At 49.8% G+C, this 284120-nt stretch overlaps 6 protein-coding genes across 10 annotated transcripts; 3 read left to right on the forward strand and 3 right to left on the reverse strand.

Annotated features, from left to right (window-relative positions):
* Positions 1-7182: 7182 nt before the first annotated feature.
* On the forward strand, positions 7183-25333 carry LOC140253749 (prosaposin). Its single transcript, XM_072339533.1, has 14 exons — positions 7183-7316; positions 13703-13836; positions 14661-14735; positions 15396-15521; positions 15775-15969; positions 16855-16998; positions 17537-17593; positions 19799-19912; positions 20591-20686; positions 20889-21075; positions 21228-21379; positions 22798-22878; positions 23457-23564; positions 24558-25333. Exons 1-14 carry the CDS (start codon positions 7274-7276, stop codon positions 24591-24593), a joined length of 1548 nt encoding a protein of 515 aa, XP_072195634.1. The 5' UTR covers positions 7183-7273; the 3' UTR covers positions 24594-25333.
* Positions 25334-27496: 2163 nt separating this feature from the next.
* Positions 27497-34141, forward strand: LOC140254314 (prosaposin-like). Its single transcript, XM_072340706.1, has 14 exons — positions 27497-27602; positions 30530-30654; positions 30772-30849; positions 30931-31056; positions 31260-31448; positions 31583-31726; positions 32196-32252; positions 32385-32393; positions 32470-32586; positions 32660-32737; positions 32812-33162; positions 33240-33320; positions 33403-33498; positions 33579-34141. Exons 1-14 carry the CDS (start codon positions 27542-27544, stop codon positions 33612-33614), a joined length of 1548 nt encoding a protein of 515 aa, XP_072196807.1. The 5' UTR covers positions 27497-27541; the 3' UTR covers positions 33615-34141.
* Positions 34142-34890: 749 nt separating this feature from the next.
* On the reverse strand, positions 34891-159217 carry CDH23 (cadherin related 23). Of its 3 annotated transcripts, XM_072339472.1 has the most exons (68): positions 159079-159217; positions 153115-153186; positions 151197-151274; positions 127312-127454; positions 125716-125763; positions 125421-125513; positions 103863-104057; positions 101367-101495; positions 96585-96663; positions 90096-90208; positions 88531-88719; positions 82668-82817; positions 82157-82315; positions 74485-74549; positions 74131-74368; positions 73930-74035; positions 73689-73816; positions 72611-72683; positions 72314-72430; positions 71196-71308; positions 70194-70301; positions 69141-69330; positions 68307-68452; positions 67875-68094; positions 67573-67725; positions 66970-67083; positions 66359-66507; positions 65138-65198; positions 64915-65063; positions 64000-64135; positions 63514-63902; positions 63324-63425; positions 61933-62082; positions 61544-61672; positions 61339-61467; positions 60506-60733; positions 51375-51596; positions 51173-51292; positions 49127-49307; positions 47926-48059; positions 47584-47793; positions 47154-47261; positions 46672-46774; positions 45751-45876; positions 45461-45664; positions 44795-45253; positions 43876-43992; positions 43358-43582; positions 42804-42973; positions 42518-42655; positions 42233-42352; positions 41708-41885; positions 41085-41296; positions 40431-40625; positions 40112-40222; positions 39767-39896; positions 39294-39557; positions 39023-39184; positions 38511-38767; positions 38093-38190; positions 37888-38008; positions 37672-37751; positions 37533-37573; positions 37206-37266; positions 36873-37002; positions 36645-36767; positions 36358-36471; positions 34891-35920 (listed from the first exon to the last, which is right to left on the reverse strand). In XM_072339472.1, the coding sequence occupies exons 2-68, from the start codon at positions 153179-153181 to the stop codon at positions 35600-35602; spliced, it is 10071 nt and encodes a 3356-aa protein (XP_072195573.1). In that variant the 5' UTR covers positions 153182-153186; positions 159079-159217; the 3' UTR covers positions 34891-35599. The 3 variants fall into 3 exon arrangements, with proteins under 3 accessions (XP_072195573.1, XP_072195571.1, XP_072195572.1); XM_072339470.1 differs by lacking the exons at positions 34891-35920; positions 36358-36471; positions 36645-36767; ... (50 more) ...; positions 74131-74368; positions 74485-74549 and adding an exon at positions 81562-81652; XM_072339471.1 differs by lacking the exons at positions 34891-35920; positions 36358-36471; positions 36645-36767; ... (52 more) ...; positions 82157-82315; positions 82668-82817 and adding an exon at positions 88023-88153.
* VSIR (V-set immunoregulatory receptor) lies at positions 52844-60512 on the forward strand. The gene is made up of 7 exons (XM_072339473.1): positions 52844-52976; positions 55852-56307; positions 56964-57011; positions 57250-57357; positions 57730-57757; positions 58385-58572; positions 58681-60512. The coding sequence occupies exons 1-7, from the start codon at positions 52910-52912 to the stop codon at positions 58716-58718; spliced, it is 933 nt and encodes a 310-aa protein (XP_072195574.1). The 5' UTR covers positions 52844-52909; the 3' UTR covers positions 58719-60512.
* A 3930-nt stretch (positions 159218-163147) lies between the features above and the next one.
* SLC29A3 (solute carrier family 29 member 3) lies at positions 163148-170507 on the reverse strand. Of its 2 annotated transcripts, none has more exons than XM_072340254.1 (6): positions 170413-170507; positions 169508-169759; positions 167195-167277; positions 166683-166909; positions 165752-165914; positions 163148-164909 (listed from the first exon to the last, which is right to left on the reverse strand). In XM_072340254.1, the coding sequence occupies exons 2-6, from the start codon at positions 169745-169747 to the stop codon at positions 164246-164248; spliced, it is 1377 nt and encodes a 458-aa protein (XP_072196355.1). In that variant the 5' UTR covers positions 169748-169759; positions 170413-170507; the 3' UTR covers positions 163148-164245. The 2 variants fall into 2 exon arrangements, with proteins under 2 accessions (XP_072196355.1, XP_072196356.1); XM_072340255.1 differs by lacking the exon at positions 170413-170507 and adding an exon at positions 169987-170141.
* Positions 170508-173630: 3123 nt separating this feature from the next.
* UNC5B (unc-5 netrin receptor B) lies at positions 173631-202117 on the reverse strand. Of its 2 annotated transcripts, XM_072340699.1 has the most exons (17): positions 201967-202117; positions 185769-185990; positions 182540-182683; positions 180781-180884; positions 180060-180240; positions 179584-179751; positions 179240-179404; positions 178640-178672; positions 177754-177948; positions 176894-177283; positions 176718-176805; positions 176471-176639; positions 176126-176359; positions 175391-175540; positions 175009-175173; positions 174739-174917; positions 173631-174274 (listed from the first exon to the last, which is right to left on the reverse strand). In XM_072340699.1, exons 1-17 carry the CDS (start codon positions 202055-202057, stop codon positions 174109-174111), a joined length of 2844 nt encoding a protein of 947 aa, XP_072196800.1. In that variant the 5' UTR covers positions 202058-202117; the 3' UTR covers positions 173631-174108. The 2 variants fall into 2 exon arrangements, with proteins under 2 accessions (XP_072196800.1, XP_072196801.1); XM_072340700.1 differs by lacking the exon at positions 178640-178672.
* Between the last annotated feature and the right edge of the window lie 82003 nt (positions 202118-284120).

Consider the following 284120-nt stretch of genomic DNA (forward strand, 5'->3'; position numbering starts at 1 on the left):
CTTTTATTTGTATTTGTAATCATTGCAAACGCTTTCCTCTCCTGCCATGCCAAGGTTCTTACTGGTGCCACGAGAACAGCAGAATGGAAGGATGTCAGGTAAAAAGAGTGAATCTGAAAAGTGACCCCAGTGGGTAGTGCCCCTAGTGCCTGATAAGTCCTTGCTGCCTTTCCCCATGCCCAGTGCATGGGCACTGCTGGAGGCTGTGGCCCTGCACCTGCCCCCTTCCCATGGCCTTTCCTCAGTGGATGCTCATCACCAAGATGAGCATGTGCTTTTACCACCAAATAATGCATTTTCCATCCCTTTAGTGTGAGGAAGCGGGCAGCTGTCAGCTCAAAATCAGAACCCCAAAAGCACAGCATCTGCCAGCATTCTCAGCTGGGCAAAATGCAGGTTCTCTGCTGCCTACAAGGATAGATGTGGGGAAACCCCATCGGAGCACCCTGCTTTACCAGGTGCTGGGAGCCTGACCCAAACCAACAGCAGGCTTCTCTTTCCAACAAGGCTGCACAGAAAGAGAAACCCCCAAAGAGCTGATTACATTGAGCCTGTCACCTACCTCAAGCCTTTGGGGGGGTAGGAGAGGAAATCATGCCAAAGCATGGCTTGTCCACCTCTCTCCCTTCTGAAAGAAGGAAGTGAGAACCACAGAACACTGAGCAAGTAGAAGCACTCAGCACCAGGAAAACCCCAAGGGTAGCCACAGTTCAGGTGTGTGGGCCGCACACACCATGGCAGCTCTCCCCTTTTTCATTTCACAGCATGACTCCCAGACAGACTGGTCCCCAGCACGTCCCCTTTCCCCTCCTCTGTGTCACTTGCAGCCACGTGAGCCTGAAACCTCATTTTGCATTGCTTTTCCTGCACTGGGTGATGTACCAGCAGCTTTGGGGCCTGATTGGGTCCATTTGGGGCCAGAGTGTCCCCAAACCTGATGCACATGGCTGCAGTGATAGAGGCTGCAGGGCAGCCCCTCCAGCATCCCTTCAGGTGTTTTAATTCTGAGCATCACTGCTGGTCCACAGCAACCTGATCTAACTGATGTGCATCGCTCCTCTTCTGAAAAACCCTCCAGGTCGGAGATTCCTTAGAAGGCTCTGAGCTCATGGGCGCGTGATTGCCAGGAGTTTGCTTTCCTGCCAGGTTTGGGAGCTGAGCCCTTTCTGAGCTTAACCACTGTTTGCAGAAGGCAGAAAGCAGTTTCTGACCATCCCCTGTCATGCTGCAGCCCTGTCGGCCCGTGCACTCAGGGAGATAACGTCTCCACCTGGATACCTTGTCTGGCTTGAGATAGCCAAATCCTCCCTGTTTAGCACACAGTAAAGGCACCGGGGCAGATAGAAAAGTAAGCAGCAGCGTTGTCCAAAGGTTTGGGACCCAGAGGTCAGCTCAGCCCAGTTTTGTGGCAGAAAAAAGAAAGAAGATGCACCCCAACAAGTGCTGCTGAAATCATAGAATCATTCATGCTGGAAGGGACACTTAAAGGTCATCTGGTCCAACTCCCCTGCTATGAACAGGGACATGCAAGGAGGACGTGGCTCTCCCTCTGCACGTGGCTTACCGTGAAAAGCTATGGGGAAATGGAGATATCTGTGTTAGAAGTCACTCAAATGCCACCTGTCTGCTGATCGCCCCAGGCGGCATCAGGCAAACCAAAGAGGAGCAAAAGCGGTGTGCTCTTGGAGCTCCCCTGTGAAATAGGAGCAGCTCAAACATGTTGATTTTATTTCTTTTTATAGAAAAAACTTTCCAAATCTCTCAGGGCTAATTAACTCTCATTTGCAGATCTGTTGGGGAGGGCTGGAGGTGGCTCTGGATCTCATCCAACCCCCCCTTCCCTCCCCCACCAGAGCACGCAGAGATCTGTCACAGCTGAGCACTGCAATCGCAACCGGAGGGCAAGCAGCTGTGGGGCAGGTTTTAAAGGGTGGCTGCAAAGAACTGAGGAACTCTCTTTCAATGCTTTGGTGCCACGTGCCCTGGGTCTCTTGTCTTGTCTGAGCGGTGGCTGTATGCACTAAGTTAGGAATGGCATTTGCTGCTCTTTCCAAAGCAATTTTTTGCATGTTTCTCTTTTCTCGGTGCTCAGCCATCCTTTTGTTCTGTGGTTGTGTCACGATCCCTGGGGTTGTGAGCTCCTACGCCTCTGCCTTCCCTGGGGAAAGGGAAGAGGGCTTTGTTCCTTCTTTCACATCTCTATTACTCTGTGTGTTCTGCTATGTAGCAATGCTCAGACTCTGCCCTGGTTGCTGTGGGGTGAGCAGTGGGAAGGGAGGCTGCGGGTGGGAAGGCTGCTGCAGAGCTCTCCTGTGACATCCAAAGAGGTTGGATTACAGACCTGTGTCCTGCTTGTGCTGCAGGTAGAGCATGATGGACTCACTCTGCAGCCCTTGGCTCTCAGTGTGGTCTGCTGCAGCCATAGGGCTCCCAGTTCCCCCTTGTGCCTCTGAGAGACCCACCCCAGTGCCAGCAGTCAGCTGCTGGGGACTGTGACCCCAGGCATGCAGATATCCCTGTGTGAACTGCTGGGCTTCTTGTTGAGGTCCCAACCCCCAAGAGCTCCTCATCCTTCCCTGATCCTTGTCCAGCTTGCCAGCTCACCCCATTTGCTCATCTGATGCGGGTGGTTATTTCTGTTCTAAACTCTTGTGGTTTATATGCCCTCTTCTCCAAATAATACTGTACTCCCTTCTGTGCCTTCCACTTTGCTGTGGGTGCAGAAGGAAGGGGAAAACAAGTGTTCCAACAGAGGAGGAAGCTGCATGAATAATGCTGTGGGTAGGGGGGATGTTTGCTCAGTCCTTGCACAAGGCCCTGAGGCTTTTTGTCCCCTGCCAGCTCTTCTCCCCCAAAGCTGACAGCACTTTGTGCCGTGGCTCCCAGAGTCCCGTGACTGTGTAATCACAGCTGTGTGAGCTGAGTCAAGGCAAAGCAGATTTTCTGTGTGCTGCAAATCAGCCTGCACTGCAGGAAAAAAAAATAGCCCCTGGAGCTTCTGAGAGTAATCCTTGAAAACCTGCAAAGCAGAAAGTAAATAATAATAATAAAAAACCTCAGGCCTCTGCTTTATAAAAAGCCTTTTCTTTTTATTTTTGGCAGGTGTGTTTTGCCTGTTTCTGACTGGTAGCAATACAGCATAGATGCAAGGAAATGGCACTGAGCTCTGCACCCAGCTGGGACCGGCCCAGAGGCAGCAGGAAGGTGGAGGATGAGCAACGTGCTGCCTGTTACAGTGGAGCTATGCTCTGTAGCACCCAGCAACACTCAGGTTTGATCACTCAGGACAAAAGCATGTGAAAGCAATGCTCACTCTGCAAGAGCTCTTTGGTAGGAAGATATTGCCCTCTCCCTCCGCTTCACGCTGATAAACGTGGTGGAAGAGAAACCCTACCCATGCTGGGTCCCCTCTCATCACAGCTTGGCCCCACAGTGCCCACTTTGGGAAGCTGTGCTGGGGCTGCAGCCAGGTGTTGCCTCCCAACGGCTGCTGTGAGCAGACAGAAGCCATGAGCAAGGCTTTTTTATTTCACCCCCTCCTTAGACTTTGAAGACTCAGATTAAAGCTTATTTTTTTAGCAATGCCAGCCTTTAGGAGAGGCTCTTAGAAACAGGGAGCAATGGTTTATAAAGGGTTTGATTATTATTATTTTAATAGAACTGATGCATTAAAAGCACCTTCAAAAAGCAGCTCTTTTATGGGAGAGATGCGCTTGCCAAGAGCTGGCTGCTTTCAGAAACGGTGGTGAACTTCAATGCAACAGCACAGCGTGACTGAGGGAGGGGGAGCAGTGACGGTGGGATTAGGTAAGCACACTCCTTTGTTCATCCCTCACTTTTATTGCAGAAAACCTAAAAAAGCATCAAACCCGCTCCTTTTATCAGGGAGGGTTTGAATTCCCAGTAAGCAGCTGGAGTCATCTGCTTGAAATCCTTACAGATAAGGTGGGGAGGAGAAGGGACAGTGTTTCCTGGGGGTCCTGAGGGGGTTCTTCTGTTGTAGCCCGAATGGGAACAAAAGTGTCCTGAGATCTCTCTCCTCATTTCCTTGGCCTTTATTGTTTTTTTAATCCCTTGGTATTTCTGATCTATATCCTAAACTTCATTATTCATTTTTTCCTTTATTTTCTTCCTGGGTGACCTAGGTGTATATATATTCCTCTTGATTGCTTGGGGGATGGGGAGAAAGTTAGACTTAGAACAAACCCAGGGCTCAATTCTCCTTTCGGTTTACAAAAGGAAAGCTGTTTCCCCTTCAAAGGCTGTTGCATGCTGGTAGCAGAGGTTTGCCTGGCTGCTTTCCTACTGCTTACAGCCTTGGGAAGATGACACAATGAGAGCAGAAATGGGAATCTGTGCTGCATGCATTTCCTTTGAAGCATGGGCTTGGAGAAGCGATGTTAAATTATCGATTCTTCTGCTTTTAGAAGGAACATTCTGCTTTTCTATCAGCTCTGTTGTGCTCTCAGGCCCTGGGGGCACCAGTCAGAAATCCTGGCTCATGAGGGTGAAGCATTTATGGCTGCTGTCCTCTGACTCTTTGTAGCTAATCTGTTTGGTTTGAAAGAGCAATGCAGTGCGTTGGGATATGTCCTTCCCTGGAGGGGTGGAGTAATCCCAGCAAGTAGTACATAAAATGCCAAAGAAACAATTAAAGAAAAAATCAGCCTCTAACTATAATGAGAAACTTGTGGCAGGACAAAAGAAATACAGCAAAATGAGAACTCTCTGCAGAGAGATTTGAGGTTTTGTTTTGCTTTGCTTGGAAAATCCGGTGCACTTGATCTGACCCCTTTAGATAATTGAGTTGTAGAACGTGGGAAGGAGCAGGGCTGCCATGCCAGCAGCGCTGAGCACTGCCAAAAGGGGCTGGTCCTTATTGCTTTCATCCCATGCTGTGAATGGTGCTCAGACAGCACCCTGGGTCCAGGCTGGGCTGTTAGTGCTGGTGCAAGGGATGCTGGGAGGCCTCCTTCCCACTGCCATGCTGGCCTTTTGCATGCTGCCTTGAGCTGATGCAGGTCACTAATCCAGCACAGCACTGTCTGCTTCTGTGTTGGGCTGGATGGTTTTGCTGTGCTGGGGAGGTGAAGGACCTGGAGTGGGGCTGGGGAGCATCAGAACAAGCTGTGCTGGTGCTGGAGTTGTTCTTCTGCACTGTGCTGGTGGCAAGGACAGGGGCAGAGCATCTGGTGTGCTGCAGAGTGGGTCCTGAGCCTGGACCCAGTGAGATGTCAATGAGTCTTGCAGAGGTTGCTGCTGCTTGTGCTGGAACAAGCTTCAGATGCACTCAAGGCTCTTCCCAAGCCTGCAAAGCTGTAATTTGTGGCTCGCTTTTGCTTCCTCTTTGACAGCTTGGTGCAGTCAGAGTGGAAATGCAGAGTGGTCTCAAAGCTGGGCTGCTGCAGAAAGTGCCTCTTTTTATTTCTTTCTTCATTATTATTATTTTCAGTTTTGGCAATGAGAGCACTTCTCCTGCAGAGCCGTCTGTGCAACTGCAAAAGCAGAGCCTGCAGGGCCTCTGGCTGGCCTCCCAGCATTGCCAAACAGAGACAGCTCGTGTTCGTGCCACTTGCGCAAAGCGGGGAATGCGGTGAAGAGGGCGAGGAGGCCCTGGGAGGAATTTGTGTGCCGTAGGCTTGACATAACCGAGCATCAGGCTTCCCGGAGCCAGCCGGGCCCTGGTGCCAGCCCAGTTGGACTGGTTGCTGGTGGAGCAGCACTGCTGGCTGCCAGCCCCTGAGCATGAGTCATGGGTTTACTGCAGGAGAGTCCCTGCTCTGGCAGTTTCCCAGCTCCAGGCTCTTCCTACTCACTTTCTCCGTGCTTCTCAAAGCGGGGCTGAAAACAAGCTCTTGAGTAACCAGCCCATAACTTTATTCAAACAACAGCTGTAGTTCTGGATCAGTGAACTGCATAGGCTTCTGAGACTGTAGAGCCGTGAGAAGGAATGCTTGCATCTTGTAGGCAATGTCCCAACAAGCTGCCTGTCCAAGAGAGCTCAAGGAACCAACAGAAGGTCTTCCACCCCTGGCCTTCAGTTCCCAGTGGAAAACCACCACGCTGCTGAAACGGTGCTCATTCTCCAAATAGTCCTACTGACCCCCCACCCCACTTCTAAATATTCCTCACCAAGCTGTTTTTGTGTGTGTTCCTAAGCTAGTAGCTGACTTGGCTTAGAAAGACAAGGTGCCTTGTCAACACTTTGTGTGCACACGAGAGATAAGAGAGTCATGCCGAGCTCTGTCTAAGCGAGGTGGCTTTGGAACCAGAGTAAAGGTTGTTTGCTTAGTCTGGCCAATGCTGCTGGCTGGCTAGGCCTGTCCATCTGACTTCAGTCTGGGAATGATCTGGGTCCTGCTGCGTGTAGTGGTGGGCAAGCACAGTCCCTGTGGCCTCTGGGTGGGATTGTGGAATGCTCTGTCTTCTTGCAACTTTGCTGCCCCAACTTGCCTTTTGACTTGATCAAGGTCTTTGTAAGAGCAGTGTGCCTTACTCTGTTTAGATATGGGCTTTCAAAGAGGATTGGTACAAAAGATCCACCTAACCTTAAAATGCAAATAAGCCTGAAGTGCTGTCAACGAGTACCATGCACAGCAGCACCCTGTGTGCTTAGATGGGGGGCTGTATCTCAAAGATCCACATTGGTAAGAACCGATTAAAGGATGCAGTGTGTCTGCTTGCACAAAGCCCAATGACGGAGTGAGCTCTCTGTTCCCCAAAGCATGGGAGAGAACTGTGCCGTGGGGTGAAAGGCAAGCGTTCAGCTCTGGTGGGGTCAGGTAATGCTGTGCAATGGTCTCATCTCCAGGAAGGGAGGAAGAAGGGACCCGCACAGCCCTGCCTGCTGGGTCAGGCTTTGTGCAAGACAGTTCCATAGCGGTGCCTGCTCCTGCAGTTGTCTGGTGAGTGCAAGGGATGAGGTTCCGAAGCATCGAGTCAATGCAGATTGTGGTGGTTGTCCTAATGCTACCTGGGCCGTGTGTTGAGTGGAAGGGGAGGAGGGGGCTGACAGGCCCTGCGAGGACAGCGGTTCCCCTCCCAGCCCTGGGCACGGACCCTCTCCCAGCCGCCAGCCGCCATTTCGCGCCCCTGGCAGCCGGCTCTGCGCACGGAGCATGCGCGGCGGCGGCGGACGGGGCAGGGGGGCGAGGCACGGGAGCGACGCTCGGGGGGGGGGAAGGGGCGGTGCCGCGCATGCGCGATGTGTCCCGGCGCAGCCTTGATATAGGGGCGGGGGCGCGAGCGCCGCATTGCAGGCGGGCGCGGGACCATGGCGCGGTGGCTGCTGACCTTCCTCGGCCTCTTGGCGGCCGGTAAGCGGCCCTGCCTCTCCGTCAGCACCGAACCGGATCCCTTCCTCGGCGCGTGTGCGGGCTGTCACCGCCCGGGGCTCTCCTTGCGTTGAGTCGGGCGGGAGTAGGCCGCGCCGTGCCGTGCCGGGGGGGCAGGGGGACGCGGGCCCGGGTAGCGGTGCCGTGCGGGCACGGAAGGGGAGTCCTGGGGGGGGGTGTAGGCTTCGGCAAGAGCTTCTCCTCGTCCCTTCGGGGATAGGTCAGCGTTAATCTTCTTTGGGATAGCCCGCTCTCCTGCGCGAAAGGGAAGGGCCCGCTGCCGTGGCTGTTGCGGGGTGGAAATGATAGCGGCCTGTCCAGCACTAGGTGCGGGTTAGCGCTCGTGTTGGGTGGCTGAAGGCAGGCAGTGAGTCACTGTCTGGGCAGAGGGGCGTGTTGCAGGGGAGCCCCCGAAGGGAAGGGCTCCTACAGCAGCGCCCCGCTTCGCTCGTTTATTTGGCAGGTTTTCCTTTAAGGTAGGTTTAAACCCGCTGCCTGTTTGCTGCTGAGTTTAACTTGTCGCTTTTGGCCGGCGCATTAAAAGCTATAGGAGCTGCACGCTGGCAGGCTGCAGTAAACCGTGCCGAAGTGAGATTGCACGACTGTGTGCTGCTGTTATACCTAACAGTGTGTGCGGATTGCCCTTCCTGGTGTGGGTGATGTGGTGGAAAACCTCAGGTTTCTCAGGCAAGAAAAGCCAATATTGCTGTCTCACTCTGCTCTTGTGGATGCTATAACCCGGTTGGCTCTGTGCTGGGCCATCCAGACCCATTCTAGCGGGGCTGTTCTTGGATCACCACAATGGTTGTTTTTTTCCCCCATGCTTTAAAAGTGAAAAGCCTTGAAAGTGTCCTGCCAAAGCTGCTGTTAGTGTATTTTGGGAATTGTAATGAGAAACCAGTTTAGCAACGAGAGTTAACCTGGTCTGCTTGTTAAAGGCATGCGAGTGCAGCTAGGCATAGTAGAGGACTGGTTAGGCCTGTTCTTCTTTAGGAAGTCCCTGTTTTAACAGAAATAAACACCCATCTCTTTTCATGGAGGTGCTGCTGTGACTGCTAATTGATTCACCTAAAAGATTTTTTTTCTGACATCTTGATTGTGACAACCTAGAAAGCCAAATTTATGCAACAAGTTAGGTAATTAGCTGTATAGAAACCTCTCTCCCCTTGCTGTATCCTAATGGAGTTACTTGGCAGGCTTACAGCATGGCTGGTAGGCCATCGGGGTTTTTGGTTGACCTACTTACAACTGCATCTTCCCTGGGGAGACTCATAGGAATTAAAGCTAGGTGTAAGGGCTGGTGTTCTGTGCTCTTTGGTTATTGCTTTCAGAGAGAGGTTGGTTTCTCTTGAGCTGAAAAGGATTTATATGATAGATATGGATAAAAATTGGGAGTAGGAAGTTAGAAAGTTTGAGCAATTGAAGCAGCACTTTGCTCTGGCCAGGTTTGTGCTGTAGGTGAAATCATCCAAACCACGAAGATGCCTTAAATCATTCTCCATGTTTTGTGGGAGGAGTGGTGGGGGATGCTGTGGGTGCAAGGTATCAGACAGCTGTCATGTAACCAGGCTGTGCTGCTGTCGCTGTATGACTTGTGTGTGAACCCGGCCTTGGATAGTCAGTCTCCCTGTTGTTGGCAGAAGAGGCAGAACTAGGCACTGTTGGTTGCCTCTGGAGGAGCTGAACAAGTTGTTGTGCATATTCACAGCTACTCCACATGAAATAAATGCCTGCTTCTGCAGAAACGTGTCTTTTGGTGACCTCAGTTCGTGCTGTAAGTCCTGCTGAAACGCAGCGGTTCTGGGAGTCTGTAAAAGCTGAGATGTCGTAGGGAGTGGAAAATAAGGCAGAATGGAAGCTTGTCAGCAAAACTGGAAGCATTGCTGTCAGGTGACGGTGATGTCACCTGGGGCTGTGGGAGGCTGGGCTCTGTTTATGTAGCAGTTTTTGTCTGCAGCGAATCTGCTGCCGAGGCTGCGAGCTGCAAGGGATACTTCTCTGGTCCTTGAAGCGTGTGCATGTGTTTTTGAGGGAGTGTTTGTGTATGGGATCACAGAGCAATGTTTAGTTTCAGATAGCAGTACTGGTACTGAGGAAGCTTACATTTGAGTTGTTGTCTCTTTTCCCAAACTTTGTATCTCTGTAAAAGATTGTACATAGAGGGATCTTCTTACAGATGCCCTTCTTTTTTCCTGAAGTCTTGGGGCTGTCTCTGGGCTTCACCTGCCCTATGCTAGGGACTGTAGGGTAACCTGTGGCCAAGAACTTTGGCTTCCCTGCTAGGTGTGGTTCTAGCTGTAGTTAGGAGGTGGTGTGACTGTGCTTACCTAGTGAAAGGGAATTCCTCAATGCAGTATTTCTGCAGAAACTTGCATGAAATCCCCCTTTTCCCAACCCAGAGGCAAAATGGAAGGGAGATAAAGTGTGTATGTATTTATATGGTAAAATGAAAATATCTGCTGCAGGGGAAAATGCTTCCCATAATCTCATGGGAATATCCTGGTGTCCTGCCTGGGGCAGCTTTCCTCTGATGGCTGCCAGATGCTCTTGAACATCCAAATGTCTTTCTTAGCTTCTGTCCTAGGCAGATTTCGGGCAGAAGTTGCATGTTTACACTGCAACCTGTTATCTCCTACAGCCTTAAGGGAACGGTGACAATGTATTGGAATGGTAGAGCTAATTGTACTGTCTTGGTTGATGGCATTTCTCTGCCGTTTTTAACGTTATTATGATTGCCTGTATGGACATCAACTGCTCCTCCTACCGTGTTTGCTTTTTTGATGCTAGGAGCAAGGGTGTGCCTGAGCTACGACTGATGCTTTACAACTACCAAAGTGGGAGGGCACTCCCTACCCTGAGGAAAAGCCTTGAACTCGAGACTTGTTTCTGGTGAACTGCTGAGTTCCTGGTGTTTCAGTTGATGTTGGCTCAGTAGATGCTGGTCAGGAAGTCTGATATGAAGGGACACCTGGAGGACTGGTAACACCTAACCGTGTTTCATGTTCAGCCTGCAGATTTGTCCACAATCTCTCCAGTGCTGTGGTCACTTCACTGCGTTGTTAATCCAGAAGCATAGCACGCCTTTGGCATGAGTGTGGGATGTGGTTACAACTTGTGAAACGTTCCTTAAACTCGCTAACTGACCAGAGAGGCTGTGGAGCACCAAACCCTCCCAGTAACTCCCTGTTGGGGTCACTTCTTGACTTGTTGACACCTTGTAAGATTTGTCTTGAGAGGTTGATCCCACTTGACTTCAACTTGAACACACTTTGTTCTTGCAGTTCCCAAAAGAAGTGGGGTAAACATAGTTACCAACCACACTCACAGTGGAGGGATTGATGCGTTCTCCTGGTCTTTGGGTGTTTGTGGGTGAGAGCAGTCTCTTTTATTTAAACATTACTGTAAGCTTTTCAAATGGAAAAGGTACTGATGGCCGAGAGGGTTGTTGCCTGTACTTGACTCACCTCTGTTAGCTTTTCCTTCACAGATACTAGCATTGAGGAAAGCTGTGATAGTTGGCACATGCTGATTTGAAATAGTGTCTCACTGAACTAAGTAGGGCAGTACCTCTGTGGGAGCAGGGCACAAGGTTCCCTGTAGCTTCCCAGTCCTTCAACTGGCTTTTGTGTGAACCTCTTGGCAGGACCCATGTGAGGTACAGTAACTGTTGCTTTTCGGACTGTGTTAGTGATATTCTAGCAGAGTTAGGTTACTGACCTGAGCCTTCAAGAAGGAGTTTCAGCTTCTGCTTTTCAGCTTTTGGAGAGTTTTGTGACGTTGTTGGGCTTCAGGCTGTGTTTCTGAGGCAACGCTGCTTCTGGGAGACAGCTTCTGTTGTTTGTCAGGCATGAGCATCAGGGAGGGCAGCTTGGAGATGAAGTTCTCCCCTTTGGGCTGGAGAAGCTGCAACTATCCTAGGGTGCCTTTGGACCGTCAGCTTGGCCGGAGGCCTGAAAGCTCAAGTCTTTTATGCGTGAAAGCCCTTTTCATTTGGTATGTGGGCTGCATCTTCACCTCCCCTTTGTCCTTCCCCTTCAGTTTTCCCTTGTTGCTTAATTTAGGAAAAGCGCAGTGGCCGTTTGCCTTCTAAAATGGAAGAAGCCAGTTGAAAAAGGGAGGAACCAGTGAAGGAGATGAGTGTGAAGCACCCTGGCCTTTACAGATAAGCTTGTGTGGTGCTCTAAAAACAGCGGCATGCAACGACTTCATGGAAGTGGGGGGGGGGATGGACAGACACAGGATTGGATGGGCACAGCAGCTAATCTATACAGAGAAAGGAGGCATCTATTTAAAAATGGATGACCTCAGATAGATGAAGAACAATGTGTAAAATAAAGGGATGCCGGAGATAACTAAGAAGGTAATCCCATTGAGTTTATCCAGCAAGCATTAGGAGTTGTGTGAGGTAAACCGACTGTGCTTTGTTTTCTGCTGGGCTGCTGCAGGCATCACGTGTCTTAAGGTAGAGGCTGCTGGGGGCAACAGGTAAGGGAACTGTTCTGTTGGGAGCTGCCTCACAGTCCTAACACACAGACTGGGAAACTTGCTTTGGTTGTAAAATAAGCGAATATATGAGGGGCTCAGAGATAGGAGAATGAGCTAAAAGCAAAAGCCGTGAGAAGAGTAAAAGACTTCCAGCTGTTTTCTGAATCTGGAAAAGCCGTGTAGGTCTGCTGGCATACCGTCTTGCTGCAGGAGGGAGGGCTTTAAGTAGTACTGGTGGTGTGGTATTTCTTCTGTCCTGGAACTGGGATGGAGCTGGTATGGATGCTGGAGTGTGACTGGTGTGTTAAAATAGAAAACCAAACAAAAACTGAAAGTTGATTAAGAGCTGGATTGAACTAGTGCAAGTTGCTGTGGGATTGCCAGGGTTTGGGCTTTAAATGGCCTGTTAGATCGAGAGTTTCAGAAACTGCTTGTTATAACTCTTGTAGTTTGATATTTCAGTTTAGCTTTGTAGTGTGTTTCAAACAAGAGGAAGGGGATAATTTTCTTTTGATGTACAGAACAAAAGGCATAGGTTAATTCTTTACAAGTAAATAGTTTGAAGTCCTTGGTTCCGCTGTTTAAAGTCAAGGTCTTCCTTGGTTTTAGCCAGGCTTGACTCTTCCTTGCAGAGCTTCTTAGCACTGTTCGCTAACCTGTATGTGAAAGGGATGAATTGCTTTCCTCAGCCTTCCTCATATTCCTCCAGCCAAGAGCTGACAGCCGTTTGATTTCCCAGTCTGACCTTGAAACTTAACTCTCTCTGGTGCTACCAGATGGATCTTGTGCTGTGTCTTACAACGAGCCCTCTGTGAGCGTTTTGCTGACCATCCACTTGTACAAGTTTAGAAGTCTTGTAAGCAATCCTAGGGTGCAGCTTTGCTGAAAAATGGTGTGAGCTCTTTGCCAATTCCTGGGGGGGGGGGGGTTACATGGCAAATTTCTTCTTGTGTAGAAGCTTTAAGTATGCTAAGCACATTTTAAAATAAATGGGTCACTCCTCTGTGAAATCCAGTGTAAACAGGCTTTAGAGAGAAACAGCTGAAAAGGCTGTGGACTGTCACCCATAGAGCACTGTGTATTTGGCTCTACTTGCTGTGTGCTGGCTGTGTACCTAGCGGATGCGTTGGTAACTGAGCTGTGAAGCTGATCCTCTGATTGCTCAGCATCGAGACGTGAGAAGCAGAAACGTGATTATTTGCTTGTCATAACCTCACTAGAAGCTTTGTAGCTTAATTTGTGCTTCTTGGCGGTCAGTGTCATTTTACAGCATTTTGTGATGTGTAAATAGCACTGATGTGGTAATAATGGCTCCTGGATAACACCTATCCAGCTAATAGGTTTGAACAGGCTTCTGACAGCCCATCAAAAAATGACAGTGGTGCCCTTTAGGTTTGGACCGTGGCTGGTTTCATAGGAGTCTGTCTGCTGTGGGATTTCAGTAGCTGCTTCTTCATTGGTTAGTGCAACCTTGAAGACTGAGCTGACCTACAGGCAAGATGGATTGGGAAAAGTCTGTGAAGCTGAGTGTCTGTTCCAGTGACGTTTGCAAACCAGCACAGTAAATGAATAAAATACTTAAGTTAACTAGGAAGTGAGCTTGTTGATCTTGCCTTATTACTAATAGTGCAGGTCACTTAACATGCCTTCAGGGGTTGGCTGCCTGAAGATCAGCTGCCTTTCTGGAGTTGGCTGTGCTGTTGGTATTTGGTACTCACATCTTGGAATAGAAACTACTGGATTGAAATCTGTTTAGAAGTGTTAGTAAACTGAAGTGGCGTAATGGAAAGGTCATAATTACACAGTACAACATTGCACTGTTTACACTGAAGTGGAAATCATTCAAGCATGCAACCGTGAAAGCACAATTCTCTCTTTGGCAGCTGTGGCCAGCCCTGTTTTGTGGCAGAAGGACTGCGTGAAGGGTCCAGAAGTCTGGTGTCAGAGTCTTCGGACAGCATCGCAGTGTGGAGCGGTGAAACACTGCCAGCAGAACGTCTGGAGCAAGCCTACTGTAGTAAGTATCAACTGCTGAGGTGTCTTCCCAGGGTAGTTTGGGTAGCTGTTTTCATATGCTGAAGATCTTTAGCTCTGATTGCGGTTAAGTGCTACATCGGACTACACCTTGGCTGTTGTGAGTTAATTTGGGTGCCAGATAAGGGTTGCTTTCCATTTTGTGGCCTTGTGCAACTTGTCTGCTGACTTCTCATGTGACCTGTTGCGCAGTCCTTGAGGAGCATGAGGAACAGAGCCGGTTGCTTTCAGACTTGATTCTCTTCGTTAAGGCAATTCATAATTCATAGAGCCCTTTTTATACCGAGCCACACCAAGCTGGTAGCTTTATTTAAAAAATAACAGCTGTGTGATTGCTCAGGTCTTTCTCACAGTATGATATTCTACAAAAGATACAGCTTGTGCTAAATTAGGAATGCCTTGACAGTAAATAACTGTACAATTGTTATATTTAGTATGGCTCTTCAGGTTGTGCTAAATGTGAGTGCTGCTTTAATGGATATAGCTGTAGCTTGTGGTGGTGTTTCACAGCCTTCTAGGAGAAAGGCTATTTGCATACAAGGTACAGCCAACTCGCTTTTCCTGCATTTGTGCCTAAATGTGTTTCAGTTTGTGGAACAGTAGGGAGAGGAGGAATGTTAGAATGATTAAGTGTACTTAAAATGAGTGAATCTGCCTGAGAAGTTCCTATGCTTTTAGTATGTGTGAACTTCAGTAATTTCTGGTGCTTTTGGGAAAACTTGTGTTTTGTTGCATTCATATTTGCAAATTGCGTTTACGGGCACTTAATTCTGTCTCCAAGTAACTCTCTTCTTCTTCTTCCCCTAGAACAGCATCCCCTGTGATTTGTGCAAGGAACTTGTAACAGTGGTTGGCAAGGTTTTGAAGGACAATGGCACAGAGGTAAGCTGAGCTCTTCTTGCTCTGAGGCACTTGCTGATTTCTTTGTCATAACATGGCTTCAAGGTGAAGGGGTAGAAGAATATTCTGCAAGAATTTTCCCAATATGAATGGCAAGTGTTGAAAGGGGATGGGTTACATAGAATATGGCTTTTAAACACAGCTCTTCTGAGATTACCAAGTCCTAGAGCCTTCCCTAACACGTCCCTGATTGTCTGCGGATAGAATTGTTCTTATGTTAGTGGGACGTTAATCTTGAAGGGTGTGATAGTGCAGAAGTGGATGATGAAAGCAAGTAAAGTGGGATTTATTTTGGCTATGTGACTGCTTCCCTTTAGCTTTCATGAACTCAGAGTACTTAGTACTGTCATGCTAGCTCATAATTTCACTTCCCATTTAGTGTAAATGGTTTGTGGTAGTAAGGGTGCATTGTGTGGGCCTTGTAGGATTTATTTTGTGTTTTCTCTTTGGTGGGGTTTCATTGAAGGTACAAGACAGAGCAAAAAGCTGTAATGTAAAATCTTTCTAATTTGGCTTGCTGGCTACCTAGACCTACCTGAGTCCAAAGGCCTTCTTTAGGCTTCGTATCATGCATTTTGGGAATGGAAAGAGCTTTTGATATATAGGTTTAGATAATCTATGGCTTGCCTTATCTTTTATTAGGATGAGATCCGCTCTTACTTGGAAAAGACATGCGAGTTTCTTCCTGACCAAGGCCTGGCCTCTGAATGCAAAGAAATCGTGGACTCCTACCTGCCAGTTATCATGGACATGATCAAAGAAGAATTTGTAAGTAATCAACAATCTGTAACCGTTTCAATTGAAAACTGTGCTGTTGTTCATGTTCGAGTTTTCCATGCAAGATGGTGCGTGTAGTCCTTTGGTTCTGTATGGACTACGTGTGTTGCAGTTCTTTACATTTGAAGACAGCTTCCTTACTGGGAACTGTTTTTCCGTTTCAGCAGAACAGCTGTCTACTCTGAACATCATGTAACAGTGCAGACAGTCCAGAGCTTTATGTACTTACCTTATCTCCCCCCAGGATAAACCTGAAGTTGTATGCAGTGCCCTCTCGTTGTGCCAGTCCCTTCAGAAGCATCTTGCAGCAATGAAACTTCAGAAGCAGCTCCAGTCCAATAAGATACCAGAGCTGGACTTCTCTGAATTGACGTCTCCATTCATGGCTAATGTGCCTCTTCTCCTTTACCCTCAAGACAAACCCAAGCAGAAGTCTAAGGTAAGGCTTCAGTGCTACTACACTGTGAAGGGAAAGTGAGGGTATTCTGGAGTGTCAGTTCGTGTACGAATTCATTGGTGATTCTTGGTAAGGGATTCTCATCCTGGACAAAGATTAAATAGATGTTCTTCACCTGAGTGAAGCCTCATCTATACAGCTATCTTCCTTGTGGATTTAAAGGTAAGTAAGCTAATAGCTGCAGCCTCTGTGGACCATCTGTGTTAACCTTGGATTAACAACTGCAGTCTATGCAATTAAGTCTTGTGCCGGGCTTTTCCCATCCAGGACCATAGTAGTCAGACAGGTCTTACTTGAAATGGTTTCTTCCAAGAAAGTGTTCCAAGGAAACAGGGAAATTCTCTCATGTTCTGCTTAATCTCTTGACTGTGCCCTTCATAGAAAGCATTTGTCTCTGAATCTGGAGGTGACAGACTGGATCAGAAGAGAATGAATAGCTGACAAAGGGTTGTAGATGAGACTATGAACTTGGGAGTAGAGGCTGAGTCTGATAATGAACTTAGAAAGGGGAACTAAACAGCTGGGTGGATGTAGAACAAGCTCTTGTGGGTGGAGCAGGGAGACCTGAGCCAAATCTATAAACCTTTCCCCTGTGGTCTAGTAACAAAACCAAGAGATTTTGGTGACTGGGTATCTCAACTGATATATTGGGTTTCAGGGCTGCGTGTACCTAATCTCCATCTAGTGGCTGGTGCACATACCAACAGGAACTTGTTTTTTCATGTTAGGTTGGGCTTTTAAGTGTTGTATATAATATTAATTAAGGTTTACATATAGCTTAAATTAACCATTAAAGCTTAGTTCCGCACTTGAGAAGATTTAATTACTATGTGAAGATGTGTCAACTTCTTTTCACTCTTGGTCTAGGGAACTGAGGATGTATGCCAAGACTGCATTCGGCTGGTTACTGACGTTCAGGAAGCTGTGAGGACAAATGCAACCTTTGTAAAGTCCTTAGTTGCTCATGCCAAGGAGGAATGTGACCGCCTTGGACCTGGAATGTCTGATATGGTATGTTGTCCTTCTGTTCAAAGATTTGTTTCTGTATGTAAACATTAAACACTTGATCAGTGCCTTAGTCCCCTCTAATACAACCAAGGAGCATGTGTGATATTCAGTGTATGTTATGCCATGTAACAATAACTCGACATTGAAATCATCAGCTTTTTGGTCAAGTAAGTAGCGGTGGGGGCTGGAGAAGGAGCGAATGGGAGTGAAAGGAACAGAAAAAGGCTCAAAATGGCTGGGAGCCTTTGAAGATGTTTCATAAAAATAATCTTGGGAGAGTAATGGGGTCAGAGAAGTGAGAAGGGGTGCTTTTTCCCTGGGAGGAATGGAAGGACTCATTAGATAAGCAGCTCTGTGAGCAATGATTGTGTAACCTGAAATGTCATCTTATGCGTGGGACATACTGTGAAAGATAACAGTGTACGTATTAAGTAGAGCAGGTAAATTAATACTTTAGGAAATATTAGAAAATTCTAGGTTAGCCCTACAGCTTAAGTGTCTGGATAATTACAGCAAGGCTCTCTTTTCTCACTTCCTGCAGTGCAAGAACTATATCTCTGAATATTCTGACTTGGCCATCCAGATGATGATGCACATGGTAAGATCAGTAAAACGTGATATTTGATCTCAGTTCATTTTCTGCTTTGTGTATTTAGCTTATTTGGAAACAGGAAATGCTTTTTGCAGTAGAAGTGGGTAGAGTCTTTGCTCTGTAAGTGTTGCTATTAACACTTTTGAATTTGGCATTTAGTTGGATAATAACCTCACTCTGTTTGCTTCAGCCCTTTCCTCTCTTCCGCATCTGTCTCAGTAGTGCAAAAAGCATGCCAGTGCTTTGAGACACAGAGGAAGATGCTTTATGTACATTATGCATGACTATCTCAGTCCTGTACTTACACCACTTTTCTCCTCAAAAGCTGTTTACAAATATTAGTTGGTCTCTGTCGCATTTAGTATTGCAAAATTGATTCAAGTAAGTGCTGGAGTTAAGTGTATCTTGGGGGTGTGCGCTGTCATCCTCCTTTTTCATTGTGGAAAGAGTGTTTGCAGTTTAAATGCTTGACAATTTTTTTCTTAACTGTTATCTTTAATTTCTCCTTTCTTCTTCTGTCTCCCATTTCCTTTGTCAACAGAAAGATCAGGTAGGTGAACAACTTGCCTGTGATGATAGCCTGCTTGTAGTTTACTTGCTGCTCTTAAAGGGCTGGTAGTTCACTTCTTGCTCTATTAGCTGTGTACATGGTGTGAGTGCACTCAGTTTTGACAGATACAAGGGATATTTATGTGACGACAGCAGGGAAAGACTTTAGCTTTCCTCCAGTGGATCAGTCTGTCTTCCTGCTCTGGAAACTCATCTGTTGTACCAAGATTTCAACTTGGTTATGCTTTGGCTGGTGGAGCAGATGATGTGCTCTTTCATACGAGATAGAAGTGGGAAGAGCAATCCAGTGGCTCCTGTTGGCTTCTGGTGTAATGTTTGGGCTCAAAAAGGCTGGGGTTAGGCTATCCCTGGGTCACCTTTGTTAGTATTTAAATCTAGATCTATCATATTAGATGCTCCAAATACCCAAATCAAAAGGGCCTTTAGGCTCCTGCTTCCTAGAGCTGTTGGGGCTTTCAATTTAACCACTCCTGGGAGACCTTGTCTCTGTCATCTCTTTGAGAGGGAACACAGTGTGTGTGTGGATGTTGTTTTAACATGAATGTTAAGAAAATGCTTATAACGAACGGTGCATGAACCAAAGGGCTTGACTTAAAGGTACTGCCTGGAGTAGCCTAAAGCATCACTGTAAGTCTGAGATACTGCTTTTCCCTGTGCATGAGGTTATGGCGTGATGTATAAACTGTTGCATAAGCCTCTGCTGCAATAAGCTCGATGGCTTGGCTAATTGGGTGGGGTATGGTCTTCTGCTTATCTGTAGGGCTAAAGGTAACTTGTAAAAAATCTTAAATAGACTTAAGGGGAGGTGAAACGTTTTGCATGAGACTGAAGAGCCTTTCTCACCTGATGTAGGTGCAGTATGACCTCTTTAGAGCAGTATGTTTGCCTCATGTTCAGAATCTCTTTCTGCATTTAGTAATGTGACCTCTGAGAGACTAGAAAGCCTTTCAAATGACTTTGTTTGATGCTCTTATGGCTATGAGAAGAACACTTGAAATGCAACAATTGCATATGCTTGTTTAAAAAATAAAAGGGGGGGATGTGTTGGCTGGGGAGTGTGTTAGGCTTAGTTTTTAACGTGGTTAACTTTTGTTCCTTATAGGCTGTGTTCAGTAATGCAGGAATGTGTTTCTTTTTGCAAAATATGATGTTACTGGATGCTTTAAAGAAGGTAGTTTGTGAAAGAGAAGGAATCCTTTCTTCTCAGCGTTTCTTCCAGTTCTTGGGTGAACTTGTCAGGAAAATGAACCTCTTCTGTAATAACTTAGGGCTTTCAGGGGAGCAGCTTATGGATGCAGGTCTAAAGGGGTGGTGGTGGTGCTGGCCTGTTTTGGTGTTGGTAACTCTTAAGTCAACTCCTTTGAAGGGCTTGCGTATAGCATCTTAGCTCTTGGTAAATGGGTTTTGAAGTGAATGTGGCCTAACCTCTTCCTCTTCTAAGGGAGCTGCTAAATTTGATTTGGTAGCTGTCCTGCCTATAACCATGTCAAATGCTTTGACAATACTTAAGTAGCCCTGAGACCTCTAGTTGTGTTGGAGCCTTTTAAAGGTGTGTCTTGTGTTCTCCTGGCGCTCCCACAGGCTCCGTAAGAAGGGGGGCATCTTCTACACTTTGAAAAGTTATTATACCTCTCTTTTCAGCAACCAAAGGACATTTGTGCCATGGTTGGATTCTGTCCTTCTGTGAAATCTGTTCCCCTTCAGACTCTGGTGCCAGCTCAAGTGGTTCATGAAGTGAAAATGGAAACTGTGGAGGTAAGATAAATGACTTTGTACTCAGTAGCTTTGCTGTCCTTTTTACTTTATTGTAATGAACTAGTAAATAGTCATATGCACTGTATAATCCAAGTCTCCCTGCACATAAAATCCTGGGCTGTTGTTTTTGAGGCTGAGCTGTAAAGTAGCGAGCCAATGTATTTGTTGTCTTCCCACAGCCTTCAGGTTAAGTGGTGGGATGAGTCTGTTACTCCAGAAGTCTCTTTTGCATACAGTTAACTTCTCATAAACAGTCTCCAAACAGTTTCTCTCAAGTCCCTCTGATTCTTTTTCTAAGCCCAAGCAGGAGGATGCTCTCAATTCAAATAAATTTTGTTCTGTTGATGTGTTTTAAGAAATACTTTGTGTTTCCCTTGACTCCAGTCTCCATGGCAGTGCTTATTTTTGTCTGCTAGGTTTAACTCCCTACCTTATGCAACCTGAGAACTGTGGTCTTAAATAATCATACAAAATGACTTTTCATGCAGAAAAACATTTTATGAAGAGCTTTGAGGTTTTGGGGCTTTGCAAGACTTTTTGAATCCAGCTCAAACTGGCTAGCTAGGTAAAGGGCTTAGTATGCCAGACCTGAATGTGAGTGCTGTTGGACCGATCTTTTATGAATTGTTCTCTGTCAAATGTTGATTTATTGTTTTGGATGAATGTTTATATTCTCAGAAAGCCGCAGTTCAAGAGAAGACTTTTTCTGTGTGTGAAATCTGTGAGACCATGGTGAAAGAAGTGACTGGCCTGTTGGAGAGCAACAAAACAGAGGTGTGTATGTGATGAAAATGGTGCCTCTGAAGAGGCTTTGGTCAGTTGGGCCTATATTTTTTTTGGTTTAGAGGGGCAAGAAAGCTTAGTTTCATGAGAGCAAGAGTTTCCTCCTCCTTTGCTAAGACAGAGGAAGCAAATGCGTTTGAACAGATTCAGATTTCTGTCTGTTGTTTGCTACTCATGCTTCCTTGTCTTCCAGGAGGAGATTGTGCATGAAATGGAGGTTGTGTGCTACCTGCTCCCAGCAAGCGTCAAAGATCAGTGTAAGGACTTCATAGAGGTCTATGGCCAGGCTTTGATTGACATGCTCCTGGAAGCAACAAATCCTGAGGCAGTGTGTGTTATGCTGAAATGCTGTGCAGCCAACAAGCTTCCGCAGCAGCCAGGTTGGTAATAAGGGCTTGGTATTGTTGCAGTATGAGCTAGTTAACCTGTGATTATATCCTCTGTGGATTCATGCTGTCATCCTTTGCCTGGTGCTGCCTCCTTTCTTCTGTTTGGGGGAACTACCTAAGTTTTCTTTTTTTTCCTTTCTCAGTTGTGGTGAAACCAGCGGGTGGCTTCTGTGATATCTGCAAGATGATAGTAGCTTATGCAGACAAAGAACTCGAGAAGAATGCCACAACAACTGAGATTGAGGCTTTACTGGAAAAAGTCTGTCACTTCCTGCCAGAGTCTGTCAGCGATGAGGTAAAGCATCTGTATAGAGGCAGGCTAAAAAGCAGTTCTGTGCACAGTCCAAAGGCAAAGATGAACTGTCCACACATGCAGCTGGAACTGATTTGGTTCAGCCACCCAATTCTTGCTAGGGTTTTTCCTTCTCTACTCAGCACAAAGGCAGAGCAATCTCTCATGTGCAGTCGACAAAGACAGAGGGAAAGAAAACTCCGTGGGAGGGGTGTGTGTAGAGGGGTGGAGGGCAGCAGGCCTCATCTGGGCAGTTGTGGCTGTGTGACAGCTTGCCTTCCAGTCAGTGCAAGGCAAAGATGGACAGAATAATGAAGCAGAGAGCATGGAAAGGCTGGAGAGTAGTATCTTGGGGTATTTCTTATAAGATTGATCAGTGTGACATGTCAGAGGAATCTCCTTCTGCAGAGACTGGAAGGAGTTAGGGGTGTTGGGGAGACTAGATTTTCACATTCCACATCCTTAGGAGGGTTGGCAGTCTGCTGAATGGATTGAGACTTTCAAGGACTTGACTGGCTGTCTGGATGTACTAATTTGCAGTCAAAAAAGGTCTGCCTGGAAATCTGCTGAGAACAGTGGGTGGAGGAAACTGAAGGGTTTTTTCTCCTTCCTATCTCAAGAAGGATCCTGTTAGGGGGATTAACAAAGTAACTGGATGTAAGCTGGCATAATTCCAGTGAGATACTAGAAGGCAATGCCTGTTAAGCTGTAGCTTTCAAGGTTTACCTGGAAGTCTTATTAGGTGGCTGCTGAGTGTCAACTGCTTATAAGTTTAGCAGGCATATTATATGCAGGGTTAAAGTAGCCATGAAACAGCTGTTCCTGCTAACTGCTGTGAGGCTGTTTAATAGCTGTGGTTGGCTTATTAATCGGTGCCGTTAGTCTCTGCTGAGAGTGCCTGTGTGTCTGTGCTTCAGAGTTGGCCTCTCCACTAGAGGGCTGACTGCTAGTGATGGGAAGCGTTTGTGCCGCTGCCAAAGTGGATGGTAACCGCTTGGGCTAAAGATGTTTAAGAGCCATCATTAGCGCATTGCTGTGATCCTGTACAGGATGTTTGTCTTCAGCTTGAGATGCTTTCCCCCTGAGACATGGGTAAACTCCACCATCAGAAACTGAGCATTGCAAATCAAAGCGTGTCTTGCTTTGGTTCTCTTCCTTTTGACCATTTTCTCATCACATCCTTCTATATACTCAGTTGTGTCTATAGGCAGGTACAAGCTAACCAAAAAATAATTTGTTATGGGGTGAGTGCCATGCTAAATATTCTGATCCACAGAGCTAGAGTCTGGTTTATTGGTTTAGAGTGTATTATTGGAGTGCTTGGAGAAATAGACTATGGGTCGGCTTGCTGAAGACCTTATATTGCTGTGATCTTTTTAAGGCCTTAATGGAAAAATCTCTCAACCTGTGCTTTGTTACAGTGCGTTCAGTTTGTGGAACAGTATGAACCCATGGTTGTGCAACTCTTGGCAGAGATGATGGATCCCACTTTTGTTTGCACTGTGAGTATCGTGTTTAGTTCTATTCAGGATGGGCTCTGATACAGTCCTGCCTCCTCTCCTCTACGCTTTTCAATGTCTAGCAAGCAGAAACTCTGTTGGAATAAAAATTAGCGTGCTGAATGCTTGGAGCAAATTCACTTGTGCAAGGCCTTGGGCTTAATGAATGGACAGCTGTTTGACTGCCAGCCTTGTGCAAGGAAGGACAGAAGAACAGAGCTGCCAGTGGTTATCCACTGTTAAGGTTCAGTAACAAGCATGGTGTGTCCTGAATGTGATGAGAGGAAGTTAAATGACGTTTGTTGAGAGCAATCCCTTTCTAGAAGCTGTTTCACAATAGTTAATATGAAAACGTTGTTGTAACTTATTTTTCCTGATGTTGCATTGCTGCTATGAGTCTACTGATTCAGCTGCAACCGTGACTGCAGTTGTCAGCTGAGGACAGTGCTATGTTTGCTTCTGAAGCTGTCTCAGCTTTGCCCTTGAGCTCCTGCACTTTGTTAGGTAGAAGCTCAGACATAAGGCTGGAGTCAGAATGTTTTGGTGCTTATGCATACTGACTGCTGCTGTTCTTTCCACAGAAACTAGGAGTCTGTGGAGCAGCTAAAAAGCCTCTCCTAGGGGACGATGCTTGTGTTTGGGGTCCAGGTTACTGGTGTAAGAACATGGAGACTGCTGCTCAGTGCAACGTACGTAAAACAGAATTCTACCTTGAATTTCCAATCGGTCTTTGATAACCTCCTTAAAAACTAATTTGCCAGCTTCTATAGCACACTAAGTAGGTGAATTCCCAAGTGGGTACTTTGTAGAGGTGGCTGGGTTTGATTAGAGGTTCTTCCATAGCCCTTAGCTTTCTCAAAGCATGCTGTTCCTTCCCCATTCCCTCTTACTTATTACTCTGCAAGCATTTTGGAATCATAGGGTCACAGAATGGCCTGGGTTGAAAAGGACCACAAAGATCATCCAGCTTCAACCCCCCACACCATGTGTAGGGTCGCCAGCCACCAGACCAGGCTGCCCAGAGCCACATCCAGCCTGGCCTTGAATGCCTTCAGGGATGGGGCATCCACAACCTCCTTGGGCAACCTGTTCCAGTGTGTCAGCACCCTCTGTGTGGAAAAGCTTCCTCCTAATATCGAACCTAAACCTCCCATCTTAGTTTAAAACCATTCCCCCTTGTCCCATCGCTATCTACCCTTGCAAAGACATACCTGCTCCTGGCTATATGTTCTCTTCACATATTGGGAGGCCACAGTGAGGTCTCCCTGGAGCCTTTTCTTCTCTAAGCTAAGCGAGCCCAGTTCCCTCAACCTTTCTTTTTAGGAGAATGAATAGGAATCCATAGTAAGTTGCAGCGTGAACTTCATATTTAATCTGTGTTCCAAGAGCCATAAAGCCATGTCACAACCTGTGATCAGGCTCTAAAGGTTGGCTTTCAGTATAGTTGTAGGTTGATGCTTTCTCTGCCAGGCCTTAAAGACTGAGGATCATCATTTCCTGAAGCTTCTGAGTGGGGAGCAAAAATACTGTTTATTATAGTCCTCTGTGTAACCTCCTCTTTTAAGAAACAGATTTTGTTGTGAAATCTTAGTTCAGAGAAAGGTGTTAATTGTATACGTAGGTACCCACTAGTTCGCTAACAAGCTTTTTTCCACTGACATGTACCATTTCTTTCCCTGCAGGCTGTCGATCACTGCAGACGTCATGTGTGGAACTAGAAGAAGTATTTTCCAGTACTGAAAGTTTGCCATGGCTCGTAAAAACGTGGGCTGAGGCTGGAGAGCTGTATCTCGAATGTCCCTCCTCTCTGCCTCATTAACAATTTGACCTTCAAGTTCCTTTATTGTAACTCTTCTGTAGCAGTGCTGCTGTTGAAGGATCAGATCTTCATTGTTGACTTAACAAAGATATTTCTGACTGTACAGTTTAACTCATTATGCTCCTAAAAATAGTCAGTGTGTTGTAGATTTTAATTGGTAGGCTGAAGTGTTTTTAGGCGCTGGGAAGAATGACGAAAGGTGAAATGAGCCTCTTATCTTTTAATTTAAAAAAGAACAAGATAGTGACTAAACTTTTAACTATCTTTCTGTAGCCAGCTTTGGGAAGATGACGTACGTTGTGTTTAACATCTGACTGGAATACTGGTTTTCTCCCCAAGGGATAATGTTGAATCGTGGCATTTCTTCAGCTGGAAGTTTCAAAGCTTTACGGATGCAGGGAAAGGGGACTTGGTGTGCCCGGCGAACTTTCAAAGCAACTGGTCTATAAAAAGGATACATTTGCACTTGAGTGGTCACGCTTAAGACTTGCGGTATTGTCATAGCTAAGGAAACCCCTCAATAGTAGATCATGTCCTTTTTATTTCCTTGGACATCTCAGCTTCAACATAGGTGTTCTCTTGTCAAGCCCTGAACAGTTCAGTCTTCAAGCATGCTGACACACCTAGGGAATGTCTCACCCCACCCCCCCTTTTTCTTTTCCCCCTACTTGCTCAGCAGTTCTTCATCTTAGAGCTTGCTATGTGCAGCCAGCCTGGTCCTAAGGAGGTAGAGCAAACTGACTCGATAGGAAATGGAGGTGGAAAAAGTCAGCAGGGACTCTTATGTATGTGAAAGCTTGTACAGTGTAGCAGGCAGAATGTGTGGGAGATGGTTTTATTGTAAAATGCTGTTTCATTCCTTGCTTTTGGTTTTCTCACGTGGCATGTTCCAGTAATTCAAAGCTTCAGAGGTAGTTAGACAGGTAGTTCCCACTGTTGCCACCCATTCTCAGTGACTTTCATCCTTCTGAATAGTTTGAAGTATAACTTTTTCTTTCCCCGGAGTTCTCATTTCTATTGGGAAATGCGCCTAAGTTGCAAGTGGAGATAGCAGAGAGTGAGAATGCTATTGCAGGCATTTTACAGCTTTGCTGGCATGCCTGGCAGCCTTTCACAGTGGTGCAGAAGAAAAGCATCACACAGAAATTATCTGAGCTTTTGAACAGACAACCTTTAAGGCATACTACCTGCTACCCCGGAAACAAGCCAGGCCCTTGAGGTAGGGGCTTTCAGGATGAGAATCGTGCTTATGTTGCTCAAAACAGACCTTTTACTGGCTTTATGTGCTACATTCTGAACAAGGTAACTCCTCAGCATGCACCAAGGTAGATCTGGAGAGAGGAGAAGCTGGGCTGTGTGGAGCTCTGAAAACTCCAGTCCTGTTCAGGAAGTGCTGGCAACTGCTCCTCTTTGTGCAGCGCTTCAGGTGAGAAAGGGAGCTAACAGGGCTTCAGGAACAAGCAAACTCATTTTCACGGGGTTTCACTGAAAACCACTCAACTGCATCTTTTTCTTGCTACTTGTACATACTGAGAGTCTGGGTGGTGCTGACAGATACCGAGACAGGTTTATCTTTCCTGTTTGTATGCAGAACTCTGAAGCACTCACTGCTTCAAGTCCCTTAAAGGTGTACAGTATCTACAGCTTTCTGTCTTGGCAGGCTTGTGCTTCCAGTGGTGTATCCCAGCGGGGGTAGGCGATGGGTTGTCCTTAGCATGGCTGCCCCAGGAGAGGTACAGGTTGTCCCACTGCAGCACACGGTGTAGGATTGGGTCCTTTAAACTGGACGATGCTCTTTAACATGACTTCATTTTTAGGGGGGTGGATTGACACTTGCTCTTATCAGCTGGCAAGGTTGTAATTCCTGTGGGTTTTTTAGTAGCGAAGGACTCATGCCGCCAGCCTGTAGGGCAAGGTGGGCTGGGCGAAGTCCTGTGCTCCTGCTGGGAATCTCTTCAGTTTTCTCACTTCCTGTGGAATGTGGCACCTGACCCGCTTGAGTTAATGCGTGTGGGGGGGGATGTGCAGTTGCTTTCTGAAGAACATTGTCTTGATTTGTTGTTTTTTTTTTGCACAAAAGCTTCTTTAATGAACAATAAAAACCTCTGTAAACTGATAAGTCCGTTGTTTCCTTGGTGTGTGCTGGTTCCTCAAGGATCTTCTCAGAGTCCCTTTGCCTCAAAGGCAGAAGAGGGCACGTCCCACAGTGTCACCTGAAGCTTTTGCAGCAGAGGCAGGGCGATGCCAGGAATTCTGAGGCTGAGTGACAGCACTCATGTTTTGCATTGCACCGTGCGTGTCCCATCAAGCCTTTTTATATGGAGGACAGCTGTGGGCTTGCCAGGGATTGCTGCTGCTGGTCTCTTCCCTGGGTGAGCGCAATGCCTGCTGTGAGGCAACTCGGAGGTGTTGCAATTTCCATGCACGGGCTGGAGAGAGTTCTTGCTGGAGCTGTTTGCGAGTCAGCACTGAAGCCTGCTATCATTTAATGTGGCTTTCCTGCATCTTCCTTTCTTGTTTTTATTTTGATTGCAATATATTTCTTATAAATGTTTAATGACTCCATCGATTCTCTTGGCTAAACCTACTGGTCTTTAATACCTGTGCTGGCTTTGGGCCGTGAAATGAAACCTGGTTGCTTCTGACCTCCTGGGAATACCTGCCCGGCTCCGGTCCCTCCCTCCGCTTGCATACTGCTGCTGATTTTATAATCAGGGCATAACGAGGGGTGTGGTAATTGCTGTGCGTAGGTGTCGGTTCTCACTACTTCTCCCAGCTATTCCAAGATTCCTCAGTCTGGGAGAAGCACGGGGAGTAACCGGCACTGAGGACTGTCTTGGGAACAGCATGGCGAGCAAGTGGAGAGGCTGGGTGCTGATCCTCTCCGTGTGCCTGGGGTCCTACCAAGGTAAGGTCAGGCCTCGTGCGTAGGGCTCTTTCCTCAAGAGAGCCCAGAAAATGCCTCTGAACCCCAGAACTATTTCAAGCTATCTTGAGACTGTGTTCCTCCTCATAAAGGATCAGAAAGGTTCAAACTCAATAGCGTGCTTCCTCGTCCTTTGTGGTTTTGGGCACTCTCCAATGGGTTGTGCTTTGACTCCTGTTCACTTGGAATCGAGCATTCTGATTTTTGCCCTGGATGGTAGTTTTAAGGGTAGAAAATGGTTTCTGTGGGAGTCAGCAGAGCTGGTGCTCAAGGGGAGTGGAGGAGATGAGGCTGAAGTGGATGAGTCAATGTGGAATCTCGGCAGCTTGGCTACTGCCCTCTGTGCTGAGGCCTGGATGTGGATGTGTGCTGTGGGAGTCATTGCCTGTGCTATGGGGAACCAGAATAGCACATACCACTGTCTCTTGGGTTGGGGGGGGTAGGGAAGCAGGAAGCCTTTTCTGCTGAGCTTCCAAGCTGAGTCTTGGTGAGCTCTGGGTTACCGGGTGCAATATTGGAGAGCTCCTGGAGCCCTCACCAGCAAGGCTTTAGGGAGCAGATTCCCCAGGGAAAGCTTCCAGCCCCTACAATTGATTCTGTGATTCTCAGAAAGCAGAGGGGTCTGTATCCTGTAATCCTTGCTGCTGGGTTGGGGGGGTGGGTGGGACGGGAAAGTACGTAGAACATTCCTTGGGGAAGCCTCAGAGCTCTGTTGATGAAGGAAAGTGAACTCAAGACCTTTTGTGCACTTGTTATGGCCTCCCTCCCATTGGGCTGCGCAACCCGTGCAGTGCTGGCACTGCAGTGGATTTGTGCCCCCCACATGGGACGTGCTGGGGAGCATGGGCTGCTGGGAGCTCCCCACCAGCAACAGGACCAGCAGGAAAATTCACCTGTGTGCTCAGCATGTTGGGGCCAGCCTGCGGTGGGAGGGAGTGTGGTTCTCCCTTCCATGTTCTCCCCAGCACCTTATTTCCTCCTTCCTGGAGGCTTTTCCCACCAGCAATGTTAACATCACCTCTTCTTGGCCAGATCCTTGGATGGTTTAGGGGAAAAGCTGCATTTGGGGAGTGTACTGCTGGCTGGTAACTGGGGCGCAGGGCCCACGTGCCACCCCCAGGCTTGCACCACAACCGGTTCTCCGGGCTCAGCCGGCTCAGCTGTGGAACGCTCCTCCGCACCCTGCAACATGCTCAGGGCACAGCAGTGAATCCATCCCTACGTGTCCTCCACAGGGCTGTGCCCACCTGGGGCCATTTGTGTTCTTGGCCTCCAGCGTGGTGCTGGTAGAGGTGTCCATGTCCGTGGGTCAGACAGTTCGTGTCTGTTGGATTATGCAGAGCTGGGTCTGTGGGTCAAGCTGGGCCATCCCAATGTGCACACTCAGCATTTTTGGGTTGCGTGGTGCGTGCAATCCCTTCTGTGCTTACTCAGCATCTCGCAGGGTGAGCAGGTGACCCAACATCCATGAAAACAGTGATTAAAATGGACAGCTTTCCGATCTGGGAGGATGTGGCAGGTGGGAATGGAGTCGCAGGCTGCTTTGTGCTGGGGCTGCGTACCCCTATTTCCTATCTCTAGCATCATACTTCTGTGTGCAAGCTTGTTTTCCTTCACCAAAGCATAGAGAGGGATAACTGGCTTAAAAAAATAAAGGGTGGATTTTGCATCAACTCTCCCTTTTCTGCCGTAAATAAGTAAGTATCAGCAATAGATATTTTTATATGTAGTAAGCTCAGAAACAGGCTGCAGGTCACAATGCTTTGTCTCTTATCTTTTGAATGGCGCTGCCCCTTAGCTCCTGTCTGCCTTGCCGTTCCTGTTCAACACACCGTTGCTGCTCCTGTATCAGATGATGCAGTGAGCGCCTGCCTGTGTGGGACTGTTCCCATTGGACCCACCCTGCCCTGGGGCAGCCCAGCAGCAGCGCAGAGAGCTGTGCTAGCACTTTTGGGGCAGATGCATCTCATGGAGGGATGCTGCTTGCTCTGTCGTGCTTGCACAGAATGCATCCTGACATGCGGAGGTGGCAATTAAACAGCGATGCTGGGAGGTTCTTATCAGATGGCATTACACCATGCCTGGCCTGAGAGAGTGACGCTGTCACCCCCGGATTATTCATTTTGCAAGATTTAAGAGTGCTTTTTTTTATGGTGACACCTTACCGGGTGTATTCAGCCTTCCAGGCTGTGGGTGCCTCACATTCACTGTGATTATAAGATGGGAGGGAGGCTGCTGTGATGTGCGCCTGTCCTCATCGAGGATAACAAGTGATGTTGCAAAAGGAGAAGGAGGGAGAACTGGGGCTGCGTGAGCTTTGTGTGTCAGCAGCACATGGTATAGATAAAATAAAAGTAAGCAATGCTATTGTGAAATCTGAGGCTAGTCAGGGCAGGAGGAAGGAGCAGCATAGCATCACTCCTTGATGCCTTTGCAGCTGGGGATAGGATGGGATAGGATGGGGTGAGACAGAATGTGATGGTATGAGGGGGAGTGTGATGGAACAGGAAGTGATGTTAGGATGCAATGGGATGAGGTGGAACGGGATGGTATGAAATGGGAAGCAACGAGATGTGATAGGATAGAATGGGATGAGAAAAGGTGAGATGAAATGTGATGGGATTGTTGAAATGCAGATAGGATGAGTGGAATGGGATCGGATGAGGTGGGATGCAGTGAGATGGAATGGGGTGAGATGGAGGGGAAACTGTGATGGGATGTGATGGAATGGGATAGGATGAGCTGGGATGGGAAGAGATGGGATGGGATGCCATCTGATGAGAGGCAAGGACATGGGATAGGAGGTTTGCATGAAGCAGAGTGACAGTCCATGGGTTTGGGGGTCATGGCTGCCACCCTAGGGATCCACGTGTGTGCCTGGGTGCTGATGTTCTCTTCTCCTCCCCCAGCTGGGTCCAGCCCCCTCCCTGAGTGTGGCGAGCAGCCGGAGGAGTGGTGCCGTGATGTGGGGACGGCGGCCAAGTGCGGGGTGCTGGAGCTGTGCCGGCTCACTGTTTGGGACCAAGCACTAGGGGTAACTGCAACTGGGGGAATGCGTGGTATTGGCCTGTTTCTAACCCGGGGGGTGGAAGTTGGGAGGATGTGGAGGGTCTGGTGCCATGGCAGCATCCTGATGTGTTCTCTATCTCAGCAGAAAGGGGTCCCGTGCCACCTGTGCCAGGTGGTGGTGTCCATGGTGGGAAAAATCCTGCAGGACAACTCCACTGAGGTGGGTCCTCACTGGGGGCACAGGCTGCTGTCTCTCCATGTGTCTGCAGGACCAGCCATGAGTGCTCCCCTTTTCCTCTAGGAAAAGCTACGGGTCTTCTTGGATAAGAGATGCCAGTATCTGCCCTTCCAGGACTGGTCAGTCAAGTGCAAGAAGATGGTGGACACCGGTGTCCTCATCCTGGCCCAACTGGGCAAGCAAGTGCTGGTAACAGCCTGGGGACCTCTGCAGCAGGGAAACCCCTTGAGATACATGATGTGGGGAGATGGTGGGGGTATGCAGACCTGTAATGATGTGGGAGGCTGTGGACAATACCTCTGTAGGGAGGGGGTGTAAATAGGAGTGATGCTTTGGTGTGGGGATAAATGTTGATATGGTGATGCCCCCAGCCTGCTACCTCACTCCCACAGTCAGACCCAAAGGTGGTGTGCGGCACTATCAAGTTGTGTCAACCCCGGGGGGGCCATGAAGGGGCCCTGAAGTTTCAGGAACAGCCACCAGCCCCTGCTGACCCTGCACAGGACTTGGCCCAACTGGCTGTGCCCTTCATCAACGGCGTCCCACTCCTGCTCCAGCCCCAGGACCTGCCACATACCCAGGTACTGATAACTGCACCCCTCTTAATAATCCATTTATCAGTGCTTGTTCTACCATTTGGTGCTTTGGGTTAATGAGGACCCTGGAGCAAAACTGTTGGGGTTTGTTGTTGAGTTGTGTTGCTGTCATCCTGCAGGACACTGGGGACCTGTGTGAGGACTGCGCCCGACTGGTGGCAGCTGTGCAGTTGGAGCTGAGCAATGGGGCTACCACTGCCCGCTCACTGGTGGCACGTGCCAAGGAGGAGTGTGAAGGCCTGGGGCCCGTCCTGGCACAGAGGGTAATGCTGCTGCACCAGGGACATCCTAGTGGCTGCTGGGGCTGGGAGGTGGCAGAGGGCAGTGGTGGTCACCATGTCCCATCCTGGGGACTGTCCTGTTTGATATCTTTATTGATGACCCAAATGAGGGCACTGAGTGCACCCGCGGTAAGTTTGCAGATGATGCCAAGTTGGCAGGAAGAGTTGGTCTGCCTGGGGGTAGGAAGGCCATACAGAGGGATCTGGACAGGCTGGATCACTGGGTTGAGGCCAATGGGGTTCAACAGGACCAAGTGCCAGATCCTGCACTTTGGTTGCAATGCCCCTCTTGGGGCAGAGCAGCTGGAATGCTATGTGGAAGAAAAGGAAGTGTTCCAGAACTGTGGGGATGTGGCACTGAGGGACAGGGGTGGGCTGGGGTTGGGCTAAGTGACCTGAGAGGGCTTTTTCAACCTGAATGAATCTATAATCCTGTGCTCTCCCTGCACAGTGCAATTACTACCTGGACAAATACATGGACACAGCTGCCTGGATGCTCCAGCACTTGGTAAGTGGGAGAGCTGCTCCCCAGTGCTTCCTTTTACTTCTACAACTTTCTGGGTAGATCACATTGTTGCAATTCAGTTTTTAGTGATTGTTGTTTTATTCTTCTCTCTGCCCTCCATCTTCCCACCTCTAGCTGGCTGAGGTAAGCAAGATGCCCACTGACAGTCCAGTATGGCCAACACAGGTCCATGGGCTGAATGTGAGCCATGTCTCTGCAGGACCCACAGGAGCTCTGTGGCATGCTGGAGCTCTGCCCCACAGCAGAGCCAGGACCCCTGCACACTCTGCTCTCCAAAAAGATGGCCCAGCTCCTGGGCATGCTGCTCTCCAATACGGTATGGCCCCGTTCCCTTGGACAGTAAGGGTGGATGGGGTGAATGCAACTTAGCCCTTTTCTCTCCCTCCCAGGAGGCCACGCCGCTGTGCGAGATGTGCGAGTTTGCTGTGCGGACGGCTGAGAGCCTCCTGGAGAACAACATGACGGAGGTTAGTGGGGGCCATGGGGGGCTGCGGGCAGCAAGGGGAGTTCCCTGTGGCATCACCCCTTCCACACCCAACAGGAGCAGCTGGTGAATGACATCGAGAAGGTGTGCTACATGCTGCCGCACAGCGTCATTGGGCAGTGCAAGGACTTTGTGGATTCATATGGCAAGGCGGTGGTCATCATGCTGCTGGAGGCCACCGACCCGCAGGCTGTGTGCACCATGCTGCATGTCTGCCCGCACCAGGGGAAAGGCTGGGGGGCAGAGCTGGGGGCAGCACTGGAGCCAGCTGCTGGAGCCTTCTGCAACGTCTGCCAGATCCTCATCACCTACCTGGATAACGAGCTGCTGAAGAACGAGACGCTGATGGAACTGGGCGACATGCTGGAAAAGGGCTGTGAGCTGCTGCCCAGCCCACTCACCAGCACGGTCAGTGGGGCTGTGCCTGGGGTGGTCCCTGACTCCCCCCCCAGCACCAGGCTCACCCCAATCCCTCTCTCCTGCAGTGCGAGGCGCTGGTGGTGCAGTATGAGCCAGCGGCCGTGCGGCTTCTCGTGCAGATGATGGACCCTGACTTTGTCTGCACTGTGAGTGCAAACCTACACGTTGTGGTGGGACTGATAGCTCTCAGGGTACAACCTCACTCCTCCCCTATTTCTCCCTTGGCAGAAAATCCGAGCTTGTGACTCAGAGCTGACCTCAGCCCCCTGCGCCCAGGGACCTGACTACTGGTGCATCAGCATGGCCACTGCTACCGAGTGTGACGTAAGTGACAGCAGCAATCCTCCTGCCCGCTGCACACCCTGCAGCGGTGCAGCCCCCATCTGCCCCATCTCTCCCCACAGGCTGTGGAGCACTGCAGGCAGCATGTGTGGAACTAGGAGCACCTCCACCCTGGACCCCCCCTCCTTGGGATGTGGCTACAGCACCAGGGATGGGGTGTCCCGGAGGGTCCCTGCCATGTTCTGGGGCACTCCAGCCCACTCTGCCGCCTTCTTTTCCACCCCTGGGACTTGGATTTTTGGATCAGGTTAAGGGACTTTGTCTTGTTGTTGGGACTGAGCTCAGTGGTAGGCTTGTTTCAACATCCCCCCCATCATGCTACCTGCTGAGTGAAGCCTTTAGTCATCCCCTTTTGCATCCCACCCAGAACCGATACCAAAGCCTTGATCGGAGAAGCTCCATGGACTGGGATGGGCTCTGCTGCTGCAGCGCTGGTCCCAGTTTGCTGGTGCTCTCACTCCACGGGTCCCACATGATTTTTGGCAAGACCTTTGCTAGCCTCAGTCCCAGCTGGGCCGGCTTTTTAGTTTTATTGTTTTCCCATGGTCACCAGTTAAAGAAAGAAAGCAGATTCCACGTGCCTGGCTTCGCATGACTTCTGCAGTAGATGAATATTGCAGGTGGGAAGGAGAAGACATAGGCTGTGTTAGAAACATGCACAAGTGTGTTTTTAGATATATATACATATATGTTTATGTATATATGCACATATGCATGTGTATAAATATGTATGCATACATGTATATGTGTATATACGTATACACATATAAATATATATATAATGTATATACAGATAGGTAGACACTGCCCTGACACTGCCGCTGTGTCAGGATGGGCACAGCCTGCAGAAGGATGCAAACCCAGCACTGCAGGGCTAGGATGCGGGGTTCCCTATCTTCAGGGCAGCATGGGCTGCTATCCCCAGCCCTGGGCGTGGGATGCAACATGGGGTCACCTTCAATCTGCTGGTATGGGAGCCTTGCTGGAATATATATCTATAGTGTGGGCATCCCATGAACACACAAACAAGTGAGTTTTGGGGTTTCCTTCCCAGCAAACATCCTTCGCAGGGGATCCTGATGCCAAAGTGTGGTGCTGAGGCAGTGGTGTGCTGGCTTGTTCTCACCACACCACCAATAAACACCTCCATCAGCCCGGCTCTCATCTCCCTTCTCTTCTATGCATTGTAGTGATGCTTGGGGGATGTCACGTTTCTCCCCAAACCCAGCCTGTAAGGTTGGGTGGAGGGATGAATTAAGGGAATTAAAGGGCTTTCTTTTCAAAAGGTGGCTGTGGGACAGTGATCTTGTTTGCGCGGCCAGGAGTAAAGACAACAGGCAGCTTAACCAAAGCCATAAGGAGTGTATTTCTGATTCCTGTAACAGACCATTCCCAAAACTCTCCACAAGGTTACAGTTGGAAACAACCCCCAAATGAACAAACCCGAGAGCCAAAGAGAGGGGGAAGGACGAGGGGAAAAGGGTACGCACGAACACTCGACAGCCAGAAGCCCGCTATTGTCAGTCTCTGTCTTTTATCCACATCGTAACACATTTTGGTAAAGCCAGCAAAATGGAGCAATGTCTTCGGTTGGGTCTTTCCCTGCTGGAAAGGTGACAACAAGCAGTAATGCTGGGTGGGCTCGGGCCATGTCTGCTTGCCCAGCCCTAGGTGCCCACAGCTGATGTGCAATGGGCTTTGGTCCCAACATCGGTTGGCGTGGGGGATGCCTTGCCACTGCTGTGCCGCCTTCAGGTTGCCTTCACCCTCGTCCAGCCTCATAACGCTTGAGTTCATTGCATTCACTCAGCATTATTTAAAAAAAAAAGAAAAAAGTTCTATTTTTTTTTTTTTTTTTAATTAAAAAAATGAATGATTTAATGATTCGATGATACGCAAGGAAGGGCGAATCAGTCCGGAGAGTCCTCTCCCAGGGCCCAGCTCTCTTCAAGGCTGCTGGGTTGAAATGCAGGGACAGATAGAAAGGGGACTGAGTGCCAGTCTCAAATCCCCAGTACCTGCTGCCCCCCAGCTCTGTGCTCATCCCCCGCCATCCCTGGCTGGCCTGGGTGGGTGCCGCTGGTCATAGCTCAGTGATCTCCAGTGGGCTCTCCATGATCACCTCCCTCATCTTGTGCAGGGGGGTGGACTTGGCCGACTCAGTGCGGGCGTTGTGGTCGTAAGCCCCACAGTCGGCTGTCAAAGTCTCCAGCGAGCGCCCCAGTACCTTCTGGTCATCCTCAGGGAGGCTGTTGAGGTCAGAGGCCAGCAGCGTACCTGTACTGCCGTGCACCACATGGATGCCATCGGGGCCTTTCAGCTCTACTGGCTGCTTGTGCCGGAAGCGCAGGCTGCCCTGGCTGGGGCTGCGCTCCTCGTCCTCCTCCAGGTCCTTCTGGATGAGCTGCAAAACCCCACCAAGATATCACCAGATGTCCTAACTCCCTTCTGCACCTCTAAGAATCATAAACACTGGAAGTGCCAGTTAAATCGTCTGGTTTAGCTGTCAGCCCATCACCACTATGGCACTCAATCATGCTCAGAACACCTCCTCTTTTCTTGATCACTCCAGGGACTCCACCGCCTCCCTAGGCAGCCTTTGTCAGTGCATCACTGCTATTCCTGAGAAGGAGAGATCCAATCCTCCTCTTTCTGCACAGAGAGCTCCAGGATTGATCTCCCCTTGCTTATTCTGGAGAGCAGTTTTCTGTGCATCCAGATATTGCAAAGCTAGCCTTGGGCTGCACGAGGCCCTGTCACTGGGTTGTGGGGCCAGGAGGACACACTGCATCCCAAAGGGCACAGCAAGCATCTCCCCATGCCCACATACACCCCCTCTACCTCTGTGACCGAGGAGCGGTCCCCCTGACTGGAGGTGGCCTTATGCACCATCCGCTGGGCAAAGAGCCTTTTCAAGCGCATGTAATCATCCAGGACCACCTTCAGGAGAGAGCCCTGGGTGGAGGAGGAGAGAGGATGGGTTATGCAAGGGAGAGAGCTGTTTTTTGGAGGAAGTTTGGCCCCATCCTGGTGTTTCCTGCAGAAAAAAATCCCCCTCTGGTGTAGCACCTGGTGGGAGGAAGCAATGCTGGATTCACAGTGAGGATGCTCGTGGTGGGGACACTCACCTTGATGGGCCCCTCACGCATGATTTGCCCCAGCTTGGCAATGTTGTCATACTCCTGGATGGCAGCTCGCAGGTAGCGGTCATCCTCAGGCTTGGCAGCTGAGGGCTCCCTGCCAAAGGTGCCCTGGGGAAGGAGAGCGTGGCTTTGGTGCCAGCATGGGAATGGGCATAGAAATGGGTGAGCATCCCAAAAGAGGACCATAGGAGCAGGGCCGGGGCTGCATCTCACATGGGTCCTGGCTGGGCTGTTCCAGAGGTCGGTGATCTCACTCAGGTTCTCAGGCAGGTCATCTTCATGCTCCGCTTGTGCCGCCAGTTCCATGGTCCGGCAGAAGGGGTCCAGCCACACGGGGTTGGCCCTGCCTCAGGAGGGAAACAGTGCTCAGCCCAAGGGAGAGCAAGGAGAGGGCAGCTAGAGAACGCCCCAAACACTGTGCCCGGCTGAATCCCTTCATAAAGCAGAGGACTCTCCACCACCAGCACATCCCTGGCTGTAAAATATGGGTGCCTCATTGAGAGCATCCCTCAATGTATGAGGAAGCAGAGAGATAGGAGAACTCACCCGTCAAAGGAGTACTTGTTGGTGTTTGGCATGTCCATGATGTCCATGAAGCCTCTATTCCCTGCAAAAGGCAGGGGTGAAGGCTGCACAGCAGCTCAGCTGTATGCAAGCAGCAAAAAGCCACGGGCATAAGGCAGTTTCTTTATGAGGGGCATTCAGTGACCAAAAAGGCACTGATGGCAGGAAGAGCACACTGTGATGGGGCTGATGACAGGGAGCCTGGATGAGGGGAAAGCCTCCTACCGCCACACCTCAACATCTAGCACCATGCATGCCAGCCAGGCACCCTGCTGAGCCATGCAGCTGGAAAACCCCAGCCCTGCTCACCTGTGGAGCCCGCCACAATGGCTTTCAGCTTCCTTTTGTGCCTACAAAAGAAATAAGTACAGCAAATCAGGGGAGAAGATCAGGAAGTTGTCTGGAAGGAGCAGGACCAGCAGGTTAGTGGGAGCTGGGCACTACTCACACTGTGCGGTAGTACCAGTTCATGAGGATGAACAGCATGGCAGCCAGGAAGAGCAGGACAGCCAGCACGATGATCGCCATCTGGGAGAGACAGAGGGGTAGCGGCAACCTCCGGCGCTGACCCAGCTCCCCAGCACAGGCATCCCCCCACAGTTAATGGGGGACAACTTCTCTCCGGGTTGAGGGTGGCCAGTTCCAGCTCCAGGTGGGCCTTCACCTGCAGAGCTGAGAGGTCATCCGGGGCGCGGGCAGTGATGGCAGGCTGTACATCCAGCACGTTGTAGTTCCTGAAGAGGTTCCTCAGCTGCTCCTTGTTCTCATCGATCATCTGAATCACCCTGGGGAGAAAAAAAAAGTGCTTGGGCTTCTTAATGATGTCTGCAAGACTCCCCCTGGGCTCTGAGCAATGCTGGCTGACGTACCGCTCCACATCCAGGATGCGGTTGGTCTCCCTGTTCACCACATGGATCAGCAGCTCCGTCTGTGCGAAGTTCACCCGGCCTTTCTTGTCCACATGGAACTGGGGAGAGACATCAAGGTCTGCAATGCTGTAGAGGTGTCTCCTCAGGAGGCATCTCCTAAAGCATGCTCATGTATCACTGACCACATTCATGCAGGGACAGCCCTGTCCTCAGCTAGCAGTGTTTGGGATGTGTCCTCAGCCACAATGGCTGGTTTCAGAGCAGACACAGTGCTCCACAGCAACCAAGACTGGGGCTGGTACTTCACTTCCAGAACCTGAGGACCTTTCTACCAACACTGTGCCCTCGCAGGGGATCTCCCAAGCTATGTGTGAAAGGTGATCTGCCCCAAGAAATAACCTGCAGAACTGATGGTTACCTGCACATCATCTGTGTTAACAATGGCACCCGTGATGTTGGAAAGCAGACTGATGAACTCCTCCTCAAACTGCCTGACCTTATCAGGGATCTCATTGATGATGATTTTGACTCTCTGGTCATCCCGCAAGATGTAGATCCCCACAATGGCTGTGTCGTTGTGGCCCACCAGGTCAGAGGCCATGATGTCCACCACAAAATAGCCGGGGTTGTAGGCCGTGAAGAGATCGAAGGTTCTTAGGATGCCATCAAGAGTACCTAGGAAAAGGACAGCCAGAGGCCCAAGCTTAGTGCAGATACAGCAAAACGCTCACCTGAGGTCTCCACAAATGAACCTGCAAACCAGGGCTTGGCAGGTGACCTACAGAAGCTCTTGAAAGCCAGAGCCTATTTTGCAAGTGGAAGAAAGAGGATGGAGGAACAGCCATGCTGCCTAGTGACTATGGCTATGGAGGACATCTCTGACCATTGGATCATCTGGCCCTGTGCTCCTGTGGCATCCAGGCTACGCACCGATGCTGAAGATGTTGGCCACCTCCTCAGAATCATTAGAGTGCTGCTTGATGTAGCGGATCCCCAGGATGCTGTACAGGACCAGGCTGTTGTTGCCCACATCAGCATCCACTGCCAAGACCTTGATCAGTTCTGATCCCACCTTGGCATCTGTGGCCACCCCTTTGGGAGAGAGACAGAACATAGATCTGGTTCTCTGCTCCATTGCTTCTCCATCCCGTCATCACTGGGATTTCCCCTTGCCCCCCACCCAGGCACCAGCAGTCCTTACCTGCTGTGTACTCTGACTTGGTGAACTGGGGGGACTGATCATTGATGTCATCCAAGAAAATCCGCACCTCCTGAAGGGTCAGATCTGTGCTGAGGTCCCAGGACTGTGCTCTGCCTGCTCGCTGGCCTCGGGGTGGGGACCAGTTCCTCTGGCTGGATGCTTTGACGATTATGGAGTAGTAGGGCTCCTTCTCACGGTCCAGGTCACGCAGGACTTGCAGCTTCCCCTCTCGGCTCAGCTGGAAGTTGTTCTCTCTGTTCCCAGCTGCATGCAGAAAGGGGAGCTGAGCATTTTGGCTCGGCATGTGCTTTACCACATTAGAAATATGGTCAGCAGCCCAGGGGAGCTATGCAAACCCTCATAGAGCATGCAGGTGGGCATGGAATGCTTGGATCAGAACTGATGCAGAGGGACTCTAGGGATGGTAGCTTAGGACATCATCCTTTTTGGGGCATGCTGCATCCCCATCTCACCTGCTATGAAGTAGTAGACGATGGCATTGGAGCCCTCATCTGCATCCACTGCACCAGTGACGTTGCCCACCACGGTGCCAGGCTGCGAGTGCTCAGGGACAGAGAGTGCCTGGTACTGGGGACTGTCTTTCTGCCAAAGCCCAGGAGAAGGGAGGGAAGGCTTATTGTGGTGTATAGCCTTGAGTGCCCTCCCCCCCCACCACCATCTTTTTTTTGTTTTTGGCTTTTAAAGGCTAGAAGTGTCCAAACTCCATTGTGCTTCCCAACACGGTGATGCCCAGCAGTGCATGCTCCATCACATGCAGCCCCATCCCAGTACCCTCTGTGCCCTCCTTGATGCCTTACAGGTGGTCTGAGGAAGATAGGCTCGTTGTCATCAATGTCATCAAGAGCAACCTGGAGGGGCTGCATTGTCTCATAGGCTGGCTGACCCTGGTCAGAGGCCACAATGATCAGCTAGGGAGAGAATTAAAGTGCTGTTCAGGGCAAAGGCAAGCAGGGACACTGTCAAGGTCACATCCCTCTTGCATCCTCTGGTATCATTTGATAACCACCTGGCTCTTACTAAGGTGGCGGTGAGACATCTCCACTACAAGGACAGATGTCACCATCCCCAGCCACGGCCTGCACCCCACTAGTCCAGGTGTGCTATCACTTCACTCACGTTGTACACTGCTTGCTTCTCCCGGTCCAACCTCATGGCCGTCTGGATCAGCCCACTGACAGAATCAATGCTGAAATATTCCCAGTCCTTGTTGCCTGCCCCAGTTTTCAGGAGGCTGTACAGTACTGCCCCATTGAGGCCCTCATCCTTGTCCGTGGCATAGACCTCGTAGACATTGGAGCGCAGAGGGATTTCCTGTTGACACATGAGCAGCACCTCAGCCCCCAGACTGCAAGCCTGATTTCTTCTGGAATAGCTGCAGCTCTGGGTACTAGTTGGAGCCAAGCCTGGCTTCTCAGAAAGGAGAAACATCTTAAATGTCAGCCTTTTGGCCCATGTTTACAGCACACTCAGCATGCAGAGACTGGCTATTTCCCTATTTTGTACACTGCTGGGGTTTCTGTTCCCCAAGATATCCCTCTGGGCATCAGCTCTGCTCAGAGGCTGGTCTAACATCTAGACACAACCTCATCCCAGGAAACCCTTCCAGTTTTCACCAAAAGCAAGTGCCGACCCAGCCTCTTGCCACGTGTTAAAGTAAGGTCTTGTATCATCCCTGGTGGGTGTAGAGAGTGTGTTTGGCCACCAGCAAGACTGTGTGCCATAGTGTGCCACCTCTCTGCCTATCTCCCACCCTTCAAGTCCCAGATGTACCTCCTTGATGTGCAGAATGGTACCATTGGGTGGACGGATGAAGACAGGGCGGTTGTCATTGATGTCAATGACCTCTATGTGAAGCATAGTGGTCCCCCAGAGGGGAGGACGACCTTTGTCTGTGGCCACCACGGTCAGGTTGAATCTCTCATAAGACTGCAAGCGCCGCCGGGACGTGATAAGCCCAGAGTCTTTATTGATCTTGAAGGCCTCTGGAGACAAGCAAAACACACCTCAGGCTCTGGACACTTGACACTAAACAATGAATGGTATACTTTAGAATATGTCCACTAGATGAAGCACACCCCTTGCTAGTGGATAATCCCTATGATGGGGTGATGGATCAGAGCTGTCTGTCTGAGTCCAGGGTGAGGGTGCTTTCAGGATGCCAGTCTGGGGCATCCCTGTCCACCTGGCTGCTGAATTCTCACACCTGAGCAGCATCAAGGATGCTGTCCCCAGGCCACCCTGTTATGCTCAGTGCTGCTCAGGGATATACTGAATCTCAGGCACCATCTCTATCCACCTGCAACACCTTAACTCTTAATGGCCCCTACAACTCCTCACCATAACCCTGTATATCCCCCACCCACAGCGAGAAGCCAGCCTCCAGCGGCACCTACCTGCTCCGGGACCCTCAATGCTGTAGGTCACCACACCGTTGTCCCCCTCATCCAGGTCTGTTGCCGTCATGGTGATCACTGACGTACCCGCTGGCTCATTCTCATAGACACTGGTGCTGAACTGGCTCTTGCTAAACTGCGGTCTGAAGTCATTGATGTCCAGGACAGTGATCAGCACCTTCGACAAAGCCCAGCCCACTGTGTCACATGAGGATGGAGACCCCTTCCATGACTGCTACTGGAGCATGGTGCCCTTCCTGCTATTCATCTCGCTCTACTGGCCCAATTCCTGTCCCCAACAATGGAGACAAATGCAGCCGGGGCACCCATTCACTCCACGACCGGATGGAGCACTTGCAGACAATAGCACCCACCTCCCCTGCCCCTCCTGCTCCATCCACTCCCATGGATGCTTAGTGCCTGTAGTGCAAAGTCCACCTGCACTGTTAATCCCACAGCCCCATGTCCTGGGATCCTCTGCTCTTCCTTCAGGCTCATTCCTCCCTAGAGCTGGTGGTGACCTACCTGCACTGAGTTCTCCCTACGGTTACTGGAGATGTCCCCAGGGTTGTCCCTGGCCACAGCTGTCAGCGTGTAGTGATCCTTCTTCTCCCGGTCCAGGGCTGACAGGATGTAGATATCACCCTGCAGCACAGAGACCTTCAGCAGTGTCTTATCTGGCAGAGCTGGTACTTGACAAGGGACAGGCGGTGAGGTGCAGGAGTAAGGCTTCCCTGGGGCCATAGGGTGGGATCATCTCAGCCTCCCCACCCTTTTTCCCCTCTGTTCTAGCTTTAACTGGCTCCTTACCGTGTCAGGATTTATCCCAAACTTGCCCTCTCCATCCCCTAGGCTGTACTGGATGAGAGCAAAGCGCCCAGAATCTGCATCCGTGGCCTTGACCCTCAGGATGACTGTACCCAACGGCACATCCTCGAAGACAGCTTTCTGCAAGCAAAGGGAGCAGGGAGGGCTGGCTGTTGTACTGTTTGCCATTTTTGTAAGAAAAGTGAGTTAATAGCTAGCTAATCCACCAAGGCAATACTCAGGTGAATGCACCACTGCCCGGCTCTGCACAGATTTGGACCCGGCTCACCTGGTAGGAAGGCTGGCTGAAGATGGGGTTGTTGTCATTGATGTCTACTATCTGGAGGTACACAGGGATCTCAGCCGATCTGCGGGGAGAGCCGTTGTCGGAAGCTCGGACAGTGAAGTTCAGCCACTGCACCTCCTCGTAGTCCACTGTCCTGTTGGCCACGACCTTCCCTAGAGGATGGCAGACCCTGAAATGAGAAACCTGCCCCCAGATCCCCTCCTAACAAGCCTTTTCTGCACATAGAACATGGCTAGGTAGTGCTGATGGAATAAAGGAATCTCATATGCTATGAGCCAGGAGAGAAATTAAGTAAAGAAACCCTTCTATGGGCTAGCTACCACAGTGAGCTGGAAATCAGACAGCGCTTTTATGGAGCTCCCTATCTATTTGGTTAGATTTGGTACTCAGTTGCCAAATCCTGGCCAAATTTCTCATAGAAGTACTACAGCTTGTTCCCTTTTGGATTGGGCTGTGTCAAGGGGTTTCGGACACTCCATCTCTTCCCTGCTTTCCTCATAGAGGTTGTGGGGTGTGCACCTCCCCAGACCACCAACCTGCTGACTGATCTTCCAGGCAGACGTAGCCTTCTGGGGACAGGTCCAGCAGCTCATAGGTGATCTGCCCATTGGCCCCTTTGTCTGGGTCCACTGCTGAGATGGAGATGAGTGTGGTGCCCTGCGTGGCTCCCTCCAGGATCCGCTCGGTGAAATGGGTGACCCCGAATGGACGGAAGCGTGGCGTGTTGTCATTGACATCCAAGACGTTAATTGTCAGTTTGGCTGGGGAGAACATGGGGGAGAGGAGAGAAAAGGAGAAGTGAGAAAGAGAAGGGAAAGAAGGATGAAATGGTCCTAAAGAACATGAAACTCCAGGAAAGCCAACTAAACTGAACTGGCTCATCACAAGGAATGGCTGTCTTCAGCTGTGACCCTAGCTGGCTGTGGGACAGGCTCATTTACTTCAGCCCTAAGCTAGTCTGTGTGGCTGGCTCTGGGATGGTTGTCAAGGGCCATGAGGCCATACTGGTACCTGGGAAAGGCAACATGCACTCATGCCACGGGATCATGCTTACCATTGGGCACGCTGACTGAGCGGTCAATGACTTCACTGGCATTGTCATGGACAGAGATAGTGACCTCGTAGGTGGCCACAAGTTCCCGGTTGAGGGGAGTTTTGATCTTCACAGCTCCTGGAAACCCCAAGAGGTTTGAGTTAGAGGCTGCACTTTGTTGAGGACCCTAGGCAGACTGGCACCAGCTGACTGCTGCTTCTTCCTGTGTGTTCACACATTTACCTCTCCAATGGTTGAGCAGGGAAAACACTTGATAACTACATAAAGAGATGACTTCCCTCTCTGTACTGCTCATCTCCTGCCTTCCTGCCTGCTCTATTCTGCCCAGATAGCTGGGTCTCTCTCTCCTCTACCAAAGATTTTGCCTTGTGCAGACAAGAGGAATTTGGGAGCAACTTCTGCTGCATCACTGCATGATCATCATCTACCTTCATGCAACATCAAGGCACTTTTAATAGTCTTTCCTCACCTCCTTTCCACCAAGCGATTTTTTCTTTCCCATATCAGCTCCACGCTTCCAAAACACTCCTGGGGGAAGGCTCCTGGCCCTCCTGCCCTTGAGGCTGGTACCACTTACTCCATTCCCCCCATCCCAGTCCCCCCTCTGTGAGGGTGCCCACATCCAGTCTGCAAAGGCTGAGCAGCCACCGCCTGCCTGTCTGGCCACCTGCAATGATGATGGGTGAGATGGAAGGATGGCATGGAGGGAGAAACAGGTGTGGACACAGAGACAAACCTGGTGAGCCAAGAGCTGGAAAAAGGAAAGAAAAGGGTTAGATAAGCTGGAATAGCAGAGTGGGGAGGCAGGAGTTTAGTGTCATCACCCCATGCCTTGGGCACCTACCTCCAGGCAGAGAAAAAGAAGCAGAAGAGAGAAGAGGGATCCATGCTGCCCACGCCACCCTTCCCGCTCTCCTACCTGTCCTAAAATCCACCGTGAATGCTCCCTGCTGGTCAGGCACCAGTGCATCCGTGTCATCACGGGCCACAATCTCCAGCAGGTAGTACTCCAGGCGTGGATGGAGGTCCCGGTCGATGGCAGTCACCTCAGCAACCACGGTGCCAGGGGTGGCCGACTCAGGCACGCTGACCGTCTGGATGGGATTGATGAATTCAGGTCGGCAGTCATTGACATCATCAATAAGGATGCTGACGGTGGCAGTGCCTGAGAGAGCTGGCGTGCCCTGGTCCACGGCCACCACCGTCAGCCGGTAGGCATCACGCTCCTCCCGGTCAATGCTGAGGTTGGCCACACGGATCACCCCTGTGGTGGCATCAATCAGGAACCTGTCCTGGCCCCCGCCCTCAATCCTGTAATCCAGTTGCTTGTTGAGGCCACTGTCTGCATCCATGGCTGTCACCTGGAGGACGGAGAAGCCTAGAAAGGGGGAATGCAACCTGCTAAGTTAAGGGATGGAGGGCAATAGCAACCAGCCCCATTCCCAAGGAAAATGCCACCACGCAACATAGGTAGCCCTAGCTCCCAAACTGTCCCTTCAACCCCAACTCAGTCAAGCCCTGCAGTCAAAAGCCGCCTCCACATAGTCCTGTGGGTCACCCTGATGTCCCTGCTGTCCACCCTCACCTGGGGGACTGTTTTCCCTCAGCCGAGCTGTGATGAACACTGGCTGGAAGACAGGGCGGTTGTCATTGTCATCCAGGATGGTCACTGTGAGGCTAGCAGTGCTGTTCAGCCCTCCAGTGTCAAGCGCCACCAGCGTGAACTCCAGCAGTGGGTCCAGCAAAGCTTCACGGTCTATCACACCACCAGGCTTCACTGAAACAACACCTGGAAGAGCAGAAAAGTCTGGTTGCAGACCCCACTTCTGCCTGGTGGCCCTGGTCCAGGCACAGGGGCCTGCCTCACCATCTCACCTGTCCTATTGTTGATAATGAAGAGGTCTGGGGATGTCCCCAAGAGCTGGTAGGTCACCACAGCATTACTGCCCTGGTCGCCATCCAAAGCTAGGATGGGTCCATTGAGCATGGTGATTGGAGTCCCTGGATGGGACAACAAAGGTTAGGGAGGGTGGCAGGCCCCACAGAGCCCCCCCAGTCCCTCCCACCCTGGTGATGCATGAGGGACAGCAATGAACAAATGGAGGAGGTGACAGAGCGAGGCCTTGCAGGGCATGAAGGGGTGGCTGCTGCAGCCCTGCAGACTGGCACGTGGGGCCCAGACATGGCGGTGGGACATCCTGCTAAAAGCAAACAGACACATTCATCAAATCAGCTTCTGTGTGCTGTGGGATGGGGGCTCCTGGGGGTGGACAAATCCTTTGCCTGGGAGCAGCTACCAGGTAGGTGGGAGACATGTCTTGGAGCAGGGAGTGATTTAAAAGGCAGAAAGCAAGAAAGACATAAAAATAAGAGGAATATTCTTAGCACGTGGGCTGAGAACTGTCCATCTGGACAGGCTGGACTGTTTCATCTCCATCCCATTAAGCCAGACAGTTCCAGGTGCTAGTCCTGCCCCCTATAAGACTCACTGGCTGCCCACAGGGCTCCATTTGGACCATCATCTTGCTCTCTGCTGTTGAGCAGTTCCTAAACAGGGCTGATTCACTGCAAGCTTGCATCTTGCCTGTGCCAGAAAGTGTTCCCACTTGCTGCATAGACAAAAGCGACGGTCTCCTGCAGGCTGACCTCCCCTCACACTCAGCATCCCCTTCCCATTGACCTGCAGCCTCACCCTGCGTGGTGGCACCATTGGAGCACTGCCCGTGGTGCCTCCTCCATGGTGGCCAGGAGGCACTTTCCCTTGCCCGGCCCCCCAGGGAGTGAGGACAGACCTACCCGGGGGCGAGTTCTCCATCACCTCGGCCTGGTAGGAACTCTGGGTGAAGAGGGGGTGGTTGTCATTTTCATCCGCTATGGAAATGACCAGCAGGTCAAAATCCTAAAGGTTTGTGAAGGAAAATGGGGACAACAGGGTGATGACTGCAAGGTCCTTTCAGCAAGATCACCACCCACTTCTCCTACAGAACCGTGTTCCCCAGAACTGGAGCCCTGTGCAACCATGATGCCATGTTCCCCAGATCACCCAGGAGAGTCTACAGGGATGCCTGTTCCACAGCCAGAAATCCCTTCTTAGCCCAAACCCTCAAAAGATGGTGTTTGGGACATCCTGACAGATGTCACTGTGGTTTTTCAGCTCCCCAACCCAATACTGGTCCTCCATCCACGATGTCTACTGCTGTTGCATGGAGTCAGCAGGAGCCCCTTCTCCCACACCCTGCCTCCTGCACTGCTGGAGGCCTGGTGGTGTCTGTAATTACCCGCCTGGCATTGCGGATGTTCTCGGGGTTGTCCTTCACAGTGATGGTCAGCCTGTACTCTGCCACCCGCTCTCTGTCCAAAGGGCGGTTTACGTAGATGATGCCGGTCTACCGAGAAAAAAGGAGAAAATAGGTACAAGAGACTTGAGGCAGGCTTTACCTGCTGGTGAATGCATCCTATGGAATGCATAGACCAGAGCAGTTCTGCCTGGTGCCACAGAGTCCTTGAGGACCCACCAGACTTTAGGGCCCCATATCTCTACACAGCCCCACTTTGGTGGCTGGTGCACTTACGACCCATAGATCTTCACTTTCCTTAGCTCTGGGGAGCCCTACACCCTTCCCAGGGTGCAAGACAGCCCATGGGGGAAAAGAAGGGAGCTGTGCCCACCCTACAACCCCTGGTGCCCAAACCCTTAATGGGGCGTACGGTGCTGTTGATGTAGAAGGCACTCTCTTTGTTGCCAGCAGTTATGTCGAAGGTAAGGAGGGCGTTTGGGCCCTGGTCTGCATCTCGGGCAAGGATGCGTGTGACGAAGCTGGAGACAGGGGCGTGCTCACTGAGGGTGATGTTCATTGGCAGGTTGAGGAGCACAGGATCATTGTCATTAATGTCCAGCACACGCACACCCACCAGCATCTGCAGGGGCAGAGAAGAAGTACAGGCTCTGATAGGGAGCACTTGTCTATTCCTCTCATCTCCTTCCTGGAGGAAGGAGTTGGGGACACAAAATGGTGGCTTGCTGGTCACCGTGTGTCCCTGTGGACTCACCGTGGAGCTGAGGGGGGGCACACCCCGGTCCCGGGCAGAGATGGTGAGGTTGTAGAAGGGGATGTTCTCACGGTCCAGCTCAGCATCCTTCCGCACCCGCAGCTCCCCTTCCACTGGGGAGATCACAAACTCCCCTGCCAGAGATGGCAGGGCCATGGCTTGCACCGCGCCACCCCACCCAAGGGGACACGGGACATGCACCCTGGTTCTGAGGTTGGCTCTGGCCACAGGGAGGGGTGTGCTTTGTGGACCAGGGGACAGCCCCATTGCTAGGGAAACAGGGTAGAGGGGTCTATCTCAGGGCCCGACATCCTTGCCAGGAGAGGAGGAGCTGGGTAGGGGGACTGAATGGCAAAAATAAAAGGGTGCTCACAGTCCTTTCTAAAGATGCCAAAAAGCCCTCCAAGCACCTGTTTGTGCCTGGGCAGGGGGCCTGCATGGCATGGATGGCCCCAGAGCCAAGGGGCCGCTTCTCAGTTGTTCTGGAAATGTTTTGCAGCCAGGGTCAGCTGGTAGACGGGACTGGGCTCTGCCTTCCAGAGAGCCTTGGCTGCCATCACCAGACACTTTGGCCAGGCTGAAGGGGGGGGCAAGGGGGGGGCAGAGCGGTGACAGCTGTAGCTACATCCCCTCAGCTGCCATGCAGCTGGAGACACTCGCAGCTGCTCTGCCATCTGCTCTGGTGCTGTAGCTTTGCCATGAGTTACAGGGACATTCAGACCCCAAGACATCCTGCAGTGCTGCTGTATGCTTACATTTCTCAGTTTCTCTTTCTGCGCTATTTATTTGCTGCATTCGTTGCTCAGCAGATTCCTCCCTCCACCTCCTCTCCCCCAAGCTGGGCTTGGGCAAGCCCATGCCCCCATCCCTGGCCACTAACAGGTTAAGTTTCCTGTTGCTCAAAACAGGATTTCCTGGTGTCGAAAGGCAGAATTTGCAGAAGCAGCCAGCTGGGAGGATGGCTTTTCTGAAAGGCTTCCGCCTGCACTCCGCAACTCCTCCACCCACCCCCCTCCCTGCCTGGTGGCAAAGCTCTGCTTCAGAAAACCACACAATAAAGCAAAAAAAGGAAGGCGAGCCCATCCTTTCCATAAGCGTGGGCTGCACACCGTGTTCCCCGTAGGGCAGGGCAAGAGGGATGGGGCTGTACCACTACCTCCAGCACACAGTTAAGGAGCTAGCATTCCATGTCCCTGCTCACCCAGAGGGTCCCCAGCGATGATGCTGTACTCCACCTGCCCACCGGGCCCCGAGTCCCCATCATGGGCCAGGAAGGTCCAGATGCGTGGGCCAGGCTGTCCCTCTGTCACGTCGAAGGGGCCCTCATAGAGTCGTGGGAAAGTGGGACAGTTATCATTGATGTCGTTGAGATTCACCAGCACCTGCAGGAGAGGGAAGAGAGTACAGGGGGCTGGGAGAGGGCACTGGCCACGTGCCCATTGCTGGATGGGGCTACCAGTGGAAAACTCCACATCCACATCCTAACAATCTCAAATTGGAATGGAAACATTGGAGAAATGTGCTTGTCCACAAAAGAAATGAGTTCACAGAGAGCTGTTCTCTGCAGCCAGCTGTTCTCCAGCTTTCTGAAAGGCTTGCTCACTCCTTTCCCTCCTGGACAATCAAGGGCTTCACCTCTCATGATGAGCAAATGAGAAAAAATGTGCAGATTGCATGTTTATTCAAACACAAGACAACACCAACGCAGTTGGCTTACCATCCCTTTCCATGACACATTTAGCTGGCTGGACATCAGTGAGCCTACATGTCTCAAAAAAGCATCAACAGTTTTGGGACAAAGCAGAGCACGGTATGAGCACAGCCATCATGGCCATCAGCCAGGCTGAGCTCGAGTCTTTCAGGCATTTGGCCTTCCAGCTGAGTCACCCTCCACAAAACTTGTTTATATATCTGTACTTCACTGTATCACAGAGAGAGTTAAGCCCTTTTGGGCACTTGCATGGCAAAGAATGCCAGCCTGAGGAGAGAGTCTCTGGTGGCAGGTGAAAGCCTGAGCTTATGGAGCACTCGAAGAGGCTTCTCCAACTCTTCTAGCTGGCCATATGGGTTTTATGGATGGCTATGAAGAAGATGCTAAACAGGAGATGCTTTTTGATCTCCTGGATTGAGAGTCATAAGGTTTGTCATATGGACATTTGGTACCGGCTAAATCTAATCCTTAAAGACCATATCTGAGTGTCTGCTCCGTTTCCTAGCAGCAGAGAAAACAAATACTGGCATGCCTTATCAGGGAGATGGATTTCCCATCACTTGTGATCCAAAATAATCACTAAATCTTCTCCTGAAAGCTCTGCTTTCAAACTGCACTGGCATAGCTACATGGGCGGCACGGGGAGGATGTTTCCTCTCCTGTCTAGTCCTGGTTCTTGTTGCTGACAAAGCTTCCAAGTTCACATCTCACTGTGGTCAAGGGAAAGCTCTGCCTTTGCCTGCAGCATGCCAAGAGCTGCTGCCTCCCCTGCCCTGTCCTGCAGGCTCCAAAATCACTTTGGATGTGGACAAAACCATACAGCCTGAAAAGAAAATATATCAAAATCACATTTGGATTTCATCCACAGAAATAATCAGCGTGTTCAATTTGTGCAAAACAAGAGCTTTGGAACTGCCAGCCACCATCCTTTCCTTGAGCAAAACCTGACTGATCTTGGAGCAGAACAAAAGAGTTTGGGACACTGCAAGACAAAGGATGAGATGCTCTCAGTAACCTCCCTAGATGGAATGAAACAGGAATTTGGAAAGCAGACGAATAATGGTGGCTGAACCCAACCATGAGCACCCTGTTTTGCAGCCCCACGATGAAACAGCAACTGGGCCAACTGGGAACATTGTCTGGTGAGCAGTAGGAAGGAGATGTGAAACCACTCGTGAGAAGATGTACTGCTACAATGGAATGGAAAGTACCGCAATCATAGCAGGGTGGCAGAGTCTTTGGCTACAGCAAATGGGAACAAGACCAAATGCAGCAGACACAGAAATGAAGGAAAAGAGCTGCTTACCTGTGGAAGACCTCAGGTAGGCAGGGATCTCCAGCAAGAGATACCCTTTACCTCCACTGCCAGCCCTTAAATGAGGTCTGGGAAGCAAAGGGATCCCTCCAGCTGTGCATTGCTGGATTGGCCCTGCCTTCCCACCAGGTACTCAATCACCATTTCAGATCATGACTCAGCATTTCTGCTATGGAGGGGAACTCCTAGACCCCAAAGACACCATAGTGTCACAATCCTACCGTGGTGGTTGATGTCAGCCGGCGCGAGGCAATGGGGCACTGGTCGGTGGCAGTGACCACCAAGGTGTACCGCCCGTGGCTGATCTCGTAGTCCAGCTCCTTCAGGGTGCGGATCTGTCCCTGCAAGGCAAGGGGACAGCAGCTGGGAGTGAGGGACACAGGAGGAGGATATGGCTGAGCTGGGGACAGCATCCTGACTGACCGTGGTGCTGTCAATGTGGAAAGTGCCCAAGATGTTGCCTTCGGTGATAGCATATGTGACTGTGCCGTTGGGTCCTTCGTCCCGGTCCAAGGCCTGCACGGTGACAAGTGTGGCATTGAGAGTGGCAGGGCCTTCATCCAATGTCACCTCATACAGCTGCTGCTGGAACACTGGAGCATTGTCATTCTCATCCAGGATGGTGACGAATACCACGGTGGTGGCCTGTGGGACGTGGGGACAGCATGTTAAGGCCAGTGGTGAGCAAAGCTTAACCTGCCTGGGTCAATGAGCAATGCATGGTCAGCCCTGCTGAGAGCTGCAAGCAGGATGCATGAAGCATTGCCTAAACCAAAGTGATGCAGGGCTGCAGAAACACCTCCAGCACAAGGCAGCATCCAGTAGTGGCTACAAGTTAGGTACAGAGTTAAAGCATGCATATATTAAATCACAGCCTTGTTTCAAAAACAACACATCTCAGTGGCATCTCAGTTTCTCCTGCTTTTTCCCATTGCTGCTAACTCCAAGCCTGTGGCAGAGAAAAAGCCAGAGGCTGAACCCCGTCGTGCCTTCCTGCTCATGGAATAGGTCTTTTCAGGCCCTCACTGGGACATTGGGGACAACTTGGTCGTGATTACTGAGGTAGAAAATACCCAGAACTGCTGTTGCTGTGGATTAGAGGAAGAACTAAAACAAGCACCTCAGACTGTCTTCTGGTCATGTCACCCATGGATACACAGCTCAGGGTAGGGAGGTGACAAGAGCATGCCACCACACCTAATGGCTCAGCTGCTGAAGGGATCCCTCCAGCAGTGTCTTGGGATGGATGAGAAATTTTTTTGGAGGGGAATGAGGAGCAAATGAGATGTTTCCTTAAGAGGCTGGGCAGCAGGATGGTTCTGGCCTGCCCTCCCAATGCCAGCTCCTCCACTTGTCCCATTGGGGTGGTGCATGGGACACTGATTCTAGGACAGAGGTTTGCACAGAAGACCCACCATACTGCAGCCAGGCTGGGTGCAACTCCCTCTGAGGTCACAACTGCCACAAAAACCCCTCCAAACGTTGTGCCTATATCTCTCCCCAATGATAAGTTCCTCCCTACCAGACAAGGGTTACATTTCTGATGATATCTTCGTGGAAGCATTTACTGTAAAACCACAATTGCATCACCAAGATGCTTGAAGCAGCATGGTGCTCAGGATGTACACAGGTGACGCCCTGCAGAAGATGTGTTATGGAGTACGGCATCTCCTTCAGTTGCCCTTTATTCCCCCCATCCTGCTCATCCCTTCTGCAGCACCAGCCTGGCCAAGCGGTTGGCTACCCGCCCAGCCCTCTCACGGGGGAGAAACTAATTCCAAGCGAGGTGTGCGTTCTGCTGAAGCGAATCGGGCAGGACTGGGCACCGCTCCGTGCCCCATCTGGCCTCCTGGGGGTGCTCGCACTTCTCCTCTCCCCGGCTCGAACGAAATTTCCTGCGTGTGCGGCTCGGGCGGGCGCGGCGGGGCTGCGCTGCGCTGCGCCGGTGCTGCGCGGCGATGGAGGACCCCCGAAGAGTGCCGCTGGGGCTGCTTCTGGGGCTGCTCTCCTTTCTCGTCTCCTGCGGTAAGCCTCGCTCCTTCTCCTCTTCTCCAGCACCGCGGGCTGCTCTAACGGGGCGAGGGACTGGGGGTTCTTAACTTCCTCGGGATTTTGGGGCGGAAGGGATGAGCGTTGCCTCCAGACGCAGAGTTTCAAGCGATGGGGAAACGGGGCCACGGGGGAGCGGCTGTTGTAAACCTTTGCTCGCCCGCTGTTTGTTTTTCCTCCTTCTTCCTTCTCTGTGATGGGACGCGTGCAGCACGAAGGCAGATCTCCGCCGGCACCCCGAGCTGAGCCGGGCCGGCACGTCGGCTGTGGGCAGTGCACGGAGGCGGTGTGCTGGAGCTGCCCTCTGCGCGGATGCTCCTCTCTACTGTAATCGCCGTGCAGCATTTGTGCATGCATGCAAGGGATATGCCAAGTGGCTCCGCACTGGGCTTGCCTTTTCCCTCTATCTCAGGACAACACACATTTCTGCTGGTGTATCCCCAGAAATAAATGGTGCCCAGCTACAAGGCTGGCTGCTGCCTCCAGTCTTGTGTGCCTGCAGAGATGTGCTTAAAAACAAGGGAGTAGGCACTCCTGTTTTTTGCACCTGGGCCGTGGCTTTCCTGCTGCCTGGGGTGTGCAATGGGCAATACTGAGAGGGCACATCTGGGGCTGGGGAAGGAGCTCCAGCAGGGCTGTGCACGCAGAGGTTTGTGTGCTCTTGATGCTTCTTATTGCCCTGCAATAAATACAACCTTGGATGCTCAGTGTTAGCCCAGTGCCAAAAGAATGGAGCTTCATGCAACAGCATGCCTGCCAAAACTTCCATAGCCCATCTAATGCTGTCTGGGCTGGATGGAGAAGTGGAACTCTTGGAGATATCCAGCTCCTACATAGCTTTAGGACGGCAGTAACATAGATGATGCCTTGGATCAGCCTCTCTTGTCCAGGGGGAGGCAGGATCCCAATTTCCAAAATGATACCCCAAGCAGAAACCTGGCACTGTGGCCCCATCCCTGGGCTGGGGCTGAGCTGTGACTCGCAGCAGCTGGGGGCAGGCAAGGAAGCTGGTGGTTTGCCACGTGCCACCACTGCAGTTTTGCTTTGAGTTTTTCTGGGAAAGAAAACAAAAGGGCAAAGCCACACAGGTTTGCATTGGCAGCAGGTCAAAGCATCTCCCTGGTGCTGTCCCTGGGATGGATACTGCATATCTGGGGCTGCTCCCCAGCTCCTGTGGACAGGAGCCATTTGGCTCTATGAGAGATAAGGGCCAATAACACAGTTCTTCTGCCTGCATCCCCCTTCTTTCTTTCCTTATTCCTCCCTGCTGCAGACTTGTGCCAAGGTAAATGCAGCCCTGCGCTCAGCCAGCTGAGAGCTCCAAAGCACAATGACAGCATGGTGACAACAGCCTCGTGGCATGGCTGCATGAGGCTGCTTGGTACAAATGCTCTCACTGAACATTTTGCCACGGGGAAGCACTGAGTTTCCATCCCAGTTGCTCCCAGCATCCCTGGACCACTTTTACTGGGCATGGACCTCCAAAGCAACCCGGTGCACAGATAACTCCCTTTGCTACCCAGGGCAAAACACAACCAGGGCGCAAGCTCCCAAACCAAGCCAGTGGGGATGAGTGGGATGGCCTCGCATTTTTTTGGGAAAACAAAGGCTGTGGCAGACACTTCCTCCAATAGAGCCCCAGCTTCCCTTCTCCAGGCTCCTGGGGCTGTGCTGTGAATGGGGCACTTCCTGTAGTGCAGGTAGCACGGGCCTCCTTGGAGGTGCCTTTGTGCCAGTGGCAGGGTGTGGGACTTGCCATGGGGCAGAGCATCTAGAGTGGGGTAGGAGCAGCACATGGAGCATTTTCACTTTTGCTCTCTTGGTGTAGTGGAGGCAGAGGCCCTGCATGTTGGAAGGTGCTCAGTTGGGGTGGAGGTGATGGGAGCTCTGTCCCAGCTGGAGGGTGACCTGTGGGACACTCAGCACACCCATGACTTCTCACCGCCTGCTTGATATAGCAAGTGAAAAACCTCAAAGTGAAACGGCGCGGGGTGATGGAACAACAGGATGTTACCGAGATGCGAGAGCACACTGTCCTAATGCCCTCTTCTCTAAACATCCCTGAGAACCTCAAAAATAAACCCAAAAAACAACAACAAAACCCCCAACATAACCAAGGCACAACTCTCCAGCCTCTTATAAGCCCCTGGCCGAGCAGGGGAGGGATTTCTCTGTGAGCAGTTTTGGTTTCAGGCAGCTCCTTGCAGCCAGTTCCCCTTCTGCTCTGCAGCACTGAAAAACAAGCAGGGTGGGACCCTCTCCCCGCCTCGTCTCAGGGGCCTGGCCTCCTCCTATGTCTTTTCTCTCTTTTCTTTTTGTTTTCTTCTCCTTTTTTTTTTTTTCTTTCTTTTTTTTTTTTTTTTCTTTTTCCCCTATTAACCAGCTGATGACACAAGCTATGGGGAAAGAGGAGCAGCAGAGAGCAGCGCAACCAGCCCAAGATACTCGTATTTCCTCATTTGCCAGCCATACCTCCTCCCCTGCTTCCTCTCCAGCTCTCTTTGCACCCTTTGCAGGGCTCCAATGCCCCTTAGCCCAAGACCCTCACCTGCTATCCCACACTGTGCTCCCCACCTGAGCTGTGCCCTGCAGCCTTCAGGCCACCTGCTGCTGTTAGAGGATGCTCAGTGCTTACTTTCAGGGTACAAATATGTTCACAGCTACAGAAGGGCAGGGTCTGTTTCTCATCTTCCCCCCTTTAGGATGTTCAGCACCTTCCCAAGCCTCAAGTCTTGTATCATAGGAGCGAAGGACTCCAGGCCATCTCCATGCCATAGGGGATGCCCACACTGGGGTCCCAGTGGGAGATGCCCCTTGCATCCTTATGGTGACCCTGTTCTCTTGCCAGCAGGAGGGACAGCAGCATTCCTGGTAACAGCCCCATATACGCTCTGCATCTGTCCTGAGGGCCAGAATGTCACCCTGAGCTGCCGAGTGAGCGGACCACCTGCCAACCACCACGACCTGATCTTCAAAACCTGGTACTTCAGCAACAACGGTGACCAGAGCTGCTCCGAGAAGCGGCACATTCGCAACCTGACTGAGAAGGAGCTGCGCCATGATCCCGGCCGGCACCACAGCACTGCTGCCAACAGCACCGCAAGGTCCCCCCATGGATCACCGGGTAGTCACCATGGTGTGGAGTTTGTCCCTGACCATCATGGGGCTTTCCATATTGTGGTGATGAACCTGACACTGCAGGACAGTGGGAATTACTGCTGCTACGCCATGGAGACACGGCGGGAGCATGGGAAGGCCCATACCCTGCACGTAGCTCACGGCTCTGTAGAGCTGCAGATCCAGAGGGGTAAGCAGGGATGGAGAGGCACGGGAAGCCCCAGGCAGGCTGCACTGGGGTATGGGAGCAGGAGAGCAGCTCCCATAAAAAAAAGGGTTGAAGGTAAAAGGGTTGAAGGAGGAACGGGAAGCATAGGAGTAACCCAATTGGAAAAAAAGAAAAAAGAAGAACAAAATAGACATATCAATGGGGGCTGGAAAATGTAATTAGAAGAGTGTTACATAGTTTCAGTGATCTTCTTTGACCTCTTGCTGGAGAAAAGGAAAACAAATCCTAGTAAAAGAGAGGCTGCGGGGCCAGGCAAAGGAACCTCCGGTGCTGTTCTGGCTCTGGTCTGGCTTTCGGGAAGGGCTGGCTCCTGGCATGGGGATGGATCCCATGATGTCACTGCTCTGAAGGAGTGGTGATGCAGTGGCACAGGCTGCCCAGGGAGGTGGGGAAGTCACTGTCCCTGGAGGTGTTGCACAGATGTGGAGATGTGGCACTGAGGGACGCTGGCAGTGGGCAGGTGGGGGTGGGCTGGGTGAGCTGAGAAAGCTTTTCCAACCTGAATGACTCTGTGATTCCATTTATCTGATTTTCTCAAGCTCACTGGGCAAAGGGAAGCTGGTAGGTGCTATCTGAACCAGCACCTGAGGTCTCACGTACTTTGGTCTTCTCTACAGGCAGAGGAGCGCTTCAGAACTGCACTTTTCACACTGCCACCAGCAAAGGTAAATGAAGAAAGAGAACACCTCTCCCCTATGCAGTGCATGCTCTCCCAGCTTACATGCTGCCTCGGGGCTGGGTGCTCACTCCAGGCACGCAGCAGCCCAGGTACACCCACCTCACAGCCCACAGAGCTGGTGCAGCCACACTGTCACTCTGTCTGCCCCTTTTGTTGGTTGATAAATCCATTTTGCTAAAAGTGGTTTGAGATCCATCCCTTACTCTGGTGCTCTGCTATTGCAGATATCACGGCTGCTGCGCTGGCAACGGGCGCCTGCATCGTGGGTATCCTCTGCCTGCCCCTCATCTTGCTCCTGATTTACAAGCAGCGGCAAGCGGTCAGCCACAGACGTACGTACCCCTGGGTGTTCCCCATCCAGGGACCAAAGGGATCCATTCTGAGACATCACAGGCCATGTAGTTTTGCTCTCTAAGCCATTGGGCAGTGTTGGGGCTCCAATGGAAGCCCTTGGAGAAGTGGTTTTTGCAGCATCAGTGGGAGTGATGCCAGCTTGAGGGCAGGAACCATGCTTTCAACATCCATCCCCAGCCATGATGAAATGAGCATGGGCAACCCACAGTATTGCAAAACGCACACCCAGCAGGAAAGGCAAAGCCCCAGAACTGGATGCTGGGGGTGAGGGGTTGCTGGAATGCTTGGGCATGGGGCTGCCACAGGATGGGTGCTGGCAGGTGATGCTGATGCTGTTTTGCCTTTGGCAGGTGCTCACGAGCTGGTCCGAATGGAGAGGTAAGCATGTGCTTCCCTATACCCCCAGCACCCCAAAATCACCCTGTCCTGCTCAGCCTCCCATTGGGGTGCAGCTGAGGTCAAACTTGCTCTGTCACTTCCTGTGCCCTGAGCCACCAACGTGAAATAGGACCCTGAAATACAAATGCAGATCACCTGTGGCAGGATGCTGTCAATGCAATGTAACCTCAGCTCCTTCCCAGATTTACAGAAAGGGCATCTTTCAGAGCAGGGAAGAGATGAGAATGAAACTTTTCAGCAAAAATAGGCTCTGAGTGGCTCCATCATCCTACACAGCCAGGTGCTTCCATGCTCACTAGGAACAATAGCCCCCTAGCCAGAACCTCAGAGCTGGCTGTCAGCCTTAAGGCAGGGCTGGGGAGATTTTAGCCATGCAATGCTCACACAGGGAGCGATCAGCTGCACCCTGCCAGGCCTTGCAGGAGGGCAATAAAATGAGTGTCTGTATCCTCTGGCCCCTCTCCACACAGCTGCGCCTCTGTGCTCCACGCACTCCCCGCACAGAGCATCCTCAGTTCAAAGAAATGCATGTTGTCATCACACAAAGCAATGTGCAGGAAGGCTTTGCAATAAGAAGCAACCCTCACTCTCTCTCCTCTCCCACAGCAGTGCCCAGGGCATCGAGAACCCCGTCTTTGAGGCGCACCCCGTGGGCAGCGCTGAGCAGCGGCCCCGGCCACAGCTCTCCTACTTGGGTGGGCGGCAGCTCTCTGAGTCCGGCCGGCACCTCCTGTCTGAGCCCAGCACCCCACTGTCCCCACCAGGCCCTGGGGAGTGCTTCTTCCCCACTCTAGGTGAGTATCCTCACATCAGTTCTGTTTGTGGATGCTGTGGGAACGCACGGAATGCTGCCCTGCTGAACGCTCGGTGCACTAACACCTGCTGCCTGCCTCCTTTTCCAGACCCTGTTCCTGATTCACCAAATTCCTTGAAAGCCTGAAGAGCCCCATGGCCAACGCAACAGAAGAGGGCACTGTGCTGTGGTTGTGCTGGAGGGGACGTGGCCAGGGCAAGCAGCAACTCCCACCCAGCCACCCCCAGCAGGAAAATTAAAAATAAATTGAATAAAGACCTCCACACCTTCCACTCCCCACTGCCCGGACAGCAGCCACTGGATTTCCCTCACATTACAAAGAGGAACGCAGAGAGGACAATGGAAAGAGCCTGATCTCAGTCATCATTACACACCGGGCAATAGAGAAGGGGAGGATGCCAATAAAATCAAACAGCAAAGTGCCTTAAAAAACTCAAATCAAGCCCAGGAGCCTTGCCTGTTTCTCCTGTCCCAGTGACCTCTCTTGCTTGGGCTTGGGGTTTTACTGCCTATTTCCTTGGCCAAGAGGATGAAGAGGGATGACTATGCGCAGCCTGCGTGAGGATGTGTGCTATTGACATTTCATTGACTGTGGATCTCACCTTGTGCCTAAATCCCAGAGGATGGAAGGAAGAGCAACTCTGGGCCCCAGGAGCCGCATCTCCGGCTCCTTCTGCCAGCCTCTCCGAGCACTTAACTTATTGTCAGGGTCTCTACCTGTGTAGCGCTCACCCGTCCTGCTCACTTGGACGGCACATCCTTTCCAGGAGCATATGGTAAAGTACTTGAAGCACTGTGAGACAAAACAGTGGCATCGGCCAACTTTACACGAAGGGTTTCTTTGCAAAACAGGAAGGGGAGAGGCTCACTCCTGCCGCAGCCCTCCTGCCCCACTGCCTGCTGGCACGGCCTGCAGCCAGAAGGCTGTGAGTCTGTACTCAGCTTCAGAACAGTAGGATTCATCTTTCTGTTTGTGTCAATGTCAGTGCTGATTAAAAGCTAGGAAGTCAGATAAGATTGTCTGCAGGGTGCTGGTGGATTTTCTGGCTCTGCATGCAGCTGTGTTGGTATCACCTTCACTGCAAAACTGAGCAGTCCCAGGGCACTGAAACAGCCGGAGCCATGCAAGCAAAACCTGTCTATGCACAGCATCCCTGGTGCAAAAGGCTGCCCAGCCTCAGTGGCATGAAGCCATCAAAGAAAGGCTGTGCCTTTATGGGGAGGAAGGTTTAACCCACAGTATGGCTTAAGAAAAAGACACAAAGAGGTGTGCGAGCCACTGGGTGGGTAAAAGTGTGAAGATCTGCAGTGTGAGTGCTGCTGCTTGCAGCAAGTTTCCTCCAAATGTAGAGCAGGGCTTTGCAGCCGGCATGCTGCCAGAAGATGCGTGAGATGGGGAGAGATAAGGGTGAGGTGGAGGCGAGGCGAGGCGAGATGGCAGCAAGGTCGTGCTGTGCTAGGAGCAGCGTGCACTTGCTCATGCATCTCGCTGGGTTCAGCATCCTGAGACTCCTTCTTTGTTTTGGTGTGAGCCTGGGCAGGACAACTCCTGACTGCCCATGGGGACGCTTGGAGTTTTCAGCTGATACAGACAAGAAAGAGCTCAGAACTTCTGCTTGAACCACTTCAGAGCAGAGGTGGGGGTATGAAACACAGTGCATGAGACACAACTGAGGGTATGTCCTGAAAGCAGCAGTGAGGCAGCACCTCCCAAAACACCCCAGAGCAAACTGAAAGGTTCCAAGGCACTGCATGTGCCAAGGATGGACTCCAAACCACAACTTGAAGCAATACGCTAACGCATGGCCAGACCATCAAAGCATCAACGCCGAGCTTCGCATCTACACCTCCTGCATCCATCCCCAAGCAGCACCCCGGCACTCAGCCCTGAAACCCGCACCCCGACAGCTCACCGACAGCGAGGGGTTGCCCTCATCCTCCACAGTGACCAGCAGGCGGTAGGAGCTCTGCCGCTCGCGGTCCGGCGGGGAGGGCCGTGTGGCGATCTCGCCGGTGACGCGGTCCATGCGGAAGGTGAGGTCCTCGTTCCCATGGGTGATGTAGTAGGACAGGACGCTGTTGAGGCCGGCATCCCGATCGGTGGCACGCACCTGGACGACTGCCGTGCCCCCACCGACGTTCTGCAGGGGTACACATATAGAGACATGATTTAACAGAGAAGATGGCATTCATAATATTGGTAACATCATTCTAATATAGAGCGGGATTTCCCAGGCAGTACACTGCTCCAGGCTCCAAACTCCAGCCTGGCACCCAGCAAAGGAGGGGCTGTCCCCCTTGGCCAGCATGTTGGGATGAAGCCCTTGGGTTTCATGCTGCAGACAGACACGCATTTGGCACTATCTGGGCTCTTAAAGTGTAAAACCTGAAGGTGGAGGTTGTGTAATGCACTCAGAGCTCAGCTAATTATTTCTAGATGGTCCCATTACAGGGGAAATCAAAAGAGAAATTCTGTACTTCAACCAGCTCCAACCATGCATTACAGAGATAAGGAAATCCTAACAGGGCAATAATGTTAATACAAAACTATTCATCATGAGCAGCACTCCCACGCATCCGAGTGTCACTGACTATCGCTTATATTTCATTTTTCACCCTCAAATGGAGAACCCGTGGCCCAGGAATTAAACCTGCAGGAAACAAGTGGTCTTTTTTTTCATGCCTGATTGTGTTTTATTGCTTAATTATCCAGCTCCCTCAGAGCCGCCTCGCCTTGGGTGCTCACCTCACTCACGCTCACATTGTAGCCCCAGGGGCTATCGATGACAGGCGGGTTGTCGTTGACATCAAGGACGGTGACCCTCAGGGTGTGCTCTTTCCTCCGGGGGGGCACGCCACCATCCGAAGCTTGGATCTGTGGTGGTAGGCAATTTTTCTCCATGCCATTTCTAATCCCAAAGGGCAGGGAAGCATAGCAGGGCTCAGCTCACCCGCAGGGTGTAGTGATCCAGCAGCTCCCGGTCCAGCGGCCGAGCCACGAGCACCTCTCCATAGGTGTCATTAGTGGTGCGGATCTCAAATGCCTGCCCCACATTCCCTGCTGTCAGTGAGAACGTCACCTGGAAGCAGCCATTGGAGAGAGGAAAATCATCAGCAGGTGATGTGACAGGGAGAGCCCCTACAAGAATAAACCCAGCAGCACCGTGGGATGTCTCAGAGCACCTAAGAAGGCTCAGCATGGTGCATATCAGGGGTATTCAGCCACCCCAAAGCAAACCCCATCGCCTCAACCACAGCCCTCCTGCAGTGCTTGGCCTGAAGGGGACACAGGGCAGGGGAAGAGGCCGGTGTGGTGCTGGGGGAGGATGCATCGTCCCACCTGCCCATTGCTGCCTGCATCAGGGTCACGGGCCAGGACCACAGCCACCCGCCTGCCAACCGTGCTGTCCTCTGGCACGCTGACGGCCGAGTCAGAGGTGATGTCAAACTGTGGGCTGTTGTCATTCTCATCCAGGACGGTGATGGTCACCTGTAGACATAGCAGAGGTGAGACCCCCAGTAAGACCCCCAGAAAGCCCTCAGTCCTTGCACCTCCATCTCTCGAAAGTGCCAGCAACACAAGTGGGGTCTTGTTCCACAGGGGAATGTACACAGATACTGCAGGCTAAAGGTGTGGGTTCACCCTTGGCAGCAGAGCAGGGGAAACCCAGAGAGATCATGCTCTCGAGCTTGCTGGAGTTTGCATCCCGGAGGTGACAAGGGAGAGGGCTATCTTGGCCACCATTAATTGGAGGAAATGCTCTCATCGCCTTTTGCATTTGAAGATCTGCACGAGTAGGAGAGGAAGAGCCGTTCTATTCCCGGGGCTCTATTTATGGCTTCCCTCAGCCACAGGTGTGGTGGGGCTGAATGGAGCTGCTGTGGTTGTTGGTGAATCAGATTCAGGGAGTGAGGAGCAGGGAGAGCCTGGTGGGTGAGTCCTACAGCTGCCCCTCTGCAGGAGATGCCACCTGCAGCTTGGTGCTTGGGACAGGTCCTGCCACCGAAAGTGATGGTGGTGTGGCACACGTGCTTACCTTCTGTGGGAGGGGTAGCAGAGAAAACAACAAAAAAAACCAAGTTAGTGAGGTATGGAGCATCCCAGCCCACCAAAGCAGGATCCCCCCACACCACCTCTTTCTTCCAGCATTACACCTTCAGAGGCAGCAGGTGCCCCAAGATATGGGGTCTTGGAACGCAGAGCATGCCTCCAGCTCTGAAACTCCCATAGGGCTCAGTTGGCCCAAACCAGCACACTTTTGTTGCTGCCCACAGAGCCACCCCTGCCCATGGGCCACCCTCTGTTGCAGGGAGATGCAAATCATCCCACTCAGCTGCCCCTAAAACCACCAAATATAACGTTGCCCTTCAGCACTGCAAAGTATTTCAAGCCCCCCCAAGCAAGATTTACCTACCTCAGGACTGGAGTATTTTGGTAAGTGACCTGTAAAGTCTACAGGGTTGTGTTTTAATTTTTGTTTTTGTTTGTTTGTTTTTGTTTTTTTGTTTTATGTATTATGAAAAGTCTGACCCAGTGACACACAGAAGCTAAAACTCAGCTGTCTGTGCTTATGCAAATGCAGGATTTCCCCCATATCTAAGCCTGGTTTTTGGGCTGGAAATGGGTCTGCCAGACACAGCAGACCTTGCAGAAAAAGGACCAACATGATTGCAGCATTATGAAAAACCTATGTGATAACTTGGCCAAGGGAGGGGAGAGGAGCCACTCACCACTGTGGAGTCGACCTTCGGCCCTCCATCATCAGCCACCACCGTCAAGGTGTAGAAATCCCCCTTCTCCCGATCCACCTGGCCTTTCACCGTGATCACCCCCTGCCAATAGCCAAGAGTCGTGTCCCCCCAGCAGCCTCAAGGAGCATGGGGACAGCCCAGCCCAAAGGACAGCACCGCGGCTGCTTACGGTGATGCCGTTGATCTTGAAGAGGGAGAGTGCCTGGGCGTTGGTGTTGGGATCAAACTTGTAGGTGATCTGGTTGAGGTTGTCGATGGAGCGAGCCTGGACACGGAGCACCTCAGAGCCCAGTGGGATGTTCTCCATGATGACAGCTTCATAGCTGCTGTTGGAGAATTGCACGGCCTCATCCAGCTCATTCAGCAGGCTGACATACACGCTGCAGAAGCCCTGGTTGTTGGGGGGTGCCTGGTCTGTAGCTGAGACATTCATCAGGTAGCTCGTCTTGGTCTCGTAGTCCAGGTAGTCGATGGTGGTGATGAGACCTGTGCTCTCATCAATCTCAAACTTCCCTTCAGCGCCCGACAGGATTTGGTAGTTGACCAAGCCGCCATTCCCTGGGGGAGAGCAGAACCATGGCACCCAGCATCCCAGTGAGGCAGGACCACTGACACCAAGCCCAGCCTGCAGGGGTGCAGTCCAGCCAGGCCCTACCTGTGTCCCTGTCCGTGGCCCGCACCACGGCCACTGAGGTGCCAATGCCAGCTGTCTCACGCAGCCCCAGACGGTTGTACTGCCGCTGGGTGAACACCGGCACCTCGTCGTTCACATCCTCCACATACACGATCACCTGCAGGCCCCAAGAACGTATAAGTGAGAGAACTCAGCTGATGGGAGGGTGGTGGGCAGGTAGGGGTGGGCTGGGTGACCCGTGAAGGCTTTACCAATCTGAATGATTTTAAATATATTTCCTGGTGTTTATCTGCTGCACAGGAGCAGTGTTATGAGGGATCTATCCTTTCCTGGCCAGAGGTAGGCACAGCTCAGTGTCAACCCCTCTTTGGGGTCCTCAGCCCCACACCTCACTTCTGGAGACCCTGCAGCATGGGGAGCACTGATGGCTCCGTGGGAAATTCTATGCAAATCTCACAGCCAGCAAGTCAGGCTGTATTTTCTCACCTTCCCCCAGGGACAGCCTTTCTCCTCCTGCTTTCCTATGGGGGTTGTGGGCACATAACACTCAGCTGGAGCCCCCCAACAGCTCGGTGGTTCTAAAAATAAAGGCAGTGTGACTGGAAGGATGGGGTGGCGGATCAGGGTTCATGAGAACCCCTCCTGAAGGAAGGAAGTTGCCGTATCATTGCTGAAGATGATTACATTAGTCCTCTCTTAATTAAATAGATGCTTGACCATGTGGTTTCCAGCACGCAGCCTGAGCGCACCCAGATGTCACAGGAAAAAAAGAAAACACAAAAACCCAAACCCTCCTCTTCTCCACCCACAGAGACTTTCCGTCAGCGTTTCCAGGTCTCTTGGGCTTCCTGCATGCCTGCCTCTGCTCAGCGAGGGTTGGAAATTACTGCTGTCTGATACAGCATCCCTACAAGCTGCCTCATGCTGGGCACGTACCCTCACGGAGCTCCTCATAGGGCCATGCTCTGTGTTGTAGGCTTCCACCTCCAGGACGTGAGAGGAGTTCTGCTCACGATCCAGGGGCCGTACACCACGCATCACCAGCCCACTGCTGGGGTTGATCCGAAAGTTGTTGTGCTCGTTCCCTGGGAGAGAGGAAGGCATAGTGGTCATGCAGGTGGTGCCGGCCTCTGGAGTGCCCGCATGTACCTGGGCTTACCCTTAACGATCCTGTACCACACTCTCCCATTCACCCCCTCATCTGCATCCGTGGCTTTCACCTTTGTGAGGAAAGAAAAGCAGAGGTAAAACTTACAGATCCTCCCACCCTGCCCAGCTGTCAGCTGCAAGGCAAAGGGGGGTGACCCTGCCCTCATCAAATCTGCATCACAGGCTGAGTGCCCAAATCAGGGGTTTGCTTCTTCCAGTGCACTGGGTGGCCAGCTGAGCAGAGCAGCCATCGGCTACTATGCACTGTGCCAGTGACACGGAACTCCTAAGGAAACCTAGCACAACGGTCCCCTCTTGTGTCCTCATGCAACAGTGCAGCTCTCTGCCCAAGGATACGCTTCCCCAGAGGGATCAGAGCCACCCCCAGGTGAGTGAAAAAATCGCTGAAGAAATTACCCTAATGACCCTCAGGTCACCAAGTCAAACTGTGTGTGCTTAGCAAATGCCAGAAGAAGGGTTGCTTTGGTCACCCTGCTTCAGCAAGGGCCTCCTGGGCAGCCGGGGCTATCAGGGTACCCGGGGCAATGGGTATCACCACGGCCTCTAATGCACGAGCCTAGGGTGCAGCTCTCAGCTTCTGGGCCCCACAGCTCTCATGTCATTTGCTGTCCGTGGTTTCATCCTGCATCACGCAGCCAGTGAATAACGCTTGCCTCCTCTGACGCAGCATCTTGCTTTCCACCCTGCTCATCTCTACCTCACAGTTTCCGATCAGCAATGAAAATCATTTAGCTAGTGCCTTTGGAACCCTTTTTTTTTTTTCCTGTACATTCGACCTGTCTGTTGCCAACCCAAACCTTCCTACCCCGAGATGGGGGCTGCATGAGCAGACCCACAGCTCTCTCAGAACCAACTCAGAGAGCGGTGAGTGCACTGGCACTGCTGCTCAGAGCCGTGGGTGCCCCATCCTTGGAAGTGCCCAGGATCACAGATGGGGCCCTGATCTTGTGGGTGGCAACCATCCCGTGGCAGAAGCTGGGGCTGGATGGGTTTTGAGATCCCTTCCAATCCAATCCTGGAAATCCCTGCCCTCAGTTCCTTCTGGGAGACAGCCTGCCAAGGGGCCTCACAAGCACAGGGGCTTCTCTCATCCCATGAATAAGTGAATTCCTTATTTTAGTCCCATGAGGCTCCCTGTCCTTGCTGTCTTCTCTCTAACACTCTCACCACACGTTCACAGGGAACAGACTTGTGATGAGGAGCCACATGCCTGCACGATGCTACTGGCGGCTGGGATGTCCTCAGGTACACTAGCTTCGTAGCTGCTCTGAAGGAAGATGGGACGGTTATCATTGACATCCAGGACAGTGACATAGACAGTGGCAGTTCCAGTGCGGCGGTTCCCAGTGGGGCCGTTGTCTGTGGGAGAGAAAGAAGTGCTGGTCACCCCTGGCTCTTCACACAGGGTACAGCTGGAGGTGGGGGGTAAACACAGGGCAGCATCCCTTCTGCATCAACATAGCACCTGTAGTGCTGTGATCCCAAGATTTCTGAGCAGGTCACTTTTTTTCCTGCTCGGGAGGTACATCCAAGCCTTCTGCAGGCAGGCACATCATTTTAAAGCTCTAGGGATGATGGACAAGATGTATTTGGTGCCTGCTCCTCTGCCTATGCCAGATGGCTTAGGATGAATTGGCAGCCACTGAGCTGAAGCCCAGCAGTATGGGAGCAACACTGCAGTGCTGGGACAGATTGGGAAGGGAAAGCCCTTGTCCTTGACCAGACAAGGGGTGAAGCGGTTGTCCACAAAAGCAGCTGAGGGATGCTCAAATCAAACACAGGCAGCCCAAAGCTTTCATGGAAAAGGGGAGCAGCTCTCACCGATGGCTTCCAGGATCAGTGCATATGATGCCACTGTCTCCCTGTCCAGGCTCACAACTGTCCTGACCACCCCATCTCTGAAGCCGACGCTGAATTTGCCGTCCTGGTTCCCACCTGCAGCAAAGAACAGGGACTGGAACGTCAATGTCACCGGTGCAGTTCCAAGAGTGAAAATCAACAGAGACCAGATGCTGCCCCTGGGCATGTGGTTCTATGCGATCCCCTGAAATAGACTATGCAGATGCTGCACCTCGTGGATTTAATGGCAGAGGGGTATTTAGGACCAAGGGTTCCCAAATCCCAGCCAGTGGGAGCCAAGAGGGGAGCCAGAGCGGGGCCGTGCAGCAGAGGGCGATACTGCTCAAGTTTTGGGATAGGCAGCACCGATGTGCAGGCGAGACTCAAATATATCTCTCTCATCACGTTGGTGTGGTGTCCCAAAAGCTGTACCTTTCCCAGAAGGTGTACCTGATCCCTATGCTGATGGCCAGAGCGGAAAGCATCCTTGGAAAAGACACACAGATCTCCCTGCAAGGCAGTCTGGAAAAACATCATCACGGTGGAAAGCTCCCTAGCTGAGTGAGATGGGGTCAGCAGCTGTACCTGTGATGAAGTAGCTGAGCTCAGCATTCAGTCCCACGTCAGCATCTGTACAGTTGAGCCGGACCACTTTGAAGTCCCGGGCCACATCCTCAGGCAATGACACGTTGTAGACGGCTGGGAAGAAGGTGGGGCTCTCATCATTCACATCCAGCACTGCAAGAGGGAATGGAACTGAGTGCCCCCAGGGCTGCCCTCCTGCTGCTGCCCAAAATTCCCCTGGCTGTTCTGAGCACCCTGTAGCATCCCTTGCCACCTATGGAAATCTAGACATTTGGAGACTGGAGGGCACCCGCTGTGCCCACCTTTAACAGTGAGAGTGCTGGTGGAGCTCTTGGAGGGTGTGCCAGCATCACTGGCAACCACACGCAGGTAGTACTCAGCAATCCTCTCCCGGTCCAGCACAGTGGTAGAGACGACGAGCCCGCTGGTGCTGTTGATGAGGAAGTCCATACGGGGCATCCCCACCTGCATGCGATACGTCACCCACCCGTTGGGGCCTTCATCCAGGTCGATGGCCAGCACCTGGTGGGGAGAGGAAGGAGGGAAGGGTGAGCACTGTGACCCCAGTCATCTCCTGAGTGACAAAAACCCCAAGTTCTGTTCCCAGAAACCTCAGGTTGAAACAACAGAGCTTCTAGTTATTCTTTATGCTGTGTGAAGACAACACAGGTTCCCACGGGCATCTCCATTCATTGTGCAAATGATGTTTTCCAGCACTGGTGGGATAAGCTCACCTGGAAGACAGAGGTACCGGCAGGAAGACCCTCAGATATCTCAGCGACAAAGGGCAAGTTTTGGAAAGTGGGATCATTGTCATTCAGATCCAGCAGGTTGACGAAGACTGTGGCACTGCTGGTGGCTCGCAGGGGTGGCCGCCCGCCTGCAGGGACAGGATGGGTCCAAGGTTAATGCTTACGGCCCCCTGGGAGAATGCATAGTCCCCAAGCAAAGAAAACTCTCCCTGGAAGTATGCAGGGTCTATCTGTGCGTGTGGCTGAAGACAGCAGCAGCATACATCTGTCCTTATCCCTTTCCTTATGGCAGCTTGGACGGGACATTACGATGCAAACATGGGAAGGGGCAGAATTAAGGCTAAATGTGCTTCCAGGAAGCCAGCGGGACAGTGAGGAAATTATCCTTATTAATCTTTTTTCTTTTCCTGAAAAAGACTCTGTAAGATATTGTTCTCAGAAAATTAAAAACAAACAAAAAAACACCAAAAGACATAATCACTTGACCAGTTCTTTCTCCCTCACCTGCTCAGCTGACTTCCCTAGCTACTGATGGAGACCTACAGCCATGGGATCTTGCCAGCCCTACCAGCTCCACAGCCTCAGCTCCAAAAGCATCCCTAGACTCCACAACAGACCTAAGAAGCTTAATCATTTTCTCATTGCATATACTGAGCAGCAGTACTGCTGTCTTCCTCCAGCCTCCAAAACAGGAAGCTCGTGCCCAGTAAGGTGATGGGCCCGCAGCATGCCTCAAGCTCAAGTGCCAGGTCTCAAAGACCAGCTGGCTCCACTCCCCGCATTAAACACTGATGTCCTCCCATGACACCAGCTTACAGTCAGTGACCGACACCACGATCCTCCGCATCAGCTCGGCCTCCTGTGGGTTGGGGTTCTCACGGTCCAGCTGGACGCCAGAGGTGCGGATCTTGCCAGTGGTGCTGTTGAGGCTGTAGAACTTGTTGGGGGGCCGGATGCTGTACACCACTGTGCCGTTCTCCCCCAGGTCTGGGTCTACAGCCACCACCTGAAATGGCAACAAATGGAGCCGAGAGAGGGGAGTTAAAACAGAGTATCCCAGGTGGAGATTCACTGCTGTCTAGTACAGTGGCTGAGCCTTCACTGGTGGGGTTCTCCTTCCCTGGACACTTGATGCTCCCTGTGATGTTTTTAATTACATGGGGCATTTACACATATGCAAAGCCCAGAACAACTTCATTACACTTGTGTCTTCCCTGGCTCCTTCTGTTCCAGCTGAATTTCCATCCTATGGGTCACATAGCAATTATCTTCCTAGCAACTAATCTGGATGGTGAGGACTTCTCAGCTTCTACAGAAGCTACCTGCCACCCTTTGAAGAAGTGTGGAAGAATCACGGTGGGACCCACAGGTCCTCTAAAGTAGGGCTGGGGGCTGTGGGTCACCATTGCAAACCTTGCTACCTTCTGCTCCCCAGCTAGACCTTTCTTCCTGTCTGCACCAGCCTTCTCTTGCAGCCTTCCCTGTTAAACAGTTTTGTGGATTCTCCTCACTTTCCCCTCATTTATTTTCTGTTTCATGCCCGTCATTTTTCTCCCAGTGTGATGGAGTGCAAGCCTCTTGCTCTCCTTCTCTTTTATTTCACCAGCGGGATTTGAAAGGCTGTAAATCAATGTCTTTCAGAGAGGTCCTTGAAGGAGGTCGCAAGTGAGGCTAAGAAAAGGAGAACTTGGCCAAAACCCACACAATTGCAAAAACAATGAAGGAACCCAGTGGAGAGGAGGAGCACACGGGATGGGCAGCAAGGAGGAACCTTTTGAACCAACTTCTGCAAGGCTTACTGCAAGCATAGGAGAGGAAGTCTTGGCAGGTGGGAGGAGGCTGCCTGGAGCTGCCTCTCTGCACACGTACCGTGGTGACATCTGAATTCGGGGGGGTCATTTCCACCAGGTTGATGTAGTAGGGTGCATCCTTCCAGGTGGGGTAGTTGTCATTGATGTCCAGCAGTGTGATGTTTACCTGCAAGAGAAAACAGGCTCAGCTGCTGGCAAGTCTGTATTTGGGCCAGGGTGGATTTTTTTTGTCCTAATTGCAATCTGTGTTGCAGAAACCCCCTTTCTTATTTTTTATTTCTTTGCCTTTCAGTGAAGCTACTGACAGAACATCATCTCATCTGTAGCCCCAAATGGGAGCCCAGCACTCCGCAAGCTGTGCGACCTCTAGTTACAGCCTTCCTGGGTCCCACACCATCCAATGGACCTCAGTACCAGTGACAGTTATCTGGGGAACTCTTTGGCACTACCACAGTACTTAGCTGTTGCATGGGACATCTCTTCCACAGCCCAACAGAGCACCCCAGGAGAGAGAGGACCCAAAGGCAATTAAACCTTCCAACCAACAGTAGGCCACCGGAGATGGATCCTTGGCTTCTGGCCTCATATTTCCTAAGACTTCCATGAAAAGGTTTAAATGATGGCATGCCAGTGAGGGGCGAGGCAAAGCCATTGCCAGGAGGATACAATTTACCTGCACCTCCGCTAGAACCTTCCAAGGAGCCCAAGAATCAAAAAGCAGTTGGAAACCCTTGATGCAGGCAGTGTGTGAATAGCAGTCATCAGGAACAGCTAAGTGCTCCTGCAAGCTCTCCGACCAAGCGTTTTCTTGAGAAGCACTAACAAAGGGAGCCATGCTGTGGGAGGAATGGGTACCTGCTGCTGTGCCCGCGCCAAGGGATGGACACACAAAGCACAGGAAGGTCAAGTGGCTCTGTGACAAATGGCTTGCTAGGAAAGGGAGCCTGATTTCCAGGTCCACCCACTCTGAAGAGTCATTCTGCAGTGGGAGGCAGCCCGGGGTGATGGGCAGACACCACTTTGTGTTCCACATGCCCTCCAAACACAGGGTCATGCTTACCATGGCAATGCCTGTCTTCTGATGGTGACCCACACCCCCATCCACTGCTCTAACAATGAGGATGTATTCAGATTTGGCCTCCCGGTCCAGCAAGGATGTTGTTGTGATTTCTCCTGCAGACAGAAAGGATGAGAGAGATGAGGGAGGTGGTGACTTACCACCTTACCATCAGCTTGGGGTACTGGTGAAAACAGAGTTGCTTTAAAATGGAGACTGATCCAGCTTCACATAGATGGCTGGGGTTTCTTGGAAGGGGAAACTGTAAGAAATAACCATGCTCTCCCACCCTTCTGGAGGCCATATGCTGCTTTGGTCCCCTGAACCTCCCAAACTGCCTGTTCCTCACTCAGTGCCTGAGCTGTAAGGTGTGACTTGCTATATATATGGAGGAGCTGGCGTGCCATGGGAAGAGCTCATCCATGCAAGAACTGGAGGGGAAAAACTAATCTAAGCAAGGAAAATTTGTAAGGCTAAAGGTCTTCTTAAAATATATCTGACTCCAAACTCTCACAGCACCAACTAATCCCTGTACTGAAAAAATTAATCACAGGAAAAGTGGTTTAAGCGTGCAGATGTCGTAATGATGGATGTCTTCTGCCCACAGACTTGCACCCAGAACAACACATCCTCACAAGACAGGTACAGAGAGTTTGGATGTCTCACAGATAGCACTGGCTTAGGTTACACTATCATCCCTTTCCCCCCTTCCAAACACCCATGTGCCTCTTTTCTTGTAGGTGCCATATGGATAAGAGGAGGTCCAAACTGCAGCATTTGCAGCTTTGTCAGCATTCCTGCCCTTAATGAACCAAAAAGATGTCAGCGAGGAAGGGCAGACAGCATCTCCTGAGCTAAAATAAGCCCTTGCAGCCAAACTGCCAGCCTTTCCTCAAGCATCACTTCCTCTGGGACCTTCTGCTGGGGCCTCTCCCAAAAGCTTCACAGTGACCAACCTCGGTGACTGAAATTTGGTGACCCTCTCACATCGTGCTCCCCCTAAGCAGGCTGCTTGAGAAGGAGGAGGGAAGAGTGAAAGGGGAAATGCAATAGGGAATAAAACTGGGGGAAAATGGGAGTAGATTGAATGGAAAAGAGTGAGTGTGTGGATGGAGGCTCACCTGAGCGAGCGTTGATCCGAAAATGAGAGGAGCCCTCCAGGGAGTAGATGATCGACTCCTGCCCGTACTCCCTGGACCGGTCCAGGTCTGTGGCATTGAGGAACAGCACGGTAGCACCTTGAGGGGGCAGAAATGAGGGTTGGAGGAGGTACCTGCTCCACTGCTCATTGGCTCAAGGACTTGGCTCCTTGCCTCCCCAATAAACATTTGTGTACCCCAGGGTAGCTGTGGGATCCCCAGGGTGACTGTGGGACCCCCAGGGCCCTTCTGAAAGGCTGGAGAAGGTGTGCTTCATACCTGCCATGATGTCCTCCATGACGGCTATCACGTAGGAAGGCTTGCTGAAGGTGGGAGGGTTATCATTCTCATCCTACAGAAAAAAGAATGGCAAGAGGCTGGCTGGGAGAAAGGCACTGTGAGTGAAAAGGTACAGTGCAGATATGGGCGCTTGTATCACATGGCCAGCTCAAGGCAGCGAGTGTAAGGAAGGTGGGATTAGGGTTAAGGTGTAGAGGAGGTCTGAACATCAAATCCAACAGCCCAGAAAGGGAAGGGTGGAGCCACCAGGGCATTAAAACACTCTTGTGGATTTTGTCACTTTCCTGGGGCTGTTCCAGAGATGTTTTCTTCATGGAGGCTGCTGATGGGCCAGTAGGCTCAGCTGCTCCTGCTGCCACCAAACCAGATATTTGAGGCAATTTCACGTGCCAGTGACGCCCATTGCACCGTAATTGAATTGCCATCCTCTGCTCCCATTTCTGGAAGCAGGTGGTCTGTAATCAGCCAGAGCATCACTCGGCTCTCCCTGTGCCTTCTCCGAGGGCAATGTGGAAACTGCATCCATCCTCACAGAGCATGAGGGAACCGTCACAGGGCAAAGCCAGTGGTGGGGGAGAAGTGCCCAACAAGACCCCATGTGCTCTATCAGCTTTACAGATTCCTGCAGACCCCTACCCTTTGCACGCTTCCTGTTGCCGGCTCATTGCCCCAGTGAGGATGGCAGCGGCAGTGAACGCAGCAGCAGCTTATTAGCAGTGATATTTCCCCGGATCTCAGTGCTGCACGCTATTAGTTCTGACTCGTCGGCTCCCTCTACAAAGTGTATTGTCCCCTAATGGGAGATCTACAAGGCGAGTTTGACTTCTTTATTAAAAACCAACAAGCAAAGGAGGAAAAAAAATTGCCTCCCTCCCCACTAGCTCTTGTTCTGCTTTTTCATGTCTCTTTCTTCCTGAAGTGCCGCTGTCAAACACTTCCTTCTCATTTTCTTCCTATCGTAAAAGGCAGGTGTGTTCACACTGCCTAATGGGGGCTGAGGGGATGCCCTAGCTCCAACTGTCCCCTGTCCCCAGCATCGCGTTTGCGTTGTACTTACAAACACCTCGATGGTGACAGGGACGGTGCTGTTGAGCGGTGGGTTACCAGCGTCCTTGGCCATCACGGTCAGGTAGATGACCCCATTGTCCACCTGCTCATAGTCGAGGGGATGGTTCACGCTTATCACTGGAAGGATGCAAGGTGGGGGGCTCAGCACAAAATGGGACAGGTGGGGGACATCCTACTGTCCCCACTCAACCTACTGTCCTCTTGTAGTCTCTTTCAACTGCAGTGCTTACCTCCGTACCCTTCTGACACCGTGATGTCAAAGTACTCGCGGAAGGCAGATGCCTGCACGATGCTGTAGGTGATCTGGTTGTTTGGGGGGGAGTCCTCATCAGATGCCTACAGAGACAGAAGAGAAAGGTGAACACAGGTGCTGCATTGGCCATGCAAGGAGTGGTGCCGAATGGGAACCTTGCCCCGGCCTGGTAGCTCACCCGGAGACGGACCACCTGGGTGACAGAGGGCTCGTTCTCCCGCAGTGCCCCCAGGTATGCCTCCTTTTGGAAGGTGGGCACGTTGTCATTGACATCCAGGACATTGATTCTGATGCGCCCTGCTGTCTCCTCACCACCACCATCTCGTGCAATGACGGTCAGAGTGTAGCGCTGCATGGTCTCAAAATCCAGTCGGGCCATCAGCAAGATCACACCCGTGTCCTTGTCCAGTGAGAAACTGGGGAGGGACAGGAAAGGGGTGAAAACCTCAGTGACCACGTGCTGGAGATGGTGAGATTTTAGTCCCCAAATTTTGGAGAAGCACCTTTACCCCAGTGGCTCAACCACCCTTACCGATCGGGGTCATCGCTGAAGAAATAAGTGACTTCCCCATAGCTGCCCACATCATTGTCAGTTGCCTGAAAAAAAAAATAAAATCAAAAGTTAGTTAACAAATGAAGCTACTTATGGGAATTGCACGCACCAGTGAACCCATCACAACTCACAGAGAGCTTAATTTACATTCACACCTCGGGAAGGTTCATACCTTCCCAGGTGACGTGGCTTTAGGACAGGCTGGTGGCTGCTCAGCCCAGCCCCTGCGTCCTCCATGAGCACCCACAGAAGGCACTGCCTCCAGCAGCCATCTAGAGCAGACAGGTGAGCCTCAGCCTCTTCTTCCTCCCTTTTTATATACTTCTTCCTGCTTACATTGCTCATTGCTGTCGAATACCCAATAAATCTGGACTTGGACTGTTAGAGATTGCCCCATTTGGGGGGGAATTTCTGACTGGCCACCCACTGCAGATAGCATCCCTCTAGCAACACTGCTCAGTGCCATTCCCCAAAATGTTATGCCTGCTGCCTTTTGCCACCATGCTGAGCTGACGTGGGAAGAGTGCACGAAATACAGCAATTCAAGGCAGATGAGTTTTTAAAGAGAACAGAGACGAAGAGAGCTGTCTGCTGTGAGCAGCTCCACTTCCACAGAGGAAAGCCCAGCAGAGAAATCCTAATCAGAAGGCCACAAAATAGGCACAGGACAAGAAGGATGACCTGGGAAGCCAAATCCTGCAAGGCTTTGCCACTGGAAGGCTTTGCCTCCAGGCGAGGTATGCAAGGCACAGTTTGTCAGCTGCAGAAGAGTGAGGCGAGATTTATGTATGTTTTAAAGTCTTTTCTCTAATGAATATATAAAATATGCATGAATGGAGGCAAGAAAAAATGACCAGAAAACATTGTATTTAGATGAAGGAAGTAGAATAAGAGTACAAAACTCTATCTTTTTTTTTTTTCTTTTCTTTTTTCTTTTTTTTTCCCCAGTATATTTTCTAAATTGAGTCCTGTCTGGACTACTTAGACTCCAACCAGACTCTGAGAAGCAGGGTCAGAGACACATTTTATGTCCAGATACCATCAGAAGGCTGTATTTTAGGACTGGAACAGAGCACAACCCACTCCTGAAACCCTCCTGATTTACTGATGGCCTTGGGTACCACTGCCAGCAGAGCAGGAGTTTGAGCACACCCAACTGCCTCACATGTGTCCCCATACCTTCCATGCCATGGTGTGAAAATTTGCCTGCATTCCTTCATTTTCCCCCAAAAAGCTTCTCAGCTAGTAAATACTTGGTGCTTTGCCTCAGCCAAAGCATGCACTGATGGAGCCATCCCTCCAACCCTACCCATTTTGCTCATTTTCTTCTTCACAGCTAAGGTGTGATTTAATTTTTATGCACACTGCACTCAGCAAAACCCAGCAAATCAGCCCAAAGCCACCTTACCTGAGACCAGGGGATGTCTTTTTTCCCCAGAGATCATCTTTGCTCCCATAACCTAGGACTCATTAATCCCTAAACGCTTGGGACGAGAAAGGCATTTTCCATGCACCTGGATTGGTGGTGATGAGATAATGATTTACAGGGAACCTGCCAGTGCCACAAAGCATGGGCAAAACTAATTCCCTTCATTTTGCCCCGTGCGATTGCACTTGTAAGTGCTTATTGCAGTGACAGACAACGCCGGGAAAGTGTAATTTTCTGCTGCCGGACTAAAAAAATATAGGGAAGGAAGAAGGTGACGAGAAGGTCAGCACGGAGCTGTGCGGTGCAAGAAGAGCTGAAGACCTGATGGCTTCGTAGGGCTGCTCCCAATGCCACAATGCTAATGTCCAGTGTTTCCAGTGGATCAGTCCCCAGCTGCAGACAGGGAGAAGGAAAAAGAGAGGGAGGAGGAGAAGTATCTGGCTGGAAGTTTCCTGGGGCTCCACCTCAAGCAGCCATCACACGGCTTTTGCGGCTGCTCGCCTCCTGCCCAGAATATTAAGAGGGGATTTGCCCACTGGAGCCTGCAAAGGGCAGGATGGAAGCACAGGTCTGTAGCTGTGCTTTTGTGAGCTGTCACCAGTGTGGTGCTCTTCTCCAAAATGCTTTTAGGTGGCAAAACTCAGGGAGAGTCCTGGGAAGAGGCAGCTGGGCTAACCCGAGGAATCCATTCATTCCTCGAGCTGCAGGGATGCTGCTCTGCACTGTCACACAGCCCGCCAGCCCCAAGCACCGCTCTCCACCCCGCACTCAGGTATTCCCACATCTTCCTTTTATCCCACCAGCCTCCTTCCCACCTCCCAGGCAAGCGGTTCTGCTCTCCTGCACGGATCTGCAGGAAAGGGCATGTCGTGCAATTTGTTCGGGAAACAATAGCAATGTTTGACATGTCATAAGGATTGATGGAGCAGAAATTTACATGGGAGAATTCATTTTTAAACAGCTCCACGGAGCCCCGGCGCTTTGCTTGTAATGGTTTCGACATTCATCATTCACCGAGCCCCACTGAACGACTCCTTAAACTACTCAAGATTAACTCTGCTTGCAGTAGCTCTGTAGGAAGATTGGGGGACACGCTCAGAGACAAAAGTCACGTATATCTATTTGGGTCTCCACCCCACAAACATCCTGGTCAGCCAAAACCTGCCTGAGAAACGAGCACCTGGAAGCAGCACCCCCCTCCCAGCTCTGGTGTGGATTTGCACTGGGATGGCAGCAGGATGAGACGGGTACGGTCAGGCGGCTACAGTGGGTTATGCTTTTGTTTCCCCCCTACCCTGCGCTGAGGATCCGGGAAATAAAAATTGATGGGGAACAAATTGCTTTGGCCAGGAGCTTGCTGCTTAAAAGAGTCGTAGCAGGAAAGCAATTACCTGACATCAGAAAGCTGTCAGGGCAGCGAGTGACCGGCCGTGCCTCTTGCCTCCTGGCACAGGGACAGGGACCAGCACGGCACGTCCACATGCCTAATTCTGAAACCACTTGCTAAAGAACAAGCAACCCTTCTTCAAAGCAATTGTCAGATCCTGATTTTCCAGAGAAAAAGGGAAGAGAAACCACGCTCTGGCCTGTCCCACACTATGATGTGATTTGGGATGGGGAGGAGAGACAGATAACACAGAGAGTTTCCATGAGAAGTAACCACCGGGCTGCGAAGCTAGATGGAGAGAACTGGTGGAAAACCTGCTTAATGCACAACTTTCCCAAGTGGAGGCTGCTCTGGCAGCCGTTGTTTCCCTGGCCCGGTGGGAGGCAGCAATCAGGCAGCATTGCTACGCCGCAGCTGTGATTAGGGCCAGGGAGAGGAGAGGGAGATGCCCAGCTGCCCCAAGCAGGGCTTCAATCGATGCTAACGACCCCAGAGGGCTCCAGGGGGAGAAAAATAGCCAATCAACCCCCCTGAGAACAGCAGAACCTTCCCACCTCTCCTCCCAGCTCACTGATTGTGTTTTCTAACAGCAGCATTGCCTCATCGGCCAGGTTAACGCTTGCCTGGGTGGCCGTCATAAAGTGACCAGGGGACACGGGTCACGGTGAGACCCTACAGCATCTCAGGTGGAAACAGACCTTGGGCAAGGGGCTTAGCACCAAGTTTTGTGCCCCTGTCCCATCACAAAGTGGCACCAAGCCCAGCACAGTGCCAGGTTGTGTGCAACGGAGCTGGGAGCGAGTCCTCCGCTAATGAAGCGTATTGATTTCATATTCTCCTGTTGTCCACCTAAATGGCAAGCCGCACATCTGATAGATTAAATAACCGCGCAATTGCCTGGCTGACATCTCAATTGCTTTGCTGTTAGGTCCCTAATGAATTTTACAGCCCAACAAAATGGAAGGAATTAAGGTCAAAGTCCAACGCAGGAAATATAAATACCCATTGCTCCATGAAATGTTCCCAAGATCTCTCCCAGGGCTGATGGGCACAGAGGATGGGTGGAAGTCACCCTCACACTGGCTGCTCCAAGAGCAAAGCAAACCCACGTATGGAGTAAATTTTGCAGTTCAGCCAGGGGCAGCAAGTCAGGAATGTGTCCCCAAGAGGCAGAGAGATTGCAAGGAGATGACCTTCAGTCAGCATGAAGAATGTGGTCCAGGAGCCATGAGCTGAACCCCAGAAAGACATCCAGAACGACACCACTCTAGCCTCTATCATGCAGCATACAGATGCTTCTCAAGTGTCCCATAGAATCACAGAACCAGAAGGTTGGAAAAGCTTTCTCAAGTCACCCAGCACAACAACACCCTTGTCCATTGTCTACATCCCCCAGTGCCACATCTCCAAGGCTCTGGAATACCTCCAGGGACACAGACTCCCCCATCTCCCTGGACAGCATGTGCCCATGCATCACCATGGGATGCAGAGCTGTTTTACTGCTGTGACTGTCCCCATTTGGGGCTGAGTTTCAGTTTTTGCCACCTCTGCACTTTGAAGCTGTGCATTTATCCTGACAGCTCCATCAGGCCGCAGCGCGGCTGCAAGAGCTGCAATAAGTGTCTCTCTCCTCAGCTGTCATGATTCCTATTCCACCCCATTTCAGTCTTACGGATTGATATTTAGATTAAAGAGATAAACACAGCCAGAGAGCACTGGGCCCTGACAGAAAGACGAGGGCTTCAGATCCGTCAATCACGCTGCTACCTGGAAACCCCCTCCTCCCTGCCCTGTATTTACAGAGCTGAATTGAGGAGAATATTTGAAAGGAACAAGGAGTGTGAGCAGGTTTACAACAAAAAAAGGGGCAGGCGCAAAGAAGAAAAGCCGCTCACGTTTAACTTTCCAGGCAATTTGGAATCACCTACTTTGATTATTTAACTATTTACTGTTTGGCGTATTTGCAGCTTTTCTCTCTTCTCTCAGATAAAGGATTCAATTTTCTTCCAAGCATCAGGGAAATTGGACATGATTTTGCTCTGTTTAAGCACAGCTGGAGCAGGAGAACACGAGACTGAAGAACAACGGGATTGATTGGGATGCTAACGGAGAGGGATGGGGCTGACACTGCCTCTCTTTATCACCTCCAATCCCCACCAAAGCCATCCAAGCACTGCCCAAGGTTCTCACCCTGATCCAACAGATCCTACCTATCACCAGGCCTGCCTAAAGGCTTTGCCGTGCTGGTGCTGCCCCAGAGTGGGACCATCCCAGCCCACCTCCAGAGCTCAGAGGATGGAAGCAGCACAGGGTAGGCTCGCTGCTGATTGAGAAGGCGATTTGCATGTTAAATAGGTGCATATTGATGCCCAGGGTGGGAAAACCACACTATTACTTTCGTGTCGACTGGCGTTCACGGCTGGATAGAAAGAAGGGGAAGAAAAGCAGGGTGGGATCGATTTTCCCATCCCCAATGCGAGGCCAAAGAGAGATCGAAGCAGCAGCGGCAAACTGACAGCTGGGTGGTGAAGGAGAGAAACTTTGCCAAGCAAATTAAAGGTTGCTTTAATGAGGAGAGTAATGGAAGGTTAATTAGCACATTTACTTCATTAGGCTCTTCCTAACAAGGTTTCTCCTACGGAAACATGGTGGCAAAGAGGGGTCGAGCTCTGCAGGCTGTGGGGATGCTCTATAGGGGCTGCAGCACATCCCTGGGGCAAAGGAGCAAAGCAGGGTATGAGGGTGGGAATGCTTCCCATGTTTCCCTGGAGAATTGCTTTTCTCCATGCCATTCGAGGCAAATCAGAGGCATTGCCATGGCTAAGGAATGAATGGCTCTCTGTTTGTTTCGGCTTTAATGATTTTGGTTATCAGAGCTTTCCAGGAGGGCCGTATGCTACAGATCTGTAGGATACGAGAAGCTTAAGGAGACCTCCTGCCCCCCACAGGGCTTCTGTCCCGTTCCCCAGCCCTCCAGTTCCAGCAAACAGAACAGCAGCTGATCATACAACACATGCCTGCACACTCATAAGACCAAAGGGGATGTTGAGCTCCCACTCCTCTCACTGGAGCCATGGGGCCCCTAAGCAGACCCCATTTCCACAGCCTCCTGCACCCCAAAACGTTGCCAGCTGAATGTTCCACCTGGTGCCAGCCGCTCCCCATAACCCAGAAGAGCCCCACACAAGTCATCTCCAGCCCCAGTGCAGCACCAGAAGGGCACTCTGCCTGCCTCAGATCCATCAGCCCACTCCCTTGTATCAGGAGCCACCAGCAGCTGCTGGCAGTGCTCGGCCAGGGGGGGGTTGTGCACCCCAGTTAGTTCAGGGTGCAGCATATGCTCTCAGTGCCTCTTGCTCCTGGAGGGCATGAAGTTATATACCGTCTGCCTGCTTGTTCAAGAAGTGTGAAATTCTTTCTCTGACCTTTTCAGTTACGTTATTAAAAGGTTTCATGGCCAGTTGTTTCAGAAAAAAAAAAATAATTTCAATATCTGCTGCTATCTGGGACAGAGCTTTAAGGGGAAGAGGCTCAGGGAGCTCTCCCAGCACCCTGTTCCTACCCCTCAGGGATAGGGAGCCATTCCAGATGTTCTCCTATAAGCAAGAAGCTCCCTGCATCTGTATGATAAATGCATCTCCTGGATGGGATTGAACAGATGGACGGATGGATGGATGGGCAGGGAGAGGAAAAGATGCGGAACGGAGAATGGAGAGCGGGCCAACAGAGTCTTAGAGGGCGGACAGGGCTGCATAACATGGGGAAGGGACGGGGTTGTGCCGGAGGACCTGCAGGGACACAGAGCTGACCCTGTGCCTGCATGTCGCGTTGTTTTACAGCTGATTTACACGTGTAGCAGGCAATGTTTCTCTGCTGTCAGCAGCACTACGAGCTGAAATGCTGCAGAGACAAATGTCCATTTGTCACTGCAAATGAAGTCTGCTTCTGCCTTTTTTTCCCCTCCCTTTTCCATTTGCAGCTGGGTACCAGACCTGCACTGCACAAAGGGGCAATTCCCAGCGCCTAACCCTGTGGGTAAATACCACAACGACTAAGCATAAAGGAAAGAACAACAAAAAAGAAAGAAGGAATTTCATAGTTAGCAAACAGGCTTTCAGTGGCAGCATCCTCCTGCCCAGCACGCCTGCAGCGTGTGGGACATTTTGGGAAGCCTACAGGAAAGCCAAGCATCCCACAGCAGGAGGGCTGAGAGAAGTTTGGGATCAGCTGGGAGGGCAAGCTGGGTTTCAGCACTAATTGCATCCATTCTGATTTATCACAGAGGATTCGACTCCGGGCGGTTCTGCGTGTGCTCCGAAATGCTGGCAGAGCTGGAAGTTGGGGAAAGAGGAGCGGCAGTAACAGCCTCATTGTTCAGTGCCTGACGGCCCAACTAGCTAAACATCTGTTTGAAATATTAATAACTGTCAGATGGGAACAGCTCGGGGCTCTGTGCAGTTTCACACCATCTGTTTGTAGAGTAAACACACTTACACACCGAGCCCTTTTGTCAGGGCTTTTCTTCTCAGGGTGGCATGCAGGAGTTGTGACTACAGAGCAGCAGCAGCAATGCACCCAATGCATTGCACTGGTGCTACCTCATAGGGGATATTTCCCATCCCAGAGGAGCAACAGCATCTCTAAGGGTTTGATGGTTGGACTAGATGATCTCAGTGGTCTTTTTCAACCTTAATGATTCTATGATTCTATCTCTACCTCCACATCTTCAACCAACCCAACCCATGCAGCTCTTTGCCTCTTTTTCCACCCTTAACACAGCAGACCCCAATTTCCTTGCCACATGAAGGATTTGCAGCAGGGATGCTTCTACTCACATGGACCTGCAGCACGGTGGTGCCCACAGTGGCGTTCTCTGGAAGGCTGACATTGTAGAGGGCCTTGCTGAAGACTGGACGATTGTCATTCTCATTGATGAGGCTGATCTTCACACGTGCAAAGCCAACGTGTTCTGGGATGCTCTCATTTGCAAAGAGCTGCATGGGGAGAACCGAGTGTTATAACTGTAGAATCACAGAATCATTCATGTTGGAAAAGCCCCCTCGGCCCACCCCCAGATGCCAACTGCCCACATCCCTCAGTGCCACATCCAGAGATGGTGACTCCCCCACCTCCCCAGGTAGGCTGTGTCAATGCACTGCTGCTGTTTCCAACCTGAACCTCCTGTGGCACAACTTGAGGCTATCACCTCTCCTCTTAATTGGAGCTTCTGTGAATTCCACTCTTTTCTCTTTCAATTATTATTTTTTTTCCCCATGCAGAAAACCACTCCCTCCTCCTGACCTCCACATTCTGTGCCCCATTGCCCTGCCCTTCCTGCTCCCTTACCGAGAACTCGTAGCGGGGGATGGTTTCGAAGTCGAGCGGCACAGCCACGCGGACACGGATGTCTGCCTTCCCTTGGATGGAGGTGGGTGAGATGATGAAGTGGTTGGAGTTGTTGCCCACCAGGTAGACCTCAAACACACTGTTGGGGCCCTGGTAGTTGAAAGAGGAAGGCTGGTTAATTGTTTGCATAGCTCAGCACCAGTCTTAAGAATTCAGTTGGGTTTTAAGATGTTTGCTGGACGTGCAGAGTGTGTAAATTCCGCAAGTCTTCTTTTTATGTGCTTTCATAGAAGACCCCTGCATGTGTGAATGAAACGCATCCCTGGGATTAATCCGTGCTGGGCAGAGCTGGAAGGGAAATCCCTTTTAGCATTTTGAGACCTATGCACCATGCAGCATCCCACTCTGGTATGTCACAGCACAACTGCCTGCCCCTCCAACCCCAGCTGGGACCTGGGCACCCCTTTCCCACTGCCCCACTGGTAGAGCATGCCCACGGCACTGCAAGACCCCTTATGGGTGCACCACCCCTTCCCACTGGTTGGCCCTACAGAGTGAGTCTAGGAGCCGCTGTAGCCGAATTGCCAATTTTCCTCGAGTGACCTCCCTCCTAGCAGAAAAAGGCAGCAATTAAATGCACGAAGGGGCACTAATAGCAAAAACTAGCTGAGCATGACCACTGAGAGCTGCTGGCACGTGCAACATCCCTGCTGGCCCTTCTCCCCTCATCAGGGCAGCACCTCCCAGCACCCTGTGCAAGGTGCAGTGCATCTACTCCACACGTCCCCTACCTCTCTCAGGGTCCCCATGCAAAAGCACATTCCAGTGACAGTGAGGTGCGAGGGATTTGCTTGGAATCCAGCAAGGAGAGAGTTTGTTGGAGGCACGAGATAAAAGTTAAAACATCAAAAGAAATCCAAGTATTTGCAGGGAGGGAGCTGTGTGGATTAATGCCGGCTGGGGAGGGAGATCAGGCTCCAGATACCGCTGTCCCTAATTACCAGACACTCAAGTGCCTCAGTCTCCCCATGTGAGCTCCAGGGAAGGGGAAAACGCCTGCCTGTTAGGAAGGCTGCTGCCAGGTGCCGCTTATACATTTATTCCACTATTTACTTTTTTTGGTTTCGGGCCCCATGCTGCTTTTCTTGCTCCCGGTTCCTGGAGCCTGCAAGCCCCCTGCAGATGGCTGAAAGCAAATCTGAATATTCAAATTGTTATCAGCTGCCCAGCAGAAGGGGCTGGCTCAGCCCATGCCGCCACTGGTGCCCCGCTCCGGAGATTTTTCCCACATGCTTCTCAAATCCCTCACCCCCTTCCTCCCTGCCACCCAGAGAGAACAACGGGGCCAAGATGCCTGCAAAGAGCAAAATAAGCACTGCTGTCCCAAGCAGGCAAAGGTCCTGCAGGGCTCATGGCAACACAGGCACAGGATGCTCAGACACACAGCACTGATGCTCCTTTCCCCCACTTGACCTCTTTGTGGCTGCACCCAGCATTAGATAGAAATCTAATGCCAATTCAGCTAAAGACAATTGTAGCCGCTGTTGTGCATAATTATCACTTTGTTCCCCGTGTACCTGCTCCTCAGAGCGTGTAATAGTCTCATTCCTGCTGCCGTGGTGCAGGCATCAACCTGGTGTCAATACCTGGCTTTTGGGGGGCTGATCCGCCCCAAATACAGCCCTGCGCATGCACTACCCCTCTTCTGGCAACAGGAGAATGCAGAAACGCTGCCCTAGCTCGGGTGGTGTTCCCAGAACATAAAGCTTGTGGTTCTGCAGAGGCATCACTTCAGTTTGCCTTGCAGCCACCTCCCAGGCAAGGGCAGAAATCTGAGGAGTGCTTAATATCTCTCATTCTGGCAAGTCTGCAAAGAAAGAAAAGTGCTAAGAGTTCAGCAGGGGTGGATGAGGTAGAAAATAAGAAGGAAAAAAGAGAAATTCTTCAAATAAAATGCAATTAGTGCCTCTTTGTATGGCTTGGCTACCTTGTGCCTGGATTCTAGCTAGGCAGGGACAAGTAACGCTTAATCTTGCCTTTGAAAACATAAAGAGGGTTTTTCTCTCCACCCACTCTGATGCATTTCACTTGAGCGCTCTGGATAGCCTCCCTCTGCTCGCTCCTAGCACCCACCACTCTCCCAGTACCAAAAGCTCAGCCAAAGGCTTGCTGGCCACAAGCAACATCACATTCCCTGCACACCTCAGGATGCCCAGAGCAAAACTTTCCCCACCTCACACCATCCCAATACCTTCCCATCCCTTTCCCTGCATCTGTCTGTCTGTCCCAAGCAGCGTTTCCTGCCTGCTTGCCAGGAGCTGCTCCATCCTCAGGTTATCTCCCGAATTCCACACACGCCTGCACAGACGGGATCAATCCGAGGCTGCCTCGCCTCCAGCTTATCTCTGCTCCAAATGATTGATTTTCCCTCTTTAAGGGTAATTTGCTGGTGAATTCCATGTATTGCAGAAACCCCTGTGAAATCTAATTCAGCCCGACTGGCAGCTGGCACTTTTGGGAGAGAATACTCGAGTGCCGTCAATTCCCCCCTACAATTCCTGGCTGCGTAGATCATATTTATAGCGTCCGTGTCTGTCATATGCATATATATGCTTGGGATGATTCATATATTGCACCTGCACACGCATGGGCACGTACCGTATCCGCATGCAACTCCCTGATGCAGCTTTATGCACCGAGTACTGCGTATTCCCATCGCGTGGATATAGATGTATATTTTTTCCTTTTCATGCATTTCCCATCTACCTTCCTTAATATGCTTATTTTTGGGGGAATTTTAAAAATTATTTTCAAATGTCAGCCCATCACACTTGTGCTCTATACGGTCTCTGCCCTTTTCTTCCTCTTCATTCGACCGTGGCAAGGAAAATCAAGTGAAAGCCATGGTAGAGAAGCTGGTTTCTCTGGTGTGCTGCTTCTCTTAATATGCTTCCATGGACCTTGCAGTGATGCTGGCAGTGCTGAGCTTGGTCAGATCCCTTCCATGGGTGAAGGAAGCTACAACAGGGCATGCCCTGGGCAATACGTGCTTATAGAAGACCTGATTGCAGCTGGGCAGATTCAAAAATCCCACCCCAAGTATTCAGCATGTTTTTCAGCAACAATGGGCAATCCAGCCTGTTAGCCTTCTGTCTCACCCATAGGATTTATTCATTCCTGCTGGTCTGTCACAACACAGACGAGAGGAAAATCCAATGCATTCATATGAATAGACACACGTCTTCTGTAGTGTCCCTTTCAACACAGGCTCAGCAGAAACGCTGGGAGACTTGCACAGATTTTTATAAAGAGCTCTCAAATGACTTTGGAAAAGGATTCAAGTGGTTTGCTCCCTGTTTGGCAGAGAGAGAAACTCAGTTGCAGAGAGGTTAATGCTTTTTTCTTGGTTCACAGAAGGCTGGCTCCAGAACCAAGCAAAACCTGTGTGCTGCTTTCTCCTGCATTCAAGTGTTTTTTATGAACCACAGGGAATAATAATAAATAAAATAACCCCCCCCCCAAAAAAAACAGAAGTGAAATAAAACAACAAAAAATCCAGCCCTCCTTCTGCTGCCCTGCCTAAGCCAACACTGAGCAAGGCATGACCTCAGAGAAGAGAACAACCAAACCTGGGGGAGGGATGTCATCACCCGTAAGGCTTCTCCTAATTGCTCCTTTAGAAGGAAATCACATCACATGGGGCACATGCTGGAACTGCAGTACAACAGAGACAGATTTCTTCCTCCTTGTCTTTTCTGGGTTAGATGGCGTAACATGACAGAAAGTGCAACAAGATAGCAGAGTAGCAAGGTCTGAGGCGACAGAAAGCAAGTTTCTACTTAGATGTGGTAGCAGCAGATGCAGAAACAAGAGAAAGAAACTGCTTACCTTCAGAAGGCCTGCAATATCCCCAGGGGAGCAGGGATCCCCAGATGAGTAACCTTCCCCTTCACTGCCAATCCTTACATGCGGTCTGGGAAGGGGTGGATCCTGGCTCCAACCCTTCCCAGTCAGGAGCATTGCATGCACCTGAGCTCCCCTGGGTTGGCCCTGCCTTCCCACCAGGTGCTCAGTCACCAGTTCAAGCCATGACTTAGCATTTCCACTACAGATGGGCAAGCTGGGTTGACTGCCACATGGTTGCAGTAAGCATCTATGTCTGGGCATCACAGAATCCTAAGAGCCCCCCCCATTTTTTTCTTAATGCTGCCCTTCCCCACTCCTCTAGCAAGCTGGGAGCTTCCCAGGAATGGACTGAGAGGAACAGGCTTTGCCTTGGGGCACCCTATGTGTGTCGCTGAGATGCTAAGCTCAGCTTCACTGCAGAAGGGCACTCCAATGCGAAGAGAAAATCAAGCACACACTTTCAAGCACTGGCTTGTGTGCAGTATAAATACCCATTGAAGTGCTTTGCTGAATTGGTTAATCTAACCTTTGCAAACAGCAATCATTAAGCTGGTATACGGTACACAAGAAGAAAGACAGACTCAAACCCCACAGTTTAAGAAGGTCACGTGGCCCTGGTTATAAAACACCTTCACGTTTAAAAGCCTGCAGCCCACACAGAGCATTTTAAGGACAAGACCTGTATGACACCTCTTTGCCAACCCTACAAGACACGGTGAACTCTCTGGTGCCTCTTACCAGTGTAAATAACGCTGTAGTCAGAAGCAAGCCACGCTAATGTGATGGTCTCCATGGGTCTGTGGAGCAAAAGCTCATCTGTACAAGAGATCCTCTCTCAGCAGTTTCAAAAACCTCACCAAATTCATTCAGGAAAATCACAGTAAGTCTAAGGCGTGCACCAGGAGCCAAAAGAACGAGGCTATTTTTTGCTCACCCTATCAGGAATGTAAGGCTATTTTTTATTCTCCCATTTTAAAATTAGCCAGGCTGAGAGGCTGGAGTGAGTCCTGGAATGGGAGTGACTCCAGTAAAACGAGCTTTTAACAAGGAATGATGACAGATCCTTCATTCTTGTGACATAAACAGGAGCATTACAATGCCTTTCAAGCACGGATCTGCTGACATCTCTCAGAGAGCGCAACAGTGGCTCTGTTCCCAAACTATCCTCAGCATCTGTTATATCCATATCATCTTTATTAGTAATTGACATTTTCAAGAAAAAAATGTCTTTTTATCTGCCTAATAGCTCGTCTGCCCCTCTTCAGGCTGAGCTCAAGACTCCCAAGGGGTGATATCATATCACGAGTGAGTTGTTAGCTGTGTTTCATAATCATTTTTTGTGAAAAAACAGGATTTTGTGTGGTTTACAGGGTTTGCTGAATCCCACCGGGGGCTGGAGCAGAGCATGTCCATCACTTCAACCAGCAAAGGCCACTGCTGCCTTCCAGCCACAAATGCTAATTCACCGCTTCTTAGAAGATGCCCGTTTCAATCAACCCACCGGGATTTCATTTTATTTTATTTTAGGGAGTGGGTGGAGATGTTAGATGCTGTATTCCTCTTGCTACCATTCTGTTCACCTGAAATGCCAGGACAAGTCCCATCAGGACTCTGAGGTGCCTTGGGAGCCCAACAGAAATTCTCTTCCTACAAACAGCTGGCAAAAGGAAGCACTGCAATGCCCGAGGGGCGCCCTCAGTAGCAGGCGAGGATCAGCATCCTGCACAATCCTATTTTCCAGCTCTCAGTGGCCTCAATGCATTAAAGCACACCCTGTGTCTGTGCCTCAGGGACTGAACTGCAATAAAAGCTGCAAAAAAGAGGTACCAGGGTACGACCATGTACCTCATCACTGATCTTTATCCTCCCGCACATCCTCCTCTCAAACAACCTGGATGCTGCTTTACTAAGAATACTGTGAATCACCGTGAACCGTGCGTGGCAGGGGCTGGCTCACCTCATCCTTGTCCTGCACCTGGATGAAGAGAGGCAGTGCGAAGCCCACCTGGGCCAGCTCAGGGATGGCCACACTGTACTCAGAGCTGTTGAACTCGGGCGCGTTGTCGTTGACGTCAATGACCAGGATATTGAAGGTGGTGGTGACGGTGGCATTGGAAGGTGTGCGGTCATCATTTAGCTCAGTGCCCTGTGAGGGGAGAAAACAGCTGGGCAGCCCATCTCCTTTCTCAGGTGACAAATGGTAGGACACAAAGAAACAGCCTCAGGCCCTGCGTGAGCACCTTCCCATGCAGCTGACATGAATACACAAAGATGCTGACCCAGCTCTTCCACCACTCCTGCTTCAGATACAGTGCTTGCATAACTACTCCCTTCCCATAGTCCTCAAACTAAGGGAAGATGCAATGGGATGCACAGCACTCTTGTTTTCTCCTCAGCCTTCTCCTGAGGTGCAAGCTAGCCACAGAAGTACTGCTGAAGGCACAGAAAACTAGGGCAACTCAGGAAAGCAAGATTAAGACCTTAAAATAGCTTTGGCAACATCTGAACACAGAGCTGGGTCATAACTCCGTATCGCACCTCTGTCTCAAGAATGACTTTAATTTTGCTTTTCCCAAAGGAAAGAGCACAGATTTTATTGCAAGGCTTGCAAACTGCCTTTCCCAGCAGTCCTTCCTCTCGTCCCTTCTCGTTGCTATTCACTGCTTTTGCACTCCCAGCAGAACAGGCTGATCTCAGCCAGGAGTACCCAGCTGGAAGTGGGAGCAGCAGGGACATCATAAGGCCAGGCTGGTAGCAATCAGGGGACGATGGGAACTTTGTGGGGAGGGGCTGGAAGCCTGGCATCATGCAGTCACGAGAGTGGGCAAGCTTTCATGCTCACAAACCTTTCCAAGGCTAAACTAACATTTTTTTACTCTATTAATAACAGACAACACGTATAATTTTTTCCCCCTTCTCTCAATTTCTACTGAGTTTAAACTATAGATCTCCAAACCAATAGATACTAGGCATGGACGCAGTTCTCTCCCTCATGCAGAAAGCCTCACAGTGTGACCTGCGCCTGAGACTGGGAGGAGGAATTTCTTGTTTGCTCCTAGCTGTGCCCATTGCACTTTCTAAAGCAAGCAGGCTGCTGCCCTCTCAATCAATGACCCTTCCTGCAATGCTGATTTTTCCCCAGTCTGGTCCAGCAGAATCTATACTCTTAAATGTGTTTCCAACCAGCTGCCCTGCTTGGTATTGATTTTAATTAAAGGGCTGTGAGTGGCGCCAAGGGCCATGCTCAGGTGGGGCTGCAAGCCACGCTCCAGTGCATTTTCTTGACGAGGCAACTTCTGGCATTGCTCCCTGGGCTGATAAAACAGCAGGACGATATAGCTGGAGGCCAGGCAAAGCACCAAAAACGGCTCCATGGAGGCAGCCACATTTCAGACCATCCTGCAGGGGCTGTTACCAAATCTCTTTGGTCAATGAATGTTGGCTTACAGCTGCGGATGCCCTCAGAAGGCCCAAGGCCAGGGTGCCCTCCCCTCCTGTTCCATGGGGTTTCCTGCACCTCACCTTCACCGTCAGGATGAACCCAGAGCTGTAGAAGGGGTTCTCTCGGTCCAGCGGACCATTCAGGGTCAGTGCTCCACTGATGTAGTCCAGAGCGAAGATGCTGTTGGTGTTGCCTGGTAAAACCAAGAGACAGTGTAAGCACAGGGAGGACATGAGATTCTTTCCCACTGGCCTGTGCATGACTGGACACAGTGCTTGGGCTCTGCGCATTGTCTCAGTGTGCCTTAAATGGCCGTAAATGGCCTCCTCCCCAAACCTGCCCAGCTGGGAATTGTGCTTTCCTTGTAGCTGGACATCTCTACTGCCTGGGAGAATACTGGAGTATACACTACAGCCTCTAACCCTGTATTTATGCTCTTGCATCTACTGTCAGCAGATGTGATGCCCTCGGGCAGCTGCCACATTCTTTCCTATCTGAGCCAAATTTGGCCTCTGCACTGCTCCTTGCACCCACACCAGGTGCTTCCAGTGAGCATCCTATTTGGCTCCTCCTCTGGAAATAGACACCGAGGGAGCACTGAGGTGACACTAGAGACTCTCGGCTAGCAGATGCTGAAAAGATAAATTTCCTGCACTGGGGATACCCCCTGTGACAGTCACAGGTTCTCTCTTTGCCCTTCAAACAAAAGCAAGCAGTTGGTGCTTGGATCCCAGGATACCCGATGCCAGCCCAACACAATACCGTGGTGGCTGCTAAATTAGTGATGAGCATGGAGATTTCATGCTGGCATGTGGGCACCAGCTCTCTACTCTCCTTCCTGGGTTCCTTCCTGAGAGCTGTAACAAGATTCTTCCCCACTTCTGCCCTTGGTGCTCTTCTCCTTCTATCTGAAGTGGCCTACGGAGTGCCATCCAGCTTAATGAACCCATGCATGGCTTTTTAAAGTACCGGTAGCAGCTCAGAGGGGTATGGAATCACAGACTCCTTAAGGTTGGACAAGCCTTCTCAGATCACCTAGTCCAACCATCAGCCCATTCCCACCACTAAACCCTGTTGTTCCCACGTCTGCCTTGAAGCATGCACCACAAGATACACCAAGTTGCCTTGCTAAGAATTTAAACACTCCCAGATGCTATGTGGCTCTGGTAGGTTTTATCTATCAGGGTGATCTTGATATGCACCCCCTGATATAGACTGTAATAAACATAATATATCCACAGGCACTTTTGACGGCTAGAGGAATAAATGAGTGATCTGACACTCTCCCAGGCTGCGCATCAGAGATTCTGCTTTGGCTCAACCTCCCAGCCACTGCTCACGGAGAACAAACTCATCTGGTGCCCTCTGGGCTTTCCTTCCGTCTGCTCACAGAGAATTGCTGCCTTTGCAGAGGAGCCCGGGAAGGGATCAAGGTGGCCCCATCCCCATTCCTCTGCGGACATCCGAAATTTCACCGGCACTGCCTCTCTAAGCAGCCATTCGTTCCACTTCTAGCCACGAGCCCTGCCAAAGAGCTCGCGCTGCCGAACAATGCACCATCCCCAGAGGCATTTGCAAAAAATCTCTAATCATCTTCACATTTCCTCCCTTTTCTCACAGCAATGAGAAAAAGAAGGATAAAAATAGCCAATTTTGCCTTTCACTCCCCCCTGCCTTTCTCCCCAGCACTCTGTCTGTGGATAATTTCTCCCTGCTCCACGTCCCCTCCCTTTCTCCATCAGCTTTCACCCAACTTGCTCACCGTGTCGCTGCATGCCACAAGCCCCAGCACACCCACAGTGGCCGTGGAGACAGAACACTGCCAGCAGAGCCAGCTCTACGTGGTGGTGACCCAATGCTATGGCTAATGCCTTGCTGCTTTTGTATTAACATTGAGACACAAGACAGAGGGCATGGGGGGGGGGGGAGGAGGGAGGGTGTAAATTCTTTGCAGGATTTTTCAGCTGAACCCAGGCTGCAGATAATCCTGTTTCTCAGATGACACGGATGGCGCAGACTTTCCCATGCCCACCATGAGCTCTGCACACTTAGTTTAATGACATGGGCAGGGACAATTGTGTTTGCCCTTAGCACTAAAGCAAAGTGACCATCTGAGTGATGCTCCTGCTGACTGTCTTTCTCCACGGCTCCACCCCAAGCCCATGCCCAGAGCATCCCAGATGGTTCTTCAGCACCAGTGATCCCACGTGGGGCTCAGGAGCTGCTGGAGGGATAGGGACAGGGTGGGTGGCAAAATAGAGCACAGGGCAAGAGGAAAAGGAAAGCACACGATGCTTGAAAATATCCAAAAAGACAAAGTAAAGGCAAAAACAACAATAAAGAAAAATATGCTTTGGGACAGAAATATAAATGTTGTTTAAGAGATATCAATCAGCACTGGAAATGGTGGTGTGGGTACAGGGACAGCAGCAGCTCCTGTATCCCCTGTGGCAAGGAAGGTGAGGAGCAGCTGGTTCTGGGTTAGGAGCAAGGAGTTGGATGGCAGCAGCCCACCCCCAGAGCTCTTCCAGGCTCATTGAGGAGTGGACTATGGCCTAGGCATCACCACAGAGAAACACTGCTACAACAAGGGGTTTTATAGATGAGGGTCGTAATGTTTAATTGCCCTCAGCCAACTCTCTCTGTTAAAAAGGCCATTAGAAACACTGGCACAAGTCCAGGATTGAGGATTAAAAAAAAATAATAAAAAAAGGGAAGAAAGGAAGATATTGGCATCTCCTCCTTCCTCCCTGCCCCTTTGGCCTTTGAGCACTGCTCACGCCCATGGGATGGATGCAGCCATGCTGCCAGCCTGGCTGTGCAGGTTGACTCACGCATCCTGCTTGCTACCAATGACTTTCACGAGCTGCAAAAGGGGAACCCATCATACACCTCGCGCCTGGTAATTTATTAGGCCAAATGTGCTCCGTCAGGGCTCCTCGGAGCTGAAATAGATGCTGTTGGATGTGGTTCACGGAGTCAGCAACAGACACAGTTATCATCGTCTGAAGAGTCCATCAGCCACCGCGACCACTCTTCACCTTGAGGTTTTGCCCCATGAGAGAGGCAGGAGAGCACAACAACAGCAGTGCCTTGCCCCAGGCTTTTCATTTATAGGATACTTAAGCTTGGACCACCACAGCCATTGCTCTAGAGGAAAAGGAAGGAAGGGCATTCCCATCCCTTTCTGACCTATTTCTGCCTGAGCCCACTCCACAGTCACCAAACACTGAGCACGAGGCAATGATTGTAAATGTTGGTTTTGCTCAATCCTGCACCTTCTTAGCAGCTACTGGTCTGGATTTCCAAGTCTGCAATAAGCACTCACACAAGGAGAACATGAAACAGCACACAGTGATGTGTCCAGGACAACTCAACCTGATTTTAAACTAAAACCCACACCTTTGGGATCAACACCCTCCAGAAAACCTCTCATCCTACAGAACATCTCAGAACCTCTTATTATCTCTAGCCCTGACAAGAAGAGAGAGAACACAGGTTCATTCAGTGGTTACCAGCGCTTTGAATATACATTAAATCACAGGCAGGTAAAGAGAAGATCCCTGCAGTCAGAGACCATGTTTTATATTTACACAAAAAATGGGAGCGTACAGTTTTAATTTCCAAATATTCATTGTCCCCTCTGCACCTCAGTTATCCTTGGGTTGTGACAGAGCCAAAGCACAACATTAACCCAAGGAAACCCAAGGGTACGACTGCAGCCACCACCTCTTCTCTGAGCACTGTCAGGGTGGGAAAACAGCTGGTGATGAATAGCTCGGCGTCAGGCACTTTCCCACCCATCAGCATGCCCTCCTCCAGAGGTGCTCTGCAGTGACAGCTGCCTTTAAATCATGCTACGAGGCCCTCCCAGCAGCTGTGATTTATGAGGACATCAACTCCCCAGCAGTTCACCCCGCAATCCCAATGTGGGAAAAAGCCAGCACAGCCAAGCATTGGGAACGTTAAAATCAGCAGGTTGCATTTCTGAGGATTCTCCCTGCTGCCTGGTTTGCTTTGCCTTTCCTTTCCTTATTAATTGAGGTCAAAAGTAGGAGGGGTGGGACCTGACCTCCCTTTGGAGCTTCATGATGCCCTTTGGGAAGGCAGGCATGTGGACAAGCCAGGTCCATGTGAAACAAATCCTGAGAGTGCCCATGCTAATTTGCTTCCTTAGGAGCAAGAACAGAAGAAAGCCAGAGAATGGTTATCTTCAGACATGCCTCCCTCTTGCTTTTGTAACTCACACTTCTGTTACATCGAGCAAATAATGATTTTTAATTCCTCCGTCCCTCGGGATGCACCAGCTTTAGGATGAGAGCACTTCGCCAGCAATGGAACCAGCCTCTTTAAAGAATCAATCCTGGAAAAATGCTGCTTCTGGGGAGCCCTGGGCACAGCTGCTCAGAGCTCCCCTTCTTTCCTGTGGGGCTTCCCAAGTCCCACTAAGGAGGTGTGAATTGCCCTTGTGCCCAACCATTGCCGTGCCAGAAATTCAGCATTGCTGGCAGCCACTGCTCTTCCCTCAGGTTTAATCACTATGATGATGCCCATTAGTGGCACAGCCCATTTAATACACAATAAAATTCCTGCTCCTAGGAGAGCCCCGTCACTCTCCCATCACCTGTTGGTGCCACCAGGAAATCAATCTGCCTCCCAGCCGTGAGCTCCCTGCAACGAACAGCCTTTTCTGGAGCAGGTCACAGCACACAAGTCACCCGCTCGCCTGGGACATGAAAGATGATGAGGCAGAGTACACAGCACAGAGGCTATCTCCATAAATCTGCCAAAAAGGAGCTGTGGATTACTGCCCGGGATTAATTATCTGTCCTTCAAATAGAGCCCTGACCTCAGAGGCTGAGCATCACCAACCCATGGGTGACATAGCTCCCTGAGGCACTCCCACGGACCACTACCCAGACCAGTTCTCCTGTCTGATCTCAGGTTAACAGCCTTGTAAGGCAGAGGCACACAGTTAGACTTCCAGTCTTGTTTTATGTGGTTATGGTTAATCTTCTAGTTTTATCGTTGAACTGTCACAAGAGGACCTTGTGCCTGGAGATGGCAGCATAAATAAGGGCTCCTACACTATATCCCAAGCATGGCTGTGGCTGAGCAGGACAGCAGCAATTCCAAATTCATACCCACGTCCCATCTCCGAAGCAAGCCAGTGCCTTCCACGCCCATTCTGAAGGGTTGGTGGCTGTTCTGTGGCTCTCCCTCTGCCCTGTATTCAAAGGAGATGCCAATATTGGGTTGTGTGAAAGCCCTGTGCCCTCAGGCTTGGCACCTTGCACCACTGTCATATGGGAGCATTGCCATTTCCCCCCTTCACAGCCCTCTCTAATTACAGCCTCCATTGCTCATTTTCACTTTTGCTTACAGTTGGTTCCTAATTTAATTTGCGTCCTGCTTTCCATATGTTAGACTACTATATTTTTTTGCAAAATAGCCATAAAAATCTACCAGCTCAGGCACAAAATCTGCATGCTGACCTTTATCATCGTGATTGAGGATAATGATAAATTAATTAGGCTTGACCTGCTGGCCAAAAAAAGCACGTGCTTGGGGTGAGTGGGATTTTGTAGCAGCCCACTCCCACTGCCAGACTGGAGCATAGCATCATCTTTCTTGAGCAAGATGGGCAAATGATGGAGATTTTAAGAGAAAATCTTAAGCAGAGTTAAGTAGAGGTGAGATGGCATTCATGGCCTTCCTGACTTTAGAAAAATCAGATCTGGTTTGTGACCAAGAGGCAGGGTGAGGGGGGAGCGATGCTGGCAATGACGGGAGATATCTCCCAACCGGTTCGTGTTGTCAGCTCGGGGAAAGCAAAATAAATAAATTCAAAGCAGTCTGAGCACCGGTGGCTTTGATGTGTTCTGCATGATACTCTGATAGGGAGCAGCTCCCCGCTGGGCGGCACTGAGGCAGGATTAAGCTGCTAGTGTATGTGAAAAGATGAGGGCTGGCTCTGGGTACCGCTGTTTGTCTGTCTGTCCCCCCACTCCCAGCAAAGCAGCACTGGGGCTATTTCATGGGAAAGCTGAAGAGAAGCATAAAAATAAGTATTTCCCCAGTGAGAAAGGGCCTGTATTAGTTAAAAGAAAGTAAAAAATAAAGGACCCAGCTGCTCTCTGCCCAGACTGATCCACGTGATCTGAGGGAATCGCTCCTTTAATTCGTGCTGGGGTACATTAGAATAAATTGCAGAGGGAATTAGAGGAATAAATAATCCTTGCTTCTTCAAAGGCAGGCAGACCTGGGCACTTGTAGCTGGGATTAGTGGACTTGAAAGCCAAGGTGAGATCACCTTGAACCTGGGGTCAGTTAAGGGAGCATGTGAAGCAGACCAGCTTTATGGGAGTGAAACAGGAAACTATATGCACAGAGCTGCCAGCCAGCAGCTGCGTATGAGCATTTCCTCCAAACCAATGCCCCCACACACTGGGGAGCAGCCCCTGAGCTTCAGGGCAGCCCTCATGAGGTGTCCGACTTGTGTTCTACTCCTGAGAACCACCATGCCCACCCCAAAAGGCTCTCCCTTCCCATCCCCAGCCATAACTTACCCGAGACGATGGTGTAGCCAATGCCACGGGGCCGGCCCTTGTCCTGGTCGATGGCTGTTATCATCCGCACTGTGGTGCCCTGCAGGAAACAGGAACAATGTTAGGGCAGCAAAGCTCTGCTCATCCACCCTTGGGAAGGACCAGCAGGACTGAGCTAAGGGAGCTACAAAGATTTTAACCTTTGATGGAGGAGGATGGTTGAGTTGGCAGAGAGTTGCCCATAGGTAGGAGTTTCTGCAAGCCCACCAGCCTGCTTCTTAGCCCATCAGCAAGGTCCTCAAGGCCAAGAGCCCCCAAACCTGACCCACAAACCTTGTTTAGCTCCTGAAATAAAACTATCACACACCCTGTCAGCTCTATAAGTCGTGTTTCCGCCGCCGCACTGCAGCGAGCCCATGTGAATACAAACATGGCCACATGCACACAATTAATGTAGTGTGAAAAAATTTACAACTCAGCTGTTCTTGCCTTCATTGGTTTACTAAAGAGTGGAAAAAGATTTTTTTTTTTTAAATTATTTTATTTTTTTGCCCTCAAAGAAAATGTCAACAGAGGCGTTTGCATATCTAACAAGGGAGCGCAGCAGCAGGCAGTGCTGCCTTTCCCCACCATCCATCAGCTGAAGGCCACTGGAGCAGAGTGAGGACCTGTTGTGTCCCCAGCTCTTAGCATCAGGCAGATCTGCCCCTTGAAACCACCGAGGGCATTTCAACAGACTCCTTAAGTATGACCCTGCTGTTAATCCTGAACACGAGCTGTAAATCCCAGGGCACTGGCTTGTGAGCAGCACTCGGCTGGCATAGCTCAGCAGCTGCTGGTGAGCCTCTAAATCATAGATAGTAATTGTCCTTCCCAAACGATCCTGAGGAAAGGGGGAAGCAAACTGGACCATCTCAACTCCGCAAGCCAAACATATCCAGCAAGGTTTCCATTTCCTCATGGAAACCCCAGGATACCCTCCAGGGCCAGGAGCTATGCCCAGGGCTTGCCCCAGCAATCTATAGCATGAAGCTCTGGCTCTTGGAAACTCCCAGATATTCCTGGCACTTCTTAAAGCAAGTGGTGGGTATAAACTGGAGCACTGGAGCAGAATAACTCTCTCCCTCTAGGGAAGGAGGGAGAAGATTTAGAAAAGTAATAACCTGGAAGAGTCTATGCTTGAAAAAAGGTAAAGAAAATAAAGAATGGCACATTATCCAAACAAAGTTTGAGGGATTTTTGAAGAGGGGCAGGGGTAAATCAATCCTTTTTTAATAAAACCCTGAGCTTTTAATAAAGTGTTCACACTGATGGGCTGGAAATATTGTAAGAAAGAATTAACTCGGAGCTATTGAGACTCTAGGGCAAAAATAGCACTGATTCCACATTATTTCTTTAACCCAAGGAGTTTTTGGAGAGGAGGGGGTGCTGCTGAAGAATTAAAACTGTTTCAATGATGTTTTACATGGATGCATATCATGCTGTTGCAAGGGGACACACCTGCTGATCTCGAGACTGAGCACCAGTGGTCTTGTCCTTCACTTGCCTTCGCAAGGCTCCATGTGGGATCAAACTTCCAGGGGCCTCAGTTCATCTCTTAGAGAGTGGATTCCTCCTCTTTCACCCCAAAGTGAAGCTGTGTGGGTGCCTGGGTGTATGGGAGATTGGTAATCACAGCCTGAACCTCTGATTAATCAGCTGAGGCAAGTGCGGGGTCAGCTGTGGGAGCACAGGTGAGAGTAATGTAGCTGTGCTCCCGGGAGGGGTGGTCCATCCCCTCTGAGACCTCATGTAAGGGCTGACTCCCACTGAAGCAGTATCTCTTGGAGATCGCTCACCATTGAGGACTGCCCCAGCTTCTTCAGCCAAGGCACCACCACTGGTGTGTTTTCCTTTACTTATATTTACTCATACCTTCTGTACATTTGTCACCATCTGTATATTAATAACCAATACACTGGGCCAGGTATCTGCTGATGTCCAAGAGCAGGTCTCACCTTCAGCATCTCTTCTCCAGCCTGTTCTAACTTCTCTAGAGTGTCAGCGATGCTACCCAGCTTACAGATAGTGTGATGATAGATGCATTAAAAGAACCCAAGGATGAAAAAACACAACCTTGAATGCTCTGGTCGAGACACCTTAGGCAGCTTACGATGATAACCAGTGGCATGGAAGGAGGCACAACACTTCCAGAGATGGCAAAGCTGCTCCACACTGCATCCTCTTCCTTGGCCCTTTAATACAGTTCCCTTCCTTCCCATGTCTGAAGAAGTGTGAACCCTGAGTGCTTCCAGTTATGCCACCAGATCCCAGTCTGGCAAAGAAACTGCAGCACTCCTCCCCCCTCTCCCCCTTTTCTTCTTCCTCTGTTGCAGGATTAGGGACTTGAAAGGCAAAGCGCAGCACCGGGAGGAGCTGGCAGAGGGGGGAAGCACCTCAGAAAGCTGCCACGGCAGATTCGAAGGCAAAAATCCTATTTCTCACTTCTTAATTCCAGTCAATTCCAGTCAAAGGGCTGATAGAGATCTGTTTGCAGTAATTTGCTGCAGTTTATCCACTCTTTTCACCTTCTATCGGCTCTTCACTGACGGGCTGGCTGACATGCTGTTGCTCGAGTGAGGAAATTAAAATTTGATGCAATAATCCCAAATAAGAAGGATTTTATTAGGTAATGTATACACTTTAGATTAGGTATTCTCGCCTGATACATTGATAGAAGAGCACAGACATGCTGTGCACTGCAGATAAAAAGGAAGCAAGGGAGAGGGTGTGGAAAGAAGCCTTTTCCACCTCCAGATCTGAAGCTGGAAGATGTCCTCAGTGTGGCAAACGTCCCCACAAATGCACTACAGGCTGTCAGCTTAAACCAGCTGCATGGCAACCCATTTTGAGGCTGGCTGAGCCCAGTTGCCTCACCCAAATCTGCTGTTATCCTTTCCAGAATGGAGCCATTTGGCACACACTCCCTCAGGTGATAAGGTGAGCTGACAAGGAGGGCTCCTGTGGAGTGGAGAGACTTGCCATCAGAAAATCCACGTGGAAACCCCAAGCAGACTATATGTTTGTTTCAAATGCTGAGATATCTCCCGCTAAGAATGTCTTTGGTCCTGGTCTGGACCCTCCAAAGCAGCAGCCTCACTCAATTCCCACTTCCCTCACCCCCAAGTAATTGGGGAGAAAGTAATGGGAGAAGGTCAGCCAGCACAAGCTGTACTCATCACGCAGCCCCTGTGGGAACCAAGACTGTGAGATGGACCCAAATGCTACTTTTGTTCCTTGTTTCCCTCAACTGTGATGCCTTTAGAAACGCTGTATATGGTCAAGAGAAATTGAGCAGGGTAGTAAAGTTTCATTCATTTCCCATTTTGAGTTGAGCAAAGAGTATTTGCTGCTTTGCCTACCAAAAATATTATACACCCTGGGAATAACTCTGGTGTATGTTGGTTTAAATGGATTGTTTAGCTCCAGCTCAGCAAATGCCATTAAATTGAGAGAGATCCCCTTACCTGAACACCAGGTCATTCCATGAAGGCGGCGCAGTCCATTCTTTTTGATACTCACAGCACTTCCATTTCTATAATTTAATCTAGAGATCCTTCCCCAGTGGCAGTCAGCTCTTAAATGGGGTCTAGGAGAGCTGCAGCCAGGCTCTACCTTTTCACACAGCTGAATTGCCCTCACCTGTGCTGACTCAGTGCTTGCCTCAGGTGATCAATCAGAGGTTCAGGCTGTGATTCAACAGTTCGCATACAATAGTGATCTAAGCAGTGTTTTCTTTTCCCTGTGGCTCATGTTGACCTCCAACAGAAATACGAAACAGTACTGAACCTCATGAAAGTAATTCATAAAGCCATTTTTTGGCCATCTTTGGGTTGGCAGATGGGTAATGTGCTGTTTGATGGTGAGATTTCTGACAGCAAGACTCTGCCCTATTGATCCAGCATACAAAGAGCAGTCAGAGCCAGAGTTTTGCTCCAAAGTGCATAAAAAGGCAAGTGAGATGGGGTCTACCCTGCCACTACATGAAATGAGCCATCAGGTGCTTCAGATCCAGCACAACAGAGACACTGTGGGATGGATGTGTGGTTATGGAAGCCTACTGCTGCCTCATTCTAGGACAGAAGGTTTTGCCATCCATGCACAAAAATATTTGCCCTCTCAGTAAAGCTATGGGATGTGGGAAGGCGGGTGTTGCTGACTAGGGCTGATGCTTCTGTTGACAGGAGTAGAAGCTGCCCAGAGTGCTCCCCATAAGAGAAAGGCACTGCTGCACTTGGAGATGGAGAGACGTTTCCACAACCAGCGAGTCTGCTGACAAAACGAATTCCAGAAGAACTGAAATGATTGGATCAATTTGGTAAAACCTGGGGGAAAAGACTCAAAGTGCTGAAATGGCTGATCTTTCTGGCATTTTCAAAACTGCTTCGTTTCAAGAACATTTCCATTTTTCTTCAAGTTTTCTATTAGAAATGGCATGTGTGGATGCTGTAGGGGGAAAGGAGGTGAGTGTGTGCTAAGAACAACATAAAACCTTCTTAACATTTAAGAAAAAATGTTCAAGAAAATGTTCTACTTTGGGTTCATGTTTCCTAAAACCTCAAAAGCTTTGCCCCTATTGAGATGCCACTTGGATGTTTTCTTGTAACTTGTTTCCCCAGCAACACAAACCAGTGACAGAAGAACAGACCGATACTCCTGCAAAAGGAAGGTTTTCTTCCAGCAGTTTAGGGATACCTTGTGCTTTCCATCCTACACCCTGTCCCATCATCCCTTGGTGTACTGCAAGGAAGCAGCAGCCCTTACCGGAGGCGAGTTCTCGTAGATGTTTGTGCTGTAGGGCAGGTTGATGAAAATGGGGTCCATGTCCTGCACATCTGTGATGGTGATGGCCAGGTTAGCCAGAGTGGATAGCGGCTTGTTCTTGTCTTGGTCCTTGATAAACAAGGGAGAGAAAGGGTTTCTATAAGAACAACTGAACTATTCCAAAGTGTGAAGTCTCTCCCAGTTGCACTTGGGTCAAGATCTGAGTAGTGTAGGTAATTACTTCTTTTTCAAGCAATTGCCTGGAATTATCATCCACTGCACCTCCCTCTGAGCTGAAATACAATATGCATTTCTTTCTGGAATTTGCCCGTTTAATACACAACAAGCACCAATTTCATTTTCCATCAAGCTTTGGGTGTAAAAGCAGCAACATCTTATTTGACAAATACTTCAAAACATAAATTCCCTCACAATGCAGATCCAACCTGGGGCACTTCTACCTGGCAAGAGGAGGATCCTGATGCCTGCACCCGCTCTGAGAAGGAGGGGCAGCCAGCACATCCCATTAGGACACTTCAGGACCCAACGAGGCCAATGTCTCTGCACACTTGGAGCTCCATGTGCAGGACACAGCATAGCCCAACAGCCTCATTGCAGCTACTCCTGGCAGTGTACTCATACTTGAGTCTCATCCCATGGGTGTCTAAAAGCCACCCCAATATCCACAGCCCTTTGCTAGAAGGACAAGAACAGAACAGGCAGCATACAAAGGAAGGAAATAAATCTCTCCTTACCCCCTAATCAAGCACTGTGGTGAAAGGCAACCATTAGAGGTTACCGCACACTTCTGCAAAATGGCTCTGAACAGCGCCAAGGACTGATTGCCAGAAGATTAATGTTAATTTAAACCGTATTCAACAACACAGCTTGTACATTATCCTCTTAACCTGCAGGCCTCAGCGTTTATGGCCTGGATTGATGCTTATTTCTGACTCGCACTCTGCTGTTATCATTATCAAGTTGAAGTCTTTCGTTTCTTCAGATAATGTTTTTTTCCCTCCCCTTCATCTCTTAAATTTTGGTTAAGCATTACAGAGAGCACAAAAAGCCAAGCATGTTTCACATCCCCTTTCCAGTTTTGTATCCTTGCTGCCTCCATCCCAGGGATGGAGGACACAGAAAATGAATTTGGGGATGGGGAGTAAAGTGAAAATGGATGTGACCAAATACACCTCTGTGCTGATACTGGCAAAGCACTGCCCACCGTGAGCCATTTGCCAATTCTTCAGGCAAACACCATCAGGTTCTAGGACTGGAAACAGTGCTATGACAGTTAACTTCAAAGAATTTGATGTTTCTCAGCTGTGAAAGCAATGAAACATTGCAGTGTTTACTGGGGGAAGACGGAGAACTCACTGCTGTAGTATTTAACACTGGAGTATTTAAAATAGTGTGACATACTTCATGAAAAAAGCACAACCTTTTGGAGAAGAAGGCCAGAACATGCAGGGATAGGGCTGAAAAGCTGAGGTGTTTGCTTCAGGCCCTGCAGTCTGTGGATGCCATGAAGAGCAAAGGAAGCCCCGCACAGCTCTCCCTGTCCCTCTGACACGTGGCTGTGCAGCAAGACAATGATCTTGATTAAATCACATGCTCCAAGAGCTCCAGCCAGCTGCCTGGAGGGGGCAGGAGGGTTTTCCCCACCCCCTTTCCCAAGCACACACTTGGTCAGATAGATTGCAGGGTTGTGTCTCACCTTCCTCACTTGCAACAAAGAAGAGAACAGAGCCACCACACAGAGCTGCCTGCATGATGCTTCTCAGCAGGTGCCTCCCTGTTGAGCTGCTGCCGGAGCTGACACCAGCAAAGAAGACTTCCATTCATGGTGGGGCATGAATGTGACATTGTGGTTCCTTGGGAAAGTCTCCTCCATGTGTCCCCTCCTGCAACTGATTCTACCCATCAAAATTTTAACTCTTTAGGTTTGAACTCAGCTATAGCTAAGCAAGACTCAATAAAAAGGCTCAATACAGGTGAATCCGGCTGTAATAAGCCAGGATGCAGAAGGAACAACAGCAGAGAATTTAACAGGCCCTCCTTGTCTTAGATGCTGTGATGTGTCCTTGCTTTTCAACATCATCAGCTGATTGGTGTCCGTGGCTGAGTGAAGCCTGGTTTTCTCAAACAGGGTAACTACTCTCCTTCCTGCAAAAGCCTCTGATGTGTGAAAAAAACACAGAGTGATGTCGGTAGGAAAAGACCTTGAAGACTGTCATGTTCAGGAGCTGATCTGAAACAACCCAGGCAATGCATTGCTCTAGAGCCTTCCTGGGTGAAAACTGCTTAGTGCTGGAGGCAGCTTGGCCATTGGTGGCCACTGGTAGCCATTGGCCATCAGTGTTCTACACCTTGCCCTACACTTACACCAAAGAGCACCCTAACAGCCCCCTCTGTTCCCAGGCTCCCACCAAATCTACCCAGCAAAGTGTGATTTGGCAGTTTGCAGGGAAGCTGTGTGTCCAGGACGAGGCTCACCGTTGCGTTGACCTGGAGCTGGTACGCCTGCGTCACCTCATAGTCCAGCTCCCGGATGACAGTCACGATGCCACGGCCGCTGTCGATGGCAAAGAAGCTGGATGGAGGCTGGAAGGAGTACAGCACGCTGCCCCCTGCCCCCTGGTCCGGATCTGTGGCATTCACAATGAAAATTGGAGTGCCCACCGGGGTGTTCTGGAATTGAAATTAAAAAGACATAGATAAAACTGTGCACCGGCCTGTTTTCCCATCAGACGCACATCAGCAATTTCCATCGCCCACCAAAACCAATATCCAGAGAGCCAAGAACTTCAGTCCAGCATTTTGAGGAGGTTTCTAAGTTATACAGCTGTTCTTTTTATTACAGGATCGCAGCGCCATAACAGTTGTTGCACACTTCTAATCATAGTTATACAGCTGTGGTCAAGATGGCACTTCTGTCACAAGCCCTTATTTTCCCAGGCATCACAACTTTACAGAAAAATTACTGGCTCTTTGCTGAAGCTTGTTTTCTGCCCCAAACCACTTTTGTTTTCAGTGCCGATTCTCCCTCCGCTTTCACCATAAGACATTAAATATAAAACAGCCCCCCCCCCAACCCCCCGCCTCCAAAATGCATTCAATGCAACACAGAACTTTACATAAAATCCAATGTTAGAGTTTCCACAGCAACTACAACCTGGCCCGATTAATTCAGACATTAGCAGTTAAATTGTCATAAATCTGTAACTAATCTACATGCATAAAATATGCAGCTGAGTGCACAAAATCAGCAACGGCAAGTGCAGTTTGGCACTTCTTATTGTTTAACTTCGCAGCGGGGAGAACAATTATCCATTTTTGGCGGAACAGCTGCATGTTCCTATGCAAATCTTAAATGCATATTCTTGTCTCTGGGAGGGCAGAGGCAGGGATGGCGAGCAAAAGGGTTTTGCTGGGGGGGGGATATGGGGGTACAGAAGTACATTTGCAAGATGTGCCCAGCCCCGTGAGGAGGTGATGCAGAGCTCCGACCTGCCAGCCAGCCAGTAAAGGTCAGCAGCGAAGAGCCTCAGGGCTGGTTAGGACCAGTTGGGATAATACGGATTATTTCTGCCAACCTCTTCACCAGCCTCTGTGCCTTACTGTGAGTTCGTTCCTATTCAGTTTTTCCTGCTCAGCCCAAGGAGGAGCATCATGAGTTGCAGAGGAGGTGGGAGGGAGGCAGAGATAGGAGCAAGCCCAGCCGTTGTGCTACTTCATTGGGTTGAACAGAACAGCAGAAAAGCCCCAAAGCAGGGTTTTGCCATGCTGTCCCCAACACCTCTGCCCTTCACACACAGCCCAGTGTCACTTCTTCCAAGCAGTGAAAGGTTGCAGTTCCCACCTCCAGTTTTCATTTGATTTCTGACTTTTTATTTTAAAAAAATAAAATAAAATAAAATAAATAAATAAATATATATATATATATATATTTTTTTTTTCCTCCACCCTTTAAATCAAGCTGCTAAAAGAAGCCTTGCAGGGCACGGCCTGGGGATTATTTTTTAAAGCACCTTCAAGTTTTTTTGCGATCAGCAATCACAGAAGCATAAAAGATGTAGCTAGAAGGCACCTCACAAGAAAAACCCGCTCCCTCGCTGCACCTAAATCATTTCCATCCTTAGAGCCTTCCAGCAATGGAGACATCACAACCTCCCCAGCCAATTTATCCCAGCAGTTTGCTACTCTCTGCCTTACAATTGCTCGTTTTTTGTCACACTTAACCCAGATCCCTGTGAGCCCTGAGTCCAAACTGCACCTCCTGTGCATTAAAGCCGGGGTGCGCAGGTAGGGAGCTTAGAGGGCTCGTGAGGCCCTCTGTGGCTGTCTGCTCACTGCCCCTTCCCCCCCACAGTACACCTCCTCAGGCAGAACTATGCATCCCTCCATTCCCCTTTTGGGCTAACTCAAGTTAGCAGGTGTAACAGACCTGAGGCACTCCACAGCCCTGCCCAGCACTGCTTCCATCTATCCATCCCTCCATCTCTCCACCCACCCCTCCCTCCATCTATCTCTCTATCCGTCCTTCCATTCCTCCTTCCATTCATCTCCCTGCTCAGGTTTCTACCAAGGCCAGGAAGAAGAGCACTGAGGATTAAACATGAATGCCCATAGCAGACACCAATTTGTACCAATGAGGTCTGGGACATACCGTCCCCAGCACTAATAATATTCATAAGGATAAAGCCAGGCTCGATGAATATTTCCCCTTTTTAGGTGCCCCTAGCCACTCCTTTTAACATGCAAATCCGCTCTGGTCACTTTGATTACAGGAAAGCCTGATTTCCCCAGTATTGTGTTTTATTCAATAGCTCCAGAGCAAGCTTAGAAGAGTTCCTCATCTCCTTGCCCAAAGGAAAAGCTTTCTAGGGGGGACACAGAGGTGGCAAATCCTAGCGACACTTGGCCATCACCTTTCTTTTTATCTCTCTTATGGCTTTTCTGACCAGGTCTCTTCATTGGCTCTGCATGAAGACCTGCTGCCCTAGGGAAATAGTCACTGGTGTCTGTGGGGCTGAACACAGAGGGGATCTTAAGGGGGGACACCAGTATGTTTGTGGATAGGCAAAGCACAGGCAAAGAACACCCGGTGCTGTGGGAATCAGGAGATGAGCAGAAGGTCTTCAAGGCAGCAGGATCTCCCTGATGCTGTCAGTGCCTGGGAACAACGTTACATACATTTCAGACTGTCTGCCTTCAAAGCAGCACAAATACATCTTTAAAATCCTCTTGCTGTTTTTGGGTCAAGCAGGCTCAAGCTATTGCTCAGCAGGAGGCTGACGTCTTATTTCTTAAAAGACGTGGCCCATCATCTGAACAATGGAGCAAAACATCTGTATAGACATCACTGGCTTGCTTTTTGGGTTTGATCAGAAATAACAAGCAGAGGGCACGGCTCAGGGAGATGCGATTGGCACGCTGAGCTTGGGGCTGCTCAGAATGGGCTGTGTTTCTGCATTCTGAGCATTTGGGCCATTTACAGGGCTCTTCTGCATGTCCCTCATGGCTGTTCCTCCACTGCAGAGATCAACCCTGGTTATGCTTAATTCACTGAAAGGCAAAAATATCAAATTCTATCCATTCTGTCCAGCCAAAAGGAAACGCGAGTAGACGATAGCCTAGAGCAGCTTGTGGCAAACAGGTGAGCTTCCCAGGTTGGACCCCCACTTTGCCATTTTTAAAGCTGTTCCCACTCTCCAGCAGCCAGTGATGAAGCCTCCCACAGGAAAAAAAAAAAAAACAAAACAAAAAACACACACAAAAAAACCCAGCAACAATGAAAAAGCTAATGACAAAATTGTGTCATACCATTAAATCTTTGTTACGATGCCAGCAGATGTGAGACAAAAATAACCACGCAGACAGATGCCTTGTGTGGAGGAGGAGGAGGGCAAAGGGGAGCAGGACCACATCTGACTGCCCTGCATCCCCTCCTTCCCCCGAGGCAGCTCCAGAGGGTGTGATGCTGCGAGGCCATTCGTGCCTCCCTCCATTTCCTATGAATACATGAGGAACTATCTTAAAAATCCCACTGGAAGAGGCTTGAGTCCTGTTGAGCTCTTCCTCAAGCATCTGGCCACGCACAGGACCTCCACATGACCTCCCAGGGCAAAGTCACCCAGCAGAAGCTGGTGGAAGCGATTAGGATGCGGATGCGCACACGCTGGACCAATGCAAATAATGTGTAAAAACAGCAGGCAATCTGGCCGAGCAGCTGTCTGAAGGTCGATGAGATGTGAGCAGGCAATGCGAAGGGGCCGGGGCCGTGGGGCTCGCAGTGCTGCCATCTCTGCAACAGCCCCCAAACCACCTCGCGGGCCATACGTTGGGTCCTGCTCTTTTTTTTTTTTTCCCACTGACCGCTCCCATTAGGAGATGCTTGGCTGCTCATGTTACATCTCAGGTCAACCTATTACTCTCATATATTCCTCTGATGCTGTTTCTAGCAGCTCTTTGCCTTCTCTCCATAACATCTGCTCCCAAATCCCACTGCCAGAACCCAATTCCCTCATGCTGACGTCCTTCCACCCCAAGGCACTGTACCCCTTGCCCAAGGCCAACCATCCCAGTGGTAGAACTGAGAGCTGAATCCACACGATGAAACCCCAGTTCCCTCTTCCCCACACGCTTCCTGCAGGCTCTGCCATGAGAAGGACCAGCCCTGCTTTGTGGGTTTGCGTTCCCCCAGCCACCAGCCTGGGATTTGCCAGCTCCAAACATTCACGCGGATGCACACGGGCATCCAATTCCCTTGTTCTTTATTAGGCTTTTAATTACATTTATTAATTGCATTACTGCTAGCCTGAGCCAAGCAATTTCCAATTTCAAAAATTGATTTTAAACCTGATAATTTCCCTCTTTCCCCCCCTTTTTTTGGATTGAAATTCACCCCACCTCTCAATCAGCTCTCATTAATATGTATCCCCTGCCGCTATCTCTATTAAGTGACCTCCCTCATTATCGCCTGACACTGGCAGGCGGCCACCACAGAGCTATAATTCAATTGAGGGGCTTTTGAAAACACCATAAACACAGCTGGAGGAGACGCGGTGGAGGAGCCAGCGCTGAATTACCGGCTGGCTCACCGCGTGCGGGTTGAAGGCTTGTTCTCAGCAGAGGAATTCGGGGTGAGCAAAGTGAGGTGCTTTGCCTCAGGACCTCACTGCAAAGCCCCAGGATAGCACTATACACAGAGGCAAACCACGGGTATGCTTGCGATCAGGACATAAATCACATCCTTGTGCCTTATCCACCATTTCCTTGGCTACCAGAACACCTCTAGCTGAAGAAGCAACAGCAGCATTGGCAGACCTCAGACCCCATATGCTCTCCCCCTGAAGCACCAAAAAGCCCATGTCCACCAACACCTTCCCCATAGTCACGCACCTGCAATCTGGGCACTCTGAAGGCAAAGGATGTAGTAGATTCACCCTCTCTCACCTTTCTACCAGAGAAAGACTTTGGTTGGAAAAGGTGGTAGAGTTGGAGTAAAGTACGCCTCCTCTAAGACATACAGCTGCACCCTGTGACACTGATCGATGCATAGAATAATTCAAAATCAATGCAATGATCAAGCATGTCGCCCTCCAAACACAATTATAAACAAAGAACAGCAAAAGGAGAATGTATTTTTAATGGGTTCCAGCTGGGAAAGTGCAAGACTTGGCCCGCTGTTTGAGATTTTTCCCAGTCACCTAGAAGATGGCTAGGAGATATGTATGGGGACAGAGACTGGGAGGTGGGTAGGGAAGAAAGGCATGGGCCATTGAGAAGGAGAACCCTCTTAGTTCTCTTAGCCTCTCTTAGCTTTTCCATTCATGAACAAGGAGCTGGGAAGAGATGGAGTAAGACTGTGAGGATGCAGGTGGTGGGAACCCAAGACGGCCCAATAAGGGGTTTGAAAGTCAGAAGAAAACTCAAACAACAGGAAAACCTGCCAGTCAAGGAGCACCCCAGCACTTTTCCCCCTGCTCTTGCTGCCCTCTGTTAGCCCAGTGGGGAGCTGCTAGTCCGGGGGTGCTCCAGATGTGCTCCTTCAGCTTCAGGCAAACAGTTGCCATTAGCAGAGCACTGGTACAATGAATTACAAACAAAACCCTAATGACAGGACACTGGCAGTGTTGCTTCCACTTGATATTAATTGGGTGACACTTTATTTTAATGGTACATTAATTAATGCGGGATATCAATGGAAGTCCAAGACACCCGCATTAATACAAATGAATTCATTATCCTCGGTGTTATTACAAGAAACGACAAATAAATCTGTAACTGTGGGGCCCTTCAAATAATAGCCACGAATCATTAGGTATGGCATTCATTTATATAGCACACTGCAAATACATACATGCGAGCTGCGGGTGCTCTCCTGCTCACAGCCTCCTCCGCATGCCAGCCTGTCTCTGCTCCTCCAGGCTCCCACCCCACCCCAAGCTCTTCTCTCACCTCCCTGCAAGAAGAACCACCGTTCCCCCCACTGCCGGTTGGAGCAGATGGATGGAAACCTGCCTGCTTTACCACCGTGCTTATTTATTTGTCCCGTGTTCTGGTTGATGAGCTAGTAGTGCCTTTTGCTCCAGCAAACAGCACCACCTGCTCACTGCTGACCATAGGTGGAGCAAGCCATTTATCCTCAGGAAAGGAGGGAAATGAGCAATCTGGTTGGAGCCCAGGATTTTAGGCCCCTGTTATGTCCGATTGTCCTTTAGCTTTGGGAAGAGGCAACACTGGTGGTGAGTTCTAGGAAATAACAACCAAACAACTGCTGAAGCCAAATAGAGAGTGAGGAGGAGTGGATTGACTATGGCTGTGCTAACCATGCAGACCTGTGATCATTCATGAAGAAGGAATTTGAGAAGATCGTGAAGAAGGTATCTGAAAAAGCCATCAGCCTCTGGAGGACACAGGCAAGCAAGTCATCATTGCTCTGGCCACAGGCAGAGAAGCCAGAAAACATCACGGGAACAGCAATATTCCTCATGCTGTCATATTTTGGCAACAGATTAAAAGTTTAAGAGCCAGTTGCAAGGAAGAGCCCCCAGTAATAGTACTCTGGGGGTGCCAGACCTACACCACCCCATCTCTGCTCCTAAGCACTGAGCATCAGTTGAGCAACCCCTTTGCTTGCCAGGCTGAGATGTGACCACCCCTACACTGGGAGCAGAGCCTCACACCTGCTCTCCTGGCTTTAAGAGCGTCATCTCCTCCAGCCGCTATTTAAGAGGTGGCCCCAAAGATGCTACACAGATATCTTGGAGGAAGGGCACACACCGCGTGCCACCGCATCACTCCTCCTCCTGCAGGCAGGGTTCGAGGTCTGCCAGAGACATGCGGGTGCCTCCTTGCTGGAGGAAAACCTTTGTGGATAAACGTTAATACAAGCATGTAATTATAATACTGTAGTGCAGTGATGCTACATTAAGCATTGTCTGAAATTGTTAATGCGCTGCGGTGAGAGCTCCAGAGGGCGTCCTGGAAGGCTTAGGGTGGGGAATGGCACGGGCACTGCAAGCCCTCTCCTAAATCTGCCTGTGCAGCTCCTTCAGAGCCAGAAATAATGCACTGGAGAGCCAGCTGGGAAGTGCATGCCTGCAAAATTGCTCTATGGGAAAGAACAGGAAAAAGGTGGAAAAAAGAGAGGAAGGAGAAATGAGGAATGCTGCCTTTGGGGCTTTTTCTAGAAATAGGACATAACTCCTTCCTTTCCTCTCTCTCTCATCTCATTCCATTCTTTTCAGACTGTGGTTCTGCCAGTCCCACTGACCAGCTGCAGGGAGCCAACACTGCTTGAATCTTCAGAATTCCCTCAAAACCAAGAGCACCAGAAAAGAAAAAAAAACCAGGGACCAGAATGAAGGGACGTAACACACGCGCAGCACATCGGCCCTGCAGCCCCACCATGGCTCCTGCTGCCTTTTAGGCGCTGATTGCTGCAGCTCACCCTTCTGCTGATTGCAGCTGATGCTCCTGGCTGGTTCTTGCCCCTCCAGACCAGACCCTCCATTACTGAAGGTCTGGATTTTAAAAGGTTTGTTTACGAGTGCCTTTTTTTTTCCCCTCCAGTTCAGCTTAGGGGGTTTATGCTGTGCTTGGGCTCTCTCTACCCTGTCTGGGTGTGCTGATGGATTTCAGTGCTTGCCAGAACCCAGCAAAACCAGACTTACCAGGAGGTATTAACTTCTAACCCCCGTGTAAAAATAGCTGCAATAAAGCAGGGTGAATAATATAAGCTTCACCTGACGTAACTTTGATTAAAAAGTCCTGCCCTCTCCATCATTCCTCGGTGGTAACTGGAGAGGTAACAGCAGCTTGTCCTTCCCAAGGGCCAATGTGAGCAGGGAGAGCATAGCTGCCATGGGACTGATGCAGCACCCCACCCCAGCGCTGCAGCAGCAGGCTTTGCAAAGCAGTGAGGAGCTTGGGTCCAGAGCAGAGGAGCAACAGCATCCTTCCCCTAACCACAACATCTCGTGTATTTAATTATTCTCCTCTGCACTCCCGGTGCCGGCAGACTGTGGAGGGAGCCGCTTTGTTACGGCGTGCAGGAGGAGGCAGGCAAGGTTTTAATTTCACGCCTCACACCAGGCGCCGCACTTTTTGGACACCGTTTGCTATCTGACTTCTGGCCCTATCTCTGGTCCCGGCGCTTCTGATGCAGCCGCGGCCAGTTGGCTTTTTAATTTATTCTCTGCTCGGATGAGGACCGTGCACAAGCGAGTGCCCTGGCCGGCCAGCCGTGCCCTTTTAATAACAAAACATCCTCACTTTGGAGGTGCAATGTTATGCTGGGCCAAGTGTGGAGCCGGCCAGAGCACGCCCCACTGCTACAGGTCACCGCTGCCTTCCCTTTCTAGCCACCCAACAGGAAAAAGCCACCAGGGAGCTGCCAAACCTCTTTCCCACTTCCCTTCATTGGCTTTGCATCTGCCCCTCCCCAGTGGCTGAACCATAGCCCTGCATCAGAGAACCATCCTATGCAAACAGAAGGGATGGATGAGCTGCTGCATCAACACCTTGACCACCAAAATCAACCAGAACACAAAATCCAGCCCAACAGCCTGATGTCCAACCTGTCAAGCTCCGTATTTTTGATTTTTTTGTCTATAACACTGTCCACATCTTAGCAAGCACAAGCATCTTGAATCCTGCACTGGCCAACGCTTCTGTTGGAGGAGTGACAACTGGGAGTCAATGCTGCCAACACACCCAGGAAGTCACTGACCCCAGCTCCCCAGGCACAGCTACATGGCTAACAATTCCCTATATCTTCAACACATGGAAGAAGCAAGGCACAGAGTCACAGTTTCAGGCTGGGCAGCATCCCCACTCCTAGCATCCTTCCCATGATACAGCCAAACTGACCAGCTCTGAGATGCCAACCCTGAGATGATCACACCCCGGGGAAAAGCTCTCCCCAAAGTTTTAATGCTGCGAAACTTCTTCCTGAGCCCCAACCCTCTCTTTTTTCCAGGGTGGTTTGTCGATATGGAGTTCAGATCTCTGGCAAAGGACGGGGGATGAAAGAAATCAGAGCAGGTAATTGCTGTGTGAAAATGACAGCGCAGCGATTTGCACAGAGCAAAACGGACGGCGGAATAACAAGAGGCAGCCGGCGGCGGCGAATCGATACCTCCCCAGAGGTGGGATTATTAGGGAGAGAAAGGGGCTCGAGAGATCCATCAGTGCCTGATGAGGGACTATTTCCAAACGACTGGCCACTGCATGAGAATTGCCTTTGGAGCGGCACGTTTGGGATGCAGCCCCAGCAAGTTCAAGTGGGAGCAGCAAAGACAGGCTTTAAGGAAGGATCATTTTCTATCCATGCAGATAAAATACAAAGCGAAGTGGCCCTGAATCGGAAAGCCAGAGAGAGCTGCAAAGATGCCCAGCAGTCCCAAGAAAACAGCAGCAGCAGCCGTTCCTGTGCTGCTATCCCTCCCCCAAAACCTGGACAAGAGGCAATGAATGAATGCTCAGCAGTAACAGATGCAGCCTACGCGGGGCCAAAAAGAACAAACGCCAAAGAGGGAAGGGCCTCACAGCAGCAGCCAAATAACTGCACTGGTGTTGGCTCTGGGACAGAGCTGCGCTGGGCACACTGGTGGGACTTTGGTTGAGAGATGTATAGAGTCGGTCCCAGCTCCACATGTGACTGGGAGAAATCGTTTTTCTAATGGGTGACCTCACTGGGGCTGTATTTAGTCATGCCCATAGCATCCCTCTGAGCATAATGCAGAAGGACTCAGGTAGTAGCCCAAAGTGTAAATGCAGTTACAAACAAAGCAAGAGGAATTCTCTTACCTCAACATAGTTTTGGTCTCTACACATCCAACATACACTTGACCCAAGTCTTAACCAGGAAATCAGAACACTGTCCAAGTCATGACAAGGCTTTAGGAGAAGGAATGAAGTCCATTAATGACCAGCTATAAGCAAAGCACAAGGAGGTAAGAGAAGCAGCCCTGGCTTGGCAGCACTGCAGTGCTTAACCCACAGCAGCCCCGCTGGCTGCTGCTCACCTTCTCTGGCACCAAAATCCCTTTGAGACCCAACAAGTTAAATAATGTTTCAAGAGCGCATCTACTCAAAAACAGCTGCACCCGGCAAATATTATGTGGTCTAAGCCTCAGATGCAGCTCTTCTTCCCATCACTCAGGCTCAGTGAAGGATTTGCTGTGTGGGTTTTGTTTTGTTTATTACTTCTAATGACTTTCTCATTATCATTTTGCTGTGAAACATAAACGATGGTTATGGGAGAAATCATATTATTTGGATGACTTTATTAAATTAGAGAGCAAATCTGTGTATATTTCTGGCTCAGGATAAATGCTTGAACTTTGAGAGGCCAAAATTCATTTTCAGATGAGCCGTTTTAGGAAGCTCTGGAATCAGCAGCTCAATTTGCCCTCAGCTGAAAGGGAAATATATGGGGGTCTGTCTTAATTGGATCCCCCCCACCTTTTAACCACATCACCAGGCCCAAACCCCGCTCCCAGTGCCGCTTATGAGAAACGTGAGACTTGACAAACATCACGGAGAAATAAAGGCAAAATAGCACTGAGAAAGAAAATAATCCTGTCGTGTGGCCCCAGCTCCAGCTGAAATAGAAACAGCAGCCAGCAGACGTGCAAACGGCTGAAGTGGTACAGGTTATGTGCTAGAATTAAAGCGACGCTGCTTAAAATACCCAGAGCTGTCTGGCACCTTTCTCAGCACCGGAGCTCCGGCAGGACCACCAGCAGGGCTCGGCTGGTGCTGATAGCAGAACAGAAGCATGTGTGAAGCAAAGACAGCATGAAAAGTTGCTGCTAGACAGTTTAGAGGTAACAAAGCCCCCAGTTTCACAAATTTGTGAAAGCAAAACGGGCTGATGAGAACTTAAGACATTAAGTTTACCAATGGACCATGGGTTTGTAGTTTTCTCCTCCTTTCCATCCATCCATCTACCCATCCATCCCACTCTGAGAGGGGACCAGAAACAGAATGTTTTGCTTGGCATCAAAACCAAGCCCCCCCCAACCAGACTTTTTGAACCCATATCTGACATTGGAATAATCTGTTAAAAAGAATAATTCCCCCAACCACACCCAAAGGGAATAGGCAATGGAAAAACCTGATAACAGGTCTATTGAGTGAAAGCACTTCCTTCATCCCAACCCAAAAGCTACAGCTGGAAAACACCTGGCTCAATGAAAAATCACTGCTGGAAGAAGCGAGGAGGCAAGCAATACTTTGGGATGGGGTTGTTGCCTGCATAACAGAACTCATAGTAGGACCTGTACCTCCCTATGTGTGCTCTCATGGAAGGGAAACACAAAAGGTCCCATTTACAAGTTGCCACCCCACCAAGAGATCAATAAAACACCTGCCTGCAGCAGGCCACCACTGCTTCACCTCTACCTCTAGAAGTGCTGTAAATGTGAGTAAGTTGTGAATGTCCCTGCAGCCATGGTTCAGAAGCTCCTGAGTTAGAGGAGACCTCTCCGGACCGACGATGGAGCCCATCAGCCCACGCTCACATGAAGCCTGCATCACGTATCCTCTCACAGTATCTGATTTACAGGGAGGGAAGCATTCAAATTGCCAAGCTTTTATGAAAACATTGGCTGTGACAATTCCTTAACATCCCCAGAAATGCTTTAAGACAGCCCTTGATTTGAGACCAGAAGCAAAAAGCGATCCCATCCATTCTGACAACCCCTTCTTGTGCTGTGCACGCACGGTCCTATCACCTCACAAAACCTACAGCCGGGCAGATGTTTCAGGAACGCACAGAGAAGCCGCAGGCATGGCTAGGAATGGGAAGGTTGGCTTGTGGGACCTGAAAGCAGCTTCCCAACACCTGCCCAGAGCCCAGAACGAGGTTCAGCCACAGCGGGTGGCTGTGAGTACTGCCCTGCTGCACACACCTGGCACTGGGACTGCAAGATGAAACACCTTGATGAAGAGCTGATGTGACACTCTTCTAGCAAACTCCTGTGTCCAGAAACGACGTCCTTCTTCTTACAACAAAAGGACAGAAATCCTATAAACACATTTACCCTTTGAAAAACAGCTCCCGACACCAAATCAATGGAAATAATCTGTACCCTTTTCCCAAAGCTGAGCTGGCAAAGCCTGTGTTTCAAGCACAAACCCCCCACAAGTCCTGTCGCCTATCTCTCCCCAAACCCATCACCCCTTCACTTCTGGGCATGCTATTTCCCAGAAGCAGGAGCACACCAGAGGATCCAACCTCCGCACCAAAAGGCTCTAATAATAATAAATGGAACGATATTAAAATGGAAGAAGAGCATCTTGAGCCCTCCATATTTTTCCAAATTTGAGGAAAATGAGAAAGAGACGATCCAAGCCTCCCTGGGAGGCAAAGCCTTTCAGTTAAATGTATCATGAAAAAGAAAACTTCTGTCACTGCCTTAAAAAGGTTTTTGACAGGTCTTCATTTGTAGCCCACAAACAAATGCAGCCTTTCATGCTCCACGGACTCTGATATTGCTTCACTGCAGACATGAACCCAGCTCACCAATGAAAAGCCAGAGGAGCAACCATATTAAAGAAGCTTTCTTCCCTACTTCTGGGCACACAAGAATTCTCTCATTTCAGGAGCTGCACCTAAGTTCTTGAGAGAACACCTTGAATAGCTGGAAATCACTCCAAACCATTTCAATGGCTTGGGATGGACCAGCTGAAGTCAAGCCTAACAAAAAGGGAATGAGGATATGAGATGAAAGGAAACAGAGCTTTGCACCATGGAAGCCTTCCTTTTTAGAGATATACAAACCAAGCCAAGCCTAGAAATACAGATTTTAGCTACACGGTGCAAGTCAGGCACGCTTTTCCTTCGTAATGCCATGCTAATTTTGGTTCCACACATTCCTTCTGCAGAGCCCCCAAGATCTCATGTCAGCTGTTCCCCCATCCCTCCTCCCAGCGGTGGGTCGGGCGGCCACACAGCCCAGGTTTGTCACCAGCCAGAGGAATCCTCTAGAAAGACAACCTGCAGGAGAGAGATAAGCAGCATCTCCTCTGCTCATCGGAATGCAGGGAAAAGACCAAAACAAATATTAATGAGAGGCACTTAGCTGTGCCTGTTCGGCAATCAATAACGCGCGACAAGGAGCACAGACAAGCTGCAGGCTGCATGCTGGGGCTCGGGGTCCAAATTGGAAGGGTCTTCTGGTAACCCTCTCTTGGTGGTCATGCCAGCCACACTCCAAGTCTGTGTACTCATCACACATTAGAGAGACAAGGGACCAGAGCAGCGACAAACACTCCTCGTGGTTGCGTGCGATGATGATGTTCACCTAGAATAGTTAGGTTCCCCTTGTCTTTCTTCTTTTGCTTTTAATTTTTGAGGTTTTCTGGGGGGGTGTTGTTTTTTGTTTTGTTTTTTTTTTGAACTCCTCCATGTTACCCCTACGGGAACACATCCAGTGCCCACCCAAAAGCTGTGGCACAAGGGATGGGTTAGAGACAAGGGGATGTGGCCGGGGGATGCTCTCCCCACCTGTGCTTTATCAGCAGGATTCCTGGAGCGGCCTCTGCGGGCGCATGGTGGCTCCCGCGGTGCTGGCTGAGGGAAAAGAATGGCTTTCAGCTCAATTACCCTTCACATTCTGATTCCATAACGCTCCGATGAGGCTTTTTAACCAAAACCCAAAGAAAGCATGCCTGCCGCAGCCCGACCTCAAGCTCGAACGTGCAGAAGGGACGCGACTTGCATCCTGCCCCATGCTGCCCATCTCTCCTGCTCTTCTCCTGGCCAGGCACCCTGCTGCTGGAAGCAAGGGTTAAGAGGATGATGATGATGGATTGGTGATGAATCACATTGTAGAGAAACTGTTCACCCAGCAGCTTGGGAAGGTTGTGTGTTCAGGGCACTCAGAAATGAATTCTGCAAGGCAGAGACACTGAGGTGCCATCAAGGGAAGGAAAACCTGCCCAATCCCAGCTGACAGCATTTCCAGCAGGGCTGGAAGCAAGAGTTATTTGCTGCTGTGGCTCTCAAGACCTCACCAGCCCTACCCACATCACAGATGAGATTAAGGACCAGGATATGAGATGCACGATTAAATAGCCCCTGAAAAGAGATGGACAAACAACATACCAGGAACCAACCCCTACTGGATGCACAGTATTGAGATACCAAGTAGCTCTCCCCCACACCCTGCATGCACGTGCACACGCGTGTGCACAGACCACCCCGCGAGCTGCTTGTGATGGGAAGGAGCACAGGCTGACATTTGGAGAGTGAGGCGGAGTGTCAGAGACGCAGCAGGAGCTGGGGAGGGTTGGGAGGAGGCAAGGACACTGCAAAAGCCTATTTGCAAAGCTCATTTCCTGCACATTTGCCCGATTCTGCCGCTCGGAAGGGAGCGGGGCTGATGTCAATATTGCGGCACTGGGGATGGTGGCAGCGGACTCCATGAGCAGAGCAACACCTACAGGAAGCACATGCAGAGCCAAGGACTGCAGCTCCACCTGAAGCCAAGTGCAGCACCGGCTGCTCGCCCCATTTTGCCAGGAACACCCAAAAGAGAGGTGCAAATCAAAGCAGAGAGAGCTAAGAAACACTTCCCAAGATCTGAACTTGGGGGAAAAACATGCTCTTCAAGTCACCTATGCAACAAATCCTCAGAATTAAAGTTTTCAGACTTTTCCTTTTAAAGCAAAAATGCCTCAAACCCCATATATTCAGTTCTCATGCTGTCTTCATTATTCACCTACTGACAAAATAAATCAAAGGCATTATAAGTTTCAACAGCAATTAATGGTGGAAATTAGGCAATGGCTGCCTAACACTGATTGAAACCATTTCCTCAATCAAATTCCTCCCATTTGTAATGGAACCGATGTGAGCAGTTCCGCTCATATATAACTATTTCAAAGAATACAGAGACTGATTTATTCTGTTATTTTACCACAAAATACGACCGGCGGTAGAGAACTTATTATACACGACCATCCCCGACATCACAAAATAATCAAACATAAAACGCAGTTCTGAAAAAGAAATTGGACTGAACCTACTGCTTGAGCGGTTTTTATCGTCCTTTTGAAGCGCCACTTCTGCACAGCTTTCCTGTCAGGGTGGCAGCGCTCCCCTAAATATTCCCATCTTAACCAAAACCAGCATTTTTACTGTAAAAAAAACCCCTGCCTTTGGCAAGAGCTTTGAGCCACTCATCCTGAGTGGCACCCGGAGCTCAGGAATGGGTTTGGGACCCCTACAGCACAGAGGTGTTGCTCACACACTTTTCTCCTCCTGCAGGGCCTGGTGGGACTGTTTGCAATGGCAATACATCCAGTGCTTTGTTAAAGGGCTGTCTGGAGTCACCACAGTGTCGTCCTGGGTCTCCCCACACCATGCTTTCTGTCTGGCTGCAGTCACTGCCCTACAGGTCTGTAGGCTGTACCCAAGCCACCCTTCCCACCCCCATCCAAGCTGTTTGTTGCTTCTGTACACTGCTTTTCCTCCCTGTGCCCTAAAATGATTTCTCCAGCAATGTGAACCTCATTTTCCCAGCAAGACCGCTGCTCTGCAGAGGCACTGAACTGCTCACTGCCCCACACTGACTTTCCTTCCATCTCCAAATGGGCTTTTTTCCCCCCTTTTCCTGCTTTCCCATCCCTTTGCCCACCCCAGCACCGCACTGGTCAGAGCAGCACGACTATTTCTAATTTCCAGGCTGCCCCCCCTCCCCTCCTTACTGCAGCATCCAGCCAGAGCCAGCCCAAGTTTTGCCTCGTGGAAATGACTGTTATCTCCAGGACACTTTACGCATTACTTCCACGCCATTTGGAGTTTTCCGCCCCAGTAGTTTCTGTTGCGTCTCTCATTTCACTCCTCGGGCACGTGTTTTAAAGGCCCAGGGTCTCCTGTTCTGCCAGACCAAGGAATGGGCTGCCAGACAGCAACTTGCCCCCTCCCTGGGGAACTTCAGGATGTCACCAGGACCCTGAGACATTCTCCATCTGGCATCACAGTGCACACATGGCTGATAACAACCAAAACTCACATGCCAGCGACCTTCAGAGGGGAGGATCATACAATAACAGAATCATAAAACTGGAAAAGCCCTCTCAGCTCACCCAGCCCAATCCAAGCCCATCCCCATCTGTCCACTGCCCACATCCCTCAGTGCTACGTCCCCACGGCTCTGCAGCACCTCCAGGAATGGTGACTTCACCGCTCCCTGGGCAGCCTGTGCCAATACAGCATCACTGTTTCAGAGAAGAAATATTTCCTAATATTCAATCTGCAGAAGTGGGTATCTATCAATCAATAACCACAAACTGAACTCAGAGCCAATATGCCAAAGGGCATTCCACCATAGAATCACAGAATGGCTTGGGTTGGAAGGGACCCAGAGAATCATCAGGTTCCAACATCAGCCACCTCTAGAAGCTCAGCAGAGCAAGCTCTGACACCTGGAACATTTCTGAGCTCCTGTGGTCCCTGCCTGCAAATTCCAGGAGACAGTCACAGCGCAGACACTCCATCACAAATGAGAAAGAGCATCCCACGGCATGGCCACCAAAATCATGACTTGGCAATTTTCTGCATATAAAGAAGTGTTTTAACATCCAATCTATAGAAATGGCCCCATCTCAGCAGATCACAAGGGCTGGGGTGGAGAGGGGAGGGAGAAGTCTGGGTTTCTTTGAGGGATATTACTTCCTACCTAGTGATTACAGAGCAGATGAAACCCTCTCAGAAGAGATTATCTCATCCAGCTAAGAGATGGCATTTTAATAGATGGGCAGTATACCCGCTTTTAAGGCTGCTGAAGAGAAGGAAGACCCTTCAAACGTGGCTCTGCTTCCACCAGTTTGCTGGACAAAGTTGGAAAGTAATTAAAGGTTCTCAAAAATAATAACACAGAAAATCTGGAAAGAGGAAAAGCATCACAGCAAACACAAGGAGACCAGATCCCTGAAGCCAAAGAGAGAGCATCGAGTTCATTCTAACCTACGTATTTTGTCCACACTAGTATGGACACCCCAAAAGAGAGGCTGGAATGGAATTCCTTGTGCAAGCGATTGGATGAGCTGCATCGGCTACCCAGAACAGGAAAGCAACATGCTTCTGGCCAGTGATGTTTAATGAGCAGAGCCTGAATAATTCACAGATTTGTTTCTCGTCTCTCCAGCAAGTTACAAACAAAGAAACAAAGAATAAAACAGGAACAGAACACCACCATAAATAAATGAATTTGCATGGAAAGTGCCGCCGAGGAGTTCAATACGCTGTGGATTCTGTGTGCAGGGTTGGTGGCAGGAGGGGAAAACTGGATTTGGGGGGTAAATTATTCATCGTAAATTACTTGTGCCGCTCCCGACTTCACACGGAAGCATACAGGCAGGAGAAAAAAACACAGAGGGCAGAGGGGGAAAAAGAAACGAGGAAGGAAAGCACTCAGCAATGATTATAGACCGCTTTAGTGTGCAGCGGGAACACCGTTCTTATCAGCTCTGTTATCACTGCCTTCAGTTCAAAGCCTCTTTGTTTAAAGAAAGGGGAAAATAACCTGAAAGGTGTCTTGGTGAATGCAAGGCAACGGCCAACGGGCTGCAGCCAGAGCTCGTGCTAATCGCAGCTGCTTCGTATGCGCAACATCAGCCCTCAGTGCCATTGCTACAAAGTTATACGAGCCCCTGAAGGTTCCTGGGCAGGATGGCAGGGAACTTGATGTAATTACCAACATTATTACCATTAAAGAAAAATAATAATTTTAATTACAGCTAGGGCTTTGGGGGCTTTCTCTGGTCCTCCTCATCTCTGCTCACTAGCCAGCACGGCCTGCTTCCAGTCTGTGTAACGGGACAGGGCAGGATGGTCCCCTCCTTTCTCTCCCCTTTCCCCACTATTAAAAAAAAAAGCATCATAAAAATGCTGCTTTCACCACACTGACATATTAAGGATGCAAATGGTAACTGGTGATGGCCCATGAAAGCTCAGTCCCGCAGGCCACTTCCAAGCAGCAGTGACTGCCGATGGCAAGTGTCTACGTGTCACCATTAAAACAAAGGGGGAAATGGGGCTGAGTGCAGGAGGTGTGACACCTGCAAGCTGGCCTTTACCAAACTGATGCTGGGTGCAGCCTCTCCCACCTCACCTCTTGCTGTTGTTGGCATAAACACAAGAGGAGCACATTTTTTCCAGGTGTTTGGAAGATGAAAGGGAGGCCAGAGACCTTCTGCAGCAGAGGAGAAGCTCAGGGATGATATACGAGCCTTGCACAGATCAGTAGGTGGTGTGTAGAGATGATCTGCATGTCTTTGGAAAAGAGTCCTGCTGTAATTAATATCACTTAGCCAGTCAGAGGTACTTCTTGGTGGGGACAGCTTTTTGCTGGAAGATGTAGCCCAGTGACACACCTTCCTTCATAAATCATTAAAGGTAACAACAGAAAAGAGGGTTTTCAGAAGACAGGAAAATCCCTGAGGATAAGTTCCCGAACAAGTAAGTGCACAATTAAGCAAACTCTGTCAGTGCATGACATCTGCTGATGCTCTGGAGACAAGGCCATGGCTTGAATTTGGCCAACAGGCTCAGAATCACCCCACATGACAGCCTTGGAACCCAAGGGCATTGGTGTCTTGAAGAACACAAGATGTTGGGCTAGGGACACCCTGGAAGCAGTGGAGCTCACCACAAAGTCATAATTGGGCTACATGCTTCTCCAAGGGCCTCATGCCTGGGGAGTGGGATGGGAAAACCCAGTAGGAAACCAGGGCCAAGGATCTAGCCCCATCTCAATGCCAGGAACCACAAAACCAGTGCATGGGCTTGGATCTGCTCCATGTAAAACTGCTGAACCACAGCAACCCAGAGAGACCGGGCTTCCTCCAGACCCAGTGAAATGTAAAAACAGATCAGACAGAGCAGATTGGAATTGTCAGGGACCGAGGCATTGCCCCACCAGCCAGCTGCAGGCTCGGCAGCACATCTTCCCTGACTCAAAAGCCAAGCTCCAAGACTCCCAGAATTACAGTACCTGAGGGTTGGGGGAAGATGAGGAGGGCATGGGAGAGGTGAAATTGCACGCAGGAGGAGCGTGAGCCCTGAAGGTCAGTGCAGCAAGCAGGAGAGCGGCTCACTGATGGACGCCAGCAGCACCATGGGGCACGGGCACGGTGCGCACGTCCTCGCAAACTGGAAAGCCATAAAAGTCTATTACAGCAAATCAAACAGCAGTCAGCATGACAGCCATTAGCCTGAAATGAATACACGAGAACTTAATGAGCTCTGTCGAGGCCAGCTTGGTGAATTAAGTTGCCAATTCTAGCAGGATTCCCCTTTCTTTACAGACTGGAGCGCGTCCGCGCTGCCTCGTTGCCTCCCAACAAGCAGCCAGCGGCCTGCCCTTACCCAGATGGGATGTGTCATTATGCCACAGCCACCCCTGTGTCCTGCACTGGCCCATGCTCTGCTTTTTTGGGGGCGGGGGTGGTGAGGACCTGCTGAGCACAGGAGATGTGCAGCAGCTGCACTACGCCCTCAGAGCCGGGGTAAAGTCAGATGCCCACAGCCCTCATCCCCATCTTGTGCTGGAGAACGGCAGCCCGTGTCCAAATAATTCATGTTCACGAATCAAGCAGACTGCGGAAAATGCTGGGATGGGTGTTTAGAGGCAGTATTGTTTTTAAAGGTCAGTTTACTTCATGTTCCATTTATTTATGCACACACTTCTTTTGACTTTCCCAGCGCTGCACAATAGCGGCGAGGTTTAAATGGCCTTTCTGTTGCTGCTCCATTAGCTAGGACAACTGCAAATCGATACATCCATTTATCTCAAAATTAAAAAGAGAAAAACCCTCATTAGCTGCCAATTCTGCACAGGGCCAGTCTATGCAAAACCACAAGTGTTTCTGCTGGTCTGCGCTCCATTCCCAAGCTCCCATCCCCATTCATTCATTAGCCAGAGGTGGTCTTTGAGACACATCTGGGAACTTGCAGCCTTGCTGCTGGCCCTGGTCTGTCAGAGCACGGGGACAGCTTGGGGACAGCGTTGTCTTCTATCTGATTCCTGTGCCCACATTAAGCTTTGGCTGCTTGCAGCCAAATCAGGACAGCACCTCTACCTCGAGAACTGCATGGACAATGTCCCTGCCCATTCTCTTGTGGGCTGCAGCCATCAGAGGGACCCCATCCATCCCCTGCCTGCACACAAGCTGCCAAGGAAACGCTGTCTGCCCAGCAGAGGAACAGAAGTGCCTGCAGGACACTGGCTGAGCAATGGGTTTGTGGCTCATTACCTCTGGTTGGTGCCCTTGCTTAAAGATCATGGATGGAAACTGTGAACTGGCACACACTGCCTTATAATTAGATTAGGCCGACCTCTAAAGAAGCATGGCTGTAATGGCTGAGTGGGTACGTGGGGGGATATACCAGGCTGTGCCCCAAGCACTCACAGCCTTCATTTCCTACCCAGTGCCTTTGCTCTCCCTGCTCCCTGGGCTTGACACAGAGGTTGAGGGCTGACACATGGAAGGATTCACCATAGACTCACAGAATCATGAAACCACTTGGGCTCAAAACACCCTCTCAGGTCACCTAGCCCAACTCCAGCACACCCCCATCTGTCCATGTCCCTCAGTGCCACATCTCCACAGCTCTGCAACATGTCCAGAGATCGTGACTCCCTGGGCAGCCTGTGCCACTGCATCACTGTTCTTTTGGAGAATCAATTTTCCCTAATACCCAACCTGAAAATTTCCAATACTGGCTCTTAAGGAGAGTAATGAAAGACATGCACCTGTTGGCATCCAGAAGTCCAGGCAGAAATGTGAGAGTGTGGAGCAGCTCATGCAGCCCCTGCCAAGTCATTTCTGCACCATCCGTGCTGCGAGGAGGAGAAGAAATGGCTCTGGCTTCATGCCACCCGGGAGAAAGCTCCTGGCTCCCACATCATAGGCTGCCTAACACAGAGCTTGTCCTCGCAGCAGGGTGAGCAGGACCCAGCCCATCACAATGAGATAAACCATGGTAATGCAGTTGTTTGTACCTCTCCACCATTGGAGGCTGCTTGATTTCACACACACACATACCTGACCTCATTCATGCCCTGAGATGTGCTCAGGAACAGGGAACAAGAGGAGAAGCTTCATCCACAGGAGAATATGGGATGCTCCACTTCAAACGCAATGCCCTGAGCTTGTTGTCCTCCTAGCACCAGCAGGTGGAGGGGCATTTCTGCCAAACCGAGCTCTAGGTGCAGAAGCTCTCCACAAGAAGATGCCAGCACTGATAGAGCATGGCAGAATGCTACGGAAACCTTGGAGATATTCAACACCTGGGCTGAATAATGCCTCAAGCAACCTGATCTGACATGATCTCTGTTTTAGTGGGAGGCTAGGCCAGGTGACCTCTGCCGGTCCCTTCTCACCTATGGCATTCGAGGCCCTCATTTCCCACCTCTGTCATTCCAGACCCCCACAGGAAAAGCCCTGATTTCCACAGACCCCATCATTTTGCTTCTTCCCACATCCAGGATGGAATGTTCAACAGCAACCGCGCAGTGAGGCACCTACCTCAGGGATGCGGACACTGTAGGGCTGGTTGTGGAACTGTGGTGCATTGTCATTCACATCTCCCACTTGGATGTTGACCGTTCCCTTGATCACCTGTAGCCACAGGGATGAAGACAGTGAGTTGGCATCAGCCTTATGCACAGACTCAGGAGTTAACTTGGAGCTGGTGGCTGCTTTCCCCTTTGTTGGCTTGCTTTGGTGCTGCCCCCAACCCGCTCTCCACGACTAGGGTGACCCATCCTCTCCACTCCCCTCTGCCCACGCTGCAGACCATGAAATGAGAAGTCACACTTACCCCCTGGCTGTCGCTGACAGAAAATTCAACCGTGAATTCTGACTTGGTCTGAAAGGGAAGGAGAAGAAAAACATATAATTAAAGATACTGGAGTGTTTATCTGCAGATGGCAGGCTTGGGACTTTTAGCCAATATTATTACATGCAAAATGCTTTCAGGACCTTCAAAAGAAGAGAAGGGGCGCTTGAGTGCAATTACCTCTGCTGAGGATAAGTGCTGAGAAGCACGGCTGCTAGCAGGGCTCCGGCGGACTCACAGCACTGAGAAATACCCTGCTAAGGTTGGGAAGATGCAGGAAACCTCATCTCTCAGTGCACAACTGAGCTCCCAGAGCACTGCTGCCTCCTTCCCAAAAATACCTGCCCCCAGGATACCATGTTGCTGAGAGCACTGGGATAAGCACAGGGAATTAACAGGTTGAAATCCCCTGAACGCATTCAATAATCCCCGTGCAGTCCTCTGTGCCCCTTTGCTGCTTTAACTGATTTAACAGCTTGTCCTGAAACTGTGATGTATTACAGTCACAGGTGCTGGGGTGAGAGACACACTGGTGAGAGGGGAATGTTGGGTGTCAGGAGCAGGATATTGCTAGCTGAGGCAGGGCTGTTCTTCCCAACCTTTTTTCCCATTAGCAATTATGCTGTTCATGTTTTACCAAGAAATGAAACTGAATGGACAGCCCAGATCTGACCACCGTATCTACCCAGTGGTTTGGTCCCCCACATCCCTCTGCACCCCAGTCCCTGCTGTGGTTAAAGCACTGAGCACAATAACACACAATGATCCTGCTCAAAGCTCAGCTGGAAAGCAGTGAGAAGCAGCTCCCTGTGCTGTAGCCCAGGGTGATTTATTCCAAATAAGAGTGGCGCAGGGACAAGCAGCAGCTGTCAGTACCCAGACTGGGAGCATTGCTTGCAGCAGGGCAGCAGCTCATCCTACAGAAGGGTTTGGGAACCAGCTGACACTGCGTTTGCCCAGTACACCACCTCCAGGCCCCTAAACTGGTTAATCCAACCCGTCTCCTGTCTGGGGTGATGCCTGCAGGCAGACATTGTGGCTGGAGCACAAGGGACAGGGCAGTTCCACTCCTGGGACATCCACCCTGCTGTCTCTGCTCAGGTATGGACAGGCAGTGGGGAAGGAAGGAAAAGCAGGAGACAAAAAACACCCTATTGAGTATTTGACCTTAAGAACTGGGTAGACAAAATAACCAGAGAAATCTGCCACACTCATGCCTGCCCACACCCCTCATTGTAGAGCATACAATGGGCTCAGGACTTTTCTTCTTTGGTAAAAAACCGCTTTCCTTTGAATCTTCGTGGGAGTGAAACAACCTTAAAAAATAATAATCATTTTACCTCAACACATCTGGCTCCTTCTTCTTTTGCTCTATTTTCCCTCTCCCTGCATCATTTATCTTGCTGGAACTCCCTCTGCCTTTCCAAGCTTTTCTCTCTCCCCTGAACTCATACTTTCCCCTATACGTACAAGAACTTGCTCCCCCTTTCCTACCACTTCTCTCTGATGGCTTTCTATGCCTGGATTTCTGGATTGCATGCAGCTAGATGGGGAGAACCCCAGGCAGAGCTCTGTTACCTCTCTGTCCAGGGGCTGCCGGAGCCAGACGACTCCAGTGACACTCTCCACAGCGAAGAACCTGCTGGCCTCCTCACCAACCACACCATATACCAGTGGGTCGTTGTCCAGGTCCCGGGCCAGCAGCTGGGTCACCGAGGAGCCTGTGAGACAGAGAAAAGAAATCATCAGTGGAATGCTGAAATCATCAGGGGGAGGCTTAGACTGGGCTGTAGGGAGGATTTCTTCATGGAGAGTCACTGGGATGAGATGCCCAGGGCAGTAGTGGGGTCTCCATCCCTGGAGGAGTCCAAGATATGGATGTGGCAGTAAAGGGATGTGGTTTGCTGATGGGACTTGATAGGCCAAGTTGGTGTTTGGGCTTGGTGATCTTGAAGGGCTTTTTCAACTGAGAGCGTTCTGTGGCTCTACAAAACCCTGAAAATACTCAGCTTGCCAGCCATCCTGGGCACCACAAATGCTGGAAGAATCTTCGACCCTTCTAAGGTGAGGGGCCACAAACCACGCTGCCACAAATATTGGCATTTCCTCTTGGTTTCTCTTTGAAGTTGGAAATGCAATGCTTGGGAATGACTAGGACAGCAATAACAGCAGGATTATGTCTGTCATGTACAAAGGCAGAAGCTTTGGGCCTTTGGAGCCATGTTTTGCAGAGCTGTTTTTCATACAGTTTTGCCCCTCGTCTCCTCTCCTGTGGGGCATTTTTATTCTTTCTTCAATACACTTTCGCAGAGGTGCTGAAATGCAACTACAGACACCCAAGACATCCACAACCCAACTTTGGGCAGCACAAAGGCACCCCAAAGGTACCTCACAACCCTAAAGCGTGTGGATGAGAATGAAGGTGACCTGTCTTGGAGCAGCAGGGATGCTTGGCACCAGGCAATTACAGACCGCTTGGTCCAGCATCAATCACGGCAAAAATAATGGCAAAGCTGATATGAGATTCCATTAATAAAGAATTAAATGATAGGAACATAATTAATGCCAGTCAACATAATTTTATGGAAAATAGGCCTTGTCAAACAAACCTGATTTCATTCTTTGATGAGATTACATTTTTTGGCAGATAAAGGTAACTGCGAAGAAGTAATAGACTTTTGTAAGACATTTGACTTAGTGCCGTGTGACTTTCTGATTAAAAACTCAGCACTGTAGGATAACCAGCAAGTGTGCTCAGTTGAGGGCAACCAGCAGGTGCCAGGGCCACCAACAGTAGGTAGGGGACATCCCAGCATGATGCTGAATTGCTGTCGGCACAAATTCAGGTGACACAAAGATTGACAGCATGGCAAACAGCAGGGGAGAGGGAGCAGTCAGGTGAAACGCTCAGTAATTTGGATCTGTTTGGATAGAAAAGAGAATAATAATAATAATAATAAAAGGTGGTTTTTCACAACCCCACTCCAAGTGTCCTCAAAGAAAAGCTGGTGGGGCACAATGGCAGAGAAGGGAGACTCAACACCTGTTGTTTTAGTAGGGTACATTTATGACAAAAGAGAGAGGGATGACTCAGGCTGTCTCAAGCACATCCACAATGAGGACAAACGTAACACTTAAAGATAACTATTCCAGCACAGAAAAGCACAGAAAGACCCAATGCCCAAAAGCAGACAAATCTCTATTAGAAGAATGTACTTCTAATAGAGTACTTCTAGTTGAGAGGAACTACAACTAACCACTGGAAAATGAAAAAATATATCTATAGATCTCTCTATGTATGTATCTATCCTTTTCACAGGTTCAGTGCAGATTTAGGTCTTGATCAAAGACACCATGGGTGAAGACTCAGCGCACTGTGATCAGGCAGTCCATCAGCAACTTGCCCATCTATTTGATGACTGCAAGTGTAAAGAGATGAAAGGTGACCCTACGCCTTCTCAAACCTCACAGTCCTTATATGAAACAAGCTACTGGCTTGTGTTTATTTCAGAGGACATCTGAAGCCATTCTTAGCAAAGGTTTCTTTGCCCCAGGAGATGGGCAAGCCTGTGACCATGCCTGTGGCAGTGACAGCCCATAACAAGGACAAGGTAAACCCAGCATCATTCCTCTCCATTTTGCAGAAACTGATTTTCCCCCTTTATATCTTGTACAGAAATGCAGACCAGCAGGTTACCAGCGAGCTGGGGGAGATGCCTATGTGCTCTTCCTCTGCTTCAGACCCCAAAAGGTCTCAGCTCTATTTCACGGTGGAAGGGAAAAGATCTTAAAAATCCTGCTGAACAGCAAAACTGTGTCCCACCCTGTTCTAATCATAGCCGCATTCATGGCTTGCGTGCTGCAAACCCACTCGTACAAAAAAAATCAGGCAGCAAACAAACATTTAACTCTTCTCTGTCACCCTGCATTCCAGTTACCTCCTGCTGGCAGGGAATTCAGCTCCTAACTGGGGTAAGCTGGAGGCCAGCACGAAGTGGCTGTGGGCTGAGGACATCCCACCACCTGCACCCTTGGCCACTGCCAGCCCACCACGTGCAGCCAGATCCCTGCCAAGCACCGCGCATTGTGGCAAACAAGAACCACGCTTCCATACAGACAAAAATAACAAATTAAAGAGGAGATAACAAGAAGTGGGCTCCCAAAACAAGATAAGGGACTTCACAATCTCCATGACATCCGTTACTCTGATTTTTGCATATTTTTGCAGGTTGTCCCTAGGAGAAAGCTAAGTTTAGGAGTGTGTTGCAAGGCAGGTGTGCAGGCTGCTCCTGCAGCACAGCAGCATGAAGATTGGGAAAGGACTGCAAGAATAGCACGAGCAGCTGCATTGAAAGGTGCAGGAAACAACTGCAAAAAGAAGTGAGCTCCTCTCAGACAGGGAGTAATATATTCTTCAGAAACCCCTTTTGGGGCATTTGCAAATGAAAAGTAGCATCTTGGCTGTGCTCTGGGAGCTGCTGGTGCCACAGACCTGAGAACCAACCTGACACCGGCCCAGACTGAGGAAACAGGGACAAATTATCCTTTTGCAGAGCAAAGTTATGGGCTCCATTTATTTCCCCTCAGGAATCAGACAGGGCAGTTAAGTGTCTTGATTCCAGCAGATAATCACAATTTATCTTGTCTCCTTTTGCTTCCTTTCTCTCAATCACAGCTACTTCTCTCCCTTTCTCACACGTACACAGATTTCCTTCTTTTTCCAAGTCGTGAACTCTGATTGACCTCAGGAGCTTGTTGTCATTGCTTTATCCCTGTAGGAATTTGTTTTGTGAGGTTTGGCTGCTGTAAGGGGCATACTTTTCGTAGAACCATGGAACCACTTAGGTTGGAAAAGCCCTCTCAGCTCACCTAACCCAATATTGCCCACCTCCACGGCTCTGCAGTACCTCCAAGGAACAGTGACTCCCCCACTTCCCTGGGCATCCTGTGCCACTGCATCACTGCTCTTTCAGAGGAGAAACGTGCCCAGTGCCCAACCTGATCCTCCCCTGGCACAACCTGAGGCCATCACCTCTCATCCAACTTTTGCCCCCAAACAGGGATTCCTGCCTCAGCATCTTGCTTTCACTTACCAACCCCTATGTATTTCTTCTTCTTAAATGGCTTTGCTCTCAAGAAGAGGATCAGGAAGAAGTTTTTGGAAGCTCTGAGCCCCAGGGCCAGGCAGGGGAATAGAGAATGAAGGAGCACTACATGGGAGTGCAGTTGCCAGAGCAAGATGCTGACAGCCTGCATGGGGCACGATGGAGAGCACTGAGATGCAACAGGTTTCTAATTAGTTTCTTAATAAGATGCTCTCTTAAAAGGTCTGATCCATACCCAAGTGGAGTTAATGGGAATCTCTTCGCTGATTGAGCTGGCTTTAGGGCTCAAGGCTTCAGGCATCAGCAGCACTTTAATATTAAAAGCATTTTAATCCCTGTTTGAAAGCCAGTGCCTGTTTCTCCTTGGCTGTAGCCACATGCTCACTCCTCTCGATCTTGGGGGGATCCTATCCACTGCCACAGCCTTCCAGCAGCCCCTCAGCTTCTGCTCTTCTGCCATCAGCACCTCCATTCTCCTCCTTCCTCAGAAGGGATGGGAACAATTAATCCCAGTGCAGGTGGCCCAATCAGCCCCACCCTTCACACACTCCATTGAGGCATTTGATGGATCTGATCTTGAAGTCCAAGCCCTGTTCTTCTCATTTGTCACCTCCTCCCTTTCCTTTGTCTGCAATTCATTTTTTCCTCTCATCTTTCAGAAAAGAAATAAATGAGAAAAAAAAAAAAAAAGCCTTTTTTTCCATGATGTTCTCCCAAATACATTTTCTCTTATAAAGAAAGAGAAAATGCCAATATTTCCATGCTGCTGAGCAACCATATGGCATGTCACCTTCGCAGCACACGAGGGAGGGGAGCCAACAGGAGTAAGGGCATCTCCTATGGGCACCAGGGGCTCTACATCCTCGTTTCTGCTTTCCTTTATCCCAACCTCCCAGGGTGGTTTCCCTGTCTGATTTAGGTTAGATGTTAGAATGAAATTCTTCAGTCAGAGGGAAGCAAGGTGCTGGCACTACTGCCCAGAGCTGTGGGTGCCCCATCCCTGGAGGTGCCCAGTGCCATGGATGGGACCACTGGCAGCCTGAGCTGGGGGAGATCAAGCAACCTACAGCAGGGGTTGGAGCTCAATTATCTTGAAGGTCCCTTCCAACCCAATCACCATGTGTATCTGTGGTTAATGAAGATGTGGGCACCCATGTGCTCCAGACTCCTCTGCAGGGAAGCCCTTACCTTCTTGCAGCTGCATGAGCAATAACAGTGGCACTCATACCATGCAGGTATGTTCAGGTTAAACCCCGACTATCATTCAGGTATGCTCAGGGATGCCTCACCTCATACCATGGATACAAGGACAACCCTCTCAGCATTTCCACACCTTTCTTCCACCTGGCGTCCAGCTCATTTCCAAAGCAAAAAACTCAACACTTCTTCTCAGGAAGGGTTCCAGCATTTGAACCCAAACTTTCCAGAGGGACTCTGTAAGGAAAGTTTCCACTCCTACAGTTCGAGTTGAGCTCACCATTACAGGCTCCTCTTTCTGGGCAGCATCAGGTTACCCAGCAGCAGAGCTGCCTCCACTTCCATTGCTGCCCATGTGCACCACGCACATCACCTCTTATCTATGGGAGAGAAAGCATCTCAGCATGGAGGGGACAGGGAAGAGAAAGAAAGCAAATCTGTGCAGTCACAATCTCTTCTGAGTGATTTTATCACTCTGGGAGCAGAAAAGCATGAGAAGAGCCTTCCCTAGGTGCTCAAAGCCAGAGCAGGAGAAGGAGCCTGTAATTTCTCTGCTGCATTTAGTATTTTTTAAGTGGAGTAGTTGGTGTTGAGATGGCATCCATAAGCAGAGCTGACAGGCAACTGAACCTTGGGAAGAGCCCTCATTACTTGGAGGTGGCTGAAGCTGTTTGAAAGGAAGGGTGAGAAGAGTGAGTGATAACCAAAGGCTTTCTTAGTTTCCACCACTATTTGCTGGACACTTTGCAAGGAAAATGGGAGGAAAAAAAACAGACACCCCTGGGGAGACAGTGAACATTCTTGACATTTATCATGAAAGTAAAGAGAATCCCTGAGGCTGCCCCAGCAGATGCTGAACAGGAACGTGGGCAGAGAGGCAACATCCATCCCTGCAGCAAAAAACAATAGCTACAGCCACAGGGCTAAGAGAGCAACATCCTCCCATCAGCCTTCACATAGGTCTTCAAGCAGCATGGACAGCAAGCTAGCCAAAAGCTCGTGTCTTTATGTCAATGGAAGTTACAGCCTTTGCTTGCTTGCTGGCACCTCAGCTCCTTGGAAGCTGCTGCATGTGGGCCCAGATGCATCTTCCCTGCTCTTCTGGCTCCCCTCAGACCCCTTGAGGCCCTGCAAACCTCCAGCCTGGGAGCAGGGAGAGCACCAGCAGTGTGCAAACCTGGCAAGGGTGGGTGTTTCCTGCTGCGCGAGCGTAAAAGAGAGAAGTATATACAAAAGCATCAATAAAACAGGAGAGCGAAGCAACAAAAGAAGCGCTTGTAAAAGGAGGAGTGCAGGTCTGCTGAGGTATTCCCACTGTACAAGTGGTTCCCACACTAAAAAAACCCTCTTAAAAATAATTTCCTCTCCATGCTGCCTGAGAGCCTTGTAATTACTAACAATGATCAGAGAGCCATTCATTTCACCCTAAAATTAATACATCACGTTCAGAATGATATCACATTAATTTATCACAAGATTTATGAAACTTGCACTTTTTCTAATGAGATTTATGCAAATTCTGCTCCATCCATTGTTCGCACCGTAAAAAAAAATACAAGTTTTGTTCGGGAAGCTGCTCTGTCCAAAACCTCCATTGGTACGTGTCCTTCCTCTACAGCCCTGCAACAGAGAAGGGACGTTCCCAACCTGTACCGGGCCAACATAGCAAAGGAAAATGTAAATCTGAGGTTAGGCAAAACTTCCCAGCAATGAGATCCGCTAAGGTGTTAAGTGATGGAAAAGAGCCCCACCATCAGCAACCACACAGCACAGCCAAGAGGAGGGAATGCCAACCCAACAACAGCGCCCATGGGAAAGCCGCAGTGCTTCTGGAGTACAGACCGATGAGAAGTTGTGGGATATTGGATTCCCACTTGGGAATGCCAATCCCCTGCCTATAAAGTCAAAGCCATCCCAATACCATGCTGCCAAATGCTGCCCTGGGCACAGCCCCATGCAGCCCCATACCCCTCTCCAAAACACCCGTATGCATCCGCTCTTGCTCCTCCAGGAGAATCTACTAATGCAGGCTTGATTAATATTTCTGACACAAAGTTTAAACCCTAAATCCATAGGATATCCCTTTCTAATTAATTTTTGAAATAAGAAGCCGCCCAGAAAGTCTAAGGAATATTTCCATTGTTCCTTCCTACTTTCTCCCAGCCTCCCCACCTCCCTCCAAAAGAAGGGAGTCTGGTTTCCAGCTAATTAAACCATTAAACCAGAGCACAGGATACTCTGTCACAGGTGCCAGCACTGGGTAGGAAATGCCACCCAGTTCTCCAGCATAGATATCACAGCACAAGGGGATCAAGCAGAGAAACAGTTCTGTGGGTGACTACAAGACCTTCACTCTGTTTTCCCACCGCTGCCCATGTTGGTCCGACACCACAGTGCAGTTTTGGGGTGCTGTGCTCTGACCCTGCAGGCAGCTCGGCACCCTACAGCCATCCTCCCCCCATTGTGAGATGGGCAGAGAATAGGAAAAACGTGAAACTCACAGGTTGAGGTGAATACCCGCCTCGTGAATACCCACAAGCTTTGGGATGAATGGGTTGGAGAAGCCCGCAGGGGGGATGCCCATTTTACTCTCACAGCCCATTCCTAGCAGGATCTGCCCCACCTGCTGGTCTAGTTCCCACTGACACCAGACTCCCTGACAAGCAGTGTGAGCTGCCCTCAGTCAGCCTGCAGGGACTGCTGTCAGCACAGCATCACTCTGCTTCCAGAAACAAGAGACACCTGTGGAACTACACGGAGTAACCAACAAGCACTGGGAACAAAGTGCTGCACCACAGAGCTGGGGTCAGCCCTGCTTGGGGAGCAGAAAGCTGTTTTCTGAACAAAGCCAGGCAAGCTGCGCTCTGCCTGCTGGCTGGTGAGAACAGAGATAACAAGGGGCTCCTGACCCTACAAGAGATGAAACCACAGCACCATGCAAAGAGCTTCACAGATCAGGAGCAGCAGGTGACCTGTTGCAGCCTCCTTTGCTAACTGCAGAGGGGTGCCTTAGATCTTGAGGATGCTGAGCCAGCAGTGCAACACTTGCATTGGCACTAGGGAAGCTGAGACTTACCCAGGAGAGAAGCGAGCTAACACACAGCATCAAGTAGGTACTGCTTCTCCACAGCCACACTGGGCTTTCTGGAAGCATGCCTGGGCACAGGGAAGAAAAAAAAGCAGTAGTTTTCTAACAAGGTGCTTTGTTACTTGGTGTAAATAAATGATTGATAAGATGACACACAGAGTGCTTTGCATCTTACCCAGGCAAGGTAACACAGCGCTGCGTTCATTAGAAAAGATAGGCTGCTCTTCAAATAATCTGAAGTCAGAGATAGTCTGTTCACCTGCAGTGCCCAGATGAGGTCCCAGAACTGTTTTGGCACTGAGCAGGGCTGCACAACACCAATTCATCAGTGGCACATGGGTACCGCATTGCCATGCTCCAGGCACAGAATACCACCTCTGAGACTGTGCTGCTGAGAGCCACATGTCCCCAGCCTTCCTGCCAAGCTGATCCCTACGGATGGGGACAAGAAATGCCCGTCAGCACATTTTACTTGCACAGGGGAAGTGAGAGCAGGATTCATTCACATCTTATTTGAAATCTCATCTATACGTTGCGAAAGATGAAGTTTCCCTGGGGCTCTCAGCCTCATAGGGAATACAGAACCCTCTGTCCTACAGCTTGCCTGTGGCCCAGCTGCTCTGTTCTCCCTGAGCGGCTCGGGGAATAAATGCACACAGCTGTACTGATGCCAAACATTGCTGGGTATTCTGCTCCAGCACAAAGTGAGCTGGACCGCACACTGCTCACCTCCTGCAAGAAGAACCTGGAGAAAACCAGGAGTCCCACTGAATGGCTGTGGGCAGAAGATGGTACCAGTGGTCAGATTTTTGTCTGCAGACCTCGGATCCATAAGCAAATTGGCCTTGGACTGCCACCATAACTCTCAGAGATTTCAAAATGTGTGCTGAGTGATGGATTCTGCTTCATTATAATGAAGATGCAGCAAAATCCATGCTGATTTATCTCTCAAGTTGAGTTAGCACCTCTCAATCTTGCAGTAAAAGCAGGTCTCACTAGTTGGGTCAGAAACGTGATGCCCAGGAAGGTCAGGTTACATTCCCTAGGAAGTAAACAAACCCTTTAAGTGAACTGAGAGAAATCAATGGGTGCTTGGAAGACTTTTCCCAAGGGTGATGGCCTGGTTACATACATTATAGAATGGCTTGGGTTGGAAGGGTCCTCAAAGCCCATCCAGCTCCAACCCCTGCAGTGGGCTGGCTGCCTCCCAGCAGCTCAGGCTGCCCAGGGCATCCATGGCACTGGGTACCTCTAGGAATGGGGCACCCACAGCTCTGGGCAGCCTGAAGAGCTAGAAAACGCAACATAGAAGACATTCAATGTGTTAGTCCATTCACTATCACTCCCGGCTTTGCAGCTGCCTTCTGACCCAATGGAGCTCCCTGGGGCTATATCCCATCTAGCACATCTCCCTGCCTCCTGCTCCCTCTCAAATACCAAAGAGAAGCTGGGGAGAAGCCAGGCAGGTGGTGCCTGGGTAAGCGAGGCACAAGCTTATCTGCCTCCCCGCCACCACACTGCGGCAAATTGTTTGTTGATAAATGAGGCTATTTAGGAGCAAGTGATGCCAGCGTTGTGGTTATTAATGAGGCTGAAGTGGAGACATTTCAGAGAGGCCCCACGTTCCATTGTCCTCTTGCTTGTGAGTAATGGGGCACTTCAGCCACGGGGCTTCAGAACCCGCTTGGACTGCTGAGCAACAAGCAAAATAAAACTGAAGGAAATGGATGGAGCGTGCTGGACTGATGACTCTCATGCACTGAGAAAGCCAAACTGCTTGGGTGGAAGTTGGGCAGAGCTCCAGAGTTCAAGTGATGTTAAACTGATGCATTCCCCACTTTCCAACTACCAAAACTTCCATTCACACTGCAAGCTCCTAGTGACCATAACACAACCCGTAGCATCCTGCTCTCCCAGTCTACCATCCTGCATAGCAAACATACTCCAAGAAAAAGCCAAAAGCAAGCTCAACAGCTCCAACAGCAAGCAGCACCGCGGTGTCCAGCTATTCTTGCAGTACATAGTATGCAGAGCACTATGAGGGTGACATTTGTTGAAGCCTGGGAGGCTTGCATGGGGCCATCACCTCACTTTGCACATCACAGATGTGTAAATGTGGCCAGGAGAGCAATGAGAAGGAAATAAAGAGGCCAGTTATTGCCATAGGAAACCTTGGAACTCAGCTCTGTGGTCGATGGTGGGAGTGAAAGGCAAAGCACACAGGATCACAGCTGTAAATTTGTTTCCGACTTAATATACCCACGAGTGTTTTTCCTTTCCTATGAAAGCATTCCCTTCTGCAAGCAAACATCTGGAGATCTCTGCTACAGCTGGACAACTGTCCCCAGTGACTAAAGCGTTCAATTAATTTAGCCTTTCTCTTTTGCGAGCCGTCTGCAATGAGAGAGAGGTTTGCAGGAATTTATTTGTTATTTGAATATGTTCAGTGCATGGCTTATTAAAAACATATTTCAGACAAAGGATCTCTTGCTAAGTGCTCCTACGACTGCTGCTCTGAGGGCTGGCAGCCAGCTGCTCGCAGCATGCAGCCGGTCACAGCGCTCATGCGGGAGCATCTCTGCATCGTGATGGAATGCTCCGACTCTCCAGAAAGAGCTTTCCAAGGGCCTGTGGAAACACCTGCACAAAAACATTTCCTTTTGCAAGTGCAGAGCACACAACCTCCTCGAGTGCCTTCAAAACCACAAAACAACTTGTGCAGAAGTTGTCATAAATGGGATGAAAATACCCAAATTAATTGACTTAATGCAAAGCCACAGGTGGAAACATCTCTTAGTAGCTTGCACAACATCCTTGTGACCCCTCATTGAAGCTCCTGCGTGTTTTGTCTCAGAACTCCAAGGAGTGTTTGCTACATCACAGCAGCAGGAGAAAATGGGTGAGAAAAGGGGTAGGGAAAGGCTATTTCCAAGATGAATGCAGTCCCTCGGCTTTGCAACAAGCCCGGGTTTGCCTTGTGCTGCCCTTGCCTCAAGCAGACAGCCCGTGCTCAATAAAAACCACCCTTAGTCAGATGTAGAATCCAAAATCTTAACGTCCAAACTCAAAACAAAGCCATTCGCTAAATCCCAGCTGCCGCGTTGTTTGAAGGCGAGAAGAAAGCAATCATGGAGGTTTCAGAGGCTGTTCTAAAAGTGGAAAGCTATGAAGAGAAGAGTGATCCCATAAGTCACAGTTTTAGGCTTTTTCTTTCAGTTGCTCCCAGGAAGGGCTTTCAAAGCTCCTCTTCCCCCTCAAGCCCTAAATGAGGGAGAAAATGGGTACTGACCACTGAATTGAGCATCTACTTGCCAACAGCTACTTGTACACATCAGAAAGGACAAGAACAGTCCCAGCCAGCTCTGCCCGACAGCTGCACCATAGATGTCAAGCATTCCTCCAGCCCCACCAAGCCTGGGAGGACCAGGGATCCTGCAGCACAGAGCACACCACAAGGAGACGCAGATAGAGACCTCAAAGACAAATCACAATGAGCAGCGAGCATTTCCCTACCACCTATTTTTCTCCTTCTCCCTCTTTGGGTTGTGCTTTATTCCAGTCATTGTCCCTGGAAGGATGCAGAGGGCACGCTGGCCCAGGCAGCTCTTAAGTTTCCTCAAATTTGGGCTGAGATTATATCTGTCATTATTGAGGAGTGCTAATAAGCCTTATTAACTGAGAGTGATGGAGAACGGAATAAGAGAAGGATTTTCCTTGAACCCAATGTGCAAGGAATTCATAACTTCCCTAATACCTGTACTGATAACTGATACTCGTGCTGAGTATATTTTAAAAATCAAGCTGACTCTTTCCACAAAAAAATACGTACATATACAGTGTGTACATATATATAGATATATATTCTTATCCTCTTCCAGCATTACACATGAAGACAGTACCAGAAAGACCACACAAATAAAATAGCATCCCCAGTTGTTGTAAGGTCCAGGAAGACACAAGCAATTTGGGGTACCAAGAAGAGGAGGCTGAGGACAACACATGGGATGAACCCCACCACTGCAGGCAGCTCAGGGCATGGGCAGAATCCCATCTGTTATGGGACCTCCAGCACTCCAGACCTTCACCCCCAGAACTCTGAAGCAAACCAAAGGGATAAAGACCTTGCACCAAGCCACTCATCTTCCAGCTCACTCTCGCAGATGATATAATTCCAGTCTTTGCAGTCTGAGGGATGCCCACGTGCGCTCCCACCTCTCCTATCTGTCCCATGCACCCCACAAAGCGAGCCTGCATGTTCCCTGCAGCCTCCCCCCCATTTTCAACAGTGCTCTGTGACGTGCCTCCCAAATGACTGATGAGGCACATGTTGTTTTTGAGCAACTCACGTGGCTCGCCGGCACGCAGGATGACAGACCTTGGGAACCTGGGCATTAATACTGGAGATTTATAGCCAAATCTGTCACGGATGGGGAAGCTTTTTCCCCAGGAACTCTGACTGAAGGTCGCTTTCCCTGGGCAGTAAGTGCAAGGAAACTCTCTCAGCCACCTTGGCCCCCAGGAAAGCGCATACAGGGGACAGGAAGATGCCCACAGAGCCCTAGCTGCAGGCTCTACCCTGGTTTTGAGACCCCCAGGCCCAAACCCCACATCTTCAGCAGGTTGGGCTGTACTTCAGAGTACGTATATGCTCACCCACAACAGACCCAGTCTCATTCATCCATGTTCAGCTGGGACGAGCATTTCTACTCCCTCCAAGACTTCCCTACACAAGGCTCAGGAAGCCATTGCCGCAGGACGTTTGATGCATGAGGCTACATCTTTCTGTGCACAAATACCATCAAGGAGTTCATGGATGCTGCTGCTTGCTTATATTTCACTGTCAGTGCCACGCTATTATTTTTGTAGAGCGACTGCTTACTGCAACTCCAACAGCCAACAGGTGCCGTGGAAATCGGGGTAAACCTTGAAAATACAACTTCATCCAGCACATTAGTAAAACCCCACACGTTTGTCATTCAAGGACAGTGAAATCACACTGAATCATCTCTCTACTATGGGATTTTCCCTTAAGATTTCCAAGGCGTTCCACAGGTACAAGTAACGTACTGGTGAGCTGTGTCTAACTGCTCAAAACAGGGAACATCAGTGGAGCAATTAGCTCACATTCGTTATCCACAGCACAAACTGTGCTGTTTCTGTTGCTACCAAGGCTGCAGGTGGCTTGTAACAGCAAGAAGTGCCAAGAGAAAGGAGGGGGAAAAAAAAAAGGGTGCTGGTACACATACAGAGAAGGGCAAAAAAGCAATAGGGGGGTCTGGAGCAGGTGTCTTATGGGGAACAGCTGGGTGGTTCAGTCTGGAGAAGAGAAGGCTCAAGGGAGACCTCATCACTCTCTGCAGGTGGTGAGGTAGGGGCCAGCCTCTGTTCCCAGGAAATGGCAGTAGGATGAGAGTTGATGGCCTCAAGTCATGCCAGGGGAGGCTCAGGATGGGCATTAGGACACATCTGTCCTCTGAAGGAGCAGCGATGCAGTGGCACAGGTGGCCCAGGGTGGTGGGGGAGTCACCATCCCTGGAGGTGCTGCAGAGCTGTGGAGATGTGGCACTGAGGGACACAGGCAGTGAGCAATATTGGTTTTAGGTGAATGACCAGATGATCTTAGTGATCTTTCCCAACCATAATGATTCTATGTATCCATAAAGGTGTTTGGAACTAGCTTACCCACAAATTATCCTTGTCGCTGATGGGAACCAAAGTACTTGTGACAGAAGAGAACCAACACTTCGATTTCTGAGCATGTCAAGGATGTCTGGCTTGGGGACATGAAATCAGTCATTCCGCTGTTTCTCTTTTCTCCCTGCCAAAGCCCATGACCAGTGCAGAAAGAACAAGTCAAGAAATCTGGGATAAGTAGAGGCAAAATACCCACTAGATATTTGGGGCCTGGGCAACCCTGGGCTAGGTGGCAATTTCACATATCTCAAAATACCCCACCAGGAGGAAATCTGCTTGGAAAGGCACCATACAGTCCTTCCATCCTTCCTAAAGCACACATCAGGACAGGCTGATGGCACACGGTCCCCATCTCTTAGCTGGCAGAGTGGATCAGTCTGGTCAAAGGAGACATTAGAGGCTTAGACAGGGCAACATGAATAAATCCAATGAATCATTTATTCAGTCATTTTTGGCCGTCTCTAACAACGCACCGTCTGAAAGTTTCTCTGGTGTATTCTTACTTAAAACAATAATCTCTGTGGATAATTCTTAGTCTCCAATTTGTTTAGAAAGCAGCAGATTATAAAACTTGAGCCATTTTGGAAGGACACAGTTGACACTGCGTCATTTCTTCCCTTGCCTGAGCCTGTTTAAAGGACCAACAGGAATTACTCCATATCAGAAATTTCCTTTCTTCTAGCCCTGTTTGACACCATTTGTGGAAAACTGCTGCCTGCAGCCTTTGCTGGACACTACATATGAGCAGACTCAGCAGACCCCCACAAACACACCTGTCCCTGCAACACTCATTCATCTTGTCATGAATCTAAAGACCCACCACAACACTCTACCAAAAAGAGACTCCTTGGAGCAGAGATGAGCCAGATTCAAAGTCTCTGATCCCAGCACCTGACCCCTTCCTCTCCCTCGTTATGGATGAGGTAAATTAGCTGTGACACTCATTAGCTTCAGCTCCTAATTAGGGAAAATTAATATTGGTTTTGATAGAAGTGTTGGCTCTCCCAGGCAGAGGCACTATCAACCTCATTATCCTGTTTTAGAACAAGTTCCATTGCAGAACATTCTTCTTGGGGAGCCTATAGGTCACAGGCACCCCCTTCCCAGCCCTCCTAGGGCACCTAACCCCATCCCCAGCCCACCCTTCCTAAGGCCACTGTCCTGCTGGCACTGCTCTCACGAAGGCAGCCAATGATGCCATGCATCTTGGACACGCTTCAGACAGCTAATGGCTAATTAGTGACTGCCCAATGAAGAGGATTTTAGGGGAAAGCAGGGGAAAAAAACAACATCTATGTCACTGGGAGGAGCAATTCTGGGAAAGGTCTTCAATTTTTCACACTAGGACAAGAGGAACTTGCACACCTTCCTGCCTTGCAGCTGGACCATGCTAAAAGGGGCTGTCACTCCACATCACGTTTTTAGGACCATAATAATCTCTCTGCAGCAGCAGCAGTCACCCCTGCCTGGCTGCAGCTGCTCCTACTCTCAGTCAGCCTCAGTCAGGACATGCAGCCTGCATCCTCTGTGCCTCACCACCTATTGCCCAGTCTTTATGCAGGACTCTACCAGCCCTTCTCACAGCTCAAGGGAACTCTGACAGTGGCTAACAAAAGCAACAGGCACTGCTAAACAGAAGGGAAACATTTGCTACCAAAGTTACATATGAAAAGCTACTGTCTTATTCACACATTAATAATAATAAAGATGTCAGACTGTCAGATAAGAAGTTAATCTCATTCAGAGCACAATTAAAGGTGCCATTAGCCAACCACCTGGGGCCACTTCTGCTTTCCAGCACAGTGGGTTTAGCAGATAACAGGCATGAGAGCAGGACAGATCTCCACACCAGCCCATTGGCACCACCGTGAGCAGCCCTAACAGGCCTGCGCTCCACCCAGGGCACCACATACGTGTTCTCTTACACACTACAAAGAGGCCACATCCAGGACATCCCCACCCCCCCATCCCTTGCTGCCAGACTTGGGAGGGATGCAGCACATCTTTAGAGCATCCTTTTGCAGTGCAATGCTACCTGCCTGGGAATTTTATTTTTCTCCCCCACATCCACATGGAACCCTAATTTATGACCATTTCCACAACCCCAGCAAAGCACATGAGTAATGGCTGCTGACTGATGTGCTCTCTGCAGCCTTTCCCTCCTAGCTCCATACCTGACGGGACTGCAGACAGCATTAAGCTTTCAGTGTTTTCTACATTGGGTATTCTTGCTCTGGCTGCAGTCCATCCCATAGGTCTCAACAGAAGCCAGAAGAGAGCAGCTAGACCCTACGGAACATTACTGGCCCCCCAAAGCTCTCAAGCACCCAGACTGTGCATGGGAAATGCATTACAGCCATGAACATCCCTTGCCAAAACATGTGCTCAACATGGAATGCAAACCAGCAACCAGACTGAAATTAGGGCACTTCTGTTAGTGAAAGGCGGTGTGATCTCCCACCTCAGGTACAACAGACACTTAAAAAGCCAAAATCCTCAATTTTCAGGTACTCAGCAAGAAACCCAGGACCGAATCGCTCTCCTACCTGTGAGCACGATGGCAGACAGCTCACACGATGCAGCACACGAGGCTCACCAGAGCAGCCGCTTGACAAAGCAGTGCAGATGAATGGAATAAAATTGAGTTACTAAGCATTAAATGTCAAGTGTTTGAAATCTTTCCCCCTCGCGTAAAGAGCAACGTTAATAAATCTTTACGAGAGGGAACGTGGAAGCGTATTCACTCTTTTGACCACGGCTGCAAATGGAGCAGATGCTTTCATTGAGTTGTCCAACAATGCTGTCTCGATCTTTCTTCCCCCGAGTGGTTACAGTTAATTCCAAAGCCATCAACGCACGAGAGCGCTTTGACAGGAGGAACCAATTTATTAACTCCCGCTGCCAATCAAGTGCATTAATGCAGCCGCTGTAGGAAGGGGCATTGGCACGCAGCTGTGATAACACAGATAGAAACCACAATGTTCAGGTAGTCACCCCGTGTGTCCCCTGGTCCCAAAAGTCAGGGAAAAGACAGCAAAAAACAGGAACAAGCCTCTGCCACAATCAACGCAGCCCAGTTAGCACAGTTGAGTAGCTGCAGTGACACACACATTGGCATGAGCTTTTTATAGAAAAAAGGATATTTCTGCAAAGAACAGGGTTAAACATTCTCATCACAGCTCACTGGGATGGGGGCAGCTTTGTGCACTGATACTTCCCAGCAGCAAGGTTTTTATTCAGCAGTCTCAGCACATGGCACGTATGCGTGTTTCCAGAATGGCTCTCTTCTACCTGCTTATTTTTTGTACAGGAACGTGGGGGGTTTCTGTAATGGGTTAGCTGAATTTTCACATTTCACATTCACATTCCCCCACCTCGCCCAGGAGCTGGGCACATGCCCCAACACTATGTCACTGCCAAGCCACCAGCATTCAATCCGCTGGGTGCCAGCCCACCTTGAGGCCATCCACTCCCAGCAGCTGCTGCTTTACTGTGGCCTTTTTCAGGCTCACACAACCCAAATGTACAAAGCTCCCTCACTGGCAGAAAGCACAGCCCTGGTTATTAAACTCTATGGTCAGGTGCTTCTTTTTTATTATTATTTGTTTAAAAATCCCCATTGATAGACTCAGGGAGGAAGCCGCTCACTTTCCCCTACCCTCTCCACCAAAACTACAATCATACGTGCAGGTATGCATCTCCCTACAGTGCAGGATCCTGGTTGCCCTTCAAATATCACTACCTCCAAGAGATACAAATAACCTCCTAATCTGAATTACACACACAGGTTGAATATACCAATCACTGTATGACTACAAGCTCTCCCACGCCACAACACATCCTGAAGCCTCAGTAGATTATGATCGAGGTGGAAGAGCTCAGATCACAGAAGGGCTATCTGTGTGAACAAGACCACAAAGTCCATTCAACCCCTGCTATGGGCTGGCTGCCCCTCAGCATCTCAGGCTCCCAGGGCCCCATCCATGACACTGGACACCTCTAGGGATGGGGCACCCACAGCCCTAGGTAGCAGTGCCAGCGCCTCACCACTCTGTGAGATAGCATGGATTAATGCTACCAAAGCCCTCCCATGCATACAAACCAAACCAGACCTCATTGCCATAAACATACATCTTCTTCTGCTGCTGTTAAAAGGGTTTGGCCAGAATGCAGGAGCTTGCGTGACCCAACATAGCAAGCCTAAGCCTGCAAACTGTTTGATGAAGTTACCCAAATCAAGGTTAACTTGTCCACATTTAAATACACTTTCTACCTTCTCTCTCCATTCTCAGACATAAGTATCAATGTTACTGCTTATTAGCAAAGCAAATAAGGAGATTTAAGTGATTGATGAAGTGATTAATTTAATGACGCAGGACTGAGGGTTTGGGGGGGACTTTTTTTTTCTTAAGTTTCCTGATGTTGGGAATAACTAATTACCCAGCCTTCAGTTCATGCTAATTATGCCATACTACCTAAAGCTCAGCAAACAGCTTTGTTGATGGACCTCCTAACGACCAGCAGCAGGAAAAGGGTTTGCTAGGAAGGCTGAAATTCCTTTTCATCATGCTGTAGGATGCATTCTTCAAATATTTGTTGTTCATTAGAGTTCTTACAGCACTTAGAAACAAACCCGGTCCTTTGCAGAACACTTATCAGCCCTGACCCAAAGAGCCTGCAAATCCAATTTTAGACGGTAAATAGTCATTGGAAGGTAATATTGCTTTCAATTAATCCCAAAAATGAAGGCTATGTTCTTACGGCTTGGGCTTCTAGAGAACATTCGCTCGCAGCCATGCCCGTAATGAAGCTTGCGGAACAGACTTCATATTCAAAAATATCTCAATCTCTCTCACAGCCAGAGCCCAGCACATTCATCTTGAATTATCCTTTGTAAAAGGCCAAATCAATTCTGCTGGCTGCACGCGGGCAGGCACGTGCACCCCGCCGGGCTGATGGGCATGCAGGCACTCCCACTGCCGGCCCCAGGTGGCATCGCCATCCCATAGCAGCCACCTACCAGAGGGTGGGGAGGCAAAAGGATTTGAGGCAAAAGGACAGCTCCAGCCCTCTTGCACTGTGCTGGGCTCCTATGCCTTATAAACCTACACAATCTTGCAGGTATTCCTAGACACTGGCCTAGCTAAAAACTTGAAAAAAAAGGCCAAAAAGAAAGGGACAAAAACCTTGAAGAAGTGGACTGCAGCTGCTCCCCAAATGCTGGGTGCTGGTGTAGCTAGGACAGGGAATGGTTCCAAGGCAGGATCTCATGTGCACGCTCCCATCTGAAAGGTTTCTGACTCCATAAGATTTGTGGAACCCTTTCATTGCTCAAGTCAACAACAAACTACTGAAAAAAGAAAAAAAAAGAAACAGAGGGATACTTTTCCAGCATGGCAAAGCAGCTCAGCACAGCCAGGGGGGCAGAGGAGGTTGATAAGGCATGGACAAAGCCAGCGAGCAGACTGGTGGTTCAATGCTTCACACAGTGTGCACACAGTGTGGATAGATCACGTCTATAGGGAAGGCAGATGGTGTCCTTAGCAAGACCACACCAGCCAAGTGTGCAGTCCCAGGAAGGAGGTTCCCAGCAGCACTGTTATAATGCCATCACATTTTGCAAAAGCATCTTCCACACTGCCAACATTTCCTGAGAGCTGGGTTTTTGGAGAGCAGACCTACCACAGTTTGTTCACCCTGCTCCTTTTGGTGAGTCAGCCCTGGGCTCTGTAGCCATCCTCTGCACAGCTCTGCCCAGAGAGCTGGTTTAATCAGTCAGGAAGCAAACACTGGCACTCCGCTCTTGACATGTTTCCCTCCAGCTCTGTACCAGACAGGTGCCACCACTGGTCACACAAGAGTCCAGCCGTAGTCCCCAGCAGATGCTCGCAGCTGTGGGATCAGGCAGGGCTTAGCACAAGCAGCCCGTGCTCAGATAACCGTATCTGTGGAAGCAGCTTGAGCAGCCCGGCACCCCCAGGGACTCACCCGGGTGCCAAAGCATCTGGCTGCTCAGGATGGGCTCTGAAAGTCTGGCATGGAGGAGGTGATTGCCTTGGAAACTACACAGTGCATAGGGATGTGCTGCTTCCTGCCCAAGGAACCCTTTGGTCCTGAACAAGGGTGGATAATGGGGTCAGGTCATCTGCAGCCATCAGCAGGACATGCTGTCCCAGACCTGGAGAGACCAACAAGCACCCTGCCTGCTGAGCAGTGAATTCCACTTCTTGTAGAACAACTCACTCCCCGAAGGACTGCAAGTTCCCAAACTAGTCAGATTATTTATTTTTTACAAGCACTCCCACCCTGTTCCCAAAACATGAGCTATTTGCAGCACTTTTACCAGCTCAGCAAAGTTCCACATAGAATCACAAAACCATTAATGCTAGAAGAAACCTCAGATCCACCAATTCCAACCCCAGCCCAACCCCACCTGCCCACTGAACCATGTCTCTCAGTGCCACATCTCCGCAGTTCCCCACAAAGGGGATGGCTAAGCCTTGTAACAAAACCCCTGTGAGCTTCCCCCCTTCCATCCTGCATCGCCCAACCTCAGCAAGCTTTGCAGAAGTCAGTCCTTCAAATTCACCCTCCTCTCCCACTTTTAAGACAACATTATTCCAATGATGCTGAAATGTCAACCCTTTGATGAAGGGGAAGCAGGATTGCTCTGGTTTGAACAGTCCCTTTTGTCATGCGGTTTGGGAGGCAGTGAGGCATGAAAGCTTTCACAGAACTGCAGCTGAATTGAGAGAGGTGGACATAAGGCTGCTTAGAGACCCGATGTGATGGATGTCTTCATTTCTGAAGCCCATCCTGCATAGAGCAAACCCATTTGCTGGCCAATTAGACCCTAGTCACTGTACAACACTAAGATGACACTCCTTTGGGAGGGGGGACCCAAGCAGCGAAGACCTGCAGCATTCAGAAAGCCTCACACCCCCTATCCCGGGGGATCACCAAGAGCAGCCCTGGGGGTGACAGGGGTACCCCATCCTCCTGACTCAAATCCCTGTCTGAGGGAGCATCAGCACTCATCCTATGGAATGCTGACATTGTTTTGTGCCTCTTCAGGAGCAGAGGTATTGCTCAAAGCTAGCCTGATGTTCTCCATTCCAATCCCCACCTCCAGTCCACAAAGAGGAAACACCACCACGAGCATCCGTTTCTCACAGGGATAGTAGCAAGGACACATATCCAAGGCTACAAAAGCCATATAAGATATTTGCCCTTCTCCTGCTTTCAGACCCACCTTCTGATGAACCCAGAGAGGCAGCAATGCCACCCCTTCCATGTGCCAATGAGCCAGAGTCCTCCAGCACTTTGTCCAGCATCAATATCCATGCTGCTCTCCATTACCTACGGTCCTCTCTGATGTGTGGCATTAAATGAAATGGCCCTTGGAATGATTTTGCTCAAGGCAGTGGGTAGCACAATAAAGACAGACAGCTCCTCTCCCGCAAGCTCTCCCTCCAAGGGTTGTTAACCAGCTATTACTTCTACTTTTGGAGCAAAACACTACGCTTTAGCTACTGGAGCAAGCTCTCCAATGCCTGTTGCTCCATTTCTTCCAATGCACCAGACCAAATCAGTGGGGGGAGGGTTTAAGAAGCAGCAAAGCTCTCCCCCTGCATCCGTGATATACCCAGCACTGCATCTCCCCATCCGTGCCCCAGCTATCCAGCCCATCATTATCCCTCCCCTTCTCCAGGCTTCCCCTGGCTCTCTGCTCCCGACTCAATGGCACTCGCCCTCCTTCAGCTCACGTTTCCTATTCCCAATGCTCCCGTCCGGCGCTCCCCCTCCGCCTGTGTGTGTGTTTCATTACTTCTGGGTGAAATAGCTGACTAGAGGGTCACTCCACCTGAAAATTGCTCTCCCCGGACCTAAATGAAACAGATGGGCATTGATGATGTTTTCAGAGGAATTAATCAGCCCGGACTGGCGGCAGCGCCAGCAGCTCCATAGTCCCAATCTCGCCTAATGAATTCCGAGTTCTCTGTCTTAATAGCTCCTGACAAGACTAATTTACTCCTGTAAGTGATTAGAGGGGGGAACGATCTCTTAATTGTTGCTTAAGATTCCTCTAGGCATCACACGCAGTGAGCAGGGATGCTCACTTGGAGTGAGGTGCTCCTGTGCCTGGGCACATCAAGGGCTGCAAGGAGGGCTGCAAGGAGGCACACACCCAGGGCTGCCCATGGAAGGGAATGACTTGCTCTGCGCAGGGACAGCTGAGCGTTGCATCCATACCCACTGTGAACAGGGGCTGAGATGCTGAGTATGCCTCAGGAGGGAGGGTACTAAGACCAGGTGGGAGCTTCAGACCTTATTTAGTACGAGGTAATGACCCTTTTTATTCCAGCGTCCACTGCAGCAAGCATTCACTCAATGCCACAGTGATGGGTGCTTCTCAAAAACTTCAAGAAGCCCTGGGTTCTTTCCAGCTCTGCTACATGCCCCCAGCTGAGGTACAAGAAAGGCACTGCCAGGTGATGCTTTTTTCCTATCAGTTAACAACCCTCACTCTGAAAACATCTACCAACAGCAAAATAAAACAAAACAGGCACTTTGTCAACAGTTTCGAGGCTGATGTTTCCCTCTGGTGCATCTGGAACCAAAATCCCAGAGCACCAATCTCCTTAAGAGTGAATTTCATTTCTATGCAGTGTAATACAGAGTTTAGGAAAAAAAGTAAATATATATATATATAAATTAAAAAAATAAAATAAAAAAATCAAGCCCCAAACGTAATAGCAGGAACAACTTTATACACACAATATCTCACAGGAAAATAGACTTTCAGAAATCTCCTGTCATTTTTCACCAGAATAGAAGTTCCATCAAATTCCCATAAGGTACTTCAAGCTCAAGTACTCCAAGAGCCACATGCTTGGTCAGGAAGCATTTCCATTAACCTGTTCCCAACCAGCTTCCACTCCTACATCCACACAGCTGCTTTCTTCCCAGCAGCCCCCCAAGCCATGCTATGATTCTGCAGAGCCCTCCAACATCTGAAACATCTGGTAAGGATCTGAGCACAGCAAGAACAGGTATTGGAGATGATGCTCAAGGTGGTAGGTGGAGGTGAGAGCACATAAGAAGGGGCCTCCATCTTCTCCTGGCCACCATTCTGCTGTTGCTCATGAGGGCTCCCAATCAATTCCTCCAGCATTAAAGGCCCGTCACGAGCCCTGATTGAAGAGCACAAGTTTAATGGACTGAGAGTCTGGAAAAAGGCTGAGAACAATCAGGTCGATTTCTGCATTTACTTCAGACCAATCACTACCTAAATAAAGAAATAAAAAATGAGGTACGCCTGCCAGTCAAGTGATGACCAAGATGTTTTTTTTCCTTCCAAGGGCACCAACACATACACATGTGGATGTGCATCACAACCTCACCCAAATTCCCAGGCATCCAGCAGTGCATTTGAGATGCACCATGCTCAGGTATTTGAAGCAGGAAATGAGGATCAGAAGATGAAGTGCTGGCACAGTGAGAGATGCTCTTGCCCATTTAAACTCATCCACCCCTGCTTGGAGAGATTTCATCCCTCACTGCCTTGCCTCACTTCGGGTCATCTGTGCCTCCAAAGCTTTTACAACTCCTTCCTTCTGACCTCTTCCAGAAAGTTCTTCCCCACAAGCTTCCATTCCTGAGGTCTTTGTCCCTTTGTGGCAAGGTCAAGAAGCATGGATGGTCCCGGCCACAATGCTGGGTCCAGTACATCACCATGGCACCTGGCCACGTGGACCATAGCCAAAGCCAAGGACACTGAGCCAGATCTGGTGGTCACCAGGTGCTGCAGTGCCGCTGTAAACTGTCTCAAAGACACTGCAGCTCCTCCAGAAGCTCTCGGTGCTTTTAATCATGACCTACATCTGGAGATCCTATTTCCATCCATATGCATTGAATGCATCCAGAGCTCACTGCTGCCAGACTCACCCATCTGCTTGTAGCAGTAGGTCCCACAGCACAACACAACCCTTCCCTGCATGGGAAAAGACTCCATCCCACATCACATTGAGTAATTAGCTAAGTAACAACCACAGAAGCAAGAAACAACAATCACAGAAGCAAGAAACAGGCTTAAGATTCCCATATGCTGAGCATTTCTGAGCCACGTTCCCAAGCATGGAGGAGACCAAGCCAAAAGCATTCTAGTTCCACCACTCCAAAGGCAGCCAGAAGAAAAAGGCAGAACTTCAGTCTCAGCCGGCAATATGAACCCATGGGCCAAAAAAAAAAAACATCAAACCAACCCCAAACAGCCAGTAATGATCAAATCAAATCACTTTTTAATTATTACCACTATTTAGGACCTCGGCCAATCAATGTAGGGTCAGCAAGACCAGCCACTAGTAGACAGCACTTACCCACAGGTGTGTCCTCATTGATCAGCAGGTAGGTGTCAAAAAAGTAGTTTATGAAGTAGGGCAGCCGGTTGCCCTGGCCTGGGAAAGGAATGAGAGCAAGGAATTATTTCAGCACTGTTTTGCAGGCAGGAGAATCTCAGGGCTCAAGGACAGGCTGGTGGGGGATCAGACATGGCTGGGCATGGGACTTTGAGGGACACCCCCAGACCACGACTGGTAGATAGCAGAGGAGCAGAGAAGGTTCCTGCAGTTGTCATGAGATTTTTGTTTTATTATTATTTATTTATGGAGTTGTTTTCTCGGGCAGAGGTGAGAAGGAATGGTGACAGAGGGCAGCAAAGCAGGCCCAATGAGGTGTTGGGATTGTGAGTATGAAGAAGGTGATGTATTGCTGAGAACAAGTGGAGAGCAAGAAAACTCAGTGCCCTCGAGGCAATGAACTTGCAGATGGAGGGAGGTGAGGAGATGGATGAGCTTTGGCAGGTTAAAGAAACAACAGGAAAGAGTCACTTCAAAGCCCAGATTAACACAGGAACAGTCTCAAAGAGAGTGTGATCTGCTCTCAAGTGCCCCAAATCCTTCTCAAGGGGAAAAAAAACAACAAAACACTGTGGGCATGGAAGAGGGACGCAGCTTGTGCTCCTCTGGGGCTCCCCTTATAACAGAGGGCTGATCACAGCTGAGAGCCGGGAGAAGCTGGAGGCAGGACCTGGCTTTGGATTGCAAATCCCAGGAAAGCTGTCACCCTCATTCCATGCTCCTGTAACCCAAGAGCTTCTCCAGGTGGCACCAACCAGCTCCAAGGGATGACGACGAAGGCGAGTTTAGAAGAGAACAGACAATGCTGCAGTTTTACAAGCCTCCCAATTGCCTTTCTTTCTCCCTTGCAGAGCAGTGACAGGGCAGTTAGCTGCCGAGGCTACATGCATCCCATACAGCGCAGCAGAGATTGACTGCGCCTGTCAGTCGCTGTGAACGTCCTACACCAGGCGTGCAATCAGGCTGCCAATCTGGCCGAGCCATCTTGAGGCTCCAGGAGGGGAGAAAAGCACTCACTGCAAAGGGCACAGTACTATCAAGTGGACACATGCTTGCTATTGTTTATCAGCGAGCGCCACATGAGCAAACACCCCTGCGGCCCCCTCAAAGGCAGCTGGGGGGGTTAGCCCATTCCTGTAACAATCCCAATTTCCACGGAGCTCTGCTCCATGTTTTGTACTCGCACACCCTGCCACAGCCCTGCCAGAACTCCTGAGGAGACCGGGTGCATCCATCACACCCCATGTCTGCATGCCCTGAGCTCTTCCCCCTCCTGCAAGCTGGCATTTGCTCCAGATGGAAATACAGGAGAGGTTGTGCAGTTCAGGGAGGAGTTATTTCCCACACAGCATACATTACAGCACTGCTCAGGTAATAATTTTGCTGCTGAAAGCACAAGGAAAGTCCTGCCACATGTTACAACAATACCTCTGCTGTTAAACAGCTCACAGGCTTCTGGTTCACATCCTTGTCTTTTGTCTGCTTCCTTATGCATCCTTGCATAAGATGATCTGCCACCAGCTGTGACATCTTGGTCATACAGCTGGAAATTGCCAAGGTTTCCCCACTTCGATGCACCAGGAGCAGGTACCAGTGTTGGGGTCACCTGCACATCACCCTCTTCCTCCTCCCCTCATCCCACCTGCCCTCTTCAGAAGGGGACACTGAAGCAAGACCAGGAAAGCTGAGGTCTTCTAGAGAATGATTTGTCACACTGTGAGTGAGGGCAGGGCAGGGGAAGCAGCATCCCCAGCTTTTGGGGGGATTCCACCATGCCTACAGACCCACGTGGTGGCACAACAGACAGTTAACCTGGGAAACAGCCAGCACATGGGTTGGATTCCAAGCACGGCACTCAGCAACCACAAGCTTCACTTACCCAGAGGGATCAGCTCCAAGACCAGGAGGGACAGCAGAAGGTTGCTGGCAGCAGTGTGACGCTTCATGGTTCCTGCCAAAAAAGCAGCTCACGTCAAGCCCAGCGTATCACAGATACTGTCTCATGCCCCAGAGCAGGCTCAGGGACACAGCTGGCACATCACACACACATCACTATTTTGTTAACACTCAGCTTCCATGCAGAACACACCACCCAGAGCCCTCCTAGCACATCAGGGGAGCCAAGGAGCCAGCAACACTTCTGTAGCTCACTGGGTTCCTTCAAGTTCAGCTCCCTACTCACAGAAGACATAGCTCTAGGATGGGCTCAATGATGGCAGCAAAGGGCCACACTGGCTTTAAACTGAAAGAGGGGATGTTTAGTTTAGATGTTAGGGAGGAATCTTCACTCATAAAGCAGTGACGTGCTGGCACTTCTGCCCAGAGCTGTAGGTGCCACATCCCTAGAGTTGCCCAGTGCCACATACACCCCTCATACCAGCAGGCTAGCTGCCAAGCAAGCACTGCAGGGGCAGACTTGCCTGCATCCCACTTTGCTCTAGGATTTCCCCCTCTTTGCATCCCATCATCACCCTCAGAGCAGCAGGGTGCTCAGTCCCAACCTGGCACGAAGGGGCGGGTGCTCCTCAGGAGCTTCAGAGTAATCACTACATGTATTTCATTTTTACTGACAGAAACATCAGAGAAGACAGTTCGGTTCATAACTCTGTCACCATCTCAGCAGAAAGGGCCTTAAATTCCCATTTCTTCAGCTACTTCCCCACAAGAGAGCCTCCAGGAGGAGAAGGTTTGTGCAGGCAGGTATGACACCACAGTTGGGAAGCTCAGCATGAGCCCAAGGAGAGATCTGGGGTCCCTACATCCACACAGAGCTGCCATTCCCAACCACTGCCCAAACAGAGTGTTCGAGCCCCTCTGCATTCAGCAGTACAAGAAAACTATTGAGAAAAACACCAACTTCCTGCTAAAATAGCACTGCTATAAGCTCAGGTGAGCGGAAACATTATTCCCTGGCTTCACAGACCACATTTAAAAAGCAACAGGGCGGTGGAAAAACAATTTGTGTGATGGAGAACTAAAGGCAGCTGACAGCATCCCTTTTGAGTGCCACGATAAATCTAAATATTGTACATTCCAAGTCAGTCACTTCATTATGTAAGTAATTGCCTGAAATGTCATTTTGATTTTTGTCTGTCTTCATTAATGCTGCAGCTCTTCACTGGCTCTCAGAAGCAGTTCACTCCGATACTGCAGATTTCAGAACGGGCTTGAGGGATCTCGGGGGAGAGCTTCAAAACTTGTGACTAGGAGCATATTAAATCACACCTTCTGCCTGGAAGAGGCTCTGTTTAGGAAGCGTTCGGAGCGACACCCAGCATAATAATGTCTCTGGGCAAGTTGTCTCTAGGAACTTATTGAGGTACTGTGGTCTCCTGGCTGCAAAAGCACTGATGTTAAAGCAGACAGCTCCCAGCCTGCTGGCAAGCGCTCCCCAAGGCATGGGAAACAGCAGACAGAGCTGTATTAAACAGGGACAGATACAAGCTGAAGGACCTTGTTCCTTCAACTTCAACGGGAGTTGAGCACTTGAGAGTTCAGCTTGAACCTGGCACTGCTTTTGCAACTCCGAGATCCACACAGTCCTCGTATACATAGCACAGCCCTTAGAACTGTCCCACCTGCTAACCCAGGAGGAGCTGCAGCAGAGCCTAGCAGTGCACATCCAGCAGGATTTAACCCAAGAAACATTGGCAGCCTCCATGAAACACTGGACTCAACACATCGCTCTCAGGGTGCTCAAGTGCTGGCTTTCAGGCTATGCACCTGCACTGGTTGTTTTAAGTGTACGGTTGGGGTGCTTGCATAGGAGAACTCTGCACGCACACAAAACACACTAAGCATCCTTAATTGCCTCCACTGAGTCCTGCTGGCAGAGGTGCTCTTGCACTCAAGCTTCTAGTATTGGTAAGTGGGCTCCAAACCCAGAGCCCCTTCCTTCCTGTCCTGGTAACCAGACACAATCCTCGCAAGCACCAACATCAAGCCTCAGCCCCAGCACTACCTGCAACACGGGTCCCACCTTCTCCATTGCAGCGCTCCCCCACCAGAAGCATTGTTTAAAAAAAAGAAGTTGATTCCTCAATTCTATTTCTCTTTTAACGCCTTCTTATAGCCAGGTCCCCACAATAAGTGTAATTCCACGCACTGACTCCAGCAGTACACAAATCATAATTCCTAAAAATAACCGATTGCAGAATGGGGCAATCAGAAGTAAATTGATATTGATAAATAAGCTTTTTCTCCCGCGCGGTAGGTGGTTTATTTTAATCTAATGAGTTTTATATGTTCTGAGCTTTCAAATTCTGTGATGAAGAGCCGTCCGCGCCGGAATTACGGAGCGCTTGGAAATATTGTAATTTTATGGCTCATTTTGTCAGGACTCTCGAAAATGAGATTTGTTCCCTGTTAAAAAAAAATAAAAATAATAAAAAAAAAAATGCCCCTTTTTTTATTATTATTATTCTCTTCCCCGTGGTGAGGGGAAAAATTCCCTCGTTAAATAAACACAGGGCTGTCCATTGGGAAGGGACGCACCGCTGCCGCTGCTTTCCTCTATCAGAGTCTGTAGAGGAGCTCCCAGTGTCTGCAGCAGCTCGTTCCTTTCTCCAAGCAAGGAAGTGGAAGCTTTTTTTATTTACTTTTCCAATAGGAAACAAGCATTAGCTGCAGAACACATTGTTTAACTAAAAGCTCTAGATTAAGAGAAAACACTGTATTTGAGCAGAAGCTTCTGGACTTTGCTCCACACAAGAAAACTTTGTCCTAGTTGGAAGTGCTGGACTTGAATTCCTGCTTTGCCCCAGCTGGAAGTGAAATCACAAGTGCCATAAAACAGCCCCAATAGCCACACTGGTTTGCGCAAGCAGAACACTCCAGCTGCACGACTACAGAACATCATCTGGTAGCACAGCGTTACAAGTCCAAGTATCACATTCACTGCCTTGTTCACACAATGATAATAACACCTCTGGGTCCTTGGAAGATGGCACATCACCCCACTGAGGCATACACAGCCACCTGTCCCGCCATGCTTAAAGGCAGCATCTCTTGTGGGCAGATGGAAGACACTGACCAGGGCAGCACTGAGTCTCCTCCAGCAGTGGTTGCTACACTGCCTATGGTGACCAGTTTGCCAACATAAAGCCTTGGCAAACTGGAGCAACAGTGGCACACTGGGATGAGGCACAGGGGGCTGAACCAACAGGGATGTGGCTCGGTGGTGATGAGCTGATGTTTAGACTAATTGAGCTTTGAGGTCTTTTCCAACCTTTATAATTCTATAACCAGAGCCCAGCTCTTGACAAACACAGCATGGTGTCACACAATGGAAACCTCTCTCCACACTCAATCCCAAAGAGAAAAGAACAAAGCAGCAAGAGGAAAGGATCTGAGGGTCTGACCCAAACCTGCTGAGCAATGGGGGCTAGATGTTTTCTGCTCATACTCTGCTCAGAAGTGAAGACAGCTGTGAAGTGCAATTGAAAACAACGCACCCATCTAAGTGTTCCACATACATGCAGAATAGCGAACACTCCCAGTGTGCACATGCTATGTGACAGCTACTGGAGCAAAAATGCTATTCCAGCCCCATGTTAGAGCGTGCTGAGGATTGCCAGACCTTGAAAATCCACAAGGCTTGAACGAGCCTTGTGGAAATCACCGAGATTCCCCACCTCGGACACACAAAACACAAGGTGAAATAGGATCCCACAGCAATGCAAGCAGGAAGGCACAAATTGTAAATATTTTTAATTACTTGTAGGTCTTAGGCCATAAAAGTCCCAAACTAACCCTTGCCCTCCTGCAGCATCACTGGAATTCTTTTAGTGGGATGCTGTAAGGGGAAAAGGGAGGAGGGCTGTGGTGCACTTCGAAACATATGAGCTTACAGATCCACAAGCATTAGCCCACAGAGAGCACAGCCTGCACCCAGGCACACTGCTGCAGAGCGGGGCTGCCGGCAGCTGGGATGTTTCCACCCTAACAAGAGGCAACAACCCCATTCACAAAGCATTAGTGCTCCAGACCATCTGCGCAGCACATTTGAGAAACTTGATGAATGGAGCCCTTTTTCAGAAGTCCCCAATGCCATGGCTGCTTTTTCCTAGGGACGTTCTGCCTTTCCCTGCCCATTTCACCAGGCTGGGCACTGTCCCATAGCAGTGGGAGCCCCTCCTTGTGCCACCGCCCTGATGTTTCCAGGTGGAGCCCCGGGGTGGAAGGGAACATGTATCCCCATAGTCAGAGCTGCATGTCCTTCCCAGTCCTGCTGCAACACACTGTTGGGCTCCCAGCTCCCACTTATCTTGCAAACATTCCTCTCACTTATCACAAAAGGGGGGGGGGGGGGGGGGGGGAAAGAAGAAAAAAGTGGAGACTGTCAATTTTTATAGTTTCTCATAAAGGGAGTGTGTTACAATTTAGCGTTAAAACAACGAGCTGTTCTTTCCCAACACAATCTTGACTTTGTGCTACGAAGCAGTTTGCATTCACAACACTGGGGAGGGAGGGATGGAGGGGGTGGAAAGAGAAAAACGCGACTGTGAAGGGATTTCCTCCCTTCCCTCCCCAGGGGAAGGAGGAATGGCAATGTTACATCTCCCTCCCCCAGAACAGCCGCCTGGATTTCAACAAACACACGCTTCCCATGGGAATGCCACCGGGTGCACAGTATGCTCCAGCCCAAGCCTGCAGCACGCTCATGCTCCGGAGCTGCATGCAGAGATGTCCCAGCACGGTGCACTGGGAAGGGCCAGAAGCACTGTGGGGACATCTGCTGCGCCCAGGGGATCTGTCACCAGGAGGGCTTTGGTGGTCTTGCAAAAACAGGCAATAAACCACTGCAAGCACAGCACAGAAACTTCCCATTCTAGCAAAGCACCCCCAAAATGACACCGTCACATCACTGGAGAAATCATAAAGGTTGGAAAAGCCCTGTCAGCTCACACAGCCCACCCCCACCTGCCCACATCCCCCAGTACCACATCTCCGAGGCTCTGCAACACCTCCAGGGATGGCGACTCCCCCACCTCCCCTGTTCCATAAAAACAAAACTGACAGCCAGCAAAAAATAATAATACAAAACCAAGTAACCGTTGCCTTTTCCTTCAGCATCTTCATTAGTCCCCCTTTTCTTTCGGCAGATCCTCACTATGCTAATATAAATTTACCCGATTCAATGCCGACAACAAAGCCCCGCACCTGTAAACCCCAATTGCAGCTGGGCACAGGCAGCGATTTACCTCCCCGTGGCATCCCGAACCTCCCTCGGTGGCTCGGAACAGAAGGACCGGTGCGTGTAGATCAAGGAGCAGCGAGGAAACGCTGTCCCTGCCACAGCCTGGGCTCCGTGGAAGGCAGCCCCATGCCACGCAGCCGGCTGCTTTCACGGGGACCAGCCCTCCCTCGCGAAGTTTGAGCGTATTCTTTAAATAAAGCGGGATGCACGCGGGGCAGCGCTTGAGGAGCTCAGGGGAAGAGGATTTAAAGGAAGAGACGAGAGAGCAAAGGAGCGAGGGGATGTTAAAAAAAAAAAAAAAAGCCAATCAAACAACATAAAACACAACCAAAAGAACCGCAAAACAATTTAAAGTGTTTTCTCAAGAAACAACAGGAACCCACTCGAGGCGAGCTGGTCGCTTCCAAAAGCCTTTTCCCAGTTCCCTATGGGTACGGATGGATTAAAGCAATCCCTTCCATCGCGTTGGGCGCTGCTCGGCCACCAGCAGCCCGGCCACCAGCAGCCCCGCGCACCCCGGAGCGGCAGCTCTCACCCCGTTTCCCGCACCCGCCGCTGTTGGAGAAGTTCGGCAGCCCCGCACATCCCCGTCCCCCTCTTCCTCCCTCCCCCGCGGATCGCGGCGGAACCCCCGCACCCCGTTACCTGCGGCGGGGCGCTGCCCGCGGGGACATCACCTGCGGCGGGGCCGCTCCCCCCAGACGCGACGAGCGAGCCCAGGCGGCAGCGGAGGGAGGAGGAGGAAGGGGTGGGAAGGAGCCCGAGCGGCGCGGAGGAGGCTGGCGCAGCGCCTCTCGCCCAGGTAAGGAGTATTTCACACCCCTGCCCAGAAAAGTGGGCCCCCCTCTGGAACAAGCTCAACACGCTCTAGGGGGTGGAATCCAGGCTCTGTACCCCTACGTTAAGGGGATTCAGGCTCAGCATCTCTTCCAGAGCATCTCCCACAGTATGGAGTCCAGGCTCAGCAACCCCCTGGAGCACTCCCTCCCGTGCTTTATGGGGTTTAGAACTAAGTACTCCCCAAAGCGATGGAGTCCAGGCTCACTATCTCCCTCTTCCCCATCCCCCTTCCTCCCCCCTTCAAAAACACACTATGGGGCCCAGGCTCAACACTCCCCATGTTACAGAATTCACTCAGTCCTCTCCAAGATTACAGGTCCAAGCTCACGACCCCTTCAGAGCATCCCCCAGATGATGCAGCCCTGGCTCAGTGCCTCTCCTATATCTCCCCTTCATTACAAGGTCTATCTTTAACCCCCTCCCAAGAAGGGGGCCTGGCAGCACACTGGCACCAGCACACTGGCAGTTGCCTGTTGCAAAATAACTTCAGCCTAAGACATACATTGGGCACACAAAGTTTTAACTCAGCTCCTATTTCTGGTTTCTTTTCCAATTATTAACTTGTGTAAGAGGGCTGAGCAGGTCCACAAGCCCGGCATAAATCATACATGAGTGGAACAAGATACAGGCAGCATGCTAGCATCAGTATCATGCTCAGAAGCATGCCTGTGCCTGCATACAGTTATTATTCTTAAACACCTCCCCTTGGGTACCCAGTGTTACTAGGACAGTGCCACTGACACACTCTTCCACCCAATCCTCTACAGAAATCCCTGCTGATCTCATGGGTGGCTGCAGCCTTACAAGCAACAGGCATCTGGATGCGGGCAAGAAGGAAGACAGGTCCCCAGGACGATTAGGGCAGCACTGTTCTCATCTTTCCATGAAGCTACTCGTTACTCGGTGACAAAATTAGGAACTACACCCTCACCACTTCCCACAAGTAGCCCCTAATCAAAAGCTCTCACAGACCCTCGCACACTCACCTTCACATCCCTCTTCCTCGCACAGCAGTTGGCAAATGCCTCCGCAGGCCCAGGAGGGGATAATTAAGCCCTTGCCTCTTGCACAGCTTCTGCTAATTAAGCAATTACCTCAGCTCCTCCGCTGATTGATCTGGATTGGGCAGGGGGTTGCACCTTGTGCCCTGCAGCCACGAGGAGTCCGTGGGGGAGGGGGCGGCGCGGGGCAGCTCCGCTTTGCAACACAAACCAGAGCCAGTCCCTGGGTGTCCGCTTGCAGCTGTGTGGGGTTAAGCACGTGTCCCTGCAAAATGCAGGCAATTCCCGCAGCTAGCCGAGATGCCGGCCAATAATTTCACCTCGTGCTTTTGCTCTGGGTCTGCTCTCAGGAGCTCATCCTAAAGTTGTAGCTTTCTTTTGTTGCTGTGGGTGACAGCGAGCCGTTGTCCGGCATCAAATTCATTTCCAAGCTCGCATTCAGGCCAGTGCTAGGATCACACTGTTTACTCAGGAGTTACGGGAGGAGCAAAGCGAAGCCCCCTGTAGAAGAGCAGAACGGCTGCTTTCTTTTTCCGTTCTTGCTCTCCACAGGCAGAGCAGGAGGTGCCATCTGCAGGCGCAGCACCGCGCGGCACCTTGTGCCAGCACCTCACCGCCCCGGCTCCAGGACACATCCCTTACATCCCAGCTGAGAGCGGACCTCGGCTCCCGGAGGTGGCGGTCCAATGGGCCGGACCACACGTGGCCATCGGGGTGATGAACAAGGAGAGAAACTTTCCGAGCGCACGTTGTTCTCGCGGCGCAGCCCAGCAGAGCACAAGCCGCTCTAATCACAAGCTACAGTCCTTCACCATCTGGTTAGAGCCTAATTACAAATGCAGGAAAATAATGTGCTTTACAATTGCACCAGTAAATGCTGTAAATGATTTAAATGCATGCATATGTTCCCTGCAGAATTCAGCATGCATCTGCGGCTTCTTCTCCTTGCGCTAGGCACACAAATCAAGGAAAAAATACCCAACTCTGACGAACAGAACGTCCCTTGGATGGTGATTTTTATCCCTTCTTCTTCCCCCCTGCTGGAATAGCAAACGGGGCCTTTTTGTAACAATTCATTCAGCAGCGTTTTCTTTGCTCCCATTTTAAAAACTGTTTATCGCCGCCGTGTAAATATAGTACAAATTACCCCATAAAGCACTCAGAAGGAGCACGGCAGCCGGGTAAGCCTGCAGCTGGCTGGTGCTGTTTCAAAGCAGAGCTGCTGTGTGGGGCAGAGTGGGGGAAGAGCTGGCTGCGGGGTCCCTGCTCTGCTCGGCTCAGCTGCTGGGAATGGGGCCCCTGAGCTGGGGTTTGGGGTTTCCAGCCGTGCTCTGGCTCAGGATGTAAAGTCATGGAGGTTTGCCAAGCCAACGAAAGCTTCCACTCAGCCAGCATCTGCAGAGGGGAAAATGGCTAAGGGATGGGGTGGGATAGATCTTTCTCTTGAAGGGCTGTTGGGGATGGTCCTGACTGCAGACATCAGGATGCTGTGTGCTGCTGAGAGGATGCCCTACATGGAGCAGTGGTCCCCACAGTGATGGGTACCACACGCCTCCACCCTTGCAGTCCAAGCATCAAGCTGCTAAATGCAAAGCTTCTGCAGCTGATTTTGACCCAGCATCCTGGCCAAACACTAAAAGGATGGATCCTGCCCCAAAAAGCATGCGCAGCAGGACAGCCAGGAGGCAGCTTCTCTTGTCCTCTCAGCGTGCATCACCACCAAGGCAATGCTGGAGGACAGTGAGATGGTTTCAAAGATGCCTCCACTTGCCAAACATTCAGTGTCACGCCAAGGGCTCTGGACCGTGTGTTGCAGATGGAGAGGTGGCAGGAGGTATTGTTCCCATCACTCAGCAGTGGGGACAGCCCACATAAGGCTTTGGAGATCAGAAAGTCACTTGCAAACCACGTGAGGCAAGCATCATGCCGTAATACACTTTTCCTTTCCTCCCAGAGCACACTGCTTGGCTTTAAAGCTCTCAGAGCCCGCACGCACAAGCTCCAGGACTGGCAGCAGAATAGCTGGCACCACTAAGGACAGAAAGCACACAAAAAGGGTCGGGCACAGGCTCAGCCATTCTCTTTTGAACAGAAGCTGCAACAGATGCGTCTCCTCCACTTCCTGCCCTTCCATCCAAGCCCCCTCTGTACCATCTTCCCATTTTTGTTCTTCCATTTCACAGCCTCTACCCTCCCATGGTTGCTTCGACATGGAGCCCAGGCGGGTGCAGGAGACAGCTCAGGGCACTGCGGACTGTTTGGCAGCAATGCCAGCCCTGGGCACTGCACAATCAGCAGCTCTTCCCCTTGGCAGCAAGCAGGCATCCAGGAGAGCTTTGATTGAGTTTCACTTCACGAGTCCACACTCATGAATTCTGCAGGATTCAGCTCACTCCACGCCAAGCCCTGTGGTGATCACGGCGATCCTTTCCAGCAGCCAGATCACGGCACCACATGAAGCCCTCGGCAAGCACCAGCCTGAACCTTAGCTGGGTGTCTGAACCCACAACAGCAAGGGTGAGAAGAAGTCAGGCTGGCATCATTTGGCTCCAGGCTGCTGCAAAGAAGGGTTACGAAGTCAGTGTTTGACAACCAAATTCACTTACAGAACTACAGCAGAGCTGTACCTTTCCAACACACGCCAAAGACAGTGAAAACATTTACCATTTACAGCTCTGCTCATCTCTGTGAAGCAGCTGAGGATGTGGTATGAGCCGGAGCCCATCTGGCAGAGCCTTTTTGTATTCTGGTTCCATCTCGTTGTGCACGTGGGGAGCGGCACCACAGGACATGGTCAGTCATGGCAGAAAGGAACCTGAATTGTGTCCCAGCCCATCCAACTCCAAGAGAAATCACTCCAGGCACCAGCGCTTACACAGAATTAACTTTATTACCAACGGTATCAGGCAATCAAGTCCTGTCTTGAGAGGTATTCGGTAATTTCACTCTGTAACATCACAGAGAGGATGAGCAGATGTGCAAAGCAGACAGTAAATGAATCAGACCTCATAACATCTGGTATCTGGGGAACACCAAACGACACAGAGCAGAAGACCTCTAAAATGCCTTTAAAAGCCCACCAAGGCCACTTGAAGCTAAAGACATAGGTATACGAGATGCCACCGGGGTGTGCCCAGCCCTGGGCATTTCCATCTCAGAAATGACTCCGAACACAAGAAAAAAACTCTCTTTGCATCCAGAGCTGCTCACTATCTAACCAGTAGATTAGAAACATTAATGCCACCACTAGTGCCTGTGCTGTTGATTGCAGAGACAATGTGTGCAAAATTGAGTACTGTAAAGCTTCTCCTCTCCATCATACACCCTATTACTGGGGGGTCACAGTAACTCACCCCCCTGTAAGCACCTGGGTACTGTCATGCCACCCGTTTGCTGTAATTAATCAATTTTCTGCTGTGAACTCAGTAATTTTAACCTCAGAGCCCCTTCAGCAACGCTCCCCAATTTTACTGACCTCTCTCAACTTAGGCTAGGGGCACCTTAAAACAGGGGACCTCTTCACATTCCAGTTGCCTTAGGATTCACCTGTAGATCAATAGGGTAGTGTACACAATCACCGCCTTCACGACTGCGCCCAGCAGCACAGAAAAGCAAACAGCCACCGGCTGGGAAAATCATCTGAAAAAAATCAATGCATGAGAAAGTGCGAGTGGAATCTCCCTTGCACACACCAAGGTTTCCCTTTCCTTAGAGAAATCCCTCTGCCCTGCTGCTATTCACCCTTTAGGCTCACTGAAGGCTTCAAGGGCTGAAGTAGCTTTGGTTCCATGCTGCAATTGGGGTTTTATGCAGCAAGATGCCCATTGCCAGGGACATTTTAATGAGGGAAAGGTTTCTTTGACTGCTCAGGCATTCCCATTTCTACCTTGCAGTCAAGGCTTTTGGTCCATTTGCTTTGTTCCCTAACTCCTCCTGGCTAGGCAAACCAAGAGCATCCCTATGACTCTTCCCTAGATGAGGTGCACAACCAGTACGGAGCATGCAGAGCCCAGGGCAAGCCCCAGGACCAGATAGAAGCTCATCACCACCCCTGCTGCCTCGGCCAGCTCCTTGGGCACAATCTTGGGGCCATAGACAAGGGCCAGCGTCCCCAGGTAGCCATTGCTGAGACCCAGCAGTGTAGTGAAGGCCACCGGGTAGATGTCGCGATTGAAGAGCACCGTCCTTATGTGGGCCCGGGGCTGGTAGTTGCAGAGGATGAAAAGTGGAAGGAAGATGGTCCTGAGGAGGACAAGGGCAGGCAGCAGCCTGCTGTTGGGGCCAGGCACCTGAATCCAGGCAGTGATCTGCCGCCCACACCAGTCAGCAAAGTTATACAGCAGGAAACTGGTAAGTGGCACAAAGTACTTGGTGGCCCATGGGCTGCCCGAGGCCTGGTAGATGGACTGGATACTGGAGGAGAGCGAAGGGAAGATGATGATCGAGACAAAGAAGACATAGAAGAGGCAGGAGCCAAGGGCAACAGTCTTGCGCAGGATGGGGCGCAGTGGAGGGACGGCAGTGCTTTGGGGGAGGCTGTGTTCTGGGCCTCCTGGCTCTGCTTCATCCTCCATGGGGCTGCTGGGTGACGTGGCAGCCAGTGATGGGTGCTCCCAGTGGCTTCCCATGTAATACCTGAAAAATGGAAGATGGAGATCATACAGAAGTTGTAAATTTGGGGTGGAGGGAGTTTCAGCAGCACCCTCACCAGCAGCTCCTGAGGAACATGGCTCAGTGGGCATGGTGATGATGGGCTGGTGGCTGGGCTAGATGATCATGGGATCACAGAACCACAAGGCTGGAAAAGCCCTCTCACCTTACCCAGCCCACCCCCCTCACTGCTCATGTCCCTCAGTGCCACATTCCCACAGCTCTGCAACACCTCCTGGGATGGTGACTCCCCTGCCTCCTTGGGCAGCCTGTGCCACTGCATCACTGCTCTTCTGGAGATGAAATGTGTCCTACTGCCCAAACTGAACCTCCCCTGGCACAACTTGAGGCCATTCCCTCCAGTCCTGTTGCTGTTACCTGGGATCAGAGGCTGATCCCCAACTCACCACTGCCTCTTCTCTGTCCCTTATAGAGAATGATAAGGTCTCCCCTGCACCTCCTCTTCTCTAGACTGACCCATCCCAGCTCCCTCAGCCAGTCCCAATAAGATGTGCTCCAGACCCCTAATAGCACCACTGCCCTCCTCTGGACACACTCTAGGGTCATGTCTTTCTTGCAGTGAGAAGCCCAACACTGAAACACAGCACCTGAGGTCCAGTCTCAAAATCATCAATTAAGAACTTAACAAAGGTATTACAAATATTTATCTTTTCCACCTGAACAATTCTATAACTCTATGATTCTATACTTCTCCCCCTGAGGAAGGTCCCCCAGAGGCTCAGCCCGTGACAGGTTTCATCCCATGGTTTTGGCCAAATGGAGGCCAGCAGTGCTGCTCGGTGGGTGCTGCCAGAGCCTGGCCATACCTGGAGTACTCCAGGCGGGGCAGCAGGAGGTACACCATGATGCAGACTACGAGGAAGATGTCCGCCGTGAGGAAGTAGGCCAGAGCACTATCAGTCACGTCGGCCGCTGCCGCCAGGTCGATGATGGAAGCAATGGCGCTGACCGTGCCTCCCATGGCCTGACCTGCAAGGCGGCTGTTTGTGGGGAGTGGCCAAACCAGAGGCCCCTTGAGTCCCCTCCATCATGTCAGACCACAGTCAGTATGTGACCCAATCCAACGGGCCAAACTCATTAAAACACTCCTGTTTCAGCCCCAGGAAAAATGTCTCCATCTTCATTTGTTTGTTTTTTTTTTTCCCCTCCTCTTTCCTCATGGTTTCTCAACCATCCTACAGCACATTCATAATGTTATCAACACCAGCAGGCCTCCAGGGAGCTCATCACTCACAGCTCCCCGCGTGCCCCTCATCACTTATGGAAATGCATGTAAATTCTCAGGGAGGAAACAAGGCAACATTTAAGATTCCTCCAGATGCAAAGTGAGGAGTGAAAGGACAGCATCTCTCCACACGGGGAAAGCACAGATCACGCCATGGCTTTGGCTGTGGGCACTGTGAGGGATGATGTCCTTTGGGCAGGGATGGTGAAGGTCTGTCCCTGCTGAGACATCAGCACTGCAGATTGCAGGGCATTTGCAGAAATGAGAGCGCTGGCTCATGTGATCCACCATGCTTCTCGTTCAGCAACTTCCCTTTATCTCAGTCTGCAAGTTTTTGGTTTAGTTTTGTTTTTTTTTCTTCGTAGGGCAAAGTGAAGTTTCTAAAATAAACACCACGTGACAAAATGCCAGATGCAAAGGGAATAAACCCAACCCACGGCAACGCATAGAGCACAACCACACCAGGAGGGAGGACGCAGAAGAAGGGGACCCTTCACACTCAGGACACGCACCTGCCAGCAGTGCCTGCGAGTTCCTCATGGGGAAGCGGCTGCTCAAGCCCAGGATGCTGCTGGTAAAGATGGTGGAGGCACTACTGACCACTGCCACGCAGACAATGGTGAGGGCAAAGAAAGAGGTGGTCCAGGAGGACGTATCCACCTTCACCAGCACCGTGATCACCAGGAAGATGGACAGCATGATGAAGAGGGAGGACAGGATGCGGACGCTGGCGGGTACCCTGGGGACAGCAGGGAGGAACAATTCCATGACCTTCCTCTAAACTCCCTGTTCTGAACCCATGCTCTACCCTCCTTTTAAAACTGTAATTTAATAGGCATGACACAGCGAGCAACATCTCCTCTGCTGCAAGGATCAAATAAAATCTACTTCAAAATAAAGAAAGCCAAAGGTGGAGGAGATCACTGTTCGAGCAAGGAGGTTACTTGTTACAGAGGCTCTCAGCTCACCCATGGGGCAGAAAGGAGAGAGGGGCAGTGGGAAAGGCAGCCCACCCCGCACGCACCTGTTCACCAGCAGGAAGTTTCCAACCAGGCACAGCACCGAGGGCACAGTTGAAGCGATGGAGATGTAACTCTCAAAGTAATCCTGCCAGGAAAAAGGGTGGGAAAGGAAAGGTCAGGTGGAGCAATGGAGAAAGTTCCAGCTCCTAAATCTGGCACGACACAGCACAAAAGGTGCTACTGCCTAACCCCAGCATGCAGCCAGGAACCAGGAGGTGTTTGGCACCTTTGCTCTCCCTGCTCCAGGTTTCTCTACAGCTTTACACCGTCTTCTTTTAATCAGTTTACAAGCATGTTAATTTATTCCTCACCATCAAGAGCTTTACTGCAAGCGACGGGAAATCTAATAATCGCTCCTAGAGGGGCTGTAGACACGGAGATGTAAATGCCTGCACTTACTGCATCAGCCTGGGAAGCAGCAGGCTCAAAGCTCTGCAGACATACAATGAATTAGGGAAGAGACAAAACAACAGGCTAAAACTAAGCCTTATTTACCAACCTACCCCAAAAAAGCCCCCGGGGATATTTAATACACTTCCAAGTTAATTTTCTTTTTGAGGCGGTAGTGAGGCAACAAAGCTTTAGAAAGCTTTGCACCAAGCAGAAGTACGCTCGCACTCCTGGTGATGCTGTGCTTCAAGCACCACGGGGAAACGCTCGTTTGCTTGCATGAGCAGCAGGAAGGGAATTTGAGAAAGTATTTAAGAAACTTGGGAGTCTGAGCTGCACTCGCTCACCCAGGGAAATTTTACTCCACCTTACGCATGGCCAAATGCTGTTGGACGAGAAGGAACAAGCAGAAGTGTTTCAATTGCTATTGTTTCTGGCTAAAAGGAAAACAACAACGAAGACTATGAGTTGGCTCTTCTGCTGACTCTCTGCAATGGCCTGCATCACTCCTGTGGAGGTGGTTTGAAACAAAACCATAAAACAATAGAAACACTGACCAGAGAAAGCATCACCATACCTAGAAGATGGGGGTGTGGTACACTGGGATGTGTTGGGCTTGAATCACAAACCATTTGCAAGTTTTAAGCCTTTGAGAGAGCCTTTGCCATGGCCAGAGTGCTTTACAGAAAGGCTGAAAGAGGCTGATAGCTTTCCATTTGATTCGGCTCAACCACCAGAGAAGACCCAGGTTGCTCTGCACTGACAGAAGTAACAACCCTCATGCTCAGGAGCATGCTGAGTATGTTCAGATGCCAGCACTTCACTGAGCAAGGAAATAAACTCAACTTTGCCCTTACATCGGTTACGGCACCAAGAATAGAGGCTCTGCACAGAAAAAGGAAAAACATATTTTTTTTAACAGGGAAATGACCTGAGCAGGGATACAGCAATCCTTAAAACAGGAGTTTTTAGGATGGAGATGTTAGTACCGGAAAATAAGGTTCTCTGAATAAGGAAAATAAGGTTCTCTGAATGGGCCACCTTCCATCCTAACGCTGCCCAAGCATGAAAGACTTTCATGATGCTGAGAGAGCTCTTCCAAAGACACCCATTTTACTCCAAAGCAGCTTATCCAAAAATTCCATGGGACAAGCTCCCTGCAGAAGCAATAGGAGTGGGTGGGATGCGGGAGGACAGCATGCTTCACACCCTACCCTGAACATCCTCTCCAGCACTGAGGAAGGGCACTCAGCACCCAGCCTGGCTGCATCATTATGGTGTCCATCAGCTTAACTCACCCAGGATCCCCATCGGCACCAGCACGCTGATGCTCCAGCATTGTGGTCTCAGCAACACCAGTTGCACTGTACTTCCTCCCCATCTAAAGAAGCCCAAATAGCAGACTTCAGAGCTACTAAAACCAGCACAGCCACGGGTACCATACTGGTGTCAGAAAGCACAGAGGAAACGTGGGTGTTGCACGGGGCTCCGTGCTTACGAAAAAATGTGCCCAAACCACCTGAACAAGCTGGGCAGCAGGAGGAGTGGATGCAGACTCATCACAGCCACACTTTTTTCAGCCAGAAGGAAAAAGCATTGAAGGAGCAAAGAATCAAATGGAGGCTGTGCCTGCTGGGGACAAGGAGGAGCAAGAGAAGGTTTTTGCGAGAAGGCGGCTTTCTGGGGGAAAAGAAGTGCCTTGTGTGCCCACTTGCTAGCAGGCCTGTGGCCCCTGGAGCATATCAATCACAGTGCCTATATCACATCCTATATGCCAGGAGCCAGATGTTTATGGCCACAGCAGATACTCTGGTCACACCTACCAGACCTTTTAAGAATCTCTAGAGTGACCCCACTGCCACCAGCACAGCACACTGCTTCTTGGCTGCGTGCCCCCTTGGTGGTGCCAACCAGTGCACACTCACCCGCAGGTCGGAGGGGGCCGGTTCTGCCTGCTCCGAGCAGTTCTGTAGCTTATATGCCCAGTAGTGCTTGGCTGTGATGAAAAAGTTCCATGGCAGCAGCGACCCGACGCCCAGTAGGAAGAAGATCACATAAGCCCCATAGAGGTTGTCGCTCGGCTTCGGCCGGCCGGCTCTGTTCACTGAGGGCTCCTCAATCAGCGGCTCTTCTTCCGAGGGAAAGCTGCTTCCTGCTGGGTGCATGGCACCGGCACGCTGCAAAACAGCCACGTGAAGGGGGTTAGCAGGTGAGAGACAGCAGGAACTGCCCAATGGGTGCCCAGCTGAACTGCTATGGGGGACTTAGGAGGGCTGCAAACTGAAAACTCCAATGGTGAGATTGAGACAGGTCTGCCACAGCAGCACTGTGTGCCCATCCAGCAGGCAACACGGCACCTGGCCCTGTTCATCGCAGCTAATAATTAACCTGTGCCCACACTCACTTTTTCCTCTTGTAAGCAGGAAACCCAGCTCCTGCAAGGCTCAGAGGAACATCATAACAGCACATGACCTCCCGCGGCACATCAGCCTGTGCAGTGACCCATCAACCAGGCTTCTCAAAGCGTCCTGGAAGCTGACCTCATGCCCCTAGGCTTGTAAACTAACTCAGCACGGTGAGGGCTTTGCTAAGCCACTCGTAAAACCGGTGAAACAGCAGCGGGCTTTGCAAGGCGACTGCACAAGCCGCGCAGCTCCGCCAGGCTCTGCCCAATGGACCCCCCCGGCAAAAACTGCGCTGAAGGCCCCGCTAACGATGCTGCGAGGGGAGAGACTGTCGGAAAGGAGGGATTTTGCAGAAATCCTCCCAGCAAGATGGAGAGAAGCGCTCCGTGACGCCCGTCCACCCGCAGCCCCGCAGCCCCACTTACTCGGGCGTCGCACGCCCCGTCGGGTCCTTCCGGGCCGGGCCGGGCCGGGCCGGGATACGCCGCCAACAGCGCCCAGCTCCGCCCCGAGGGGTGGTCCCGGCACGGCCCCCGGGCGGTACCGAAGCGAACGGAAGGGAATCGGACGGAGGCGGCAGCCCGCCCCCTGCTCGGCGGCGTGGTTAGCATCACTTCCTCCCTCTGTTTAATTCTTCGCCTTTTGGTTCCCGACGTGTTTCCACTTATTTTCAAGGCATATTTTCAGCCTTTTTTTCTCTCCTTTCCTCCCGCTTTTAATGGGGATAACGAGGGCACCCCGCAGAGCTTGGTTGTATAAGAAAACTGCAGAGGTTGAGCACATCACTCCTTGCCAAGGGTTGGATATTAAGGCACATTTCTCCTTTGGAAGAGCGGTGATGCAGTGGCACAGGCTGCCCAGGGAGGTGGTGGGGTCACCATCCCTGGAGGTGCTGCATAGCCATGGAGATGTGGCACTGAGGGGGATGGACACACACACACACACACACACATACATACACACACAGACAGTGATTTCTCTTTGCGAGCAACAGAGCAGAAGCTCATGCCCAACCCGCATCACCGGTGGCAGTGCGCTGAGCTGGAAAGGCTCTGGAGGAGTGCAGGGGGATTTCTGCAGAGGTTTCTTCTTGGGATTTTCATCCACATTGATGCGCCAGGCTGAAAAAGCACCTGAGGAACCAGCGCAGTCTCATCCGAGTCAGTAACCCATCAGCTCCAAGGGATTTGTCTGATATTTCTGACCTGCTGCAGCCTATCATGTCAGAAGAACCACTCTTGGAGAAGAGATTCTGATCAGAGCACAGGGGACCGTGACAGCCGAGCAGGGTAAACAAAGCCAGGCTGTGCTGAACAAAGCTGTGATGGTCCCTCAAGTCAGCATTACCCACACCCGAGAGATGTTCCATGCTGCAGACTGTCAATTCAATGCTCTCACTGCACTTTTGGGCCAAGGGGAAAAAAAGGCTCAAGTATCCCAGTAGGAGCACATCCCATGCTGCAGGAGAACAAGAAAGGCAGACACCCCCTACAATGATCCCAAGCCACTGTGGCCAAGGGCTACACCCAAAGCAGAGTGCTGTTGTTCCTTGGGAGTGCCACACCTACAGCATCCAACTGAAAGCAGGTGGGGGGAAAACCACCTGGGGTGCTCTGGATGATCTCCAGAGCTGAACTCCAGGGTCCCCCATAACCCCTCCCCAGTGCAGTAGTCCCATGGACAGCAGGGTATGCAGGCACAGAGCTCCACAGCCATCATGCCTAGTGGGAACCAACTGGCGAGTGATGCACACAGCAGGAGAGAGCAGATTGTCTACTTTTTTTTTTTTTTTTTTTTTTCTTTTAATTATTAGACTAGGAAATATAATTTATTGCATAAAAATTAATTTGTTACAATAGGAACGCTAAACTTTATTTACAGTTCTTTAGTTTACAGAATAAACAGAATGCAGACGAGAGGATGCCCCCAGGCCCATCCCCTGGACGTATAAATATGGAGACAGACACTGCCAGCACCACATGGCCCACGGCCCCGAGGTCGGCACTGAATGGCCCCTAAAGGGAGGAGAGACAGACGCAGACAGACAGGCTGGGAAGGACAGATGGACGGATGGGCAGCCGCGTGCTCCACAGAGCAGACAGCGGGAATGAGAGCGAGAGAGATTCAGACGTGCCTTGTCCCGCACCCAAAAAGAGCAGCTCGCCTCCTGCAGAGGAGTTGCCAAAGCCCTATTTGATACCAGCAGCCGCTTTGTTAGAGCAGTTCTTCATTTTTACCCTAGATTTGCTTCTTCCCCTCATCTCAGGGATGGGGTGTCACTGATTGGATGCTTAAATGCCACCTGAAGGAGAGAGGAAACCTTTCCTCGGTGGCAAAGGGATTCACCCAGAAGCCTTCCCACCCCGAGCTTCCAACCTGGAAAAACTATTTTTTATTTTAATAGACAATTTTCTAAGATACAATAATTACCGAGTAAATACTTCTACCTGCAGGTAATCTCTATGTTTAGCCTTCATTGACACACCATTCCTTTGTGATGAACCTCGCTTACCCTACGATTACTTTCCATTCATCACACAACTTCTCCACTGTTATAAAAAGTCAACTACAGGAATAAAGGGAGAAAATAAAGGAGGTGCAATGGGATGGAAACCTAATGGCTGCTTACGTGCTGGAACGCTTAGCCTGGCTCCCAACCTGGAGACCTTTACCAGCAAGGTAGCGAGGTAGAACTCAGCACAAGACCAAAAGAAACCCAAAGAAAACAAACCAAGGACTCCATTGGCATTGCTTTCCAACTCCAAGAAGCCAACACTTCAAAATGCTGGGTAGCACAGGGCACGTCCATAATTCCAATGGGCTTTGTGCAAACACGCAGCGACCCTGATATGTGCAATGGCACAGTGACCCCCAGGCACTGTCCTCAGACCTCATGCAGAAACAGGACAGCCCTATATAGATCTCCCCAAAGCAGCCCTCAGCTCTACACCTCCCTCCCTGCATCCCTGCCAAAATACTGACCCAAAACCAGGGAGCCCAGAGTGATGTGGTCTGCACCCTGACCCCAAGCTTGGGGAATGAACTGCATCATCTGGGTTTCTGTTAAAAAAAAATACTTTGGCCTGTGCCTAGCGCCGGGCTGAAGTCTTTGGTTTGTATTTCTCTATATGAAGGCGCAGTCATCCTAAAAGCTCCCCCAGAACTATGCTGGGGAAGAATTCATGAATGGATTTGGCATCCCCTGCTAACACCACAAGGGATGGAAACAGAGCCCAGTGATGGAGGAGGAGGAGGAGCATGGGGACAGGGGCACTGTGCTGTGCCACTCCATACAGAAAGCCATGGAGAGGAAGCAGGGCAGCAGCCCTCCTGTATGCCTGCATCCCCCACTCCATGGGACTGCCACCAGGAAAGGGAACATGCAGTGAAAACCTGGGGGAGGGTCTCAGCTCACCCTGAAGCACAGGGGAATAGAGGCACTTAACCCTATGGACTTCCTGGGGTCCCAGGACATGTAAACAAGGTTTGCTCAGCTCGACCGCACGCTTTCCCTACAAAAGAGCGTTCATTTAAATCTCTCTCTGCCACTCTGACCACAACAGTGCTCTTCTTCTCTCTCACACACACACAAACAAAAAGATTTATAAATCTTTTTTCTTTTTTTTCCTTATTTTTTTTTTTTAAAAAGGACTCATCCAAAGATCTGGATAATAAATTATTTGCGTTTCCTAAGAAACTGTGTCGTTTTTTTTTTGTTTTTTTTTTTTCCTTTTTTCTTCCTTTCCTACTTGCTTTATGAAGCTGTCTGAAGCCTTTGACAGAAATAAGCCGCTTGCCTAGGTTGTACTCGTCTCTTCAACGCAGAAATGCTATCAGAGGAGGAGAACCAGATGGGAAGGAACCCAGAGGAGAAGGAAAGCCCCCACTGCCTCAGCTCGAGAAGCCCCAGTTCCTCCAGCATCACCAATGCCACCCAAGAGGAGGAGGAATGCCGTGTAACACTTGAATTGCTTGTAAACGCTGAGGATCGGTCCGTAAGGCTGACAGTGATGTGGGGAGGGAGAAGCGGGGCCCTCGGCCCTTCCTCATTCAGCCCCCATGCAGGGACAGGTGCTGGGAAAGGTCCCCCTTCGTCATCCCCCTGGAGCAAGGGAGCACCATCAGCAGTCACCTTCCGTGGCCATGACCACCAGCATCTCACTCTTGCCCATCTCTTCTAAGGCACTGGCCAAGGTGTTGAGATCACCATCATCTTGGTGCTCGGCTTCCCATAAGTCCAGGATCACCCCAGTGGGGCTGGCTTTGGTGGCAAAGTAGTTCAGATACCTGCATAAGAGAAGCAGAAAGAAGATGCAAGTTGGCACAATATCCTTTGTGGATGGAAGGGTGGATGCTGCCAGAGCAGCCAACCTCTTTGCAGTGTGAACCAAGACAGGAGTGCCATGATGCAAATGCCAAAGCCCTTGAGCCACTGTCTGTGTTTTTATACAGAGCCAGCATTCACACAAAAGCAGTGCAAGCTTTGTTTTGCTGAAATCATTGACCATGCCCCCCTCCCTTCCTTTGGGCCTTGTAAGTGATTCCAGATGGGAACATCACAAGCATGGACCCAGATGAACAAGGGCCAGGCCAAAATGAAGAGAGATCCAGACCACAGCACACGTATATGGATGTTAAGAACTATGAGCAGGTATCTCTGTATCTCTAGGTGGACTTCTGTGGATGTATACAACCTGGCTAGATGCAGTCTAGCCTAGACAGAGCACAGAGCAAAGCTCAGGGAGACCCACCGGTCCATGGAAAGTTTCTGGGCGAGAAGTCTCCAGTCGTTCCCCCTGGAGTTGGGAGCATCCAGGCTGTTGCAGATCTTCTGCCGGATGGAGAGGGGGATTTTGAAGGCGTAGGGTCCCAGCTGGGTGGTGGGAGCACTGCTGTTGTGCGAATGGAGGGTGTCAAAGGAGTTGACATGCTGTGAGGGGAAAGAGAGATTTTTGAGCAGAGGGTTGGGAGGAGCTCAGGTCCCTGCCTGCATATCCCCTGGCTGTCCCCCTCCAGCTCACCTCTCCCAGTGTGATGTGGAGTTGGAAGATCTGCCCTTCCCCTTCTACCTGCCGGACGCAGATCTTGCAGGTGAGCTCTGTGGAGGCTTGGCTGTACCTCTCCAGTGTGAAAGTGCAGTGCAGGGCTCGCTGGCTGCCACTCCAGATGTGGTAGAATGGGATTTCCTGCAGAGTGCCAAAGCAGAGGCTCAGCCAAGGGGAAATCCCATCTCCTCCAGCCACCCCATGGGGATGAGGTGGGAAAGAGAGACCCCATAGACAGCATCCCACCAGGAAATTAAAACAGATCCCTTTCCTCTTCAATCCCTTCAGGAGTGAATCCTAGAATTAATACAAGGGCAACTGGTGCCCATCACCCTGGGTACCCCAGGTGGCTCCTCACCTGGTACTTGGCCAGCAGTTTGCTCCTCCACAACGAGTGGGGGATGTCATGGATGGAGAGACGCAGGTTGTGGTAGCTGTCCTTGAAGGGCAGGGGCTTAGGCTCCTCCAGAAGGTACCCTCCCAGCGTTCGCTCCAACTCCAGCACCTCCTGTGCATAGCGAGACAGGTGGCATCAGCCACAGGATCCCAACTCAACCCACTCCCAGTCTGACCTTCAGCTTAGATCTGTGAACTTGCACAAAATCCAAGAAGCACAGTGCTGCCTACACCTCCACCTAGAGGCACTAGAGCAATCCTGACATGGCAGAACAAGGCACAGAGAAATAAACAACCACCACACCAGTGGTGGCACATGCAGCCCCCACTGGCCCACAGTATAGGGGAGATATGGAGCTGTTGGAAGCAGGCCTGGAGTTTGGAGCACTTCTCCTGTGAAGAAAGGTTGAGGGAGCTGGACTTGTTCAGTCTGGAGAAAAGAAGGCTCTGGGAAGATCTCACTGCAGCCCTTCCAGTTCTTGAAAGAAGCTTATAAGCAAGGGAAGCAACTGTTTATATGGTCTATTAGAGCTGTGGGTGCCCATCCCTGGAGGTTCCCAGTGCCATGGATGGAGCCCTGGGCAGCCTGAGCTGCCAGTGGGCAGCCAACCCATGGCAGGGGTTGGAACTCAGTGATCTCTAAGGTCCCTTTTAACCCAAGCCTTTCTATGATTCTGTGATGACATCCCTACTGTACCTTCAGTGCATCTGGTGTGTCCTCCAGGCAGTAGACCTTGAGGCTGTACTCCAGGGAGGTGCAGATGGCGGGGGCAAAGATGGCCAGCTGGAGCCTCTTGATGGCCGACCTGGAGTAGGATTCACCCACAAAAACGTAGGTGCCCAGCTGGTCTAGTAGGATGTGGCAGGACTTGGCTTCCAGCTGGCAGTAGCAGGGGGTATTGAGAGTCTCCTCATCCAGGGTCACCACTTCCTACAGGGAGAGATGGAAACAAAAGCTTAGGGTCAGCCTTTTGCTTGGGGGATGTTGTGTTCCACAGCACTTGGGGTCTTGTCTGGCCACAGGGCTGGACTCACACCTTACCTCCCAGTTCCCCTGGTGGGACTGTGTTTTCAGCTGGAAGATCCAGTCTGAGGAGCTGACATCTGCACAGTGAGGAATGGTGAGGACGACAGGGCGGCACAGCAGCAGGCCGGTGGGTCCACAGGTCACCGCTGGGCTCAGCACTGTCTGCGTTCCCTCGGAGGGCAAGCTGGCGACAGGGGACATCGGTTGGACAGGGAGACCCATAGCAGGTGAGAAGGGGCAGAGGGAAGGCAGTGTGACTTACAGGCCGCTCTCCGCCTTGTTGATGACAAGGTACATCTCGTAGAACTTTCCCTGCGGGATGGCTCCATGCGGCACCAGCAGGCTCACCCCTAGTGCAGCACACACAGAATTAGGCCCCAAACAAGGGAACAAGTTATCTTACACCCAAAGCAGACATTTCCCCAGCGTGAGGCTTACCAGTGCCAGGGATGGTTAGCCTTCCCCCCAGGTAGCTGAAAGTCCCACTGGCACTGGTGCCATGCTCCCGAGGCAGGCTGAGGAGGTGCTGGGAGCCCTGCTGGGCTTTGCTCCGCATGTTCACAAATTGGCTACTGCTGTCCCCTGGGAAGGTGCCAGCAGCGGGAATTCCCCCCAGCAAGTCTGTCCCATCATGCAGCCCCGGTGAAGAGGAGGTGGTGGAAGAGTTGTAGACTTTGATCTTGAGGTTGGGGAGTGGGTCGAGCAAGGGGGAGTTGGTCATGGGGATCTTGTCGGAGGAGTCCTGCAGGGCATACATGGGGCCCCGGTACACCCCCGCATTGGCTGTCAGGTCCGGCTGCATGGAGGGGTGCAACAGCTGAGGGTTGTCTGTGGGAAGAAACAATGAGAATGGAAAACTGCTGCTTAACTGGAGGATGCCCGTGAAAATCCCTCCTTGCCCAGCACAGGATGGAGGGCACAAGGTGAGTGAGCACAGTGCAGGGCTAAAGCTGCACACACCAACAAAGAGCCCTTGGCTTTCATACATCAGCAGGTTCCCCTAAAACCAGGCTGGAGGTTCACCAGGACCCTGCTCCTTACACATTTCTATGACCTACAGCCAGATTCAGCCTCGGCTTCAGCTTGGGGATTAAACTTTTTAACTCAGAAGGCGGTGAGGTGCTGGCACTGCTGCCCAGAGAAGCAGTGGGTGTCCCATCCTTGGTGGTGCCCAAGGCCACAGATGGAGCACTGATCTGGTGGGGGGCAACCAGCCCATGGCAGGGGTTGGGGCTGAATGGACTTTGAGATCCCTTCCCACCCAAACCATTCTGTGATGTTCTGATATGATCTCTCACCATGCCGGGCAGTCTTGAAGTTGACTGGGTGAAAGCCTCCAGTTAGGGCAGCTGATGAGTCTGTGATGTCAGTGTCAAAGTCCCGGCACCTCCTCCGGTACACCACCACCCCCACAGCCATGAGGATGACAATGAAGACGAAAATGGCCACCACCAGTCCGGCGTACAGGGCTACATCACCCGTGGCCTCCAGCACTGAGAGGAAAGAGAGAGATCAGGTTGAAACATTAGGTTTATTCAGCTTCAGCTCAAGGTCATCAACCCTACTATCCTAACAGATAGCCCTGAGGAGTGAATATAATTCATATGTGCATATCATATATATATATACCCAAGCTATACATTCACCTGGGAAGAGCAAGTGTCATAACATCTATGCAGACAGCCCTCAGCATCCCCACCACCTCTTACTCTACCACAAGGCTCTTGATCTTTAAATATTTGGTATATCTTGGATGGGGGACATAGGAAGAAAGGGGAGGGATGAAGAGGGAAACTGTGGGCCAGAAGGAAAGGTTCACCCCCTCATCCACCAGTGTCAAGCTTCGGATGAGTTGATATTAAAAAAATAACTCTGGGGCTCCCAGCTCAAGGAAAGGTGTCCTTGCTTAGGGTGACAATGCTTGGAGCATCTTTGGTGGAACAACAACATCATGCTTTGCCCAAAAACTGCATGCAGCCAGCAGCAAAAAGAGGGACAGAAGCAGAGTAGGAAAGCGAAGTCATCATCGCAGCTTCCCAAGCGCTGTGCTGTTCTGAGGCAGGTTTTAGTTGTTCCCTCTTCCCTCCCAGTCCTTCCCCAGCAGACAATGCAGAACCCTGCCATGGGTGAAACCAAAGCAATGCAGTGCAAAAGAAATCAAATGGCCATGAAATGAGCACTTACGGTGGCTTTTGGGTTCGCTTAGAACTCTTTTATCTGTGAGGAAAAACAAAGTTAGAAAACAAAAGGTGAAGATGGCATGATGGGGGTGGAATGACACAAAAGGCAGGCACAGCCAGGCAGGGAGTGGGGACACGGGGCAGCTCTGCAGGTGGCTCTGCTGCCACCATGCCTTCATCATTCCCACTGCCAAATTTCCACTGTCCTGGGATATAAGTCCCAAACCTCTACTATAATGCTGGAGCAGGAGGCTTTTGGGGATGAGAAAGGGGAAATTGGTGTCACATAGCAGTAGGTGGCAGTATTAGCCTTCAGTGAGCAGGGCAGCATGCGTCACTAGTGCTGCTTTTTCCCCATAAACCTGGACGCTAGCTGCTGATGCTCCAGAGCTCTTGCTGAGTACTGACATTTTCACAGTGGGGCTAAGGAAACCAAGAGGATCAACTCCACTGCCAACAACCAGCATTATTTCAGCACAGACCCCAAGCCTAGTATCTCATGGGACAGCTAGGTCCCACGGCAGCCATCAGAAATCCCCCAAGCCTTAAGCACCAGCTGACAGCTAGCTTTAAGTTAACATTTCTTTCAGTGCAGCACACTCACTGTGCAGGCAGAGCCCATCGGTGCAGTTCTTGGAGTCCAGCAGCCCGCCGCTGCAATCCTTGCCACCATTGCGCGGAGCCGGCGCTGAGCACTCTCTGCTGCGCCAGTGGGTGCACTCAGTGCTGCATGCTGACCACTTGCTCCATTCTGTCCATGCGCCGTCCACTGCAGGACACCAAACACAGACAGGCTGCTGGAGACACAACTCCCAACAGCAGGAAGGTGCTGGCACCCATCAAAGGGTGACCTCCATGGAGATGTAAGCCCCAACCCTGATGGCATCTCCATGAGGAGCACGGCTGGAGAATGCAGCTAGCGTAGGACAGCAGGTTTGTGACCCTTACCTGGGCAGAGCGTGGTGCAGGTTATTTTCTGGAAGGGCTGCCCATCACAGAAGGAGCCACCATTGAGTGGGGCAGGGTTGGTGCACGTCCGGGTGCGCTTCTGCCAGCCCCGGCCACAGCGGTTGTTGCAAGGAGACCACTCGGACCAGGTGGACCAGCCACCATTCACTGCAGGAAGGGACAGCCATGGGAACATGTGATGCACAAAGCCAGAGCAATACAGTAACAAGAGTCTATTTTGGCAGCGAAGGCTCAGATGGTCCCACCTCCAACTAGGAAGGCTTGCGGACACCTACACCTAAGAACATTCAAATAACATCTCCTAATGACCTGGTAGACATGCCAGTTCTGCAGGCTTTGGCCATTGCTCAACATAATGCAATGCCCAGTGCAGTTCCCTCCTACCATCTCCAGCAAGTGCCCACAGTCCCCTCTGCTCACAGACTTGGCCCCTTCCCAAAAGCAAGAACCAGTACCATAGACAATGACAGCAGCTGTGGTGCTCCGGCGCTTGGCTACGATGTTCTTAGCCATGCAGGTGTAATTAGCAGTGTCCAAGAGCCGGGCCTGCTTGATGATGAGGTTGTGATCGATGGTGATGAGGAAGTTGGTGTCCTGTGTGGGATCAATGACATCCTCATTCCTTAGCCACTCCACCTGGTGAGGGAAAGGGTCAGAAGGGATAAGGATGTGGGGCAAGATGGTGGCTAAGCCAAAGGGGAACTCAGCCAGGTAGAACATATCACGGGTTTTGTTGGAAAAGGCCATTCCACACGCTCCCCAGCAGGATGGTCTCTAAAGAACACAACGTTGAATCAGGATACAACCATCTGAATGCTTGCTGGAATCTTTCCCTGCCAGTGAGGCACAAGAGCCAAGCAAGAGATCTGGACACCCCAGCACTGCCTTGACCCCAGGCACGTTGCTTCATCCCTGGGTGGCAAAGTGGGGCGCAGCACCAAATTGCAGGGCTGCCCATTAGTTTCTGGGCTCTAATGAGGTTGTTTGGGATGGGTGTGAGCTGATACCATTGTTGGGTGTGGGCACCAGCAAGGACAAACATCACCAAGGTTGGGATATTGCAGCCGTCACCAATGCTCCCAGGGTCTAAAGGCTTGGTGGGCATCTGCCACAATGAACTCCATCTCATAGCATTTTTAAGGCTGCCCCAGTGCCAGGAGCCCTGTGCTCACTCACCTCTGCCTGTGGCACTCCCTCAGGTGGCCGGCACTGCAGCAGCACCTCCTGCTCCAGTGGCACTTCCTTGCCCAGTGGCTCCTGGTCAAAGTTCTTCCGCAGGTCTGGAGGGGGAAAGACGGTGGTTAGCAGCATGCTGCAGAAATCAGGCACCCCATAAAACCTTTGAGAGGGAGAGCATAACCTCAGCACACACACAGAGGAAAATGTGGAGCAAAATACGATAGGTAGGTGGTTGGATGAGATGGTCTTGGTGGTCTTTCCCAACTTTAATGTTTCTATGATTCTGTGCATCCTGGGAGAATGGGGGCCAAGGTGACTTCCTTCATTTCAGGGCTACGAGGACGTGGCAGAATGCTGCTCCACAGAAGGAGCAAGAGCACCCATGCATCACTAGGTGGTGCTGCAACCCTCTGCTCCAGCACCCAGCCCTCAATAGCCGGGGCACTGCGAATTCAGGAGCCACCCACCCCGTGCCTTTGCAGGGAACACATGGTGTGGCAAAGCACAGCACGGTGAACCCATGCCTTACCCACACGGACTGTCAGCACACCCTAAATACAGGCCACACTGTGCATGAGGCCCATGATGCAATCCTTGCTGCAAGGGCACTCGTGTTTCCAGCTGTATGTGGCATGGGGATGCTGGGCAGTGTCACGCAAGCTCTGCACCAAACAACCAGGTGTGGAGAAACTCAGAGGGAATGAAGTCCAAACAGCTTGTTAGCAGGAACTGCATGGATAGCATTAGAGAATGACGCTGATTTATGGGATGGCACAAACTGCCAATCTCGGAGATCTCAGCTCATAGGATGCTGGGGATGGGAGAGTAGATGTCTTAAATTGGTCTGCCTCATTTCATTACTCAAGGCCAGGTTGGATGGGGCCCTGGACAGTCTCATCTGGTGGGTGGCACCCAGCCCATGGCAGGGGGATTGGAGGTGGGTGGGCCTTTAAGGTCCCTTCCAACTCAAGCTGGATTCTATGACTACTTCTCTGTAAGGAACACCAAACTTTTGTCTGAGAGCTTGACCCTCTCGGGGACAAAAGGGCCTCCTTGGCAGCCAGCTTTTCAGTGGGCAACATTTTCTTTGCCGAGTCCAAATCCTTTGGGAACGTCAGCAATGCAGCTGATTCACCTTCATTTTGGATGACATGGTATTATTAGCCCTCTAATAGCAAAGTCTGTTTACCACTTGGGAAGCCTGGCCATTCTCCTATAGTTTTGCCATCTCATTTGCTAAGAGAGCAAATTCAGCCGGGTAACAGCCTGATTAACTCATCCTTAATCAGGCTGACACCCACAAACAGCAGCTTAGAGAGGTGACATATGACAGCAGGGACTCCAGGGACATGGAGCCGCTGATTCAGGAAAAAGCACAAGGTGCTAACCATCAGGTTATTAAGGATAATAAAGCACCGGGAAGAGCTGAGCAGGCTGCTGGGTGCTGAGGCATTAACCCAGCTGGTGCCATGGTGGGTAAGGATGGTGCCCACACCTGCAGCTGTGCTATGAGCTGAGAGCAGCATCTTGCAGCCAGGCCTGTGTTGGCCACCTTTAATCCATCCAAATGTGCAACGTGGGATGTAGGGTCACAACCCCAGGGGCTTTGCAATTTGTAAATCAATGATTTGAACCATTTGGAAGCTCCTTGTAGTGCCAAAAGAGGAAAAGAAGGTAGGAGAGGTATTTATTTAAACTAAAAAAGCCACCCGTGAGCTCAAAAGGGAACAATGCACTGCATGCACTGAGCACTTACATGCAATGCGGACGTATGCCCTGCGACTCTTCGTGGTGCCCGCAGAGCTCCAGGCCACGCACTGGCACCAGTAATCCTCCAAGCCAAAGAGCTCCTCCACCTGCTGCCGGGACACCTCAATCTGCACCTCCCGCACCAGCAGCCCTGTAAGGGACAGACAGACGGCGTCAGCCAGGAGGAGGGGAGGTGGCTGCAGGGTTTGAGGCTGCAGGGAGCCCACTGGCTGTGGTGGCTTCCACAGTGCGACATCCTCCGAGGCTGCGGAATGGATACGATGATGACACAGGTGACACCAAACAGCCATTCTGCAGGGAGCTGGAAAACCCACATCTGAGGATGCTGAGGTTTCAACAAGAGTTTGATGCTTATCAGCCACTGGTGATGGGGCCATTGCCAATGGGAGAGAGGAACAGGACAAGAGGAGAAGCACACACCATAACACTCCACGGTCCATTTCTTTCACACTTTCTTTCCCTTCCTGGCTGCTCTGCTGCTTGCCCACCACAGTTTTATCCCCAGATAAAACTCAGATCTGTTATTTATAAAAGAGGCCCAAGTTCACCACCAGACAGAGCCGCATACTCCCCAGCTGTAATTCTGTGAGCTTGCTTTCATCATGCAAGGAGCAATTACTGTCTCCCTGACGCCTTCCTGTGGCATAGCTGACGAACATGGAAATATAGCTTGTTTTGCCAGCAAGGGAAAGAAAAACACAACAAAAGGCACTTGGGCCGAGTGCTCCTGAAAAACCAGAGCTCTCAGAAGAAGCCGACCTCCAAAGGGATGCTCTGAAACCTCTCATCTCATCTGCAAGCCCCAGCCAGGTGGGATGGGACATGTGGTGAGGAGCTCTGCTGCCTCTGTAAGCACTGAGAGTGAAGATGCTCTCCCTCCAAAAGTGTAGGATAAGCTTATGAACCACAGAGTGCCTATTAAACCGGCTTACATGCAGCAAGACACAGCTGCTTTTATGGACGGTTCCTATTCATCTGGCTGAATTATCCTCTCCGACTTGGCCTATTTTTGCTTTCTTCCACATGAGATGCTTTGGATCCGATGCAGTCAGAGCTCTACAGAGCTAGACACATCATCTTAAAAGTTCATTTTCTTTAGAAGTCTCTTTTCTAGGTTTTTAACTGAGGGAACCTGAGAGTTGTGGACACCTGGCAGTGCTCACCCGTTGCATCATGGCCACCTCCCCCTGTGCCCTTTGCAGCAGCATCCCCCAACAGTAGTCAGCACTGCACATGCACATCTTCAACAGAACAACCTGCTTTGGTTCCAGTTCCAAGGCTTATATGCCCAAGCCTGAATGTTTTTTATATGCACGACATCACCTCCACACTGTAGTTATCGCCAGGTTTGCATCAAGAGCAGCAATATAATCTTTGAAGTCTGCATGAAGGACACGTGTGGTTTCCTCCCCAAAACTGCTCACATGCTGACCCAGAGCTACACCATGGAGAAAAGCCAATAGCAAACGAGCCCCCAGAAAAATTTCCCTGTAAGAAATAGGCAAGCTCACACTGCACAAAAGCCTCCTACCATCTCAAGGCTGGATTCTTCAGCTTTGCTCATCCATGCTCTTCCCCTCAGCACCTGCATCTTTGCCTTTACCCAGTTGGACACTATAAATAAACAGCCCCTTGATCACTGGTGGGCACCAATTTGCCCTACAGCAACTTGCCCTCACACCCTCAGCCTCATCATCTTCATGGCCCTGTGGGGCTTGCAGTGCCCTTAGAGGCACCTCCTTACAATGGGAGGGTAGATGGGGAGAAGGCAGCAAGCTCCAGGCTCCTGCCAGCCCATGCTCGCTCTATATTCCCGCTGGTAGCTCTGCTCCTAATTAAATAAACCAGCCTTCCTGCATGCTTTCGATCATCCTTCCAAAGGTGGAGCAGTGCAGCACAGCTTTATCGAGCTGGAACTGGAAGCATGGAGAGTCTCATGAAACTCAAAGTGATGAGAGTAAGCCCCACAATGGGATGGGATCTGCCTCCATGACAAGGGATGGAGCTGGCTGAGATATGGTGAATAGCCAGGGAAGTTGAGGAAGATGCTGAGGGACTCACCAAAACATCTAGAACACCTCCTTCTTCCCTCCCTGTTTCAGATCTGTCCACTGAGGCACAGGAGAGCTCAGCTCTCTTCACACCCTACCAGTTCTCATTACCCATTAAATAACTAAATATTACATACCTAATCCTTCTGTGAGTCTGACTAAGCTGCTGGCCTTTACCATACCCGGTGGCAATGAGGATTGCCTATGTGTTGATGAGGCATTTTGTAGGAAAGCATTTCCTTTCCAGCAGCATTAAACGCACTGATGCTGCAACCTGCCAAAGGGTAATTGTACACGTGACCCAGCTTTATTTGGAATGGCCTCACAACCCCACTTTACTAAAAGCAACCCTTCCAAGCTCTTCGATCCCTCCTCTCCTGCCTGTAGTCATGTTTGCTGCCAGTGTGTGAAACCTTTCTCCTCTGGTTTTATCTTGCAGAGGATAGGGTTAAATAAACTACCCCAGATAAGGAAACCCCATGGATATATCAAATGGTGCAGTAGCAGGTTGTGGGATTATTCACACACACAGAATGTGCTGCTGGGCTTCCACCGTACTTTCTAGCATGGAAATTTGGTGGGGGCTCGATTTCCATTGACTTTTTTCCATGGGCCACCTCCCATCCTGGTTGATTGGACCCCACTGACAGCAGGCAGCCACACCAAACATGAGCCCTCCATCCCATGGCCTGGCCTGACTATTTATCACCTCTCCAACAAGCTGGCTGACTCCTCAGGGCTCCTCCTGTAGCTGGGGACTTGGAGGACCTGTTCCAAGACTCAATTGGTCAATAAATCGCTTCTCTATGCGATACAGCTAAAGCACCTGCTGGGGTCCATTGCATTCATGGGCAATGAGTTTGGAAGGACAGCCCCTCTTTCGCTTGTGGTATGGAATGGGAGAAAAGTTATGCATGGAACGAGAAGGTGGAAAACACATCAAAGTGGCTTCAGGAGGCTGCAGCCACCTGGGAATGACAAAATTAATCGGGAAGAGACCAGTTGGAGGAGAATAACCCACAGCATGGACACACAATGGGAGAAAGAAACCTGGGAAGGAGCAAAGACTGGTAAGGTCTCCATGTTGGCCTGTTACGGTACGACATAAGTGTGGTGGAGAAATGCTTGGAAAAAATAAAGGGGATGGGCAAAGGATGTGCTCACCTGTGACCTCATCTAGGCTCTCGGTGGTGACATGGTCGTTCTGGTTTACCCACTCCCCATTGCACTTGAAGTAGATCTGGGTGGCAGGGTTAGCCCTACAGACCAGCTCCACGGGCTTGTTCTTGACGATGTAGGCATCCTGCGGCTCCCGCAAGAAGTGGGGCAGTGTCTCCGCCGGCGCCGATGGGAAGGAGTCAGGTAACACCTCACTGTACTCCAGACCTGCAATGGCAGTGAGTGGCCATCAGTTCCCATCTATCCAGACCCACTGCTAGTCCGTGTCCCATGGCTTGGATCCTCAATGCCACACACCGCCACGTGCCAACAACCAGCACCAGCAATGCTGCCAGAGAGGAGGAGGAGCAGAGGACCCGGGAAGCTGGGTGAGGTGTGAGAGGAGGAGGAGGAAGAAAACCCAACATGTCAAGGAAACAGGATGGCCAAGCTGCCTCCCAAGCAAAAATCAGCAAGTGAAAAAAAAAAAATAACAACCAACATGCGAGGTCAGTCGTTTAAAATCCATTTAGGAAAATTGACTTTCCATTTCCATTTAACACAGCACAACGGGAGAGCAGTAGGACATTTGTCATAATCCATTAACTGCTCTTTTGGAAACAATGAATTAAACTCCGGGCTAATTCCTTTTTTCTCTGGCTCTCCCCCACCTCTCTGACCATTTCATCCCTGAGTCTGTTTATGGGCTGTGATTTTCTCGATGCCCATCTTGCATGGGACACAGGGCAATGTGTGCAGAGCACCAGAGCAGCAAACATCACCTCTCTTTTTTTTTAGATCTCCATTTTGCACTGAGCTGTTGTTGCATTTATTTATTTATTTATTTAACTGCCTCAATGCCATAAACCTAAATTTCCTGGCAAAGAAGACTGGCAGAAGATGATCCAGCGAGCTGGCAAGTGAGGCAGCCAACAACACTTAACACAAGGGCTGGTGTGAAACCTTTCTGTGTGCTGGGCTGGGTGGCTGGGGTTGCACACAGAGCATGAGCATCCTCCTCAGACCACTACAGTGATGCTCCCATCACCACACCACATCCCTCAGCACCATGTGCACACATCCCTTCGAGATCCCCTGGGATGAGGACCCCACCAACACCTGGTACAGCCCGTTCTAATGTTTCTCTGATGGTGGTGGGCTCTCAGTGATCAGACTCATAATGGGGTCACCCCCCATTTTGCACCAGGAGCAAACAAGGGAGTTTGATTTCTCCACTTGTCCTGATGCTTTCTCCCTCTCAGGAGGACGCCATTTATGCTTCAATGGCCCCAAAGACCTGCAAAGAGGCAGCTCGGATGGCAGGGATTTACAGCGCTGCAACTAGACAAGCCATAAAACTCCCAGCAGCGACAAACTAATAAATATTTTAGAGTGCTCTCCACTGGCTGTAATCACAATCCCTCTGGCAGACGTCTGCAGGGGTTCCCACCTGAGGATGCGGATGCAGGCACTTGTTGCTGAGCCAGTCTTAGTGGGTGAAAGCAGAATGAGGGAGTCATGTGGTATTTCCCAAAGGGATAATAGCTTGAAGGGATTCCAGAAACTGGTACCCACTGGTAGATTTGAGCACCTGCACTACTCTGGACACACTGGGGAGCCAAGAAGGGTTTGGAGCAGGAGAGGGAAGGCCCCAAACCCAGATGCCAAGTGCAGCAGGAGCAGCGAGAAGGGAGGAGGGGAATGGGCACCAGCTCCTCTCCAGCCTCCTCTCTCCGATCTCCTCATGGCACGTTTTAATCCCATGGGTTTGAGCCGGATTATCTGCAGCATCTGCTCCCCAGGGAGTCCCCTGCAGATGTTTGCAGCCAGTGCTGTCAGCAGGAGAGAAGATCAGTGGCCGGGGCAGCAGCAGCATCCCACTCAGTGAGTCACAGCACTCTACATCAGCCCCCTCCCCATTACCCCAAGTTCACAGCACAGGACACGGAGAGATCAGAAAACACTTGCCCATCTCAGGCACACTTCCACAGGAGAGTGTTAAATCCTCCTTCCTGCAACTGTTATCCTTGCAAATATTTGTGAGATTACAGGAGCATTAGTGGTGGCAAAGCCCAGTGCCCACCACCCTGGGCTGCCCACAGGAGGCAGGGACATGGCGCAGGGATTAAGAGCCAGAGAACTGGGTGCCTGGTTGATAGGAACATTGCGAGGCCCCAGGCATCACCCTCCCACTGCACTTAAGCAGCTGCTCCATCCCGCAGGACGCCCCAAGGACAAAACGTGGACCATGGCTGCAGGTGCCCCAGCCCAAGCTTAGCACCAAATCTCCATTGGGGCTGATGCAAACCAGCATGAGTGCAGGCAAGAGAGCCAGGGGACAAAGCAGGCTGCCACCATATCCCACAGGGGATTTGCTGCCTTCCTGAGCTTGCAATTTGCTGATGCAAAGCTCCAAGCTCGTTAACTCATCAGTGCAGTATGCTAACTTCTTCCTCCTTGGGACAGAATCATAGAATCACAAGGTTGGAAAAACCCTCTCGGCTCACTCAGCCCAACCCCACCTGCACACTGAGCCAGTGCCACATCTCCCCAGCTCCTGAATCACTTCCATGCTCCCAGCTCTTGCACTGTGGCCACGGCCCCAGGGCAGGGGACAGGGTGGCAGGGACATCTCAGCGGCTCCCCAGACCATCCGGCTCCCCACAGCAGGCAAATGTTATAATTAGAGAGCGTGCGGTAATGAGGGGGTGCTCCCAGCCAGCTCTAATTACACCCTTGGAGAAAATAAGCAGATTCCTCTCCCAGCAAAATTAAAAGCCTGCAGACGGACGCCCGCGCTGTGCACCTTCATTACACGGGGGCTGGGAGGGGAAGGGAAAACAGAGAAAGCAAAGTCTGTCCTGAGAAATGGGTGGGATGAAGGAGCCAGGGTGTTTTGCATGCAAAAAAAAAACCACACTTCTCCAACCCTAAACCATTCTTTCTTGTTGCAAAATCCCTCAGCCACATTTTGGCACAGGGCGTCATCCTGTGCTGCTGCAGCCCTGTACCCCACAGCCCCCACTGAGGGTCTGCAGGCACCCAGATGAAAAAGAGCACCGTGTTGTTCACAACACACAGCCCAAGCATTTACAGAGCTGCCACACTTCTGTTTATCTTTCTGATCGTGATAATCACAGGAGGAGCGTGCCAAGGAGGTCCCCCACGGCCCAGACCGGTTCATTTCTCACCATACAGCCACGTGCCTCACTCTGCCCCACTCTACCCAAGCAGAGGAAAACAGGAGGAGGAATTATGGATCAAATCCCCGTTATATGCTATTGTGCCTGGTGCCTTTGTGCTGCTTTATGCGCTTCCTTCAGGGAAGTGGTGATGTTTGAAAACTATCGCAAGATTCCATCTAGCTCTGGTTCTCATTATGGGCCCAGGCACCACTCTTTGTGCTATTTTAATTCCATTGTTGCATTCCCCTTGTATCACTTGTTCTGTTTACCGAGCCGCGGCGCTATTTTTAATGGATACAATAATTACACGGACTTCATTTATTTGCTTTGGCTCCTAAAAGGAAGAACGCCAGCAGCAGACAATGCGGCAACGCACCGTGTGTTCACACGGATGGCACGCACCGCGCTCCCGGTGGGAAAAGAACAATAACTTCTGCAAGAAAAGAGAGAGGGGGAAAGAAAACAAGGAGCAAGCAGGGACTTACTGCCACTGCTGGCCCAAACGAATCATTAACTGCTGTTCAAGTTGCGCTAAATCAGCACAGGATGGAGTCATAGAATCACAGAATGGCCTGAGTTGAAAAGGACCTCAAAGATCACCTGGTTCCAACCCCCTGCCACGTGTAGGGTCACCAACCACCAGACAAGGCTGCCCAGAGCCACATCCAGCCTAGCCTTGAATGCCTTCAGGGATGGGGCATCCACAACCTCCTTGGGCAACCTGTTCCAGTGCATCACCACCCTCTAAGTGAAAAACATCCTCCTAATATCTAACCTAAATTTCCCCTGTCTTAGTTTAAAACCATTCCCCCCCTTGTCCTACCCACTATCCAAATCCCTCCTTGGAACTACACACATGTGGGTCTCCTTTTTGGGAGAGCAGTTTCCCAGTGCCAACAGCAACACCCAGGATGGGGTGTTGCTCCTGGGGGAGACCAATGTCCATCCCATAGATATGGAGCACCCTGACACCCAGATGGGAAGGGGGATGGCAGGAGCCCTTCCTAGAACACTGGGAAGCCAAAGAAGCATCTGGAAGGCTGTTCCCTCTGCGCCAGGCTGCTGGTGGGAAAAACATAACACCTGATGCCAAAAAGAAAGGGGGAAAAAAAGGCTGGTTGAGTGCCCCAAATTAACTAGAAACTCACCCAGAGGAGCAGCATCACAGCAGCGGCTGGCAAAGAGCACTTTATTAAATGGTCTTTAAAGTTGCCCTTAATCTTTCAGATTTGTTGCTATGATCAAGAAAAGCATACGTGGAGGATGGGAATATTGTACTGCTGTTCTTTCTCTGCCCTTTCCCTCCCTTCTCATTCAGCTGTGATAATACGGGACAAACAGAAGGGAAAACGGGGGAGGGAGGGACAGGGATAGAAAAAGATTGAAGGAAAAAAAAAAATGAAATAATCCCTGATGTTGGCAAGGAAAAAGCTATTGACATTTGGGACAAAACCACTGGGGTGTTCAGAACCATGGGTCCCAGAGCCAGCGCAGCCCTCTTCTTCCTTTCTCACCATTGCCAATTTCCACCTTTTGACTGTTTTCTCATCCCTGACTCACTCGTGGAAGCTTTCCGCACAAAGCTGTCCCTCGCTGCCCTTCCACCTTTTCTTCTCCCTGTTCCCACACTGCCGTGTTCCCCTTTCCTCCCTTTGTCCTGCCCCCTGCTGAGACCAACCTGCTCCCAGATCCCGCAGCCCCCGACAGAGGTGACCTCAAAGGGTGCATGCAAAAAGGAGGAAAACCAAACTTAAAGCACTGTACCCCCTGACCTCAACCCCTTCTGCTCTCAGTCCCTGCACAGGAGCACTTCCATCATGGTGCTGATGCGTTGATGGCTGGACTAGTTGACCTTAGTGGTCTTTTCCAGCCTTAATGATTCTATGATTTGTGCTAATTGCTCTAAGTGTGGCACTGCTGCAGGTGACTGCAGGCACCTCGGTGGCACCTGGCTCCAACTCGCTGTCAACACCAATAAATCATTGCCATGGGCACCGGGCATGGGGCACCAGCAGCGATGGGATCCCAGCAATGTGCTCACACATGGCCCTGCTTGGTGCTAATTGGGAGCGTGGAGCCAGAGTTGTGATGGAGGGCAGGTGCTGCTGCTGTAATGCACTGAAGGGGGATGTTGCAGATGCAAAGCACAAGGAGATGTCCACGACCCCCCATTCCAAGCAGCTTTACTGCAGCCTTGGAGATAAGCTCCGGCCACCCACCGTCCCCGGGCTGCCTTGGCTGAGGGGCTTAGCCTCAGAAACCCTCACCCTCAGAAAGCCCCACGGGTCTAACCAGGGCCTGGTTAACTCCACCCATGCACTGTGCAGTGCTGCCCAGTGCTACAGTGCAGGAATTGCACCAGGCTCTGCAGCCCCAGCAGCTAATTACACAAAACTGCTGCATGGCAAACAAACAACAAGCACAAGCACATTGCTCCTGAGGAGCTCTACACACCTCCCATGCCATTTAATGCCTGTCAGGCTTTGAAGTTCGGTTCTTGGGGGGGTTCTCAGAGTGCCCTATAAACAGGGCAGGTGGTGGGAAGCACTGCTCCCATTCCAGGAAAGCTCCTGCCAGCCAGGGGGGACCCATTATGGTATCAGCTTGTCCATGCAGCCTGATATATAAATTACTAATGCAAATTAATGGGTAATTGCAGCCCTTTTGTCCTAAATATTTAAATTATTTAACAGGCAATTAAGAGGAAAAGAGGCTTCACCCCACAGAGGCAGAGAGAAAAAATGAAGTGAGACCAGGAACAGCCACATGTGCACAGGTGCTGCCCCTCCAGAGCCACTGGGACAGGCCTCATCAGTGCAACGAGCTTCCCATCCTCAGCAGCAGCACAGCCCATGGAGATCAGTGACACTGAGCCAAAAAACCATGAGATTTCCTCCTCCTCCCGCTTCCAGCCCAAAGCAGCCAGAGATATTCCCACCCTGAGCACCAGAGGGGGGCAAGAAGGAAAACATCCCTTGAGAGAAGACGTCATGTGGGAAAAAGTCACTGTAACAAAGCAATGCATGCCCAGGGACAGCACAGGGGGCAGGGAGATGTGGCCAGACAATAGTGAATAGCCTGCAGATTACATCCTGAACTCGCAGCCTCCTGGGAGCAGGGTTATAAAAACCCTTTTTATTTTGTTTGTAGTCCAAAACAAACAAGTACATAAAAAGCCGAACGCAAAGGAGCCAGACAGGAAGTGAGTATAACATCTGGGAAACATCTGGCCCGGCTGCCCTGTATGCTGAGCCCCAGCATGGTACCTGCCAGCCAGCATCATGCCCAGCCCTGCTCCCCTGCCCCAAAAGTGCACTCCTGGGGGCAACTGCACTGCAAGATGTCCCCACACATTGCACGATGTCCCACTGCAGGCTGCCCTGAGCACAGCAGGACACTGAGCATTGCAAGATGCCCCGCTGTGGGGCTTTGAGTATTGCAGGTCACACTGAGTATTGAGAGATGTCCCAATACAGGATGCCCTGAGCACTGTAGGACACCTTGGGTATTGCAAGATGCCCCACAGTGGAGCAGTGAACACTGCAGAGCACCCCAAGCATTGCAGAATGTCTAGGTGCAGGATGCCCTGAGCACTGTAGAACACCCAGAGCTGAAGCTATTCTCTTATTTCTGTTTCCTACCTTCTGTTCCCATCCCTCTCCACCCAGGCCCTGCAGCAGGGCACCCAGGGGCGATTAATGGTAAGAGCCCATTCATTCCCCATCTGCAGCCTGGGCAGCCCCACATCATGGAGCCCAGCAATGGCTTTCTCTTAGCAAGTGCCTCAGTGCAGCTTTGGGGGTGGGTGGGAGGAAGTTAATGGAAGGCAAAGCTGATTACAAAGAACAATGCAATGACTCAATCAGTTTCTTCCCTACATCCATTGTACCAAAGCTCTTACATTTAGGAAGGGTTCAAGCCCATGCCTCCACGCACAATGGGATCACCTCTCCAAAGGAAGCAGGGAGGGTCCTGCAGACTCTGGGGCAGGACTGGACAAAGCACACAGACACAACCCACAGAAGGGCCAAATGGTCCCACAGGGCCTTGGCACTTTCCATTCCCCACCATCTTCCTCCCTCCCTCTGCAGCCACTTTGGGGATCGCCAACATGAAGGCCATCACTGAGGTGCACCGAACTCATGGTGTCTGTGCTGCTTTCTGTGTCAATGGGGCTCCAGCAAATGGGACCCCATAGCCCCATAGGGCTCGGTGCCCACGCCCCAACCCAGAGCCACGTTTACTACCTGGCTGTGGGAGCGCCGACAGCTTAACGAGCTCTCTGCTTCCCAAGTGGTGCCTCTGTATTTACGGCCTGAAAGGGCGAGATGGGATCTGGCAGCCCATCACCCGGCTATCTGCTCCTGCTGCCGTCCTGCCCACATCCCGGCAGTTCCAGGAAGCCATAAAAAACGATTGCCTCTCAGCTCCCTCCCGCCTTCACCCTCGCTTTCTCAGGGCATCTTTCTCTGCCTCTCAGATCTAAAAATATGCAATGCAAGGGCTGGTGGGGAGCACGCTACATCAGTCGGTACAATGCACAAGACGACGTGCAGTGCCCTGGTATGCATCGCATGGGGAGATGTGCAGTGCCACAATGTGCCACGAAAGGGGTGACATGCAATGCCAAAGTGCATAGTGCACAAGGGGTCACATGCAATATCAAGGTGTGCAACGCACAAGGGGACATACAGTGTCAAGATGTGCAATGCACAAGGGATCACTTGCAATGCCAAGACTCATGAAGTCCCAGGTGCCCCTGCATAAAGCAGAGGTAACAACCTCCACGCTCTGTGTTTCTTCAGGATGAACAGGCAAGGTGCAGGGGAACAACAGCCAAGAGAAGAGTTCAAACCCTTCTGGCCCTGCCCTCCCCAGGGTTTGGATGCAGAACGCAGAGCGAGGGCCCTGGGTGAGCTCTGCCCATCCCCGGGGCTGGGGCCCGTGCCCCTCCACTGCCTTTCATTACAGCTGCGGCTGGAGCTGCCGGAGCTGGACGTTCTGGTAAAGCCGGTCAGGAGGAGAAAATCATAATAAAAACGAAAAAAAAAAAAAAAAAGAAGAAGAAGCAGAATGAAGGAAAAACGACACCCTTTCAACGTTCTTAGTTTCCCCCGGCACGGTGGGGCAGGGGAGCAGCGGGACGGGGCTACAGGAGCTCCTCTCCCTTCCGCCCCTCTTTATCTGTGCCCGGGGCTCCCCCGGCGCCTGCTGATAATCAGGAGAGCATTTGAAACCCCGGCGCCAGACAGGATCCTTATCTCGAGGAATGCGGGATGGGGGCTGCCCCTGCGACAGCTTCGGGACGAGAAGGGGGGAGGGGGGAAGAGGGAGGAAAAAAAGGACCCCCCGCTTTGTGCTCCGCGCCCCGACGGGACGGCCGAACGGGAAGCCCAGCCGCATCCACGCGAAGCGGGCCGTACCGCCGCCCCCCAAGCCCCGAGGGCAGCGCATAATGTCAGGAGAGACGGGTTTACAGCGCACGGCGAGGGGCTGCCGGAGCTCAGAAGCCGCCGACGCCCCAAACAGTGCGGTTGGTGCCGGGTAGTGCCACTGCAGGTACCAGCTCGCCTAATTAGACGGCAGAAGAAAGGGCTTCGTTTCAAACAAAGCTCTTATTTTATTTATTTGCTGACAGTAGCAGCGCAATCCCCTCCGGCACGCTGTGAAAGCAAACATGCTGTCCTCAAAACAAACCGCCGGGGGCTTTCGGGTTGTATTCTTCCCCCAGCGCTCTCCTCTTTGAGAAGGGAAAACGAGAGCGCTAACAGCCCGCGGCTCCCACGAGCGTCACGCAGGTGGCAGAGCCGGCTCCTCGCCTCCCTGCTCCTCCTCTGGGTGCTCCCACACTCCTACACAGTGCCCTCCCCCATCGGGGCTCCGCGCACCCCAGCTGTCCCCCTGCAGACACCCCGCACCTGAGGTTGGTGCCGAGCACACCAATGGGATCAACCGCAGCCATCCCTGCTCTTAAAGATGCATCCAGAAGAACGTGGGGAGAGGGAAAACAAACATCCCTAGGAGCAGGGAGAGAGCAGAGGGCCGCCGTGATTTTATTTAGTATCTTTATTTATCGAAGTGCTTTAAATAGATATGGATTGACTCTCTCGGCTCTGGTTATTATAGATTGAAAGGGGAGCCAGAGGCACTTTGATTAATGAACGCCAGAATGCTCCCGGGGATGCTCTGCATCCAGAGCCACTCAGCACCCTGCATCTTCCTCCCAGTGAGGGCACAAGGATGGCACAAGCCCCACCACATCAGGGTCTGCACCCCAGTGCTAGCATTTGGGATAAGGGTTGCTCCAGAAGTGCCACAGCCAGTCAGGGGACACCCCAGTGCCCAAAGATGACAACCAGCTTTCCAAGCTCTGCATCCCCCACCTCTCACACCTCTCCCCAAATGCCACTGCAAAATGACCGCATTTCTTTCTAAATAAGCACTGGAGGAATTCAGTTACTCCACAAACAAGGTCCAATACCTCCTTCTGAAGAGAAGAACAACCCTGCCCAGCTTTCACTGGTGTTCCATCAGAAACACTCTGGGTTTCTCATTCTACTTCACCAGTGTGGAAATGCAGCTCCTGCCCAAACCAGGCAGCACAGCAGCCCTGGGTGAAGACTTAGACCAAAACAAAGCAAAAAAAGTTTTCTCTTCACCAGTGCTTCTCCATCGCTTTGTTTAACTTTTCCATCCCAGATTATTGAGCTTTTCCCTCCCTGCCTGCACAAACAAGGAGTGTGAGCTCACCACGGGGCTGCGACCAAAACCTCCAGCACGGGTCAGTGCAGCCAGAAGTGATCTCAGCTGCGAAGCATCACGAGGGGCAGCCGCATTCTCAGCAGCCCCAAAATAGATTTATACATATATTTTGAGCTGGAAGCGATGCCATCTCTCTGCATGCATTTTCTCCAGAATAAGTTGGAGGAACGCATGCTTTGCTTTCCCAAATCCCAGGTCTCATTCTGATCACCTTTCTGAGAAGAGGATGAGGATGCTCTTCATCCCACAGCCTCGAGACCACACAGTTCCCACAAATACCTCCTCAGTTCCATTTGTTGCGGCATGGAGGTTCAGACAGGATATTAGGAAACATTTCTCCTCCAAAGGAGCAGTGATGTAGTGGCACAGGCTGTCTAGGGAGGTGGGAGAGTCACCATCTCTGGAGGCACTGCAGAGCAGTGGAGATGTGGCAGTGAGAGATGTGGGCAGTCAGGGTGGGCTGGGGGAGCTGAGAGGGTTCTGTGATTTTTCCTTTGCAGTAAACAAGCCCACCCCAGCAAACCGTATGGCCTCACCACAGAGCATCTCCCACCCCACATACATGAGATAGGAAGCACATCTTTCCCTTTCCTCCCGTCTCTTCCTTGGCCACACAGAGGCTCACTGCTGCGGAGCCACTTAGCGTTCATTAGCAAAGGACCATTTCCTTTTGCAATAATTACAGGCTACCAGCAAACGCACATCCTCTGCCATGACCCCGAGCCATCCTTCAGCTCCTCACCTTGCTCACAGCTTTCCCAAACTACCTACCAGCTCCCTGCTCCGCATGACAGTGCATAATGGCCACAGCTATTGCAGCACCTGTATTCATAAACAAGCCAACCCCACGTGGTCCCACGGCAGCAGAATGTGAGCTGCTTTCCTATAGATTCCCAGAACAAAATGCTCACACCCACGCACTGTTTGTGGTCCCCGATGTAAAATGGCGAGTGTGATGCTGCCGGTTTATATTTCATTTTTCAGTGGGATATTAATAGATCTTTCTCCCTCCACAGGCCAACCAGCTCGCCTGGATAAAAACTTCAGTGCTAATTTCCTAATCAGGCAGCACTTAATTGCGAGACGTCTACTTGGGAGCTGAAGCGGGGGAGGGCTGCAGACACAAACAGCACCAAAAAAATCTGGATTCCTTGAGGAAGTGAGGCTAAAAAAAGAATTCTCCCCCCTTCCAAAAAGAAAAACCCAACAAAAACAACCAAAACAAAAATCGAAACAAGCCACCAACAAAAACAACCCAGACTGAGGGGTTTGGTTTTTACCATGTTGGGTATAAGGAGCTTGGGTCATGGGGATGCTGTGCCCATTTGTTGCAGTTGGAGCACCGGCTCCCCACTGCCATCCCATCCCGCACGGTGGTCTCTGGGGGCTGAGCAGATGGTTCCCAAGCTGACAGGTTGCACACAGCTCTGGACAGTGCCAGGTGTTGTCCCCATGCCTTCAGTGCATGGAAAGGGAGAGCTCCCCCTCTCCCCCCCCCCCAGCCAAATGTATTCACTGCTTCTCCCCTCAGTTTAGATACTTCCTAAAGGCACTTTCATTTAGTTCCTCAAGCCAGCATTGGAGGAGGCTGAGTTCTGGGAGCAAAGCATGATGGAAATTAAAGCCTTTTGGTCAGAACCTTGATATTTCCAGCAAAGCTGAGGATTTGGGGTTGCAATTTCCTTGCTAAGATTGGTGCTTCCACTGCCCAGCTCCCACAGCAAACAGCCCTCGGTGAGGCAGGGACCCAGCAGGAGCTTAGGTGAGTTTTTTTCCTTAAGATTTCAGCTGGGAGCTGCTGTGGTGGTCCCTTTTCCTCCCACCGAGATGGGAAGGGTGCAGCTGGACCCTCAAACTTCCTTCTTCCACCCCTAGCAATGCACAGAGCTATGAAAGCAGTGCAAGCTGGAGGATCTCCCTCCCAGCTCCAGCACTGCTGGTTCCCAGGAGCCCTGGACCCACAGTCCATCTGGGGCTTCTCTGGGTCCCTCTCCATGCCCTCTTGCACCCAACTGTGCTGTAGGACCCGAGCTGCGCGATGCCGACTCCTTTTGTTCCCTGCTGCTTTTAGACGTGCAATTTGACCCTCACAGAAAACATATGTTTTGCATTCTCCCCTGTAGGCTCTCCCCAGCCTGAGCCCTTCCCCAGAAATCCGCCTCACTCCCAAGCCCTGTGCCAGCAGGGACAAGCAGAGCAGCCAGTCCCGTGGGCATCACACAGAGGATGCTCCAAGGGTGGGTGCTGGGGGCAAGCGGCTTGCTTGCAAAAAATGATACATCTTCCAACTATTTTGTGGGATCAGCAACATTTCTCAAGGCCCGACCACCGGCCCCCAGATCCGTGTGGCCACGCGTGGGATTCCCCAGCAGGCAGGACCAGCCCCAGCACGTCCCGCTCTCGCTGCTTTTGCTGCAGACTCCGAGGAACCTGCCCGATTCCCCCCCGCTTTGCATAACCAGTTTATCCCAGCGTTTGTTTGAAAAACCCCTGTTAGTCACTGCTCAGAGCGAAGCAGCCCAGCCCTGCTTCCAGCTTCCGAGCTCGCTTTTCCAGCTTTGGGCTGAGCCAGCCATGGTTTTTTTATGCTGCCATATAAATGCCTGAAATCTGCGCCTCTGAACCTTGCTGCATACACATCCACTGCAACCGCTGCCCTCAGTTGTTTTCTCAAGTGACTCTGCACACGTTGCAACACGGCCACCCGGTGCCCAGGGAGGGATGGAGGGCACAGCTGAGACATTCTAAGCCCAGTGCTGGGTCCTGAGGCCATCACAGCACGGAGCACAACCCTCAGTGCTCAGGAATCCTCAGAGCATGAAGCAAAACAAAAAGCTTTCCAGCTTGCTTTGCTCAAAAGGGAGAAAGTTCCCCAGCAATACTCCAGCACAGGAGCAACACAGCAGCATCCAGCGGCAGGTCTCCACAGGGGATTGCTTCTCCTTAACTACGTTTGAATGCATTTTTCTTCCAAGTTACACACGGGGAAGGAAGAAAACAGCCCTATGCCCTTTGAACACAGCTGCAGGAGGCACCTTTGGGCTGCTTGGCCCTGGAGAAGGGCTGTGCTGTTATGGATGGGGCAGAGGCTGCAGGGTGGATATGCTCACATCAGCGAACCTGGAAAAGCATCACTGCTGGAGGCCACGCAACATCCAAATGCAACTCAGGCACAGCCCTTCCCCTCTTTAAACCTGTCCCAAAGAACTGCGGACTCCCACCTCCTACCCCAGGAAAGCTCCCACACCATGCAGCCCTTTCATCACCGCCCACAGCACCTGCTGGGAGCACGCACCCCCAGCCCAGGATACCCACCCAGGTACTCCCAATGCAAATTCATTTGCTTTCTTCATCACCCATAAAGGCTAAGATCACTACCCAAAGCCCACTGGAAACCCTCAAGATCCTTTGCTCTCCTCCCATGGTGGTCACTGCCCCACAAAGGCAGCCCAGTGCAGGTTTAACGCACGTTCAATGTCATTAAATGTGATTTTCCACGCTTTCTCGGAGGGAAACAATCCCTCAGCTTTGGGCTTGGAAAGAAGGGGAATGGGGTGAGGAAGGGTGGCCACACCAGCTAGCACAGGAGATGCTGGGAGTTGACTTTTGTGTCTGGGTAGAGGAGAGTTTGGTAGGGATCAGGAGGATGCTTGCAGGCAGGAGGGCAGCCAAGCTCCCTTCCCTCCCCCTCCCAGCCTGAAAACTGGGACAGTCCCCATTCCTCACACCACAGCAGGAGCCACAGCACCTCCCAGAGCTGCTGCCCCAGTGCTCTGCTTTGCCGGGAGGATGGGGGAACGCTTCTGGGTCCCTTCACTACTTTGCTGCACGTCTGCTTCTTGCGTAACTGAGTACATTACTCTTTAATAAGTGTCTCAACTCTCTGTCCTCCATCTCCAGGGCAGGAAAATAACTAAATAAATAACATCAACAGTTTTGCCTTAAAACACGCAAAGCGCAACAGAAGCAAACTGGCTCAAAACATTCACTTGCCAAATGCCGTGGGGGGATTATCCCAGCCCCATCCATCGCAGGAAAGCTTTGCACTCCTCTTCCTCAGCAACCCTTTATCCGTACAAATCCCAAGGAAGCGTTTGAGTCAGCCCCAAATCCTGTACCTCCGGGCTCGGGGAAGGGCTCTGCTCTCTGGGAAGGGGGTTTCCAGCACCCAAAGAGCTCGGGCTGAAGGAAGGAGGGGAGGCAGGGAGCTGCTCTTCCCAAAGGCGCCCCCAGATTAAAAGCCAACAGAAGTATAAACCAACAGCCGGAGGGCCACACTCCCCCGCGGCCCCAGCGCAGCCCCCGGGTTGGGATGAGCGCTGCCGAGGAGCGGCTCCGGGGCCGCCAGCCCGACGCATTCCTGCGCCGTGAGTCAGGGCCCGGCACAGAGCGGGGCTGCGGCTCGGCCTGCTCCCACCCGACACGGCACGGCAGCACCTCGGCGGTGCGATGTCGGTGCGCAGCAGCAGCACAGCCGCGCTCCAAACGGCCCCGTTTGAGCCGTGTTAAGCGCCCTTCAGGCGAGATTTGGATTTGAGAGGGTGCTGCCTTCACATTCTCTCACCAAGAGCATTCCTTTAGGGGTGGGTGTGACATCGCAACAACTTCTGGGGGGCTCGCTCAGCACAGTGCATCTATTTCTCAGCACCGATGCATCCCCGCTGCAGCTCACACTTTGTTTTTCCAGCTGGATGTGAGGAGGTGCATCACCCTGATGCCACTGGCTCCCCACTCTCACGGTGCCGTATGGGCAAAAGCTCTGGTCTGGGGGGAGAAGCACACACAGCATCTTAGGATGCACACTGCCCGGTGCCCATAGTGCAGGGGCTGTTAGCTGGCTCACAAGCAGGGTGCCTCGCACAAGGCAAATGACAGCAAACCACAGGGAGGCAAAGCAGAGACCAGGGCTGATGGGATCCAAAGGGCCCCGTGAGCAATCTGAGTGTCCCCATAGAGGCGGCAGGCACTGAGCAAGGACAGGATTTTGGCTCTCAAACTGCAAACCCAAAGGGATGGGGTGAAGGGAAGGAGCCTCTGTAATGGAGAAGCCAAGGGACAAGGAGACAGAGAAGCTCCTCTGCACCCCAGGCCTGCAACCGAGCAGAGGTCCTCAGGCAGCCCCCCATCACCTGCCCACAATATCAACGCAGGAATCTCAGCTCTTAGGGACAGCAGGGACCATACAGACACCACCAGCTGCCTCCCCCCCATTATGTTCTCCAGGTACCAGCACTGAAAAACCATAGCCAGAGGACCTTCAGTACGCATCCCAGCATCACCATCCACAACATCCATCCCATCCAAAACCCAACGATGTACTTGTATCCCCACAGCATGCCCCCAGATGGCTCACCCTGGCAGGCTCAACCTGTCTTTCCCTCCCAGCCTCCTTCCTTCCAAGCCCTGCACACGGGACAGACCCAGGATTGTGGCACGCTCTCAGCCCCTCTCCTCCCAGGATTAAACCCAGACTGCAACCTCACAGCTTCCATACCTACAGCTACAGCCCTCCGGAGCCACCAACCTCAGTGAGCTGTAGGGAGCGGGGAATGTATATATAGAAATATATATATATATATATACACACACGTTCATGTATATAAATATAGTGGAGGCTGAGCTGGATCAGAGGAGTGCTAACGAGAGAGGGCAGCAGGAGCGACGCCTGTTTGTTGTCTGCGCAGGGACTGCCGACGGAAGGGCAGCATTTCAAGTGCATCTCAATCACAAGATTGGGTTATGCACAGGAAACTTCGAAAAGCCATAGCGGAAAAACACAAAACAATAATAATCAATAAAAGGGAAGATCGCTGAGCTCTCCGGCTACCGACAGCCGGGTTGGAGGGAAGGTAACATCAAACCGAGCCTGAAGGACTGCCTGCCTGACCCGTGGGGACACGACAGCCCGCCGTGCCATAGACAGGGATGGGACTGGTTTGGTTTTAGTGGGTAGCGAGGGAAAAACAAGATGGAATGGAATAAGATGATGGAATAACAGAACAGGATAAAACAGAATCGCCTGGTGGGAGCGCAGCAGCCCGCAGCAGCCTTTCTCAGGGTGCAGCTATGGGGGTCCGGCGCCCCCCACCCCACAGCGCTCCATAGGAAACACGCACCGAAACACACGACCGCGGAGCCGCCGCGCTGAGCGCAATCCAAACGGCAACGAACTTCTGCCAACACAGCCAAAGAAACGTCCCTCCCCCCCAAAAAAAACAACTTCTCCCACAGTCCCCCAAGCCCCCCCACCCCCGTACCTGCGGCGGCCAGCGCCCAGCGAAGATGCAGCGGCAGCAGGAGCAGAAGGAGGAGGAAGAAGAGCAACGGGAGGCGGCGGGCCGGTGGCATGGCGGAGCGCGGAGCCCAGCGGAGCAGAGCGCTGCTGCCCGCCCGCCTCGCCACACTGCCGGGCTGCCCGCGGCGCTGGGGCGGGGATGGGGGAGGAGCCACGTGGAAAAGGGGGACGTGGTCGTGGGGAGGGGGCGTGACCATGGGCGGAACGTGCGATGAGCTGCGCCCGGACTCAGCCCCGCACCGCCTCTGCTCAACCCTTTTGGATCCCCCCCCCCTTCCACTCCCCCTCCTCGCTCCCCGTTCCAGTCTGCAGAGGGGGTGTGCAGGCAGCAGGGGGAGCCCCGCAGCGCGCTGGGGATGGCACAGCACGGGCACCCCAAAAGGCAGATTTAGGGCAGGCAGTTGCTCGGTTCCTGAAGGCGGGTGGTGGCTGTGGGGTTGGAGAGGGGGGTCCTGCTGCTGGGACAGCACCTGCAGCTCATCAGCCCCACTGTCTTCAGCTGGTGTCTGTGGGGAAAGGCAACATGATGGAAGAGGAGCAAAACAGATCAGAGTGCCACACCACAGCACCAGATGCTGCCGTTCCTGGGCAGAGGGGCCCCTCAGAAGCAGAGCAAGCATTTCGTGGGGAGTGTGTTTTAGAACCCAGTGAGAGCGTGGGGGTTAAACTTGGTGGTGCTTAAAACACTGCCTGGTATTCAAAATATGAATTAAAGCAATGCAAATGAATGGTTAGTCGGCCGCTATTTCGCAACCGTAGCAAAATATGACATGACAAACTATCATTAAGGCAAAGGGCTGTTTTTCCTCCTGGGTGTTTGCCCATCGCCCCTACTTTTCTCCCAGTGACCTGGTGCCTGCCGTCCACCCAAGTCCCAGCACTCCCAGCATTGGTGTGGCCAAGACAGGGCCATTAAAGCATTGAACAACATTGAAACCAGGTGGGCAGCAAGCAGAGGAAAAGCCCAGAGCCCAGCTGGTGAGAAAAAGCACCCTTTGGCTGCAATCCAGACTTGGGGATCACCTTCCACCCAGATTTCAGCAGCAGATTGGGCCATAGGTGGGCTGGGGCGGCTAAAATGGGGGTGATGGGGATTTCTCAGCCTCCAAGACAACCCAAATAGCTGCAGGCTGCAGCCCCCTCCCAAAGCCTGTTTGCAGGTGTGAGATACAGAGGGAGGCTGGCTCTGCATGGAGGTGCTGGGAGGAGGAGGCGTTCGTGGTTGAGTGGCTCCCAAGCCCTTTCTGCTTTGCGGAGCTTTATGAGTGCCGCTGGTGTGTGATTCGATTAGGGACTGTGCACTGCCTTCCCCTGACTCCAGAGCCTCTGTGGGGATGGATGGAAATCCTGCCTGGCATCTGCAGGGCACCACCTATGGTCTCATGGGGACACAGCCTGGCGTCACCTTCCTGCCTGCCCTCCTCCAAAACCACCCCAGTGACAAACAGGCAGTAGGGGAGGTCTGAACTGGGGAAGAGGCGAGGTAGGAGAGGCCCAGTGCCGTGGAGCAGGTGCAGGGTCAGTGATAATTCCCCATTTCTCCCAGTGTGCCAGGAGTCTCCCAGGAGTGCCCAAATCAAGTTATGGGGCAGCAGATTTAGGGACAAACAAAAGGCCATGCTTTTTCCATGCCACCCACTATTCGATTATGAACACTCGTTGCCAGGGGATGCTATGGAGACCTCCAACCTAAATGGGGCCCAGATAATGTTTAGGCAAACTGGAGGAGCATAAGGTTTTCAATACCATGGAGTAATCACCACAGGGAGTACCTACACCTGGGGCATGTGTCAGGTTTGGCCACAATACCATCCCCAGCCAGGGATGCATGCCTGAAACCTGCATGCTTCCCAGATAAATAGATGCCTTGACCCATCACCAATATAAAGTAACAGCATGGCTTGAGTTGGAAACACTTCCAGCTGGGGAAATTCCCCTATCAGCTGGGACTGCCCTGCTGGGTGGCGCTCGATGGCATTCAGACCTGCTGCTCCCACAGCTGTGGGCAGAGATCCCACTCTGGAACAGCGCAGGCAGCATCCTCCCTATCTGCACAGTCTCCATCCAGCATGTCAGCTCAATAATTTATTGTCCAGAAGGTGCAATCACTATCCATAATTCACGAGCAATAATGTTCTACACGTTCAAACCAACAACTTGGCTCCCTGGACCGTGAACCGTCTTCATGTCCAAGCTGTCATTTCATCCTTCCCGACAGGCAGCGGCCAGCTCTGGGTCGGTGCATCACAAGGGGCACCATGAGAACAGCAGGTCTGAGGGTTGAGTCTCTCTGTCCCAAGGACTCCATTACCGTTTAATTTGGGGTTGGGAAAGGATGTGGGGACAGCAGAAAGGGCTTTTGCGATAGGTCAGAGCCTGGCAGGTAACACGGGAGCATCAGCAGCTCCTGGGAGGCTGTTCAGACCTGCAAGAGGTGGAGGAGGCTGAAATGTGAGGCACCTGGTTTTTGAAGCAGGGAAAAAAAAATGCCTCTTGCTCTGCAAAGTGTGCGAGGCAGAGGTAAAACACAGCGCAGCAGAGCATGCCGGAGCTCCCAACTCCCGGGGGAGATGTTTATTAACTCGTCAAAACATAACGTGTGTTGTTGCCAGCGAGAAACTAGAACAGCAAAAAAAAAGAGAGAGAGAGAGAGAAACAAAAAAAAGAGAGAGAAAATAGAAAAAGGGAGAGAAAAAAAATAGAAAGAAAAGCCAAGGAACACGCAAAAAATTGTCATTCACTTCCCTTGTACTTTGCTGAAGGTTGAAGATGCTCCATGTTAGAGGGGGGCTGAGCACAGGCCGGTGGCTCCCAGGTGAGGACCCTGGGGATGGGGTTGCCCCTTTAATGCGGCACAGAGTGAGGTGCTGCTGCAGATCTTGTAGCTGGCTGTGGGGCTGCAGGATGCTGGGGGGGAGATGCTCTTCCTGTGGGGAAGCTGAGAAACGAAAGCTTGTGGGATGGGGATGGCTTTGGTGGACTGAAGCCGTGGTCCTCTTAGCATCCGCCACAAGATTTCAGCCCCCAGTACGGCCAGTATGTTCTTTAAGGAGCAATTTACACTTAAAACTGACCCCCTCCCGTGAAAGTGCCACAGTACGAAACAGCAGATGGTGTTTGAACACTGCAAAAGGAAAAATACAGCTCAAGAAAAGATAGCAAAGAGACTCCTTGGCGCGACGTGAGCGCCCCAGGGTCCTGATTTGCAGCTTTCAGCACGGAGGAGGTGGGAAAATAGAAAAGAAACCAACCACCCAAAAGCTGTGAGATGGTATGGGAGGCAAGGCAAGCACAGAGGGACCCGTCCTCCAGGAGGAGCAGAGGTGGCACGGGGTCCTGCTCAGGAAGGGCGCTCCCCTCCACCACAGTGCTGTGGGTTTGTTCATGGCAAATCAAAGCTGCTCCTCAAAACAAACAGAAGAAACTCTCTCCCACCTCGCAAAGCTTTCCTCTCTCTCCCCACCCTGGAAATAAAACAAACAGAGCCCACTGAACCACGTCCTCCCAGCGCTGCTGCTTCCAAGCAGGAAAAGAAGAAGAAGAAAAAAAAAAGCAGAACAACTTTTCCTTGGAGGTTTTATTAAAAATAAAATACCTCAAGCGCTGCTAATTTCCAAAATAAACAAGCAAATCTTCTGAGCAGCAAACACAGAGAGCCCAAGGCATCTTTAAATGTCACCAAGGAGCACTGGTCCCCATGTACGGCCACTGCTGGGCAGATGCCTTGCATTTGATGCATCCCAAGGAAATAACCCAAATCCAGGTCCCCTCACCCTTGCTTTGAAGCTGACAGGGTAAGATCAGACTTGGCTGCTGGAATGGTTTCACCCCTAGTAATGACAGGATGGCAGTTCCCATCTCTGGTATGGAACTGTTGTTACCACTCTGGATAGCTGAGAGCCAGAGGGATGCTTCCACCCCACAGGTGCTGCTGGCGTCCCTGTGTCTCCAGGTCCCACCCTGACAGTGCTTCATTCCTGCAGCCAGGAGGGCCCAGCAGGTATCAGCCTTGAGAGTTTTCACCACAGCACTGTGCCACGGGGACATGGAACCTCATATAGACAGTGCATGGGGGCAGCAACCGAAACCCCACCTCACTGCAAACTTATGAACACCCCTCTCAAGGTTATCCGGCGCTGCTTAAAGATTGAAGAAGAGTGCAGCACGAGGTATACAGCTCCTCCTGAAATATTCATCCCCCAGCATCAATGTTTCATCAATTTTCTATTGGATATCACCCTTGACACTGGCTTCAATCATTTTGGTGTGGATGGTGAAAAACAGATATGTTTACAGAACAACTACCCCCCCACACACCCCACCTCTGGTTTCCTTTTTTCCATATAATTCAGTATCAATGGCTGGGTCCTGCCCTCCCCTTTGCTCTGGGGATACCCCTGCAGGGTCTGCTGCCCCCTGCTTGTCTGGGGCTGCCCTGGGCAAGAGGAGCCCTACAGAAGGTGCTGCTCTATGGTTCTACTTGGGATTTCATGCCCCTGTGATGAGCTCCCAGCAGCATTTTGCACTTGCCTATGGTGAAGCATCCAAGGGACCCCACTCCCTCGGCACACCTTTGGACAGCAGCATGTCAGCTATTAGTAGAGCTAATGAAGTTAAGGCAGACCTTTCCTTTCACTGGGTCTGAGCAGAGCAACCAGCCCATTTTACGTGCTATCTGTCTCAATGTACAATAACAGAAAGGGGAGAAACCCCCCCAGTGCTGGCTCGTTTTCGCCTTTAATTGCAGTCTACAAATGCCAGTCTTGTTTTCCCTCGCACTGAAATCCCTTTTGTCAGCCCAGGGCTCCCTCTGGTTCAGGACAAAAATTGACTTCATGTCATGAATGAAGTAATTATTTCCCTCCACAAATGAAAATGGCAATTATTTTGTGAGAAGTGAGGGATGCGTGTGGTTTGCAATGCCAAGCAAGGAGAGGACCTGACCACTCAGCAGGTCCTTCCATGGTGGCAGGGCCACTTTGCCTTACACAGGCCTGCACTTTGCCTTGCCCTGCCTGATGTTTGTCTGGCCCTTTACTTCACTCATTCCCATTTCCCACAATACGAACAGTTTCTCTAACTTGCAAAGATGCCTTCACCTGCTCTCACTCACCATGCAGCTTCTGAGGGTGTTAGCAGCCGATGCAAAGCCAAGCTATTTGTAGAGCATGAGAAGATTTTGGAACCCTAGATCACCAGGGAAGGGATTTCAGTCCAAAGTGCTTTACTAAGCAGCAGGGCACAAACATTGCTCCTAAGCCAGCTGCAAAGCCACCTGAAGGCTGAGGGTGACCTTGCAGCAGCTGGACCTTGTCTCAAGGGCTGTGGCAATCGAGGTGTGAAAATGTGTTGCAGCCCCTTGGCAGACTTCAGTTCCCATTTCTGCTGTTAACTGAGAGGAGAAGAAGCCAGGCAGCTTTCCCCAGGAGTCTCCTGGAATGGAGGGAGCCTTCAGGATGTGGGGGGGCTCAAGGTGTAGCCAGCATACATTTCCCAAACTCTTATTAGCACTTTTCCTCCATCAAGTTGTAAATCCATAGGAAGGCAAAGATGGCTCAGAAGTCCCAAACCGATGAGCCCTGTGAGGAGACACTGTGCCTGGACATCTTTTGAGCCAGCGTGGGCACCCATGTGAACTATGGGAGGCCTGTGGCAGCAAGGGGACTGCTTCCAGTAGAGCTGCAATGCTCTGAGAGCAACCCACACACGTACCTGGTCCCACTACCTTCCTCCAGCACCACAAGGGTTAAGATGAGTCTATTACGGTTTGCTTGTCACTTTGTCACTGATCTAATGACCATCGATAATAGTTGAATAAGAATTGATGGAGAGATGGATTTAATTAACCCCAGTGTCAGCAGCTAGCATTGCTGTCTGTTTGTGTTAATGGAGCAGCCCAGGAAAAATCCCTCCTGAGCTTTTCGTGCTCAGCCTGTGGCGGGTGGAAGAGTCCTATCCATCAGCTGCGCCCTCCAGGTGCTCTCAGTGAGGAAATTGCTTCCTTCTGCCCCTAAAAGAATTAAACCATGCCCTTGACTTCTTCCACCATGCCATTGCTGCCATCCTAGGGCTGGGTGCGAGGCACCTTGAGGGATGTCTGTCTGGCACCCACCAGCTTTGCTTCACACTTCCCCTTGCTCTCATTTTCAGCTGTGATTGCTTTCCTTGTTCCAGCACATGGCTTCTGGGCAGGTCTGGATCCATATATTGCTCTGGGGATGCTTGGGGTGCTCCCGCGTAGTCCCACTGCAGGACGTGGCAGCCCAAAGGAACAGGCTCCTCAGTGCAGCACACATCCAGGCTGCAAATGACGCTTCCAGTGAATGCAGCTTTGTCTCACAGCTGGCAGTTCCAGGTGAGATGGGATGCAGGTCCCACAGCATGAGGTCAGTGAGCATACCAGTTGCTGGCAGCCCATTTCCTTCTGAGAAGTGATGAGGTCAGTTCCTGGCTCCCACACTGCCTGTAGCATTCACAGGGATGCGAGCAGCAGTGACAGGCAGCAACATCTCAACAGGGTTCCCACAAAAAAGATATTTCCTAAGCATGTAACTGGTGCTGGAGGCAGGAAGGATGGGGATGGAGGTGGTATCGAGGCATCTGTCCTGCTCTGGAACAGCCTGAGCTCTTCAAAAGGTGTTGGTTCGCAGAGGTTTCCTGTTTTGCTCATCCCCATCCCAGACAGAAAGCGCCCTTGCCAAGTACATCTTCAGATCCCTGCCAGTAACCTCCAGCCATGGAATAAGTGAGAGTAGGAAAAAAAGCACCAAAACCCCAACAGAATTTAATTTTGAAGACCCAGCTAGTCTTATAGCTTTTCAAGCTCGGGAGCAGGTGAGCCAATAATAAAATAAACTGCCCAGAGAGGAAATGAATATTGGGTTTTGTTCCAAACGGATGAGTTCAGCCAGAGTCTGAAAAAGAGGGAGGAAAAAAAAAAAATAGAGTAGGAATTGTTCTGTGACAAACGTATTTTGACAGTCCGGCTGAAGGGGCTGACAGAGTTATGAGCGAGGGGGAGGAATTACTGATCGCTGAGTGTCATCCCGCTTGTTTTTCTTGATTCAGCCTGGCCTCGCTAACAATGTGTGTCACTGCCCAGTGCTGCAAACATCCTTTGCTGAGTGACTCCGGTGTGCTCAGAAGCAAAGAGAGCTTCCTCCTGCTGTATACCTGCCAAAAGTGCCTGGGGATGGGCCTGGGAAGGGCACAGGGCAGAGGGCTGGGGTCTCGCAGCAGGCGTCCTGGTGCATCAGTCTGCAGCCAGCAAGCTGCCAAAGTCACCTCAAGCTGGGGATGATGCTTGGAAATGGGACTCCTGTGAAGACAGTGAAGTGTTGGTGAGTCTCTGGTGTCTGATGCCAGTGTGGTCCCAATGCCATGCTGTGCCCCTGCAGGGATGCAGATGTGGTCCCTCTGCTCACCAGAGCCTACACGGGGACTGTGGGACCTGTACCCTCCCAGATCTCAAGTTCTCTCCAAGCTGCCCAAAATTGGGCCCGCAGGTTTGGCCAGGATGGAATGGGTGCTGGCAGCCAGACAGGCTCTCACATGCAGACAGCATGACCGCACAGGCTTAGTTTCCTTAGGAAATCTGGCTGAAAGTTCTGTCTGGCTCAGTGACCCAGGGGATTTTACAGGTCCCTTCCAGTCTGAGCCATGGAGCTGTTGGGCAGCACCATCCTCCTCCCCAAGAGTACCCCATAGCACCTGCCCCAGGGCAGGGCATCTGCCTCCTCTCAGCACTTATTCAGATTCCCCCAACATTAAAAACATCCAGACCTAGGGGTTCTGTGGCAGAGGTGGGCTCAGCTTGGCTCCTTCCCAAGCCTCTGCTCCCTACTAGGAGTGTTATTGATGCTGGAGCTGGCAGAACCTGAGACCTTCCTCCACCTCCTTGACGTCTGCTTCCCCCCAGCCTGATCCCGTGGCCTTTCAGACAGACACATTTATGCCCCGCTTCCCCGCAGAGTGACATCTTTCAGGACGTGTTTGCTGAGGGTCAGAGCAGAGGGCAGGGCTCTGAGAACCTCCCAGAGAGCAGCACAGGGCCTTGGACATAAATAAAGCACTCAGAGTGAAACTTTCTTGGGGGATGTCTTGGTGCTTCCAAGCACAGCCCGGTTGCTTTTGTACCAGCCACTGCTCACAGTGCAGGATTGATCTCAACCAACTGAAGGTTAGGTTGTCTGGGATGGGAAGAATACCAGAAATTGCTAGTGGTACACATATATATCACTGTGTGCATGTATACAGTTAGCATTTGTCCATGACTCTTGGAGGTCTTTACCACTCAGCTCAATGCCCATGCTCAGCCCAGCCTTGGGAGAAAGAAATCCATCCATTCAGGTTGTTTTGGATGATTCATGGGAGAAAAGTAAACCATCCCAGAAGTTTTAGCTTGTCCCATATGCTCCATTCTGCTCCCAACACCCTGCTCCTTGCTATTACTTGTGGGTCTAATGCAGGGCAAAAGGTAAAATAGGCTTCTTGCAACAGCTCTACAGCTATCCATACCAAGATTCAAGGTGCTCACTAAACAGCAGTGCTTTGCTCCCTGGGGATGAATGGAAGTAGTGATACCAGTTTTAATCACCCCTCACACCCCACCATCCGCCTGATGGGATGCAGACCTTGTTAACATGCGAACTAATGGAAAGATGCAGGTGGGGTTCTGGCTGGTTAAACCAGAGATGCTTCAGTGAGAATTATCCAATTAAATCTCCATCTCAGTCTTGCTTTCATTTTGTCCCCCCCATTGTTGCTTCATTATCAGACAGCCCAATAGAGTTCTAATCAAGCACCTTCAGCATTAAGCCGTTGCTCCGGGCATCATGCACGGCCCTGCATCTTTGAGGTACCATGCTGGGGAGGGCAAACAAAGCTAACCCCAAACACAAATACATGCATACATGGCACAGAGACTTGCACCTGCCTAGTGGGGCTCTCTGGAACTGTGTATCCCTCTTTGTTCAGCCCATCCTTTCTGGCCATCTGACACCTGGCCAAGGTGCCCAGAGTGGAATTTCCTAGCCCTGTTCTGGAGGAGTTTGTCCCCCTGGCACACACACACACACACACACAGCTGCAGCTCCTTCTCTTCTGCTTTAAAACTACCCCAAATCTTCCTCCTCGCTCCCAGTTGGTGATGCACATTCACACTGGGTATTGCCATGGTGACAGTTTGTCCCCTGTCCCAGATGAAGGGGAGGGGGGGAATTAAGAATAAACAGTTTTAATAATGTCAGAGAAAGCAGACAGGGGTATAAAATCCATTAAGTAGTGGAGTGGCCCTCGCAATGGGAAGTGCTCCGGCTCCTTCTCTCTCTGTCGCTCTCTCTCTCCTCAACCCCCTGAAAGGTAACCTTTAAAGCACACTCTGCAGCGTGGTACTTAAACCTCTGGCATTTACCTTCATTTCACTCTGGCTTTTATTTCTTTCGAGGGGAGGAGGACTTTTGCGTTAGAAGAGGACAGGCTGCTTTTTCCCTTCTCAGCCAGCCCAGCCTGGCAGCATTCAAAACCTCCCCAAACCCCCCAGAATGATGCCCACACCCTCTATAAAAGCACAATGCTATGGCTGTGGGGTGACGGGATGGGGAAAGTTTTGTGTTTTCTAGGTTGGATAAGCATGACTTAATTGTGTCCAGACACCCGCTGGGCAAAGGAAGAGTCCCAAATATATTAATAAAAGGAAACCTGCACAATTTTTAGAAGCCATTCATTAATTTCATAAGTGACCTGTTGGTAGAGACATGAATTATTATCTCTGTAACCTAGCAGCATCTGCAATGCCAGGCTGACCTTGTGCTGTGGCTCTCACAGCAGCAAAGCCAAGTGTTCCTGGTGCCCATGTGGGTATCCCAAGTTCCCAGTAGTGATGGGGGAAGGCAAAGATCCAGACAGCTATAAAGCAAACTTTTGCCTCTTTGGGGCTCTGAATCAGTACAAATCACCATAAAGGAAGCCCAAAAGACCAGCTTTGGGTAGTGAGCTCAGGCCCAAAGACGTATGGTGAGAGATGAACATGACTGCTGGTCACAAAGAAAACAGAAGGACTGCCAACTCATTGTGACAGATGAAAACACCCAGAAACAAGAACACCGAATTATGAAGACTGGCCATCTCACAGCTGCTCTGTGGTAGATTTTTCTGCATCTGCACATGCTGGAGAGTGCAGCCTGCAGGTGAGCAGGGCTTCCTTCAGATACACAACATTGGCTGCACATTGCCTTGGGCTCAGACTGAACCAGATAGATTCAGAAGTGCTTAGAGCAAAGAGCACAGTCCCACTCCATCCCCCAACCAGACAGATGAGGGCAACAGGGACAAGTGGATGTTTCTTGGTCTTGAATTAAGGGGAGCAGAGCTATAATGCATTTATGAAGGGAAGAAAAGGCAGAAATCAGCAAAGGGATGCAAGATGGCTGGGTGAATGAGGTGATGGATGGGCCACCCCTGGTCACTGCTGCTCATCAACCAGCAGAACAGCATTTCCGTAGGAGGCAGATAACAGGAGACATTCGCTGACCCTCCGGATGAGGAGAGAGCTCCATCCAAAGGAAGGAAACAAATAAAAAGTGCAAAGGTAGGAAATTGCTCAAAGATTTTGTCTGAGCATGACGGGCTTGGGCTTTGGTGGCATTGAAAAAAAAGCAACAAGAGAAAATCCTGACTCTTCAGTGTTTGCAGAGATTAAATTGGAGCCTTCTGGTCTGATCCATTGATTGTATTTCACTTCCACAAACAGCTGTGTGGCAGTACAAATTACAGGGGACGCAGTGCGCGCTGTTTCCAGCCATCCGGCAATTTGCTCATTTATCGGCGGTGCCTGAGCAGAGCGTGTCACGGCAGCTGGGCATCCACAGGAATGCAACCCAAGGCAATGCCAAAGAGGTGTCAGCCCTCACTAAGTGGCCCAGCGCTAAGTACCAGATACATGGTGGAAACGTGGGTGCTACTTCTTTCACATGAGGAAATGCAAAGATGCTGAGGCCAGTGGAGAGGAGATGCTGGGAGGATGGAGCACAGGAAAGGGCAGTCAGATTTTCAAATGAGCTCATCCCCTGGTGCCTCAGCAGGGATGGAGCCATTTGGAAAAGTTGGGTGGAAGGGTTCTGCCCTCGGTGTTCAGGCCTGGGGGCAATGGCATGAGGTGGCTGCAATGGAACTCACCGGAAGCATTGAAATGGGCAAGTATCTGCAAATATTGACTTCAATACCTGTACCCAGAATAGTCAGCAGGAACAAAAGCCAGCAATGCAAGCTCCTACTTGGATAGGGCCTTCCTGCTGGGACTTAGGGCTCACATTCCCCATACATGACCCCATGTTTCTGAACATCCCACCGCTCCTGCAGTTCCCATCACCACCACTCATGGTAATATCTTTAATAAAAATGCCATCAGTGTCTCATTCCACCTGCTTTTAAGAGCTATTAGTATCCTGGCAATCTCTGGCCATGGGTAGGATACACAGAACCACTCCCCAGCCACACAAAGAGGGACAGCTATTTCAAGGATGGATCAGGAGGGGCAGGACCTCCACAAAGACTTCCATCATGCTGGTGAAAGACCTCCCATTGCATCATTCTGGAAAACCAGGCTCCCAGCCTGGTAATGCCTGGAAGGAATGCAAGGCTGGGGGCTCAGTAGGTCCCAGGGGATGGGGATGGGAGGAGTTTGCTTTTTTTCTCCCACCACATTTGTCCAGAAGGGCTGGGAACAATTGGTAGATGGACAGGATAAGGAATGGGGGGGGAAGCTCTGGTTAATTCTAGTTTAAACCCAATTTCATTTCCTTTCTAATTAGAGCAGTAGGAGTGTTTTAACAACTGATTATCTCTGCTGGGCAGTTGTGTTTATTCTTCTTTGCTACTTCTGCAGTTTTTCCAGGCAAATCTCTGCTGCTGTTGTAACATAAGGAAGGGAGTGTGGCAGAGAGTGAGCAGGATGCTGTGCAAGGAATTTGGCCCAAGATTTCCTTTTTCCTTCCTAAAGGTAAAAACCAGAAGGTGCTTGCACAGCTCTGCTGGACAGGGGCGTAGCATAAGAACAGCATAGGAAAACAGAAACACTTGTCAGCATTGGTGGCAATGTGAGCCTTTCAGACCCAGTGGAGGAATTCACCCTGGCACCAAGCCCATCATTTTACATCATTCTCGATGCAACCCCAGGAATGTGTGGACAAGTCCCTTGTGCTGCACACTCATCCCTGTGGCCATTCATTAGGAACTACATTACCTATCCCTTGGTGCCCGATTGATTGCGTCTGGGCTCTGAGATGCCTCTTTTTTGCAGCAGGCTCTTGTCCCTAAGCCTGTATCCACTTCATCCCCTGCACCATGCCTATGAGGGCACTGCAGAGGGTTAAACACCATCATCTCTTGCCTCTAAACCTGTCTTGTTTTGGGTTTTGTTGGGATGCATCAAGCTCCATCCTGGAGGGCTTTTTCAGCCATAGGAAGGCTTCATCATGAAGATGAATAGCAACACCTTTCCCCATATTCCCCCTCCAAATTTCTGGACTTGGGCCCCCATAAAAACTCATTAAACTGTTTCGGTGTGACCAGCATGGTCACCTCTATGGCATTTTCCTCCCTCAAAATGGGATGCGACAGCTTAGAGTTAACAAGTCCAGGAGGAATACCCATAAAAGAGCTGGTGTCACAACGCATTGTTAAAATAGCAGGTGAGCCAGCCACTTGGAGAGTTTAATGGGCCCACGTTTTAAAAATATCTGCGCTGCATCTTGCGCGACAGATAATAAATCTGCAGCAGATATGGATTTTCCTGCCCGGCCGCAGCCCTGAGCTCTGGCTCCCTCTCTTTGCCCAAGGAGAATTTTTTCTGTGGCTTTGCTGCTGCATTTTGGGGAAGGAGGGACAGAGGAAGGATGCTTACCCCTGGGTTGCAGGCTACTCACTTTTTTGGATGTACAAATGTGTCCTGAGGCTTTCTGCATCTTCTGCCCTGCTGGTGGATGCTCCTCCTGACCAAATCCCTTATCTTCTCCAACACCAAACTTTGAGGGGGTGGGACCAGCACCTCATTCCCAATGCCACGTGGGGCTGTTTTTAGGTGGTGATAGTGAGATGCTGTTGTTGGGAGTGGCAAATTGGAGCTGGTAGCAGGGAGCTGTGGGTTAGTTTATTTTTTTTTAACGCCGACCATTTGCAAGAACTTAACGCACAGCATGGAATCTTCAAACTGACAAGTGAAATGTAGTTAGCTGAGCTTCTATTATTCCCAATTTATTACTCCGCTGGAGAGTTGTGCAGGCTCAGGGGCTGTAGGAAGGAAAGCGCTCGCGGGAGCGCACCAGCGGCGGCCAGCAACCCGAACCCTGGGCTCCCGCTGAATTATGGCTCACAATTTATAAACCATTATGTGCAATGGATTTCAACTATATTTATTGCAATACGACTGCTAGCAGTTCAAAAATCAATTTGGGAAATGTGGAGGGAAAGGGCGAAATTATTAATATGTTTTATATAAATGCTGTAGTTTATCCTTTCCTGGTAAATAATGGTGAGCCCTCCACTCACTGCAAACTGGGTGTCTGCACAAGGGCTCGCCACCCATGGGTGCACACAAGCAGCCTCAAGATGATGCACGACTGACAAGAGGCATGCCACCCCCGTGTCAAAACAATAAACTGGAAAGTATCTCACCCACTGGTTGAAACAAGATGGTGCAGAGCATTTGTAAGGGATTTGGCAATGATAAGCCCATGGGAGATGAGACCCAAAGGATGGCTCCTGGAGCACAGGAAAAGTAAGCCCTCAGTGTGACATGCGTGATGGTATGGAGCACCCTGGCTGTGGGGAACAGGGACATCTGTTGCAAAAGTTTAGATGATATCAGCTTTTAAATTCTGGGGATCTGCAGCCATATGGTGCGCTCCCAACAAGAGGGTTTCTCCAAATTAAGAAAGGGAAAGTTGGAGATTGGATGAGAAGCAAAGGGGGGTCTGCTTGCCTTTAAGGATGACCTTTCCAAGTTTTTTTTGCAGCATCATGAAGGAAACTTACTTCTATTTTAAAAGAAAAACTGAGTTTCTCATACATTCCCATGATTCCCAATGCTGGCACTTTAAATTAATCATCAGAAAGAGCCACCACCAAAATAGCAGTACCAGGAACGAACGTCCTCTGGGCAAATGTTGCAAATGCTGCCCGACATGTTTGCATTAAAGCATTATTCCTCTCCTCCGTCCCAACTCACGCAAACTTTCAGAGCACAGCAAGCCCCAGTTGGGCAGGGGAAGCAGCAGGTTCACAGGTGGTGTTTTGGGGTGGATCTAGGGCAGCAGGACTGGACCCAGGTCATGTGCTCAGCCAGCCCTATTTGTTGCTGGTAGCAGGTGGCTGTTGTGCTTTTTTAAGGGGAACCAAGTAAAGAGATGCTATATTTAACTCAGTGCTAGGGTTAGCGTACCTTGGAAATTAGAACGTGATCAGTGAACTATTAAATGTTGCCTTTCCGTAAATCCGCATGTGTTTATCTCTTCTGCCTGCAGTTTTTCTCCTCTCTGTTCCCCTCCTGAAAGCACAACAGTGGCTTTCATGTTTTTATTACCCAGTGAATCTGCTGCCACTTCTGTTCAGATCTCCCAAACAAATGTATTTCCTACAAGCGCTAAAATACAACAAAAAGGATCCATAGCACTCCCAGTCTAACATTAGACTAACCTGATATCCTCAAACCCCATAGTCTCCTCCAGCACAAGAGCCAGTGTGGAGCCTGGGGTCACATCAGTTCCAGCAGAGGAAAGGATGCATGGTGATGCTAGACATGGGGATCATCAGATCTGTTCCCTCACCTCAGGGCAGGAGCAAAGGCAGCAGGAAGCACTATTTCTTGTACCTCTTTACCTTTTCCAAACACAACCGACCTTTTCTTGGCATTTCCTCAAAGATAAATAGCCTGATCATACTTCCATTAATATAGAAGGAAAAATTCTCCTTGGCTTCTTCCACCACAGCCCAAAAGCACCCAGAACATCAGCAGGGGATGACACTTTCAGATTTCTTCCTGTCTTTTTCCCCATCCACAGTACTGGGCTCCAAGCACAATGTCCTACAAGACGATTGCTTTCCACCCAACCCCACCATGAAGAGCAATGCTGCTGGTAGTCATCCCTCACCACACATGTTCAGCAGACAGAGGGCTCCATTTCCCAGGGCTATTAACTTAGCATCTTTCATTAACTCCAAAATGAAGCCAAGGAAGAAAAAAAATAAAATAAAAAGAAGAGAGCAGAGGCTTCATTTCCCTTTTAAAATGTGTAAGCGTGCGCGTTTAGTGCTTGTGAAAATGTCAGCTTTAAAGCAGAGGGAGCTGGTACGTCATCTGTCAGAGCTGCAGCTGGGCTTAGCAGCTTGGTGTGACATTACAGCAGCGCAGCACAAAGGAAACAAACCTCCAGAAGCACACAGCCCAGCACGAGAAGGAGAAGAGGAAGGCCCGCCTGCCACGGCAGAGGTCATTAGGAATGGAACTGACGCATCACACAGCAAAGCAAAGCACTTGCTAAGTTTGCAGAGCGGGCCGTATTGCCTCAAGGGCTCTTTCTGTCATTGTCTCTCACTACAGATATCCCACGGACTGGTGCATGCATATCACTACCTCTCATCTAAGCTTGCCTTTAGCCTTCCTGTGACCATCCAAAATCAGCATCTCCCACTGATCTCACAGGGCTCTGCTCAGCCCATCTCCTGGGAGAAAGAGGATGACTTATCCCCAAGGTCCCATGGTAGATCTCAAAATTGTGATGCTGCATCCACACTTAAGCACAGACCCTGAGCTTGCAGCAAGCCCCCATTTTTCTCCCTTCTCTTCTCTGGGCCCTCCAGAAGCCTCAACCATCCCTATACTAAACCCCTTCTTGGCAGGCTTCACTCAGCCCCATGCTAACCCCTTTCTTGGTTGACCATGCCCAGCATCTCCCCATGCTCACCTCTTCTCAGAGTTTGCTTTCCCTCACCACCTCCCAGAGTTCGCTTTCTCTCCACATTCCCCAACACTCTGGAGAGCAGGACCTTGTATTTTTAGCACCTGTGCCGCGAAGAGCTAAGCAAATATCCAGTGACATATTATCAATAGTCAGTGCTATAAAAAATTTCCCCAAACTCCCAAGAAAGCCAGCCAAGTACTGGGTGAAAAGAAATCAATTTGTCTTCACCCCACTCCCTGTTCCTCCAGCGAGTTAGCAGAGGGTTGGGTGCAGGCACACACAGAGTCTGAGGACAGAACCCAGAAGCAAGCAAAGGTGGTACTGTCTAATCACAAGTGAAGCCAGAGCTGTTTAATGGACCCATTAGAGGGCATTAGCTGATAACAACAAGACATTGCTGGCATTTTAAGAAGAGGCAGCACGCAGAGCTCTGGGTCTGCGCTTCTCTCCATCTGTCATGCAGTCTGCAGAGCTCCTCAGACCTTTTCAGCACTCTCTGTTAGGGCATCTGCCTGCTGGAGGGACTCTGTCCCAGCAGTGACCATGTCCAGCATGCACTCACTGCACCTGGGCCACACAGGAGCAGCCATATAGGAACAGCCACCTCCCACCCATCCGAAGGAGGGCTCTACAGATGGGACACAGCTGGGTGAGGAACATGATATTAAGGACTGCAGAAAAGGGAGGCAGAGGCAAATCTGATACACAGGATGATAAGAGCAGCACCAACAAAGCTCACTGTGGAACTGGTGTTGTCCAGGGTTTGGAAGGAAGATGCCGGCTGTGCTCTCCCCAAGATGCCCAGTATGGAACAGCTCCCAAATCCCAATGTTTTTAAATCCAGCAGCTTTGGTGGATTTGTTTATGTGAGATAACGTTCTGGCCTGGTGAATTAATCTCAATTAGACTCCAGAAATGCAGAAAACTTGTGTGGTGAGACTTTGAAGACTGCACATAGCCCAGTCCATGCTAGCAGGGAGCAATGGGGAGAGGAAAGACCCAAAGAGACCAGCAGGGAGCCAGGAGGGGGAGAAAATGGCAATTTAACACACCAGCATCACAGGAAAGCCTCAGCAACTTGCTCAGGTGACGCCTGCCTGGCACAGTCTGCTCTTATCACTCTTGGGAACCACAGCAGGGTCCTTCTCCTTCTTGCTTTCTCCCTGCTTCTCCTTCCCTCTCCAATTCCTTCTTCCTCCCAGCAGCCTTTTTGGACAGTAATGAATGCTGATGTCAACCATCTGCCTTTTTATTTTGAGACTGGATGAGCTACACATTTCTAGCACCCAAGCAATAGAGGTGGGTATGAGAGGGGGATCGGGATGCTTTCCGAGCCTGCACCCAGATCTGGTAGTATGAGCAAAGCCAGGTGATGCTCTGTGGTAACAGCATCCTGCACACTTCCCTCCCCTATCCCCTTCTTTCTGCTCACCAGAGAAGCCTTGCTAATGAACTCTTGCAGATGAATGCAAGACACAAGTTGAGGAGATGCTGCATGGGACACAGTTGGAAAGGGGGGGGGGGGGGCTACCAGTAGCAGCATTAGCACCTACTGTATCTGCCAGCAGGTGCTGTGTAAGACAAGGCCGTCTGCAACAACCCCACATCCACACACAAACAGAGCTCTAGCCTTGTTTCTGAGAGGCAGGGAGGAGCCCTGGCACAGGGCAGGTGCAGAGTAGAACTTGTGAAGTACAAGACAGGCTATTTCGAACAGCAAATACTCGTTAGTAAGAGATATTGTTGCCTGCAGGGAGACAGTTTCTGGGTGATTGAATGTAGAACTGCTTGGAACAAATTCAATAAAACCCAGTGAGTCTTTTGCTTCTAAAGACAATGTTTTCTCTAAGCTAGTGTTTTTGCAGAGGCACATTGATAGGGGCCGCAAGCTGACTGGGCAGGCTGCCTGAGGGGAGCTTCTGGGCATGTTGGGCTGGGACATGGTGACCCACAGCCTGACCCAGCTCATGGAACTCAGCACTTCTGTGCACAGCTCCCAACAGGAGCACCCAGAAGGCTCTGAGGATGTTCCAGCAGGAAATCCTGTGTCAGAACTTCAAAAATTGCCACAAAGCCCCTTCAGCAGCTATTGCACCATCCAAAGCTGAAGCTGCTGGCATTTAGGAGTGTGAAAGGTGGCAGCATGGCTTGGGTTGTTTAGGATTTTTTTTCCACAGTCATCTTCCAATGGGAAGCATTGCTGTCAATCCCTGGATACTCTCTCAGGGCAGGAAACTGCCCTACTACTCCAACAGTTGCCTCCCCAGACCAGCAGCTCTCAGTGTATGCTTCCCAGTGGAGCCATAAGGGTAGGTCTTCCCTGAACACTAAACCAGATCCTCCTCAGGTCCCCTTTCCTCACTGTCATCATGCAGCGACAACTGCCACCACCCAGCCCACTGGGTGCTACCTGCTATGAGTGTGTAGCTGGTTTCTCTGGGCTGGTAGCTTGGGAGTGCATACACAAGTCAACAAGAGTCAAGGTCAGCGCAGCAAACTCACCCAATGACAGATAAAGCATTTGTATTACGACCTTTGAGTTATCCCATTTAATTATTCCAGAAACAGCTTCAAGAAAGCAATGGATTCTCTTTCTTTTCATTTAGAAAGAGCCTTCAGGACAGATTTAATTGCTGGGGTATACACTAGTCATCTCCAGCTATGTCTATGAGTGAACAAAAGTGCTGGGACCTTGTTTTAATGAAAAGGTACTGTATCCATCCCTTCCTACCATGCAATAGCAACAATAGCAGATTATTAGAAGTAATATCAATCTAATACAATCCAATCTGCACAGTTATTAGGCCTAGCTAACTATTGATATTAATTTTATTACTAATATCACCGCTGCAATAAGAAATCAACCACAGTGCATAGGTCTGCATCATTCATCAAGCTGTTCATTTGTTTGGCTTCAGATCAGCTAAATACTTTCCCCTGTCACTCAAAATCCAAACACACATTTTCTTTCTTGGATTTTACCTCCTTTTCCTTAGCCTTTATCTCACCCTCCTTATGGCTTTTCTTACTACTGTCCCTTCCTCTACTGGGCTGCCCCTTGCCCCCATAAAACAACTTCATGTGAGATCAAAGCCAAAGCAATACGTTTTCCTACTCTGAACCCAGAGAAGCTTCCAGCAGTTATGAGTCAGCAAGGCAAGATAGAGCTGCTGGTCAATGAGAGAAACTGCCAGGAATTTGGGGAGGATGAATCACCCTCGAAGATGGCTAGAAGAGAGAGAGAACTTCTCATCCTTTCTCCTCCTTATCATTCACCTCATTCCCGTCCCAGGCTCCACACATGAAGTACCATGAGCTCTGCAGGAGCTCCCTCCATGGAGCCATATGCACTGAGCTGGGAGGGTGCCTATTTTCATGTCCTGCCCTCCATACACAACACTCGGCTTTGACACCCAACATTCTCAAGGAGTTAAGTTTAACCATGGGTTAACTGCAGTTTCCTTGAGATACTGCCTGTCACCTCCAATACCTCTCAGCCTCTTCCTCACTCACTCAAGAAAATAACTGCTCACACTGCTCCCAGAGGCTGAAAAAGCCCACATAATTGGTACACTCTTCACAAAGTACACCTCAGCCGACAGTGTGGCTATTTGGAGTGCGAGGGGTGGTCTTGGCTGTTCAGCAGGGTCAGGGGGTTGACAGACTCTGTTATTTTCCTTTGCCTTCATCCAAGAAAAATGCCTTGCCTCCTCCAAGTCAAGTCTGAGGGCACTAATTGAGAGCAGGTCTAGAGGGAGGACAGGCTGCCATCCTGTGTTGGGCAGAAGTCTCAGTTCTTGCCTTGACATTCGGGGGATTAACCAGCTTCAATTTCTCCAGTGGGGTGTTGGTTTTTTTTTTTGTCCTATACCTACGTAAGAAGGATTTTGACACTGAAACAGGAAGGTCTGGAAGATGAGGATTCCCACATGACCTCAGCTGTCTCTTAATTCACATTTGAGCCGAAAATTGCCACATCATCTCCTCAGTGTAGGCAGCATCTTGAGGACCAAAAATGGGTTACTGTGCTCTTCTGCTTTCTGACTAGGCAGTCTTGGGTGGGTACTGCTACCGGCTATCTTTAGCATCTCTCTCACACTAGAGATAAATATCAATAATAAGAGTCACACATACTTATAAACAAATATAAAAGGAGTGTCAGTTCAGCCATGGATACAAAGCTTGAGGATACCGCATCTCATTCCCTTTTGCTGCCTCAGGCACCAGGAAATGATGATCAAAACTCACCAAGCACCAAAAATATTAGTTTAATATTTGTGTGTGCTCAGCTTCTTCTTGTGCTGGGATGACAAACAGCCTCACGACGGCATTGCCAGAGGCACTAACACTTCCATTCTCTCTCACTGATTCTGGCACACAGAGGGATCTTTTCAGACCGATAAATGCTTTCATTTTTGTCTCCACTGAAAGAACTTCCTCTATGGAGTGATGTTTTGCTAGAGGAACTGATTTAAGAGCAGCGATATGGTTGTGATTCAATATTATGCTCAGGAATCCCTTGTAAAGTCAAGGGAGAGAGAAATTCTGACATTAAAGGATTACCTGAACCTTGTGTGAGTTTCTCAGTCTTGCTACAGACTGAATCAGACAACAGACCCACAAGGAACACAATGACATTTTGTGCCATTTCAGGACAATCCTGCTCCTAAGGTAGAACCACAGTAAATGCTCTATCTTGTAGAAAATGCAAAATTAAGAGTAGAAAAGGGAGAGCAAACCTTTGCAGACTCCTGTTAGAAATGACTTAAGGGGAGGAAGTTCAGGATAGTTGCCATGTCAGAGCTGGTTCCTCACCTACTTCCCTACTTTGGGCACATCAACCCATTGAGTTGGTGAGTGAAGCTGGTGAGAAGATCAACAGTGAGGAACAGGCTTTGCTTTCCTCCCTTTGTGCTGAGCTGACGTACAAGAAAAACCTAGTCAAGCAAAAAATGGCCATCAGAAACCATCTGCAGAAACCAATCTGCTCACCCAAGTCAAGTCCAAATACGTTTGACTGAGTTACCATTTTGCATTACAAAGGGATGGGCTCAAATCCCACTCCTGCTTTAATGGAGGCAAATGGTCCCCAAGTTATGGCAAAATGGGTGTCTGATGCCAGCTCCCTCCCACTGATGACATGTTTATTTTTGGCATTGGTTGAAGGCATTGTGGACATGTTTCTTGCCGAGCTGTGGGAAAGGACAATGCTGTCTCTCCTCACCAAGGCAAGCTGCAGCAAGGCAAAGCCCCACTTTCACTCCAGCACAATGCTGAATCGCAACACTTTGTATTTGCTTGTCAATATCCCAGTTGGATTCTGCTTCTATATATTTAATTCAAGATGAGTACCGCAGGACCTCTTTTGTTAGCTGGACACCTCCTGCACATTGTTATTATTTCTTTCATAAAAATCAATAAAGGCTTAGGAACAACAACCACCAATAATAACAATACATCTCTCTGTGTCTTTGTGTGGCATCTTGCTGAACAGCTTGGAAAAGCAGCAGACAACAGTCCAAACAGGAAGCAGAAAAACAGTGGCAACAAAGTAACACGTAAGAACTGACAATAGTAGGGTCACTTCTATCTCATCCCCTAAGGTCAGTGGCAGGGATAAGGAAGGGCAGCAATGCTTGGTACATTAGGCACCAGTCAGAGCTTCTCCCATTCAGTGTTCCCATTTCCTTGCACGTGAAGCACAGGCAGAAATGCTGATAGAAATTTAAGAGCCTCACTTTGAAAGCCATAAGCAAACCACTGCTATTGAAGCGTCTTCCTGGGTGCTGACAAAACTCAAGGAGGTGCATCCCCTTGATGTTTTACATCTTGCTTTGAAACAAGAAGAGATGAAGAAAGATTTCCCTGTCAATTCCCTCCAGGAAACAGCCAGAGAAGCAGGAGATAAAATCACCCAGGACCCCTGTAATTCAGCTCCAGAGCATCACTTAGCCACTGTACACAGGGGGTTAGAAAAACAAGTGTGTCTACATGACAACACTTCCTCCTCTTCTTGTACCCTGATGAGCTGTTCCTGCAGCTCAAGCTGTGGCTGCCATGTGTAGGGCAGGATGCAGCACAGCTGGCCAGCTTTGCTGCAGCTTCATGATGCTTTTACCTGACCCACAGCAGGCTCAGCTCTCCCACCCCCAAAAAGCCCCCAGAACTCCTCATGTGGGAGCACTGCTCAGACCCAACCTGCACTTCACATTTACCAGGAATGTAGCACCTGGGTTAAAGAAAATATGTAACATTCTAATGCTATTGTTTTAAAGGTTAATGTATTCCCAGCCATAACTCTGAGCAGTGCTTTCTGTCCAGGAACAATCATCCTGCGGCAGGAAAGTATTGAGTAGGTGACCCAGGTCCTTTCCATCTCTAATTTTTATGCATCTGTGACTCCTCTTTCATTACTTTCTCTTTCCAGTTCACCCATCCAAAGTAACACAAAACTAAGGCTAAACACAGTTGAGGTTTTATCCGCACCACAGCTACTACACATGCTGCATCAGCACATACTGGAGCACCTCTGCTCCTCCACTGTTTTCCCTTCCATAGGAGGGGTTACAGCTGTTGCTACATACAGAGCAAGATGCTTCCAGCAACACCTCCTCTGCAAAGATCCATGCTAGGCAGATCTCCTGGCCTTCTGAATATCTGGGTCAGTGTAACCCAGGAGTAACATCCACCCCTGGAGACCAGCCAGCAGAAGACACCAACAGGCTCCTTCTGGAGCTCGGGTATTCTTCATGCTGGCCTCAGCCCAAGGCTGAGCCACAATGGGAAATGCAAAGCCAGGCAACATAACACAAATGGAGCACACTAATGGGAAGAAAGGCATAGCAGAAGTGACTCAGATGAAATGTAGGCCATCAAAACATTGCCATTCCTGTTGGGTTGGTTTCTTTGAAAGCTCAGTGTGTGCTGATGGGAAACAGGAGGGGAAGGATGGTGTTGGGTTGTGGTGACCTTAATGCTTGCAACCCAATTGTGCTATATGAGCACAGATGCTTCCCTGGAAGGAAACACAGACACCATAGGCAGGGCTACTCAATAATCTTTTTTAAAATTCAAGCTACCACTCAAGGGGGGAAAAATGGCTTTTTTTTTTTCCCCCCACCAAAATGCAATTTTCTGTGGGGGTTATGTGATCTCAATGTTTTCCCCAATCACTTCTTGTTGCTGTTGAAGAACCAACATGCACACAATGTAAAATACATATATAAACATTTTCTGTTGAGTAGCTGAGAGCCAAACAGTTTTGATCGACTGGATGAAAGTGTTCAGGACAATTCCAGATCAAACGTGATAAGTTGTCCAATTGAAATGGGGCTTTTCAGCACTCAGTCTCTTCTCTGAATAAAAATGTGGATGCCAGAAGAAGGGCAGGAGGGAAGAAAACACACTCCGGCAAACTCTACCACTGATTCCCCTTAGCATTTCAGAAAATTTTGTTGTGTTTGCAGCAAGGGTGATTTCTCCAGATCGTGGCAGCCATAATAGAAAGAGGAGAGGGGGAAAAAATGCATTTACAATACCTAGTTATTCAAATACACGTAATCAAAGGGAAAATCATCTCTGGTGCTTTGCTGGGTGCTGGACAGTCAATTTTGCTGTTATGGGTCTGATGTTGCTCAGGAGAGGACAAACTGGACAATAAGGTCTCTGGTGTAACCCTGTGATTAAGGGATTACCATTAATTAACACCATGGCTCTGAGGGCCCTGCCTGCCTTGCCTGCGATACGGTATCTTCCCATCGGCATGAAGCAGATGGATCCGAATTTCCAAAATCTGCAAGACCCAGTGAAATAGGAGAGAGGGAGTGGGGCATGGAGATGGGAGCAAGATGAGGAAGAGAAACTGGGGAGAAGTGCAGGAAAACACATTCCTCACATTTAATTACAAGAACCGACAATGAAAATTAATTGAGTTCTTGTTCAAATATTGCAGGCTCCTGGAGATGCAGGGGCAAAGTAGAGAGTGGGAGGATGCTGAGCTGTGAGCGCAGGTCAGGGAACCAGAGCAAACACACAGAGGAAATGGGCTGAGCAAGCAGCTCCAAAGGGAGAAACACATCACGTGCACAGAGAGGGAACCTATTTGACAGGAAGGTTTGGCTGCTGGAGCAGTGCTGGGCAGCACAGGATGTGATCAGTACCCAGCACCTGGCAGCAGGCGAGCACTAATTATCCATCACACCTTGAGACAGAGGCATCAAACATTCTTACCAGACAGGCTGGACAAGCAGTAGGAGGATGAAGGTGTTAGACGTGGCAGGGTCCCAGCTGATATCATATTCACACTCTTTTGGGGAGATTAATTAAAAAAGCAACTTCCTGGGAGTAAACCATCAGATCAAGCTGTTTACAGTAACAACCCTGGCAGCATTAAGCAAAGAGGGATACCCCACTGCACCTTCTAGACCTTAACCCAAATCCCAGCACACATAGATGTACTGGAGCATCCTGACTATGAGAGACCATACCAGGAGACCAGGACTACCAGGACACAGGAACTTTCTCCACACTCCGACCCTGAGGGCAGTAAGGCACCGGCACAAGCTGCCCAGAGTGCTGGTTGTGCCCCATCCCTCTAGAAACCCCAGGTCAGGCTGGATAGGGCTCTGAGCTCCTGATGGAGCTGTAGGTGTCCTTGTTCACTGCAGAGGGGTTGGACCAGATGGGGTTCCTTGCAACTCTAATGATTCTATGATGATTCTTCATCCATTTCCCTTTGGAAACATAGGGTTTCTGGTGGCAGTTGGTGCTCATCACAGCAAGGTGGTCCTGTTCTCCCTGCAACTACTCAGAAATCAAACTGAGGCAGGCCCTTGTAATGCCCGTTGGCCAAGAAAATGCTCCTATTTCAAGGCAGGTGAAGCAATCATAAAAGTCAGGTAGGAGAAGTGAGCCCAGCATATCTTTTCATTTGTATGCATGGCATTTTTTATTAAACAAAAACCCACTCTGCAGAAACAGAGCCTGGCCCCAAGGCTCTTGTTAGGGAGTTATTGATGGCAATGTGTCCCTTTGTTACAGGGACATGCAGCCCAGCTGCTTTTCTCCAATTTTTCTTCTGGACTTGAATACTAAAATATCACAAAATTTACCTGAGCTTCCTCAGTACCGCAAGTGTGTTCTCCACACCACAAATACCCCACATATCCCAGGCTGCTCACCAGACACCTCACAAACATTGCCACAGATCCCCAAGACAACTGACAGCCACGTCCTCCACTTGCTCCATGAGCTCCTTGACAAGCACCTCCTGAGATGTCACCAATGTCCCCATTTACATATCATAGAACCATTTGAGTTGGAAAGGACACTTAAAGGCCACATACACAGCAAAGAAAGGGGTGTTCCAGAGCAGAGTGCTGAGTCTCCACACCTGGGCATCTTCTTCTGAAGTTCCCTAACACAGAATCATTAGAGTCAGAAGGGCTGATAGCCATCTTGTCCAGCTGCCCCTGCAGTGAACAGGGACACTTACAGCTGCATCAGCAGCTCAGAGCCCTGTTGAGCCTGACCTCGAGTGCCACCAGAGATGGGGCACCACCACCTCTCTGGGCAGCCTGTGCCAGTGCCTCACTGCCCTTACTGTAGACTCACCCCATTTTCAGAACTGCAAAAGGGAACACATCCTCTTATCTCCTCCATCTGATATTTGAAGATAAGACTTTTCACATTAAAACAAACACATCCACAGACTTCCAAGAGCACTAAGATATGAGGTGGCTTCTTCCATCCTTGCTCCCCACTTGATGTCAAGCTCAGCTGAGGGTCTGCATTAGACATAACACACTTGGCACAACCAGATGATTACCTACACGCATAGAAAAGCAATCACAGGCAGAAGCTTGTGGGATTTGTATCAGAACAATGTTGTAATAAGCCAGAGGATAATCCACAGCCCAGGGACGGGTCCTCTTCCCGGAGGGGAAGATGGCAAATGAGACCGTCATGTCGCATTACTTCCAGTGGGCGAGCTGCTGGCGAGGGGATGTGGACCACCATACAGTGACCACAGACCGGCCCCACAGATGTGTCCTCAGCACAGCCCCGGAGGGGGGACAATGGGATCGCACAGACCTGATAAGGAGCGGAGAGCTGCAGGCTCCAGCCACAGCCACACGTGGTCCCTGGAGAAATTTCACCGTGTTTGCGCTAATCTCCTTACAAACGGTGTTGGGGGGGGTTACTTGTTTATTTTATCCGACATGTGTCAGGCGGGCCCACTAAGCCTATTTCATCTCCAGGGAGGTCAGAGTTCCCCTATTTATTTATTTTTTTCCACCTGAACGCTGCTCATCCCCTCTTCAGCTCCTCTAGGCATTTCTCCATCACTGCATACAGACCGGTGCTTCATTATTAACACTGGGAACACCTCATTGGGCTGGGAGGCTCATGTGAGATAAGCAGCCAGCTTCCGCCTAGAAATCCTAAATTTCCAGAGCTCGTAGGCTTCAGAGATGAGCTATAAAGCTTGCTGGAGCACCTCTTATTGCTGCATTTGTTTCCAATAAACCCTCAAAATAAACAGATAAAAAGTTAACTGAACATTTTTCTACACTTCTCCAGTGCAAAATTGCTCAAGCCATTGCGAATGACTCAACTGGGACCCGAGAATTTTTTGGCATTGTTCTGTTCGCATTTCTGAGCAGAAATAGGGATTGATGGTCTGGTGTGTGACCTCCACAATGCACCTCAGGCTGAGGGATACAAGTTGCAGAGGAGCAACCTGCTCGGAGAGCCCTCCCCAGATTGGTGCAGAAAGTGGAAAGGGTGGAAAGGGGGAAAAAGGAAAGAAAACAAAGCAGAAAGCAGAACCACCCATAATTGCACAGTAAATGGCCGCTTTCTGGAGAGAGCATCAAGCTCTTGCCATGCAATGGGGAGATCGGGAATACCAAGGGAACAGGAGATATTTGCGCACGCACATGCACACACAGCAACACGTACACTCTGGAGACTTCACTACAGAAAAATCAATGTAGGCTTATCAGCCTGCAGCAGAGCCAGGACAATTAAACATTTCCCTCTCTGCCATTATGTGTTGGGCTTAAGTTCTGAAGTTGTTCTCGTCTGTGGAAAGGGAGAAAGTACCATCTGAGCCAGCATCTCCAAGGGACAGGTCTCTCTAACACCAGCAGTAGCCAATATTAGTTCTACATTGCCTTCTTTGCCCTTAAAAAAAGTGATCTGTCTCTTGTTTCCTGGCCATGGACCAAAAAAAGGAAGGCAGCACGCACTCAATATTGATTTTCTTGCTGGAACCAGACCGTCTCCTCTCCTTGCACACAGACACCGGCGCACTCAGGAAGAGCCCCTCCCCAGGTGCGGAGTTCTGGTGTCCTCCTGCTCTTCTCCAGCGTAAAGCAGAACATTGTAGAACACTAAAGATGGGGCTCAAGGGGCAGAACTGAGCACCAAGAAGCATCACCCAGTAATGAACACAACAGCACCATAACTCACTGCTAGTAGGACACAGACAGGGGATGGGGTTTGACTTTCAGGGAGCACAAGCAATGCCAGCACCTCCAGCTCTGCCTTTGCAATGCTCGCACAGCCTTCAGCCCTGCAAAACTACTTTCACATGACATCTCTGGCCACACTAAAACCCAGATGGGCATCCTAGCCCTAATGGCCACAGATGTCCAAGCTACTCCTAGCTTAGAGAAGGGAAACTGAAGGAAAAATGCCTTTCCCATGCATGCAGAGAAAGGATTTGTGGTGGGAAGTGAAGGGGATTTCTGTCCCTGTCAGTTCCAGCAGAGCTGTGGAGCAGCCCTCACTCTGTGCCTGCTTTTGAGAAGGTGATGCTTGGTCTTCAAAGGACATCGCAGAGAGGTGACACAGGGAGGTGACCGCAGCCAAGTGGCTGACGGAAGCAGAGAGCTCCAGCTGAAAAAAAGCATTCCTGACCCTTGCTGACACAGCCAGCTACACATCAGCACTGGCAGCCCGCCTGCACCACAAGAAAAATGCAGAAGAAAGCAGCAACACCAAGCAGACCTGCTCCTTATTTCATTTTTCTACCTAGCTGGCCATATTCAGTTCTGTGTTTAATTGGTGGCAGAAAGTTTCTGGAACAAAAAGCATCAGTTTGTCACTTTTGTACCTTGTTTTTCCCTTCTCTTAAAGCCTTGTCAGTGAATTCGGAGTGGGTCAAACACTGCCAGCCCTTCTGGCTAACTCAGGCTGCAAACACTTGATTCCGCTACAGCTGGGCTGTTGCAGGGGGAAAAGCACCTAAACTCATTGCACCAAGAAAAATGAGGGGCTGGGTAGAGGCAAAGTTAACAAATCCCCATTTCCACATACATAAAGAAGGGCCCTTCTTCACAGAAGCACTTGATATTTGCTCCTCATGGCTTGTTATTTATTATCCCACTTCCTCAAAAATTGCAGGAATCTAATCAGAGCCCAGAAACAACAGAGGATAATCCGGGTGATCAGTCACAGGCGAGCAAGGAGGAATAATAAGCAGTTGGAGTGACCACTTGAGCAGGACCGGGCTCACAGAGTGCCCACGAGCTGCTTGGTGACCACTTAGCAGTGATGAATGGATCTCAGGCTGAAAATCCACTTAAGGCCATCGTTAATTCCCAGCCCACGATGATCCCATTGACATCTATGGATTGCTTTACACACTCGAGATTTAAGCATGTAAATGTGAACTGGGCCCTGGGTTCACCATACATCTACCAGCATGTGGTTACAGAAAAGAGAAGGGGCCAGGCTGCTCAGGCAGCTTGCCATGATAGAACAATCCTTCACACCAGGATGACATTAAAAACCCATTGCAACAATATTTTTCTTGCTCTATGTGTGAACCAAATCACTGTACTTTAAGACAACATTGCTAATCTCAGTGCCTTCCTTACATCCTTCCTGTACACCTCAAGCTTATATCTCATCATTGCAACCCAATCCAAACTAGAGGAGCCCCGTCACTAGCAGGGCCAGACAAGGTCTGATCAATGCTGCTCTGAATGCTGCTCAAGGGCTCTCAGACATAACTTCTGCCTGTACTAAGCTTCTATAAATACCAAGGAACAGGGAAACATGGTCCACCCATTCACTCCACCAATGCCCATGTCTTCTGCAGGTGCCTGTCTGGCTCCCTTCCTTGGGAACACTGCGTGGGTGTAGCTCAACTCATAGCAAAGGAATCTACAATACATTTCAATAACTGCATTATAATTTAATTCCTTAAGTGACCCAAGAGGAGACAGCTAACAGAGCCCCAAGCTGCCCTGTCTGGCCACCATCCCTGGCACTGCTTCCAAGTGCTCCTTTGGATGGCAGAAAGCCCACAGGCACTTCTAATACCTTTGGGCTGGCGACCTTGCGCTGGGTTAGGGCTCACACTGCAAGCTGTGGTGATTGCACAACATGGAGCTGAGCCCTTTGGGTGGCTGGGGCCAAGAGCAGCCATCCCCAGTGCAGAAATGCCCTTTCTCCTGAGTCATACTGGGCGAGACATCACTTTTTAAGGAAGGATATTGAAAGTGGTGCAAGTTTATAGATTGGAAAGGATGCGAGGTGATCAATCATTATTAATACCACTAATGAACAGCTGAGAGAAACAGCATTACCCCCTTGCTTGAAAACATCATAACTCAAAATCTTGAAGCTGACTTGATTCTGTAGCAGGGTAAAATCTGTGTTTATTCATCTGCAATGCCTTCCCACTTGTGGTTAGCACAAGATTTCTTTTTATTTTTTTTCCTGGGAAGAAACTGTTATTTTGCCGTTTCCCCCTGCCCTAAATGAGTTCTCTCCTGACTATACATGCACTTGGAGATAACAGCCAGTTATCTCATGTGGAACAGTTATCTCATGTTAGATCATGTGGAAACACTTCAGACAATGAAGATACAACAATTCAGAGTCAAATTTAGACACCAAGCCAGTAATTAACAAAACCCGAAGCTACCACAAAGAAAAGCTATTGTAACACAAGAAAAGCAATACAGCATCCAAAAAAAGCTTCTGTTTTTCTTACAAAAAGCCTGTATAAGCTTAGCAAGCCAGAGAACATTAAGAGCTTTACATTGCCAGAAGAAACCTGACTCTAAGGGACAGGGCCCAGCAAGCAGGTGGGGATGGGCTGGTGGTTGGATTTGACTACCTGAGACATCTCTTCCAACCTTTATGATTCTATGATCCAATGAATCTATGCAATGGTTAGTACTTGAAAGTCTTACCATGAATCATAGATACATTCCAACACCAAAGCTGTGACTCCACATGGTCATGAGGTCTTGAACCAGGGAACTAGAATGTAGAAGGGCCATTTGTCAAAACAACCTCAAGCTTTGGGTATGTTTCTAATAAGCTTTCATAAGGAAACAGAAATGTGAGCTTTCTGCTCCAGAAGGACTGAAACACCCAACTTTTGCCGTCATGTTGGCTGAAGTTTGCCCTGTTCAATGACTCACTGCCTTCAGCTGGCATTAACAGTAACACCCAAGATACTCTGTGCATTGAGCCTGGAAAATAAAGAGCCTTAGGAATAGGAACAAGCTGCAGGGAGGCAGTGGAAAGTTAATCACGTTCAGATCAGAGGGAAAACAGCAAGCAATTTCATCCAGTCGCTACAACTCCTTCCCCCCACTATTTCTTCTCTTTCAGGCTCCTGACCTTCTCTGTTCTGGCCAGAAGGGAATAGGAAAGCTCTAAGAAAGCCATTCCTGTGTTATTTTTAGCAGAGCCAGAAGAAAAGTGACTGGAAATAATCCATGAAAGCGAGCTTTCACCTTGATTTTCAGACTCTGGAGATTTCGATAGCCTTGATAACAATCACAGCTTTACCAAAAGCATATAAACTGCTGAGTGATACCGAGAGCATAAATTGAGCTCTTCCTTTCTTCCTGCTTTGCTTTAAAGACCTAGCAAGCCACGGGTGGAGACTGAAGAAAATGCTTTTCCTGCAAGCCAGCGAATCCATGGCTGTGCAACAGCAGGGAGACCCTGCCTGGCTCCAGCCAGTGGGAATCCATTGTTTGGATGCCTTCAGCACACAAGGGTTTGGAAAGATGAGGGTGTTTTGCAGAAGTGGACACTCTTTCCAAAGTGGGATTAAGACCTCTGCTAGAACAGCCATTCCCTCCCATATAACTTGAACAGAACAATGTTGCAAAACAAAATGATAGCACAACAACATTCAAAGGAAAAGCCTTCACTCCTGAGTGATTGAAACCCACCAAACCTTTGCTATCCACCCAAGAAAAAGCCAGTTGAAAAAAAGGTTGATAGATACCTGAACAAAAGTGACCACATGGGGAACTCCATGCTTCTCTGCCTGCCCCAACCTGCAAGCACTGCTGCCAGCAGCTGCTGATGGGATACCAGCCTCAGCTGGGTGCTTTAGAGACCAAAGGATTTAATTAGAGCAGGCACACTCCCAAGATGCTGATAATAAGAACAACATGAGGGCTGATCCCATTAAGTTGATCTCTCCTGTTGATTACTGCCATCTGACATCTCCTGCTCCTCCTTTGTGCCCACCCATCTTCTTGTGCTGCCCATAGCTGTTAGGGTGTCTGGGGAAGGAGAGAAAGAAGAAAAGGAGGGAGGGAGGTTGGAAACAGGGACAAAACCATTATGGTCAAGGCTGGGAATCAATGTGTTGTGATGCTCTGCTATTCATCAGCCAGCTGCTTGAGCAGCCCTAATCTACCATTCTTCCAGCATTTCCCAGACAACTGCACAAGCAAACCATCACTTCCAGTTTCATCTTCCCATTCAGACATCCCCAAGCTGCTAGTGATTGAAACCTACTTCATTTTTGCTGATACCTTTTAAACTGACCACTGCAACCAGACTGGTTCACTGGCTGGGTTTTAAAGACATACCACTTCCTTTTTCCAGTATCAGCTTTTCTTCCTCCACCAAACCCCTCCTTTTCCCTCTGTGGCCAGGGCTGCTAAGAGTACTACATTCCAGGATGGCAGTCCTTGACTTAGGAGGTGATGGAAACTCTCTGGCTTTGTCTGGGCTTGTCTCTCCCAGCCGTCCTCCCAGCTCAACACCACCCAGCATCAGTTAGCGATGTTTTTTTGGATACCCATTATTCAGGCTTCTTTGGGATGATTTGTGCCGATTGCAGCCCCACACATGAGAAAAGGTTTTCAGTCTTGGGGCTGTGATTTGTGCTTGTAGCCATGGAGCTGCCCTGCCTTCAAACCTCAGTCCCATCTTTGGGCCACATCGCACTGTTCACCCCCAGGCCTTCTATTATGGCCGGGAGCAAGCACGGAGGCACTAAAAACTCCCACTTTGCTGAGTTTTAAAACCTTTTTCCAGGATCGAAGAGGCGCTGTAAGTGTTGTCATGGAAGGAGATTTATTGCTGTCTCAGGAAATGTTTCATTATTCTTGGGTAAGTGGTGGCAGTGAATTTCTGCCTGTCTGCCCAGCCATAAAGGGGCCATCACACAGGTATTTCTGGCAACTGGATGAGGCTGGGCTCTGATGCGTCCCCCTCCCAGCTCAGAGCAGTACTGCACTGGAGAAAGTCTCTGCTTCTCTTGGCTCTTGGTAGCTTCTCTGATGGTCCTTATGCCCAGTACTTCAGCCAAGCAATCAGCGTCAGTTCTTCAGCTCCATAGTACTCTATGTGATTTCATACCCATCCCTGCCTCCATCAATCCCTGTCTGCAGTGGATAATTTTCTCAGCTTCTCCCTTCCATTTGCGAGGATGCGAAGTCTGGAGCTGCTCACAGATTGCTCAAGGAGGGGTACGCTGGCCACTCATTAAGCAGCAGAACAACGTTCCCCATTTCACCCTCCCTTAGCTCCCTATAACTCCCATCATCTTATTTGCAGAGTTTTTGACGATCGTGGAGCGTGAACTGTCACTGTGACAGATGTCTGTAGCATGACTCTCAGCTCTCTCTCCGAGCAGTAACAGCTAGTTCAGAGCCCATCGCTCTGTGTGCAAAGTTAGACTGATTTTTCCCCTGTGCATTGTTTTTCATTTAGCAGCCTTGAATTTCATCCGCCGTTTTATTATCCGCTCACTAAGTATCATAACGTCCTCTTCCCATTCTTGGTAGCTGGCTGTATTTTCATCTTTTTGGTATTAACTCAGCGTTGTCAGCAAATGCTGTTACTTTGTTTTTTATCCCAGACCAGCATCCAGGTTCCTTCTGAAGGTGCCAAGTAGCAAGGTGTCAGCACAGAGTCCCTTGGGCTCCACTAGTCCAAAAAGGCTTTCAGTGACAGATGAGTACATGGGCAGCATGAGGCATTCAGTCACCAGACCATCACTCTGCTCTCCCAGCCTGGGGGGATGCAGCCAGATGGATGCACAGGGTGTCAGCAAGCACATGAGCCTCTTGTCCAGGTAGCATCCTCTGTGGGGAGTGCGGGTGGGAGCTCCCTCATTTTCAGACAGCTGTTTTCTAAACTCTGGCAGCCAATGGGCCATGGGTGCCTTGCAAAACTGCACATTAAAATGAGCCATGGACACTCCATTAACCATTCCTCAAAGCTAGGTGGTGGAAGGTAAGTTTATTAACTGCTGAAGAACGGTTTCCCTCTGTAATGAGCTTTTACTCCAGTATTGGAGAAAAAGCATGCCTTACCTTCCTCCTCTAATAAATGGCTTCTTTAAAGTTTAATTAACTTCTCCCTGCTCTCCTTTTGTGGCAAAGTGTCACCCTGACCACAAGACAAACTCTGTTTGTTCTTTCATCCGGAGTCAAATAAACTGCTCTGCCTCATTTGTTGGGGCTTCTGTCCTCCCTTGCTGCATATCCCAGGGAGAAAAGCAGCAATCACAGTGATAAGTGATGCTCTGGGGCATCACACACCTCAAGCAATGGGTGGGGAGCACGGAAGCACACATCTGAAGGTGACCTGAATTGGCTGCAAACCTGATGCGTAGCCTCACAACATCAGAGAAGCATTCAGGTTGGATGAGAGAGTCACCATCCCTGGAAGTGTTGCAGAGCTGTGGCGATGTGGCACTACTGCAATAAAAAAGGCAGCAGAGACCCAATTCAGCCTCAGGTCTACCTCGAGCACTTGCACACGGGTGGCACACATCTTCATGCCATCCTCATGGTGCCTATTTGGGGAAGATACGGTGCATCTGGTGCAGCTTTGGGTCCCTGTACCCCAGTGCACAGGGACCAGAGCCAGCCCCAGGATACAGACACACTGCCCTGCAGTTCCAAGTAGCACAGGTTAATTAATCGTGCCGGGCTGACAGCAGCCAGGGGTTTTTGTGCACTGAAGCTTTCAGACACCAATGCAGTAATGGTCTCTAGCACGCAGACAGTCTCAGAGGATTTGTCCTTCCTGCCCAAAATAAAATTAATTAATGATGGCAATAAATAAAGCAATCCAGGCGAGTGAGAGCATCCAGGGAGACTGCTACAAGTACACAGCAAGAATCAGATTTGAGGAGCAGGACACCCTGCAGCCGAACACCTGCAGACATGGGCAGCATGTTACAAACTGCACGGTGCCTGCTCCTGTTTTTGGGTGGGAATACATTTTTTTGGCTGCTTTGCCAGGTGGTTCTCCTGCTGGTTCTCTAGCAGCGCACACTTACCCATCTGAGGTCTAATCACCGTCTGCTCACTTCTCCAGCACTTCTTAGGCACTTCTAATTGGCACTTGACAAAGCGCATGCCACACGTTGGTCAATACCAATTAGCATGCTTATTAAGCACACATATTTGTTCGCAGCAGTTATCTAATTACTTCACAAGTGCGTTGAGGGGGATGCCTTATGCAGGGTGCTGGGGTAAAGGAAGCTTCAGGTGGTTCACTGAGCTCTGCATCTTGCTCAGGAGAAGGGGCTGCATCCAACCTGCACTTCCCCTGCTCAGGACTCACACCTACAAGGGGCTGAGCATGCAGAGAGTCAATGGGAAGACAACATCTGCTTAGCCCCACACCCACCTGTCCCAAAGGGATGTCCCCAGAAATGTCCTTCACCTCCCTTTAGTTCTCGGGTGCATCTCTGCAGCCTTGATGTAGGTCTTTCTGTCACCTCCAAGACAACCAAGCTTCAGGACCCATCCCAAAGCACATGTGGACCTGCTGGGTGCACAACCATCACAGCTCTCAGCTCCCACCACCTGCAACACCCGAGGAAATGCAGCCCAATTAGGCATTTTGGAGGCATACTTCTAGAAAATTAATTGCATGGCAGCCAGTGAGTCAGAGTGACTAGAGAGGCTGAGGCACCTGAAATTGCATATACTGGGCTCCTGCTTTTTATTTGTTGCATATCGCACCAAAGGCTGAGCCTACCCAGTGGGTACTGCTGTTATCAGGCAGCAGGCAGAGTGGAGCAATGATATGACATTCATGCCTAGGAACCAAAACAGATCCTATGCACTGTTTTAATTTAATGCTTATGAAAGCCTCAAATTCTGCCTTTTTCCCCCTCCATCCCTTGGAACTGGTACAGCACAGCATGGCTGGGCAAGACTGAACTCCTTTCTGTGTCAGAGCTGGCCTCAAAGGACTATTCTGGATGGTGGAAAATGATGCCACCTTTGTATTTTGGATTCAGTGTAGTAAACGAGGATGGAGGATGCTCCAACACCCAGGGCAGAGCTGGGAGGAGGAGGAGGAAAAGCACAGCCCTGTTGCAAGCCAGCAGCCAGCTCTACTGTCCTATTTTTGCCATCTAAGCAGGGTATTTTTCCCACTCCCAGTAAGCCTTCTCCATCCTCTGAAGAGCTAAGAAGCAGCACTGGTGCCTACAACACGAGTGCGCTTTGAAGGGCTGCATTCCCCCACCACGGAGCTTGTGCTGCCTGGATGGATGGAGCATGGCCACATGTCCATGAGGCTTCCTTAACATGAAACCAGCCTCACATTAAGCATGAGAAGCACACTGAACCACTCATCTCTCACGTGTGCCTATTAAATGAAAATTAAAAGAAAATTACATAGGGAAGTCAGCATCACATAGGAGAGGATGGGCTGTAATTACAGCTATTAGTTGGCTGAAAGTTCCATTTTAATGCTCTCTGGCCCACACCGATGTTCTCTAGGGAAATTTACTCTCTATTAATTCTGGATAGGAATGGGGAGACTCTGAGAGCCCGGTAGGTGACTTTCAGCTTTTGTCCCCCAGCAAGTTTTTGCCTCAGGCACTGATGGACTTCATGAGGAAGCAGCACAGGAGAGGCCAGCTCTTACTATTGCACATCCCACATCATCTGCCAATGTGGGAGCTCCTGAGTCCCCAGGCTAGCAGCAGCTAGGAATCACCCATCCAGGTGATTCTTCATCAAAAACTGACAAATAAACAGAACTGAAAGGTTCTGAGCATCACATGTCTATGGAGGAACAACACGCAGAATCTGGCCAGCCCACCCCAGAAATAATCAAGACCAGGATGCTTCTGCCATGCAAAACACAGCTCTGTTTGAGCAGTGGAAATTCATTGGCATCTGCCCTCTAAACAAGGTACACAGGGATTTGTAAGTCTTAAAACCAAGGTAGTAACAGGGCCTTTTCTTCTAAGAATGCCCTTGGGCCAGGATGCACTAGAGCAACGAGTGCCCCATCCCTGGAGGGGATTCACTGCTGTGGATGGGGCCTGGGTAGCCTGACTTGATGGGGGGCAACTAGTCTACTGCAAGGGGTTGAGGCTGGATAGGGTCTAAGGTCCCTTGCAGCCCAACCATTCTGTGATTCTATGTGCAGCTCTGCTGTGCTGTTAAAAATCTGGGGGGAAGTAAAAAAGCAGAAAGGGTCACATTTGGGATTTTTCCTCTCTCTAACAAATTATTTCCGTGGATAATTAAGTGCTCTCAATTTCACATGGGTTAGAAGTAAAACTTTTACTGGGACCAACCAGTTCCCCTCCAGTGGAAGGATTAAACTGCCCCAGTTCTGGCCAGTATATGCAACCTGGAGCAGCACCCTGGCAGGAAAGGGTTTTTCTAACAGCAATATAATCTTTCTTTCCAAGCAGAAGGAAGCATTCACCAAGGTGAGTTCAGGCAGAAAAGGGGCATTTAGTCCCCACCCTGGGGGCTCAGAGCGAGAACTTCTCCCTTCACAAAGTGGCTATCTGCAGATATGCATTTTGAAAATAACAGTTTGCACAATCACCCATTTTTCAAGCATGTGAAGCCCATAAGGTCTCAAGAAATATATGTTTGATTTTTTCCCTTTCTCCAATGATTCCACGTTAGAAAACTTCCGAAGAAGATGCCCAGCACACTGCACTGGAACACATCTTTCTTTGCCATGCACGTGTCCTTTAAGGGTCTCTTCCAACTCAAATGATTCTATGATAACCAGTCTGAGCTGGAAGCGAGTCCATGCAAAATCGATGTGCAGTTAGAGAAACACTGAGGGCTGCCTGTCAATAGGCTGAAAAGGCACCGGGGCTGCCTGCACAGCCCAGTCGGCAACCTGCTGCTATTGTCAGGAGAAGTGTCAAGCTTTAAAAACAGCATCGTGCTCTTCCTCCTCCCCCTCCTGAGCAAATTAACCCCAAATCTCTTTGTTTACCCTCTCCTCTAATAAGTTCTTGTTGCTCACAGAAGTAGTATCCCAGGCTCTTTCCGGAGCAGAGAAGAGCTTTTGTTCCCTTTCATCCTGGGAAAAAGAAGGGCTTAGATAATCTCGGAATGCCAGAAAGCAATTTATTTTGACCTAGACTGTTTCTGCAATGTCATCTTTTGGCTTCAGCAAGGGGAAGAGCTGTTAGCAGCTTTCATGTGCCCTGGGCTCCATTCGGGCTCCAGGTGCCATCTGTGGCATTGCACACTTTGAAATCCCAATAACAGCCCCGGAAGGAGGCACTGTCCCATCCCCATCACCCTATGGCACCACCACAGACATCCTTCCCCCTCCCAAAAGAAGCTTTGTAACAGTGGATTCATACTGCTCTTCCGTTCTGTTACTAAGTCTTTGGGTGAGCTCAGCTCTTTGCCTTCAAGATGTCTTTGGCAGCCTTGAGCATGGAAACTTTCCCCAGAAAGGAAAAGCAAACACAGGGAACATCACAGAACCATGCAGCTGATGGCAGGAAACAACACCAGATGCTGTAAGATGCTCTCAGAGCAGGGAGAGCTGACAGCACAGTGCTTAGCAGACAACAGCAAGCATCCCTTTCAGCTCCCCCATCCCACTCTGCCAGAGCTCCAGTGACTCCCCCACTACACCGTGCTCAGCCCCATCCAGCAGCTCAGGGCCTGCAATAACTCAGCATGCTGTCAACAGGGAATATTTTTATGCCTCTGCCTCCCCACAGGCAGGGGATGCCTCCTCTACTTTTTCCAGGCAGTTCCCTTTATTCAGTTGTTCAGAGAAGAACAATGGGGAGCTCAGTCCCAAATCTTCCTGCCTTCTTTTCATAGAATCACAGAATGGTTCGGGTTGGAAGGGACCTCAAAGCCCACCCAGCCCCAATCCCTGCCATGGGCAGGGCTGCCCCCCAGCAGCTCAGACTGCCCAGGGCCCCTGTCAGTGGCACTGGGTATCTCCAGGGAGGGATGGGGCACCCACAGCCCTGGGCAGCAGCGCCAGCACCTCACTGCCTTCTGAGTGAAGAATTTCCTTCTAACATCTAACCTAAATCTCCCCTCCTGTGGTGTGGGGGAATGGCAGCAGTGATAATCACAAGAATGCTTGGACTCGCCTGCTGTGAGCCATTGGAAATAACAGCTGAAAGTCTGGTCATCCAGACTTCCAATGCGCCACACAGAGTGGGGCTTCTCCCTCCATTTATCCACAAGTTACACAAACATATATATATATATATATATATATATTCAGTTATTTAATTCCCTTGGCAGAAAGCAGCATGCTCTGTAGAGCACCCTCGTGTCCTGAGTCTCTTCCTTCAGGCTGTGAAAAGAAAGAGCATCCCGCAGCCAGTTCCAGCTGGGCATTATTTCACCCTGCATGCTTCTCTGCAGGACACCAATGTGGACAAATGTCTACAAAACCTGTGGGAGTTTTATCAACTGTTTTTCTTTAATGCTTTCCACACTTAGGGTAATACCAATATGCTGATTTGTTGTGCAATAGCACAGCAAACAGTGTTGGTCCACTTTGAAGGAGGAGATGAGCCTGTCACCACCACATCTGCCTGGAGACACAGCCCACCCAGTGCTGGGGGCTTCCAGGCCTGAGAGATGCTTCAGAGGCACAAACCCCTCCACACTAGAGACAAGGAGAGTCTCCAGCCTCCCCCAGAAGTCTTAAAATTAGCCACACATATAACAGGTGCACATTTATTACAAAAGGAAGATGCTTTGCAGAGGACAAATATTAAACTGTAAAATGTATCCAGAGGCATCTCCAGGAAAAACAGGGTTTAACCTGGTGCTGGGCTGAGCAAGGAGCTCTGAGAGCTTCCAGGGGCTGCAGGATGACTGCTGGAGGAGCAGAACCCAGCAGAACCTCTGATGAAACCCAAAAAGATTTGTGTTTCAACTGTCTTGCCAAGCAGCTTGCTCCTTTTGTCCCACTGCCACCCCATGCATGCTTTTCTATCTCCCCGTCATTTGGCTTCGAGAACCTGCAAAAGCCATACACCATTTTGCAGGCTGCCTTTCTGCAGGGTTTGCAGCGTGCACTGTGCAGGCTTAGCTTTTTCCCATGGACTGGGTGTTTGTCACCTCAGGTGCAGAGCTTCTTTGGATGATTAAAAAGTCACTAGAGACAGCTGGAGCCTTTCTTCACTTATGATAAGACCTGGCATAAAAACACATTAGTGATAAATACCTGACAGGTGCCCCTAAGTATGGAGAACCCGTCTGCAGCAGCACTGAGTTACAACCCCATAATTCTTTTAAGGGGTTCCTATGGCATCATGGGTCATTAAGCGGCACCTGGGAAACCTCTGTCAGCTGGGTGTGAGCACAGCCACCAGCATCCCTGGGCTGGAAGCAGCGTACCACGGCTCAGTGGCATGCCAGCCCTGTAGACACGTCCTCTGCACACTGCAGTTGATGCACACAAGGGTTATTTTCCAATATCAGCGACCGTCAAAGACAAAGCCGAAAAATAAAGTGAGCCACAAAAGCTGTGTGTTTCCCCCCATGCCCCTTCTTATAATAATGCCATGTTCTCAGCACAGATTAACCTGAGCTTTGCTCCCAATTATTATTTCACTTTCCTAAGTGCAGAAACAGAAAGGGACCTGACAAATGAACTGAGCGCCACTATTACGTGGCACTTCCACTTCTGCAGCAGAAATCCTCCTTCACACCAATCTGGGCTCTGCATCCCTGTGCCTCTTTACAGCAGCTAGGACACCAGGACCACAGTGTTTCCACCTTTTGATCTGAGAAATTTCAAAGGCTTTCCAACAGGGCTCTCAGCCCTTTGTGAGTTGCTGAGGCCAGTGGCACCTGCCCAGCTCCCCCAACCTGCCCTCCTCCCTCACGTATTGCACCTGAAGTAGCCATCAGCTACCTCTTCCATTTGCAGGAACTGTATAGGGTGAGACAGGGGGTTGAATGCATCTGCTTAGAGCTGATGGAGCATTATGGAAATGATCTTCAGACGGGGCACAAAGATGTACACCAAGTAAAATCAGCGCCTGCATCCTGAGAGGTTGTCATGCAACTGCTTGTACAACATGTGAGGTTTCCATTGAGCCAGGTATCTGCTCCCTCTGGGTGAGAAGAGCATGAAGGGAAGGAGCATGAAGAAAAAGAGGCTATTGATCCCTTCCAGGGAGCAGGCTGCAAACAATCTGAACCTAAAAGCAGAAATCATGGCAGCAGCTGGATGCCTTTAGTGGGATAAAAGGCAATTTGAGCCCTGCCTAACTTCTTCCTGCCAAAACAAACATCATCAGCACTCAACCTTCTCCGTCCTCACTCCTTTCTGAGCCTTCTACTGTGTCCTCAACAGAGAACAGGAATGCTTAGCTTTTTTCTGAGGGTGTTTCTTCCTTGCTGCTAATCAGACAGGCAGCTACATAGCAAAGCAACACTAGCATTTGAAGGCGCAGGGACACTTCTGATGGTAGAAGGATTTCTCCTCCTGCCTGTCAGGGGTAGCCAAGGAGACAGGCAATGCCTGACCCTGCTGCTGCCAGGCAATTCATGATACATCACCGTATTTGCAGAAGTAGCATTCCTCTAAGAGCTCATCAAAAGCAGAATGTATTTCAAGATGAAAACATCCTGGTAATAAACAGGCAGAATTTGCAGCCCTTAGCAGCCTAACAGAATGAACCGGTGTTAGCTAAGGGTTGCATAAGGGTATACCTCAGGGAAGCAAAGAGACGCCAGTGTCTATCAAAACAGGACTCTGTTGACAATGCATCTGAGAGGATGTCCTTCAGGCAGGCCCAACCAAAACACGGCATCAGAGACTTGGCCAATTCTCATTAAAAACGTTTTTTCATCAGCTTTCACAGAGCTTGGATCAGCACCAGAAAGGAGAGAGGTGTCAATATACAGTACATACTCTTCAGACCTCAGGACCCCATTAGCAGAGCGGTGTGAATAATAGATCTGCTGGTTAGCTGGCCCAGCTGAAAAATCACACCCAAAACCATCCATTTTAGCCAAAACAGTTTCTAGATTCAGATGAATCTTTTTTTTAACTCAACAGTTTTTTAACTGTGAACCTTTAAGAGATGAAAACACAACCAAACTTCTTCACTAGCACTCTGTTTCCAAACTCAAATCCAAAGCCCACCAAACCAATCACCCAACCTGCACTCTTGACTACAGTTGACAGTGACAGTGCTTGGAAGACAAGACACTCTGCACTAAAGATTTGCGGCCGCACGGTCGCCCAGATGAAATGGCACGAGCTCCAGAATGGCCTTTGCAGATTGCAGAAGGCATGGGGGTGGAAGCAGGGCTGGGGTCTGCATGCAGGATGCAGATGCTGTCCCATTGCCCTGCCCTGTTCCACAGGTGGTGAAACCAACAGCAAGTCATCACAGTGGTAATGATGCTGATTCCCAGCAGAGCATTCAAGTAAACCTGGGAGGCGTTCAAGAGGTGATTTATAGATGGTTTATGTATTTATGGCAGGAAGGGGCAAGGTGGTGCCCATTTGGGCGGTGCCAAACTATCCCATCTCCAGTTAGCAATGATGATCACCCACTTTCACTGCGTGTTTGGGTCTCTGGATCTCCAGACCAGGAATAATCCTGCCTGTAATGTGTTGTTTTTATGAGCTGCAACAGATGTTTCAGACCACACATTATCCGGCTCTGTCAATGCCAGAATGAAGTGAGGAACATCATTATAGGCAGCCAAAGGCGCGGGATGGATTTCGTCTGGCCAATCATCACAGCCAAAGCTGGAGCCCTGCCAGCACGCGTGGCTAAAACCTTCTCCTCCCTCTCCAGCAAAGCATCCCAGGAGATCATTAGAGATGACACGTGACCGTCAGCAATGATTAATCACAAAAAGTTGTTATTTCTCAAAGCTGATGCACATTACATCTCTATCATGGGTTTGACAGCAGTAACAACACTTAGAATTAAAGTTGGGTAATACTGATTAACAAGATAACTCTCACTGATGATCATGTATCTCCCTCTAGTCCCATGAGGTTTTTCTTTCCCCTGAGCCAATATTTCTCACCTACCAGGAGGAACAGTTAAGTGCTTTCTAAATACCTGGACTGGGCTCCAGCCATGCAGCTCCCTGGGTTTTGGGAACACAGGTGTTATCAATGCCTCACACCCTCTCCAGGCTGCACTGCCAGCCTCTTCATGAGCAATCCCCAAAAGTCTCACCACGGCTCCATTCAGCAAGCATTCATGGATTTTCATATGTAAATATAGTAAGAGGATTGTAGGGGAGAGATTTGTCTTGACTTGGAGATTAGTTATAGCTCCAATTTGGCTAATGTGTGGAACGCTGCTGGCTAGATCTTGACCACTTCAATTAGCTCAGCACTGTTTCTATACATCCCTGCTCCCAGGCCAGGTGCAGCTGGCAAAGGGAAGCCAGAGACTTGCTGAAGCTTTGAGGGGAACAACACTGCAAACAGCCTGGTTTGCAGAAAGGTGTTCTAGCACTGAGCCATCAAATGTGAGCTGAGCACCTCCTGTGCATGTCCTGTATATCATGTTCCCACAACTCCCCTCCAAACCCTGGTGCCCTGCTCCTCTTTGCTGCCTGAACCATAAGAATGTCCAGGATGAAGGAAGCACGTGGTGGTGCCCGGTGTGGCACCAGGACACAAGAAAACAGATTACAGAGCTCAGAGCAGAAAACCATCACCAGTGTGGCTTGATGTCTCTCTAGCATCATCTGTCAGCCTGGGGCAGGCTACCCAGTGAGCACCATCACAAGCACTGTATTTTTCTTTGGAAATTATAAATCAGCAGCTATCAGTACAACACATACTCCCAAGGGACGCAGAAAGGCAGAATAAGCTGTCCCTATCAGACCACTCTTGGGGGTCCCTTCCAACTCAGGACATTCTATGATTCTACAATTCTGGACCATCATCCAACAGGTTCCACCACACCTCAGGATGCTCTTTGGACATCAGTGCAAGCCTAAGAAAGTTATTCCAACTTCTGAGTGTCTTTGGAGGACTGAAGTCAACTCCATCTTTTTGTTCAACATGCACCAACTATGCCCAGAAGTATGGGACTTTTGGGCTTGATTGGAATTATAATAGTGCCTTTGTGCCATTTGAAACCAAACCAAGGAAACTGTTCATAAATAGCCTACATTCAAGATGGATTCATTTATTTATCTCCATCAAATTTCCATTCTTCCCCCTTGCTGCATTTGCTAATTATCCAGTATGCATTTGCTTAAAGAAAGCATTTTTCTAGCCTTCACAATCCATCTTCCCATCCTAATGGATCTTGTGGTAAAGTCATTATGGAGACTTTATGAAATCACAGTTATTTCCATGACAACAGTGATGTAATAAAGGTGGGATTATGACATTACTGCAAGATCAAGCTGAAGGACAGGATGGATTTGTTTACCCCAGATAGGGCAAGGAAAAGACTTCATTCACTCAACATTTCTAAAAGTGCCTTAAGGTCTGCTAATGGAAGCTACATTTTATAACAGATTTTTTATTTTCCCTTTTTTTTATTACTTTTTCTCTCTCCTTTTTTTTCTTCCTTCTCTTCCTTTTCTTCCTTTTATCTCTTTCTCTCTTTCTTTCTCTCTTTCTTTCTCTCTTTCTTAAGTGATTTATTAGGGATAAGGCTCTTATTCAAGGGCATGCTGTTGAAGAAGTTTTAGAGGAGGATCTGTGCTGTGGCTTTGCTCATACTCCTTGTGAAAGGCAGGAACATTGGGCAGCGATGCCTGGGGGAAGCCCTTCCTTCTAGCACTGGAAGGACAGACAAGATGGTCTATCCCCTTTCAAGGCTGGCTGATCTAAGCTGCTTTCTCTTCAAATGTTTTAATATAGAAATCACCTGCCACTGGATCACAGCATGAATTGGCTAGCCATGAAATTAGGTTTGAAAATGGCATTAAACCCCTTTTGTCTCCTTAATGGAAATACAACCGGTCTGGGTCTGGCCAGCAAATTCTAAGTCAGAAAACATTTGTCTTCCAAACCTAGACACACCAGTGAAGTCACTCTGGAAGCGATTTTTAGCTCCCTGTCTCCAACAGTCACAGAATAAAGTTAGGTGGAAATGACACAGCAATTCCTAAAGGATCAGAGCACGGAACGCCACAAGACAGCTTTGAAGATAGCTGGGGGTTCTGGTTTGTTTTTCACAAGAAGAAAGAATGAATATTTCATATGGTACATGGTTCAAAAGTTGATTAATGTTTCAGTGTGTGGAAAACCAAGCTCAAGAGACAAGGCTCCTGATGTAAAATCCTTTACGCTGGCAGGAGGACTGGTAAGGCCAACTTCTCCCAGAGCGCATTTCATTTAACCCCCTTCTTCAAAGCTGCTCCTGCTGGTGGCTCAGAGCTTCACAGGCATGTTCCGTGCTTCCTCTACAAATAGGGGACACTGAGGCTTTCCAGTGGGGCTGTACAGAACTTGCCAATGACAGCTGCTCACAGGTGCTCTGGTGTCCCCATCACCCAGCTTCCTCCATGGCACATTGCTCTAACCAGACTGAGTAGCTGTCAATGGTCTGATGGTCCATACCAGTCCCCCTGCCATAGTCCTTCTGCTTGGCCAGTGGAAAGACACAACCAGCTTTTCTTGTGTCCCATCCAGTTTGGAAGACTTTATGACTCTACCATTGTTCTGCTATCAATCAATATGAGGGTCTTTTTTGGTTCTTTACTGGCTCTGGCTATTACAGCAAATACTCAGATAAGTACAGAGAAGTCCTATGTTCTGAGAGCTCATGAGACTCTCATCCAGCCCAATTGATCCCAGCAGCTGTTTCAGCTTGCCCTGCTTCAATTCGTGCCTCTTTAAGCCCTTCCAGTATCTCTTCATCGACAGAAGGGAAACAACGTAAGGCCATGCAGACGTGTTAATGAAATGTGAATTATTAACTGCAGCGTGCTGAGGGAGATATGCAGAAGAAGGGGGGCTGTCATTTTGCCATTAATATGGAAAAGGGGAAACGTTACCCCCCTGCACAGCAGGGAAGGGTAGATCCAAGCGTGCATCCCATCCCAGAGTGGGATGGGTAATGAGATAACCCGGCTGCCGTGGCTCGTGCCCTCCTTCTTCCTTTCTTCCCTGATAAAAGGACAGAGGGGAATGCAGACAATTAAAAGGAGGATTCCAATCGGCCCCGGAGAGATTCAATGAATAATAATGGACCTCCAGCTGCTAATGTGCTTAAGGACTTCAGAGTCTCAAGTGCCTAGCCAGCTTAAGGGGCTGCACCACAGACCTCATTTCTATCAGTAAATGAGGAAGGCAGGAGGAAGGGGGGTCCTGCCTCTGGCTACATATGAGTTCATCTCCTGGCTGCTCACTGTGCTCTCCATGAGAACGTTGCTACAGTTGCAAAAGAGTAAAATTGACTCAATGGCTCGAGATCCCTCATTAACCAGTTTCTGGAGGTCACTTAAGCAAGTAATGCTCATAGTCACCCTGAAACAGCAGAAGACAGCTCGGTATGCTTCTAGAAGGAAAGCAGCACCTTGTCTCTGAGGCTGTGTCCTCTCATACAGACTTGCACACAGCAGGACAGTAGACATGTGCCTTGTTTCTCTTCTGCATCGCAAAGTGAGCAAAAGGTAGACACCATAGCACAGTCCATATGGACCATATAACTTCTGCATCCTTCCTGTTCTACACAGCACATTAAAACAAAAACATTAAAACAAAAACAACAAAAAAAGTCTATCTGGAGATTCATCAGCACTTCTTCTGGCACTGCCCTTGCTTTTGGTTCTCACAGATGCCTCTCTGCCACAACCCATCCGCCTTTCCCTGCAGCATCCCTCCCCGGCCCCCAGCCAGGCTGTCTCCTCCCCTTGGCTCTCAAGTTTCTGCCACTCTCATGCATTTCTGTGAAGAAACAAGGAAAAGCCAAGAACAAAGCAAAAAGCATTGGCCCAGCCTTGAATTCTCCACCAAGTTCTTCTCCCCATATGAAAACTGTAGAGACTAAGATCTTCAGCAGCTAGAACACAATGATCAAAGAAAGAAGGAGCACTAGCTAAGTACAGGCTCCTAAGCTCTGGAAAGGGATGTGACAGAAGTCTAATAAGCACTGCGGGCACCAGAGGAAACCTGTGGGTTCAAGGAGGACAAAAAGAACTCTCTCTTTACCCAGCATCTCTAAGCATGGGCCTCTTAACCTGTGGCTGCTAAGAGCTCATAAGAGTGCATTAAAAAAAAATAGAATTTTTCTGCTGCTGAGAGTTTGTCCAATGAGGCTCTTATACACAAACACACTGCTTATGGGTGAGGAGGTCCCTGACCCGCAAACCACAGGAGACTACAGAAATGTTCTGGAGAAATATCACTGCTGTTTGTCCTGCACTTATACAGCTTCCCCATTGCTATCATCTGTGCTAGAGACAGGACCTTAGCTTTGGAAAAGCCCCGAGACCTGCAGCCAGCTGCCTTCACACCTCACCCATTACACAAGAGACAGTTTGGGGGAGGTATCAATGCAGCATGAAGTATGGAGATGGACAGGAGTTTAACGGGATGGATGCTGGCAGCTCATAGAGACAGACAAGGGTACAGTTGCATAAGCCTGTGCTGGAGCCTGCCACAGGAGGCAGGTGTGTCACTCAATGTAGAAGGCTTTGAAGGGAAAAGTTGTGTGAGGTCGCTGTGTGTCAGCTCTGTGTGGCCAGGTCATGCAAATTTAATGCACTCTGAGTAGGATAAGCCGTGCACACACTCATTCCTTCAGCCCAAGGTTCAGAAAATGATCAGAAAGCACGTGTGAAAGCAGAGCAGAGCAGTTAAGAGAGCTGACAAAACGGCTGGTTGATGAAGGTTTTTTGTTATTATTCACAGAGAAAGAATTCAGGAGGGCTTTGGTGCAGAGTGAGGTGTAGCCCCCCAGGGCAGATGTAAGAGATAGAAACCTCCCTGTCAAAGGATGGAAGCAGCCCACTTATGCTCCCCCTGCAGAGCAGTTGCCCTGCTGATCCCTCTTCTTCTAGGGACGGGGAGAAGGGAGGGTGTTCTGTGCTGGCTGTGACTGGCACATTGGGATTGATTCACCTAGGACACAGTGGCTGGGTTTAGCCTTCCCCTGAACACTACCCAGCAAATCAGACCACTAAAGAGATGAAAGAATGTCATATCACCAACGGCCAGGGTGGAACAAAGATATTGCTTTCCCCTTCTCTGAAAGAAGTCCATAGCCCCAACCAGCCTCCTTCCTTTCCTTGCTCCCTTCCCCTCTAACGTCCTTGCCCATCTCCAGCAGCAATATCACGCAGCGGTTGTTACGGTCAGGACAGATATTCGAACAGTCTTAGATCAATATTTGTGCAAAGAGAAAACTCGTGCATCACGGGGCTACAAATTAACCTCCTGTCCCATATTCACGCCAGCACACAGGACCTGCAGGAGCAGCACGTTCCCCCGGGGAAAAGTGGGACATACTTTTCATAACAGGAAAAAAAATAAGAATAATAATAGATCCAACCCCAGCTTTTTCACCTTTTTACATTTCTCCCTCAGGTTAGAGGGGGAAAAAATAGCTTTTCTTAATTAGCATCCTAACCTTTTCTAAACAGGTTCAAGGGTGTCTTGGCAGACTCGGGAAGTGGTGTGAAAGCAGCACTGAATAACAGTGGCAGAATTAGTCAGATGTAAAAGGATCTTGCCTTTTCTTTTCTTTTTTTTTTTTTTTTCTTTTTTTTTCTTTTTTTTTTCCCTTTTTCTTTTTTTTCCTGGGGAGATGATTAGGATACTGGTAATGAGAAATATGAAGAACTTCCAAGGTTGCAGATACCTGTTCATTAAAGTAAATGTCACCTAAAAATCGTGTGCTTGGGGTGGAAAGTATTCCTTGCAGCAGAACTCATGGTTGGGACAGTGCACGGAAAACATTTGATCCATATGTGAACCATAATGACTGAGCTGGGAACCATAACAACCAGATGAGCTTCCTGGCCTGACCATGTTGCCTATGGCAAATAGGTTCAAATTCAAATCAGCCTCAGTGTCTTATGGTTGGGTTTCCTCATCTAAGCATCCACCAGAGTCAATGCAGACTCAATCAGTGGCAACTCATGGGGAGGTCAGGAATGAGCACAATGTCAAGCCCCAGCTAACAGAGATGGGGGTCAGCCAACACAACCAACCAGCTGTGCATGATCCTAGAGAGTGCCACCAGCAGCATGGTCCACAAAGCCTGATGCATATTTCAGAATGCTCTCTTCAAAATCTTGCCGCTCCTATCCAATGGCAGTGAACAGGCCAGAGCTGTGTAAGGCTTGACCCATCTCCTGAAAAACATGGTGCTTTCCAACACTGGCTTTTCTACCCAGTCCCTTCTACCTGGAGATTTCCTTTGCATCCTCTGCCAAGCCAGGGCTGCTTTCCCCATTGGCACGCCTCTTCCAGCTTTTGCCCTACTTGGATGCAGCCACCGTCTGCATCTGAGCAATTTTTCCTACCTTCTCCTTGCAGCACAACAGCAAGACAGCACGGGCAGGCTTGCAGTATGGCTGCTTTAGACATGGAAATTGAATATTTGCCAAATTCACCCCAGGAGAAAAATCAGCAAAGGCATTTACACAAACAGCATGTTTTTGGCTCTGTCAGTCTGCTAGGCTAGACACCCAACAACACTCACTCCTACTTTTTCTTCACATGACTTGCTATATTTGACCTTTGTTCATTTCACCCTTCCACCGCACCAAGCAAGGAGGGAATGGCATTTGCCCAGCAATGGAACAACCAAGATAAATTTGCTCAGTGAATAGTGAAACATGTTTTTTGCTCCTACTCAGTCTGTACCCAGGACTTGACACTGATTTTCAGAGGAGATATTCTCTCTTCCCCTGCCCCTCCTTCCAGATCCAAGGAAACTATTAGGTTTGGGCGGGGGAACCAAATTTCAAAATTCAGTCCTAAATTTCAAAAGAACAATAATACTTTTGTCTGACCAAGGAATATGCAGGCAGAAAGGTGCCAATTAATCTACGTTACAGTGGAATTAGCCTAATATTAAAAAAATACGATGAGGACAAATGAGAAATCAGCCTATAATGTCCTCATTAGCTAGCGCTGCTCCTTACAAGCTCTCCATCATAGGAAGGTAGCTGTCTGGTTGCACTTCATTAGCACTGGGGTTAATTACAGTGAAGGAGGCAGGTAGGTGGGCTGTTCCCCTTCCTCACTGCTGCTCTTGGCCCATTGCTCCTGGATGGAAGTCAACGTTCCCTTGACTCCCGTCGCTCCTCAATTTGTAATGGCAAGACAGGTGGAACAGGAGCCATTTTTCAAAATGAATAGGTGCAAGTGGTGTCTTCCCCAGAGACAGGGGCAATTGGAATAGCTCTCAGACAGCAGGAAAGCTCTCCGCATCCTCCTTTTCTCCTTGGCTTCCTCTGACATTCTGCTCTTTTTGCTGGCCCCAGTTGCTTATTTTTATTGTTAAGTTTTGCTTTCTTAACTTTTTTGACCCCAGAGATGTCAGGTCAGACTTTCAACACACTGGGTTGCCAGGAGATGAAGGACAGCTTGCAGTGAACAGGGAGAAAACCCAAAATAAAAAATTTCCTAAGAGAGTTAAGAGCATTTCCTCTGGCTACCTCTCTTCAGGAGGTAGTAGGACCCAGATAGATGGATATAGAGGCAGGAACAACTTCCCTGGGGATGGGACCCTGGCTACAGAGGGGCCAAATACGTTTCCTTGAATACACAAATTACACACAGAAACCAGGCATATGGAGGTTATGTGGAAACAGCTTTGATTTGTGCTTTTGAAAGGGCTCTCCAGCATCTGCTGACATTCTCATATCCTTCCAGAACCACCTGGGGCAGGGTGGGATGGCAGCAGGCAAATCATAGAATCATCAAAGTAGGAAAAGACCTCTCAGATCAAGTCCAACCACTCACCTATCACCAATATTTCCAACTAAAGTATGTCCCTCAGTACAACACCTAAACATTTCCTGAACACCCCCAGGGATGGTGATGCCACCATTTTCCTGGTGATAGTTATGCACTGACAACTCCAGTCCCATCCCTCTCTTGACCCCTTCCCTGAACTCTCCCTGAATCCTCTGTTCTATCACCACCTGCAGACCACGAGCACCTTCCAGAAAGCTCACACTGCAGATGAACCCCACAGCTGCCACTGACACACTGCCCCCAGTCCCACACATATCAGGTGCCCCCACCGCAGGCATCGCTCAGCCACCATATCCCACATACTCCCCTCCCTCCTTTTAATTAGGGGCTGGTTCTTCACTCCCTTTAATTACACAGGGCGGGGGCAGGAGAGATGAAGATCAAAGAGCTCTATTCTTGCTCTTCATTTGGGCAGCGTCTTGGGGCTCAATACTACTTTCCTTGCGGTTTTTCCAAGCATGGGAGGTGGGATGCCAAGGCCAGGTTTGGCGGAGCAGGACTTTCTCTCCTCTCGCGTCAAGACACAACTCGGTGAGGAATTTGGGTGTTTCCCTGAGTCTGTGCCCAGGCATTTCAGGCAAGTTTGCTGCCGCCACGTGTCCAACCTGACAGTCCCGAAACTCACAGCCAGTTTTTGTGGGATTGGGCAGCTCTGCCAAAGCTTTAATGAAGCAAGCATGCTAATGATGGGAAAATAGATGCAAATACAGGAAAACAAACTACCTGGTGATTTAAGAAAGAAGCTAAAGACAAGGGTGACTATACATACTGTCACATTTTATGTGTAGGGGTTCGCCACTGAGCAGTGGGGTCTTTCTGGAGAAGAGAAATATATCCTGGGGTATCCAATCCCAGAGCCATAATTCCCCTTCCTTTCTCCCCCATCCCATGCCATACATTTTGCCTCAGGGTAGGCAAAGCTAGAAAATCTCCAGGGTGAAATCCCCCCACAGTGGCCATCCAAAGGTTTGATTCAGCACAAAAATACAACTGGATGCGACACTGCCTTGATCCAACCTCAGATCAAACAACTGCACCTTAGGGCTGGAGTCTCAGTAAGAGTGCAATGAGGTTTCATCAAGTCTTGTTCTCTGATTAGAGATGCCTTAAAGCCTCCCCATCCCATGTGTCATATTGCACCATCTATCCTCACCATGTCTGCCTCCCTTTAGCATGTCCTAAATATTCCATATACCATTTTAATAACTTTTTGGTGTTTTTTGTTTTGTTTGAAACTAGGTAATAATTTCATGCCAGAAGAGAGTCCCAATGCTCTCACCAATACAATATTTCCTCAAAATAAGTCAACTTAGAGTATTACCAAAATGAGCCTGTCTGCTATGAAAACACACCTCATTTCCAGCTCACGTGGGATAGATATCCACGGCTAAAATTAAAGAAAATGAACAAACTCATAATCTAAGATTAAGGTCTGTGCAATGCTGGCATGTTGTCTTATAACTGAGTGTCAGAAGGCAGAGGACTGTTAATTAACTCTCTATTGATGAAACAAATCACATAGAGAAGAACCTCACTAATCTGTTTTGCGCTAATCAGAACGCATTATTAATTTGTTGAAAAAGAGCTGTCCTCTCCCTGCTGCAACACAAGTTTAATAGGGCTGGAGTGTGGTTTCACATTACCCAGACTTCACTCTTTTGATGACATCTGTCGCAGTGCATTTCCTAGTGCATTATGAAGCTGCAGCATTAATAATTTAAGCCAAACTCCAGTTGTTAAAATGAATGAGAAAAGTATCTTAGTGATTAATTACCCTTTCTTCCTCTCCATCTCTTTAAAAAGCTCAGCCACATGTGCCACAGCCTGGTGAGGTTTGCTCCTGCAGCTGAGGATGCCTTGAAACAACAGGAAACATAGGGAACCCCCCATTAAATTGGAGATAGAAGAACAGCTGCCGTGCACCAGTATATCCTCTTCTCTTGAATAAGCAGTAGCTCTCAGAGAGAAGCAGAAAGCTGCCACAGCCACCGCTTCAGTTTTAGTTTTTCTCTTTGTAATGGCAGCTCAGTGGAGCAGACATCGGTCCACAGCAAAGCCAGAGAAGGACTAGTGACCCTGGCCTCCAGACAGGAGGAGGAGGCACTGGTGAAATGCATGGCCAAGCAGTGACAGAGTGTGCACAAACTGGAATGAATGCAGAAAGTCCCATCAGACAAAAGCAAACATGATGGATGGCACTCTCATCTTTGGTTTTCACCTCCAACAACCTCTCCCAGCTTATTTCTATCTCCTCCTCTATCATCTGTTTTTACAAAAAGAATATTCTCATCTCTTTTTTGGTGGATGAAGACTATTGTCCTTTGTTTTGGGCACCCAAACCTGTTCCAGAAGATCCTGCTTTACACAGAGCTGGGGTGGAGCACTGCCCAAATCTATCCTCCACTAGCACTTTGCCTCCAAAACCCAGCCTGGAAGTGCCCCAAAACAGGCTGCACTAGGAGTAGGGGGATTGGGGCAGGGGTCCTGACACCTCCTAGCTCCATAATCCTTTTATTTGTTGCAATCCAAAGCCAGCAGACACCCTCCAGCTCTGCCAAAAGGGATATGGAGCCATTTCCCAAACATACAAGTAGTTTTTCTATGCACACTAACTGCAATCTTTGCAATATCAATATGTCCACACCAAGCAAAGAAAAAAAAAAAAACAATCCAAGAAACTAGTGACTAAAGTAGGACAACACGTGGCCTAGTAATGATTCTTTGTGCATCCTGAATAGTCGTAGAACTCGGAGCAGCCACGTGGCAAAGTGGGAGCATGCCAGAGAGCTACAAAACTGGGAGGGATCAGAGAGACACTTCAACAGGGTTCAGAAGCAGAGGAGGAGATTTAGAGATTACACCAGATCAAAAGGATAATTATTTTGTTATATTTCCCTGTCTGCATCACTAGACCAGTTATGCAAGAACGCAAGAAGCTGCACTGGTTTTCTAGTTTCCAAGCATTCCTGGTGTAAAGACAACATTTGTAAAACACCTAAGCAATAAATGCCAGCTTGACACCATTGGTACCAATTCTACAAAGACTCAGGTTGTCTCCTTGCTTAAGCTGCGTTAAAAATGGCCTCTTATCTCACCCAAAGCATCTCCACTGGCAGAGACATGAATCACAGCATGAGTTAACATCTTCACTCACATGTGGTCACTCTGGCCCTGCTTGCCAAAATCCCTGCTGCAAGCAGGAGGCAGGATTTATCTCTTTGCCCAGACCATGGTAGATGGCTCTGATAGGTTTCTGGTCCGCTTTGTCTCCTGGGAGGCTGCTCACAGGCAGCTGGGGCCAAACCCTTCTCCTCACAGCCCACACACCTCTCCAATGCTCCAGCACCTCCAGGGCCACTCCTTGCCTTCCCTGCCCGTGGGGAACGAGCAGCATCCCCACACTACTTGCTGGTCCCCTTGGAAATGCCATCATCAGCTGAGAAATTCCCTCTAGGAAGGTGATTTCCCAATATCAAGCACAGATACTCCCATTCAAAGTGATGATAGGTATCAGAGTACCTTGGAGGACCTTGGCCTCAGCTCCAAACTCTTTAGCAACTGCAATATACCAGCAAGTCTTGGTTGAGAAGAGCACCAATGTGTAGGCGTGCAGGAGCTCTCCCAACATGCAGCTGGCTTTCCAGCCTCTGCTGACCACCAGTACTTCCACCAGCTCCATCCCAATACTTCAGACCTAGTCCTCAGGTCAGTTCCTCACCAAGGTTTTGGGGCTATCCTTCTCCCATTGCTGGAGCCAGCTGCCTGCTTTCAACACCGTATCAATACCACGGTTAATTTACAGGGCAATAAAAGTTAATTAATGCTGTAGTTACAAAGCCATTACAATGTAATTATTGTTTAATTGGATTATAACTTATGTAATTTCTGACAAAGTGCTTATTGCTTATGTAATAAAACAGAAGATATTTACTAAGTGATTAATTGCTGCAGTGCCAAGCAGCTTACAGGGTATAAGGACAAGGACGGTGAAGACCCTGTCTTCCCCCAAAGCCAGCACTACAAACTTGCAATTTTCCTAATGGCTTTTCCATGGTGATTTGAGCTCCACTGATGGATATCTTGCATGTATCCTTCATAGAATCAGTACCCATTGGAAAAGCCTTCTCGGCTCACCCAACCCAATCACATTTGCCTACTGCCCAAGTCCCCACCCCAGTGCCATATCTCCATGGCTTTGGAGCACCTCCAGGGATGGTGACCCCCCCAGTCTCCCTGGGCAGCCTGTGCCAATGTCTTGCTATTACTTCAGAGAACATTTTGCTAACACCCTGTCTGACTCTCCCTCAGAACAACTTCATGCTGTTACAGAGGAGGAGTTGCAGTCTATAACCCAGCCATCAAAACTTGCTTGCCTGGATGAACATCAACAGGGCTACATCACCAAACACACACACTTTTCAGAGTCTGCCTGGCTCTCATCTTCTAGCAACAAACCACGACAGCTTTGCCAGCACCAAATCAAGGGGATAAAAAGCATCAGTTGAAAGAGAAATTATCCAGTTCCCTGAACCTGCCCCTAAGTCTCCCTCTCCTACATTCTCCTGCCCTAAGAAATGGGAAAATTTAAAGAAAATCCCTCTGGAGCAGCAGAACATTAAGCCAGGAGGCTGCACATCAAGCTGCTCTTTCGTGTTGGATGTGCCTCATCAGGCATCATCCATGTGTCTTGTCTTATCCCCTCTGCACAGAGGAAGATTTGGGCATGAAAAGGGCAACTGAAGCAGATGAGCACCTGGGGCTACAGATGACTTTAGTGTGGGCCAGATGCAAGAACATCCAGGAGGAATTAACTTGCTCCTTTCAATGCACAGCACCCATACAACAAAACTGGACCTGCTTAGCATCCCTCAGCACTGAACGTAAAGGAATCCATCACAGCAAAGCAACCAAACTCTGCCCCTGGAGAGCTCCATGCACACTGCCTGCAGGCACCAGGTGCCAAGACCAGCTCTGCAGGCTGCTGCATGCTCTCGAGGGTGGCAAATTAAAGAAAAAAAAAAGAAAGAAAGAAAAAAAAAGTGTTTTATGATTAATATTACTGCTGGGATAATTACTGTTATTACAACTATTAATACTGTTTGGATAGGGGTTTGTCATGGTTCATTTGGGGAGGAAAAAGTCACAGCCTGCTCATGGGAAAAAGAGCATAACACGCTCAAGGCCATTAACTGCATGACTCAGGGCCCTTTTTGCAAGGAATTACCATTAGACCACTTTCCCCTCAGCAGCAGCACTCCAGCCCTGTGCACACACTGCTCCCCAAGCATCCTGCTTTGTGCACATCCCATCTAACCATGGGAGCAGGGTGCGATGCTGCTCTCAAGGCTCCTGCAGGAAGGGAAAAACACTCCTTAAATGCAAGGGAGCATTTTCCAGCACAAAAATGCAGCTGCTTTGAATTCCTGCATTAGAAGCTGGACTACAGGGAGAAGGAAGCACTTGAGTTTTTCTCACGCTGCTTTGTCTGTAAATCCACTTTGCCTTTTTTGCTGTATGGGGAATATTCAGATTTCTGCTCCTAAGCTGAAAAAATAAAATAAAAATTAAGCTAAACCAACCTGCAGGCTACCTATGGCCAGGATTTATGTTGCACCCCTGCTTGCCCAGGGCTGAAGAGGTGATAACCTGGGAGAGGACATCTTCACAGCACTGCATGCTCATGGCGGCATTCCCCCAGCTCCAGGGATCGCTTTGTGACATTTCCAGCACTTAAAGAGCAGTGGGGGGATTTGCTCTGTTGCTTTTGTGAATGGTATTTAAAGCCTCTTTTCATAACCCTGACCCAGTTTACCCTTTGACGTACAAATCAATCTTCCCTTAAATTGTTTAGCTTCTAGTCAAACACGGGAGCCGTATTGATGTAAATATTATGTTTGCTCACTTTATAATCCGGCATGCTCTGCGGCTGCCTTTGTCTCCCTGCTCCGGGAGCACCACACACGAGAAGCAGGAAGAGGAAGATCCCACACCCCACCACAAGCTGCTGGGAGAACCACCGCAGCATCACCTTTGCTTGTTCCCTCTCCACTGAGCAGGGTACTGCTCATCAATAAAAACTTTTCCCCCCCACACTTCCCAGCTCCATTCTGTAGGCCAGCCACCAAGCTGATCTCTGAGTGCAGAGCCATTCCTATTATCCGAGAACATCTCATAACGTTTAATCCTGCTAAGCTCCTGAACATGCTCCTACCTTCCAGCAATGAGACCTGCGGCTTAATTAACAGAGGTTAATTAATAAGCCAGGGAGTAGGAGGAGCAGTTTTTGGAGAGAACTCAGCTACTCCTCCAGCACCCCACATACTGTCTGGGGGCAGCTCACCATCAAATCCTGCTCCTGTACACTCAGCTCTACATTTGTCTTGCCCTGCTGCCTCCCCTTAGGTAGCCAGCCCCTTTTGAACGGCTGCGCTCTCCCATAGGACCAGCCCCCGGGTCCCATTGGGGGCAGGAAGCCCAGCCTGCAGCCTCCACGCAACAGGCTCCTTGCCAGGGAGCAGGCAGCCGGCTGGCACACTCACAGCCTGCAACACCACATTTGCAGCACCAGCCCCAGCAGAAATGACGTCCAAAGCTCAGAATATCTCATTACATCACTCAGTGAATATTTCCTTCTGAAAAGAGGAGCAAGGATGCTTGAAGAGCAGTACAGACCCAGAAGACGACTGCACTTAAACCACCTCCTAGAAGCTTGTAGCATTACTCTGAAGAATAAATACACTCGATATGGAAGGAAAAGATGCTATTTTGCAATAAATGGATGGGGGGAAGTGGCAGGAGAGATAGGTGGTGGAAGTGCTGCAAAGGAGAAAGGGAATGGGCTGTGGATGTGGAAGGTGGGGTGAGCAACACAAGCAGTGTGGTTTCCATACAGCAGCCAGTATTGTGGTCCATCCTATCTGAACGTAACCATGCTCCCATTTTCCTCCTTCAGAGCCAAATAATAAAGTGGGGGGCAGGGGGGAAAAAGCATACAATTCACCACCCCCCTCCTCCAAAGAACCGTTGGGGTTTTTGGCAAAGAGTAGATAAGGAAGACTGCAGCATTTCTCTTCATTAGGTTAGAGAGACTGCCAAGATGTAATAGCATTACAACTGAAGGCATTGTGGGTAATAGCATGCAAATTGCTACAAAGACATTGGAAAGGAAGGCCGCTGTCTGAGCAATGTGAAAAGGACACTGTCAAATGCTCTTTTCCATGTAGTTTTTGTTCTCTGCTTTTCATGACACCGCTGTTGCCGACAAAGTACCATAGTCAACGGACCCATGCTGGGCTCTACTTCCATGCAAGCTCTTCCCAACTGTTTAAAGTCACCTGGTCTGTGCTTCATTCTGCTCCTGCAGCTGGTACCAGCAGCACGGATGATTTCTGCAAAGCTCTGGGGACACTCTGGGACAAGAAAGGACTGCTTTGCCTTCATGCTGGTTTCTCTTTGGTCTCCACGATTCCAGGTGCCAAAAAAAGCAGGGATGTGGATGCCGCAAAGGCACATCCTCACCCACGTGATATATTCTGCAACTAGAAAATATGGCTGGTGTTCAAGGCTTAAAGAGCTGATATATCCCAGCCAAGAGTTACGGAAGAGTAGAGGGAAAAGGTGAGCTAAGGTGGATAGCAAAAAGCAATTTGGTAGAGGGACTGAAGGACTGCAAGGTACCCTTCACATGCTCAGAAAGATGACTCAAGCATGAAATGGCTGGAATGGAGGCAAGATGTCTTCCTTCACTAGGTGACTAGAAGTGGGAGCGACAGGGGTGAACCCAGTAAGCCCAAGGGCAGGCTGGGTGAAGCAGAGGGCACATCACTCAGCCGCAGCCAAATGTCACATCTGACATCAGGCTCTGCTACCAGACCTGACGCATGGTTTGAACCTCACTCTCCTGCTTTCTTTCCATAACCACCTATTTACCTGACCGCTAAGAGGCCCCAGACATGCTCTTGACCTAGGGAAAAGACATTTAGCTTGTCTGCTATCCAGATGCTCAAATGACCTAAGAGTGCCTTTCGCTAAGTTCAAATGTCTCCTCATCAGGAACTGCAGCAGCAGCCAACTCTTTCCTCTAGTTGTTCATGCAATTAAGTACCGTTTCCTAATTGGAGTGTTCTGAGCTATTTATAGCTTTGTAATGACCATTTACTGCAGTGGCACTTAAAGAAAAAAAAAAAAAAAAGAAAAAAAAAAAAAAGCCAGCAGCCTTAATGGTGAGCAAACCACAGGCACCAGGGGAAGACTTCTCCAAAGAAGGGCCAGGAGCATGGAGAGGTGAAACAGAGAGGCAGCAAGATGAAAAACACTGTTATTCCCTTCTGTACAGCTGAGGCACAGAGTGATGAATCTATGCACTCCGAGTTTATGATGCACCAAGATTAAAGCATCTATCTATCGAGTCCTATACCTGTGTTTTGCAGACAAGGCCAAGCTTTAGGGCTAAATACACAGGGGGATTAATTCTGCCCTGACTTCCGGGGCACAGGCAGGAACAAAACGATGTTTCTACTGGTCTTCCTTTTTGCTCTCTGGCTAAAATACCATCAGACACAAAACTCTGTGCTTCAGACAGAGTTTTTCTTTGTGCCTATATGCTGCTTGTAGGATAACTGATTGCAGCTGAGCTCTAAGGCCTAACTGATTTTCTGGGTTTGAATGAGTGAAACATCATGTTGTTGTTTTTTTTGCAGGAGCAGATACCTCAGAGACCTTCATGAACACCATATTTCCAATTGTATCACATGTTTTTTCCAAAGAGAACTTCCAGTTGCACTGCTTTGAACAAAAGCCTCTTGCAAAACAAGTGGAATTAGTAGAATCTTGTTCTGTTGCAAGTTTACCCCTAGTTTCCATCTGTCTACAGCAAGAACTCAGAGGGAGCAAGACTAAAGCTGATTTTCATTGTTGTTATCCCGATTTCTCCACTCATAACTATTTGAGCTTAACCTTGCACGACCTGGGCTTCTAAAATAAGCACACAACAATAACCAAAACCTTTGTTTTACCAGCAGATGCTGTGAATTTGAGGTTCTTTTTTGTTTTGTTTTGTTTTTTAAAGCAATTAGCATCAAGAGGCAACTTGCTGGCAGATGAAGACAGGCCAGTCCTGACCAACTTGACAGTGCCATTTTACTAAGATCTCCCCTGGAATCACTAATAAGATCTCTGGAGCTTTCTTGAGTGATTGGTATGCCAGGACTGAAAACGTTTATAGAGAGGGATGACTCCTGTATGCTGAGAGTCCTTCATACACTCACCTTTTGATGGGGAATTGGGGAAACAGGTGGATAAAAAACTCTCTCTTGTATTCCCTACAGCAAGAGAAGAAACATCTCAGTGCCTGAAAACCAGCAGTGCAGCAGGAGGTCAGGTCAATATCAAGCCCTGTAATAGTTGCTTCATAGGGACAACATAGAGGGAAAGACACTGAAATGGATTTCTCCACACTTCAACAAGGGTGATACAGGTGGACCATTCCTCTTGCCCCATCCACCTATTTGGTGAAAGAATACCTGGGCTCTCTGCTATCACATGCTGGAGACCCCACGGCAGAGCACCTGCCTTCCTCCCCTGCTGCTCCATGCTTCAGCAAAGGGTTGTGCCTTCAGCTTCAAAGGCATGCCTTTAAACTCCCTGTAACTGGAGACTCATTTTTCATGCTGAATGAGATAAAATTCCCACTGTTACCTCATTTACATCTCAATGCTGGTAGGCTATAGATGGCTATTATTTATATATGTGTAAGACATCCATTTCTTATTCTGTGGAATACAGTAAGAAGAAAAATACTCATCCCTCCTGCTCACCTTCTCTGGATTGTCATTTCTTTATTTATTTTTTTTTTAATCCCTTGCTCAAGTTTGACTGTTGCTGAGAATCTGCAAATAAATAAAGGAACTAACAGCCCCATAAAAGCTGATTGTTTCCCCCTCCTGCAAAGATTGTCTTTGTGAGGAAGATTAAAAATCCTTCCGTGCTGCACAAGACAAAGGTATCCCTGGGCAAGAATAAGACATAAAAGAGGTTACTACATATATCTCTTGGCTGTGTGGACTGCTAATTCACACTGTTGTCATCCCTCCTTGCCCATCTTTCCTCCTTCTTTCCTTTATCATGAAAGGAAGAGTTAGCTCTGCAATTGCTGAAGGTAACTTTAGAAGCAACAGCTGCAGCATGAGCAAGAATATTTGCTTTCCCAGCCAGCAGCAGCAAGACTGCACCTGAGGCCATGGGTGAAGGAAATTGGATGAAGAGAACATGTCTGCTCAGAGCAGGATAGGAGCCCATGACCTGGACACATAGACTCTTCGCTGGGTAAAGAAGAGTTGGCCGCAGGGCCAGGCCCAGAGAGTGGTGGTGAATGGTGTTAAACCCAGCTGGTGACCAGCCACCAGCAGTGTTCTGCAGGGGTTGGTGCTGGGACCTGTCCTGTTTGATATCTTCATTGATAGTAGGCCCAGCTCTAGGTCCTTACAGCTGGCCTCTCTGCCATGCTCCAATGGCCAGCACAAGGCTGGCTGCTAGCACTGAGAACCATGTGGTTTTAAACTCAGCACAACCATGTGCCTGTATTTCAAAGCCTCTGAAGCCCCAGCTTCTTCTCAGCCCTGCCATGCCTCATCTCCTAGCAAGGAACCAATGAGATGCCTCTAGGCTCTCTTTGCACAAGATACACAACTTTGGTCAGGTCAAAACCACACCACAGGACAAGCTGCAGGAACTGGGGGAGTTTTCCTTTCCCTCCCCTCCAAAACTGCCTGATCAGGATTCATTAGAAGCACAGCAGGTTTTTCTGGTACCTGGCTCTATCAGCATCAGCTTTTCGTCTCTGCTGACAACCTATGTTCAGTTTGGGAGACTTAAAAGACCTCTGGATTCAAAGACTTGTAATGGGTTTCCTCCCTTCCTTTCTTTCTTTGCTCTTTCCCTCTTTCTCTTTAATGGCTTTTACTAAAGGGGAGAGGATTTTTCCCTGCATGCGAAGCAGAGTAGAACAAGAAAGAGCTTCTGATTTTTCAATTTCTTTCCTCAAGCCCTTGAGACATCTCCCTGTTACAGGTAGACATCAGCAGCTCATTTCTTCTTTCAGCACCACCCTCCCTGCAACAGCTAGGCTACCACCAAGAATCAGCCATCAGAAGCAATGATGGCCACTCAAACAGATCTCAATAAGTGGATGTCTGATAGATTTCATCATGAGGGGAAAAAAAAACAATGCATCAATCTGCTTAGGTACAGCCACATCCTCCCCCAGGTAAGCGCAACCTCCTCCCTTTCAGAGCAGAGCTAAAGAGATGCTGTAGCCCAGCCCCTAGAAAACATTTATTTCTCCATTTTCAGCCAAAAGCAGTTGAAAGAGATGGACAGTGTTTTGTTTAACATTGCCAAGAAGGGTAAAATACAACCTTGGACAACTTTCTTCATTGCTAGATGGCAGCCAAGCTCATAGCTCAACAGCATTTACATATTTTCTGAATAATGGGATTTCTTTATTAATTGCCAGCCCACTAATCTGATGTCCTTGGGTACTTTTTGAGCAAAAGTTGGGGGGGGGGAAGGGGGGGAAAGGAGAGCTGGAGCTGCAGTCATCCAGAGACCCTGAGTAAGACTGAGTGATTGAAATCACTTGAGTTTCCCCTATTATTAAGTAGAAGAGTGCTCCTGGTTTGTCTCAGAGATGCAGCAAAGAGCTGCAAAGGAAAGAGACGTCCAGAGTAGAAGTGCCTGAGGAGGAGGGACAGACTGATACCTTTTCCCTTTCTGTCACTCAGCTGAAATGATTTGAGTCCATGCTCATAGAGAACACCTCTTTGGCAAGTACCAACTCTTAATGGGGTGGTGGGGGCACAGAGGTCAGCCATAGCTGGGACTGGTGGAGGTTGTCAGAATTTGAGGTAGAAGAGCGGGTAATGCTGGGGGGGAGCACCTTAAGGAATATGGGAGCAATGGAATAAATACAAGCACAAAGAGGGATTCACTTCTCGTGCCTGTTGATGTCTCTTTTCTGATCAATTTTGAAATGCTGGCAGACTCTAAGCTATGTCTAAATATAGATTCCAAGTCCAGCATCCAAGAGAGCCCTAAAGATCCCCAGAATTGCCCCTACCCTGGTAGTCAATATCCTGTGTCAGGAGTTAGAACTAGCCTGAAAACAAGGATTGCGTGAGTTGTGAGATTTGGGGATTTCTCTTCCAAGACCTTTTAATTTAGTGTTTGATTCTTCCGAGAGACAGAGGAAATGCACGCCAGCACAAGAAACACAATCTGCAGGTTGTGAGCACTCCCCTGAAAGGTGAAGGATTTCACATGTTTGCTCTGCCTGATTCTCTCTGGCCCCGTGCATATGTAATTAATCCCAGCCCTCTCTCAGGCAGAGGTCTTGAACACGATCTCCCATAGCCCAGATGAATGCCCTATGAATAAGCACTTTCTGCCAGCAAAAACTGCAAAACGTGTCCAGCCAGTTTCCTCCCTTTCTTAGCTACAAGTCAACTTTTAACATTGGTGATGGAGTGAAGCCTCAGCAGAGATGAAAGACCTATTGAAGTTCTCCTGCTGGAGCCCTTTGGGCACTCAAATACTTTCCCAAGCCATTCCTAGCCCACTGGGCAATGTTATTTTTCTGAAGGCTCTAACTTGGAAAACATCTCATTGAGAGGCTGAATCTGCAATCTGCATACCCAGGGAGAAAACATTTTAGAACTGACACTGGTTTGGAAGGATTCTTCTAATGTGACCTTTATCAACAGGTCTGCAAAGAGAATCATAGTGTCACTGAGGTCGGAAAAGACCTCTGAGATCATCTAGTCCAACTGTCCACCTACCACCAATATTTCCCCATAAACTATGTCCCTTAGTACAACACCTTCACACTTCTTGAACACCTCCATGAATGATGACTTAACCACCTCCCTGGGCAGCCTGGGCATCACATCACCACTCTTTCTGAGCCTAAGATGTTTATTAATAATCAACCCAAACCTCCCCTGGCACAACTTGAGGCCATTCCCTCTAATCACATTATTACACATCAAACCTATGTAAATAAATAAATAAAAACCCTCACATCCTTTCTTCATCACAAATACTAAGCAATATCCAGTTCTTCAAAACCAAGCCCCCACCTCTACACTACTTATCCAAGCCAAAGTGATGCTGTGATGGCACTTGCAAAAGCCAAAGAGAATACGAAGATCCTCTGATGTGTTTTGAATGCCAGGCAAATTCATGGGTACATTTTCCCTTCTATTTCCCATTTTCAAACTTGCATCTCTGGATTAGCTTCTGTGAACACAGATCTGAAGACACCTGTACTCCTGCTCACCTTTATGTTTTTATTCTACAAGGCACAAAAAGCTCACATGTTCATCCCATCAACTCAGAGACATTCCCTCCACTCTTCCAACTTAGAAAACCTTCCAGAGGATTCATCCAAGACCTGAGTCATTAAAAACAGCCTGTAGAGATCATGCCAAACCTCACACAGGGCAACTGTGATCGTTAAAGCATCTAATTACGTACTTTCCCATTACTAAGCCTGATTTGGTTTAAGCAGCTCCTTGGCTAGCGCTCTGGGACATAACACCATGCTCTGAATCATCCCCATCCCATCTGCTCAGCTTTGCCCTTCCCCGCCTGCATCGCTCAGCTTCTCACAGGTAGGATAACACCACATGCCACGCTAAATATTTAATAGGAGTGCTAATGGCTTCGTTAAGTGACACTGGAGGCAAGCGTGTTGCCTTGGTTTAGAATGACAGAACTGGGCTTGTGCTAAGGGGTAGCCCGGGCACCCCAATCCCATGCTGGTTCTGTCCTCATGCCATGCTCCTGGAACACCAGAGCTATGGGGTAGATGGTGACAGGTTCATGCCCAACACAGGAGAAAGCAATCGAGTGCTCCTAATAAGCCATCCTAGGAACAAAATTTCTTGGGATGCTACTCAGCAAAGTCAAGGCAGCTGAGTCTGCACCAGAAACCTTACCATAGAGACAGCAATCAGGGCTTGAGCAGAAGCTCAGTGGAGCCAAGCCAAAACCACCCATTTTCACCTTGCTAGGATTTTCCTGACAGTTTGCAAATCCCGCCAACGGGAGATAAGAACACCCACCAATGTTTTGGGGCCAGATGGTAGTTTATGTTTATGAAAACTGCAGTTTGTTTTCATGGAAACTCGTAAAAGGTTTGGCAAGCAAACCTGGAAGAATAAAAAAAACCAACACAGCTCACCCTTTGGAGGATATATTTTATGGACAGTTTCTGCTGCCATGGATGATTTGTGGCTTGGGAGCTTGAGAGCACCCATTCAGGTTAGCCCAATGCAAGCAAGAAACAGTGGGATCCAGGGCCCAGAACCTGAAATTCAGCCTAGATTAGCAAGAAGCAGAAAACAGATCTCAAATTACACACCAGCTTGTTAACAGAAGCATTCACTGCTGATCCACTGTTACGAGGAAAACCTTCCTACCACGAACAGAGATGGTGGGCAGCTCATCAGCAGTGGATGGGCCTGAAGAAGGACTGAAGTCCATCCAGTGAGAAAGATGGAGGGGAAAATTAAAATTACCACACTGCATGTGCTACAGCTATGTAACTACCTGCACTGTTAGCAGTCTTTGTCAAGAGGCAACAGGTACAAAGGCACTATAAGGTAGGGTTCCTCACTCACCACCTTTTGCATAGGGCACCTCTACCTCCAGCAGATCTTTCACTCTAGGTCCTTCCAAAATCCACCTCCATCCTTTTTAGCCGGATTAATCGCAGTTCAATCCCACAGGAATAATGCTTGAGGCACATGCAGCATAAACCCTGCTGGCTGCCACATCCCCAAACCACGAGTGACACTGTCTCCTAGAGAACACCCCAACTTCACCTGTTTTCTACTGCCAAGTTCTCACTCTGCTTATGGGGATCCTTAGTATTTCATCTGCCATGACTGCACCCCTGGATTTGCACGGTGATATCACAGATTTGGGAACTAACATAGATTTGTGACTGTGATGCCATCACTGACAGACTGAGCAGAAGGAGAACAGCTCCAGAGCCTACTACAGAATCTCCTCTCCAACTTGACCAACACAGTGCTGCCCTCAGCGCTCACAGGAAGCACTCAGAAGCAGAAAAGAGCCCACACTTTTGAGCCCAAATTTATTTCCTGAATTTCCTGCTGAAGCGAGACCTGATGAACACAGCATGTTCAGACACATTGCTCCCGGGAGCAAGCATGGCTCTCCTAACAGCAGAACTTTTCTCCATTTTCTGGGTTTATTTCACTCCTCTTTTTTTCCTGAACTTCCATTTCTCCTCATGACAGCTCAGCATTTTTATGAGCAAGTGGAGATTTTGCAGGAAAGCAGAGTTGTGTTTAAGTGAAACCCTAGCTGAAGCTGCTGCAGCACTGCCACTTAGCCTCTTTATAAAGCTGTGGTCACTCCTTTACAGCTGTCAATGCTCAGGGCTCATCCAGGAATCAGATGCTATCCTCATAATGGTATTATAGCAATGGTAAAAAGACTAGAAACTGGACCACACTGAAAAATGTTGAGACACGTAGATGCTGTACTAAGGGACATGGCTTAGTGGGGAAATACCAGTGGTAGGTGGGCCAGTAGACAATTGAACTGGGTGATCTTTTCCAACTCTGCCTATTCTATGAAATCACAGAACAAATCTTCAGAGTGCAGAATAAAAGGGAAAGGCTCAAAGTCTAAATTCCAGCAGTGGGGCTGAAGGGAAGGACATGGGTGACAGCCTCGTTGGATTCAGCCACACCAAGAGTGAGCACATGTAGATCTTCCCATACATATTTGCTATGTTGATTTTTGCACCAGTCAATCAATGCTTTCCCAGCAGGAGAATCAAGGCTTCTCCAGGGCTGGGTAAATATTTGAGTGCCATCACCTGGAAGGACGGCAGGACAGTTTGAGACTAGCTGAGGATTGGTCAAAGAACAGTCCTTGTTACGCGTCCTTGAACAGCTTCCCCATCTCAACACCTGGACAGCCCCAGAAACAGACAGCTACACTTATTGCAGCAGTGGGACTCAGGGGCCTGATTCCTTGGCAGGTGATGCAGAAATCTGAAAACAACTCCACAAGAAAATAGATCTTGAGGGCAGGAATGACAAGATGACATGGCCCATGGTAGGCCAAGTGATACCATCTGGTCTCATGTTCCTGGGCAGTAGGAAAAGGCAGGAAGGGGACCTAGTTCTGCTCTCATTTCCTCCATTATCAGTTCTTCTTAAAATATTCTCCTGCCACATCTCTGTAATTTTTCACTTTGGAGGCAAACTTATTAAAGGTGTACTTCAGCCTGATTCAATTAAATAACGTGGCATTAGCAAATAAAGTTTTTGGCTTTATATTGTTGTATTTTAGATTGGTCTTGTTTTTGGGTTTTTTTTTTTGTGTGTGTTTTTGTTTTTTTTAAATTTATCTCAGCACACCACATAAAGAAAGAAAATGCTGTAATACAAATAGCTATTTAATACTATAACAGAAGTGGGGGGAGAAATTCCTTTCTCCATAGGCTTACAACACCCATTTGTTATCTTCCCTTGGCCCCACACCACCACAAATCATGCTGGAGCCTTGAAGCAAAAATAGCACAAACATAAAGCAATATAATGTCATCTGTTTTCCAAGATATGTAATAATACATTTTGCACACAAACAAACCTTCCTAGCACACCAGCAGGGCCCTCCCTAAGCCTTCCCATGCGGCTCTTAACTTCTCAGACTCATTTCAGGGTTATTTCCAGGCCTAAGACGGCTTTGAAAATAAAGCTGAAAAAGGTTTTCCAGCTTGTTTTTATTTTGATTTCTGCTAGGCAATGAGAAAGGACAGGCACTGCGCTCTGATATCCAAAGCTTTTGTCATTACAAGTTCCTTCCTAACCTCTCCCAAATTTCTCTTAGCTAGTTTCAGATGAAAAATACATTTGGCCAATTTCTTTTCCATTAGCCCTGCTACAACAATTGGCTAATTCCAGGTCTATGAGCAAATAAGCATTATTTCAGCTATATTGGACAATTTGTGTCAAACACAGTTCTCTCCTTCCCTTCCTTGAACTTTAAACTAGCCATGCTAGCAGGATGATGACAAAGCTGGGTGAGAAGAGGCAGGTGGATCTTCTTTTGCCTGTAGCTAGGGGAGATAAGGAAAGCAGCAGGCTCATCTCCAGCATCTCTCACCTACAGAGGCAAGAAAAAACCTTGGTGGGCATCTGCCAGAAGGAAGTAGGATCAAAAAAGGAAAATAACTGAAGACATAACTTTCCATCCCCCCCCTTTAGATATGTGTGTCATCCTGATTTTTCCCTCTTGGGCCACTTATTTGCTCACAAAGCCAAGGGCCCACATAGCACAGCTTTGGGGAGAATGCAGTCAACTATAGGGGCTGCTTTCAGGGGCACGTGGTCTCAAGCCAAAAACTCCACCAGCTCCAAAATCCTCCCTTCCCTTTCCATTCCCAAAGCAGACACAGAATCGAGGAAGCTATAATGCCTTGGGAGGCGCTGAACTCAGCTTTGAAAGGTAAAGGCGTCCCCACGCTCTTTACGCATTTTAACCCAACACTGAAAGCTGAACATGCTTTTGAACAATACTAATGATCAGTCATCAGCTCTCTGGAAGCTTTCCATAGCAGCATTTGACTACTGGATAGTGCTCAAGCTGCAGAAGGCTTGCCAAGTTCTGGGCACTTGGCTGGCATAAGAAATACTCGGTGCTTCAGGGAAGGCTCGGCACAGCTTTTGATCCTTTCTAGTCCCACAGTATTTAAACAAAAATAACCCTTTTGTTCCCCCCTGGCTCTCAACCACCATTTCCCTAGGTTAGTAGAGAAGAAGAAACAGCTATATGTGTGGTATTGGCACATTTCAGTAACACTGTTTTTAATGGTGTTGGTCCCCAAATACTGCAACGTTGGTCATGCAACTGTCTGAACTTGGGAATGTTCACTAAATCTCATAAGTTCTCTCCTCCTGTAACTCATTTTATTGGATACCCTCTTTCTGAAAGACTCACTAGGCTCCAGTAGTTTCAGGGCTATTTCCTCACGCACACTTAACCCTTTCCCCCATAAACAACCCATTTGTTCCCAGCTTGCACCATTGGCTCACTGCAAGTCAGCCGTGAAGCCTCCACAAGGTGCTCAATTCCCTTACTACCAGGTCAGCTCTGCATTGGTGCCATTGGACACAGCCGCCTGATGCACTCCCCGATGGATGCAATGTGACATGGCCAAGCACGAAGTGTCACAGGAATGATGTTGCACCTGCCAAGACACATTGCTCTCCATCTAGCAATGATCTTATGCTGTCTGGTCCAATCAAGGCCACCCAGAGACAGATGACCCATGCCATTTGCATATGACAAAGGCTTTGGTCTCACCTCAAGGGGACAGGCAGCAGAGCAAGCACCCTAGGGAAAAACACGACTTCTCTCTGCTGTCCAGAGTCTCATTTCTTCTGCCACATCCCCCACTCCTGAAGGATGCACTGCCAGAACCCTGGTGAATTTTATGACTGAAGCCACAGATGGCTCAGCTCTCTGAAATTACATGCTTTGCCACAATTTATTAGATTTTTCTAAAACGTCTAACAAAGGACCGTCAGACATATCTGACTTAAAGTTTATTTTCCACCCACCCCTCTTTATCTCCACTTTCTTGCCATTCGTGTGGTGGATACACAGTTCCTAAACCCTCCTCACCCTGAGGACTATTTGCAGGTTCCCTCTTCTCTTCCCTTCACATTCTACAAGTCTTGTTGGGAGTGCACAGAGAAAGAATATCCAGGACTGGTATTAACTAGTTGTGATGCCCCATCCCTGGAGGTGCCTAAGGCCATGGATGGGACCCTGGACAGCCTGATCTGGTGGGAGCCAACCAACCCATGACAGAGGCTGAGGTTGGATGGAATTTAAGGTCCCTTCCAACCCAAGCCATTCTATGATACTACAATGACTGATTGTCCATCTGGAAGGTACTAGAGTGACCATCAGATAAAGCATAAGTGCTTCAAAGGATCAGGAGAACAAGGAAAATTAAGAAAAACCACAACAGCGACAACAAAAATACAGATTTGTCAATGGTAGGGGAAAAAAAAACAACATCAGAAATGGAGAAAAACACCATCAGTGTCGCTTTCAGAGAAAGTGAAAGAAAATGGAAGTCTCAGAGTAGAAAGCAATCTTAAGGAGCATCACCTTCTAATGAGGGGTCAAGACACTGCCAGGCTGACCAAAGACAGGTGGGACACAACCACCACCTCATAAATTACATTCAACACATGCCCAGGAACACCCCCATAGGTACAGCTGTAAGCACTGGGACGTTTGTGTTTTGAGCATCCACCCTGCTCCAGCATTACACCTGCTGATGACCGACCAGCTCTTGCTCAGCATCCATTGCTGCCTTACAAATGGGCACACTTATGAATCCAAAAACCTTCCCAGACAAAACAAAACAGCTTTCCTTGCACATCCACTCCTAAACAAAATTAAAAAATGAGAAGGAAAAAAAAAACAACAAAAAAAAACAAGTACCAGGATAACTTTTTCCCCTAAACAAAGGATTTGAAGGAATCCAAGAAAGAAGTTGGCACAATGCTTTGGAAGACAGTGACCTTCCAATTCTCACACTTCTTCCCTGCACCAGCACAGCCCAGCATCCTTTCAGCTCCCAGCAGCAACGCACCAGTGCTGCCCCATCCCAAGGAGCCAGGCTGTAGGCAGGGCACAAACATCAGGTAGTTGCAGGCAGTCTCAGCTGCAAGAGCATATCTTGGGCATGTTTCCTGCATTGCTTATTCCCTCACTGGGGAAAAACAACAAATATATATATATATATATATATATATAAAATATACATATATATATAAAAATATAAATAGTATATATATATTTTTTTTTAAGTGGTACAAAACTGATTAGAGGGAGGCAGGAGAAAGAGCAATGGAAAGTGGTGAACAATAAAAGCAGAAAGCAAGCAACAGCTCTTGGGGAAAAAAAAAATAAAATAAAAAGCTAGTGCTTTCAAGATTAATCACTAATGACAAATAATTGGGGCTGTGGAACACCAACAAAAAGGCAGAATGGAAACAAGAAACGGACAGAAAAACCAGGCATTAGGTCTGATGGCAAATTTAAGGCCATCAACTCATAATTGCAGCCATCACAGGCAGTATTTTCAAGTGAGTCCAGCAATAGTAAGAGCTGCTGGATGCTATGTCCTTATGAAAAATTTGGCCGTTATTTAGGGCCCTGGGAAGTCAGTGTTAGCATCCCTGCAGTGTCAGAGTCCATCCCACTCTCATCATTTATCAGTGACAGCCCTGCCGGGTAGAGATTACGGGCACAGAAGGCATGCAGCTGAACCTTGAGTTCACGCTCACCCCAGATCTTGAGTTCTCCACACATGGAGAGGCTAAAATCAGGCAGACAAGGGATTTTTTTTCCAGGTGACCTAGCAAGCCTTTGTTTCTCACTGGGATAAGTCAAAGCAAGAAAGCACACCACAAGGAACCATGGGAGCAGTAGTCTTCTTCTCTCCCTCTTTTTCTTGGTAGGAAATCTCACCCTACCTTTTACATAACACTTTATGCATATAACATCACATTGGCTTGAAACAGGAAGCTCCTTGCTAGGCATACACCTACCCAACATGCATCAATCCCCTTTCAAGACATCAAGCATCACAACATGGCAGTGATACCTCTCTTGGCCACTTAGTAGACAAATGACAAAAGGTCATGAAGGAGATGAGGTTGGAGGAAAAGCAAATTGCATTTTTCCCCTCCCATTTTCCCCTGTTTTATTTGAAGTCCAGATAAAAATCCCTCAGCTCACAACACACGCCTGTCTGACACTGTGGCAGACAGTGGGAAGAGGATTAGGGCAGTGTGGCAGGACGTTGTTCCCACCATCATCTTTTCTTCTTTAATCCCAATCCTATTTTGCCACGTGCCTGGCAGATGTTGCTCATATCATACAGCACAACCAGATGGCCTCAGAGTCTCTTCATCATCACATATCACCAGCTCCCAATCATCTGTCCTTGCTGCTGCTATATAGTAGCCCCAGCAGAGCAGAACAAGGTGCCAACTGTAACTGCCAGCATGTACCTAAACAACTGAATGCGGCCCTATGGGAAACCATTGAACAACCCCAGTGCAAAACCTTGGAGACAACTTCGTCCTCCAGTAGCCAGCCCAACATTGCTAACACCTCATAATCACTGCAGAGGGTGACCGCATGTCATTGCAGTTCACTGAGCACCACTCACATCTCTACATCAAGAGGTCAGACATCTAGATCTATGCAGGCTGGTCTTCCACTGCTGCCTGATCCTGTTGTGGGGTAAACATGGGATGGGATGGATGGATGGATAGCCAAGCCGCTTCCTGCTCCATGGACAGAGAACAGAAGTAGCTTCTACTGAAATCTGGGAGCAACTGTATAGGATTTCTTGTATTTTTGAGCCTGTGGAGCCGTGTGGTACTACCAGCCTGGAGGTTTCCCTGATGCCCAACTTTGCCCCCTGACATCCAGCCCAATCAACCAGCCACTTTGGCACCAAACTGAAGCCCTTTCCCAATGGATTGTACTGGGCAGGCCCAGGAGGGCACAGAGCTGCAGTTCAAGTAGAGGTCAGGGATCCAGCTGTGCATTGGAAGGGACAAGCCTGCCAGCACCAGTGGGATCTGGGACAGTTAGGTCCCACCATCAGCCACAGGTCCACATACAGGGCCCAGAGCTTGGCCTGTGGTGACAGGGACAGCTGCAGGGTAGGCAAGAGGGCACAGGGTATCCATTGAGATAATGGACTGCTCGACTAATTAAAATTCCTGCCTTTTTGCAAAGGCTGCTAATTGGAGCCAGGACGTACCCAGAGAGACAGAGCCTGCACAGAGTAGAAGGGATAAAAGTTTGAAAGGAGCCTGGCCCCCCATAGGGGCCAGCGAGCCGAGAGCTGTTTTGCCCAGCTGATAACAAGTGGCCAAATTACTTTTGACAAGTGAAGGGGATTGGAAATAATGGGGGTCTGTGAAAAGTTCCAAGTGCAAATGAGGGGATGCATGAGATAATGAGGAGGCAGAGCCCTTACACTGAGGCTTCCCACCACCCACCAAGGTGGCAGGAACCAGGGGGACACTGGGACTGGGACAAGGTTGGGCAGGGAAAAAGCTCTGCCCACAGAAAAACACCACCCATACCTTCCACATCACACCCCTTCCACAGGGACAGTATCCAGAGCTGGAGTGTAGATGGACACCCACACCATTTCTTTCTCCTCAGAACTAACAGCTTGCTTTTCTCACACTGACATCCTCCATGCAGTGCATCATTGGTAAGTTCATAACCATTGTTCCATGTGAACACAGAGCTGACATTGAGTTTCTCACTCTTTGATGAGATTTCACATCTGCTTGTGGAAAAAAAACCACAACCCCCATCCCTGATGCATTGCTTCATCACTTGGCAGTGGCACTTCTGTGTCATCTCTTTCAGACAGAAAGAAAATATCCAAGTTACATGGATTTGTTCTTTCTCATGCACAAGGACATATACTAGGTGGGCTGTTCTCTTAAGCAACTCCCTAATGACTCCTGCCTGCAATTTTGCTCTAGAGATCTACTTTTCCCCCGGGGTGGAGAACAGCCACATACTCTGTTCACACAAGCACTGCACCCTGCTGCTTTCCAGGGCACCACACTCCCATCCTCAGAGACTTCTGCTCTGCCCAAGGTCCAAATGAATGGGACAGACAATTTTCCAAACAGGAGTAGCATTTCAGCGAGTTTTTGAACACAATAAAGAGCAATAAAGAGAAAAATCCTGACTTTAACCCCTTCAGTGCTGGATGAGAGGGATCCATTAGATGTGCCATAGCTGCATGGCTCATAGCCTTCTCCCTTTAGCTCCTACCCAGCTGCCTTCAAAAAACTATCAAGGACCTCATTAGGTGCTGACATACAAGGGATTTTTTATATAAAGCAACACAAAACAAAACCCTTGCTGTAACATTTTCCCCTTCAACACTTTTCTAAACCTGGATCATCTTCCCCTCCAGCTGAGCTCTCAAATGGGTTCTGTGGTTTGAAAGCATTGCAGCAAACCTACCAAGCCAGTTGTGCTTTTGTTCCTCCTCTTTTCTTCTTTTGAAGACAAATTCCCAAAGCTACCTGAAAACAGGAACCTGATTCCCTTTGGTTCCAGCCCTCATCTCCCCTGAAGGCAACAGGAACATTAGCAATGTGGCGAGTCCAAAGGCACAGCTTGCTGTATCTCACCAAACACCACTGATTCCTGGCAAAGAAGCCAGGTGAAACTTTCTTGGATTCAGAGCCCAAGTAGCAGCCACCCAGTGCTGACAGCACCACCACTGCACAGAGAGACAGGCACGAGTCAACCAGGCAGGTATGTGTTCCTGCAGCTGCACCATCAGCTTGAGGACAGGGGATGGGAAAACCAAAGCAGTCAAGGCCTCCAATTTCTTTTTTCCCCCCTCTGAACTGCTTCTGAATTTTTCCTTGTTGTTTTGGGGTCAAGCCTGATCCCAGCAGGGTCAGCTCTTTCGCACTCCAACACACCAAAGCCAAAGAAGACCATCCCTTCATCATAGGTAGATCCTTGAGGAATAAAAGAGTCAAGTATCCCACCCCAAAATTTGAAAGGGACATACAAGGAATGGAAATCTGCGTGCTGCCCGTCTCACATGGATGGAGTAGGATGCTGGGCACAGCAAAAGAGAAATAAGATGAAAAAGGAAGATGTCAAGATTTTTTTTCCCTCCCCCAAACTGTAAGCTCCATTACACAAGGCAAAAGGTGAGCATTAACTGTAATAAAAAAAGAAGCTTTTATAGAGATGAATTTGTCTACCCCCTCCTCACCAACACGGAGGTTATAAATTGTGACTGATGGTGTGTGCTTTAGGAAGCGAGGGCAGCGGGCACACTCCTGGGAAAAGCAAAACAGAAAGATAGATCAGAAAACTCCCCAGGCAGAAGAGCTGCAAGACAGATGGACACAGAGCTTCTCCATCATCATCCTGACCGCCACACTGCGGGAGCACAAAGCCACCTCTTCTACCCTTGCTCTCACAGCTCCTCGCATAGGTATGAGCATAAGGCTCGTTGTTTGCAACAATTACACTGAGACAAGTGATGGAAACTCAACATTACAGCAACTCTATCTGCTATCGCACCTTGCTCTTGCCATGAACATTTCATCACACCAACCCCTCTGGCAAAGCCATTCAGGACTAGTGGATCTTGGAGTTCCAACAAAGATAATCATCGCTATCTTGCCTCTTTCAAGTTCCTGCAGCAAAAGCCCGTGCCTGCCCAGTCAAGGAATCGACCCACCCACCACCACCAAGCTTCAAATACTCCTGATTGACCTCGCTGAGTAAAATAGGTGTCATTAAAGTGTTCTAAGAATAATTCACGGAAATCATGAGTCACTGTCTGATTTAGGCAGAAAGGACTAAAATGATTAAATTATTCACCATGAATTATTCACCAAGGTCTGATAATTACACTGTAGTTAGTGATCGCTGCATAGATGGCTCATTACAAGGAAGCCACTTCTGTGTAGTTGATATTTCACCAAAACTTTTGTTATTGCACATCACGTAGAACAAAGCAGAACCACTGGTGACTACCGGAGGCAATCAGAGCAGCATTAAGCATGGAGGGAGCACACCTCCTCACCACTTCTGAAGCTGCAATTTGGGGAGAAGCACCATTCCTGGCATCACTCTAAGTGCAGAGCAAAAGAGGATGAGCACTCCCACCAGCACAGTCCAGAACCAGGCCATCTCATGGCACATCCCATGGGCTCTCCAAGCTGCACACCCATTGCTCAGAGACCCAGACTCCTCCTAAGGACCCTGAAAGCCCAGAGATAGCAAGTTGGCACTGTTACAGATGTCAGCTCTGCACCTTGTTGATGCCCATGATGCAAATGGGCAGGACAAAGGGGAACCAGCATGCACATAGAATAGAATCAGAAAGGTTGGATATGACCACTAAGATCACCTGTGTCCAGCCATCGACCCATCACCACCACAGTGTCATTCCCCTGCCTCCATGGGTTTGCACTGCACAAAGCAAGGGCTGCAGGACTGCAGGGGTTGTTTTATTGCTAATAACCGGTCATCCCATCCTCTGTTTCGGTTGCTGCATTTTGTGGACACGAGCTATAGATTTAATGCCAAAACCTTTCTGCTGGTCATCTGTCATGAGAAGCGGGCACAGTTCAGGACAGAAAGCAACCACGCAAGCGCAACGTGAGAGCTGGGCTGGCAAAAAAAGTGATGAAGAAAGCAAAGAAAAAAAAAGGAGCTTTATCAGATGGAGGCTGAGAACCAGAAATAAAACAAAAAGATAAGGCAACAGAATCACTAAGAAGAGTGGAAACATTTGTTCTGCTTGTCAAGGATTTGTGCCAATCTGCCATTTGTTCCAGTGGGCTTGGGCCAGTGCAGAGGGTTAGTAACACAAAGGGTACCTGGGCACACCTTTCCTGCCTCAAGGATGCCAATAATCAAGTGCTAATGGAATAAAACGCATTTCTGCTTAAACCCAAGTTCACAGTGAGGTTGTAACACTCTGACAGAGACAACACAAGGCCCCAACCCCACCATGCATGGCAAGGTGTGGGACACCAGCATGCCTCAGGGCCACTCAGTTGCTTTTTGGACAGGTGTGGAAGTCTGGCATCCATACAGGCTCACAGCTCAGCTATTCACTGGGTAGGAAAAGCCGGTATGGCAATGATGGTCCAGGAGCACTCACAGCACTCCCAACATGATGCCCCCTCTGTCACAACATAATGCTGTTTGCTGTTTCTCCTCTGCTCTTCTAGTAATTCCTATCATTTCATTCACTTCCTTTGACTGCCACTGAGAGCTGAGTTGATATTTTCATCCCGCTACCCATTATATCCACAAGAGTCCATTGGCAAGTGGTAATAGGCAGAGCAGAGCCTATTACTGCCTATATAAAATTAGAACTGTTTTCTCCCTGATGAAGGCAACTCAGGGGAAATGGAGGGATGATGGTCCTCTGTCCCTAGGTTATCCAAGCATCCCCAAGTCCACCATCTGGGGGGCACTGTGCTACCATACTCTTCTCAAGGGTGACACCATTGCCTTGTCCTATGTCTACCCAAAACCCCTTATCACAGACATCTCTGGTTTTCAACAATGAAGCCATGTATAGGGTTACCTCAGCACTGGGTTTTAAGGCATTTCTTCAGCATTTATGTTTGCCCTCCCCCTTTTTAAGCCAGCATTGATTACAGCAGGTAATTGTTTTCTAATTGGCCTGCAGCTGCTTATCTATCGTAGATAATTAAAGTGAAGGAGAAGAAGAAGAAATAAGATAGGAAAACTGAACTTTATTCTTAAGTAGCTGCCTATTGAGTACTCAGATCAATATGGAGGTCACTTTGGGCAGAGATGCATGCAGGAAGCATCCCTGGCTGAAACACTGACAAACCCAACAAGACACTGCCCAGCCTCTCACACCCACTTCTTCCAAATCCCATTCACTTGTTACTAAGCCACAGTTTTGACCAACTTCGTCCCCCAATGCCAGACTCAAGTTCTCAGAGCAGAAGACCACCCAAACACCACACCTGGGCCATGGAGAAGTGGCCGACACAGCACAGGGTGCTTCAGGTCAGTATTTATCTCCTCCAGCAGCATGCACAAGCTTGGTATCTTCAGGATCTCTACTCCCCTGTCAGGCTGGATTGAAAGCAGACAAGAGAACTATTGACTGTTCAACCCTGGGTCTAGGAAACTGTCAGGAAGGGTGGATCCCCATCACAGCATGACTGCATGAGCTGTTCTCTAGCTACTGAAGGGATCCCACAGCTTCCAACATGATGGATTGCACCTTCAGTCACACCCACCCAGATATATTTAAGAGCAAGTGAACCAAGACAGCTTCTCTGCCTTCTCACAGATGCTGACACCAGTTGTAACTCAGACACAATTCTGGAAAGTGTCTGGTGCCAAAAGAACCAAAGAAATCCTCAACAAACCGCCAGGCAAAGATCTCAGCATAGCAATGACACACATAACAATTGAGAGGTAGCTTTCAAGAATGGAATCATGAGGTTGGAAAAGCCCTCTCAGCACACTCAGCCCACATCCCTCAGTACCACATCTCCATGGCTCCAGAACATCTCCAGGGATGGCAACTCCCCCACCTCCCTGGGCAGCTTGTGCCACTGCATCACTGCTCTTTTGGAGAAGAAATATTTTCCTAATACTCAACCTGAACCTCCCCTGGGACAACCTGAGGGTGTTGCCTCTTGCCCTATTGCTGTTATCCAGTGCCACTTCAAAGCTCACCTGACTGGCTTCGGAGGTCCCATCCAACCAGCCACTGACAAACCCATAATTACATTCTCTAAGCATATTTCACAGCAATATTCAAGCTTAGCAAAGTACTTTTTAAACAAATGGTACTTTTAACTTTCCCTGAAAACACCCCAAGCAAAAGCCCTCCGTCTCCGTGCACGTACAACTTCTGAATGCACACTAGTTCAGCTTAATTACAGATCTACGTCACTGGCCAGCAATGGGCAATATTTGCAGCCAAGGGAATGAGGGAAAGGCAACCCATGCTTCCCTTGTTCTCACCCCTCACAAATCACATCTCCATATCCGCACCCATTCACAGAACCCTGCGAAGATAACCCACTCTCTATTTGTACAATTTATTAGATAATCTCTTTCTAATCGAGAACTAATTAAAGGAAGTGAATGCTTGGTTGGAAACGGGGATTAAAATGTGGATAATTATCATAAACGCCACATTTGTTGTTACAGGCCAGCCCGCTCCCTCTCCCACATCCCCTCCCAGGCTGCTGCTGATAATGCTCAGCCTGTCTCAGAGGGGGGCTTGGGCTCACAATCAATTATTTCCTTTTTGTCTCTCCAGCTAATGTTTCATTTGTGTGAGAACATGAGCAAGAACTATTTTCTTTTCCTTGTAAATCCATTTCAACGACAACGACAGAAGGTGGGGAGGTGGCAGCTGTTTCTTTTTTTTCTTTCTTACAAGGAAAAAAAAAACCAAAAAAACACAGGAATATTAAACCAAAGCTTATAAATTATTTCATCTTTCCCAGACAATCCAGCAGGAGATCCTCATAGGCACAAGACATTGATGGATGTGGGAGCCTGGTGGGAGAGCTCCGGTTGCACTGCAAGTGCTGCGCTCACCGGGCTCTCTGAGTGCAGTATCTAGGTCACAGACCTACTGCAGGTTAAACGTTACTGCAGCTAGTCCTGTGTGGCTAAGCCAGCATGCCAGGATGCAGAGCCCATGGCCTTCCTGTGTCTGGTAAGGGCCACCTGTTGTTTGGAAGGACGTGAGGAGGAGCAGGAGGTGGCTCATGCCAAGCCACTTCCCCAGGGAATCACTTGGGCTTTCCACAAAATGCACTGGGCACTTTTGCATTCCACCTGGATGTTTTGGGTTTTTTTCATGGTGTTTTGTTTTGTTTTTTGTTTTTAGGATAGGTAGTCAGCAAAGCGTTAAAAGCCCAGAAGTTAAAACAACATGCTATTTTCTTTCCCCCTGAAGAGGGTGGAGGCGTATCCTGCTTAACCTGTATCTGTCACTTCGCAGCCCTGCTGATGGCGTGTCACTAGCCATTGTCAGTCAGCCTCGCAGCAGCCTTTCTGCATGAGGCATGCCTGCAGGGGCAAGACAGCTCCTAGCTGGGGAAAAAAACATCATCATCCTGCTTGCTGGCCATGCCTTCAGCAGCCCCCCCCTGCCCCGCCAAGCAGTGAGCCCTGTGCTGCTCTCCAAAGGGTTCCCAAAGGCAGGGAGCTCCCCACCATTGCCCATCCAGGAAAGCAGCACTCTGTACGACGGCACAAAGTATTGTTATTTCCAAAAAAAATTTAAGCCATTATATTTCAAAGGGACACATAACGCCTAAACGTCTGGGCTCATCTATCTCTCTCCTCATCCCTTCTGCCTTGAAGTAAGGTTTGGCTCTCTAAGAACCCAGACAAGAATAACCCTCAGATGAAATGAAAAGCAACCTGGCTGGTGATATATATAAAAGATGACATCTCCAGAAATCCCAAACTTCAAAGGGGCAGCTTTCAGCGCATGACTATCCACTTCCTCCAGCCCTCAAGGCTAGTGTCATAATTTTAAAGCCACAGGAATCATTTGATCTCTCCAAATGGCAGCTCAGTGGTCTAGCACACTTCTGGATGTCAAAAAAGTATGCACTGCCACCAGCGATATTCCACAGGGGTTAGTCTTTGAAAGGACAGATTGAGGTGAAACAACCCAAGATTCAGCAGCGGGAGGGGAAAAAGGGAAAAAGAAAATATGTTTAAAAGGACAACAGCATGCTGAGAGATTCAGAAATCCCCAAACATGGGGCTGATCACGCAAGCACAGTGCTCCACAGATTGCTCCCATCCCATATAACAGGCATAGCCTGAAAGAGGAGCATGTCCCCTGATTCTGGGCAAGCACAGGCCCCTCTGTGCCACCCCAGTAGCTCACAGAGGCCATCCTCACCCCCCTATCCAGGAGCAGGAGGAGGGGCCAGGCAAAGCTGCCAAGATAAGTAATTGGCTGCCCGCTGGTGAGAACTCTTAATTAGAGGCTTTTCAGCAGCTAAATGTTTATATGGAGTTAATGTATTTACTTTGATGCACACACACTGTAATAACAGAGCACCCTTCCTACGCTCCAGCAATTAAAGGAGAGTGTTGTACACAAACAGACCCACTGCCTCCCATGGTCCGGCTCAGGCACAATTAGGAGCCCACCTGCCCTGTGTCCCCGCTCAGCACGGGGACAGCAGGGGGAACCCCTGAGTGGCACAGAGCTGGGGCACTGAAAGGCATTGGGAGGTGATGCTGCTGAAGCAGGGCAGGCTCAGTGCCCATTTCAGCCCCAAAATCAATGAATCCAGTGTGGCTGTCCTATTGCAAATGGGGAGGAACACCCCTTTAGAAGTAGGACCCTGAGCCACACACTGGTGGCAGTTTCTAAGCAGACTGAAGATGCCACAGTGCCACCCCTAATAAGAGTATTTATTCCTACGTGGGAGAAACACTCCATTATCTGCTTTATTAATTGTTAGTTAAGTAAAGGGAAGGTGCCTAGAGCGGGAGATGAGCCCTCATCAGTTGTTATTAGCTCAGAAACCAGCAGAAATAAAATAACTGGAGATAAATGATCACAAGTGCAGCCCCGCATAGCGCAGACTGACAGATCTGCTCCGAGGGGAATTTGGAGCTCATTGTGGGGAGCAGAGGAGAGATGGCAACAGTCAGTCCAATTTCTTCCTCTTTAATGAAAAGATTTCATCATCTTCGATTCTGAACATCACTTTTCATGGCTGGGATCACATGGATATTCATGGCTGAGAGGGTATCCCTGCTACTGCAGAGAAACTCAATTTGTTAGTCTGTGACTGGGAGAGCGAGGCAGGCTTGGCACTGGTAGCACAATGCCACATGAAACAGAGGTTTTGTTGCTTGTTTGTTTTTAAATAACACAACCATGTGCACCTGAAGACAGCCTGGCCCCACCCCTGTACGGCTGTGATGACCTCAGAAATACACACAGACCCATTATCAGTAGAGACAGAGCGGGGGGGGGGGGGAGGGGGGGGGAAACGACTTCTATCAGATGAGCTTAACATGGACCTCAAGCAGCAGTAAAGTGTCAACAACAAAGAGATGTGGGCTCTCACCTGGAATCCAAAAGCCACCCAAAGCAGCCCAAATACACAATGCCTTCCAGCCCAAACAAGACAAAGCCCAGTTGCTTGCTCATCTTCCATAGCCATTACCCCTAAACACACCTTCCAACATTGACCGTACGCTTTCATCACACAGGTTCCAACCTCCTAAACAAGACTTTGAAGCCATGTAGGACACCACAATGCTCAGTGATTGGGAGGAGAAGGAAGCTCCTAATCATGAAGGAAAGCCTTGGACTGGTGGGCAAAACGGGGTGCTATGGGGACCTGGGTCAGCCGATTCACCACACATGGGCTGCTGCTCAGCAGATCCTCTGATATGCAACCTCCTGCAACCCTCCCACTTAACACAACAAAACAATCACTTGAATAACTATAACTTTTCAAAAGCTGCTGATCCTGGAGACCAAAAATAAAAGTCTCTGCTTCAACCACAGAGCAAAGAATAGTTTGAGCAGGTCAAGCCTTTCTTGCTGCATTTACTGACAAGAGTCACACCACTTTCAAAGCCCTGGCTCTTCAGGAAAGCACATCCTACTCAGTACTTCATCTCAACCCTTCTGGAAATACAGTGACAAACAGTGTTTCATCCCCATCCTACAACAAAGCACCCAAGATCCAAGCTCACTCCTGTAAGCATTTGTTTGGAAGAGAAAAGACAACCAGTCCTCAAGGACACCAAAACTCTGCATCTCTCACAGCCTCTAGACTTGCTGCACATCTTGCATCAAAACAGAGAAGATAAAACATCTCTTAACCAAACAGCAGCCCTTCAAAAAACTAATTAACTCAAACCCACTCCCACAATCACAGGACACTTCTTACCTGGTATCCTAAGTTTCCAAGCTTCCTCCAGAGCTCAGCTTTCAGAAAACTTCACCCAAAAAGGCTCCTAGGAAGGAGCAGCACACTCCTGCTTTAGTAAGTTCTGGCAG

Source organism: Excalfactoria chinensis, chromosome 6 (genome assembly GCF_039878825.1).
Source record: "Excalfactoria chinensis isolate bCotChi1 chromosome 6, bCotChi1.hap2, whole genome shotgun sequence".
NCBI lineage: Eukaryota > Metazoa > Chordata > Aves > Galliformes > Phasianidae > Excalfactoria > Excalfactoria chinensis.

Excerpts from the sequence above, each read along its gene's own strand:
- LOC140253749 (XM_072339533.1), top strand. The coding sequence starts at position 7,274 with ATGGCGCGGTGGCTGCTGACCTTCCTCGGCCTCTTGGCGGCCG. Across the intron at positions 7,317-13,702 it reads CCTCGGCCTCTTGGCGGCCG|CTGTGGCCAGCCCTGTTTTG; the intron begins GTAAGCGGCCCT and ends TCTCTTTGGCAG. Across the intron at positions 13,837-14,660 it reads TCTGGAGCAAGCCTACTGTA|AACAGCATCCCCTGTGATTT; the intron begins GTAAGTATCAAC and ends TTCTTCCCCTAG.
- LOC140254314 (XM_072340706.1), top strand. The coding sequence starts at position 27,542 with ATGGCGAGCAAGTGGAGAGGCTGGGTGCTGATCCTCTCCGTGTGCCTG. Across the intron at positions 31,057-31,259 it reads AACTGGGCAAGCAAGTGCTG|TCAGACCCAAAGGTGGTGTG; the intron begins GTAACAGCCTGG and ends TCACTCCCACAG. Across the intron at positions 31,449-31,582 it reads AGGACCTGCCACATACCCAG|GACACTGGGGACCTGTGTGA; the intron begins GTACTGATAACT and ends GTCATCCTGCAG.
- VSIR (XM_072339473.1), top strand. The coding sequence starts at position 52,910 with ATGGAGGACCCCCGAAGAGTGCCGCTGGGGCTGCTTCTGGGGCTGCTC. Across the intron at positions 56,308-56,963 it reads AGAGCTGCAGATCCAGAGGG|GCAGAGGAGCGCTTCAGAAC; the intron begins GTAAGCAGGGAT and ends TCTTCTCTACAG. Across the intron at positions 57,012-57,249 it reads TCACACTGCCACCAGCAAAG|ATATCACGGCTGCTGCGCTG; the intron begins GTAAATGAAGAA and ends CTGCTATTGCAG.
- CDH23 (XM_072339472.1), bottom strand. The coding sequence starts at position 153,181 with ATGAAGCGTCACACTGCTGCCAGCAACCTTCTGCTGTCCCTCCTGGTC. Across the intron at positions 39,897-40,111 it reads CTATCTTCCTCAGACCACCT|AAAGACAGTCCCCAGTACCA; the intron begins GTAAGGCATCAA and ends GGGCTTTGGCAG. Across the intron at positions 36,768-36,872 it reads ACAGCCCAGCCAGGACCCAT|GGCACCTTTGGCAGGGAGCC; the intron begins GTGAGATGCAGC and ends CTCCTTCCCCAG.
- SLC29A3 (XM_072340254.1), bottom strand. The coding sequence starts at position 169,747 with ATGCACCCAGCAGGAAGCAGCTTTCCCTCGGAAGAAGAGCCGCTGATT. Across the intron at positions 166,910-167,194 it reads AACTTCCTGCTGGTGAACAG|GGTACCCGCCAGCGTCCGCA; the intron begins GTGCGTGCGGGG and ends TGCTGTCCCCAG. Across the intron at positions 165,915-166,682 it reads CTCGCAGGCACTGCTGGCAG|GTCAGGCCATGGGAGGCACG; the intron begins GTGCGTGTCCTG and ends GCCGCCTTGCAG.
- UNC5B (XM_072340699.1), bottom strand. The coding sequence starts at position 202,057 with ATGCCACCGGCCCGCCGCCTCCCGTTGCTCTTCTTCCTCCTCCTTCTG. Across the intron at positions 180,885-182,539 it reads GGCATACGTCCGCATTGCAT|ACCTGCGGAAGAACTTTGAC; the intron begins GTAAGTGCTCAG and ends TTCCCCCTCCAG. Across the intron at positions 176,640-176,717 it reads AACAAGGCGGAGAGCGGCCT|CTTGCCCTCCGAGGGAACGC; the intron begins GTAAGTCACACT and ends CCCTGTCGCCAG.